Below are 288,358 nucleotides of genomic sequence, written 5' to 3'. Positions count from 1 at the left end.
CATAGCTCTAGTCACAACACAGGAAGAATCTGTGTTAGAATTCACCTCTGGTTCCTCTGACTCCATTGTCAAATGCACTTCAGGAAAAACTTGTCCACCTGCCAAGTCATTACCTAACAATAAAGAAATACCCTTCACAGGTAAGCTATGCTGTAATCCTACTTTAACAAATCCTGTAACTAACCCTGACTTTAAATTTACTTTATGTAAATGTACAGGCATAAAATCACTTCCAACACCTCTTATGTAATTTACCTCACCAGTATCACTCTCTTCATTAAACTTCAACACACTATCTAACATCAGTGACTGAGAAGCTCCAGTATCCCTAAGAATTTTTATTGGTACCAGAGTAGATCCTTCTTTCAAGGATACAAACCCTTCAGTTATAAAATGATCATATCCCTTTCTAACCTGGTCAGACTCTAACAAATTCTCATTTGTGTTTACCAAACCCTGTAACTTTACAGGTGCTTCAGTATGTTGCACACAAGCATCTGGAACTGCTTCCTTCTCTTTCTTTTTCAATTTGAAACAGTTAGCTATTACATGGCCAGGCTTCTTACAATAGTTACAAATAAGACCAAACTGTCTTTCCTTCACAGGTTTTCCTTCCTCCTTACCTTTCTCATTAACCTCTGATTTAATTTCTGATTTACCTTGAGTCTCCATATTATTTTTCCTCTTAAAAATTCTACCCTGAGGAAATTTATCCTTATGGATTAAAACATACTCATCAGCTAATCTAGCACAGTCCTGCAATTTATCAGTATCCCTCTCATTTAAGTAGGTCCTTACTTCAACAGGAATGCTTCTTTTAAATTCCTCCATTAAAATCAGCTCTTTCAATGTCTCATAGTCCCCATTTACATTTTTAGAAGAAACCCATCTCTCAAAACACATAGCTTTATCATAGGCAAATTCCACATAAGTCTTTTCCACAGACTTTTTCAAACTCCTGAATCTTTCCCTATACGCTTCTGGGACTAATTCATATGCTTTGAGAATATTCATTTTCACAATATCATAATCTAATGCTTGCGCAGCAGTTAAAGCTGTGTAAACTTGCTGTGCTTTGCCTTTAATCACACTCTGTAACAACACTGACCATTTATCTTTCGGCCAGTCTGACATACGAGCAATAGTTTCAAAATGTTGAAAATATCTTTCCACTTCTGTTTCACTAAATGGAGGGACCAATTTAATTTCTTGGCTAGCAACAAACAGTTTTTTAGAATCAGAAGACTGATTCCCAGACCTTAATTTCGCCATTGCATATTCAAAATCTCTCTGCTTCTGTTCAATTTCCAATTTACACCTCTCTAACATCATTTGTTCGATTTGCAACTGCATCTCCAGATTACTTATTGGAAACGATTCTAAAATCGATTCATTAAAATCACCCGAAGCCACAAAATGTGATGCGATTTTTCTCTGTATTACAGCTTTTGATGTCGTCGTCAAAATACCTTTAAGTTGCAACCTATTAGCAATCTCAGATACTTCAGTTTTTTTCGCCTTTGCTAACAAATCCGCGGCTGGCGAATCCAGAAACTCATCAATATTCATCGTTGCCGAATACCACTCACAAGCCAATCAAACAAAAGAATCGAGCAATCCCCGTTACCAAAACACCGACTCAAAATTCAAAAAGCATTTTAAACTCAAACGATCCAATTCCGGACGTAGCCCCCATAATTATGTTACGTATTCAGGCAACAATAAATATATATGAGTTAGGCAAGGGTTTTCATAACAGATAACACTTTTATTAAACACTGAAAACCAACCCCCCAAAAGTAAACAAACATCAGCTCAACAGGAATTCAGTTGCTGTGCGGCAGATTCACAGTTCTTAATAGCGTTGCAATTCAAACAGTTCTTAAAGCGGTATTGAAAAAAACAGTTCGTTAAAGCGGTATGCCGAAAGTTCAAAAGCTCACAGTCCTTTTAAAAGGAGAGACTTTTTAAAGCGATTTAAATTCTCTTCCACGTCGATGTCCTTCGATTCCCCGGCGTCGAACTTTCCCACGAAGAATTTTATAAAACGTAATGGTTTAATGGCACTAACCTCTTCTTCCACACTCTTCTCAATCTCCCGCTATCCCAGCAGAGATTAACATGAGAACAGTCAATGAAATCCTTCCGAATGAGGATTAAATAAGATCGAAGCCAATCCACCTCGAAAATCGATTCTCCTCGATCTTTATCTTCCAAGTTCTTATCTTCACTCTCCACCAGCAAAGAAACTGCTGGCAGTAACCTTTTAAACTTTAGGCATTATATAAAACTTCATTTTTCAACTAAACTGCGTCATCACATTAAATCACGCAGTAACATGAAGTCAGCTTGGCAAATCCCGCCACGAACTGCCCCACCTGATAGGGTGGGCCTTCCTTTTATACCCTGTAAAAAAAACCTGTCACATGACCTCCACTGGCAGGAAAATGACATCACTCCACCATCACAAGACCATTACCTTCAAGTCCAGTATAACTTCAACCCCAGTCACGTGACAAGGGTACCACTGTCACGTGTCACGGGTACGTAACAGCACCAGTGATCCAATACCAGTGGTGGAGCAGAGTTTCTAATTATTTATTAATATAATGTCATGAACATATTGAAAGTTGGCAAAACTGGAGGAAAAATGAATTCCAATGAAGAAATTCAGACTGTAAAATAGGATATTCATAGATTGAATGAGTGGGTGACAACACAGCACATGAAGTTTAACATGGAAAAATGTGAGGTGGGGCCCTTGAGTAAGAGGAATCAGACTGTAATGTCAATGGAGAGGAATTGTAAATGAGTGAATTGCAGAGGGATCAAGATGAACTTGTAAATAAATCACAAAAGATCCAGAGCATTAAGTAAATAGGAACAGGAGTGACACATTAGCCTTAATTGCAATGGATTTGGAGTTTAGAAATTGGGAAGTACTGTTACAGTTGTGCTTAGTGTTGGAGACCCACTTGGTACTGTGCACAGTTCTGGTCCCCTTGTTTAAGAACAATTGCACTGACACTACAGGCAGTCCAAAAGTGATCCATATGAGTAATTTCTGGGATGAGTGGGTTTTCCCACCACAAACTGTTGGGAAGTATTTAAAGAGAGATGGATAGCTATTTGAAAGATTGGGGAATTCAGGATTGTGTGGGACTGGGATAGAAGAGGAAATGGATAAATATTTGAAGGATTGGGGAATTCAGGATGGTGTGGGACTGGGACAGAAGAGGAGATGGATAAATATTTGAAAGATTGGGGAATTCAGGATTGTGTGGGACTGGGACAGAAGAGGAGATGGATAAATATTTGACAGATTGGGGAATTCGGGATTGTGTGGGACTGGGACAGAAGAGGAGATGGATAAATATTTGAAAGATTGGGGAATTCGGGATTGTGTGGGACTGGGACAGAAGAGGAGATGGATAAATATTTGAAAGATTGGGGAATTCGGGATTGTGTGGGACTGGGACAGAAGAGGAGATGGGGCCTGGGGCAGATCAACTCCAATTGTATTGAATGGTGGGGCAGGTTCAAGGAGCTGAATGGCCTAGTCCCCTCTTATTTTCTTGTGTTTATTAATTTATTGCAAAAGAACAATGGATTGTGGTCCTTAACACAAGAGATTCTGCAGATACTGGAAATCCATAGAAATGCACACAAAATGCTGGAGGAGCTCAGCAGGTCTGGCAGCATCTATGGAAAAGAATAAAGAGTTGATGTTTTGGCTAACCCTTCATCAGGACCAGAAAGAAAGGGGAAATTGCCAGAATAGGAAGGGGGTGAGGGAAAGGAGTACAGGTTAGACGATGATAGGTGAAGCCATGTGAGGGAGAAGGTAGATGATTGGGGGAGGGGTAAAGTGAGAAGCTGAAAGTTGATAGGTGGAAAAGGCATATGGCTGAAGAAGGAATCCAATCGGAGGGGAGAGTGATCCATGAGAGGAAGGGAAGGAGGAGAGGCACCAGAGGGAAGTGATAGGCAGTTAAAGAGCAGAGATGAGAGGTGAGCCCGAATGGCGGAGAATGGAAGAGGAGAAAATAAGGGGGGGGGGCGGAAGAGAAATTACCAGAAGCTAGAGAAATTGATGTTCATGTCATCAGGTTAGAGACAGTATGAACATCAGTTTCTCCAACTTCTGATCATGTACTCATCAAAATTTAGCCATCTCAACACCAGAAGGGGCACACAGTGCAGCAGGTAACAGGGAAATACTGACTGAGGAAGAGAGAGTGAGTCAGTGTATTCTTGTCCAGCGTAATAATTCAGAGGCTTGTTCACCCAGCACAGCCGGTAGAGTCAGTCAGTGCAGACCAGAAGTCAAGGTTGACAAGACTAGGCAGTGATTAGCACATCTCTTCCCTGCAGGAGATAAGGGGAACAAATTGGTTGTGGCAATAATTGGCAGCTCTCCTGCTCATTTTTCTGGTGTATTCTTGCATGTCCGCTTATTTAAATTTATTTGTAATTGCAGGTCTTTACAGCAAAGACACTGTCACATTTGCCGTGTCAATCACAACGGTGGTGCTGTTTGCAGTGGCTTTTATTTCATTTGTGATTCTTTGGTGGAAAATATTTTGGTACAAAGGTAAGTGTTATTATCTACACTTGTGTTTAACTTTCAGGCATTTTTCCAAGGAAATTGCAGTTAATTTTAAAAGAAAAATTACCGTCACCTCTCTGGGTCCTTAGACACGAGGATTGAAATTACCTTGTATTTTTCCAGTTGTGGAGTGGTGTTTCACAGTGACACCACTGCTGGAATGATTCCGGAGTCACCTCTGACCTGGCGTCAGAGATGGTACTTGAGGGTAAAATGTCTCAACTCAATTGTGTTACACACATTATGTTGTCAAAGGGGATGTGACTCATGATGTAGAGGTGAGTAGTGAGGGACCACTCCTCACTCCACACACGTGGCTCCTCCATGGAGGGAGTTAAGAGCTCAAAATTGATGATCTTACCTGGTCCCATCACCACCTCTTTGGTTAAGAAAGCAGAGCAGCATCTCCATTCCTTGAGGAGATTGTGGCTAACCCCCCACCCCCATCCCCCATGATAACCAGTTTTTACAGGACCCCAATCGAGAGTGTCCTGACCGGCTGCATCTCTGTCTGGGACGGGAATTGCGAGGTATCTGACCACAAACCCAACAAAGGATCACGTGTTGCTGAGAGGATCACTGGGGTCTCTCTCACCCAGTAGATATATTTATCAGGAGTGTTACATACATGGGGCACTTAGCATTGTCAGTGATCCCTCCCATCCGTCCAGTAATCTATTTGATCCCCTACCATCAGGCAGGAGGTACCGTAGCATTAAACTGTTAGGATGAGAAACTGTTTTTTTGCCGAGGTCATTAGATTATTGAACTTCCTGACACCACCCAGGGCTCATCATGTATGGAGCACCAGTAGTGTTATACTGTTTACTTTTCAGTTGTAACAGATATGCACCTTGTTATTTGTTAATTTATCTGTGGTGTATTGCCTTATGTGTTATCTTGATCTTAAAAGTTGATCTTGAACTTGAAAGTTGCTCATTAATCCTGATGAAGGGGAGGTGAGAGAGTGGTAAAGCCCCTCCCCATGACATGGATTTTAGCAAAGTGTTGTTAAAGCTGCTGATGGCGTACTCAAAAAATTAAATGTCCATGGGATCCAGGAAAAGATGGTGTTGGAATAAAAATTGGTTGAGAGGGAGGAAGCAAACGGTGAGGATCAATCGGAGTTTCAGTGTCTGGAGGGCCATGTGTGGTGAGTTAAGCAGGGCTCAGTAACAGGTCCCTTGTTGTTTAAGGTTCATGTCAATGATTTGAACTTGAATTGAGGAACACGATCAGGAAGTTTCCTGTTGATCACAATATCAGCAGTTTGGTTGACAGTGAAGAAGAAAGGTCTGGGTCACAGGAAGATATCACCGGTCTCCTTGGATACACAAAATAGGAAATGGAATTCAGTCTGGAAATGTTTACAGCAAAGCTTTTGGAGAGAGAAAACTAGCCAAAGGAACAAACAGTAATCAGAAGACTAAGGCATGGAGAGGAACTGACAACTCTCAATGTTCATGGGCACAGATCCCAGAAAGATGGGTTGCTAGGTTACCTGGTTTCTGTCAATTGCTGTAGCATAAGTGTGATAGACATGATGTGGATGTGGAGAGAAATGGTTTCAAGGGGAAGTAATCAGGAATGGACAGTTGAGTGAACTAGCATAGATGGGCTGAATGGCCTCCTTCCATGTGGTAAGGAAAGTGGGGTCTTGCCTTTTGTTTTGTGCACAGAGCTGGTGATGGGAGATGTGAAAGGGTGAGGAACAATACCTGAGGAGAGGGAACTATTAGCAGTGGCATTAACATTGGAACCAGGAGAGGAGGTTGGTGATGAACAGGATCTAACAGAAGGAGGGTTGAGCATGAAAAAGAAATGGATCAAATCCAGACTCAATGCAATTTCAACACTGGAGCATCGAGGGACATTTGGGAGGGTTGGTCCAGTGGACAAAGGGAAGTGGGTAAACTACAGGGGCAAATGCACAGTCTGAATCCCAGCCATTCATGGGTTCAGTGCACATTGTTAGAATATTTCAGCATGGTGAATTGTGGAAACAGTGGTGAATTAGGGGTTCTCTTTGCATTTCTGCATAGTCTTTGAATAAACAATTGGTGAAGGAGAGCAGGACCTGATGATGCTGAATAGGGTGCAGTCAGATCTGACGATGGGCGTTTAAAGCCATTTTTCACTGAGGACACACCCACACTTGCATCTCTCATTTGAGGGAGTGCAGATGGAGGCTCCACCACAGCAGACACTCAGATGAGGGATTAATGTAGGTTTTTGTAAATAAAATTAAGTGGGGCATTTTATGTTTAATGAAACCTGTAACACATTTTATTAAACTCCCAAACCAACACACAAAAATGCACTAAACTCTTTACATAATAATGTCATCATGTAAGACTAGCCTCTTAAAGTGAAAAGCCAACTCAATGTTGGTGGTTGTGTATTATGTACATTTCCCCTAATTATGTTACCCCACACAAGCCCCCCACCCCAGAATTCACTAAAACCTGTCTGGTGCACGGATGAGCCACCCGGCTTGAGTCCACTGTGCCATGGGTAGAGGAACAGCAGTTGCCTCTGGCTCACCCAGAGGTGTGTTGGCATGTTCGTGGTCATGTTGTGACACCAGGAGCATGGCAGCAGAATGCTCCAAATCTTGGGGGGTTGGTAAAGGTGATCTACAGAAATATGTTCAGGTTGATCCCTCATATCTATGATAAAAGCCTTTTCCCTCCATTCCAAAACGCAGAATGGGCCATCGTAAGGTGGACTAAGGGGATGTTGGTTTGCATCAGGGCGGACGAAAAGAAACAAGGTGGAATGTAGGGCAACAGGAACCCAAGAGTGATTTATTTTGTAGCCTGGGAAAAATACACACTCAGGACAACGAATACTTTTTCAGGTCTTTAATTCCTTTATCTGTTTTAGATGTTTTATTGCAAAGAGAGGGTATCAAGTTAAAAACAAATTGAATTTAAAAAAGAAGCACAGTTCCTGCTGTTAAAATCACAGCTTAACTTTGGTCCACACACTTGAGTGTCAACTAGTTACATATGCAGTATGAAAATAAGTTAAACAAAATATACAAAAGCAATACGGTAGTGGCAATTCTAAAAAAAAAACAATACAAGCAACATTGGAATCCCACCAACCCTGTACCTTGTACACAACATCAAAAATATCAATAAATACATCTCATTTTAACTAAGATGCACACTCACTTTGGGACACACGTGCTTAACTTCCAAACACATACAGGCTGGACCCTGAAACAAATTCTCCTCACTCACACTACTCATCCAAGAAGGAACTTAGCACAAGCATGCCATCCTGTGCCGATACCTTACTCACGAAGATCTGGGAAAAGCTGCTCCCAGCACCTGATGTTTGTCTTTGCAGAACATTGTAACGCTTCTTTCCATTCCACAATGTGCATAATGACATCACTGTTTTCTCTTAAAGGCACAGGCAGCTATTTTAATGTTACCAGGGTGAATACATAAGTGCACTTTAGCAATAAAAAATACTTAATAATCACCTGGTTCCTCCCTGCATACTGGTAAGCATCCTCAATTACTCGCTCAGTGCAAAGGTATTTTTAACCTCTTTAACTGCTTCTCTGAATGGAACTGAACCTCGACCGGCCAGTATCTGTGACACTGCTGCAGGACTTATGGAGGCCACATCTCGGACTGACCTTGGTTCGTGATGTGGGTTAGAGTGCTGTCCAGCATTTTGTCTTTTACTCCTGTGGGATACTACAACAGGAGGGCCACCAACATCTGACCCTGTATCATCAGTCACAGGCGCTACAGTCTCAGTTCCAGACATTCTTACAGTTCCAGAAGATATGCTGTCAAGGCCAGGGTCAAGATTCTGTACACCCTGTTCTGACACATCTTCTACCAATAATATGTCATTCTTCAATTCCTCAGAATCTGATTCATGTCCCAGGAGAGTGCTAGCCTGAATTACAGGAGTTTGTAGTCTCCTTGGAAGAGCTGGGGTGGGAAGTTTCTCACAGGGCCTGATGTCTACTTGTTCATCCTCTTGATAGGCCCTCCCTCCAAAGGTTCCACAGTGTATGTGTTGTCTAGTACCTACACCAGCCTGTAGACAGTTGATTTCCAAGCATCCTGGACCTTATTACGGCCTAATGGCCTGTTCCTGAGGTAAACCAGTGTATTTACGTCAATTTTGGGACAATGTATTTTATCCTCCTGTAAGACAATGCATTCTGCAGCCTTATGTACAGAGTATTCTTTTGCTCTGGCATGAGCATCACTCAGTTGTTTCTGGTGTGTGGCTAACCAGTCATATTTCCTGTCCACAAACTGTTCTCACCCCAGCAGAGCATCCACTGGCAAGTGGGGATCAACACGGAACAGTTGGTAATAAGGGGAATATCCGGTGGTGGCATGAGGTGTCACATTATACACATACACTAACTCAGGTAGATGCTCTGGCCACCTGCATTTCTTTTCTGGAGACAACGTACACAACAAATCACACATGCTCACACTGAGCATTGCCAATAGAATGATCGGGTGTAGTATGGCTTTTTGTTACCCCGTACAGTTTTCAGAGCTCAGCTATTACCTCAGTTTTGAAGTCACAGCCCTGGTCAGAATGCAGCCTTTCAGGAACACCATACTTCATAAACCATTCGCTCAAGGGCACCTTTGCTGTGGTATCCGCCTTTTGATCCTGAGCTGGGAATGCTTGGGTGAATTTTGTAAATTGTCCGTGACTACTAAGACATTTTCACGCCTGTCAGTTGCCGGCTCAAACACAATGAAATTTACAGCAACAACTTCCAATAGCCTAGAAGCAAGAAATTATTTAATGAAGGGGATGGATCTTACGGTGATGCATCTTAGTTAACACAGAATGCAGTTTTTGATCCACCTTGCCACATCCTCGTGCATGTCCACCCTAATACATCTGCTTCTCAACAAGTGTGGAGTAGGCTCTATGTCTTGATGGCCCATAGAGTCATGTACATACCCAAACACTTTACTCCTCAGGCTGGTAGGTAGCAGAAGCTGATAACACTCCCTATGCTTCTCATCCTCAAATACACGATATAGTAACTCCTTACACTCCCTGATCAATACACGGGATTGGGAACTCTCATCAGTACACGGGACTGGGAACGCATCATTTTTGGTCTTAAGATTCAGTCTCCAATAATCTACACAGTCTTATGCTGCCATCAGTCTCCACTATGAACGGGTGTGTGAAATCGGCAGAGCTGAGGATGGGTGAAATGGCTAGTTTTTCTTTGAGCAAGTCAAAGGCAGTTTGACATTCTTCTGTCCAAGACTGTTTTAACAGCTGGTTTGTTTTACTCGGACTCCCTGCATTAAAACACAAATTTATTACATCATGCAGTGGACTTGCAATGTTTGAAAATGCCTGAATGAGCTGTCCATTAGAACTGCAAATCTGATAAATGATCTTAAGTAAGACTGTAGATGGTACTGGCCACTGTTGAACAGCTGAGACCTTCTCGGGAACTGTGCCTATTCCCTTGGTTGATATCTGGTGTCCTAAGAACTTAATCTCTGACTGCAGAAAATAATATTTTTTCCAATTTCACCTTCAGACCAGTTACCTTGAGGTGCTGAAGCACAGTGTCAAGCCTCTCCAAGTGTCCCTGGAAAGTCTGTGAATGCAACAGAATATCATCCAGGTACACAAGCATAATTCGGAAGACTAAGTCATTCATGGTTGCCTGCATGAGTCTTTGAAAAGTTGTCAGCCCATTGCAAACTCCAAATGACATGTGAGGATATTCATATAGAGCAAACATGGTCGAGAAAGCAGTCTTATGCCAATCACGCTCCTCTACCACTACTTCGTATTAACCACTTGTGAGGTCTGTTGTTCAGAAAGATTGCACTCTCCACAGAGCATCAAGACTCTCATCAATAAGCAAGTGCAGAAACACATCCTTTTTGGTCTTGAGATTCAGTCTCCAATAATCTACACACGACCATCAGCCTTCTATACCAACACTACAGGTGAGGCATAGGCATTATTACTATCCTGAATCATACTCTTCTTCAATAACTTTGAGATGTGCTCTTTCACTTCACTGTACCGATTGGGCAGAACGTGACAGTGTGGCTGTAAAATGGGCTCATCATCAATTAACTGAATTTCATGCTTGACCTTGTCAGTGTACCCAAGGTCTTCATCTTCATCTGCAAAGATATCCAGGTACTTAGCCAGTAAAGCTCTTAGCTGAGCTTGTTGTTCTTCACTACCCCAATGTTGAGCTTGTTTAGAATTGACTTTAACTTGTGGTTACTACCGTCCTCCTTCACACCAACAGTCACTTGTTCAATGCCAGCTGAGATCCACTGAAATCTTACAGCACATTGCTGATCACTATCTACACACTCTAACTTTGACAGTATACCCAGTCGGGTCTTTGTGAGAGCCATACATCCTCTTGAGAGAGGTTTAAAACCTGGACTGGTACTGTATGACTATGAGAGTCAACGAGAATGGGAATAACTACTAGACAACCCGTAGAGGGGTGTGAAGTGGCTCAGGTAACACCTTATGGTCACAACCAATATCTCCAGTGGCCTTCCTAGCAACAATGGTAACTACAGATTCAGCAGGTATGTGCTCAGTATCTTTTGCCGATACTCGGACGACGGCTTTCTTTTCAGTAGTTCACATCTGCACTTTCTGGAAATCATCTCTCCAGTCAGAATCCAACTTTCCTTCTAGAGTTGCATCAAATCCAGCATAGAGAAGTTGTCTATATTGGCTTATAATATTTATGCCTACAATGCATGGGACAGGTTGTTAACAGGATCCCTGACGAATAGATAACCACAATTGGGCATCTTCATGCCCATCGCTTGAACCTCCAGCTCTAGATGCCCAAGGTAAGGAATATCAAGACTGTCAGTGGCTGTTAACCTAAGCCAGCCGGCAGTGGACAACATTTCCTCATCCTCTCCATTCAAGTGTTCTTGAAGGAACTGCTCAGTCACGGTGCTCACTTGACTACCTGTGTCCAACAGACAACGGACAGTGACACCTGATATCTTAAGCTCAACGACAGTGCATGGTCCTATGGAACATTGCAGCAACTGGTCACAGGATGGCTGTACATTATCTACGAGGTTGCTCCGAATTGCCGACTCACAACAACCCAAGTTCTGGAAGATAAGGGCTCTACGTACCTTGCACTTCGCTCCCATGGGCAATTCTTGACCACATACCCCCGCCCCCGACACTTGAAACATATTGGTTGCCCATCCTCTGTGAATCTAGGCTGCAACTTGGGTTTACTGCGAATAGCATATGCAACACTTCTCTGTACAGTAAGATCTTTCACTGCTTGAGTCAACTCACTAGTGGCTTTGCCCTGCTCTGTGACTACTTTAAGGACATCGTCTAGAGTGACAGACTTGGATTCCTGAGCTTTCGGAGGTGAGCACTGTGCCTGGCTACTGACACACTTTGACTTTACAGTCTTTGCATTTCCTGATGACTCTTAAAAACCACAGGTGAGCCTCCTCTCACACTTCAAACTTCGAGGACCCAGGGTTATTCCACACAAATCAGTGGAGCTCCCTTCCAGGGGAAGGATCCCTGATCCCGTCTATAAGTTGATCTCTGAGCACCACCCTTTCATTGGCCAGAGCATCAGGGGAACAGTTCAGTTGAAAGTTGAGCTTGGGCTAGGGTATGTGAAAACTCTCTATGTGTCTTCACCCTCACACTGTTTGTGACTATAGAAGCTATGCAACAGCTGGGGTGCACTATGCTTGTCTCTGAAAGCTTCCCTGAGATAGGTCAACAAGTCATCAGCCTTGTCTTCCTCAGCATCACTGTGTATGCGTGTTTTTTCTAGCATTGCACCCCTGAGCAGTGACATAACAAAATCATACTGATCCTGCTCAGTCTAATTTCCAGCATGAAGTACACGATCGATTTCTTCAATAAAGTCATCAACAGACCTCCCATCTTTCTCAGCATCCCTGTAAATGGAGCAATGTGTCTTTCCCTTGGAATGTATACATAGGACCTTTTGCTTAATTTATCAACAGTTGCCATGGCTTCCTCGTGCCAACCAGGTATCTCTCTAATTTGTTCATTGAAATCAGGTTCAGTTTGCTCATCCTCTGAATGTAACATTGTGAAAACTCAAGTCATTAAAAAGTCTCTGTGACAAGCCTGGAAAAGGGGTTGCTGACATCTCCTGCAGAAAACACGATGACTTCATGGCCGCAGTTGCTCTGGATCACCGTCACAGTTCTACATCCTGGCTTCAGTCCCTGATGTCCCAACCCGGCATCAAGACTCTACCATGGTCTCCACGCGACACTGTCTCACGGGAACGACTGTCCTGTCCTTCACCACTACCCTATTATGTATTGTGTATTGTACTGCATACAAAGATCAACACCCTCTAAACTGCCTTGGAATTACCCCACTGCTGCTACCAAATTTTGTAGCCTGGGAAGAATACACACTCAGAACAACAAATACTTTTTCAAGTGTTTAATTCCTTTATCTGTTTGAGATATTTTAATGCAGAAAGCAACTATCAAAAGCTTAACTTTGGTCCACACACTTGTTTATCAACTAGTTATATATGCAGTATGAAAATAAATAAAACAAAATATATAAAACCAATATGGTAGTGGCAATTCTAAAAAGATACAAACAGTATTAGAATCCCACCAACCCTGTACCTTGTACACAACATCAAGACTATGAATAAATCTATCTCACCTTAACTAAGAGGTATATTCACTTTGGCACACAAGTACTTAACTTCCAAACATATATATGCTAGACCAGCCTTTCTCAAACTTTTATCTCTAGAGGAACCCTTGAATTAATTTTCAGCTCTCAGTGATCTCCTGATAAAAATTATTATATCTACAGCTCACAATATGTTAGTGTGATCAGTAAGTTATAGATATAATAGTCCAAAAGTAATTGTCAATGCTCTTTTGAGTAGAGAATGAATTTTTAGCCAACCTTTCTTGGAAAAAAAACAAGCAATTAATCTCTTTCTTTCCCTTTCATAAATTTTAAAAATTCATAAGACAAACATAACAAATTTCTGTTAAATAACTGACCTAATTTAGTAAACTGACTTAAGGCTCAGTAAATTTAATTGAAATAAAGTTTGTGAATTGATTTTAATTAATGCTATTTACAACATGAAAATTTATTGAATACATTTCTATTAAAGTTACTAAAAACTGTAAGCCAATGCAATATGAATGAAAATATAGCCTAAGACACAATTTTATACAAGACTTTGAAAAAACATTTTCTTACTAAGTGACATGATCAGGCTCAAATATAGGCCTAGCATGTGAAACCTGTGCTTGTTTTTTTGCTGCACAAATGCTCAATTCTGCGTCAAACCTGAGATAAGCACACACAGATTTCATTTCAACTGAAATGAAACGATCTCTATTCTTGCTCATGTTGCTTGTTAAACAAGAAAAAGCTTGCTCACACATGTCAAAGGTTGAAAACTGCAGCAAAATGTTCTTTGCTTTCCTATGAATGGCAGGATACTCTTCTTTCACAGAAATCCGGAACTTGTCCAGGGGCAGGTCAGTAAATCCCATCTTGAGTGCCCGATCAGACGGCATCTCACAAAGTTCCTCCTCTTCTCTCAAAGTCAAGTTCTCAGGCTGAGCAGGAGATTCAGAGAAATGATCCCACACCCGGTCATACACTTGTGTTGAAAGAGGAAAATTACTGTTCGATTTTGTTCTGCAGTTATTCCAGGGGATTTTCAATACAACTGGAGACTTTCTGATCCTTAGAACCATAGAACCATAGAGCATTACAGCACAGAAACAGACCTTTTGGCCCTTCTTGGCTGTGCCGAACCATTTTCTGCCTAGTCCCACTGACTTGCATCCAAGCCATATCCCTCCAAACCCCTCTCATCCATATACCTGTCCAAGTTTTTCTTAAATGTCAAAAGTGAGCTCGCATTCACCACTTCATCTAGCAGCTCATTCCACACTCCCACCACTCTCTGCGTGAAGAAGCCCCCCCCCAATGTTCCCTTTAATCTTTTCCCCCTTCACCCTTAACCCATGTCCTCTGTTTTTTTTCTCCCCTAGCCTCAGTGGAAAAAGCCTGCTTGCATTCACTCTATCTATACCCATCATAATTTTATAAACCTCTATCAAATCACCCCTCATTCTCCTACACTCCAGGGAATAAAGTCCTAACCTATTCAACCTTTCTCTGTAACTCAGTTTCTCAAGTCCTAGTAACATCCTTGTAAACCTTCTCTGCACTCTTTTGACATTAATATCCTTCCTGTAATTAGGTGACCAAAGCTGCACACAATACTCCAAATTCAGTCTCACCAATGTCTTATGCAACCACACCATTACATGCCAACTCTTATACTCAATACTTTGATTTATAAAGGCCAATGTACCAAAAGCTCTCTTTACAACCCTATCCACTTGTGATGCCACTTTTAGGGAATTATGTACCTGTACTCCCAGATCCCTCTGTTCTACTGCACTCCTCAATGTCCTACCATTTGCCTTGTATGTTCTACCTTGGTTTGACCTTCCGAAGTGCATATACCTCACACTTGTCCGCATTAAACTCCATCTGCCATTTTTTAGCCCATTTCTCCAACTGGTCCAAATCCTTCTGCAAGCTTTGAAAACCTTCCTCACTGTCCACTACACCTCCAATCTTTGTATCATCAACAAATTTGCTGATCCAATTTGTCACATTATCATCCAGATCATTGATATAGATGACAAATAACAATGGACCTAACACTGATCCCTATGGCACACCACTAGTCACAGGCCTCCACTCAGAGTAGCAATCCTCCACTACCACTCTCTGGCTTCTTCCATTGAGCCAATGTCTAATCCAATTTACTACCTCTCCATGTATACTGAGCGACTGAATCTTCCTAACTAACCTCCCATGCGGGACCTTGTCAAAGGCCTTACTATAGTCCATGTAGACAACATCCACTGCCTTCCCTTCATTCACTTTCCTGGTAACTTCCTCAAAAACTCTAATAGATTGGTTAAACATGACCTACCATGCACAAAGCCATGCTGACTTTTTCTAATAAGTCCCTGTCCATCCAAATACTTGTAGATCCTACCTCTTAGTATTCCTTCCAATAATTTACCTACTACCGATGTCAAACTTACCGGCCTATAATTTCCCGGCTTACATTTTGAGACTTTTTTAAACAATGGAACTACATGAGCTATCCTCCAATCCTCTGGCACCTGACTCGCGGATATTGACATTTTAAATATTTCTGCCAGGGCCCCTGCAATTTCAACACTAGTCTCCTTCAAGGTCCAAGGGAATACCCTGTCAGGTCCTGCGGATTTATCTACTCTGATTTACTTCATGACAGCAAGCACCTCCTCCTCTTTAATCTGTATAAGTTCCATGATCTCCCTACTTGTTTGCCTTGTTTCCATAGACTCCATTCCAGTTTCCTTAGTAAATACAGATGAAAAAACCCATTTAATATCTCTCCCATTTCTTTTGGCTCCATACATAGCTGACCACTCTGATCTTCAAGAGGACCAATTTTATCCCTTACTATCCTTTTGCTCTCAACATACCTGTAGAAGCTGTTAGGATTATCCTTCGCCCTTACTGCCAAAGCAACCTCATGTCTTCTTTTAGGTTTCCTGATTTCTTTCTTAATTATTTTCTTACTCTTTTTATACTCCTCAAGCATCTTATTTCCTCCTGGTTGCCTATACATGTTAAACATCTCTCTCTTCTTATCAGAGTTCTAATATCCCTCGAGAACCAAGGTTCCTTATTCTTATTCATTTTGCCTTTAACCCTGCCAGGAACATACAAACTCTGCACTCTCAAAATGTCTCCTTTGAAGGCCTCCCACTTACCAATCACATCCTTGCCAGAGAACAACCTGTCCCAATCTACGTTTTTTAGATCCTTTCTCATTTCTTCAAATTTGGCCTTTTTCCAGTTTAGTACTTCAACCCAAGAACCAGATCTATTTTTATCCATGATCAAGTTGAAGCTAATGATGTTATGATCAGTAGAACCGAAGTGTTCCCCTACACACACTTCCGTCACCTGCCCTAACTCATTTCCTAATAGGAGATCTAATATTGCATCCTCCCTAGTTGGTACATCTATATATTGATTTAGAAAACTTTCCTGAACACATTTCACAAACTCTAACCCATCTAGACCTTTAACAGTATGGGTTACTTACTCACTCTCAAGCCCAAGCAGCTTTGGAAACATTTCAAGATTTCCTTTTGCAACATGATTTTTCCAAAGATTCAGTTTCCTTTTAAATCCAAAATTGCTCTCAGTTCAAGTCAAAACATTTTCTCCAGCACCTTGCAGAGACTTGTTCAACTGGTTCATATGATGAAAAGTGTCTGCTAAGTAGGCTAGTTTCTGCAGACATTCTTCATCGTCAAAGCACTCAGCAAAACCTGGCTTACTACTTTCTTGCAAGTACTCCTGCAATTCACCTTCCAGCTCAGACATCCTGCTGAGAACTCTTTCTCTGCTCAGCCCCCAGATTTCTGTATGTAGAGATTGGTATGCTGCTTGTCCAGGTATTCACAGTTTTTTTAAACATTCTCAATTGAACTGGTCTTTGTTTAATAAAGGCAACCATTTTTGAAGCATCTTCCAGAACTTTTTCATTTCATATCCAAGAGTTTTTGACATCAGCACCTCTCTGTGAAGAAAGCAGTGTGTTGTGATACCATCAGGATTTTCTTTTTGACAAGAGAAATGAAACCTCTCATGGAGCCATCGAGGGGCACCATCAGTACAGATGCCAACACGGTTCCTCCAAGACAGGCCTTTTGTTTCCGGAAATGAAGACAAAACATTAAATATATCTTGGCCTTTGCTTGTTTCGGGCAGCTCTTTGCAACAGAAAAAGTTCTCTTGAATTTCACCATCATTTGCAAGTTTTACAAATGCTGCAACATGACATTTATTGATCAAATCTGTTGACTTATCAACTGGATAGAGAAGCTGTTGGTTTTCACTTTGTCACACAGAACCTCTTCAGCATCATGTGACTGGTTACCAACACATCGACTTATCGAACTGTTTGAGGGTGGCCGCCTTCTCGCCCGAACAAAATAATTGCTAGAGCCCATTCACGAGCTACTATTTATGGACAACTGTGCCTGTCACATGCACACAGAGGACATGCTACAGGCTGCAGTCACTCAGTTGAACAAGGCTGCAAGGGCTTTGGGGGTTAATGGTCAGTCTGAGGAAAACAATGATCCTCCATCAGACCCCCCTTGTGGGGTTTACAACCTATCTTGTATCATCATTAACAACCACCCGCTCACCACGTTTGAACAGTTCACCTACCTGAGCAGTGTCAGATCCAATGATGCTACGGTAGTAAGGGACGTTGACGATCAACTTGCCAGAGGTAGCAGTGCCTTCAGATACCTCCAGAAACATGTGGAAGAACACCAGCTGAGTCTGTCCACAAAAATCCAGGTGTACAGGGCTGCCGTCATCACAACACTGCTATACGGCTCCGAAGCCTGGTTCTTGTACCACAAGCAAATCCAGTTGCTCAAGTACGTCCATCAGTGCTGCCTCTGCTCCATCGTGGGGATCAGCTGACCGGATCGTGTCTCCAACAGTGAGGTCCTGGAGAAGCTCAATGAAGGAAGGCTGCAGTAAGTTGTTTGCCACAGATTGGGCTCAATGGAATAGGAAAACCTGGAACATCTGTCCATGTAAAACCCATTGATAAATAGCTTTCTTTGTAGAGACGGGCTTTTTTGTGTCCATTGTTGCACTACTGCAGTGAAATGACTCAAAAGATTGTAATTCAAAAATCAGCACACTGGAACATCAGACATGTCTGTAAACCACGGGGGTTAGTAAAATATAAAAACTGGCGAGCCCATTCAATGTTCTGAAAACAAACTTCATGCTCCTCTTCAACCTACTGACCTCCCCTCCGTGCAGTACAGCGCTCACCAACTAGCAGCCTACTGTCCTTCCCTCTGTGCAGTACAGTACTCATCAATTATCAGACAACCACCCTCTCCTCCGTGCAATACAGCACTCACCAATTATAAGCCTACTATCTTGTCCTCCATGCAATACAGTTCTCAACAACTGTTAATGGCCATATAAACACAGCCTGCTTTGCACTGCCATACTGGACTGAGAGACCTCTCAGTCTGCTAATGGGTCTGCTCGGTCACTGCCAACCACTGTGAGTGCTAGCATCACACGTTGCACGGAGTTCAAAAAAGAGAAAGGCTGGAATAGATGGCTTTGCTGCCAAGTTTGCAGATGATACAAAGATTGGTGGAGGGGCTGGTAGTGTTGAGGAAAAAGGGAGGCTGCAAAAGGACTTAAATAGATGAGGAGAATGGGCAAGAGCATGGCAAATGAAGTACGATGTTGGAAAATGCATGGCTATGCACTTTGGTAGTAGAAATAAATGTGCAGAATGTTTTCTAAACACGAAGAAAATCCAAAAATCTGAGATGCAAAGGCACTTGGGAATCGTTGTGCAGATCACCCTAAAGTTTATCTTGCAGGTTGGGTCAGCAGTGAAGAAGTCAAATGCAATGTTAACATTCATTTCAGGAGGACTAGAATATAAGAGTAGCGATGTGATGCTGAGGCTTTATAAGGCACTGGCGAGGCCTCACCTTGAGTATTGTGAACAGTTTTGGGCTCCTCATCTAAGAAAAGATGTGTTGGCATTTGAGAGGGTTCAGAGGAGGTTCACAAGGATGATACTGGGAATGAAAGGGTTATCATATGAGGAACGTTTGATGGCTCTGGGCCTGTACTCACTGGAATTTAGAAGGATTTCAAATTTTGAAAAGCCTAGACAGAGTAGATGTGGAAAGGATGTTTCCCATGGTGGGGAAGTCTTGAAGAAGTGGGCACAACCCCAGGAAAGAGGGGCATCCATTTGTAACAGAGATACAGAGAAATTTATTTGGTCAGAAGATGGTAAGTTTGTGGAATTTGTTAACACAGGCAGCTGTGGAGACCAGGTCATTGGTTGTATTAGAGGCAGAAATTGATAGGTTGTTGATTGGCCACAGCATTAAAGGTTACGAGGAGAAGGTCAGGGATTGGGACTGAGGAGGAGTAAACAAGGGTTAGCCATAATCGAACAACAGAGCAGACATGATGGGACTAATTCTGTTCCTAAGTCTTATAGTCTTGTAGCCTTCTGAACAATAATTACTGAACCCATCAGTCTAAATGAATTTTAAAATCTGGGTGAAGTAAAAGTGTCCCTTGGATCTTATGGTGGACAATTCCTCAGACATGTATCACTGGTTACCGATGGACTTCCTGGACAACCACTATCCTTATCCATGTAAAATATCACAGCATTTGAACAGTTTAGTTTGCAATTACATCAAGTTCATTGTTTTCTTGGACCACTGTTTGAAACCTCGGGCATCTGTGTGTGACGATGGTTCAGTCCTCAACAGAACAGGCTTCACAGTGGAACTTCTGTGTTGTAGCTGGGGCTGGGTATTGTCACCACAGGCAGGACCACATCAACTGAAACCTTCACGGTCTCTAGAATAATACAAAGCTGATTTGCAGTGGATTGTTACCTCATCCGCTGGATATGTACACAGGGAGACTGCAGTGTATCTGACAATTCTGCATGTGCAGTCACTTGGTAAGGGATTACAGAAGTTATCAAATATGTGTTTGTGTTTATTTGTTGTTTCCTGGATTCTCTGCTTGCTGACTGTGTGAGAGAGATCCCTGGTATTCTGATTTCTGCTCTTTTTCTGAACTAGTTGGGTTTCCCTGTGTTTAAGAAGCCTGACTGACTCAGGGTTCATCTTCATTACCAAGAACACATTGTAAATTGATGCTTATGTGTAATAATTTGTATAGATCTGTTACTATGGCTTTCAAACTGATTAATTTTCATTTATCCAAAGATGGTGATAAATTGAGAAGATGGATATCTGTCTATAATGCTGGTTTTCTCATTGTCATCATCATTGTTACAATTTCCTGGATGGTGTTTAAAGGTATGTGCTGAAATATTATTCTGTATTTTCATGTAAATGATGAACTCTGTTCTCTGGAGTTTGGAATGAAGAGAGTATCTCAGTCAGGATGTTGTGAACTGCTTTACCAGGACCACCAACACCTGAAGTCCTCAATCCCACAGCTGAAGTCCTTTCCCACAGGGGGATCTGCTGGAGGTTTAGACTATAATGGCATTTCACTGATGCTCATGGAAATGAAGGCAAAATGTTGACTTGAGCAGTCTGTTACAGTACCTCAATGGGACAAGCCAGAGTGTGGGGATAATTTGCAGGAAATTACATGACCCATGTTGGGAGAATGTGACTAATGGTGTCCTGCAAGGATTTGTGTTTGGATTACAACTTGTCTCAGATTGACGGAGGGGTGACGGGTTGCATGACCACATTTCCCAACGAAGCAAGGAGAAGTGGGAGCAGCTTTGTGGTCAACAGGGATTAATAGATGGGAATGAGCAAAACCAGGGATAAATGCCACTCTGCAGCCAGACAAATTCATGTGGGCATCAGGATTCTGACAAGTCCTTAATAGGTCTTGGAGACAGACAGGAATTTTGTGTCCCAAATCACAGGAAGGAGAAATTGGTCTTTGAGGATTCTGGTGTACATTTGCTGAGCAGAATTTGCAGAAACTAGGGCTGTGCTGAATGGATCTGAGACAGTTAAAGGGTGAAGTAGTTAAATTTTACAAGAAGTCAAATTTTACCAGAAAATGAGCTTTGACCAGCATCAGAATCCAGACATCAAAAGCTTGGAGAGGAAGGGACATCAATCTGGTTCATTTCTCGAGGATAAAAGGCAGCAGCAGGTCAGTTTAGTGACCAACCACCAATCAGTGTTTGGGATTGATTGGTAAGAGCAAGTTAAAGGAAGTCAAGGACAAGCACAGTAGCCATCGTCTCAGTGGACATAGTCAGAATGCTGATCTTGGAGGCTTCCACAAAGGAGGCTTCACTTAGAGAAAGCAAAGGAACGAAAAGCTTAAGTTTTTTTTTCCCTTCTCTTCTTCATATATGCCCAATTAGAATGGTAGAGTTGCCAGGCAGGATACTGAAATGCTCCCCTTGCGTGACATGGGAAGGCAGGGAGTCCTCCAGTGTCTCTGACAACCACAACTGTGGGAAGTGCATTCAGCTGCTACTTCTAACAAACAGCATTAAGGAATTGGAGCTGGAACTGGATGAATTGCAGATTATTCATGAGGCAGAGGGGTGATAGGACATATCAAGTGGTAGTCACACCCAAGGTGCAGAACACAGTAAACTCCATGATCGTCAGGAAGGGGAAAGAGGTTAAGGAACCAGTGCAGAGTACCCCAGTGGCCATCCCCTTCAAGAATCGCTTTGGTGAGACCAATACAGAAAGGAAGATTTATCCCTGAACTGGAGAGAGAAGGTTTGTTAATGCTTCATGGTGGGATTTAAACTGGAGTTGCAGTGCAATGGGAACCAGAGTGCCAGAACAGTCAGTGGAGAGGTTGTGGAGGCAGATGTTGGTAAGACCACAGATGAAGATAAAAAGATTGCGCAAGGTATGACTTGTGTCCTGAGTTACATATATTTCAATGCAAGAAGTATTGTAGGAAAGGCAGTAACAGTGATGACTGGTAGTGTTCCACAGGGGTCTGTGTTGGGACCGATCCTTTTTATGTTATATGTCAATAACTTGGATGATGGAAAACATTTGTAGACGATATGATGATAGATGGATTTCCATCTACTTTTGATGAAGTAGAGAGGCTACAGAAGGACTTAGTGAGATTAAGAGAATGGGAAAGAAATGACAGATGGAATACAGTGTCGGGAACTGTATCGTCATGCTCTTTGCTGGAAGAAGGGAAAGGGTTGACTATTTTCTAAATGGAGAGAAAATACAAAACAATGAGGTGCAATGGGGCTTGAGAGTCCTTGTGCAGGATTCCCTAAAGGTTAATTTGCAGGTTGAGTCTGTGGTGAGGAAGGCACGTGCAATGTTAGCATTTATTTCTAGGGGACTAGAATAGAAAAACAAGGATGTTATGTTGAAACTTTATGAAATACTGGTGAGTATTGTGAGCAAGTTTGGGCCCGTTATCTTAGAAAGGATGCGTTGAAACTGGAGAAGGTTCAAAGTAGATTGAGAAAAATATTTCCAGGATTGAATGACTTGTCATATGAAGAACATTTGCTGGCTCTGGGCCTTCATTCACTAGAATTAAGAAGGATGAGGGGTGACCTCATTGAAACCTATTGAATGGTGAAAGGCGTTGATGTAGTGGATATGGAGAGGATCTTTCCTATGGTGGGAGAGTTGAAGTGCAAAGGACACAGTGTCAGAATAGAGGGGCGTCCTTTTAGAATGGAGATGAGGAGGAATTTCTTCAGACAGACAGTAGAGAATCTGTGGAATTCTTTGCCACATGCAGCTGTGGAGTCCAAGTCTTTGTGTATGGTGTAATTAAGGAAGAGGTTGATAGATTCTTGATTGGTCAGGGCATGAAGGGATACAGGGAGAAGGCAGAGATTGGGGCTGAGGGGAAAATTGGATCAGCCATGATGAAATGGCAGAGCAGACTCAATGGGCCATATGCCTAATTCTACTCCTATATCTTATGGTCTTTTGGTCTTAATAAAATGTCACGGGGAGACAGAGAATCCTACTGTTCTTGAGGGCATCTGGGACTAAGAAACTTGGGGCAGGAAATTTAATTGCACAACACTAGTTTGTTCCAGTGTTTTACAACTAGGAATCCCTTTTTCCTGGGGTGTAAAAGGAATAACACACACAGTACAAATGTAACTGGGCACTGTGGTCACCCTCATGCCCCATTATTTCCAAGTCATGAGACACATGATGTCATTCCCTGTGCAACACTCCCCTCTAGTGAAACTGCCAGGTAACTGCACTATGTGATTTTGGCCTCCCCTGTACTATTGGTTTTACTATGGCAGCTCTGAACTTGGACACCTGCAGCTATTAATTACTCACCTTCATCTCTCAGGGCTCCCAAACACCCTGACAACAACCATTTGTTGTGGTTGTGGTACATATTGGTACCAACAACATAGGTAGGAAAAGGGAAGAGGTCCTGAAAACAGTTGACAGGGACGGAGCAAGGAAATTGAGAAGCAGGACCTCAAAGATAGTAATCTCAGGATTATTGCCTGAGTCACATGACAGTGAGTAGAGGAATAGAATGAGGTGGAGGATAAATGCGTGGCAGAGGGATTGGAGCATGGGGCACGGTTACAGATGTCTGGATCATTGGGACCTCTTTTGGGGCAGGTGTGACCTGTACAAAAAGGACGGGTTGCACGTGAGTCTGAGTGGGACCAATATCCTGGCGGGGAGGTTTGATACAGCTATTGGGGAGAGTTTAAACTAGAATTGCTGGGGGGTGGGAACAGAACTGAAGAGAAGGAGGAAGAGGCGGTTTACTCGCAAATAGAGATAGCTTGTAGACAGTGTGAGAGGCAGGATAGGCAGGTGATAGAGAAGGGACGTGCTCAGACCCATGTTTCAAGATGTGTCTACTTTAATGCAAGGAGTATTATGAACAAAGAGGATGAGCATAGAACGTGCATCAATGTTGGAGCTATGATGTTGTGGTCATTACAGAGAGTTGGAAGGTGCAGGGGCAGGAATGGTTACTTCAAGTGCCTGGCTATAGATGTTTCAGAAAAGACAGAGAGGGAGGCAAAAGAGGTGGGGGCAAGGCACTGGAGATCAGAGGTAGTGTTGTGACTGCAGAACAGGAAGAAGTCATGAAGGGATTGTCAATGGAGTCCCCATAGGTGGAAGTTAGGACAGGAAGGGGTCAATAACTCTTCTGTGTGTTTTTTATGGACCACCCAATAATAACGGGGACATCCAGGAACAGATAGGGAGACAGATTCTGGAAAGGTGTAATAATAACAGGGTTGTCATGGTGGGAGATTTTAATTTCCAAAATGTTGATTGGCATCTCCGTAGAGCAAGGGGTTTAGATAGTGTGGAGTTTGTTATGTGTTCAGGAAGGTTTCTTGACACAATACATAGATAAGCCTACAAGAGGAGAGACTGTACTTGATTTGGTATTGGAAAATTAACCTGGTCAGGTGTCAGATCTCTCAGTGGGAGAGCATTTTGGAGATAATGATCACAGGTCTATCTCCTTTACCATAGCATTGGAGAGGGATAGGAACACATAAGTTAGGGAAGCGTTTAATTGGTGTAAGAGGAAATATGAGGCTATCAGGCAGGAACTTGAAAGCATAAATTGGGAACAGATGTTCTCAGGGGAATGTACGGCAGAAATGTGGCAAATGTTCAGGGGATGTTTGTGTGGAGTTCGGCATAGGTACACTCCAATGAGACATGGAAAGGATAGTAGGGTACAGGAACCATGGTAAATCTAGTCAAGAAGAAAAGAAAGGCTTACAAAAGTTCAAAAAACTAGGTAATGATAGAGATCTAAAAGATTATAAGGCTAGCAGGAAGGAGCTTAAGAATGAAATTAGGAGAGCCAGAAGGGACCATGAGAAGGCCTTGGCAGGCAGAATTAAGGAAAACCTCAAGTCATTCTACAAGTATGTGAAGAGCAAAAGGGTAAGATGTGAGAGAATAGGATCAATCAAGTGTGACAGTTGAGAAGAGTGTATGGAAACAGAGGAGATAGCAGAGGTACTTAATGAATACTTTGCTTCAGTATTCACTACAGGAAAGGATCTTGTCGATTGTAGGGATGATTTACAGCAGACTGAGAAGCTTGAGTATGTAGCTATTAAGAAAGAGGATGTGCTGGACATTTTGCAAAGCATCAAGTTGGATAAGTCACCGGGACCAGACAAGATGTACCCCAGGCTGCTGTGGGAGGCGAGGGAGGAGATTGCTGAGCCTCTGACAATGATCTTTGCATCATCAATGGGGACAGGAGATGTCTCGGAGGATTGGAGGGTTGCAGATGTTGTTCCCTTATTCAAAAAAGTGAATAGAGATAGCCCAGGAAATTATAGATCAGTGAGTCTTACTTCAGTGGTTGGTAAGTTGTTGGAACCGATCCTGAGAGGCAGGATTTATGAACATTTGGAGAGGCATAATATGATTAGGAATTATCAGCATGGCTTTGTCAAAGGCAGGTCAGATCTTACGAGCCGGATTGAATGCTTTGAGGATGTGACTAAACACATTGATGAAGGTAGAGCCGTAGATGTAGTGTATATGGATTTCAGCAAGGCATTTGATAAAGTACCTCATGCAAGGCATATTGAGAAAGTAAGGAGGCATTGGATCCAAAGGGACATTGCTTTGTGGATCCAGAAATAGCTTGCCCACAGAAGGCAAAAAGTGGTTGTACATGGGTCATATTCTGCATGGAGGTTGGTGACCAGTGATGTGTCTCAGGGATATTAGGTTTCAATCCCAATTGGTGGAACCCATTCCCTTCATGATTTTTATAAATGACCTGGATGAAGAAGTGGAGGGATGGGTTAGTAAGGTTGCTGATGACACAAAGGTTGGGGATGTTGTGGATAGTGTGGAGGGCTGTCAGAGGTTACAATGGGACATTGATAGGATGCAAAACTGAACTGAGAAGTTGCAGATGCAGTTCAGCCCAGAAAAGTGTGAGGTGGTTCATTTTGTTAGGTCAGATATGATGGCAGAATATAGCATTAATGGTAAGACTCTTGACAGTGTGGAGGATCAGAGGGATCTTGAGGTCTGAGTCCATACGACACTCAAAGCTGCAACGCAGGTTGACTCTGTGGTTAAGAAGGCGTATGGTGTATTGGCCTTCATCAATCTTGGGACTGAGTTTAGGAGACGAGAGGTAATGTTGCAGCTATATAGGAACTTGATCAAACCCCACTTGGGGTACTGTGCTCAGTCCTGTTCACCTCACTGCAGGAAGGATGTGAAAGCCATAAGAAGGCTGCAGAGGATGTTGCCTGGATTGGGGAGCATGTCTTATGAGAATAGATTGAGTGAACTCGGCCTTTTCTGCTTGGAGCAACAGATGAGAGGTGATCTGATAGAGGTGTATAAGATGATGAGGGGCATTGATTGTGTGGATAGTCAGAGGCTTTTCCCCAGGGCTAAAATGGCTAGCACGAGAGGGCACAGTTTTAAGGTGTTTGGAAGTAGGTACAGTGGAGATGTCGGGTAAGTTTTTTACGCAGAGAGTGATGAGTGCGTGGAATATGCTCCGGCGACAGTGGTGGAGACGGATATGATAGGGTCTTTCAAGAGACACCTGGGTAGGTACATGGCACTTAAAAAAAGAGAGGGCTATGGGTAACCCTGGGTAATTTCTATAGTAAGGACTTGTTTGGCACAGCTTTGTGGGCTGAAGGGCCTGTATTGTGCTGTAGGTTTTCTATGTTTCCATTTATTTTGCTGGGCTGATTTTCTTTACCCCTCCCTCCATTCCTTCCCGTGACTCTGCTGATTCTCTCTGTTTTAGCTTTGCCATTTGAGTGAGTGTGGTGTAGATTTCCCAGATCTGTATCTGGATCCTGGGTGTTCTGGTCTCAATCCCCATCCCCACAAAGCCTCCGTAACACTGGCCGTGTGGAGCTGGGTCATTTGTCAGCCATGAACAGTTCGAGGGACTAAATCACCTGCTCCTGGAATTAAAAACTGAATCTGCTGGGAATCCTCAGCAAGTAGCAGGTGAAGCACGGACAAGAAATAGGTTGCAGGGAAATAGGGGGGTGGTTGGGAATGGGGTTGATGAGATTTGCTCTGAGAACTGACAAAGTGTCAGTGACATCCCTCTGTATCATGAGGAAATATGAAACTCATCAGCTTGTCAGTTTCTGTCACACTGCTTTTTGTTCAGCCTTGCTCAGTATAAACCACGTTCCACATCCCCTCCCACACTGACTGCATGAGATCATTGGCAGAGATCTGCTCTTGAACAGAGTGTGATGAAAGGTGTGTGAAATTGGAGAAGGTCACTGCTGTCCCTCTTCACAGGAAATTAGCTGAGTTTTTCAGTTCATGTGGGCATCAGCCTTCTGTTCAAGAGGCAGCATTCTCTCCTCTTATGACCTCAATTTGGTTACAGATACAGTTATTCAACTGTTTTTAATTGCAGGCCTCAGACCAGAGGATGTAGGAGTTGCCATTACATCGATGGTGGGACTGATGTTTTCTACAGTATATGCTATTATATTCATGTGCTGGTCAAGGAAAGGATCTCCAGGTACCTGTTATTGTCTAATTTGTATTTCAGCAGAAATACCAAGTGGATGATGTTAACAAAATGAACTCCTCCCACACACACCCACTCCCATTCCAGGGAATATAATCCTGACCCATTCAATCTTTTCATATAACCCAGGTCTTCCAGACCCAACAACATCCTTATAAATTTCCTCTGCGCTCTTTCAACCTTGCTTACATCTTTCCTGTAGATAGGTGACCAAAACTGCACCTAATACTCCAAATTAGGCCTCGCTAATGTCTTATACAACTTCAACATAGCACCCCATCTCCGGTACTCAGCACTCTGATTTGTGAAGGCCAAAGTGCCAAAAGCTGACTTTATGACCCTATCTACCTGTGACTCCACTTTCAATGAATTATGGACCTGTATTCCCAGATCCCTTTGTTCTCACACACTCCTCAGTGCCCGACCATTCACTGTGTAAGACCTACCCTGGATGGTTTAACTGAAGTGCAATACCTCACACTTGTCTGCATCAAATTCCATCTGCCATTCTTCAGCCCATCTTACCCCTTCCTCATGCCACCCTACCAGGGATAGGGTCCCTCTTGTCCTCACCTACTACCTGCCTCCATGACCAGCACATAATTCTTTGGAACTTCTGCCACCTCCAATGGGATCCCACCACCAAGTACATGTTTCCCTTCCCCCTGCTCATTTTCTGCTTTTCATAGGGATCGGTCCCTATGCACTCCCTTGTCCATTGATCCCTCCCCACTGATCTCCCTCTTGGCGCTTATCCTTACAAGTGGAACAAGTGCTTCACCTGCCCCTACCCCTCCTCCCTGACTACTATTCAGGGCCCCAAAGAGTCTTTCCAGGTGAGTCGACACTTCACCCGTGAGTCTGTTGGGGTCATATACTGTATCCGGTGCTCTCAGTGTGGCCTCCTTTATATCGGTGAGACATGACGTGGATTGGGAGCCCGTTTCACTGAGCATCTACGCTCCATCTGCCAGAAGAAGCGGGATCTCCCAGTGGCCACCCATTTAATTCCACTTCCCATTCCCATTCTGATATGTCAATCCATGGCCTCTTCCAGTCGCCCTGAGGCCACACAAGGTTGGAAGAACAACACCTTAAATTCCGTCTGGATAGCCTCCAACCTGATGTCATGAACATCGATTTCTCAAACTTACAGTAATGTCCTCCACTCTCCTTCACCATTCCCCATCCCCCTTTCCCTCTCTCACCTTATCTCCCTGCCTGCCCATTGCCTCCCACCGGTGCTCCTCTCCCCTTTTCTTTCTTCCCGGGCTTTCTGTTCTCTCCTATCGGACTCCCCCTTCTCCAGCCCTGTATCTCTTTCACCAATCAACTTCCCAGCTCTCTATGTCATCTCTCCCCCTCCCGGTTTCACCTATCACCTTGTGTTTCTATCTCCCTCCCCCACACCTTTTAAATCTACTCCTCAGCTTTTTTTCTCCAGCCCTGCTGAAGGGTCTCGGCATGAAACACCGACTGTACTTTTTCCCATCGATGCTGCCTGGCTGCTGAGTTCCTCCAGCATTTTGTGTGTTGCTTGGACTTCCAGCATCTGCAGCTTCTCTCTTGTTTGCACCAGCAATGAATCTCCTTTTTTGTGTAACCAGGCCTCAATATCTCTGGAAAACCAAGGTTCCCTACACCTGTTAACTTTACCTTTTAATTCTGACAGTCTTATAGACGGTTAGCACTTTCAAAGTTTCATTTTTGAAGGTCTCCCACTTACCAAGTATGCTTTTGCCAGAAAACAGCCTGTCCAGTCCATACTTGCCAGATCCTTTCTGATACCATCAAAATCGGACTTTCTCCAATTTAGAATCACAACTCGTGGATCAGTCCCATCTTTTTGCAAATTTGCTTTGAATCTAATGGCATTGTGATCACTCGATGCGAAGTGTTCACCGACACAAACTCCTGTCACCTGTCCTGTCTCATTCCCTAACAACAGAATAAGTATCACACATATGCTTGTTTGCACTTTTACGTACTGACTAAGGAAACTTTCCTGAAGACAGATGACAAACTCTATCCCATCTAGTCCTTTTATACTATGGGATTCTCTGTCAATATGTGCAAAGTTAAAATCACCTTCTTTGCAAAAGTCAATGATCTCTCTGGAAATTTGTTCCTCTAAACAAAGTTCCAGAATTTGCATATGGTAACATTACTAGACCCCCATTTCCTCATCCCCTGAGTCCGTACAGCATTCAGTGGTTAGGTCCTTTTCAGCTCTTTCTGCTGATTACCTCTCTTCTCCAACTAGGTGTAGGGTCCACGTCAGGCTTTCGGTCAGCACGTACCTCCTGCCCTCAGGGTAGAAGGTGACTCCAATGGAGAATCAGGTCATGTGTCTGTCCTCTCACACCTTGTTATTGGCTCTGCTCCAAGCCAGCATCCATTTATTGCCCTCTTCCCATCAAGTGACAGTCAATAATTTATGTTCTCAATCAGCAATGAGCTTGAATCAATTCAGGTAGGCATCAACCCTAACATTCACAAACCTGCAATGTATATCCAATCAAAGAACATCTGACCTCCAGTCCAACAGATTACTTGAAGTATCATTGAGTCTTCTTTAAAGCATTGATCAAGTCCAGCATGTCAAGCTCACAAAATGGGGAATAGAGTGTCTTCACAAAATGGCAGCCTCCATCCCCAAGCATGTGGCAACAACAAAGTCAAATAGTCTGTCTGCCTCCACTGTCCTTGATTCATTTCAATTGACTGATTTGTAGATTGTCATTCTTTCTGACCAACAGTCTTGTCAAACCCCCAAATAATCAGAATCATCATGAAGTGACTTCAAAACAATCCTCTGATGCTTCTCAGGCAAAACCAACTGGGAACTGGGAAATCCTGGAGGAGACGTGACCCTGTATAAAACCTGGTTCCTCAACTCCAGGTTTGTCCCATTCCCTCATCAGTAGGAGTATGGTAGGGTGTTTCATCTTTTCAACTTGGGCCATATCCCCTTCTACAACAGATGACCAAATGGCACCTATACAAGGGTTGTCTCACTGGGCTACTGCCAATTCCACAGGATTCAAGACAGGCAACTGCTTTGTATCCAGAGCTGTCAAGTTGCAATAAACTTGTGGAATGGCACAACCCGAAGCTCCCAAATGATCCACAGCTCTATCCTGCCACAGCCTTGCTGCTGATTTCCCCGTGGTAGAAAGCTGGCACATTGCTTTAACACCAGAGGCAGGAACACTCTCCCACTCTCCGTCCATTTCCAGAACCTCATGTGACCATCAGGACATTGAATCCACATCAATGTTCTGATTCCCCAGCCGATATTTCAGGCTGAAATCATAAACAGACAATGCTGCTGACCAATGGTGACCTGTGGCACCCAACCTCACCAAGGTCAGGATTGTTGTCTGTCCTCACCTCCAACTTGGCACCATTTGGACAGTCACCTAACTTATCCACCACAGCCCAATTTATGCGTAGGGTAGTTTCATTCAGAGGGTGACAGACTCCAGCTGATGAAAACAACGGGTCTCAACCCTTTGCCCTGATCCTGATGTAGACCACCCCCTAAACCCTCGGGCTGGCATCGGTGTGCAGGACATACAAGGCCAACACAGGTGCTTTAGTCAGCAGCTCTTTCAGCAGCTGAAAGGCCTCTTCTCATTTTGCATCCCATCTTTCTCTGAGAGGCTCCAAAGGGCAAAGATAAACATTAACTTCTTCTCCTTTTGTTCTCCTCCCTTTATTCCCCAAGGGAGGGTAACCACACAGAAGCTGGTTCAAAGGGTGGCTTACTTTAGAGTAATCCTTCACGAATCTCTGGTAGAACCCACAGAATCCAAGGGATGAGCGTAGAGCTCTCACATTCTTGGGTCTTGGCCATATGGTCACCGCCTCAACCTTGGACAGGTACATAGATATTCCATCCTGAGAGACTATGTGCCTGACGTAATTGACTGACACATTGCAGAACTGGCATTTGTCCAGTGATGGTTTTAACCCTTTAGTTTCAGGCGGTCCAGCACCTTCATTATTCTCGTCTTGTGCTCTGCCAGTGTGGACTCGAACACTATGAGATCATTCCTGTACACCAGTACCTCAAGCAAGTTAATGTCTCAACAGTCTTCTCCATGGCATGTTGGAAAGTAGCTGTGCTCTTGATATGCCCTGGGGCATTCTCTCAAACTGAAAGAATCCAAGTGGACATCTGAATGTTGTCTTCTCCTGCTCAGCTTCACTAATGGGTATCTGATAATACCCACTCCTTAGGTCCAGCACACTGAACCATTTTGCTCCACTCAGGCAGGCCAGAGCATCCTCGATCCATGGAACAGTATATTGGTCAGGGACTGTATGTCAGTTCAGTGTCCAATAGTCAACACATTTGTACCTTGACACATGAGGACTCCTTGATAATTCCAGCTTCCTTCAGTTTCATCAGATGTTGAAATGTGCAGTTTTGGAGATCATATCTTCGAAAATCTGGGTGTGTCTCTTTCTCACGGCACCAACTCCTCATTTCCAAACTCCAGTAGAACTTCCCATCCTGGACCACTTTGAATCACGCCTTCCCGTCGGATCGAATCCTGTGGCTGCCTCTTCGATCCTCTCCTCCCTCCATTTCCCGCCAAAAGACTGAAGACAGTGTCCGTCACAAATGTCTCTCCACCCAGTTTTCTCCAGAACCTTCTCCCAATTTCACCATCCTGATTGTCTGACTGGTAGTACAATGTGAATTGCTGCACTTGATCAGAGGGATAATATGACTGAGCTTATTTACAGTGGGGTCTTGTCTCATTGGCTCAGTGTGTACACAGAGAGATTGCAGTCTCCCTGCCATTTCCATTGTCACGGCTTGAGGATAGTGAATATCCAGGTTTTACGATATGTTTCCAGCACTAACGACAAGGTCTTTAGTCTCTCCGGGGATCTCCACACACTGACAGGGGAGTGAACTCTCTGAACCTCCCTCACTGCATTGCTCTGACACCTGGTCCTTTTCCAACCTGGTGGGATTGTCTCATGTTTAGGACATTCATTATCACAGCCAACCTGACCAATCCCAGTCCATGTCTGTTATCTGGAACACTTGTCCACTGAAACATATGTAGAACTGTTTGTGTTGATCAGTTTTGAAACAGTTTGAAACAGTTCTAATGTTGTTGTTTATTTCTCCCTGTGGACTCTAGAAGACAAGCAGTGGTGGTGGCGCCTGAATATTTGTAACATTGTGGCTCTTGTCTTCATCCTCATTGCTCTGATTTGCAGCATTGTGTCTAAAGGTATGTGCACAAATATTCTTAAATTACATTAAAATGGTCGCTATGTTACTCAATGCAGGAATGGAATGAGTATCTCAGTCAGTACTTTGTGAACTGCTTTATATGGAACACGAGCACCTGCAGTCCTCAGTCCCACAGTCTACAGCTGGGGACTGGGAGACCTGCTGGAGGTTTGACCCAATATAGACATGGTAGGTTATACAGGGAGTGTCCGGACTTCCAGAAACTGCTTGATAAACTCCCAAAGGTGAACCTGATGGAACTGAAAGCATACTACTGATTAGACTGGAGAATTGATGCTGGCAAATCAATTGTGACTGCAACTTTTCAACAGGTGGCAAAGGCTATATGTATAAGAAGTGGGAAGAGATCTACAAGAGTAGATCCCAGTAGAGCAGGAAAAGTTTAAAAAGAAGACCGCCATATCCAGCGGGCAGTATTCGGAGTGGGCAGCAGAGTGAGAAGGTAGCAGAGTGATAGGGCTTTGGCTCAACGGGCTTAGGCAGTAATGAGGCAAGGTAAGTTTACCTGTGTTAATTGCGGAAAGGAAGTATGTATGTGAGGCCAGTTTTCTGTGCACAGTGTCTTATGTGGGAGGTCCTGGAGTCTACCAGCCTCCCAGATGGCCATATCTGCACCCGGTGTGTCGAGCTGCAGCTCCTAAGGGACCGAGTTAGGGAACTGGAGATGCAGTTTGATGACCTTTGCCTGGTCAGGGAGAGCGAGGAGGTGATAGAGAGGAGTTACAGGCAGGTGGTCACACCGGGACCACGGGACACAGACAAGTGGGTCACAGTCAGGAGGGGAAAGGGGAAGAGTCAGCTACTAGAGAGTACCCCTGTGGCTGTACCACTTGACAATAAATACTGCTATTTGAGTACTGTTGGGGGGGCACAGCCTATCTGTGGGACGCAACAGTGGCCGTGCCTCTGGGACAGAGTCTTGCCCTGTGGCTCAGAAGGGTAGGGAAAGGAAGAGGAAGGCAGCAGTGATAGGGGACTCTATAAAGGGGGGCGGGGGGTCAGACAGGCAATTCCGTGGACGCAGGAAAGAAACTCAGATGGTAGTTTGCCTCCCAGATGCCAGGGTTCGGGATGTTTCAGATCGTGTCAAAGATATTCTGCAGTAGGAAGCAGAACAGTCAGAGGTCATGATACATATTGGTACCAATGATATAGGTAGGAAAGGGAAGAGGTCCTGAAAAAAGCCTACAGGGAGTTAGGAAGGAAGTTGAGAAGCAGGACTGCAGAGGTAGTAATCTCATGATTACTACCTGTGCCACACGACAGTGAGTACAGGAATAGAATGAGGTGGAGGATAAATGCGTGGCTGAGGGATTGGAGCAGGGAGGCAGGGATTCAGATTTCTGGATCATTGGGACCTCTTTTGGGGCAGGTGTGACCTGTACAAAAAGGACTGGTTGCACTTGAATCTCAGGGGGACCAATATCCTGGCAGGGAGGTTTGCTGAGGCTAATGGGGTGAGTTTAAACTAGAATTGTTGTGGCCACCCAAGCTGAAGAGACTGGCTCACAAATAGAGAAAGCCAGGAGACAGGGTTTGAGGGAGGATAGGCAGGAGATAGAGAAGGGACACGCTCAAAACAATGCTCAGTCTATTTTAACGCTAGGAGTATTGTGAACAAAGCAGATGAGCTTAGGGTGTGGATCAGTACTTGGAGATATGATGTGGTGGCCATTACAGAGACTTGGATGGCTCAGGGACAGGAATGGTTACTTCAAGTGCTGGGTTTTAGATGTTTCAGAAAGGACAGGGAGGGAGGCAAAAGAGGTGGGGGTGTGGCACTGTTGATCAGAGATAGTGTCATGGCTGCAGAAAAGGTGGATGTCATGGAAGGATTGTCTACGGAGTCTCTGTGGGTGGAGGTTAGGAACAGGACGGGGTCAATAACTTTACTGGGTGTTTTTTATAGGCTGCCCAATAGTAACAGGGATACCGAGGAGCAGATAGGGAGACAGATTCTGGAAAGGAGTAATAATAACAGAGTTGTCATGGTGAGAGATTTTAATTTCCCAAATATTGATTGGCATCTCCCTAGTGCGAGGGGTTTAGATGGGATGGAGTTTGTTACATGTGTTCAGGAAGGTTTCTTGACACAACATGCAGATAAGCCTACAAGAGGAGAGACTGTACTTGATTTGATATTGGAAAATGAACCTGGTCAGGTGTCAGATCTCTCAGTGGGAGAGCATTTTGGAGATAGTGATCATAATTCTATCTCCTTTACAATAGCATTGGAGAGAGATGACCAACATTTAATTGAATAAGGGGAATTATGAAGCTATCAGGTAGGAAATTGGATGCTTAAATTGGGAACAGATGTTCTCAGGGAAAAATACAAAAGAACATTTGGCAAATGTTCAGGGGATATTTATGTGGAGTTCTGCATAGGTACATTCCAAAAAGACAGGGAAGTTATGGTCAGGTACAGGAACCATGGTGTACAAAGGCTGTAGTAAATCTAGTCAAGAAGAAAAGAAAAGGTTACAAAAGTTTCAGAGAGCTAGGTAATGTTAGAGATCTAGAAGATTATAAGGGTAACAGGAAGGAACTTAAAAAGGAAATTAGGAGAGCCAGAGGGGGCCATGAGACGGTCTTGGTGGACAGGATTATGGAAAACCCCAAGGCATTCTACAAATATGTGAAGAGCAAGAGGATAAGACCTATCAAGTGTGGCAGTGGGTAAGTGTGTATGGAACTGGAGGAAATAGCAGAGGTACTTAATGAATACTTTACTTCATTATTCAGTATGTAAAAGGATCTTGGTGATTGTATTGATGACTTGCAGCAGACTGAAAAGCTTGAGTGTGTAGATATTAAGAAAAAGGATGTGCTGGAGCTTTCAGAAAACATCAAGTTGATAAATCCCCAGGACCGGATGAGATGTATCCCAGGCTACTGTGTGAGGCAAGGGAGGAGATTGCTGAGCCTCTGGCAATGATCTTTGCATCATCAATGGGGACAGGAGAGGTTCCAGAGGATTGGAAGGTTGTGTATATTGTTCCCTTATTCAAGAAAGGGAACAGAGATAGCCCAGGAAATTATAGACCAGTGAGACTTACTTCAGTGGTTGGTAAGTTGATGGAGAATATCCTGAGAGGCAGGATTATGAACATTTGAACATTCCTAATATGATTAGGAATAATCAGCATGGCTTTGTCAAGGGCAGGTCGTGCCTTACGAGCCTGATTGAATTTTTTGAGGATGTGAATAAACGCATTGATGAAAGAACAGCAGTAGATGTAGTGTATATGGATTTCAGCAAGCCATTTGATAATGTATCCCATGCAAGGCTTATTGAGAAAGTAAGGAGGCATGAGATCCAAGGGGACATTAATTTGTGGATCCAAAATTGGCTTGCCCACAGAAGGCAAACAATGGTTGTAGATGGGTCATATTCTGCATGGAGGTCGGTGACCAGTGTTGTGCCTCAGGGATCTGTTCTGGGACCCTTTCACTTTGTGATTTTTATAAATGACCTGGATAAGGAAGTGGAGGTATGGGTTAGTAAGTTTGCTGATGACACAAAGGTTGGGGTGTTGTGGATAGTGTGGAGGACTGTCAGAGTTTACAGCGGGACATTGATAGAATGCAAACCTGGGCTGAGAAGTGGCAGATAGAGTTCAGCCCAGATAAGTGTGAAGTGGTTCATTTTGGTAGGTCAAGTATGATGGCAGAATATAGTATCAATGGTAAGACTCTTGGCAGTGTGGAGGATCTGAGGGTTCTTGGATTCAAAGCAGCTGTGCAGGTTGACTCTGTGGTTAAGAAGGCATACGGTGTATTGGCCTTCATCAACCGTGGAATTGAATTTAGGAGCCAAGAGGTAATGTTGCAGCTATATAGGACCCTGGTCAGACCCCACTTGGAGTACTGTGCTCAGTTCTGGTCGCCTCACTACAGGAAAGATGTGGAAATGATAGTAAGGGTGCAGAGGAGATTTACAAGGATGTTACCTGATTCGGCGAGCATGTCTTATGAGGATAGGTTGAGTGAACTCGGCCTTTTGGAGCGACAGAGGATGAGAGGTGACCTGATAGAGATGTATAAGATGATGAGAGGCATTGATCATGTGGAGAGTCAGAGGCTTTTTCCCAGGGCTGAAATGGTTGCCACAAGAGGACACAGGTTTAAGGTGCTGGGGAGTAGGTATAGAGGAGATGTCAGTGGTAAGTTTTTTTACTCAGAGAGTGGTGAGTGCATGGAACAGCAATGGTGGTGGAGGTGATAGGGTCTTTTAAGAGGCTTTTAGATAGGTACATGGAGCTTAGGAAAATAGAGGGCTATGGGTAAGCCTAGTAATTTCTGAGTTAGGGACATGTTTGGCACAACTTTGTGGGCCTAAGGGCCTGTATTGTGCTGTAGGTTTTCTATGTTTGTATGTTTCTAAGAATTCTAAATATAATATAAACAGAGAAGAAGTGATAGGATTACTGGAGTTTAAAAAATTATTATCAATAAAATGAGAGGCAATCCTGTTCAAACTGAGTCAAGCATTTTCTTCAGCAGCAGTGCTCGGGGAAATTCTGCACTGGGGATAACCAGACATGGTAGCAAAGGAAAGGGGACAGAAAATTGAACTTTGCAGCGTATAGCAAGGGTAGAAAAGGTGAACAAGCAGAGTGATGCTGTTTATCGGAAACAGTATGAAGGGAAGATGAAAAAATGATGTTAGTGTTGGTGATAAGTCCAATTCCTCCCTCCTCACCAGACCCTCCCCTCAACAGTAGTTGGGACTGGAGCAGGAAGGGACGTCTCCATCTCCTGCAGTGGTGGATATCAGAAGAAGTCTGGGACCAGTTGGTGCTTTCTCTGCTTCTGCCCATTGATCAGTGTAGGGCGGTGTGAAGGATTGGGGGGGGGGGGGAGAGATCTGATGGCATGGGGAGTGTTTCCATACAATGTCACATTGTGCCAGGTTGCAAGTAGCCAAACTAAGTTAATAAGAACCTAAATTATATGGTAATTGGCTCTGCAATAAATAACATGGTTTTATTGATGATAAATTGAGAGCCTGAAGTGTATTTTCACATTACAAGTGTTAATTCCAGACCAAACTTGAATCACAGAAGGATGCTTGACGAATAGGAGAATATCTGCAGATGCTGGTCATCCAAATCAACACACACAAAATGCTGGAGGAGCTCAGTAGGTCAAGCAGCATCAGGAAAAGAGTAAATAGTCGACATTTCAAGCCCAGACCCTTTATCAGGTCTCATCGACTGTTTACTCTTTACCATAGATGCAACCTTGCCAGGAAGCTTGAAAGCTGGGACTGGGCTTAAATGCCATCACCTCCTACAAAGCAAAACCAGGCAACATCAATGACCACAAGGTTGTTGATGAGCTCAATGTTGTCAAGGTTTACTTTGAGTGACAGGACATATAGGCAACTTCATGAGCTCCCACAGCCTCTGACGACCCTGTGATTTTAGTCTCTGTGGCCAATGTAAGAGCACCTTTAGGAAGGTGAACCCACGGAAAACATCTGGCCCAGACTGTGTACCTGTTTGAGTGCAGAAGACCTGTTCTGATGAACAGGCAGGAGTGTTTACTGACATTTTTAACCTCTCGCTTTGGCCGTCAGAGATACTGCTTCAATCAGGCTTAATTCACACAGGTGCCCAACAAGATCATGGTGATCTGCCTCAATGACTATAGTCCAATAGCACTTATATTGACAGTGATGAACTGCTGTGAGAGATTGGTTATGAAGGATATCAATTCCTGCCTGAGAAGTGACCTGGAATCACTTCAATTTGCTGACAGTTACAACAGGTCAACAGCAGTTTCCATTTCATTGGCTCTCCACTCAGCCCTGGAACATCTGGACAATGAAGATGCAAACATCTGGATGCTCTTCATTGACTACAACTCAGCATTCAATACAATTATCCTCTTGAAGATAATCACTAAGCTCTAAGACGTAGGTCTCAATACTTCTTGTACTGCATCCTTGATTTCCTCTATTGCTGATCCCAGTCAGTACAGATTTGGAACAACATCTCCTCCACAATCTCCATCAGCACAGGTGCCCCACAAGGCCGCGTACTCAGTCCATTGCTCTACTTGCTTTACAGTTATGACTGAGGCTAAGCACAGTTCCAATGCCAGTTTTACTTTTGTTAGATAGATAGATAGATAGATAGATAGATAGATAGATAGATACTTTATTCATCCCCATGGGGAAATTCAACTTTTTTTCCAATGTCCCATACACTTGTTGTAGCAAAACTAATTACATACAATACTTAACTCAGTAAAAAATATGATATGCATCTAAATCACTATCTCAAAAAGCATTAATAATAGCTTTTAAAAAGTTCTTAAGTCCTGGCAGTAGAATTGTAAAGCCTAATGGCATTGGGGAGTATTGACCTCTTCATCCTGTCTGAGGAGCATTGCATCGATAGTAACCTGTCGCTGAAACCTTTTGTCATTTGATGACCTTTTGTCATTTTTGTCATTTTGATTTTGTCATTGACCAAATCAAAGGTGATAATGAATCAGCATATAGGAGAGTAGGAGGGAGATTGAAAAACAATGTTGAATGGTGCCACAACAACAACCTCTCACTCAGCGTCTGCAAACCAAAAAAGCTGATTATTGACTACAGGAGGAAGAATCCAGAGGTCCATGAGCCAGTCCTCCTTAATGGATTGCAGGTGGAGAGGGTGAATAACTTTAAATTCATTGGATTTATCATATCAATGTATCTGTCCTAGAATCAGCATTTAAGTGCCATTACAAAGAAGTCATGACAGCATCTTCATTTTCACAAAAGTTTGCGCAGATTCAGCATGTCATCTAAAACTTTGACAAACTTCTGTAGATGCACATTGGAGAGTATCCTGACTGGCTGCATCATGTCCTGGTATGGAAACACTCATGCCCACAAATGGAAAAGTCTGTAAAAAGCCATGAACTCAGCCCAGTCCATCACAGGCAAATCCCTCCCCACCACTGAGCACATCTAGGAGCACTACCACAAGAAAACAGCGTCCATCACCAAGAACTGCCAACATCTCGCTGCTGCCATTGTGTAGGATGTACAGGAGACCCAAGCCCCACACCACCAGCTTCAGGAACAGTTATTACTCTTCAACCATCAGGCTCCTGAACCAGCATAGATAACTTCACTCACCTCAGATCTGAAATGATTCCACAAACTATGGACTTAATTTCAAGAACTGTGCAAATCATTTTCATTTTAGTTGCACATTTTGTCTTCTTTTGAATTGTCTGTTTGTCTGTCTTTGTTTGTGTGTAGTTACTCTTTGATTCTACTGTATTTCCCTGTTATGCTGTGAATGCCTGCAAGAATGTGAATCTTAAGTTGGTAAATAATGACATAATCACACTTTGAAAATAAATTTACTTTGAACTATGATTAACTTGTTAACAAGTGCCATTGGATATACGACAGTGTTAAATGAAATTTGAAACTGGGAGGGGTGTGGAGAAGCAGTGCAAATTTATTCAGTGTGTTCTCTGTACATTTCAGATCAAAGCTGCAAGATCAATGTTCCAATCTGGATCATACTGACTCTATCAGCAGTCACTGTTGTGTTAATGCTATCCAGATCATTTCCAGTTTGCAGTAAGTATCACAATTAAAGCATTTTCTAAAGAACTTAATCAATGTGAAAACTTACCCCTGATCTCACCATCACTTCAGCTTCTAAAGGGAGCAGTTGTGAGGAAATTTCCAGCATGTTATCAACTCTGTCCCTAGTGGCTGATGTCATTCAGGAACAGCTCTCGCCCAGATTTTTCTGGATTCTGTTGGAAGTTCTGCACAGAGATGCTGGAATCTCATAGCCAGAAGCAGAGCCAGGTTTATTATCACCAGCAAGTGTCAGGAAATTTGTTAACTTGGCAGCCGCAGATCACTGCAACACATAATAAAGAAGAAAAAAATAATAAATAAATAAACAAATTAGAGAGAGCATGTGTGTGTGTGTGTGTGTGTGTGTGTGTGTGTGTGTATGTACAGAGAGAGAGAGTAGATTAAAAATCATGCAAAAAAACCAGAAATAATGTATATTTAAAAAGTGAAGTAGTGTTTATGGGTTCAATGTCCATATAACTGTTTAGCCATATAACAATTACAACACGGAAACAGGCCATCTCGGCCCTTCTAGTCTGTGCTGAAATCTTACTCTCACCTAGTCCCACCGACCTGCACTCAGCCCATAACCCTCCATTCCTTTCCTGTCCATATACCTATCCAATTTTACTTTAAATGACAATATCAAACCTCCTCTACCACTTCTACTGGAAGCTCATTCCACACAGCTACCACTCTCTGAGTAAAGAAATTCCCCCTCGTGTTACCCCTAAACTTTTGCCTCATAACTCTCAACTCATGTCCTCTTGTTTGAATCTTCCCCACTCTCAATGGAAAAAAGCCTATCCACGTCAACTCTATCTATCCCCCTCATAATTTTAAGTACCTCTATCAAGTCCCCCCTTCAACCTTCTATGCTCCAAAGAATAAAGACCTAACTTGTTTAACCTTTCTCTGCAACTTGGGTGCTGAAACCCAGGTAACAGTCTAGTAAATCTTCTCTGTACTCTCTCTATTTTGTTGACATCTTTCCTATAATTCTATGACCAGAACTATGCACAATACTCCAAATTTGGCCTCACCAATGCCTTGTACAATTTTAACATTACATCCCAACTCCTATACTCAGTGCTCTGATTTATAAAGGCCAACAGACCAAAAGCTTACTTCACCACCCTTTCCACATGAGATTTCACCTTCAGGAAACTATGCCCCATTATGCATAGATCACTCTGTTCTACTGCATTCTTCAATGCCCTACCATTTAGCATGTATGTCCTATTTTCATTATTCCTACAAAATGTTGCACCTCACACTTATCAGCATTAAACTCCATCTGCCATCTTACAGCCCATTCTTCTAACTGGCCTAAATCTCGCTGCAAGCTTTGAAAACCTACTTCATTATCCACAATATCACATATCTTAGTATCATCTGCATACTTACTAATCCAATTTACCACCCCATCATCCAGATCATTAATGTATATGGCAAACAATATTTGACCCAGTACAGATCTCTGAGGCACACCACTAGTCACCGGTCTCCAACCTGACAACCAGTTATCCACCACTACTCTCTGGCATCTCCCATCCAGCCACTGTTGAATCCATTTTACTACTTGAATATTAATACCTAAAGATTGAACCTTCCTAACTAACCTTCTGTGCGGAACCTTGTGAAAGGCCTTACTTGAAGTCCATATAGACAACATCCACTGCTTTACCATCATCAACTTTCCTAGTAACCTCTTCAAAAAATTCAATAAGATATGTCAAACATGACCTTCCAGGCACAAATCCATGTTGACTGTTCCTAATCAGACACTGTCTATCCAGATAATTATATATACCATCTCTAAGAATACTTTCCATTAATTTACCCACCATTGATGTCAAACTTAAAGGCCTATAATTGCTAGGTTTACTCTTAGAACCCTTTTTAAACAATGGAACCACATGAGCAATACACCAATCCCCCAGCAGTATCCCCATTTCTAATGACATTTGAAATATTTCTGTCAGAGCCCCTGCTATTTCTACACTATTTTCCCTCAAGGTCCTAGGGAATATCTTGTCAGGATCTGGAGATTTATCCACTTTTATATTCCTTAAAAGTGCTAGTACTTTCTCCTCTTTAATCATCATAGTTTCCATAACTTCCCTACTTGTTACCCTTATCTTACACAATTCAATATCCTTCTCCTTAGTGAATATTGAAGAAAATAAATTGTTCAAAATCTCCCCCATCTCTTTTGGCTCCACACTTAACTGTCCACTCTGATTCTCTGAGGGAACAATTTTATCCCTCACTATCCTTTTGCTATTAATGTAACTGCAGAAATCCTTTGGATTTATTTTCACCTTACTTGCCAAAGCAACCTCGTATCTTCTTTTAGCTTTTCTAATTTCTTTCTTAAGATTAGTTTTACATTCTTTATATTCCTCGAGCACCTCATTTACTCCATGCTGCCTATATTTATTGTAGATATCTCTCTTTCCCCAGACCAAGTTTCCAATATCCCTTGAAAACCATGGCTCTCTCAAACTTTTAACCTTTCCTTTCAACCTAACAGGAACATAAAGATTCTGTACCCTCAAAATTTCACCTCTAAATGACCTCCATTTCTCTATTACATCCTTCCCATAAAACAAATTGTCCCAATCCACTCTTTCTAAATCTTTTTGCATCTCCTCAAAGTTAGCCTTTCTCCAATCAAAAATCTCAATCCTGGGTCCAGTCCTATCCTTCTCTATAATTATATTGAAAGTAATGGCTTTGTGATCACTGGACCTGAAGTGTTTCCCAACACATACCTCTGTCACCTGACCTATCTCATTCCCTAACAGGAGATCCAACACTGCCCCTTCTCTAGTTGGTACCTGTATGTGTCGCTGCAAAAAACTATCCTGCACACATTTTACAAACTCCAAACCATCCAGCCCTTTTACAGTATGGGCTTTCCAGTCTATGTGTGAAAAATTAAAATCTCTCACAATCACCACCCTGTGCTTACTACAAATATCTGCTATCTCCTTAAAAATTTGCTCTTCCAATTTTCGCTCCCCATTAGGTGGTCTATAATACACCACTATAAGTGTTACTACACCTTTCCCATTCCTCAATTCCACCCAAATAGCCTCCCTAGATGAGCCCTTTAATCTATCCTGTCAGAGCACCGCTGTAATATTTTCTCTGAGAAGCAATGCAACACCTCCCCCTCTTGTCCCTCTGATACTATCACACCTGAAGCAACGAAATCCAGGAATATTTAGTTGCCAATCACACCCCTCCTGCAACCATATTTCACTAATAGCTACAATATCTTATTTCCAGGTATCAATCCATGCTCTAAGCTCATCCACCTTTCTTACAATGCTCTCATGGTGAAAACAACTTTACTATCTTCTTTTTCTTCCTTCTCCCATACATCTGTTCCTACACTCTGGTTCCCCTCCCCCCTCATATCTAGTTTAAATCCACTGGAGCCTCTCTAGCAAACCTACCTGCAACAATATTTGTCCTCCTCCAGTTCATATGTAAACCGTCCCGCTGGAACAGTTCCCACCTTCCCTGGAAAAATGCCCAATTATCTATAAATCTGAAGCCCTCCCTCCTGCACTATGTCTTCAGCCACGTGTTGATCTGCACTATCTTACTATTTCTAAACCCACCTGCACGTGGCATTGGTAGCAATCCTGAGATTGCTATCCTGGAGGTCCTGTCCTTTAACTTGGCACCTAGCTCCCTAAACTCACATTTCAGGACCTCCTCACTCTTCCTACCCACGTCATTGGGCCCTACATGGACCACGACATCTGGCTGCTCACCCTCCCTCTTGAGAATACTGAGAACTCAATCTGAGATATCGTGGACCCTGGTACCAGGGAGGCAACAGACCATCCGGGATTCTCGATCTCTTCCACAGAACCACCTATCTGCCCCCCTAACTATCGAATACCCTATCACTACTGCTCTCCTCTTTTCCCTTCTGAGCTGAGGGTCAATTCTCGGTGCCAGAGACACAACCACTTCAACTTGTCCCTAGTAGGTCGTGTCCACCAACAGTATCCAAAATGGTATACTTACTATTGATGGGAACAGACACAGGGGTGCTCTGTTCATTCTGTCTAATCCCCTTCCCTCTCCTGACAGTCACACAGCTACCTGTCTCCTGACTCTTAGGGGTGACTATCTCCTTGTAACTACTGTTTATTTCTGCCTCTGCCTCCCAAATGATCCGAAGTTCATCCAGCTCCAGTTCCAGTTCCCTAACACGGTTTGTCAGGAGCTGCAGCTGGAGGGCCCTTTTGCAGGTGTAGTCATCAGGGACAATTGTGCTCACCCTGACTTCCCACATACTGCAAACGGAGCACTCAACTGCCCTAACTGCTGCCTCCATTACCTACTCCTAATCTAATTAGATTAACTAAAGGATCTTACCCCACCTTACCTCACTTGGAGTGAAGCTCTTCCTCAGCCTCTGCTCGCTTTTAAAATTCTCTCGCTGATCTCAGAGGCCGACTTTCACACGCTTGTGCAGTCGTGCCCTGTTCAACCTCGCCTCTGCCTGTTCTCGCCGAAGCCTGTTGAGCCAAAGCTGTCCCACTCTGCCTCAGTCCACTCCAACGATGGCCTGTATGATGATGGCTGCTGTTTATTTTGGTCTTTTTCTTAAACCTTTGGTGTGCTACGTCCCGCACCTGCGCAGTCCAGCCGCTTTACCCTGATCATTTTTTTAAAATGGCTTCCCTCCGAGATACCTTTACTTCTTCCCTGTCCGCCTCTTGCTTCAATTTAAAAGACCGTTGAAAAATTCCTCTCCTTTTTAAACCTTTGGTGCGCTATGTCACGTGCCTGCGCAGTCTAGCCTCTTTTCCCTGATCAGTTAAAAAAAAACGGCTTCTCTAAAAGATGCCTTTACTTCTTCCCTCTCCGCCTCTTGCTTCGATTTCATTTAGGAACGAGATGGCAGAGGGGAAGAAGCTGTTTCTGAATCACTGAGTGCGTGCCTTCAGACTTCTGTAACAGTGATGGTAACACTGATCGTGTCAGTGAGGAAAGGGTGATGGACGTCCTTAATAATGGACGCTGCCTTTCTGAGACAGTGCTCCTTGAAAATGTCCTGGGAATATTGTAGGCTAGTACCCAAGATGGAGCCAACTAAACTTACAACCCTCTGCAGCTTCTTTCAGTCCTCTGCAGTAGACCACCCCCCCACCATACCTGACAGTGTTGCAGCCTGTCAGAATGCTCTCCACTGTACATCAGAAGAGGTCTTTGAGTGCATTTGTTGGCATACCAATACTCTTTAGACTCCTATTGAAGTATAGTCACCTTCTTGCCTTCTTTATAGCTGCATCAATATGCTGGGACCAGAGACCAGGTTAGGTCCTCAGAGATCTTGACAACCAGGACCTTGAAGCTGCTCACTCTCTCCACTTCTGATCCCTCTATGAGGATTGGTATGTGTTCCTTCATCTTACCCTTCCTAAAGTCCACAAGTAGCTCTTTCATCTTACTGACATTGAGTGCCAGGTTGTTGCTGTGGCACCACTCCACTAGTTGGCATATCTCACTCCTGTACACTCTTTCATCTCCATCTGAGATTCTACCAACAATGGTTGTATCATAAGCAAATTTACAGATGGTATTTGAGGTATGCCTAACCACACCATCATGGATATAGAGAAAGTAGAGCAGTTGTGCTAAGCACACACCCCTGAGGTGCACCATTGTTGATCATCAGCGAGGAGGAGATATTATCACCAATCCGCACAGATTGTGGTCTTCCAGTTAGGAGATCAAGGTTTCAATTGCAGAGGCCCAGGTTCTGCAACTTCTCAATCAGGATTGTAGGAATGATGGTATTAAATGCTGAGCTATAGTCAATGAACAGCATCCTTACATAGGTGTTTGTATTGTCCAGGTAGTCTAAGGCAGTGTGAAGAGCCATTGCCATTGATCTATTGTGGCGAAAGGCAAATTGCAATGTGTCCAGGTCCTTTCTGAGGCAAGAGTTCACTCTAGTCATGTACAATCTCTGAGAGCATTTCATCATTGTCGATGTGAGTGCTACCAGGTGACAATCATTAAGGCAGCTCACATTATTCTTCTTAGGCACTGGTATAATTTCCTTTTTGAAGCAAGTGGGAACTTTTGTCCATCGCAGTGAGAGGTTAAAAAGTAGGTAGCTGATGGGATTTCGGTCTCCTGCTTGAGTGTAGAAGTCTGGAACTTTTGGGTTGAGTTCAGGTGATTTCCTTCTGTGCCTGCTGGGAAATTATTGCGGAGAATTCTAAGTCATTGGAGTTGTGTATAATTGAAAATGTGGAAATCTGATTGTGGATTTGTCAGTAAGGCCCTGAGACAGGGAAACTCTCTCTCCCTAAGCTGAGGAGATAGCTAAGAAGATTGATGAAGGCAATGTGAAAGATGTTCCCTGTGTGGACTTTAGTAAGTCACTTGACATGGACCCACATGAGAGTCTGATCCAGAAGGCAAGCACACATGGGATCCAAGGTGACCGAAGGCAGAGGTAGTGTTGGGAAAATGTTTTCTCTGATCCGAAGTCTTCACCTACTTGCGTACAGTAGTGATTGCTTCTTAGGACTTCTGCACTTTATGATATATATTAATGACTTAGTTCTGAGTGTGGGAGGCATTGGTGGTGGTGTGGATGGTGAGGAAAGCTCTCCAAGTCTGCAGTAGGATATGGATCAGATGGAAAGTTGGGTACAGCATTAGCAAATGGAACTTAATCCTAACAAATAGAAGGTCAAGCTTATTTTATGAGTTGAAACAGGGCTTGGACATCTGCAGTACATATTAGAAATGTTGAACAGAGTGACTGAGGATTCCAATTTGAAATAATGGAGAAACACAGCAGTTCAGGCAACAACTATAGAACTGAATAAATAGTTGACATTTCAGACCTAGACTCTTCATCAGGACTGGAAAGGAAGGGGGAGGAAGTCAGAATAAGGTGTTGGAGGAGAGGAAGGAGTACAAGCTGCAGTGTGATATGTGAAGCCAGGTGGGTGTGGAGTGGGATGAAGTAAGAAGCTGGGAGTTAATAGGTGGAAAAGGCAAAGGGCTGGAGAAGAAATCTGACAGGAAAGGAGAGTGGACCGTGGGAGAAAGGGAAGGAGGAGAGGCACCGGGGAAGGTGATAGGCAGATGTGAAAAGAAGAGGTAAGAGCATCAGAGTGAGGAATAGTAGAAGAGGGAAGGGGGAGAAGTAAAATTACCGGAAGTTGTAGAAATTAATATTCATGCCTTCAGGTTGGAAGGTACTCGGACAGAATATGAGGTGATGCTTCTTCAGCCTGAGAGTGGCCTCATCTTGCAGTAGAGGAGGCCATGGGCCAACATGTTAGAAAATGGATTGAAATTTAAATGGTTGGCCACAGGGAAATCCTGCTTTTTTGCAGATGGAGGAAAGGTACTCAGCAAAGTGGTCCCTCAATCTATATTGCGTCTTGGCAATGTAGGGGAGGCTGCATTAGGAGCACAAGTTACAGTAGACAAGCCCAATAGATTTGCAGGGCAACTGTTGCCTCACCTGGCAACACTTTAGTGCCTTGGGTGGAGGTGAGGGAGGAGGTGAATGGGCAGGTGTAGTATCATTTCTGCTTGCAGGAATGTGCCAGGAAGGAGACTGGTGGGGAGGGATGAATGGACAAGAGAGTCACAGAGGAAGTGAGCCCTTTGGAATGTGGAGAGTGGGGGTGGGGGTGGAGGTTAAGATATTGGTTGATGGTAGGATCCCACTGAAGTTGATGGAAGTTCATATGGTTCCATATATTATCAGGGAATGTATACAGTATACAACCTGAAATACTTGTCTTCACGGACATCCAAAAAAAAAAACAAAATCCTGAAAAAATGAACAACAGAAAAATGATAAAACCCCAAAACCCCCTGTCCCCTCCCCCATTTAAGCAGCATCAATGCATCAACCGCCCCCTCTCCTCCACCCATTTCAGCAAGAAGTGTCAGCACTCTCCACCTACCAAGCAACAGCAAAGCACCCAGAGAGACCATAATCTGCAGTCAACAGAATCTGTTGTTTACCCAACTGTTCAAGATGTCCCTTCCCCTCTCCCCAGCCCCAGCCCCCTGCCCCCAACCCCACACCCACACCCCAAATCCCCTCCCACACCCCAACCCCCCTCCCCTTTCTCTCTCCCCCCACCCCGAAAGGGGAGATGAACAGTCGCTGTTCCAATGTTACAAGTTGCCATGATGCTGCTCATTCCGAGATTCTCGAGCTCAAGAATCGAGTTGCAGAGAATGATGTGCTGAATGCAATGGATCATGTGTGGTAATTGAGGACAAGGAGAAATATTTCCCTGTTAGGGCATCGGGATGATGGGGTGAAAGTGGATGTTCAGGAAATTGAGGTGATGTGGGTGAAGGCAGCATCAATTGTGCCCTGTCCCTTGAAGAAGTCAGACATCTCTGATGTCCTAGAAAGGAAAGCCTCGTCCTGGAGACAAAGGAACTGAGAAAAGGGAATGGCAGTTTTACAGGAGATGGGGTGGGATGAGCTGTAGTCAATATAGCTGTGGGAGTCGGTAGGTTTATAAAGAACATCAGGAAACAGATTATCCTGGAGATGGAGATAGAGAAAAGTGTCAGAAATGGACCAAGTGAATTTAAGGACAGGGTGGAAATTGGGACCAACTTCATATTTCTCTTCAAGAGGGAACATTGGGTAATAGTGTGGAGAAGACTGTACATGGCATGCTTGTGTTCATAATTTGGGCCATAGAATATGAAAAGGGTGGATGAATTCATGGGTAAGGAGCTGGAGCAGGGAGTAGAGGTTCAAGTTCTTGGGTCATTGGGATCTCTTCGGGGTATGGAAGAAACCTGTAGAAGAGGGACAGTTTACTAGAGGGACAGTTTGAACCAGAGAGAGGCCAATACCCTTACAAAAAAGTTTAGGAGTGGGATGGGATGCTGAGCAGGAGCAAGCTATGGGGATAAAGCAATAGATTGCAAGAGCAAGTTTAGTAATCAGGATAGCCAGGGTATCAGAACAAAGGAAGGAAAATAATACTCAGTCAAACTACATTTAATTCAAAGCATGACGAATAACAGGTAAAGTATGTGAACTCAGCGAGTAGATTGGCTCTGTGGACTGGGATGTTACAGCCATAACAGAAACATGTCTGAGGGAAGGGCAGGACTGGCAGCTCAATGCACCAAAATACAGATGCCACAGCCATGAGACAGGTACAGTTAAATGAGGAGGGGATGTTGCCTTTTGATAAGGGAGGGCATAAAATCAGTGATTAGAGATGGCATCCTTGGAGGATCGTCCAGTGAGGCCGTATGGGTAGAACTTGGGGAAAAGGGTGGATTGTCATTTTAATGGGGTTGGATTAGGGACCCTTTGATATTCAGTGAAGACTCAAGGAGTAGGTGTGTAGAGAGATTTCATACAGTTGTATGAATGACAGGGTTGTATTGGTAAGAGATCTTAATTTTCACATCTTTGACGGTGTCATCAAGAGCATTAAGAATATGAATACGGTGGAATTTGTGAAATATGTCCAGGAAAGGAGATGGTTTTTAACTTCAAAAGAACTCGCACCTCTCACTCACTCCTTTACATCAACAGCACAGCAGTGGAAACTGCAAACACTTTCAAACTCCTGGGAGTGCACATCACACACAACCTCTCCTGGTCCCAGAACACATCCTACACAGTCAAGAAAGCTCCACCAACATCTCACCTCTCCAAGGAGGCAGAAGTGAGCTGGACTTTTCACATCCATACTCATGTCATTCCACAGATGCACAGTAGAGGCACAGTAGAGAGGCAAACAGGAACGCTCTACGATCAGTACTTAAAACTGCCCAGTGCATCAGTGGCACCAGACTACCTGCTTTCACGGACATAAATGTAAGATGTCGGCAAAGTGCCAGTAACATTATGAAGGATCCCACACACCCTGCTCATGAACTGTTTGTCCTACTCCCATCAGGGAGGAGGCTATTTAGCCTAGTGTCCCTTTATGGACTCACAATCGATCTATGCATACAAGCTGTCTTATGTATTTATATTTATGCAGTTATCTTTATTATTAATAATGCGTTCATATTTTGTACTTTTTTATGCTGCATTGGAACAAGAGTAACAATTATTTTGTTCTCCTTACACCTGTGTACAGGAATTAACATTAAACAATCTTGACAATTCAAAAAGTTTGCTGAGTATAGGGTCCTAGAAAGGAGCGTGCAATACTGGACCTCCTCTTGGGGAATGAGGCAGGGAAAGTATCAGAAGTGGCAGTCAGGGAGCACTTTGGCTCTGGTGACCATAGTACTTTTAGTTTTAAGGCAGTAATGGAGAAGTATAGCATAGGTCCACAGGCTAGGATCCAAAACTGGAGTGGGGCTAATTTTGAGGGAATGAGGCAGGATCTAACAGGGGTTGATCGAAGAGGTTGTTTGAAGGGAAATAACAAGTGGCATGTGGGGATATTTTAAGAGTGTGATATTAAGAGTCTAGGAGCAGCACGTTCCTGTTAGGGTGAAGTGTGACCCTGGTAAATTTAAGGAACTCCAATATCATGTTTGCTCAAGAGATAATGTATAAAACTGAAGATGTTCTGGAGAAGACTCTAATTGCCAAGGAAGAGGCATTTAGAGCCTTGCTGTGCATTAATGGAGGTAAATCCCTAGGATCTCCCTGAGTATATCCTCAGACTTTATGGGAGGTGAGAGAAGAAATTTTGGAGGCCCTTACAGAGATGTTAGCTTGATTATGAACCACCAGTGAAATTCCAAAAGGACTGGGAGTTGGCTAATACAATTCTGTTGTTTAAGAAGAGTAACCAGGAGAAGCTGCGGAATTACAGGCTGACATCAATGGTGGAGAGGATTCTGAGGGACAGGATCTCCCAGGATTTGGACAGTAAGACCATAAAATATATAGGAGCAGAAGTATGTCATTTAGCCTATCAAGTCTGCTCTGCCATTCAATCATGGGCTGATCCAGTTCTTCCATCATCCCCACTCCCATGCCTTCTACCCATACCCTTTAATGCCCTGGCTAATTAAGAACCTATCTATATCTGTCTTAAATACACCCAATGACATGGCCTCCCCAGCCTCTCGTGGCAACAAATTCCACAGATTTACCACCACATTCTTACTAAAGTAATTTCTCTGCATCTCTGTTCTAAATGAACATCCTTCAATCCTGAAGTCTTGCCATCTTGTCCAAGACTCCCCTACCATGGAAAGTAATTTGGGTGGATAGAGTCCAATTGGGCAATTAAATGGTCTACATGGCTTTGTGTTTTGGGAAGTCATATTGGACAAATTTTTTAGTATTCCTTGAAGAAGAAACTGAAAGTGTAGATGAGAGTACAACAATGGATACTGTCTGCTTTGACCTTTTCAAAGCCTCCAAAGTTCCACATCAAAGAGACATCTGAAAGCTTAGGTCCCATGGAATACAAAGAGAGCTATTTGGGTGAATTCAAAATTAGTTCAGAGGCAGGAATCAGAGGGCATTAAGAAGTAGTTTTTTCAGATGGAGACCAGGGATTAGTGGTGTACTCTATGGTTCAGTGTTGTGACCCTTTTTATTTGTTATTTATAGAATGATTTGCATGTGAATACACAAGGCTGGTAAGCAAATATGCAGATGACACAAATTGAGGAGATGTTGATGATAGTGAAGAAGGTTATCATCAATTACACAGTGACCCTGATCATTTATGCAAGAGGGCCAAGAAGTGGCAGATAGATCTCAATACAGATAATTACAAGGTATTGGATGCATTTTGGAAAGTCAAAACAGTGTAGTATTGGTACTCTGAATGGTCGTGCACCAGGGAGTGTAGTAGAACAGAGAGACCTCGGAATACAAGTACATCGTTCATTGAAAGTGGTGTCACAGGTAGACAGGGTGGTGAAAAGGGCATTTAGCATGCTGACCATCTTCAGTCAGGACATTGAGTAGAGGAGTTGGGACATTATGCTGCAGTTGTATAAGTTCTTGGTAAGGCCACACTTTGAGTACTGTGTACAGTTTTGTTCAGCCTGTTATAGGAAAGATGTAATTAAACTAAAACCAGTGCAGAAAATATTTACGAGGATATTGCCAAGACTAGAGTTATAGGGAGAGGTTGGCCAGGCTAAGTCTTTATGGATTGGAACATGGGGGAATGAGGCCTTGTAGAAATGTTTAAAATAATGAGAAACATAGATAAGGTGGATGGAATCAGCCTTCCCCAGGGAGGGGAGCACAAAACTAGGGGGCAGAGATTTCGGGTGAGAGGGGAAAGATTTAACAGGGATCTGAGAGATACATTTTCACACAGAGGTTGGTGAGTAGATGGAATGAACTGCCAGAGGAAGTGGTTGTGGGAAGTACAATCTTTCCATGTGGGAAATACTTGGATCAGTACATTTGGGGACAGTGCTTGGAGGGATATGGGACAAATACAGTAAATTGTTACGAGCTGGGAGAACAATGTGGTCAGCATGGACTGGTTGGGCTGAAGGGCCTGTACCCGTGCTGTATTCTCTATGATTCTACATTGCAACTTTACAAACACTGGATAGGCCACACTGGGAGTACTGTGTGTAGTTCTGGTCACAACACTACAGGAAGGATGTGGTTGTACTGGAGAGAGTGCAGAGGAGATTCGCCAGGATGTTGCTGGATTGGAGGAGTTTGGTTCTGGGGAGAGATTACATCAGCTGGGCTTGGTTTCCCTGGAGTGAAGGCAGCTGAGGAGTGACCTTTATAAGTATACAAGGTTGTGAAAGGCACAGATGGGGTAGAGAGTGAAAATCATTTCCCGTGGTATGGCAGGGGTATCAATAACTACTTTTGGGTTTAAGCTGAGAGGAAAGAGTTTTGAAAGAGATGTGTGGGATTATTTTTTCAAACAGAGAATGATTGACATCTGGAACACACTGACAGAGGAGGACATGTAAAGTTTAATATTACAAGAAGGATTTAGAAAGGCACTTAAGTAGACATGGTTTAGAAGGGTATGGGCCTCATGTGGACAAATGGGATTGGTGTCGATGGAGAAAATGCACAGCATGATGAGATGGGCCAAAGGGCCTGTTTCTGTGCTGTACAAATCTGTGACTCAGCTGTGAATAAATGGTCGGTTAAAATAGCAACAAATAATCTTCAACAATGTATATCATTCACGTAGAATTTATAAGGGATTATTTCATTCATTACAGACAGAAACGAAGGAACTAATGAGAACAGCCATACTGAAGTAAAACAGGTATTTTGTTCATATAAATTCCTGCAGTTTTCTTGTGTTTAAATAGTTTGTAACTTCACTGTTATTTCTCCCTCTCTCAATTCACACATGTATAAACTCATTGGAATCTTCCTGCTGTATTTATAACACCATTCTCTCTCATTTATTGACACATGGGTTAGTGGGAATCATGACCTCTGTTACTGTCGATAATACCTGGTTAAATTTAATTTAATTTACAGTATCCCTTATTGTTTCATTATATTCTTCTTTGGACACTATTATGGATATTTACCATTTCTCCCAGTCTGTGTCTGGTTCTGCAGAAAGTGGTTGTCTCTCTCTGACCCCTTTGTAACATCAGTTATGTCCAATTAGTCACCTCTGCCTCTCCCTCATCCCACTCCACACCCCCCCACTCTGCCCGTCACTCTGTACCATCTTTATCTCAGTGAACAAAGTGAAGATTTGCCATCATGTATAACAAACACGTTCTGTCCATTTTAGGATCATGGAGAAATGCAGGAATTACAAACTCTCAGCCCAGGTCATGAAGCTGAACCTGAAAATCATCCAGTCAGTTAGAAGGGACACGGCAGCCTTCAGTTCCAGAGGTGACTGTGAGGGCAGGTTCTGTGTCCCTGCTGTAGACTGGAGCCTGGAAAATCCTTCCCTCCAACAGTGGGGAACATGGTGCTCTGCAGCTGTAACTTGTCTCACCCTGAGTGAGAACAACACTGCACTCATTTCAGCTCTCAGCTTCCGGTGAGAAATTCAATCCTTGATCATCTGGCAAAATTCTCATTGGCACCGGAATCATTTTAAGGAACCATGAAAGAGGAGCCCAGAGGGGCTCGGCCCACAAGACCTTATGGGTTTGTCTCTGATTTAGATCTCTGGAAGGTGCAATAACTACATAATATGTGCTTCAGAAGACAGTCCTGACTGCAATCTGGGACATCAAATGCAGGCTCCCACACACAGCTGAACTGCTTTGCCTGATGAAGACAACCACAATCAGGTTTATTGTCACTGTGTTATGAGATGAAATTTGTTGTTTTGGGACAAGATCACTGCCTCTCAGATTCCTCGCCTCGGGATCATTCATTGCTGATCTCTACCACATCTCACACTTTACTCCTTGCTGCTGCCTGGCTGGAGCCCTGGAGGGTCACCAAGGCCCCCTTGTACAACAAGCACCTCTTGTGGTTAATGTTCCCCACCAGAATGACAAGGTCTCTCTGAGTCCCTCTCCTTTCCCATCATTTCCAATCTGTTTGTGAAGCAGCAGCACTTCCTATTGCTTGTATTTGTTTGTGCCATCGAGGCTGACTTCCCCTGTCGTAGCAGAGAGGTGAAGTGCTGGCAGCTGAGAGAGATCAAACTGAACATCCCGATGTCACCATTTTCACTCTCGGCCATGGCATTGCTCTTCCATCACGTCGGTGTTACAGGAGTTACCCTTTGTACCCTCGCAGGAGTCAGTTGGAACTGGAGTTCCTCTGTTCACCTGTTTACTGGAATCTGTGCAATTAAATCACCCGGCTACAGTTTCAGGACAATAATCCCCATTCATACACGGATCGTTAACCCTGAGTATAATAATGAGGCCGACATCATCCAACTCGGAGTGACACCACAGTGATGAGCATTTTCATCATCAATCTACAAACATCCAACTATCACTCCTGGGCCATCCTGAGAAGGGTCACAGAGTCACACAGTACAGAAACAGGCCTTTCAGCCCACCAAGTCCATGCTGACCTTGTTGCCCATCTACACTGATCCCATTTGCAATCATTGTGGGTCTACATCAAATTTGTCATTTTCCTGTCCAGATTGTCTGCTGTCAGTCAAACTGAGGACAGTGTGTAGACTCCACCCCACCTTTGTGTTGTTGTATCAGACTAAACCAGTGAATCCAAGCCCAGAAATCCTTTCCATTTTGTACAAGTATTAAAACTGCTCTGGCTGTTACACTGATGCTGTCATCAGAAATCCCATAAAGATTGTGATTTTCCCCAGTACTAATACCAGGTACAGCATTTCCTCACAAAATCCCTCCCATTTCTGTACAGTGAGCAGTGAAACTGCAATAAAACTCTATGAGTTTGAATTTTTGTATTGGAGGGTGATTTGGGGATATTTTAATCCTATGTTGTATGTACATGTGTACATTTGCATTTTAGACATGTTACCTGATACCTCTTTATGATCATTGCTGATTAAATAAAACACTTCTGTTTCACTGTTGGTGATAATTCTCTAATAGGATCAGTCTAACTATGGGATAATTTACAATGTCCAATTAACCTCCCACCTTTGGACTGTGGGAGGACAGTGGAGCATCCGAGGAAACCCACACAGTCACAGGGAGTGTGTACGAACTCCTTACAGACAGTGGTGGGAATTGTACCTAGTCACCGGTACTGTAAAACATTGTGCTAACCTCTACACCACCACGCCACCCCTTACACCTCAGTAACCTCCTGACAGAGGCTGCTTTGGCTTCATCAGCTCCAGACCACATCACAGACTTGCTCCAAAGTCAGTCCAAAGAGCTGAATTTGAGACGGGAGATGAGAGTGACGGCTCTTGTCATCAAAGCAACATTTCACTGAGTGGAATTGAAGAGCCTTACAAAAGGTAAGTCAGAGGGATATAACTACAGAAAATGCTGGAAACACTCAGCAGTTCAGGCAGCATCTGTGGAAAGAGAAACAGAATTAATGTTTCAGGTTGAGGACCTCAGAACTGGGAAAGATTGACAACAGCTTGGTTTTAAATTACAAGGAGGATGGAGGGGTCGGTAGAACAAAGGGTCAGAGTTCTCATGGGGTACGTTGTAGATGAGGTCACTGGGTCTGTAATGAATGAAGTTATTAGGGAGGTGGAACATGAACAAAGGAACATAAAACTCTACAGTGAGGGAGAGGAGCACACACAAAGGGATGTAAAAGTTGTGAAAGGCAGAGCTGTAGGAAATGCCCAGCAGGCCTGTTAATGGAGAGAGAAAAACTGAGTCAATGTTACAAATGGATGAGCTGCAGCAGAACTGACGGTTCAGAGAGAATTAGAGACAACAGGCTGTCTGATGTTGAATATCGAGTCTGGGAGGCTGCTGTGCGGTCAGGAGGAAGATTTGCATTTACAGTTGGGACAAAGTGAATTGAACCCACTGACTGGAACCACACTTTACACAAAGGAAGGTGGGTGTGGTTGTTGGAGTTTAATCATCCTAGTCCCAGGATGTTGCAACGGAAGTCCCTCAGGGCAGTGTTCTACACCCGGTCATCTTTAGCTGCTCTGTCAATGACCTTCACACTGTCATAAGGTCAGTTCTGTCGGGCAATGAGACATTTGTGCCCACGCATACAGAAACTTGGACCATGCAGAGACCAGGGGTGATAATTAGCAAGTGCTGTTGGAGGGAGCCATGAGGAATCAATTGGTGGAATGTCTGTTTGTCAGGAAACCAATGTGATGAGAAAATAATAGTCCTTAGTAAAGTGAAATGTAATCTCCAGAACACTGACCCATGCGCTGGGTCACAATGTGGGATATTTACCGTGAATGTCAGGTGCTGAAACAGCCGAGGATGAAGTGACTCTGTGACACTTGCTGTGAAGCCTCATGAGAATGGAGTGTGAGAGTGTAGCCTCTGGCGATGTGTTGAACCATTGAAGGGTTAACAAGCTGATCCAGGGCAAGAGGGAGAAGGCCGGTTGGGAGAATTCACTACTAGTGGCAGTTTGATGGAGCATTTGTGATGGGAGGTAATCTCAGTGATGTAAAACCACTCTGATGGTGAGATAATGTGCCCCTCAGTGAGAGTGATCCCCCACTGGGGTTGTGTTTTGTGTCCCAGGGATCAGGGAATGGGTGTAATCCTGGTTCCAGACCACTTGCTTTACAGAGCTGATCTGTTGGTGAGTGAGAGACTGAGGCAGCTCGAATGATCGGGGCAGAGTTATGTTTCAGGTCAAAGACTCTACATCTGCTGAGTATTTACACCATTTCTGTTTTACATTTGCACTGTCTGTGACTTTAATTCTAACACAAGAGATTCTGCAGATGCTGGAATGCAGAGCAACACATACAAAATGTCAGAGGAACTCAACAGATCAGGCAGCATCTATGCAAATGAATGAACCACCTTGAAGAAGGATCTTGTCTTGAAACGTGCTTTGCCGAGGGATTTAAGATTGAAGGAAATAAAACTGTTTAAAGGCACTGACCTTTCCTTGGCGAAACTCTGCATCCAACTCTCTGCTCTTTTGACAAAGCAGGAGTTATCGTGGACACAAGTTACTAATTCCTCGTACAAAGATGTCAAATCTGTTTCACAATCAACATTAACTTTCATCGATCCTCCAGCTTCCCGAACTTCAATAAATCTTCACCCTTGGACTGGACTTTAATAGGCAGTATTGTAGCAAAACTTTGGGCAATAACTTTTGAGACTTAAGGCAGAAAGTAAAACTCCACTTTAAAACAAAACTGTGTCATAACATTGAATACGCAGCAAAATGGACTCACTGGCAAATTCAACCACGAACTGCCCTGTGTCACAGGGAGGGTTTCTCCTTTTATACCTTGTTGGAAAAAACTATCACATGATCTCTCACAGGCGGGAAAATTATGTCACTCCACCATCACAAGACCATTACATCATGCCTAGCAGAGCCTCAATTACATCATGGTCATGTGACAGGCGCAAGATACCCACGGGTATGTAACACCTCCCTCCAAAAAAAAATTTGGTCTGTCATGAACAAAATTTTAACAATTATTATTCACAAGAGAAGAAATACAAATATATAAAATTTACAACATACTCAGTATATATATTATTATAATACAGCATCCTACTATACAGTAGGAGTGATACAAATGTTACAATATCACTCCATAAAAAAGAAAATTACATTATACATTCAACATCGAGATAGACAATCAGCAATCACATTATCTTTGCCTTTAATATGAGTTATCAAAATATTGTACTCCTGTAACATTAAACCTTTTGTTACTAAATTGGAGTTTAACGTATTTCCTTAACTATTTTCTTTAACCAAGCCTGGACTTACAACAGAACTAAGGTAAGTCACAGTGGCATTTCCAAATTCACTTTCAGCTAAGTTAATAGTTAAGTTAGCTTTTGAAAGCCTTTCAAATAATTTCTCCACTGCAGTAATGTGTGCTTCCCAAGTATCATTTCCTGTCACTAAATCGTCAATATAAGCGTCTGTATCTTTCAATCCCTGAATCACAAAGTTAATCATCCACTGGTAAGTACCTGGGGTATTCTTCATCCCAAATAGAAGAACATTATATTCATATAACCCAGATGGAGTTACAAATGCAGAAATCACTCTACCTCTATCCGTTAATGGAACACACCAATACCCTTTCAATAAATCAATCTTTGTAAGGAATTTTGCTTTTCTGACTTTATCTACACAATCATCTACTCTAGGAATTGGATATGCATCTGTTTTTGTCACAGCATTCACCCTTCTGTAGTCCGTACAAAACCTAATACTACCGTCTGACTTGGGCAACATAACACAAGGTGAACTCCAATTTGAGTTAGAAGGTTGAATAATATTATTCTCTAACATATATTTAATTCCTTTCTGAGCAAGTTCACATTTTTCCATGTTCATCCTATATGGATATTGCTTTATTGCTTTGGCATCTCCAACATCTACATCATGTGAAGTTACAGGTTCTTCTAGGAATGTCTGGAAATAAATCTTTATATTTAAAAATTAATTGCTTCATATGCTGCTTCTGCTCTGGCTGTAAATGTGCTAATTTTTCATCAATATTTTCCGGAATGGTTGAGTTTGGTAATCTGACAGAAACAATGTTGGATTTAGAATGAGTTTCAGATGAATCATCTATTATGTTCCTAGTGAGATCAGACTCATTATTATTGACCACAACAGTCACAGTAGCAGACTGTTCCTCATAATATGGTTTTATCATATTTATATGGCAACGTTGAGTTGGCTTTCTACAATCTGGAGTTTTTATCATGTAATCCACCTCATTAATTTTAGACACAATTTCATAAGGACAATGAAATTTAGCTTGCAAAGGATTCGTTTGCACTGGGAAAAGAACCAGCACTTTATCTCCAGGCTTAAATGCCCTCATCCTAGCTTCTTTATCGTTCAAGGTTTTCCTTTTCTCCTGAGCCAACTTTAAATTGTCCCTGGCTAAGCTACAAGCTTTATGTAATCTGTCCTTAAATTTTAAAACATAGTCCAACAAATTTGTGTGTACCTCTTTATTAATCAATTGTTCTTTTAATAAAGTCAAACGTCCTCTAACTCTATGCCCAAATACAAGTTCAAATGGACTGAAAACTAATGATTCCTGTACCGACTCCCTTACTGCAAATAGAAGTAAGTGTATACCCTCATCCCTATCATTTTCATTTTCCACACAATACGTCCTATTCATAGTCTTGAGAGTAGAAAGAAACCTCTACAAGGCACCTTGAGGTTCTGGATGGTATGCAGACAAAGTGATTTGCTTAGCTCCCAATTTATAAACTATCTGTTGAAACAATCCAGACATAAAATTACTGCCTTGATCAGATTGTATTTCCTTAGACAACCCAAAATAAGTAAAGAATTTTGTAAGATCCTTTGTTACAGTTATTTGTTATATTCCTAAGTGGTACTCCCTCTGGAAACCTAGACACAGTGCACATGATAGTCAGCAAGTACTGATAAACAGTTTTTATTTTTGGTAATGGACCAACACAATCTATAATAATTTTAGAAAACAGTTCACCGAATGCTGGAATAGGTTGCAGTGGGGCCATTGGAGTAACTTGATTAGGTTAACCCACAGTTTGACAAGTATGATGCATTCTGCAAAGTCGCCACTTCTTTTCTCAAACCAGGCCAGTAAAAATGTTTTAAAATTTTGTCCATAGTTTTCCTTACCTCTTGCTGTCCACCTATGGGCACACTATGAGCTAAAGTTAAAATCTCATTTCAATAAACTTTAGGAACAACTACCTTGTGAACAATATTCCATTCATCACTTGCAGGAATTGTCGGCAGTCTCCACTTCCTCATCAATACTCCTTTCTCGAAATAATATCCTACTGGCACCTTATCAATTTCACTTTCTGGAAGTGCTTGTTCTTTTAATTTGATAATCTCAGTGTCGCTACTCTGCTATGCTATCATCTCCTTCCAAGACAGAGACAAATCTTCATGGTCAGACTTACTACAAGAATCTTGTTCAAACAATGAAGGTAAGAAAGTTTCTGACAAATCCTTAAAACTGGAATCCTGAGTTGAACAGTCAGGGGTAACAACCTCATTCTGCACATCAAGCTTTTTAGCCATAGCTCGAGTTACAACACAGGAGGAATCTGTGTTAGAATCCATCTGTGGTTCCTCTGACTTTATTGTCAAATGCTTCTCAGGAAAAACTTGTCCACCTGCCAAAACATTTCCTAACAATAAGAAATATCCTTCACAGGTAAGCTAGGTTGTAGTCCCACTTTAACAAGTCCTGTAACTAACCCTGACTTTAAACTTACTTTATGCAGATGTACAGGCATAAGGACACTCCCAACACCACGTATATAATTTACCTTACCAGTGTCAGACTAACCATTAAACTTTAACTCACTGTCTAACATCAGTGATTGAGAAGCTCCAGTATCCCTAAGGATTTTTATTGGCACTAGAGTAGATCCTTCCTTCAAGGATACAAATCCTTCAGTTATAAAGTGATCATATCACTTCTTAACTTGGTCAGACTCAAACAAAACTTCATTTGTCTTTATCAAACCCTGTGAATTTACAGGTGTTTCAATATGTTGCACACAAGCATCTGGGACTGCTTCCTTCTCCTTCCTTTTCAATCGGAAAAAGTTAGCTATTACATAACCAGATTTCTTACAATAATTAGAAATGGGACCTAACTGTCTTTCCTTCACAGGTTTTCCTTCCTCCTTACCTTTCTCACTAACTTCTGATTTAATTTCTGATTTACCTTGAGTCTCTGTGTTATTTTTCCTTTTAAAAGTTCTGCCCTGAGGAAATTTATTCTTATGGATTAAAGCATACTCATCAGCTAATTTAGCAGAATCCTGCAATGTAGCAGTATCCCTCTCATTGAAGTATGTCCTTCCTTCAACAGGGATGCTCCTTTTAAATTCTTCCATTAAAATCAGCTCTTTCAATGTATTATAGTCCCCATTTACATTTTTAGAGGAAACCCATCTCTCAAAACACACAGCTTTATCGTAGGCAAATTCCACATAAGTTTTCTCCACAGATTTCTTCAAATTTCTGAATCTCTATATACCTCTGGGACTAACTCATACACCTTTAATATGTGCAGTTTCACAATATCATAATCAAGTGCTTGCTCAGCAGTTAAAGCTGTATAAAGCATTGTGCTTTGCCCTTAATTACATTCTGTAACAACACCGACCATTTGCCTTTCGGCCACTCTGAAATCAGAGCAATAGTTTCAAAATGTTGAAAATATTTCTCTACTTCTGTTTCACTAAATGGAGGGATCAATTTAATTTCCTGACTAACAACAAACGTTTTTCTAGAACCAGGAGACTGATTCTCAGACTTTAATTCCGCCATCGCAAATTCAAATTCCCTCTTTTTATTTTCAGCTTCTAACCTACAACGCTCCAAGTCTGCTTTACTTTATTCTAACTTCATTTGTTCGATTTGTAGCTGCATCTCTAGAGTACTTATTGGAAACATATCTAAAATCGACTCATCAAAATCACCTGAATCTACATAGTGTGATATGATTTTTCTCTGAATTACTGGCTTCATTGTAGTTCTCGAAATAACTTTAAGTTCCAACCTATTAGCAATTTCAGTTACATCACTCTTTTTCATCTTTGCTAATAACTTTGCGTCTGGCGCTTCCAGGAAGTTGTCAATATTCATTGTTGCTGAATACCACTCACAAGCCAATCAAACAAAAGAATCGGGTATTCCCCTTTTCCAAAACACTGATCAAAAATCAAATGAGCATTTAAACTCAAAAATTGTTCATGCCACTAGCCCCCAATTGTTACGATCCAGCAACAATGAATATATAGTTGAGACAGGTTTTTATAACAAATAAAACATTTATTAAACACTGTTAAAAGAAACCCAAAAGTAAACAAACGAATAACTCAACCGGAAGTCAGCTGCGATATGGAAGCTCGAACAGTTCTTAAAGCAAGAAATGTGAACTCAGTTCTATAAAGTGGTATTGCAATAAAAAGTCCAGAATGATTTACAGTCAGTTAGGAGAGACTTTCCTTGGAGTAATTAAATCCTCTTTCATGACGTTACTGCTGATCCCAGCCAAAGTATGCTTTACCGAGGGATTTACGATTGAAGGAAATAAAACCGGTTAAAGGCACTGACCTTTCCTTGGCGAAACTCTGCATCCAACTCTCTGCTCTTTTGACAAAGCAGGAGTTATCGTGGATACGAGTTACTAATTCCTCATACGAAGATTAAATAAAGGTCGAATCTGTTTCACTGTCGACATTAAATTTCCTCGATCCTCCAGCTTCCTGAACTTCTATAAATCTTCCCTCTCTGACTGGACTTTAACTGGCAGTATTGTAGTAAAATTGCCATCAATAACCTTTGAGACTTAAGGCAGAAAGTAAAACTCCACTTTAAAACAAAACTGCGTCATACCATCGAATACGCAGCAAATCGGAGTCACTGGCGAATTCAACCACGAACTGCCATACGTCAGAGGGAGGGGTTCTCCTTTTATACCCTGTTGAAAAAACTATCACATGACCTCTCACTGGTGGGAAAATTACATCACTCCACCATCACAAGACTAATGCCCATCATGCCCAGCAGAGCCTCAATTACATCATGGTCATCTGACAGGCACAAGATACACACGGGTATGTAACAACACCAATATCAGCCCACTATCCCCACTCTCCTCCAAAAATATTCCCCTTTGACTACCAACTCCCTGCGCAATTATAATCATGAACCACTTCTACGTTCTTATTCTTTCCCACTTTCTCCTTAATGTGCCTGCCAGATTAGTTATATTCTCAGACTTAAGGAACATAAGTACAGTACAGCATTCCTATCCTATGATGGCACAGGAGCTTCCTCTTTCAGCTAACACAGAATCTAGGGCCAAAGCACAGTTTTGGTATCTACTATTTCAGTGGTTATTTTTTTTTTAATCTGCAATTCTGTACCCTCCAGAGTGAAGGCAGTGTCAATAGCTAACTTTGAGGGCTGAATCCATCCACGTCAATTCTTGAGCTGCTCTACCTGCCCCATCCAGAACCTTTCTGTATCTGTAATCATGCTCTTTGTTCATGGATGGGCAAGGGGGTATGAGTAATGAAAGTGACGTACCACCGGTACTACAAATCTGGGGTAACAACATCTGGTCCCGTTAAGAGGTAAGCAGGGGTAGGCTCGATCCCCATAACCAGTATGTGCCATTAAATAATCGCTGGACCTTTCAGAAGTTATCCCACCATAAATCAGTCTTTTCCCTGCAGCTACTTCTTCCCATTAACTGACCTGTCTTGTTTTCCCGGCACCAGCACACTTTAGCTCTGAGTAGCCACATGCAATCCAGGCACATTATGATTTGTTAAGTTATAGTTTAGCATATACCATCCCTTAAAGAACATTGACCCAATTGTCATCCATGTAGTTTATTCTTTGTTCTTCTGTTGATTATCTATTCCCTCCTGTATCCATTTCTCACCTTTGTCTGGCCAGTACTAGCTTTGAACACTGCTAGTTATTTTATTGAAGCATTCTCACTCCTTGCATTGAAGGGATTAGGCCAAAAGGGTACATCACATGCTCCATGCATAGGAATCCCCATACACGCCCAACAACTAACTACATTAGTCCATATACTATATTCATAAGCTAAGTCCAAGTAAGTATTATAGGCTTCCCTCAGCATAATAAACCCCAATAGTCCAGTCCACACAGCAAGTAATTCTTCATAATTAAGTTTTCAGTCTCTTCTTCTTCACTTGCACTTGGTTCTTCGTATCCAATCAAGCTTCCCTTGGACTTTCACAGCAGTCCTTGTCACCAGAATCACCTTGGGGATAGGGCCCTATCCACCTCTGAGAAATAGAGTCTTTCTTAAGCACCTTGACATAGATAGAGTCTCCAGGTTAACAGGATAAGTGTTTTCCTCCCCCAGCTGACGTAAGGCAGCATCTACCTGTCCTTGGTTTGCTTTTATTGCTTTGCTTTGGACTTTAACAGTTTCTCTGGTTTTCTCATCAGTCCAGATCAGGGACATCTGTGCACTAGTCAAAGGAGGTCAAGACCCTGCTGGCGGCCTTCTGATTAACACCTCGAAGGGAGTCAATTTAGTTGTCCTGCTCACCTGATTTCTGAGAGTGTATAATGGCATGGCATGTCTCTGGCCATTTCAATCCAGTTTCCTGACATACCTTATCCAATGTATCTTTTAATACTCCATTCATTCTTTCTACTAGTCCTGAGGACTGGGGCTAATACAGAAGGTGATATTCCCAAGTAAATCCTAATGCCTGACCCAAATCCTTAATTAATTTACTTGTAGAATGTGTCCCCCTATTACTGTTTAATTTGTATAGAACCGCAAATCTGGGAATAATTCACTTTATTAATGTCTTAACCAGAGTTCGAGTATAATTGTTTTTCTGGTGGGAAATGCCTCCACCCATTTGGAGAACATGTCCACCATTACTAATAGATACTTAGAACCCCCACTGGCAGGCATGTGCACAAAGTGCATCTGTAAATTGGCAAATGGTGCCTTCACAGGTTGCAAATGATCAAATTTAGCAGGTGGCTCACCCCTACTATTTCTCTGGCAAATCTCACAGCTTTGCACAACCTGTCTCGCAATTACTGTTCTTCTGAGTGCAATGATTGTTGTTGTATTTGATGTATAATACCCGCCTTACCTACAGGTCTTTACCCACGTACTGGTCGAATAAAGGCATGTAGGAGATTCCTGGGACATGCAGGCAATTATCCGAATGTTTCCAAACCCTCACAGGAGTCCCTAAAAACGTTGCTTTTCCTTCCATACTCCTTTCTCCTTTTCTGGGGTCCCATCTTGGACAAAAATTAAATCTTGCAGGTTTGGAGTGGGGGCTAATATCATAAGGGGGACACTGAAGGTGGTCCCAAATGCAAGACACAGACACTGAAGTACTAGGAACTGGACTGGACTAGAGTTGGGACAGGACAGGACACAGACTTGGGCTAGGACTGTGGCTAGGAAAGTGGGACCAGGACAAGGAACTTGGAACTTGGAGCCTGGGCTTGGACTCCGAGCCAGAGACTGGGCAAGGACCCAGAACCTGGGTCTTGACTCAGGTTTGGACTCCAGAACTAGGCAAAGACATGATGTGGCCTTGGGAGACAGGAATCTCGGAGCCTTGGACGAGGACTGGATGCTTGGAGCCTTGGTCTAGAGCATAGGTACACGGAGCCTTGGACTTGAGAGACAGGAACATGGAACACAGAGCCGGGTCCAATCCTTGGGAACAGAACGTAGGGCTGGGACTCAAACACAGAATGTTAAACACGATGAGATGGTTCCCAACACAAGATAGTGGCAAACGGCCAGACCTACCTAGCAAAGGCATGGACACAAAGAGACAGTTCCAAACAATGAAAGACGGTTCCTTATCTAGACACAGCAAGGCTCCGGTCTTGCTCCAGTGGTAGAACTTGATGGCGAGAATAGGTGAGGATGCAGGCGAGGCTTCAGGCAAAAGGTAGCAGGTGAGGCTTCAGCCAAGAGCTACAGAAGGAAAGGGAAGGGAAGGGAACAGTGCAGCCTCAGGGTAACAGCAAAGGCAGCCTGGCTTACCCAACAGAGACAAGTACAGGAAGGGACAGATCCAACCACAGGGTAACAGCAACAAGGTAACTTACCCCACAGAAGTGAGGACGGTATACTGACAAGACAAACCAGCACCAACACTCAAACCTAAGGCCACTTATATTCCCAGCCCCAAGACGAGCATCAAGTGCCTAGGATTAAGCCCAACTGAAACAAGGGACAGCCGGAAGACCCGGAGTCTGAAGTCCACGGACCGGACCGTGAACCGGAATACAGACTTCACAGACTGGACCATGACAGTTACAGGGGTACATTATACCTGCGTACAGACTAACTTAGCTTTTCCTGCACGAGCGGCTTTTCTAGCAGCTATGTCCACAGCAGCATTTCCTTTAGCTATGGGGTCTGAGGCATTAGTGTCAGCTTTGCACTTAATGACAGCAATTTGTTTGGGCAGCTGCACTGCTTGTTGCAGATTTTGAATGGGATATGCACGCTGAATGGATTTAGCCTCGGACGTAATGAACCCCCGAGGTTCCCAAAGTGACCCAAAATCACGTACCACCCTGAGGGCATACCTAGAGCCTGTGTATCCTTCGGCTAAAATGCAAGCTCGTGTTAGAGCAAAAAGCTCTGCTGCCTGTGCAGATTTCCCTTAGGGAAGGGTTCGTACCTGTAAAGTATCAAAGGGAGTCACTATCACATAGCCTGCCAGTATGGTGTGGTTGATAGACTTGCAAGAGGAACCATCTGTAAAGAGAGTTATATCTGGGTTATGTTATGTGCTGGAGCTTTTGAAAAGCAGTAAGTTAGATAAGTCACTGGGACCAGACAAGGTATACCCCAGGCTACTGTGGGAAGTAAGGGAAGAGATTGCTGAGCCTTTGCTGATGGTCTTTGCATCATCAATAGGGAAAGGAGAAGTACTGCAAGATTGAAGGGTTGCAAACATTGTTCCCTTGTTCAAGAAAGGGAGCAGAGATAATCCAGGAAATTATAGACCAGTGAGTCTTAATTCAGCGGTGGGTAAGTTGATGGAGAAGGTCCTGACAGGTAGGTTTTATGAGCATTTGGAGAGACATAATCTGATTAGGGGTAGTCAGCATGGCTTTGTCAAGAGCAGGTCATGCCTTACGAACCTGATTGAATTCCTTGAGGATGTTACAAAGCACATTGACAAAGGTAGAGCCATGGATGTAGTGTAAATGGATTTCAGTAAGGCATTTGAGAAGGTTCCCTATGCAAGGCACATAGGATCCAAGAAGACCTTGCTTTGTGGATCCAGAATTGGCTTGCCCACAGAAGGCAAAAGGTGGTTGTAGATGGTGACCAGCACTGTTCCACAGGGATCTGTTCTGGGAATTCTCTTCTTTGTGATTTTTATAAATGGCCTGGCTGAAGAAGTAAATGGGTGGCATAGTAAGTTTGCTGATGCCACCAAGGTTAGGGGTGTTGTGGATAGTCTGAAGAGCTGTCAGATGTTACAGTGGGACATCGATAGGATGTAGAACTGGGCTGAGGAGTGACAGGTGGACTTCAACCCAGATAAGTGTGGTGGATCATTTTGGGAGGTCAAATTTCAAGACAAAATATAGTATTAATGGTAAGACTCTTGGCAGTGTGGAGGATCTGAGAGATCTTGGGGTCCATGTTGATAGGACACACAAAGCTGCTGCGCAAGTTAACAGTGTTTTTAAGAAGGCATATGGTGTGTTGGCCTTCATCAACCGTGGGATTGAGTTCAAGAGCCGTGAGGTTATATAAGATCTTGGTTAGACCCCACTTGGAGTACTGTGTTCATTTCTAGTCACCTCACTACAGGAAGGATGTGGACACTATAGAGAGGGTGCTGAGGAGATTTACAAGGCTGTTGCCTAGATTGGAGATTGTGCCTTATGGGAATAGGTTGAGTGTACTTGGCCTTTTCGCCTTGGAGTAACAGAGAATGAGAGGTGACCTGATAGAGGTGTACGAGATGTTGAGGAGCATTGATCATGTGGATAGGCTGAAACTTTTTCTCAAGGCTGAAATGGCTAACACGAGGGGTCATAGATTTAAGGTGTTTGGAAGTAGGTACAAGGGGGATGTCAGGAGTAAGTTTTTCACACAAGGAGTGGTGGGTGCATGGAATGCACTGTCAGCAATGGTGGCAGAAGTGAGTATAATAGGGTCTTTTAAGAAACTCTTAGATAGGAGCTTAGAAAAAAAACAGAGGGCTATGCGGTAGGGAAATCCTATGCAGTTTTGAGAGTAGGTTCATGGTCAACACCACATTGTGGCAGAAGGGCCTGTTAATGGGCTGTTGATTTCTATGTTCTATGTTTCCATGTTGTCAAGGGGTATAGTGGATAGGTCAGGGCATGGAGATGTAATTGTCTCTACTACTTCACACAGTGATGGGGTTTTGAAGACTCTGTCATTGGGACCAGGGTAACCAGACTGAGTGCAGGTGCTCTTTTAACAGTTAAATTCAACTTGCTAAGAAATATGACCTCGTATCCTGTGAGTGGGCAGTAGTGAAATGTTACGTAGCAGCTGGGTTGAGCAACATTATGGCATGAAATGTCAGTACAATACAGGCATGGTATAGTATTATTAACGGTATAGCCTTCTCGATCATTACTGCTGTTGCCGCCACCGCCCTTAAACATCCTAGCATTCTTCTAACCACTAGAGGCAGTAGTGTGGAATAATATGCCATTGGTCTTCATAAGCCACCATGTTCTTGGGTTAGTTTTGCACTTGTGAAACCCTGCTTTTCATTCACATACAGTTGGAAAGGCTTGTTGTAATCGGGCAATCCCAAGGCAGGAGCCTGTATTGGGGCACCTTTTAGTGTCTTGTAAGCCTGCTCCATATCCTCAATCCATTATATTGTATCAGGTGTATCCTGGGTTACTGTGACTCGTGAGGCAGCATTCATAGATGTGGTATTAAGGTTCCCAATCCTGGCAGTAATTTGTCATTGCTAGGAAAGGTATCATCTGTTTCTTGGTAACAGGTTTGGGAGCCTGCACAATGGCAGGTATGTGCTCTGGCCCCAATTGGCTGGTTCCTTTATGCAGTACATACCCCAGATATATTACTGTAGGCTGGCAGAGTTGTAATTTTGATCAGGAGGCTCTATATCTTCTGGGAGTAACAATGGCACAGAGACCTTCACATTCAGTCAGTGTCTGTGGGGCCAACAATAAATCGCCTTTAGGCAGTAGTAAATTTGCCAGACCATCCCAGACAGCGGCTGCATAGACAGCCAGACTTTCTGTAGAGTCTTGCAGTAATCTTGTCCATGTATATTGCTGTCCATTATATGTAAACGCGAGTAGTTACTGACTGTTCTCATGCAGTGGTATAGAGTAAACGACAGAACACAGATCAATCGCTGTATACCAATAGCAATCCGAAGGGATGGAGTCCAGTATCACATTTATGCCCTGAACCACCGGTGAAATGGGCAGCACTATCTGATCTACAGCTCGCAAATCCTGAACAAACCAACACTCCTCCGGTCTCCCTGGCTTGGGGGTGGGTAATATCAGTGTATTGCAAAGGCTGTGAGTTAGCCACAGAGCCCCTTGTTGCAGTAGCACCTCCATGATGGGTTTCATACCATTGATGGCCTCTGGAGATAGGCGACTTTGTCTGACGGAGGACCATCGGGCATTTTGTTTAAGAGTCACCTGATGGAGAGCTACGAATTTCACTAATCCTAAGTGATTCTTATGCTGTGCCCACAATTCAGGATCCACCCGACGAATGTTTTATGGATTACTCAATGGAGGTTCAGGAGCAGGGGCTCTATCTATGACGTTCATAGTCGGCACTACCATTACCCCATATAAATCAGCCCTCTTTGGTTAGGTGGCGTTCTGTATTCCAACACTGGTCTCACCATAGTTCCCAAATGTTTATGCATAGAAGGGGATTTCACTGCTATTGAGAAATGGGCAGTGCATGTGTGCCCCCGAGGAAGAAGTTCATCCTGTTTTCTTTTGAGCTGAACCTCAGCTGCTATTCCCTCAGCGCCAAAAATTACCCTACCCAATAAGAATATTAACCCCCTCTTGCCTTCATGTTGATTTGCTTGGTTTCTATGATCATCATTGGTATCTGGATCCCAGAAAACCACAGTACAATGTAATGCAGTTACCAGCTTACAGTTTCCAATTGAACCATCCAGAAATTCCCCTGCTTTGTTGTCAAATTCAAATTGCTTCCATAGTCAATTGTCCCAGGGAATTTCCTCAATATGGCAGCTATAGAGCACAGCTAGGTCCTCTATTTGTTCAGTTTTTTGTAGCACTGTAGTGTGGAGCTCAGGCAGTCTGCTTTTGGGGATTTCAGGATACAATCCTTCAGAGAAACAATGAGTAATGGCTTTTAATTTACAGAGTGCTTGTTGTCCAAGCAATTTAACAGGTGAGCTCTCAGCTATAACAAATGTTTCCTCATTCACATAGTTCCCTATCTTTATTTCAACCAGCTCAGCCAGGGGCTCTATTAAAGGAATTCCGGCTACTCCTATGGTCTTAATACTTTTACTGCATTTCGGTAATGCCAAAGAAGGGTGTATGGATGATACTATAGAGCCCGAATCGATCAGGACTTGTATTCTATTATCTGTCTGTATGTCTAACATGGGATCCTCTAGGCGGTTCCTCAAAAGACTGATAATTGCTGCCTGTATCGCCCACCCTCCGTGCCCACCATTGTTGGTTAAAGGGGTTACCATTAAAGGGTTCACACATGGTAAAGGAGGCTTCTCCTAATTCCCCTCTCTTGTCTTTATAAGGGTCTCTTACCTTTTTACTCCATCTGGTTCAGCACTCCTTAGCCCAATGTACCTTTCTTCCCACACCACCTGCATACATCCTGACTCTTATGCCTGTGTTTCAGCTCTTCTCTCAAATCATCCTTTTTGTTGCACACACTCTCCTTTTTCTCCCTAGTTCTTAAATTGCTCATTCCTATCCATATTAATGAGGAATATTATGACATCCTCCAAATTTTTGTTTTGCCATTCCAGATTGGCCAATTTAAAAGAATATGCTACCTCTGGTTGGAGACAATTTATAAATGATTGCACTGCCAGTGAGTTATTTACTGTCTGGGGTATCCCCATGCTAGATTCCCATATATATCTTTAAATAGGGCAATAAAATCAACCCCATTCTTTCACTGACATCTTTATTTCTCCAAAGACACTGTGTTTCCTGGCTGCTGCAAGAATGGCATCTTTTGCTCTGTTCAGCCAATCATTCATTCCCCTCCTTCTCCAGTGGAGGGGCCCAGTCCCCTTGTGGTCCTTGGGGCACATTGGAAGATCCCATTCTAACTCCTGGCCCAGAAATTCCGTAGGCTACTTTAAGCAATGCCTGGACGTCTCTAGGTAATGGATTAAAAAATTGGCATGTTATGCCCATTACGGAGACTTGAAAGACTCAGGGGCAGGAATGGCTGCTAAATGTACCAGGCTGTAGATGTTTCAAAAAGGACAGGGAGGAAGGTAAAAAAGGTAGAGGAGTGGCACTGCTAATCAAGAATAGTATCACAGCTGTAGAAAATGAGCACTTCAAGGAGGGATTGTCTACTGAGTCATTGTGGGTGTAAGTCAGAAACAGGAAGTGGGTAATAACTCTACTGGATGTTTTTTTATAGACCTTCCAATAGTAACAGAGACATCAAGGAGCAGATAGGGAGGCAGATTCTGGAACAGTGCAATAATAATAGGGTTGTTGTAGGTTGGTGATTTTAACTTTCCTAATATTGACTGGCATCTCCTTAGAGCAAGGAGTTTAGATGGGGTGGAATATGTTAAGTGTGTTTAGGAATGTTTACTGACGCAATATGTAAAAAGGCCAACCAGAGGAGAAGCTTTATTTGATCTGGTATTGGGAAATAAATCTGGTCAGGTGTCAGATCTCTTGGTGAAAGAGCACAACTCTGCATTGTTCCGTACCCCGTAACTGGGTTTACAGACCAGCAGAAATAGAAGAATCCGTTGGAGTCTGGTGGTACGAAAACTAAACGTGTTTATTAGTAAACTGCACAATACAGTATCAAAAATGCAAATATACATATAAAACAGGTTAGCAGTAATAAACCTAAAAGTGTAGGAACAATAATAAGCAATAATAAACAAGCTCTATCGATGTCTAGGGGTAAATGAATTGTCATAGCAAAGTATAAAGTTCAGTTCAGTTCATGCGTGCTGAGGTGGTTATGATTGTTGTGTTGTAATCGTTGGAGAGAGAGAGAGAGAGAGAGAGAGAGAGAGAGAGAGAGAGAGAGAGAGAGCAAGCGAGATGTAACAGCTGCAGCAGGCAAACCTTCTGTTGCTTTCTTACTCCATTGTACCGTTGTGGTCATTCAGTTATGACCACTCTGTTCTTCAGCTAGACCATTCTTCTGTGGTGGACTCGTCACTCTGGCATGAGTGGACACACACACAAGTCCCCACCGGCCCTGCCGTCACACTGAGAGCTTTATTGACCGATCTCCTGATTCGGTCTTTGAAGCCCCCACCTTCCTGTGGGTTCACAACACTCAGTCAGTGCCCACTGGTGTGTCTGAGTGGTGTCTCCCCAGTCCTGTCTTTTAACCTTACTAATGGGGTCACAGCTATCCATCAACTCTGAATGACAGTGTCCATCAAATCAGGCCACTCCTGCTGTCTCCTGAGGAATGTTAATGAGCAAAGTAAAGTCCTTGTAGTGAAAGGGAAATAATCCAGGAAGAGTCAAAATAAAATAAATCAACAGTCTCTCTCTCCCTCTTATCTGTAGCAGATGTTCCTGCCTCTGTGCTTCATCTCTGTCTCTCATTAGCAGCATAGCAACAGCAATAGTTCATAGTTCTCGAGGGGGGGAATGGTTAACTCTGCACCCCATTTTCCATCAGGTCTGTTCATCACTCATAACACCCCAATCCTTCCGGGAATTTTCACCAGGGTGAAAATTAACAATAAAGCACATTACAGAATTACAGAGTTTAACAAAATACAGAAGTGGTCTTAACTACAAGAATAATACAGATACACTTTCAAATTAACATCTGGATAAACAATCAGCAATTACATTGTCACTCGCCTTTACATGTTGTATTTTAATATTGAATTCCTGTAACAACAGACTCCAACTTAATAACCGCTTATTTTTATTCTTCATGTTAGCCAAAAATAAAAATGGGTTGTGTTCTTAGCTTAGATGTATATTACAAAGTGTGAACCAATACATGTGCGATTATAATGTAGTACATTACAGCAGTTTGTGCAAATACTAATCTATATTTTACTTTTAAACTTAACATTCAGTCAATCTTCCATGGTGTTTTTATCTTTCACATGCTTTGTCTAAAAAAAAATCAAATTCCCGCAAAACCAGATCCTATTATTCAAAGTGGCATTTGGCCAACCTTTGCCTCTTTTCCACTTAACTCTCACGTGGTTAGCTTGCTCACCAGTGTGGAATAGGCCTTCACAGACTCCTTTCACATGTTCTACCTCATCACTAATGTTTTCCAAACTAAGCCCATTTGCTGAATTTCCAAATTAATTTTAAGCAGGTCATTAATTTTATCTTCAGGGTCTTTAGTTCTGTTAGTTTCCAGTTTACCATCAGCAGGTAATCCCTCTAGGTCAAAACAACACTTCAAGTTCTGTCTCTCCAAATCACATACTTGAACAACATCACCAAGTTGTTTATCCTTAAATTTCAAAACAAACTGTAATTGATTCACAGGCGCCTTGTTAACAAGCCATTGTTCAGTTAACTGTCCTTTCCCTTTTATTAACAGTTCTGAAACCAAACCCGACTTTAAATTTTCTTTATTCAAAAGTTTAGTAACACCTTTTCCCTCAATATCTTCAATAACCTCCATCTCACCAGCTTTCATCTCATCACTAACTTTTAACACAAGTGACTGAGAATCCTCACATTCCCTGGCACCTCCACTGGTGCCAAGGTTAACCCTTTCTTCACTGAACCCAGTCCATCTGACCCAAAAAGACTGCATTCCTTTTTAACTAAATCAGATACCTCAGTCTTTTTCTGAGTTTTAACACAAGGCTCAGTACCCTGTGACTCCACATCCTTCACATCCTGAACACAAGCAAACAGGACATCTACCTCTTCTAGGCTTTCAATACCAGTCCCCTTTTTAAATTCCAAGTTCCCCTGATCCTCCCAGTTACTCTCTAGGCAACTCCCCTCCAGAGTAAACTCAACCTTGTGGGTTAAAACAACCTCGTCTGCTAACCCAGCAGACTCCCTCAAAGTAGCGGCATCCTTTTCATCTAGGACTGCCCTTATATCATCGGGAACACACATAACCTCCTCAACTGAAAACAGCTCTGTCATACCAGACTGATCATCCGTGTCCAACCCTGAACCTTCTAACTGCCCCATCTGTTTTTCATCTTGGCTCTGTACCTCCCTAACCTCCTTCGTCTCTCCTAAGTGTCCACCTAGGGGTATCTTATGATCAAGGTTCAAGGTTTTGTTCCTTGACAACACTAAATCTGATTTGTCTTCCTTACTTTCCTTAGCCCCACTATTCTCCGCTTTACCAACCTCTAACCTCTCCTGGTACAGGGCTGGTAAAAACATCTCTGCTAAATCAGCACTGGACTCATTTAAATGGGTTCCTGTCTTTGCCACCTTTCTAGACATGCTGCGAGTTATTGTGCATGTGGGATAAATCTTGGAATCTATGGGCGGGTCCTCAGCACTTACAGGCTTACTTGTCAGCTCCACTGCTGAATACACGTCACCACCGGCCAGATCGTTACCAAGTAGGACGTCCACACCGTCCATCGCTAGTTTTGACCACACCCCTGTTTCGACTGGTCCAGATACCAGGTCACATTTCAAAAATATTCTGTGCAAAGGTACGGCCTCAGTTCCTTTTCCAAAACCTCTTAACACAACCTCCCCTGTCTAGCACCTTCCTTAGAATCAATGACTGACCAGCCCCAGTATCTCTCCAGATCCGCACTGGAACTGGGGTTTCTCCTTCCTTCACAGACACCGTCTCTTCCGAGATAAACTTCTCACACCCCTCTTGGGCTCTACCTAACTTCGCCTTCCTCATCGATCTGTTGACCAGCTCAATGCAACCAGTTGGGATTGCTGTTTTCCCTTTTCCTGTCTCCTTCTTCAGAGCAAAGCACTTAGATGCTATGTGGCCCGCTTTCCCACAATTATAACATGTAAAGTTGGGAACTTTCCTGCCAGCCTGCTTTTCCTCCTCCCTGCCTTTTCCACTAGTTCCCGGCTTATTCTCTCACTTCGCCTGTGAGCTCGCTCTACTGTCCCTAATACCTCTCTGGTAACTCTTATTTGGGGGAAACTTTATCTTATGGGTTAAGGCGTATTCATCTGCTAGCTTGGCAGATTCTGATATAGACTTATTTTTCTTCTCGTTCAGGTATGTCCAGATACCATCCAAAACACAACCTTTAAATTCTTCGATCAGAATCAACTCTCTTAGGCAATAGAAATCCTCCTCCACCCCTTCTGCAGTGCACCAGCTATTCACATACTGTCATTTCTCCCTCTCGAAATATCACTGTTTTTCTGCCTCCTCCCACTCCAGCTTCCTTACTCGAAGCTTATGCTCCTGCTTCTTCTCCTCCTCAGCCAACCTTATTTTTTCTGTCTGTAACTGAACCTTACCCTCAGCTGGTTTCCTCTCAGGGAACAGGTCCAATACATCCCCCGGGAAAAAACCCTCGGATACATAATGGACAGCTATTGCTCTCTGTATATCCAACTTTCTCATCAACAGTTTCACTGCCGAGAGATTCAATCGTTTTGCAACACTCACCAGTTCCGCCTTCCAGGCAAACTCTAATGCCCCTGAAGTCGGGTCTTTCAGAAAATTGTCAATCTCCATCTCTGCTGGTTTCTCGTCTGGCTATCCACACAACCAGATCAAATAAGGAACTTCTATCCCGATTCACCGGCCCCCCAAATTTGTAATCAAATCCCGGACGAGCCCCCAATTTGTAAGTACCCCATAACTGGGTTTACAGACCAGCAGAGAGAACAATCCGTTGGAGTCTGGTGGTATGGAAACTAAAGGTGTTTATTAATAAACTACACAATACAGTATCAAAAATGCAAATATACATATAAAACAAGTTAGCAGTAATAAACCTAAAAGTGTAGGAATAATAATAAGCAATAATAAACAAGCTCTATCCATGTCTAGGGGTAAATGAATTGTCATAGTAAAGTATAAAGTTCAGTTCAGTTCATGCTTGCTGAGGTGGTTATGATTGTTGTGTTGTAATCGTTGGAGAGAGAGAGAGAGAGAGAGAGCTAGCAAGATGTAACAGCTGCAGCAGGCAAACCTTCTGTTGCTTTCTTACTCCATTGTACCGTTGTGGCCATTCAGTTATGACCCCTCTGTTCTTCAGCTAGACCATTCTTCTGTGGTGGACTCGTCACTCTGGCATGAGTGGACACATGCACAAGTCCCCACCGGCCCTGCTGTCACAATGAGGGCTTTATTGACCGATCTCCTGATTCGGTCCTCGAAACCCCACCTTCCTGTGGGTTCACAGCACTCAGTCAGTGTCCACTGGTGTGTCTGAGTGGTGTCTTCCCAGTCCTGTCTTTTATCCCTACTAATGGGGTCTCAGCTATCCATCAACTCTGAATGACTGTGTCCATCAAATCAGGCCACTCCTGCTGTCTCCTGAGGAATGTTAATGAGCAAAGTAAAGTCCTTGTAGTGAAAGGGAAATAATCCAGGAAGAGTCAAAATACAATAAATCAACAGTCTCTCTCTCCCTCTTATCTGTAGCAGCTGTTCCTGCCTCTGTGCTTCATCTCTCTCTCTCATTAGCAGCATAGCAACAGCAATAGTTCATAGTTCTTGGGGGGGGGGGAGGAATAGTTAACTCTGCATCCCATTTTCCATCAGGTCTGTTCATCACTCATAACAGTATCATTTACCATAGCACCGGAGACGGATAGAAAAAAAAATGGAAAAAAATTAATAGGATTGGGGCAAATATGATGCTATTAGGCAGGAACTTGGAAACATAAATTGGGAGCAGATGTTCTAAGGAAATACATGGCAGAAATGTGGTAAGTGTTCCAGGGAACATTTGCATGGTGTTCTGCATAGGTGTGTTCCACTGAGATAGGGAAAGTTTGGTAGGGTGAAGGAACCATGATGTACAAAGAATTTAGAAAATCTAGTCAAGAAGCAAAGAAACACTTATGAAAGGACCAAGAAACTAGGTACTGTTAGAGATCTAGAAAATTACAAGGGTTCCAGCAAAGAGCTCAAGAATAGCATTAGGAGAACTAAAAGGGGCCATAAGAAGGCCTTGCCAAGCAGGATTAAGGCAAATCCTGCTTGTAGAATCCAAGGCATTCTACAAGTACGTGAGGAAAATGATTATTAGCCGTGTGAGAATAGGACCAATCAGGAGTGAGAGTGGAAATATGTGTATGGAACCGGAGGAGGTAGCGGAGGTACTTAATGAATACTTTGCTTCAGTATTCACCAGTGAAAAGGACATTGGCAATTGTGGGGATGACTTAAAGTGGATTGAAATGCTTGAGTGTATAAACACTAAGAAAGAAGATATGCTGGAGTTTTTGAAAGGTATTGCTAGATAAGTCACCAGGAAAGGATGAGATATACCCAGGCTACTGTGGGGAGTGAGGGAGGAGATTGCTGAGCCACTGGTGATGATCTTTGCATCATCAATAGGGATGGGAAAAGTACCAGAGGATTGGAATGTTGCAGTTGTTGTTCCCTTGTTCAAGAAAGGGAGTAGGGTTAACCCAGGAAATTATAGACCAGTAAGTCTTACTTCAGTGGTGGGCAAGTTGTTGGAGAAGATCCTGACAGGTAGGTTGTATAAGCATTTGGACAGTTGTAATCTGCTTAGGGATAGACAGCATGGCTTTGTCAAGAGCAGGTCCTGCCTTTTAAATCTGATTGAATTCTTTAAGGATTTAACAAAACCTATTGATGAAGGTAGAGCAGTGGATATAGTGTATATGGATTTCAGTAAGGCTTTTGATAAGGTTCCCCATGCAAGCCTTATTCAGAAAGTACTGAGGTATGGGATCCAAGGAGACCTTGCATTGGGGATCCAGAATTGGCTTGATCACAGAAGGCAAAGGATGGTTGTGCATGGTTCATATTCTGCATGGAGGACAGTGACCAATTGTGTTCCACAGAGGTCTGTTCTGGGACCCCTCCTCTTTGTGAATGTTATAAATGACCTGGATGAGAAAGTAGAAGGGTGTGTTAGTAAGTCTGCTGATGACACAAAAGTTGGCAATGTTGTGGATAGCCTGGAGGATTGTCAGAGTTTACAGCAGGACGTTGATAGGATGCAGAACTGGGCTGAGAAGTGGCAGATTGAGTTCAACCCAGATAAGTGTGAAGTGGTTCATTTTGGTAGGTCAAATTTGAAGACAGAATATAATATTAATGGTAAGACTCTTGGCAGTGTGCAGGACCAGCAAGATCTTGCGCCCATACCATAGGACACTCAAAGCTGCTGTGCAGGTTGACAGTGTTGTTAAGAAGGCATATGGGATTGAGTTCAAGAGCCATGAAGTAATGTTACAGCTATCTAAGATCTCAGCCAGATCCCACTTTGAGTGCTGCTCTCAGTTCTGGTCCCCACATTACAGGAAGGATGTAGATACTATAGAAAGAGCACAGTGGAGATTTATCAGGACATTGCCTAGATTGGGGAGCATTCCTTATGAGAATAGGTTGAGTGAACTTGGCCTTTTCTCCTTTGGAGTGACAGAGGATGAAAGGTGACCTGATCGAGGTGTATAAAATGATGAGAGACATTACTTGTGTGGACAAACAGAGGCTCTTTCCCAGGGCTGAAATGACGAACATGAGGGGCACAGTTTTAAGGTACTTGGAAGTAGGTACAAGGGCAATGTCAGAGGTAATTGTTTTCATATACAGAGTGATGGGTGCCTGAAATACTCTGCCAATAAAGGTGGTAGAGGCGGATTCAATGCAGTCTTTTAAGAGGCTTTTAGAAAGGTACATGGCCCTTTGCAAAATAGAGGGCTATGCGGTAAGGAAATTCTATGCAATTTCTAGAGAAGGTTACATGGTCGGAACAACATTGTGGGCTGATGGGCCTGTAATGTGCTATAGATTTCTATGTTTCTATGCTTAAATCTAGTCCAACCATTTATGAAAGGCTGCTGGTTTGCATAGTGGACTGGGAGCTTCGCTAATCAAGTTGCGTACCTCAGCTGGGGTCCAGAGTTTCATTACCGGGACCTTCCCTACCATTATGAGAGGAGCCTGGAGCAAAGAGACTGAGCTATTCACTGGCTTCTCCTCGGCTTAGCCCCCTCATGCCCCACATGTTTGTGATCTTGTCACTGGTCCGTCTCTTGACCCGGTCTGTGAATCTGGTTCTACACTGTCAGTGCTTGGGTCTTGCTGTTCTGAACCCCGCTCCCCCACTGGAACCGCCAGTTCCCTTGGCTTTGTTTTTGTTGCCATTGTTGTTGCTGCTGCTGTGAAAACGATGCCGGGACACCCCAACAGCCATTTCAATTGTTTCCATATCATCCGGACGTTCCAGTTAAGGAGGAGGGCATGCTATTCAAGGATATATTTGGGTGCCTGAAGCTGAAAGAAGCCGAGTGTCCTGATGGGGGCACCTCGGCCTTTTGCGTCAATTGTTCTTCCTATTCTTTAGGTTTAACCTTTAGAAACTGGCGTTGTTTTGCCACCTCTTCTCATTTGTTAAAACTCCACATCATGTACTCTAAATCCCAAGTAGGATCTCCGTAAACCAGATTTTGTTTCAATTTGCCAATAGTGAATCATTTTTAGATCAAAGGATCCACCATAAAGCCAATCCCAACAACTGCTCCCATAAAGATCACGAGAACAATTTACAAAGTACCTGCTATCTCCCGTTTCCAGCCGAACCTTGACCACCGGGGACATTGGGGTTCCCTAAGTGCCGTTTCGTCTTTCTATCTTTTTCAGGGTTTTCTTGTTCATGGCTGTTCTGAGGGGATCAGTAGGGAGAGTCCTGGCGTGCGGTGTTGATCCAGAATTGCCTTTCCCATTTCCTCTCTGGGAATCTGTTACCCATTTTACCTGCTCGTTAATTGTTCTCTGCAAAGATCGTAAACACTTAAGATATACAAAAACGTACACTGAAAGAAACATTCAAATTATACTGTATATAATGTCCATATCCTTTTCCATTGACTAATGAGGCAGGTTCTAATTTTGAGGTCTTAATTGGCTTAGCTTTAATCCCTCTTTTAATCAGAGCTTCCAAGCCCCTTCTTCCAACCCCCGTCTTCTGAGTCCAAACTCAGGGGTGGTATCCGGCCTTTATGGGGCAACTCCTTTCCATACCCTAGTCTTGACTTTTATCTTTCAAGCACGTCTCACGGGTGGGTACCAGGGTCCGCTCTTGACAATAAGCAAATTTCTCTTTTGGATTCGTTGGGATCCCATACCATATTTTGTGAAATCATGGGGAGCAGTTCATCACAACGTTTCCGCCAACGCAGGGTTATACCGCAAATCTAATCAAATTGTCAGCCGGTCTCCAGAAAACTGTTATTTACACAAAATTTCCACCTACACAATTGGTTCCTCATTGCTCAGAGTACCAAACAAGCTGTTAATCACAGACCATCAGCACCTATACTATCGGTTCCTCTTTGACAACATGATCTATTGTTAGTACAAAGTTGGACCCATTCTGTTTCTTATCTTGCTGTTCCCAAGATTCTGTTAAACCTCAAATTTAATTCTCCACCCCCCCCCCCCCCCGCAGGATCCAAGTTCACATCTCCTTGAATGTGGCTACATAAATCGATAAGGTGGTTAAAAAGAATTAAAAAGGATAAACTTAGATTGTTTTCTCTCTGAAGCGGCGGAGTCTGAGGGGAACTCAAATAGAGGTTTAGAAGATTATGAAAGGCATAAGAATCAGAATCAGAATCAGACTTTAATCGCCAAGTACCTATGCACATACAAGGAATTTACTTCTGGCAGATGTTGTCTCTCTGCTCATAACAATAATAATGATAAATATAAATGAAAATATAGATTATACATACAGGTAGTGCAATCCAAGTAATAGTTAGCCGACAGTTAACCAGCAGTTAACTGTTCAGCAAAGTGACCGCAGTAGGGAAAAAACTTCTCCAGTGCCTATTAGTCTTAGTCTGAAGGGATCTGAAGCACCTACCAGACGGAAGCAGATCAAACAGTCCGTGCGCAGGATGGGAGGAGTCCTTTATGATGTTCCCCGCCCTCTTCTTCAACCTGGAAGAGTACAGGTCCACAATAGAGGGCAGGGAGACTCAAATGATGCGCTCGGCAGTCCTCACTGTGCGCTGTAGATTGGTTCTATCCTGCTTGGTGGCGGTTCCAAACCACACAATGATGGAGGTGCACAGGACAGACTCAATGACTGTAGTGTAGAACTTCAGCAGCAATTCCTGAGGCAGACCGTATTTCCTCAAGAGCCGCAGGAAATACATCCGCTGCTGGGCCTTCTTCAGGATGGAGCTGATGTTCTGCTCCCACTTCAGATCCTGAGAGATGGTGGTTCCCAGGAACCTGAAGTTCTCCACGGTGGACACAGGGCTGCTGAGGACTGTGAGGGGAGACATAGCGGGGGTATGTCTCCTGAAATCCACTATCATCTCTTTTGTCTTGAGCGTGTTCAGCTCCAGATTGTTCCGACTGCACCAGAGCGCCAGTTGGTCCACCTGCTGTTGATATGCAGACTCATCACTATTCTGGATGAGTCCGATGACGGTAGTGTCATCTGCAAACTTCAAAAGCTTCACATAGGGGTTGGAGGAGGTGCAGTCATTGGTGTAGAGGGAGAACAGCAGTGGAGAGAGGACACACCCCTGGGGGGCGCCGGTGTTGGTGATTCGAATATCCGAGGTGACCTGTCCCATCCTTACCTGCTGACTTCTGTTGGTCAGGAAGCTGTAAATCCAATCGCAGAGGTCAGGTGGCACAGTAAGGTGAGACAATTTGGAACAGAGGGTATGAGGGACGATGGTGTTAAATGCCGAACTGAAATCCACAAACAGCATCTGAGCATAGGTCCCAGGATGATCCAGATGTTGCAGGATATAGTGCAGTCCCAGGTTGACTGCATCATCTACTGACCTATTTGCCCGGTAGGCAAACTGCAGGGGATCCAGCAGGCTGCTGGTGAGGGTCTTCAGGTGGTTCAACACCAAGCGTTCAAAGGATTTCATGACTACAGATGTCAGTGCGACAGGTCTGTAGCCATTCAGTCCTGTGATGGTGGGTTTCTTGGGGACCGGGATGATGGTAGAGCGCTTGAAGCAAGTCGGAACCTCACTCAGCTCCGGAGATCTGTTAAAGAGCTGAGTGAAGATGGGAGCCAGCTGATCAGCACAGGCTCGTAGACAGGAGGGAGAGACCCCATCTGGGCCTGGAGATTTTCGGGTCTTAAGTCCCTGGAACAGTCGACATACTTCTCCTTCGCTGATTCTAAGCTGTGATCCAGGGGGGCTGGGCAGAGATGATGGGGAGGTGATTGCAGTGATTGGGGGATGAGTGCCAGTGAGTGATGGTCGAGGGAAGGCAGGAAGAGAGACCGAAGAGGGGGGAGGGACAGGTGTAAGATGGACCCTCTCAAATCTACAGTAAAAGGTATTAAGGTCGTCAGCCAAAGCTTTGTTAACCTCAGCGGGGGGGGGGGGGGGGGCAGGGCGTCTCCTGTAGCCAGTGACCTCCTGCAGGCCTCTCCACACTGACAATGAGTCATTAGCTGAGAAATTATTCCTCAACTTTTTGGAGTAGAACCGCTTGGCCACTCTGATTTCTCTGGTCAGTGCATTTCTGGCCAGCCTGTACAGGGCCCTAGTCCCACTCCTGTGGGCGTCCTCCTTAGCTTGGCGGAGATGTCTGAGTTTGGGGGTAAACCATGGCTTATTATTGGCGAAGGTCCGGAATGTTTTTGTGGGTACACATGCATCCTCACAAAAACTGATGTAGGATATCACAGTATCTGTCAGTTCATGTATATTGGTGGCTGCAGCTTCAAAGACACCCCAGTCAGTGGTGTCAAAACAGTCCTGAAGTTGCTGTTTCGCCTCACTGGTCCATTTCTTCACTGTCCTCACCACAGGCTTAGCAGATTTAAGTCTCTGCCTATAGGTTGGGATGAGGTAGATCAGACAGTGGTCAGAGAGTCCTAAGGCTGCACGGGGAATAGAACGGTAAGCATTATTTAGGATAGTATAACAGTGGTCCAGAGTGTTACTGTCCCTGGTGGGGCAGTTAACATGTTGTCTGTATTTCGGGAGTTCGTAATTCAGTTTAGCTCTGTTGAAATCTCCTAGGATGATCAACAGCGAATCTGTGTGTTCCCGTTCTAAACGCATATTATGATCAGCCAGCCGCCGAACGGCCTCACTCACGTTGGCCTGAGGTGGAACATAAACACCGACAAGGATAAATGAGGAAAACTCTCGCGGAGAATAGAAAGGCTTACAGTTCAGAACGAGAAACTCCAGGTTCGGGTCGCAGTGTCTGTGAAGAACCTTAACGTCAGTGCACCAGCCTTCATGGATGTAAAAGCAGATTCCACCACCCCTTGATTTCCCCGATAACTCCGTGACGGGGTCCGCTCGCAGCAGCTGGAAGCCGAGGACGTGCAGACCTCCGTCCGGAACGGAATCACCGAGCCACGTTTCAGTGAAACTAAGAGCCGCAGAATTCGCAAAGTCTCTGCTGGTTCTGGTCAGAAGAAGCAGCTCGTCCATCTTATTAGGAAGAGAGCGAACGTTGGCGGGGTGTATCGCTGGGAGCGCGGAGCGGAATCCCCGCAGTCTCAGTTTAACAAGCACACCGGATCTCTTCCTTCGTTTACGACTCTTCCATAATCCATACAGAACCGCTGCTCCGCCGACCAAGATCTCAGAAAAACTATTCGGGTCAGAGTGGAAAGTTGGAAGGTAGTTGTTAATGATCTGCCTGGTGTTCAGGAGCTCATCCCTGCTGAATATGACTGGATTCGCTTGAGCAAAAACAATAAAAAGACACAAAAACACACAAAAAGCCAGAGAGCTCGGCACCGAGGCCGCCATCTGCGGCGCCATTTGCTAAGTAGAGGAGACAGAGATTATCTGTTTTGTTTTTCATTTACGGGATGTGGGCGCCGCCAGCTAAGCCAACATTTATTGCCCTTGAGAAGGTGGTGATGAGCTGCCTTCTTGAGCCGCTGCAGTCCCTGAGGTGTAGGTACACCCACAGCGCTGTTAGGGAGAGAATTCCATGATTTTGACCCAGCGATATTGAAGGAACAGCAATATGTTTCCAAGTCAGGATGTTGAATACCTTGGGGGGTGGGGGAATTTCCAAGTGGTGGTGTTCCCAGGTATCTGCTGCTCTCGTCCTTCTAAATGGTAGTTAGTGGTCATGGGTCTGGAAGGTGCTGCTTTAGGAACTTTGGTGTGTTATGGCAGTGCATCGTGTAGATAGTGCACACTGCTGCCACTGTTCCTCGATGGTGAAGGGATTGAATGGTTGTGAAAGGGGTAGCAATCAAGTGGACTGCCGTGTATTGGATGGTGTCAAGCTGCTTCAGTGTTGATAGAGCTTTACTCATCCAGGCGAGTGGCGAGTATTCCGTTGTCTGAATCTTGTAGATGTGGACAGGCTTTGGGGAGTCAGGAGGTGACCACAAGATTCCTAGCCTTTGACCTGTTCTGATAGTCACGGCATTTACATGGCTAGACCAGTTCAGTTTCGCAGGGCAGAAATGTCTAATATCGAAGTGCATGCATTGAAGATGAGAGGGGATACGTTCAAATAGGGTTTGAGAGGTAGGTTTTAACTCAGAGGGTGGTGGATGCCTGGAATGCCTACCTGGTATGGGGGTCGAGGCAAAATCATTGGCGGCTTTAATGAGCCGTTTAGATAGATGGATGTAAGGAAGATGGAGGGATGTTGGCATTGTGTAGGTAGGAGGGATTAGTGTTTGGATGTTCATCATTTGCTTTTTAGCTGGTTTGGCACAGCATAGCCTGTTCCTGTGCTGTACTCATCTCTGTTCTAAAAAAGGTTGGGAATCCCCGATCTAATGAGATAAATAAACCGTCAACGTTGCTAGCTAAGGTTCTGATGAACGGTCTCGGCACTCCATGTGAGATGCTGTCTGGCCTATTGAGTTCCTGCAGCGTTTTATGTGTTTATCTGGATTTCCAACATCTGCAGAATCTCTTGGACAGATGAAGGAAAATGTTAAGCGATTTTAAAGTCGGTCTCTCTCTCTGCCTCTATCTCAAAGGTTCCATTCGGCGTTGAGTTAAAAGTTTCTCTTGTGGGGACCAATAAAAGCACCATTTTACAAATATGAACAATAATCCCTGAAAATATTAACATCATCTTCACGGGGCTGGACTGAGCTCACCTTGAACAGAAATCTGCATACCTGCAGTATTACGAACTCTGAATGTTCACAATACACTTGAATGTGGAAAGAGCAGTCCTCTCGGCGGTCTCGCAATTGGCGCTTCTCTCGTTCCATTTGTCTGGTGGGACACAAGAAAATAACAAGTCTAACATATCGAACTTTCGCTCCAGCCCGTGTCAGTGTATCAGCGAGGGGTTTAGCCATCTCCCTGAAATGGAATGGACACTGGCGTTTTCGAATCATTCCGGTCCACCCGCCTGCTGCTCCGGTTTATCCCTGTTTACTGACACTCGGATGAAAATGTCGGCGGTTACTGGATGTGCAGTCTGCAATTCTACAACTTACCATGGGTTGTTTTTAAATGTGCTTTATAAATAAAATTGACTTGACTTTGAATTTTAAATTTAGTCGTTGAAAGCCAAATTTTTTTTAAAAAGGAAAGCATTGCTTAGTTTCATTTTCCTGTCGACAAGAATGTAAAGGTCAGGTTTCTATCTAGAATTTTTATCTCTAGGTCGATATTTCATTGTTCATATATAACGAGCCACAAGCGAATGCCAGTTATATATTTTTTTACTGAGTTAAGTATTGTATGTTATTAGTTTTGCTACAACAAGTGTATGGGACATTGGAAAAAAGTTGAATTTCCCCATGGGGATGAATAAAGTATCTATCTATCTATCTATCTATCTATCTATCTATCTATCTATCTATCTATCTATCTATCTATCTATCTATCTAGAGCCGGAGGAGCGTTGAGGGTCAAGCCGCTGGGAAATTCGCACCTCTTCCTTTTCCTCAGACAGAGACGTGAGATATTTGCGAGACCCACCTGTGAGGGAGAGGCAAGTCATCATCACCTTGTCGTGGAAAGGTTTGTGAGCTCCTGATATCCCGAGAGCGATGCCGTCTGGAGTCTAGCTCTGGTATGGTCACCATAGCGACAATGTCAAGGGGGAGGTTCCACACAAAGAACGATCCAACCAAGACTGCAACGGTGGAGCTGCCGGAAGATGATGACACACCACAACGACAGTGAAAGCGGTGGAAGGCCGCAGCAGTGAAGGGTCCCAGTCACTGAATCCTGACCCTGATTTGTCAAGGACCGTATAATAGTTACCTGTGGATCGGCCTCCCCACTTTAAACAATGTTACGCACAGGCGTTCTGTTAATTGGGAATTAACCCTAACATCCTGGAGACAACCTCTTAGAAGAACATCATGTTCAATGTTCAAAGTAAATGAATTATCGAACTACGTACATATCTCACCATAAATAACCCTGAGATGCATTTTATTGCGGGCACTGACAGTGAATAGAGCAAAACAATAGAATCGATGAAAAATCGCGCACGGCAAAGACTGACAAACAAGCAGTGTGCAAAAGACAACTAATTGTGCAAATACAAAAATTTTAAAAAGCAATAAATATTGAGATCATGAGTTGAAGAGCCCTTACAAGTAACTCCATAGGTTTGGGGATCAGTGTTGGGGTGAGTGAAGTTACCCCCACTATTCCAGAGCCTGATGGTTGAGGGGTAATAACTGTTCGTCTTCCTGGTGGTGTGGAACTTGAAGCTCCTGTACCTCTCTCCTAATAACAGCAGCAGGAAGAGCTCTTGGCCTTGTTGATGGAATCTGCTTTCCTGCGACAGGCGGAGTTGCGAAGCTCCGTAAATTTTACTCTTAGGAAAAGCAAGAGTTTTTTTTTAGTTTCAACAAACCTGAGCACGTCTGTCCCACACTGACACCGTCAGCTGTTCTCTCGGCACCTATTCAGTGAATGACGGGAACAAGGGACACTGCAGAGTCTCAGCCTTTTCCAACGATGCCGGATCATAGTAGACGGGGCCAAGGGTAAACACAAGAGATTGTGCAGATGCTGGAAATCCAGAGTAACACAGACAAAATGCCGGAGGGACTGTTCAGGCCAGGCAGCATCTATGGAGGAATAAAGAGTCGACGTTTCGGGCAGACCCTTTATCTTGGTGGCTCTGGGGCTGTACTCACGGCTCCGGGCCTGCACTCACTGGAGTTTAGAAGAATGAGTGGAGAACTAATTGAAATCGAAGGAATATTGAAAAGCATAGATATTGTTGATGTGGAGAGAAAGTTTCCAATAGTGGGGGGTCTAGGACCAGAGAGCACAGCCTCAGAATACAAGGACATCCTTTTAAAACAGAGGTGAGGAAGAATTTCTTTAGCTGTGGATCTGCGAAGTTGACCCACCGCGGGCCTTCACTCGGGGACCATAGTATCAGCCATCCTAAGGCATCCCTAATCCCGGCTGGCAATATCCGCTCCGAGACCTGGAAGCTCAGCTACTCGCGGCAAATAGTCATTTCCACGATTCCACCGTTCGCTGATTGAGGAACGTGAACATCCCCCGCTGCCATTTTTGGTTCCGACACTCTCCACAGGTTCAACCAATAACCATCAAAGGGTTAATGTTGGGTCGTTGAGGCCGGAACCCCACCCACTCCTGGGACCCGAGACTGAATGAGTATCACTGCGGAGTTGTGAAACTCACTGACAGTGGCCGAACATTCGCCCCGTGAACTCAACGTCCCTCAACAGTTTAACACAACCCGCAGCACCATGCGGTTTACAGAGGCTCCTGGAGTGTGCGGTCTCGCTATTTTCGCTTACCTGTCCGCTGTTACCGGTGAGTCTCCAAGGTTGACTATCGCAATTCTGCCTTATAGCGTTTATTTGGGACGTAGGCATGTCAGAGGAATTATCTGGGTCAGTTCACGCCATTCATCGAATCTGATCTGTAACTCCCACGTCTTCTGTTTGGAAATCAGGTTTGTGTCGATAATGGCAGGAGTACGGAGAAAGAGTGATTGGTGATCCCGACCAGAAAGCTTTTCTAAATAGGTTCCATGGGCCGATCGGCCTCCTGCGCTGTCTGATTCGAATCAGAATCGCTGTCGGCTGAATCAGAACTGTCCGGGTAATCCCGGGGCAGGAATGCAGCCGGTTCTCCCCGGGATGGACCCGCACCTGTTCCACAACCTTCCGACCCCGGCGCTGTCCACCAGTCAGTGTTTAACGGTGACGGGAAGGTACAGAATTATCGCGCCGGTTGGCCCTTCCCCGGGGATCGGTGGATTGTGACAGTGGATGTCCCTGACTGGGTCTGTGGTTGGGGGACGATTCACTCAGTGGCCCGCAGAACGGTAATATCTCCCATTAAACACAGCGGGCCCAACAACATTACAGCGCGGTGCTGAATGTGTGAAACACGGATTGAGTTTATTTCAATTAGTTACACTATGTAGCCCAAACAATACTGTACTTGTGTTTATTGTTTATAAGTGTCGCCACTTTATATTATAACAATTCCCATTTCCACCTTCAGCCGCTCTAACACTGAGGGTGCATCAGGACAGAGTGAATGGAACCGCCGGCCAGTCCGTGCTCCTGCCCGTCTCTTACACAGTCCCGGACCCACACGGGTATCTGCGGATCACATGGACCAGCGGCGGGAACGCTAGTGTATGTGTGGAATATACCTGCTTCTCGGGGCAAGAATGTCACCTCAATGACGGTAGAGCGCTCATCACTGTCTCCGAACCGTATAAACACCGGGCGCTGCTTTTCCCGGAGAACGCTTCACTGTTACTGAGAGACCTGCAGATCAACGACAGTGGGATTTATGAATTATCCATCAGCGACTCTACGGGGACGGAGAAGGGAAGCTTGGTGTTAACAGTTCCATCTGATGGAACAACTTCCCAGGGTAAGATCGTTCGTTATGTGCCGTGCTGTATGACGTGGGCGATCACGGTCTCTACATGACCATGATTGTTCATGGCAAAATTTTCAACAGAAGGGGTTTGCCATTGCCATCTTCTGGGCAGTGCCTTTACAAGAGGGTGACCCCAGCCGTTATCAGTACTCTTCAGAGATTGTCTGCCTGGCGTCAGTGGTCGCATAACCAGGGCTTGTGATATGCACCTTCTGCTCGTACGACCACCCACCACCTGCTCCCGTGGCTCCACATGTCCCTGATCCGGGGTGAAGCAGGTGCTACACTTTGCCCAAGGGTGACCTGCAGGCCAGCGGGGGTAAGGAGCACCTTACACCTCCTCTGGTAGAGACGTATCTCCACCCGGCCACCCTCAGGTTTTTAAAACTCAGGGTAAGATTGAGTTTTAAAAACAAAATTTTGGAAACGCTTGGCAGGTTAGGCAGCATCAGTGGAAAGAGAAACAGACGACGTTTCTGGTCAAAGACCCTTCACCAGAAGTCAATATATAACAATCACAGCACGGAAACAGGCCATCTCGGCCCTCCTAGTCCGTGCAGAACTCTTAATCTCACCTAGTCCCACCTACCCGCACTCAGCCCATAACCCTCCACTCCTTTCCTGTCCATATGCCTATCCAATTTTACCTTAAATGACACAACTGAGCTGGCCTCTACTACTTCTACAGGAAGCTCATTCCACACACCTAGCACTCTCTGAGTAAAGAAATACCTCCTCGTGTTTCCCTTAAACTTTTGCCCCCTAACTCTCAAATCATGTCCTCTCGTTTGAATCTCCCCTACTCTCAATGGAAACAGCCTATTCACGTCAACTCTATCTATCCCTCTCAAAATTTTAAATACCTCGATCAAATCCCCCCTCAACCTTCTACGCTCCAATGAATAGAGACCTAACTTGTTCAACCTTTCTCTGTAACTTAAGTGCTGAAACCCAGGTAACATCCTAGTAAATCGTCTCTGCACTCTCTCTAATTTATTGATATCTTTCCTATAATTTGGTGACCAGCACTGTACACAACATTCCAAATTTGGCCTTACCAATGCCTTGTACAATTTTAACACTACATCCCAACTTCTGTACTCAATGCTCTGATTTATAAAGGCCAGCGTTCCAAAAGCCTTCTTCACCACAATATCTACATGAGACTCCACCTTCAGGGAACTATGCACTGTTATTCCTAGATCTCTCTGTTCCACTGCATTCCTCAGTGCCCTACCATTTACCCTGTATGTTCTATTTGGATTATTCCTGCCAAAATGTAGAACCTCACACTTCTCAGCATTAAACTCCATCTGCCTAAGTTCAGCCCATTCTTCTAACCGGCATAAATCTCCCTGCAAGCTTTGAAAACCCACCTCATTATCCACAACACCTCCTACCTTAGTATCATCGGCATACTTACTAATCCAATTTACCACCCTATCATCCAGATCATTTATGTATATTACAAACAACATTGGGCCCAAAACAGATTCCTGAGGCACCCCGCTAGTCACCGGCCTCCATCCCGATAAACAATTATCCACCACTACTCTCTGGCATCTCCCATCTAGCCACTGTTGAATCCATTTTATTACTCCAGCATTAATACCTAACGACTGAACCTTCTTAACTAACCTTCCATATGGAACTTTGTCAAAGGCCTTGCTGAAGTCCATATAGACTACATCCACTGCCTTACCCTCGTCAACATTCCTCGTAACTTCTTCAAAAAATTCAATAAGGTTTGTCAAACATGACCTTCCACGCACAAATCCATGCTGGCTACTCCTAATCAGATCCTGTCTATCCAGATAATTATAAATACTATCTCTAAGAATACTTTCCATTAATTTACCCACCACTGATGTCAAGCCGCAGAGGAGGCGAGGGTGGGTTGGATGGGACAAAGGCCGTTCTAGAGTTCCAATAGTCCGCTCTCTGAGAAAGAAATGGACACGGAGGCACTGGCAGCAGATGAGGAGTTCAGCGGCTTATTGGGCTGGAATTATTAAATTAAAATGATGCAAAAGTAGGTGAGGAGAGTGGGGTCAGTAGTAGAGGGCCGATCGCTCGGGAAAGGAGTGGGAAAGATCAGTATCGAATCTAAACTATAGATGGTGAGAATGCGGCGGAGGGAGGGAGTTTGGGGGGAGTTGGGACTTGTCGGTGTGGAAAGTGAAGAGGCAAAGGAAACCCAGGAGCGGCTTTGTTGAGGTTTACAGTCGTTCGCTTTAGAAAGGAGGGGACACGTTGTCTGTGTCAGCACCGAATGTTACAGACGATAAAGTGGAATTGTGGACCACGACAGCGCTGAGACAGGTTGTTGTAGAAAGAGGTCAGGGGTCTGCATGTCTGAGCGGAGTTCGCATGGATCTCAGCATGGGACAGGAATACTGCGAGGAGAAAGTTCAAAGTAAATTTATTATCAAAGGACGTGTATGTTACCAGATACTACCCCGAGATTCGCTTCCTTACAGATATCAGAACAAAGAAATACAATAGAATCAATGATAAACTGCACATAAAGACTGTCAAACAACCACTTGCAAAAGAAGGAAATAACAAAATTATATAAACATATAAATAAATACATAATAAACAAACAAAAATACCAAGACCAAGTTGCAGAGTTCTTGAAAATGAGTCCATAGGTCGCTGAGAAGTCGGAACACACCCGTGATCCAGGGTGGTTCTGAAATGTAAAGGGCGGATATTCAGTTGGAATTCACGTGGGATCAGTTGGAGCTCAACGCATTTGCAAAGAGTAGAAGCGTTACTGGGTGAAGGCACATGGTTTTGGTCAAAGACAAGAAGGGAAAGACCAATCACTGGGGGTGGACACAGTAAAACCCATCGGAGAGTGAAGGGGAACGTCTTCAAGTCCACATTGCTGGAAGAAAAGCGACAGTGAATTTAAAATAAACTGCTTATACTGGAAGAGAAAATTCTGGAAACTCTCTAAATGTCAGGCAGCATACCCGGAAAGAGGAGCAGTGTTGATATTCAGGTTGAAGACTCTAGCAAATCTGAGAGAGACAATACTTTGGTATGAAGTTATAAACACAAGAAATTCTACAGAAGCTGGAAATTCAAAGCAACACGCAGCAGATGCTGGAGGGACTCAGCAAGTCCGGCAGCATTTATGGAAAGGTTAAAAAAAACAGTCGACGTTTGTCCACAGACCGTTCTTCAGTAATCTTTATCCCTCTCCATAGATGCTGCCCAACCTGTTGAATTCCTTTGTTTGTGTTACTTCGATATCAAGTTGTAGAGAGAATGGAGGGGGGAAATAAACAGGACAGAACCGAATTTCTCGGACAGAGTGAGGCTAGGCTTGCGGTGGGGATAACTACTGGAAGCCTTCCGTTAGTCGAGTCACGTACACACAGAAAATCTGTAACAAACACTTTTGAGATGTGGGAAGTTGGAGATTGAGAGCAGAAATAAAGAAAAAATGTGTAAAGTGGTGTAGGATATGTCCAGTAACCCAGGCTGTGCTGAATAAGAGAGAAGATCTGAACGAATAATGAAAGCGAATTACTTCCTACCGTGCTGCCCGGTTCTGGGCGAGTTTTATTCGCTTGCTGAGAACATTTGCACGCAGAATGCATGGGCAGGAATTTGCTGTAGCGGAAACTCATACTGGGATTACGCAGGCCCGTCCCAGCCCGCCCACTCTAATACTTTCATCATTCTATTTTCCAATCAATAATATTAGGTTAAGCTTTGTAAAATATGGCTGAAATATTTTATGAGCTGCATTGCTTCCTGTAAGAAGCGAACGAGATGGTAAACGATCACGGCGAATATTTTACCCAATAGTGACTCTTCGCAAAACTAGGACTCCCCGGCCGTTCCACCTGGTCAATATCCTGGTTGGAATGCGATAGAATCACAGCTTGATTATATACAAGCAACCATTGAGCAACCTCTACAGTGAGACTCGTTTATTGTTGAATCTCGTGACCTTGTTCTTTCTTCAGGGTTCTGTAAATGCTGAGTGTATATTAAACCACACTGGAAGTGATTCCTGAATCTGTTTGTACCGGATCTACTTCTAGTGAATCCCAGAATGTGACAATGTGCTATGAGTTTTAATTCCCGATTGTTCGACTGATACACACCCCACATTGTACCCGGGGATTATGGACACTCCCGCCGCCGGAGACGATATGAACACGTTTCACTCTCCCAGCTTCCTGCTCTGCGGAGGATACAAACATATTCCGCATTACTGGTGTCTTTAATTCCTGGCACCATTCCAGTAAATCCCTGGCACCGTTCCAGTAAATCCCTCACCATCCCGTCCAAAGCCAGGAGATCCATCCTAGAGTGAGATGTCCAAAACCGGATACAAAAATCCAGTTGGACCCAACAAGTGCTGATAAAGATTCAACACCGATTTTTTATTATTATGCTTCAGATTCCATTTGTAAACCTTAAGTTTGTGTCTGTCATTGTATGAGCATTTTACCGAATTTGAGTGTTGTCGATATCTTGCTAGTGAACAGCAGAAGGTAAATGGAGACCGTGTATTCATATTGCATTTTCTTTATAAGCGTTCTTCCCTGTTCAAAGCCCCATCTATTGCTGTGTTTTCTTTATGTTGTGTAGAAAACAGCCCGATTACCATAACTGTACAAGGAATGCATGAGTTCCAAGGTGATTTCACGCTTCATAAAATCAGTGGCAGTGTAATGATTAAATGACTGGGCGAACAGTCAAAGTTTTGGGCCAGCTATCCAGACATGAGTTTAAATTCAGCATTGAAACTGGAACTTTAAACTCAGACATCTGCAATTAATTCTAGTAATGGAAATTATTAAAAGACTGGATTGTCATAGAAGGAAACTCTGCTGCTTTTCAGGCAACTAATCCCACTTTTCTCACTCAGTGGGACGTTGGTGTAACTTTGCTTCACCGGTGCAGTTTATTCTTAGTTGTCACCTCGGTTCAGGGTGGAACAGACATTAAATGGCCACGTTTCCATTGACAGTCACTTCCAATGAATAAATAAATGTGTTTTTCCTTGAGCTCCATTGGGTGATTGTAATGTTAAACTGAGTAGAGCAAATAACAGATTAACGTGAGCATTTCTCTCTATATTTCTACCAATACCAAATGGGCATAAATAATGAATTGGAAACTTTATTCATTCATGCAAGAGGGAAAGGATGTTGAAACTAAATGCAGAAACTGTGTTGCTGAAGCTAAAGCTTATCGTTACAAAAAAAAATTCAAGTTCAACTTCAGGTTTATTTTCATTCAACCATACACATGTATACAGTGAAATGAAACATCATTCCTCTGGGACCAAGGTGGAATATGCAGTACATAAAGTCACACACAACACGTTCAGATATGATTTATAAATTATAAATTGAAAGGCTAATGCCAATGAAATATGAATTTCATGTATTCACTGAAGGGCTGGGATCTGAGACACTATGGCAAGAAAATGAGGATGAAAAATCCAGCCAGGGTCAAATTGCAGAGAAAAATCAATGGGTCGAATGGCCTAATTCTGCTCTTAGATCCTATCATGTTCAGGCCAGCATTTATTGCTTACCTTAATGGTTCCTTTGAAAAAGGTGATGACTGCAGTCCTTGTTGTGAAGGTGTCTCACAGTGCTACTGGGAAGGGAGCTGCAGGAGTTGGACTCATTGAAAACCAAGAGTAAGAGGGTTGGGGTAGATGTGTGAGTGAGTTAAGGTGGAGCATCAGTCGAAATATTGAATGGACGTGTTTGTTCAAGGCATCATGAAACTGCTGCTGTTATGGTTGCTTCTTCTCTTGTGCACAGCTACAGACAGGACTCCAGTGATAAAGGTGATGAAGAATGAAGTCATTATTCCACCTGTTGTGTTCGCTACTATTGTCATCATCTTATGCCTTGCTGTAAAAATGCGAAGAGGTAAGCACCATGTAGTCTCAGGTAACCCGAAACGTGATGTGTCTGCCTTTGGATTGACTTTCATGAATATAATTAATCCTGGGTATTAATCTTAATATGTTTGCATCACTAAAGTTAGTAAGAGTTATTACTTCTTTGAAAATATTATTTAAACTTTCTTGATGACTTGCATTTTTTATAATAATGGTCATGTTTAATCCACAATTTCCATTTTTTTGTCACCCAATGTCATTCACCCTGAAGCTGGGCGTCACTGTAAAAGTACAGAGTGAGAACATTGTTTGGGTGTGTGCTCCAGCACAGGGATTGGAGAGATGAGAGGTCCACTATCCTCTTCCAAATAAATTATGACTAGTCTATATCTGAACTTCGTTGAAATGCCTTTATTGTTGGTGATATTTCAATTGACCTCCAAATATATGTAGCACTTGTGGGTAGAGTTCAGTATTTCCCTCTGAAACATGTGAGGGTGTGTTTTCTTGCTTCATCTTAAAATACTCAAGTGGCATTGGGCAACATTCTCATCTTACTCACCCCACACCTGCCACTCACCCACAATACAATGCTCTGAAGAAATAGAAACAGCCATCTCAATTAACTACTGCAGTATTTAACAGACAGGCAGACAGAGAGACAGGCAGGCAGACAGACATACTTTATTGATCCCGAGGGAAATTGGGTTTTGTTACAGCCACACCAAGAATAGTGAAGAAATATAGCAATATAAAACCATAAATTATTAACCACATGTAAATTGAAACACCTTGGAAGGTGGAATATGAAATCAAAATACAGAGTTAATGGCAGGATTCTCAGCAATGTGGTGTGACAGAAGGATCTTGGGGTGCACGTCTATTGATCCCTCAAAGTTGCTGAGCACGTTGACATGTTTGTTAAGAAGGCATTTTATGTGTAGCCTTCATAAATCAGGGAATTGAGTTTAAGAGTGAGGTAATGTTGAAGCTCTATTAAAACCTTAGTTAGACTACACTTGGAGTATTGTGGTCAGTTCTGGTCAGCTCATTACAGGAAGTATATGAAGCTTTAGAGAAGGAGACTTACCAGAATGCTGTCTGGATTAGAATGCATATCTTATGTGGATAGATGGAATGAGTTAGAATTGTCTCTCTGGAGTGAAGGAGGATGATCAGTGACTTGATAGAGATGCATAAGATGGAAAGAGACATAGATCAAGTGGACAGCCAGAGACGTTTGCCCAGGACAGAAATAGTTCAGAGTAATAGTCTCAGGATTACTGCCTGAGCCACGCGCTAATGAAGGTAAGAATAGCAGAATTAAGCAGATGAATGTGTGGCTAAGTAACTGGTTCAGGGGTCAGGGCTTCAAATTCTTGGATCATTGGGATCTATTTTGGGGGAGGTATGACTTATACAAAAATGATGGGTTACACCTGATCTCAAAGGGTACTAATTTCCTGGCAGGATTGTTTAATATATCTGTTAGGGAGGGTTTAAACTAAGTTGGCAGGGGGCATGTGAATAGACAGGATAATTTGCTGTGCAGTAGAAATATAGCAAAATTGGTAACAGGTACTAATCTAAATGTACTGTACTTAAATTCTTAGAGTAGGTTAAAGTATCGGCAGAATATTGTGGATCTAAGAGTCTGTACTGTGTTATACAGCACTATGTACAACATCTTTCTCCAACCTTTGTTAATTCCTTCCTTTTGTTCATTTTCATTTTACTGCAATTTTGGTTTCTACATCTCTGAACTTCTGGTTTTATAACTTAAACAGCTCACATCATTCCAAGTATTTTATCCAAATAAAGGGGTCAGACCTGTAATGTCAACCGTCTATTTCCTGCCACAGCTGCTCTTCAGCCTTCTATGTTCCCTCCAGTATCTTTTTTGCTGCTCCAGATTCCAGCAGCTGCAGTCTTCCTTGGTCTCTATCTCTTAGCCTGTGTTACGAGGAATTAGCCCTTAGTTATAATGATCAGAGAGGCACAGATAGAATCTGTAATTACCCACAAGTGCCTTTATTGTCTCAATGGAAAAACACATGAATTACACAACCAAATTCCTGTGTGCACACCTACCAAGTTTTCCTGACCGTCCATGAACGGACAAAAAATGGAAAATGTAATACCTGTAAAAGGAGTCTACACTGACCATGTGTTCCCCGTTGTCCTGCTCTGATCCCCATGTGTCTGTGAGGTACTCCACATCTGTGATGATGAGTCTCTGGAGAGAGTTATCACTGCTAGTGCACTCAAAGCATCTGCTTTTATATTTAATGGCTCTTTGTTATAAACCAGTTGCCAAACCGGTAGCCAGCTTGAATCACTTAGGGCAGACACAGACCACACCATTCACAAACATACATTCACAAACTTATATCGAAGAGCACCTCAAAAATAACTTCTTATTTGGAAATTATCTCCAGTCTGGCAATTTACCTGGAGCATCATTGTATCTACTTTAAAACACTGGAGGATGCAGTACAACTTTACTAAATGGCATCCTCCATTCCTTCAAGCACATGGTAAGAAAAAAAAGTCAGTTTATGTACTTCCAATGTCCTTGCTTCATTCAAATTCACTGATTTGTAAACTGGAAATTAGGGGTTCCCAACCATTTTTGTACTGTGGACCAATAGCATTAAGCAAGGAGTCCGTGGACACCAGGTTGGGAACCCCTATGGTAGCTCCTTCTGGCCAAAATCTCCCTCCTCTTGACCCAAAGATATTTATGTTAGGATTATTATCCTCCTCTCATTCTGTTGACTACTCATAGGACTGCCATGAACCCCCAGTAGGTGTGCTACTCTCACATTATACAACAACAAAGATAACATTTACTGTCTGATTTCATACACTCTGTATACTGACAATAGTTTTTTCTGATTTACAAAGCTACCATCCCCTGTCTTTAGCATAATTTCAGCCTTCCACTTTCTAAGGTGATATACGTTAAACAATATGATTATCAGGGACCTGAAATTAATACTACAGCAGCATGCGATTCTATCCTTGCCATTTGGACATTTGATCCCCTTCCAAAATTTATACCAAGAATCGGAGTCATGCAATATTTCATTTGCTCTATCAGTGTGTCTTAATAACTTCTGTATGTTTAATCCATTGATGGATTATCTCCTTTGCCTCTTCCACAACCCGTGTCTGGTCTGCAGTTAAGTGAAGGATCGGTAGCAACTTGGGAACAGCATAATCCAACAAATATTCATCTGTATTAGTTCTTTGGATTGTGATGAGCTCCTTCATTACCACGTTTACTACAGTCTGATGCAAAGTTTGTCCTCCAATAGTCAAATCTGAAGTCACCCTCTCAATTCCAACATTACGACTTTCCAAAGGACATGATTTCCATCCCTCAGTATAACTTGTGACTGCTGTTGCTATATAACATGTCTACCCCACTAATCCATATGATAAAGAGTCATTATTTACAGGCAGATTACACAATGAACTATTCTCATAAGTACTCAAAACTACAATTCAGAATTTCTGTTTTGTCATTCCTATGGGCAAGCCCAGTGCTCTCCCCTTTGATGGCATCTTGATAAATGTCATCATATACTCATCTTCACTACTGTGCAGGTGAGAAGGGCTCTGGGGAAACTCAGACACAGCAAAGCATTGGAACTGTATGGTGTCAACCCCAAGGTATGGAAGGAGTGTGCTGAGCAGTTGTATGGAATTCTCCAGTGCATTTTCAATTGAGTGTCAGCCTGGAAAGAGTCCCAAGTACATGGAAAACATCATGTGTGGTCCCAGTACCTGAGGAGCACCAACTGAAAGTCTTGAATGACTATCATCCAGTGGCTCAGACCTCACACATCATGAATACCCTAGAGAGGCTGATCCTGGCTCATCTGCGACCCCCTAGTCTGATCAATCCTCGATCCCCTGTAGTTTGCTTACCAGGAGCACTTTGAAGTCGACAATGGTGACATCTACTTGCTGAACAGAGCTTACTCCCATTTGAATAAGCGGGGCAACACTGTGAGCATCACATTTTTTTGATTTCATGTGCCTTCAGTACCATACAGCTCTCATTGCTAGAAGAAAAGCTCTGTTCAATGCAGGTAGGCACTTCCATTGCATCCCGGAAAATAGACGACCTGACTGACAGACCACAGTTTGTGCAGCTTCAGAGCTGTGTGCCAACACTAGGGCCCCACAGGGGACTGTATTGGCTCTGTTCCTGTTTACACTGTGTACCTTGGACTTTAGATACAACACTGAGTCATGCCATCTGCAGAAATTCTGTGATGACTCAGCAATAGTTGGCTGTATAAAGGGAGGACAGGAGGATGGAGGAGGACTTTGTCAAATGGTAAAGGCTGAATCACCTTCAGCACAACATCAGTAAAACAAAGGAGATGGCAATGAGGCCCAATCCAGTATCAGAGTTGGGGTGGGGGGGCGGGGGTTGCTCTCTGTACTGGAGGCTATCCACTTCTCATCCATGGAGCCCGATCCATCCATGGAACACAGCCATTATAAACCAACACTGTCAAAGTCAGCTCACGGGACACTGAAGTGTGTGCAGCAGTAAATCTCCAATGTTCCCAATTTCCTTTTATTTAGCATCAATCAGAAATATGTGAATGTTGTGACAAAGTTGCTCATTATGGCAGGAAGATTTGCAATGTTTTCTTTATTCCACTTAGCCTATAAAGGACCTCTGCAACAAAAGGAAGAGGGATCTAACTTGCAGAATAATCAGGTAAGAACAATTTATCCTTGCCTTTACCTTCTTGGATCATTTTAAATTGATGTGCTTTCTACCCAAGCTCTGCCCCATGGTATTAAAATCCTACTTAGTGCGGCAGTTAACTTCACTGATAGGATCTCAGTCCTGGTGCTGGTATAAGTTCAATTTTCCCAGTAGTACAACGCCTTCTTGACACGGAACCAGCACCAGTATTTGCCAAGGCCAAACCATTTCTTCTGCAACCATTCCTTCAAATGTGGGTTTTCTTCCTGAATCAGTTTGTCTTAAGTTGTATGTGGCTTGTTACAGGTCCCCATGATGTAAAACTTAATAAGTTAGCTCAAAGCTCTTGATACTCCTATTTCAAGATGTCTTCTCTGATGCTGATATAATGCTAAATTTTTCACAACACAACATTTTTCCCTTGCCATTTCCAACCCGGGCTAGAGACTGGTGATAAAGGAAGTTCACGTTTCACCAGCTATGTAGATGATCCTGATCCTGACTGCAAAGACTTAGCCATAGAAAATGATTCACTGTATGAGTACGTTAGGTGGATACATCCCATTGTTACTCTGATTCACTGTGTGAGTACGTTAGGTGGATACATTCCATTGTTACTCTGATTCACTGTGTGAGTACGTTAGAGTGGATACTTTCCATTGTTACTCTGATTCACTGTGTGAGTATGTTAGAGTGGATACTTTCCATTGTTACTCTGGTTCACTGTGTGACTATGTTAGAGTGGATTCATTCTATTGTTAATATGATTCACTGTGTGAGTACATTAGAGTAGATTCATTCCATTGTTACTCTGATTCACTGTGTGAGTACATTAGAGTAGATACATTCCATTGTTACTCTGATTCACTGTGTGACTACGTTAGAGTGGATACATTCTATTGTTAATATGATTCACTGTGTGAGTACATTAGAGTAGATTCATTCCATTCCCAGTTGGAAGATGAATGTTGCTGTTGTGCTTTTGCTCCAATGAATCACTGAATTAAACAATTCATGTTTTCACACTATGGGTGACTGCAAATAAACTATTCCATTCTTAATCAAAATGTGTTCCGTTATCTTGGACAGTTGCTAACAGAATGTAAATTTGAACCCTGAATAGAGCCACAACTACTGTAAATGCATCATTGCCTTTCACCATCATTCAGTCTGATTCGAGTGTGTCTTGTCACTTCTTACCTAACTGATGTAGCTACATTTGATTCACACTGTGAATCATATTGATGTTTGGTCCTAAGTCCTGTATCTGGGCCATACCCCTGTTATCGATGTACTTATCCAGACAAGCCTCAAAAGTGCAGGATGCTTTCAGCATGATGTGTGCAGGTTGAGTCAAGGCGGCTTGGCCTGGGCACAAGAGTGGGCAATGAGGCAATATTTGGTCAGTGCTCGAGCGGACTTGGAGGTGACCAGCTGTAGCAGAACCAAGGCATGGCAAGTGAAGGCAAACAACATCGAGGCAGAGCCGAGGCCTGGGAATAATTGAAGCACTGGACCAAACTGGTGAGGTAAGAATCAGGCTGAACAAGGTGACAGGATGCAGGCTGAGAGTATATAAAAGCAGCTTGTCCTGGGTCCTAGAGCAAGGAAAAGCTCGAGGTTTGAACAACTTAAGTGCTGGACCAGATCGAAAAGGTCAGGTTTTTTGGGTGCCACGGGGTTAATCATCTCTGTGCTGAACTAAGATTGCAGTGATAACTGACTTTGTGGCTTTGGACTCAGTTTTGTGAACTTAAGCTGTTTGTTTCCTGTTGTTGTTTGTGCAATTTGCTTTTTTTCCACTCATTGGGCGTTTGATGTCTTTTTTCAATGGGTTATTTTGGGTTTCGTTGTTTCGTGGACGTCTGTAAGGAGATGACTCTCAGTGTTGATTACAGTATACACACTTTGATAATAAATTTATCTACTCTGACTTTGAACTTTTCTGATCTGTTGCAATTGAACTTGCATCCACTGGCAGCTTGTTTCACACTCTGAGTGAAGAACTTGACCTTTCTCTTTCATCACATTTCATAGTTTCCTTAAACTGTAAAGCATTTGAGTGGAGCTGGGTCCAAATTTAACAGGTCAGCAGCCTTTCTGCTCGGAGGGAATGGCAGGTGGCCATCATGTCATCAGCCAGGAGGGTTTGAAGTTTATGGTGGTTACTGCCTAGGTACCTTTGACTGTTGAATAGTTTGCATCATCCACAAGAAGTTTGGAGAAGCAATCGTCATGCTCAAGGCTTTAGGTGATTTACAACTGGATCTTTGTCTTCCTGACAAACAGACCACAATCAGTTTGGGCAGGCAGCAACACCCTCACCACCATATTCTCAACACTGGTGCCAACAAGGTTGTGTCCTCAGCCCCCTACTCCACTCCCAATAGATTCATGACTATGTGGCCACGTTCTGCCATAACTCCATCTACAATTTTGAAGATAATGCCACCATAAGTTTCAATAGGTACATTTAATGTCAGAGAAACGTAAACAATATACATCCTGAAATTCTTTTTCTTCACAAACATCCATGAAAACAGAAGAGTGACCCAAAGAATGAATGGCAGTTAAATGTTAGAACCTCAAATTTCCCCCCAACTCCCTCCTTCCACACATAAGTAGCAGCAAAGCAACCAGGAATCCTCCCCCACCAGGAAAAAAGCATCGACACCCCCCCCCCACTAAGCACTCAAGTGTACAGCAAAACATCAATAAATACTCATTCACCTGGTATTCAACATACCACAGGCTCTCTCTCTCTCCCTAAAAAGGGAAAAAGAGGTGTCCCCGTTTTACAGCGAGATGGGAGAGATAACAATACAACTCACTGATTTATGGCGTTAAAAGTCTGTTACGTCACTTCTTCTGAGCTCTGTTCCTAAATAACTTGGGTCCCGGGGCACACAGCCAGCAGCCAGCTTACTGCTTTCGATCTTCCTTGTAATCCCGCATCAGGCTGCAGCACCAGCTTTGAATCAGCCTGTCATCAGAGCCATGAAAATCCAGCACCCTGACGGTGCACAAGTATCCCTGGCTGGGTCCGTGGGGTACCAAAATTGGCCAGTCATGAGGCCCTGAGATCAGGTCCCATTTTCATTAAAGAACCAAAGTCAGAGTGTAACTTCAGGTCAGAGTCTTCAAAAGAACCTTGTAAGGGGAAAAAAAAGAGATATCAAAGATAGTAATAAAGGTGTTTCTGAAGATGCAAGCAAAGGAGTTGCTGCTAGGCACCATCATCCTCCTAAACTCCACTCACAATAATGGGCCGTATCTCAAGTTATGATGAGTCAGAGTACAGGAAGGAGATAGTGAGTTTAGTAACATGGTGTCATGACAAAAATCTTTTCCTCAATGTCAGCAAAACTAAAGAGTTGATCATTGACTTCAGAAAGGTGGGTGGGGGATACATATGCTCCTGTCAACATCAACGGCTAGAGAGGGTTGAGACCTTCAAGTTTCTGGGTGTGAAAATCCTAATAGTCTGTCCTGCTCGAATCATGCAGATGCCTTGGCCAAGGAAGTTCACCTGTGTCTCGACTTCTTCAGGAGGATGACGAAATTTTGCATGTCCCTGTTGAACCATACCAATTTTTATTGATGCACTGTAGAAAGTATCTATACTGATATAGATCACAATATCACAATGCAAGGGAGGAGGGCTGGCCCCTGCACATGTAGCACGCAGCCCACTGGTGTGTGGACACACCCAGGTGCTCATGAATCAGATGCCCAACTGTGGGTAAATAGACCCACTGCCTTGTTAGCAGCCTTGGGAGAGATGAAGGCTAATGGAGTGAACCCAGACAATAAATCCAAAGTGGAGCCCCTAAGGCGACTTGACATCATTGAACATCCTTCCAGCAGCTCCTGCAGCCAATCTGGTGCCAAACATATCGTTTCATAAGCTTTCCTTTGGAGCACACTGGTGAGGCCAAGAGGGGGATCTTGATGACTGGGCATCTCAGGATCTCCATACCTTCCTTCCAGGCTTGAGATGATGATGATGATCTCCACTCATTGTCCTTTGAGACAGACGGAGCCAAGGTGTTGTTCTGAGGGTGGGCTCTTCGTGGAATGAGTGGAGACCATGACCGACATGTCAGAACTGAAAGGAAATCAGAGTTAAAATGTTGGGCCATCGGGAAGCTCCACATTTGGCAAATGGAGGTGTTTGACAAAGCACTTCCCCAATTTATGAAGGGTCTCATCAATATAGAAGCAGCCACACCAGGAGCACTGGATACAATAGTCGAGCTCAGCAGATTTACAATTAAAGTGTTGCCTCACCTGGAAGGACTTTTTGGAGCACTGAATGGAGGTGAAGGAGGAGGTGAATGAGCAGATGTAACACTTTGGCCATTTCTGGGGATAAGTGCTGGGAGGGATGAATGAACAAGGGAATCATGGACGGAGAAATCCCTGTGTGAAGCTGGAAGTGTTGAGGGTGGGGTGGGGGTGAAATAAAGATGTGTTTAGTGGTGGGATTCCTTTGGAGATGGTGGAAGTTGTGGAGTGTGATGTGCTGGATGCAGAAGCTCATGCAGTGATAGGTAAGGACAAGAGAAACTATCACCGTTATGGCGGCAGGAAGATGGGGTTAGTGTGGATGTTTGGGAATTGGAAGAGATGCCGGTGAGGCCAGTATTAATGGTAGAGGAAGGAAAATCTCATTCTTTAAAGAAGGACAACATCTCTGATGTCCTGCAAAGGAAAAACTCATCCTGGGAACAGATGCATTGAAAATGAAGGAACTGAAAAAAGGGAATAGTATTTTTATAGCAGAGAGAGTGGTAAAAGTTATAGTCAAGATAGCTGTGAGAACCGGTAGATTTATGAAAGATGTCAGTCAACATCTTGTCTCCTGAGATGGAATCAGAGAGATTCAGAAAGGGGAGGGAGGTGTCATCAATTGACCAAGTGAATTTAAGGCAGGGTGGCAGTTGGAAGCAAAATTGATGAAATTGATGAGCTCAGCATGGGTGCATGAAGCAGCAGTAATGCAGTTGTCAATGCAGCAGAGGACAAACTGGGGAGTGTTACTGAGGAAGGCTTAGAACATGGACTGTTCCATGTAATATAGAAAGTATCCTATCTTCATGCTCTATGGATTAGTATTGCAAATGCTCTGCTTGTGATCACGGGAAACAACCAAGAGTTGCGGGCACATCACGGAAACCATTCTCCCCCTCCACCCACTTAACCCCTCCATAATCTCTGTCTACACATGAATAGTCAACATAATTGAAGATGATACCAACCCTGGACATTCTCTCTTCTCCCCTCTCTCATTGGGCAAAGATGCAAAAGCCTGAAGGGTCAAGGACATCTTCTACCCCTTTGTTATAAGACCATTGAATGGCTCCCTTGTATGATAAGATGGACTTTTGACTTCACAATCTACCTTGTTGTGATCTTTCACTAAGCTGCTTACCTGTATTGCACTTTCTTTGGTTATTCTGTATTCTGTTATTGTTTTACCTTGTACCACTTCAATACATTGTGTGATGAATTGACCTGTATGAACAGTATGCAAGATGAGCTTCTCACTGCACCTTGCTACCTATGACTATAGTAAACCAATTCCTATTCCTATTTCTTACACAAACATAAACAAGTCTGGTTGTTTCTTTACCATCACCATGAAAGGTTTTATTCTAAAACGGACATTGGCAATAAGAGATCCGTGTTCTCAGGGCTGAGATGACAGATGAGACTGGGTAGTAGTTGTTACCTGTGTAATTCACTTGCCGTGAGTGTGCTACAAGCTATGGTGATCTGTGTGATCACAGAGATGTTACAGGTGAAAGTGTGCCTGTCCAGAAGATACAACCAGGTCAGAAGCAAATCCAGTTTCACAAGAAACACAAATGTTACAAAGTGTGCATAGTTTAAATGAAAATATTGTTGTCTTTGGAGGTGTAAATTTAAGGTGAGTATTCTTACACATGGTACAAATATATTTGGGATCTATCATGACTGTTTTGACCAACTGTCTCAAAGTTACTCTTTGAAGAATGGAAAATGTATGTCATGTTGTGACAAGCTGTGGGTTTGCTAATGGAAAATAGTTAATGCAAAAATAGGTGCAATCTCATTAAGTATTTGTAGTTGTTACAGTGAAATAAACTCACATGATGGTATTGGGTTCACGGTTCACAAAGCCCTACCTCAAAAGGAGATTTCAAGCCCTCACTATTGGGAGGTTTACACTATATCAAACTACTCTTCAAAGACCGGCTTACTTTCCTGTCTAGTCTCTGTGGCAAAGTCTAACTTCCAACACCTACAGTTTGAATGGTGTGTTCCCCTTCCTAACCAACGAGGAAATGCTTCCAGCTAATGAAATAGTTTAAACATTACTTTAATTTAATTATACAACTTAAACAAATAGTTCTTCACACACAGTTAAAACTCACAGATGATTTATGATTTATAAACTATTTCTGAATTACGAATGATTTATAAACTACAAGTACAATTATTATGAACTAAAATAATATACCAACAAGTTGCAGATGAACAAGTTGTCTGTCACAGAAACCAAAGGTTGAGGAATGAATTCTAGTTTTCCTTTCTGTCATTCTCCTTGGCATTCCTAACACTTCCCAAAGTTTTCGACCATTTATTCTGTTCTGTTATTAGCTGGCATTATTTGCATGTGGTGTTTTACAGATACCTTTGATGGGACAAAGTAATTCACACAGATGGTCTAAAAGCTTCTGGAGACAGAGGTACCAGACACATAAAATTAATGCTGTGAGGGCTGACTCTCTGAGTATACAAATATTCCAACTATTGATCATCTATACCTGTAGTCATTTTTTATGTGCTAAGTACAACATCAGTTTAGTCTGCAAACTTCCTTGAACTAAGTAACTTAGCCAGTGTTGATGCAGGCCAATTAACATAACCTCATTGTTTTGTACTTGGCTGCTGCAGATGAGAATGTCTCGTGGTTACTTCACCTTGCAAACCACATCTCTTGAGCAGCCAGACCACTGCTGTGTGTCAGCTGTCCATGTTTTACAGACAGCGCTGTTTGTTTGCAAAGTTGTCCTTTTAACTTTCTACCTGTATGCAGGAAGGAAAAGGACAGCTGAGTGATCCAATTTCTTTGAAGATGGCATCATGCAGTATCTCAAGTGCTTGATTATAATCTGTCACTGGTGATAGATAAATTGTGGTCAAGATTATGGAGGAGAACTCTGTAGGTACATAGAACAGATGGCACTTGACCATTAGGTGTTCAAGTTCAGGGGAACATGAGTTCAACAAAGCCACCACATTGCAGCATCAATGTCTTCCTGTTTGATTGTTGTATCTGGCATACTGGGAGAAAGCCAAGTTTCACTCAGACACAGAAAATAACATTCCCTCATCTCCCTCCAACACAGCAATCTTGCTGTCAGGTTCTCAATTTTGTTTTCCAGTAACTGCACATTTGCTAACCAGATGTTCGGTAGAGGGGACCTCATTCCTGTTTTTCAGCTTTTCATTGAGTCCCCTCCTCAACACTCTAGTGCTTGCTTTCTGCTGTGTTGATGAACCTTATTCTGCTTAAAGGTGCCCTATCTCCCTGGTCTGCGAGACCTTCAGACGTTCATTAAATCTGTAGATCATTAAGCTGATTTATACATACATTGCTTAGAAGGAAGTTACGTGCTGCAGACTGCAGTTCTGTTATAAAGCAATCAATCCATGTTGTTCCAGCATTTTCCATCACATCCCTCTCTCTGTCTGTCACTCTCTTCCCATCTCCTACCCCCTTGCTCTTTCTGCCCTCCTCTTTCTCATTTCTTTCTCACCCATAATCTCCATATGCTGTTCCCTCTATCCAACTTTCTCACTCTCTGTTCTGCTATTCCTCTCTGTGCACCTCTCTCTCTCTCACACACACACATACACACAACCTACCTATCTGCTTCCCTTCTATCGCTCTCTGTCTCCCACCACCTCCCTCCCCACATTCCCCTCTCCCTGCCATCCCCTGGAGCAGCTCAATCTCTGAGTACTGGAGCTGATGTAACTGCAATCTTTAAGAACATCGGGAGGAACAGTGGGAGCAGGAGTAGGCCACTCGGTCTCACAAGTCTACCCCTCCATTCAATAGGATCAGCCCCAGGCCTCAGCTCCTCATCTGTGTCGATTAACCAGATCTCAATTCCCTGATCTTACAAACTACATGAGTGGGAACATTTCTGCATCTCCCATCACACCATCTCAGGATTTTATACGATTCAACAAGTTCACCCCAGAGATTCCAGAGTTAGGAGTTTTTAACAATTGGGGGTTCCAGAGCATGCGTGTTTTCTATATGGCTGTATTCTTTATCACCGCCATCTTTGATAATCCCGTATTGGTATGTGACCTGCGCATGTATAAAGTATATTGGAATAAAATTATAGTATGGCAGTTAAACGGATTAATGTAATAAGGTGGAATGTACGTGGTTGGAATCATCCTATTAAATGAAAAAAGACTTAAAATTATTAATCGATTCCAACCTGATATAATTTTTGCGCAGGAGACGCATATTACGGTGGGAGATCAGAATAGATTTTTTCGCTCATGGAATGGAATACAACTCCATGCTACTTCTCAGAGCAAAACTAAGGGTGTGTCTATCTTTATTAAATCTAATATATTTACTCAAGAGGATATTGAATCAGATTCTAATGGTAGATGTTTAATTGTTAAAGGAGAGATTTGTAATAGAAAGGTTGTTTTGGTTAATTTGTATGGTCTTAATTTAGATGACCCTTCCTTTTTTAAAAAAAATATTTGCTTTACTGCCAGATTTAAATGAGTATATGTTGATAATGGCTGGAGATTTTAACTGTTGTTTAAATCCTATGATTGACAAGAGCTCAACTAATCAGCGACTTCCAAATTATTCTGCATTAGTTATTACTCCTTTTTGACTGATTTTGGGTTGGTTGAATTATGGAGGCATTTACACCCTGATAACAGAGAATATCCTTTTTTTCCACGTTTATACAAAATATTCAAGGATTGATATTATTGTAATTGATCCCCATCTTTTGCTTAATGTTAAAAACTGTAAACATGATGCTATTGCTATATCTGATCATGCGCCTTTGAGTTTGTCCTTTGAATTTGATGATGTTATTTTTGGCCGTCCACCATGGCGCATGTCTCAGACTTTATCGCAAAACTCTGACTTTATCAGTTTTATCGAAAGCCAGATAAAAGATTTTTTTCTTTTTAATGATATAGGAGGTATGTCTAAATTAATTATATGGGATATATCTCCCTTTCTCCCTTTCTCTTCACCGTCTACACCTCGGACTTCAACTACTGCACAGAGTCTTGCCATCTTCAGAAGTTTTCTGATGACTTTGAAATAGTTGGATGCATCAGCAAGGGAGATGAGGCTGAGTACAGGGCTACGGTGGGAAACTTTGTCACATGGTGCGAGCAAAATCATCTGCAGCTTAATGTGAAAAAGACTAAGGAGTTGGTGGTGGACCTGAGGAGGGCTAAGGCACAGGTGACCCCTGTTTCCATCCAAGGGGTCAGTGTGGACATGGTGGAGGATTATAAATACCTGGGGATATGAATTGACAATAAACTGGACTGGTCAAAGAACACTGAGGCTGTCTACAAGAAGGGTCAGAGCCATCTCTATTTCCTGAGGAGACTGAGGTCCTTTAACATCTGCCGGATGATGCTGAGAATGTTCTATGAGTCTGTGGTGGCCAGTGCTATCATGTTTGCTGTTGTGTGCTGGGGCAGCAGGCTGAGGCTAGCAGAGACCAACAGAATCAACAAACTCATTCGTAAGGTCAGTGATGTGGTTGGGGTGGAACTGGACTCTCTGACGGTGGTGTCTGAAAAGAGGATGCTGTCCAAGTTGCATGCCATCTTGGACAATGACTCCAATCCACTCAATAATGTACTGGAATGAGTCTCTATTGGAAGAATTTATAGTTTATTATTACAATGGGATAAGCGTCCTTTACTTAAGATTAAACAGGATTGGGAAAAGGAACTCAATCAGACTTTTATATGGGAGGATTGGACACGGATTCTGAATTTGGTTAACTCTTCTTCAATCTGTGCTAGTCATTCACTGATTCAATTTAAAATTGTACATCGTTACCATTTGACAAAGGAGAGACTTTCTAACATATTTCCCAATGTTGACAAGTATTGTGATAGATGTAAAACTGAGATAGCTACACTGACACATATGTTCTGGTCATGTTCTATATTAAAACAGTTTTGGAAGTCAGTCTTTTCAACAATTTCTAAAGCACTCAGAATCAATTTACAACCTAATAAATTGACTGTGCTTTTTGGACTAATTCCTCTAAATATCCATGGTATCTCTGTGACTGACCAACATGTTATTGCGTTTGTTACATTGATAGCTAGGAGGGCCATCTTGTTGAAATGGAAGGATATATCAGCTCCTACTTTGTCACAATGGTTCCCTCAAGTGATGCTGTGTCTTAGCTCAGTGGAAATTAGAAGTTGAACCTTTGAACATTCATTTGATTTTGAGAAGACATGGGGCTCATTTGCTCGTTATTATCATTTCAGTTAATTGATAGATTTCATCCACAATCTAAATGTAATTTTTTTTGATATATCTTTTTCTCTTGTTGGCGGTTTGATGTTTATTTTTAGAAGCTTTTTGTATGATGCATGGCTCCAGGGTTGTACCTCCAATGGGTTTCTTTTTTTCCCCTCACTTTTCTTGCTTAGTAGGGTTTTTATTATTCACAAAAATTTTCAATATTAAGATAATTTTTTCTGTTTTCAGGTATTGTAAGTGTTGTTACTTTGATGTACTTGTACTATTTTTGAATAATAATAATAATAATAATAATAATAATAATAATAATAATAATAATAAAGATTTGAAAAGAAAGAAGGATCAGTTTAGTTGGGAGTTTAATTACTTCAGCACAACATCATGAGATGAAGGGCCTGTTCCTGTGCTACACTGTTCTGTGAAGTCCTTTGAACTGTCTACAATGGCAGCTTATCCTTGCTTAAATAGAGGAACCAAGACCTCTTGGTACAACATCAACAGTATCCTAAATCATTGTAATAGAGCTTCCCTATTTCTAAACTTCCATCCTCCTACAATACATTTCATCTGCCTTTTCATCCTTTTGCTGCAACTTGCAGGCTATCTTTTTATGATCTGATCACAACATCACCAGGATCCCGTTGTACTTCACTCAACCACAATCTTTCTCTATTTAGATAATAGTCTTGTCTTTAGATTCCTCATATCGCAGTGCAGGACCTCACATCTGCCAAGTCCTCACCAAAGACAGACTGTGGATCACACATTTCTGGTGGTGGTTACCCCACAGAGGAGACACACAGAGACCAGGTCTCTGTCAGACAGACAGCAGCACAGGCTGTTAGTTCAGGAGGTGTCTGGGGCTGTTTTGAGAATACATGATCGTTTGAGGTGAATAAATATTTTATTTCCAATTTTGCTGATGATGCCAAATTAGATATGATTGCCTAACCAGTCTAACCAATCTTTATTGTTAGAGCAAACTGACAAGTTTGGGCCATCCTGGTGAATTTTCATTGATCTCCCACTATGACAAATAAATCTATTCTTAGTTAAACTGACCAGAACTGTACACAATAGTCCATCTGTCACCTTACAAAGGCTTTTATTGCAGCAGGATTTCCATAATTCAGTAATTAAGTTCTCTCTTAATAAGACTACATACCATTTGCCTTCCTAATATTATACAGCACTAGTCTGTTAAATCTGACTGACTTGTGTATAAGAAACTTTGGTCCCTTTGAACATCATCACTGTTTCATCATTAAAAACCTTTGCTTTTCTGTATCGTGCACTAAAGTGGTTGACAACATTTTTGATCATTAAATTCCATCCGTCACTCACTCACTCAGCTTTTCTGCATCCATTTGATCCTTCTGTACATCCTCCTCTTGACTGGACCTGCACTGTCCAGAGTTTAGAGAAGGTCTCAGTGAAGCTCAAAAAATTATTTCAGGGCTCGACATCCCAGATGCCAATAAAAATATTGCCCTCTGCCTGAAGAGAACAGTATTCAGCTTTCCTGGGCATCATTACTTTGCAGGACCTCGCGGGAGAACAATATCTCCTTCATTCACAAGAAGGTTTGGTAGAGGATTGAGGCGATTGCTGAAATTATATCATAAGTCAGAGATGTGGGAAAAAATTTGGTCTGTGCAAATTTCACCGAAACACTGAGCAGTAATGTCATCTTATTGTTTTATAATTATTAGAACAAAGATATTATCATTTCAGAGTGAAGTAACCTGCTGCAAGTTGGATTTTGTTATTGTGAGATTTGAAAATAACTTCAGGAGACTGTGTGATTCTAAAAATAAGCAGAACCTGATCTTTCCTTGTAGAACAGAGGGTTTATTGAATGAAACTTCACCCTTTCATGAATATGTCTCCCATTTGATAACAGGAACCGCAGGTTGGAGATGGTGTGCTCTACACCGAAGTCAGTTGGACACAACAGACCAATGCAAAAAGGAAAATGCATACATCCAAAGATACAGTTGTGTATGCTTCTGTGCAAGAAGTAAGTGTTCAGTTGTCACCTTAAACCCACCCTAAATATCAGTGGAAAAGACTTACTGCAAAATGTTCAGGTGCATATTAAAAGCTATATTTGTCTGTGTAGTCATCCTGGTACTCTGAAGCCCAGGAGACTCCACAGTTATTCATTTATTTGTTCTCTAAGGAAATATATCTTAACCATAATATACTTGCTCTGATATTATTAAGCAGTTCTGATTGGGGAAGTAAGTACTCAAGTAAGGAAATGCTTACACCCCCCCCCCCCCATTCAGTTTCTTCCCCTCCACAATCAGATTTCTGAGTGAACAATGGACCCATGAACTACCCCAGTGGATTTGGTCTCTTTTTGCACAAATTGGGTATAGGTTGCACTATTGCAAGGTCCTGCTGTCACTTGCTGACACACTGGAGCAGGAGAGGTGTAAAAAGAGTTTAGCTGGCCGAGAAGCAAACAAGGCAGTCATTTTCACCAAGGAGAGCACCATGCCAGTCATATCAAAGAGGCTTAAATCCAATCTGTTGCAAACTGCCAAATCATGGGAGATGAGGGTCACTGTGGGGAGGAAGCTGCATTTCATGGAGGTAGTGCAAACCACACTTTGACCATACATTGCACTGTGGTCCACTGAAGTAAATCATCCTGGTGAAGCTCACAGTACCGTGGGAGGAAGGATGCAAGGAGGCTCATTGGAGAAAGGCCCTGAAATACCAGTCCTTTGTTCAGGAGCACAAGGAAAAAGGATGGCAGGTGTGGCTATTCCCTGTGGAGATTGGCTGTAGAGGGTTCCTGGCAAAGTCGGCATGAAGGTTGCTATCTACGTAAGCCTTGATGAAAAGAGCGAGAAACAAGCAGTTCACCAGATGGGGGAGGAAGAAGAAAGAGCCTCTTGCTGGATTAGTATGGGTGTCAAAGGTGACAGGGAGAAGGCAGGAGAGTGGGGTTGAGAGTGATGATAAATTAGCTGTGATAGAGTGGCAGAGCAGGCTCAATGGGCTGAGTGGCTCAATTCTGCCTTATGGTCATATGGTCTTATGGTATAGGAACTTTGTGGAAAATTGTAAATATTCCCAAAAGAAACATTTTTTAAAATTCAGTAGGGTGCCTTCATCGAAAATCATATGTTAAAACATGAATTGTGTTGTTCCATAGGGAACCTCAATCATTTAGTGGAACTGCAGACATTTTCCTGTGCTCTAATCCCAGAATGATATTAGCATTTAAACGCATGCTCCCTTTCACTGCCCTGCTGTAGGTACATACATTACAGCTGAGAGGGAGGAGAGAGGTCCCAGATTTACACAGGTGATGGCTGCAGAACTTCCTGTCCACTGGGGCATGGAAGAAATGGCATGTAGGAGGAGTAGAGGTTTAGAAGACCAGCCAGGCACTGAAGGTGGCTGATATGAATCCCCATATCATGGATAACTCACCTGCAGTCCTAACAAAGAGTCTTAACCTGAAACCTCAACTGTTTATTCCCTTCCATGGATGCTGCCTAAGGTGCAGAGTTCTTCCAGAACCTTTTGTGAGTTGCTCAAGATTTCCAGCATTTGCAGAATCTCTTGTCATTATGGATAACTTGCCCAACTGTTGACTTTCTAAACTCTTACCATACACTTCAATTCCAAAGCAATAAATAATGAATATTTTGCCTTTTAGCTATTTCTCTTTGGGTTAAAAAAACAGGGAGGAAAAGTGGCAAAGCTACTAGTTCAGTAGTGGGTTCTCATGAGTACAGTACCATTCTCCAGTGGAGACCATCATGAGACTGATGGGATAGGGGCCCCAAATTCAAACACAAACATACTGTGAACAACAGTTCCCATGGAGATGTTGTATTGTACATTATTAAGCACTTGGCAAGGGTCAATAAAAAAAAGTAGGTTTAAGGAGATCGGTCATTGTGTGAGTGGACTAATGTTAGAGTGGGGAGTTTTGGCTTTGGCTCATAGATGCTTCAGTAAGGAGAGGCAAGGACTGTATGATTTTTTTTTCCATTTAATTCTTCTTTCTTCCTTATTGCACAGTTACAGCAGCGGGGATGCCAGGCAGGAAAATGGAATTCTCCTCGTGCAGGATGTGGGAAGGCAGGGAGACATCCAGTGTCCCTGATGACTACACCTGTAGAAGTGCATCCAGCTGTAGCTTCTTTCTGACCACGTTAAGGAATTGAAGCTGGAGCTGGATGAACTCTGGATCATTCAACAGGTTCAGGCCAACATAATCATGGATTGGTTGGTCCCTAAAAGCACTCCAAGAGTGGGGACTGACATGCCTGTCTGTATCCAGCACAAGCCCCTGTCAGCCTATCCCCTCCTGTGCCAACTGCTGGTGTGGAGCTGTCTGGTGTTCCAGCTCAATCTGCTGACTGTCTTGGGGTCTTCAGTGAGAAGAAGTCCCCCTCCATGCTGATACACCGGCCATACAACTAATATTGACTTATTACCCAGTACTAGTCCTCCCCAGGGCCGGCTATTTTCCCTTCAAGGAGGCATTGGCCTTAGGAAGTATACATCTGTCAATCTTCCTTAGAAGGTTGGCGTCATTCAATGTTTGTAGTGAGATGCTGAAGATGTTCTATAGGTCAGTTGTTGAGAGCGCCCTCTTCTTTGTGGTGGCGTGTTGGGGAGGAAGTATTAAGAAGAGGGACGCCTCACGTCTTAATAAGCTGGTAAGGAAGGCGGGCTCTGTCGTGGGCAAAGTACTGGAGAGTTTAACATCGGTAGCTGAGCGAAGGGCGCTGAGTAGGCTACGGTCAATTATGGAAAACCCTGAACATCCTCTACATAGCACCATCCAGAGACAGAGAAGCAGTTTCAGCGACAGGTTACTGTCGATGCAATGCTCCTCAGACAGGATGAAGAGGTCAATACTCCCCAATGCCATTAGGCTTTACAATTCAACTGCCAGGACTTAAGAACTTTTTTTAAAGCTATTATTAATGCTTTTTGAGTTAGTGATTTAGATGCATATCATATTATTACTGAGTTAAGTATTGTATGTAATGAGTTTTTGCTACAACAAGTGTATGGGACATTGGAAAAAAATGTTGAATTTCCCCATGGGGATGAATAAAGTATCTATCTATCTATCTATCTATCTATCTATCTATCTATCTATCTATCTATCTATCTCATCAGCAGAGGCACATTTCTTTCTTGTGACGAAAGATGGCAATCTCTGTCCCTGCATTGACTATCAGCCCCTTAACAACATCCACGTACTCATCACTCCATGTAAGAAACTTACCCCTGACATCTCTTCTGTACCTTCTTCCAAGCATCTTAAAACTGTGCCGTCTTGTGGAAGCCATTTCAGCCCTGGGAAAAAGCCTCTGACTATCAACACAATCAATGCCTCTCATCATCTTATACACCTCTATCAGGTCACCTCTCATCCTCCGTCACTCCAATGAGAAAAGGCCAAGCTCACTCAACCTATTCTCATAAGGCATGCTCCCCAACCCAGGAAACATCCGTGTATATCTCCTCTGAACCCTTTCTATAGTTTACACATCCATCCTGTAGTGCGGTGACCAGAACTGAGCACAGTACTCCAAGTGTTGTCTGACCAGGGTCCTATATAGCTGTAATGTTACTTCTCTCTTCTTGAACTCAATCCCACTGTTGATGAAGGCCAATACACCATATGCCTTCTTAACCACACAGTCAACCTGCACAGTAGCTTTGAGTGTCTTATGGACTCGGACCCCACTATCCCTCTGATCCTCCACACTAACAAGTCTTACCATTAATACTATATTCTGCCATCATATTTGACCTACCAAAATGAACCATCTCCCACTTAACTATAATGAACTCCATCTCCCATTTCTCAGCCCTGTTTTACATCCTATCGATGTCCCACTGTAACATCTGACAGCCTTCCACACTGTCCACAACACCCCCAACCTTTGTGCCATCATCAAATTTACTAACCCATCCCTCCACTTCCTCATCCAGGTCATTTAAGAAAATCACAAATAGAAGGGATCCCAGAACAGATCCCTGAGGAATATCACTGGTCATTAACCTCTATGCAGAATATGACACATCTACAACCACTCTTTGCCTTCAGTGTGCAAGCCAATTCTGGATCCACAAAGCAATGTCTCCTTGGATCCCATGCCTCCCTACTTTCTCAATAAGCCTTGCATGGGGAACCTTATCAAATGCCTTGCTGAAATCCATATACACTACATCTACTGGAAAGACATCACTGAGCGATGGAGGGAACACTTCTGTAACCTTCTAAACCAACAAGGTGCGGCTGACCACAATGCATGTGAAAGGCTCACAACTAGACCGGTACGAGAAGAACTGTGTGGACTCATCACTATGACAGAACTTAATAAGGCTTTAAAAGATACCAGAAGTGGTAAAGCACCCGGGCAAGATGGCATTCCATCCAATGTACAAAAGCAAGGTCGTCCTGCTCTGAACTGTTGAACTTATATAATACTTGTTGGCAGAATCAATGTCTTCCTCAGGACTTCAAAAATGCGCTGATAGTCATCATCTACAAGAAGAAAGGCGACCGTAGTGTTTGTGGAAACCACCGAGGAATTTCCCATCTGTCCACAGCTGGCAAGATTATGGTGAAGATACTGCTCAACCAGCTCAAGATCATCTCAGAAGATGTGCTCCCTGAAAGCTAGTGTGGCTTTAAGGCTGGAAGAGCAACCACTGACATGATTTTTACTTTGAGGCAACTCCAGGAGAAGGCGGTAGAACAGCAGCAACCGTTGTACATTGTCTTTGTTGTTATCTCACAAGCATTTGATACAGTGGACAGAGAAACACTCTGGGAAGTGCTCAAAACCTATGGCTGTCCATGTAGGCTGGTTATGATGATCAAGTTGTTTCATGAGAACGTGTCTGGCAAAGTATCTATTGGAGGAGTTGTCAGCGAAGCCTTCACTGTCAACTACAGGGTAAAACAGGGATGTGTTTTTGCTCCAACTTTATTCACACTATATTTTGCTGCAGTTTTGGAAATAATGGACCATGATTTGGACAAAGGTGTGTACATCTGCACTTGCTCAAATGGAAAATTTTTCAATCTGTCAAGACTCAAAGCCTCAACCAAATCAAGAGAGATATGTGTCAGAAAACTTCTGCATGCAGACGCCTCAGCACTGGTTGCTACTGATGTTGATGTGATTCAGGAAATTGTAGACCACTTCTCGTTTGCTGCCACTCTTTTTGGCGTACGTGTCAACGTCTCCAAAACCAAACTTCTGTACCAGCCTCCTCCTCTGGGTAGTCCCAGTGAGACCCAACCACCAGTCATATTGGTCAATGGGGTAGTGCTGAAATGTTCTGACTCTCTCACATACTTAGGAAGCGTTGTGGCAAACACCAACTCATCAGATCTGGAAGCTGAGAGGAGAATTCAATCAGCTAAAAAAGTCTTTGGTGCTTTGCGGAAGCGACTTTGTTCTCGCCAGGACATTAAAATGGCAACCAAGGTCAAAGTGTATAACACAGCCGCTTTACCATCTCTGCTTTATTCAACTGAAATGATGACATTGTATCGGGAACACATCAAGAAATTGACCAAGACACAAATCAAGCATTTACGCCAAATATTACACATCAAGTGGCAAGAGAGGGTACCAGATGTGGAGGTGCAAAAAAAGATGCTGGGACAGTCAGCGTAGAATCGCTCATCACAGCTTCTCAGCAGCATTGGGCTAGTCATGTCACAAGAATGAGTGATGATTGTTTATGCAAAGCTGTTTTTTATGGTGAGCTACATGAAGGAAAGAGGAAGCATGGTGGTCAGAAGCTGTGCTACAAAGATGTGCTCAAGTGCCATATGAGGAACACTGACATGAATGTCAATACCTGGGAGAAAGATGCTTTGGACAGAAGAAGTTGGCACTGCATTGACAAGAAGTCAATCCCAGCTATTGAGGAAAAAAGGCTGAAGAAATATGTAGCAGGTCATGAACACAGACATTTGGTGCTAGACCAGACAAATTGTAAATGCAACCGATGTGGGAGACAGTGCCAATCCAATGCTGGGCTTGTGGCCCATAAACGTGCCTGCAGAGACTAAACTCTCAGCACAGTCAACATTGAAATTGATGGACAGCTGAAGAAGACTGCTCTACCTTCATCAATGTGTTTAGTCACATCCTCAAAAAATTCAATCAGGCTCGTAAAGCACCACCTGGCCTTGACAAAGCCATGCTGACTATTCCTAATCATATTATACCTCTCCAAATGTTCATAAATCCTGCCTCTCAGGATCTTCTCCATCAACTTATCAACCACACAAGTAACACTCACTGGTCTATAATTTCCTGGGCTATCTTCACTCCCTTTTTTGAATAAGGGAACAACATCTGCAACCCTCCAATCCTCCGAGACATCTCCTGTCCCATTGATGATGCAAAGATCATTGCCAGAGGCTCTGCAATCTCCTCTCTCACTTCCCATGGTAGCCTGGGGTATATCTCGTCCGGTCCCGCTGACTTAACCAACTTGATGCTTTCCAAAAGGTCCAGCACATCCCCTTTCTTAATGTGTATATCCTCAAACTTTTCAATCCTCTGTAAGTCATCCCTACAATCACCAAGGTCTCTTTCCGCAGTAAATACTGAAGTAATATAGTCATTATGTACCTCCACTATCTCCTCCGGTTCCATACACACATTTCCACTGTTGAATTTGATTGGCCCTATTCTCTCATGTTTAATCCTCTTGCTCTTCACATACTTGTAGAATGCCTTGGGTTTTCCTTAATCTTGCTCACCAAGACCTTCTCATGGCCCCTTCTGGCTCTCCTAATTTCATTCTTAAACTCCTAACTGCTAGCCTTATAATCTTCTAGATCTCTATCATTACCTAGTTTTTTGAACCTTTAGTAAGCTTTTCTTTTTTTCTTGACTAGATTTTTGTCCTTTGTACACCACGGTTTCTGTACCCTATCATCCTTTCCCTGTCTTATTGGAATGTCCCTGTGCAGAACACCACATAAATATTCCCTGAACATTTGCCACATTTCTGCCGTACATTTCCCTGAAAACATCTGCTCCTAATTTATGCATTCAAGTTCCTGCCTCATAGCCTCCTATCTCCCCTTACTCCAATTAAATGTTTTCCTAACTTGTCTGTTCCTATCCCTCTCCAATGCTATGGTAAAGGAGATTGAATTATATTCACAACCTCCCAAATACTCTCCTGCTGAGAGACCTGACACCTGATCAGGTTCATTTCCCAATACCAGATCAGGTACAGCCTCTCCTCTTGTAGGCTTATCTACATATTGTGTCAGAGAACCTTCCTGAACACACCTAACAAACTTCACCCCATCTAAATCCTTACACTAGGGAGATGCCAATCAATATTGGGAAAATTAAAATCTCCCACCACGAAAACCTTATTATTACTGCACTGTTCCAGAATCTGTCTCCCTATCTGCTCCTCTATGTCCCTGTTACTATTGGCTGTTCTATTAAAAATACCCAGTAGAGTTATTGATCCCTTCCTGTTCCTAACTTCCACCTACAGAGAGTCAGTAGACAATTCCTCCATGACTTCCTCCTTTTCTGCAGCTGTGACACTATCTCTGATCAGCAGTGCCATGCCCCCACCTGTTTTGCCTCCCTCCCTGTCCTTTCTGAAACATCTAAATCTGGGCACACGAAGTAGCCGTTCCTGTCCTGAGCCATCCAAGTCTCTGGAATGGCCACAATATCATAGCTCCAAGTACTGATCCATGTTCTGAGCTCATGCGCTTTGTTCATGATGCTTCTTGCATGAAAATAGGCACATCTCAAACCGTCAGTCTGAGCGCATCCCTTCTCTATCACCTGCCTATCCTCCCTCTCACACTGTCTACAAGCTTTCTCTATTTGTCAGCCAACTGCCTCTTTCTCTGTTTCTTCAGTCCAGTTCCCATCCCCAGCAATTCTAGTTTAAACTTTCCCCAGTAGCCTTATCAAACCTCCCTGCCAGGATATTGGTCCCCCTCAGATTCAAGTGCAACCTGTCCTTTTTGTACAGGTCACACCTGCCGCGAAAGAGGTCAAAATGATTCAGAAATCTGAATCCCTGCCCCATGCTCCAATCCCTCAGCCACATATTTATCCTCCACCTCACTCTTATTCCTATACTCACTGTCACATGGCATAGACAGTAATTAGATTACTACTAAAACAGATTACTACCTTTGAGGTTCTGCTTCTCAGCTTCCTTCCTAACTCCCTGTAGTCTGTTTTCAGGACCTCCTCCCTTTTCCTACCTATGTCATTGGTCCCAATATGTACCACGACATCTGACTGTTCACCATCCCACTTCAGGATATCATGGACACGATCAGAAACATCCTGCATCCTGGCACCTGGAAGGCAAACTACCATCGGTGTTTCCTTCCTGCATCCACAGAATTGCCTGTCTGACCCCCTAACTGCAGAGTCCCTTATCACTGGAGCCATCCTCCTCCTTTCCCTACCCTTCTGAGCCACAGGGCAAGACTCTGTGCCAGAGGTGTGGCCATTGTTGCTTCCCCCAGGTGGGTCGCCCCCACAACAGTACTCAAACAGGAGTACCTATTGTTAAGGGGGACAGCCCCAGGGGTACTCTCTAGTATCTGCTTCTTGCCCTTTCCTCTCCTGACTGTTACCCACTTATCTGTCTCCCGAGGCCCCGGTGTGACGACTTGCCTATAGTTCCTCTCTGTCACCTCCTCAGTTTCCCTGACCAGACGAATGTCATCAAGCTGCATCTCCAGTTCCCAAACCCAGTCACTGAGGAGCTGCAGCTTGATGCATCTGGCGCAGATGTGGCCGTCCAGGAAGCTGGGAGTCTGCTGCACATCCCACATCCGACACCCAGTACAGAACATCGGCCTCACAGACATACTTCCTATTCTTCACAAGTAACTTAGCTCGCATCGACCCGTTATCACTGAAGCCCATTGAGCCAAAGCCCCCCTACTCTGACTCCCTCTACCCTAACACCTGCTCTATTAAACGGTCTTCTTTTTAAATCCTTCCCGCCAGTCCAGTTTGCTGATGTCCACACGCTTGCGCAGTCGTGCCTCGATCAAAATTACACGTTGAATCAGTTTCCTTTTGTGTATTTGGACAACATTCTTATCCATTCCTGATCTTGCCAGAAACACGTCCAGTATGTCCAGAGGTGTCTCAGATGGCTCCTGAGAACAACCTTTATGTCAAACCTGAGAAGTTGTAGAAAGTTGTATAATCAGCCATCTCTATCATGGACACTACACCTCCCCAGCATCAAGGACTCCTTCAAAATGTGATGTCTTAAAAAGGCATCATTCAGGACCCCCATCATGCAGGAAATGCCCTCATTTTATTGCTACATCAAGGAGAAGGTATAGATGATGGAATACACACTCTCGCTGTTTCAGGAACAGCTTCTTCGCTTCCAGCATCACACTTCTGAATGGATAATGGCACATGTACTCTACCTCACTATTTTTGGCTCTCTTTTTTGCATTATTTACTTAATTTAAAAAAATATTTATTTATTAATTGTATTTTATAGGTTATTTACTATTATGTATTGCAATGCACTTATGCCATAAAGTAACCAATTTCATGACATAGTATGCCAGTGATATTAAACCTGTCTGTCTCTCTCCCTTGTTAGTGAGAGAGAGCCTGTGGCATGTCACACTGTTGGGTAAACAATAGTTTTTGTTGACTGCGGGTCATGTTCTCTCTTTGGGTGCTTTGCTGTTGCTAGGTGGGTGGTGGGCACTGATGCATTTTGCCAAAACAGGTGGGGGAGGGGAGGTTGATGCTTTGCTGCTGTTTGTGTGGGGGAGGGAGGAGAGGGGCCTTGGGGTTCCAATGATTTTCTGTTGTTCATTCTTCCGGGGTTCTTCTGTTTTTCATAAATGTCTGTGAAGACAAGTATTTCCAGTTGTATACTGTGTACATTATCTGATAATAAATGGAACCAATTGAACCATTTGATATTAAACCTGATTCTGATTCTAATTAGTCAAAGATCAAATCTATGAAGTAAAATTAGTAAGATGTGAATCAGCTGGGTTTGAATGGGCTGTGCAACCTGCTGATTTTCCCTCAGGATAACTTCTTATTTTTGTGTCATTTCTAATGTAAGTCCAGAAATGGACACCCCACCATGCTGTACATAATTGGGCTTCATCATCTGCGGCTTTGTAGCTGTCTCCATCTTCTTCAACCTCCTGCTACTTCCTTTGCAACTATGTCCTCGGGTTAGCGCTTTACTCTTCTAATGGTTGGACATATTGATGGAGCTGCTAAAAGTCACAAACCACAATGGCAACAGTCTTGAAGAAAATTCACGTCATAGTCAAGAGGTGAAAATGGGCTCTCTTCACATTTGGTGGGTGAGATCTTCTGTGATGAAAGGCGCGATAATAGCCACAAATGCATTTTTCTCCGATTTAACACTTCAGTTGCACAGTACTGAAAACAATGACAATAGACAATAGACAGTAGGTGCAGAAGTAGGCCATTCGGCCCTTCTAGCCAGCACCACCGTTCACTGTGATCATGGCTGATCAAACACAATCAGTACCTCGTTCCTGCCTTCTCCCCACATCCCTTGACCCCACTATCTATAAGAGTCCTATCAAACTCTCTCTTGAATGCATCCAGAGACTTGGCCTCCACTGCCTTCTGGGGCAGAGCATTCCACATATCCACCACTCTCTGGGTGAAAAACTTTTTCCACATCACTGTTCTAAATGGCCTACCTCTTATTCTTAAACTGTGGCCTCTAGTTCTGGACTCACCCATCAGCAGGAACATGCTTCCTGCCTCCAGCATGTCCAATCCCTTAATAATCTTATATGTTTCAATCAGATCCCCTCTCATCCTTCTAAATTCCAGTGTATACAAGCCCAGTCGCTCCAATCTTTCAACATATGACAGTACCGCCATTCTGGGAATTAACCTTGTGAACCTACTCTGCACTCCCTCAATAGCAAGAAAGGCCTTCCTCAAATTTGGAGACCAAAACTGCACACAATACTCCAGGTGGGGTCTCACCAGGGCCCCGTACAGCTGCAGAAGGACCTCTTTACTCCTATACTCAATTCCTCTTGTTATAAAGGCCAGCATGCCATTAGCTTTCTTCACTGCCTGCTGTACTTGCATGCTTGCTTTCATTGACTGATGTACAAGAACACCTAGATGCCATAATATGCCTGAATGTTTGCATATCAGTTTTAAATATGAATCTTTTAAATTTCATTTTTGGGTCTGGTTATTGATGGCAAGGCTGGTATTTCCTGCTCATCCCTAATTTCCTATGTGAAGGTGGGGGTGAGCTGCCTTCTTGAACCACTATGGTCTTTCTGATGAAGGAGATCCCCAGTGCTGCTGGGGAGGGAGATCCTAGATTTAGTCCCATCAACACTGATTATGGGGATGATACTGGAGATTCTTCTTCTCAGAATCAGTTTAATTGTCACCACTGTCTGTTACTAGATCTGGAATGACAGAAAACCATTGAGCAGATAGATTATGAAAATTATTAAGTCGGATCATTAAATATTGTTTCAGTCCAGCAGGCCCATTGCTCTCTATTGCTGTTGATTCTCCATCTCTGGGTGTGACAAATGTTACTCTTGACAGACCCTCTGAACTCCTTATTGAACCAGCATTGATCCCTGGCTTGGCAGCAATGGTAAGGGTATACCGGGTCATTAGGTTACACGTCGTGGTGTGTACACCAGCTGCTGAGGGTCAAGGCCCCTCATGTACAATGACACTCATCATGTCTGTAGAGAGGCTGGGATATTCCACCCATAGGATCTCAGTCACGGTCACTTCTACCAATGAGGTGGAGGACAGATGCACATGCTGCAGGTAATTTGGAGAGGACAAGGTCAAGGAGATTTATCTCTTGGATTGGTTTGGATGCTGTGCCGACCACAGACCCAGTCTTCCAGCTCTGTTCTTCAGGACTCAAACAGCCGGGTCAGTGCTGGGCTGCTAATCTGGTCAGTGATGGACATTGAAATCACCTAACAAGTATAGGGCCTATGCCCTTGCTAAATTGAGTGTCGTTTCCAGTGTTGTTCACTGAAGTATCAGCTGAGGAAGGATGGTGGGTGTTAATCAGGAGGAGATATCCTGCTGCCTAACCTGCTGATTCCCTCTGGAGGTTTATGTTCTGCAGGAGTTTTCTTTGTCCATTTCCATCCTGAAGTATTGAAAACACCTGGGGTCTAAATTTGACTTTGAGGACTCCAAATGCTACTCTCCCTTGCCTGTACTGCCGTCTTCTGGCAGGTTACTACATATGCACCTACTCTGTGAGGTATGGTTCAGTCAGACTGCTACTTGACTAGTCAATGTGACTGCTCTTCCAATACAAATACCAATCCCTAGATGTTAGTGAGGAGCACTTTACAAGGTTGATTGGATTGACAGCGACTTTACCACTTCTGAAATAAGTACCTATGTCAATATTGAGTTTGCAAAGCCATCAATGCCCTGCTCTATAACCTTCTTCAGCCATGGATTTTCCACTTCTGGTCGCCTAAGGAAACCACTCTTTCAATTCATTCACCATCTGTAGTCGTGACTTGTGCTGGCTAAGGTTGAAATTCCAGTACTTCTTCAAAACTTGTCAACTTCTTCCTCCATTAAGAAACATTATGAAGCCATATTTAAGTAACTTTTCAGTGACCAGACCTCATATCTCCTTATTTTACAAAGAGCTAAATTTTGTTTAATTATCTTCCTGTGAAATACTTTGTCATATTCTCTTTGTTAGAGGTTCTATGTAATTACAGAACATTGAAAAGAGTTTGATTTGTAACCACAGTTTTGTTCCATTTGTACTCAGAATTCATCAACGGACTGCCCTGCTGTGTTGTATACGGAGGGAAAGTCATCGGGCATTGCAAGATCTGCGAGACATAAGATACAGATTCCTCAAAGAAGTACAGAATATGCTGAGATCCAAAAAATTTAGAAATGATCATGAAATATTGATTACCAGATATATTTTGGACCATCTTCTGATAAAGAAGTGTTTAGTTGCTATTCTTAGTCAAGCAAATTAATAGATTAGTAATAGTCTAGTTTAGATGATAAAACATAGGAGCAGAGTTAGGCCATTTGGCCGCTGAGTATTCTGCATTATTTCATCATGGCTGATCCATTTCTCTCTCAGTCCCATTCTCCTGCCTTCTCCCCATAATCTTTCATGCCGTGACTCATTAAGAACCTATCAACGTCTGCTTTAAATACACCCAATTACCTGGCCTCCACGGTTGCCTGTGGCAACAAACTCCACCGATTCACCACTCTCTGACTATAGGAATTCCTACTCACCTCTGTTCTAATTGGATTACCTCTCCTCCTGGACTTCCCCCATAGGAAAGATCTTCTCCACATTCACTCTGTCAAAGGCATTCAACATTTACAGTATCATAAGTGGAATAATTTCTATTTATGTTTTAATAACTGCTTGTATGAATGTTACAGAAAAGCAAGGGTTAAGATGAGGTGCTGACAGAACAGTGTGCAGACATAGGTTTATTTTTAAATGATATGCAGAGGCTTCATTGTCTTATTTATCCAGCTCTTTCAAACATCTTGGTTGTAGTTCATAGACTCATTGGGTATTAATTTCAGACCCACTTACTTCTTCAGTATTTCTTTACTCACACTTATCCCCCCCCCCCCCCCCCCCGTGGATCCTGTCTTTTCTGTTTCTGGGACTTTTTTCTGCAAATTATTCTATATTCACTTGCCCTGTTGCACCTGTGAACGCACTTGCCTGTAATGTATTGTGTGAGTATTCGTAGGTCAGAGTGCGTATGATGTCAGAATGTAGGTAAGAAAAATGGAAGTCTGTTGAATAAACGTGATTGTTCGATCTACAGCGGTGTCCGAGTCATGGTGTCAGAAGTGGGATGCCTAATGCAAAACACTTTTCAGTATTAGACACAAATCAAGGTTTCTGGCAGATCAAGCTGGATGAGGAAAGTTACAAATTATGCACTTTCAACACGCCCATAGGGAGATATAATTTCCTGTGTCTACCCTTTGGGATTTCTTCTGCATCAGAGGTATTCCAGAGGTCCGTGGCACAAATGATTGAAGGCCTGAACGGGGTGGTCAACATCATTGATGATTTGCCGATATGGGGTGACACAATTGAGGAACGTGATCAGAGACTGAGGAAGCTCCTGAAGAGAGCATGTGAATACAACCTAAAACTGAACAAAAGTGAATGACAGATCAGGCTACAGAGGTACACTCTCACAGTCACCTATAGGCCAGGAAAAGAACTGTACATCGCTTTGAGCCGTGCTTACCTCAAAGAGCAAAAGGAAGAGTTGCTAGGAAGAGAGCTGGAGATCAGCTGGGTTACACCTCAGCTACCCATCTCTGAAGAGAAGTTGAACATGCTCAGGAAAGTGACTGCAGATGATCCTGATATGCAAATGCTAAGAGACATTGCAATGAATGGATGGTCAACAGAAAAAAAAGATGTTCCAAAAGAAACACAGAAATACTGGACATTTAAAGAGCAAATCAGCTATGCATCAGGGCTAATGTTCAAAATGGCAAAACTCATCGTACCAAACCAAATGAGACAGGAAATGCTCAACAGAATTCATGAGTCACACCTGGGGATAGTGAAATGTAAAGAAAGAGCAAGGGACATTCTCTATTGGCCAGGCATGTCAACTCAGATAGAGGACATTGTGTCTCAGTGTGCTGTCTGTAATGGAAACTAAAACCGCAATCCGAGAGAGCCTCTGCTTCCCTACCCACTACCAGGAAGACCATGGGAGAAGATTGGCACAGATCTCTTTCACGACAATGATGCAGTATTTCTGCTTTGTGTGGACTACTATTCAAATTATCCGGAGATCACCAAATTAAGTGACACATCCAGTCAAGGTGTCATTACCACAATGAAGTTGACATTCGCAAGACATCGTATTGCAGATATTGTCATTATGACAATGGCCCACAATATGCCAGTGGTGAGTTCAGGGGGTTCTCAGAAAACTGGGAATTTCAACATGTTACTTCCAGTCCTGGGCACGCTCAGTCTAATGGACAAGCAGAGAACTGTACAAACTATCAAGAACATGCTCAAGAAGGCTCAAAGTAGCAACGGTGACCCTTACATTGCTCTGCTTGAATACCGCAACACACCGATTGAGGGTGTGGGGTTCTCTCCTGCACAGCTGTTGATGGGACATCGTCTGAAGTCCAAACTGCCAACATCCACAACTCCACTGACTCCTGAAGGTAATGCTCAAGTACATGACAAGCAAATAAAGCAAAAGAGCTACTATGACAGACATACAAGACAGTTACCAGATCTGCATATAGGTGAAAATGTCAGAATACAGAGAGGAGACACTTGGCAACCAGCTGTGGTTGTGAACAGACATCAGCAACCAAGATCCTTCATAGCTCACACGCCGGATGGAATAGTCTACAGGAGGAACAGGAAGCATCTACTGAAGATAGGTGAGAGGGAGTTTCCACGTACAGACACACAGGACATTTCCACGGATACAGACATGGAAACAAATGACACCAAGAGTGATGCAGACCACAAAGACACAGAGGTCACTCGAGAGACTGACACTGATGAAGGACAAGCACAGTCACAGTTGTGTTACACACGGTCTGGGAGAGAAGTCAAACTTCCAGCTAGATACAGAGACTAGATCTACCTACAGTCTCGCACAGGTTGAGGCAAAGTCACACATGTTATAAGTTCCAAAGTGTGAAATAAAAGGTTTATTAGTTTATGTTAGTAAAAGAAAAAACACTGCTGTTAGTATTGTAAGATACAATGTAGAATACAGTATAAGAAGTTAAGATTTTTTTTAGTTTATGTCATGGCTGTTGCAATGTAAGAAAGACATACCTCGAGGCATTGTTTTTGTAATTCACAGTGTTGTAAAAAATATCTTAAGGGAATAAAAACATTTTTAGATTTGTTTTTACAAGACTGTTTAATGTCTTTTTCACAGTTAATGGATAAATATGATATCTCTAATACAAATTTTTTCAGGTATTTACAGGTTAGGAATTTTTTACGTGATTTTTTACTGAATTACCCCTTGGCCTGCTCTTTAAATTTGGCTTATGTTATTTTTCAGTTTAAACCCTTTCAAAAATGATTAATAGCTATAATTTATAAACAGTTAATGAATGCTCGCATGTCGCCTAATGATAGGGTTCAACGCACCTGGGAAGTAGAACTTCAACATTCACTTTCAGATAATCAATGGAGTAAAATTTATTATTTAGTCAATAATTCATCTATCTGTGCACGCCATATCTTAATTCAGTTTAAGATAGTACAGAGGGCCCATATGTCCAAAGATAAATTGGCGCATATTATTCCTAATATAAGCCCTATTTGTGACAGATGTAACACAGAAGTGGCTACTCTAACTCATATGTTTTGGTCATGTGTAAGTTTAAATAATCTTTGGAGGGATGTGTTTGGAATATTATTTAAAGTTATAGATATGGATGTTCAACCTAAACCACTTACAGCAATTTTTGGGATTATTCCAGAGGAAGCAAGCAAAGTGTCTGCTTCCGCCCAACATGTGATAGCTTTTTCAACTTTACTGACTAGGAGAGCTATTTTGCTACACTGGAAAGAATCTAACCCACCTACTGTTTTCTATTGGCTCTCCTCCATTATGTCATGTCTAAGCTTGGAGAAAATTAGAAGCTGGACATTTGATACATCCTTTAATTTTGAACAAGTCTGGCAACCCTTTATTCAATATTTTCACATGATATAATTTATTTTTATTTATTTATTTTTCTTTATTCTCTTTGGGGAAAATCCTTATCCATGAAGGTTCGGAGATGACTGGAAGGATGTGTTTTTTTCCCTCTTTTTTTCTAATTTTATCCTCAATTGGACTGCCCAATCTTTCATTTTTCTTTCTTTTTTTTCTTTCTCTTTTTTTGTTTCAGTTTAGTTAGTGGGTTTTTTTTTTCTTTATCAATAAAATTACCAGTCTTTTGTTTTATGATTGCTATGAGGAGTTGTAGGTTTTTTTGACCATTGTATATATAACAGCATAATATTTTACCTATTTGATTTTGACATTATATACTTTGTTTTTATTATTGCTGTTTATATGTCTTTTATATTATCTACTTGCTAAACTCCTCTTCTGATTTGTATATTCTTTATTTGAAAATCAATAAAAAGATTGAAAAATGAAAAATGAAATGAAAAAATACCTTGAGAAGGGGGATGTAATGTATTGTGTGAGTATTCATAGGTCAGAGTGCGTATGTGGTCAGGACATAGGTAAGAAAAATGGAAGTCTGTTGAATAAACCTGGTTGTTCAATCTACAGCAGTGTCTAAGTCACATCAATACTACATAGCCCTCTACTCTCTCCCCTCCAATCCCAACCTTATAATCAAACCTGCAGACAAAGGCGATGTTGTTGTAGTGTGGTGCACTGACCTCTACCTTGCTGAGGCCAGGCGGCCCCTCTCAGACACTTCTTCATGCCCACTCCTTGAGGAGGACCCTACACTGGACCATCAGACAACTGTACTGTCTCCAACACCATCACTGAACTCATCAACGCTGGAGAACTCCCATCCGCTACCTGCAAAATCATAATTCCCTTACCGAAGATCCACAAACTAGACTGTCCTGGTTGGCCTATTATCTCTGCCTACTCCTGTGTAGTGTCTTCAAATCTCAATTCCATTCTTACCCCTTGGTTCAGTCCTTTCCTACCTACATTCATGACATTTCTCATGCCCTCAATCTCCTCTGTCTGGCTCTGACCGCCTGATTTTCACCATGGATGTTCAGTCCCTATACACTTCTTTCTCCCAACAAGAAGGCCTCAAACTTCTCCACTTCTTTCTCAATAAAAGAACCAACTAGTCCTCCTCCATCTGGCAGAACTGGTCTTCACCCTCAACAATATTTCCTTTGTTTACTCTCACTTTTTCCAGACTTGCAGTGTAGCCTTGGGTACCCTCATGGGCACCAGCTATGCCTGCCTCTTCATTGCCTACTTAGAACAGTCTATGTTCCAAGCATTCCCTGATAGTGCTCCCCAAATCTTCCTCTGCTACGCTGACCACTGCATTGGTGCTGCTTCATGTATCCATGCTGAACTCATCAATTCCATCAGCTTTGCCTCTAAATTCCACCCAGTCTTTAAATTCACTCAGTCCATTTCTAATACCTCCCTCCCCATCTCGGGAGACAAATTGTCAACTGATATCTTTAATAAACCTACCGATTCCCACTGTTACCTTAACTATACCTCTCCCACCCTGTCTCCTGAGTGGGTGGGATGGTGAGAAAGAGCCTTGTCTTGCTGTTGTCTTTTTTTCTTCTGTTGTTGTTGCTGTTTGTGTTATTGTGTGTTGTGTTGTTGTGCTGAACATTGTAGATCTGCTACGTTTGCATTAGAATGTGCGGCAACACTTGCAGGCTGCCCCCAGCTCACCCTTGGGTGTGTTGGTTGTTATTACATGTTTACCTATATTGTTTGATGTTTACGTGATAAATAAAATGAATCTGAATCTAATGTCACTATTGCAAGAGATTGAAGTTAAGTCACAAGAGAGACTACTGACACTAGAAATGTAGTGTAATAGCTATACACTTCACAGCACCAGCGACCCAGGTTCAATTCCCACTGCTGAATGTAAGGACTCAGCACATTCTCTCTGTGACCATGCAGGTTTCCTCCACATGCTCTAGTTTCCTCTGACAGTCCAAAGATGTACTGGTTGTCAGGTTAATTGGTCTTTGTAAATTGTCTTGAGATTAGGCTGGGGTTAAACTGAGAGCCACAGGGCAGCACAGCTGGGCTAGAAAGGTCTGTTCCTTGCTGTATCCCAATAAATTTTAAAAATCTGTATCGACACACACAAAATGCAGGAGGAACTGAGCAGCCGGACAGTATCTACAGAGAGAAATGCACATTTGATGTTTTGGGCTAAGACCCTTCATCAGGATTGGAAAGGTAGGGATAGTAGCTAGGATGAAAACGGAGGGGGCTTGCAGGTGTTATGTGAATCAAAGTGAGAGGGGGCAGGCAGGAGTGAGGGACAATAAAAAGAGAGTAATGTGAGAAGCTAGGAGATGTCTACAACACAATGAATCTCAAAGTAGTATACGGGAACATAGAAAGACATTGATAAATTTACATTGAACCTTGAACTTAGATAGACAAAGGGCTGAAGTAGAAGGAATCTGATAGGACAGTAGACCACGGAGTAATGGGAAGTTGGAGGCAGGGAATCAAAGGGAGGAAGATGAAGTTGATAGACAGGTTGGGAGGGTGGGGAGAGGAAAGAGAGAGAGTAACGGGGCCGCTGTTAACCATGTTTCAGTTTCCTTCTCCTTCTTCCAAATGTTAACATTTTATCACCTTTGAGCTTATTTGCATCCAGTGCATCATCTTAAACAATCTTCTCCGTAAACTCGTGTCAGACCCATCTGATGTAATTGCTGCAGCAAAAGGCTAAAGTTATGTGCTGATGGCTTTGTTTCTGTTGTCTTCAGAAAACTGTTTTTCATTTCTTTGTTAGCCTGAAGTTTTGTGCTAACAGTTTTGAAACATTAACTCAATCCACCCCACCCCCACTGTGATTTGGAGTTATTTTCCTCACTTATTGCTGTCTCAGTTGTAACCCATGCATAATAGGCTCTGCTGTTGGTGTGTGGGGCTCTCTAGAATATATCCCCATAGGGTAATCGCTCCATTCCTTTTTCTGACACAATAGACAATCCCACCAAGACGTTCACCAGTTGTGCTACTCTCCCTGATTAGGAATGCTACTCCCCCATCACTTTTACCTCCTCACTGTCTCCTTTTAAACATCTAACTCTTGGAACATCCAGTAGCCCTTCCTGCCCTCGTGATATTCTCTGCCTTTTTGCCCTAGAGGAACACTTGAAATAATTTTCTGGTCTCAGAGAACTCCAGTATAAATATCATTATATCTACAGCTCATGGCACATTAGCATGAAGAGTAAATTGTAGATACTTATTGATTGATTGATTTATTAATATTTTATTTATCTTTTCTTCTGTATTGTGTATTACATTGAACCTGCTGCTGCGAGGTTAACAAATTTCACATCTCCTGCTGGTAATAATAAAACCGATTCTGATATAATAAACCAAAAATAATTATCAAGGCTCTTTTGGGCAGGGAATACAACTTTAGCTTACATTTCTTGAAATTAAAAAAGAAAAAGCTTGTTCACACATGAATGACTGGATGCTCTTCTTTCACAGAAATCCAAAACTTGTCCAGGAGCAGGTCAGTAAATCCCATCTTGACTGCATGATCAGACTGCATCTCACAAAGTTCCTCCTCTTCTCTCAAAGTCAAGTTTCAAGCTGAGCAGGAGATTCAGAGAAAGGGTCCCTCACCCAGTCATACACTTGTGTTGAAAGGGTGGAAAAATACTGGTCAATTTTGTTCTGCAGTTCTTCCAGATGATTTTCAATAAGACACTCTGATATTCTTCCTCACTCTCAAGCCCAAGCAGCATTGGAAAGATTTCCTTTTCAAACATGATTTTTCCAAAGATTAAATCCAAGAACCTTGTTACTTGAAGTCAGAATGTTTTCTCCAGAGCCTTGCAGAGACTTGGTGAATGAATTCATATGATGAAAAATGTTTGCTAAGTAGACTAGCTTCTGCAGCCTTTCTTCATCTTCAAAGCACTTAGCAAGATCTGGCTGAATATCTTTACAGCTTTCATTTTAATAAAGGGATTTATAGGAAGACATGAGGGGTAGGTTGGCTGTGACAGGTTGGGAAAGTATTTCAAATGAATGTCAATGTAGACAGAAAATGGTTCAAACTTAATGAAATAATACATGATTTGACACAAATATACCTGCTGTCAGGGCACAAAAACAACAGCAATTTTGGTTCAATTTTGAATTACAGGAGACATTAAAGATGAATCTGGAACAAAGGAAACTTAGTAAATCTGGTGATTGGGAACATTAGAATTTATGGAGTCATAGAGCACTAGAGCACTGAAACAGGCCCTTCAGCCCATCTTGTCTATAGTAAACTATTAATCTGCTGAGTCCATTGACCTGCACCAGACCTTAGCCCTCCATACCTCTCTCATTCACGTACCTATCCAAATGTCTCTTAGATGTTGAAAATGACCCTGCATCCACCACTGGAAGCTCATTCCACACTCTCTGATCATTCCATACATCAGCCTCTGAGTGAAGAAGTTTCCCAACATGATCCTTTTAGACATTTCACCTTTTACTCTTGATCCATGACCTCCAGTTGTTGTTTCACCCAACCTCAGTGGAATAAGCAGCTTGCATTCATCCTATCTATGAACATTCTTCATAATTTTGTATATCTTTATCAAATTTCCCCTCAATCTTCTATGTTCTAGGCAATAAGGTACTAACCTATTCAACCTTACCCTATAACTCAAGTCCTTAATACCCAGAAAAGTCCTTGTAAATCTCCTCAGCAGTCTTTCAATCTTCTTTGCATCTTTCCTGAAGGTAGGTGATGAAAATTGCACACAATACTCCTGATTAGGCCTCACCAATGTCTTATATGATTTCAACATAGCATCCCAACTCCTCTATTGATTTATGAAGGCCAATGTGCCAAAGTGCTTTACTCAAACGTAAAACCCTTTCTACCCATGATGACACTTCCAAGCAATTATGGATATGTAGACCGAGAAAACTCTGTTCTACCACAGTGCCCTACTACTCACCATGTAAGACCTACCCTGGTTGGTCCTGCAAAACTGTAACACATTGTACTTGTCAGCATTAAATTCCATTTGCCATTTTCCAGGTCCCACTGCAAACTTTGATAGTCTTCCTCACTGTCCACTACACCCCCAAACTTACTGTAAATCCTAAATTTGCTGATCCAGTTTGCCACATTATCATCCAGATCATTGACATAGATGACAAACACCATTGGTCAAAACACAGATCCCTGTGACATTCCCCTGTTCACAGGCTTCCAGTCAGAGAGGGAACCATCTACTACCACACTCTTGCTTCTCCCACAAAGCCATCTAATCTGATTTACTACCTCATCTTGAATGTCGAGCAACTAAAACTTCTTGACCAACCTCCCATGTGGCAGCTTGCCAAAGGCCTTGCTAACATCCATGAAAACAACACCCACTGTCTTGCTGTCATCAGCTTTCCTGGTAACTTACTCAACAACTCTATAGATTAGTTAGGCACAAATTATCACACACGAAGTCATGCTGACTGGACATAATCAATCCCTGTCTACCCAAATATATCTGGTCCCTTAGAATATCTTCCATTAACTTCCCCATTACTGATGTCAGGCTCACCAGTCTATAGTTTCCTGGCTTTTTCATAGAGCTTTTCTTAAACAACAGAACAAAGTTACCTATCACCCAATCCTCCAGCACCTAAGGATGTTTTAAATATCTCTGCTGAGGCCCTTGCAGTTTCTGTACTCGCAGGGTCCGAGGGGACACATTATTAACCCTGGGAATTTATCCACCTTAGTTTGCCACAAGGCAGCAAGAACTTCCTCTTCTGCAATCTATGTAGGGTCCATTAACTCACTGCTGCATTGCCTCACATGTATAGACTCTGTGTCTCTGTGTCCATCTCCCAACACAGATGGAGAAAAATCCATTTAAGATCTCCCCCATCTCTTTTAGCTCCTCAGATAGATGACCACTCTGATGTCCCAAGGACCAACTTTGTGTCTTTCTATCCATTTTCTCTTAACATATCTGTAGAATCCCTTAGGATTCTCATTCATCATGTCTACAAGAGCAACCTCATATCTTCTTTTGGCCCTGCTGATTATCTTCTTCAGTGTTCTCTTGCATTTCCTATACTGTTCAAGTACCTCATCTGTTCCTGGTCCTATACCTGCTATGCACCTCCTCCTTTTTCTTAACTGGGGCTTCAATATCTCTTGATATTACTAAGGTTCTTAAAACTGTTATCCTTGCCTTTTATTATTATAGGAACATACAAAAATTGTACTCTCAAAATTTCACTTTTGAAGGCTTCCCTCTTACCAAGTACACCTTTGCCAGAAAGCAACCTGTCCCAATTCACATTGGCCAGATCCTTTCTAATACCATCAGATCTGGCCTTTCTCTAATTCAGAATCTCAAGCCAAGGACCAGAACTATTTTTTTCTATAGTTATCTTGAAACTAATGTCATTATGATCACTAGATGTAATGTATTCCCCACACAAACTTCTGCCAGCAGCCATGTCTCATTCCATAATAGTAGGTCTCGTACCACATTCTCTCTAGTTGGGACTTCTATGTATTCATTAAGGAAACTTCCCTAAACATATCTGATAAACTCTTTCACATATACTCCTTTTACAATATGGGAGTCCCAATTAAAATGTGGCAAATTAAAATCACCTACTCTTATAACCTTATGTTTCTTGTGTGATGCAGTCTTAAGTTTTATTCATTATGGCCTATGCCTTTAAGAACCATGCCTGTGAGACAGACAGAGAAACAGCGCAGAGAGAGAGGGGCTACATGATGGACAGCTGGTGTTCAGCTCAATGTTATTTAAATGAGCATTATTCTTATTTCAAAGGACACTGACGCATGAAGGCTGGTAGTGGAAATTGCCACTGAACATTTAAGTACCCACAAAGGGTGGGGCTGAGGATCGATTAAGAGGAATTAACCTGTGACTATTAGTGCATGTAAAGTGTGACCCTGTGGAATCTACCGGTGTGCCTAACCCTTGCCTGGGTTGGTAGATTATCACTTGAAGATGGAGCTCTTATGTCGGTCACGTTTGGCTGACTTGGAAGATATCCAGGAGGATCGACGACACCTGTTTATTCAGATTACAAGTATCTCTCTTTCACTTCAATCCCATGCATCTGAACTGAACTTTTCTTACATACCATCGTAAGACTGTAACTCTTGCCGCCTGAGCTTGAATAAGTTTGGGAACTTTAGTTACACCTACATATGCATAACATCATTAACTCTTGATTTACCTGATTTAAGTTACTGAATTACGTAGTTACTAATAAAATAGTGTTTTGTTAACAGCAAAACTAGACTTCAGGTGTGTTCTATTGCTGCGGATACTTTTACAGGGTTGCGTGTATGTAACATAAATTGGGGGCTTACCGGGATATGATCATGGTTTGGTGCCATTTTAAAATTGTTGGGCGCTAAATTTATTGATTGATTAATGGTTGATCTGACCATTATCTGACGGGGGAAAATAAATTTTCATTTTCCAGAGAGGGAAATCAGCAGCAATGGAGTTTGGTAGGTTTCTGGCAGAACCAACTCCAGAAGCATTGGATGATGCTGAGGATTATGCTGAGGGAGATTGCTCAAAAATTAAAGATTAAGGTGAACAATAAAATGAGTAAGGCTCAGATGCAGATGTTAATATCACAGCACTCTATAAACAAGAGGAAATTTAATGAGGATGTGTTGGAAATATTTGCTGAAAGTAAGCCTACTGAGGCTGACCTTCAGCTTCAGGTAGAAAAATTCAGGATGGAGGCTGATGATAGGCAAAGACAACATGAGTTGCAACTAAAACAGCTCGAGGCTAGAAAGGAAGAAAAACAGAGAGAATTCGAGAGGGGGAGATGGCAGCAAAGAGGTCATATGACAGACCTTGGTGTCAGGACTTTGTGATATGGTGCAACTCAAACTACCTGCATCTCAATATCACCAAGACCAAGGAAATGGTGGTGGACTTTAGGAGATCTAGGCCTCATATGGAGCCAGTGATCATTAATGGAGAATGTGTGGAGCAGGTTAAGACCTACAAGTATCTGGGAGTACAGTTAGACGAGAAGCTAGACTGGACTGCCAACACAGATGCCTTGTGCAGGAAGGAGAAAACTCTGAACATCCTCTACATAGCATCATCCAGAGACAGAGAAGCAGTTTCAGCGACAGGTTACTATCGATGCAATGCTCCTCAGACAGGATGAAGAGGTCAATACTCCCCAATGCCATTAGGCTTTACAATTCAACCGCCAGGACTTAAGAACTTTTTAAAAGCTATTATTAATGCTTTTTGAGATAGTGATTTAGATTCATATCATATTTTTTTTACTGAGTTAAGTATTGTATGTTATTAGTTTTGCTACAACAAGTGTATGGGACATTGGAAAAAAAGTTGAATTTCCCCATGGGGATGAATAAATTATCTATCTACCTATTTATCTATCTATCTATCTAGGTTTAGTGTTAGTCGAGAAATTAAGTTGGTGCCTCCATTTGATGAGCAGAAGTTGATAAGTACTTTCTGAATTTTGAAAAAGTGGCCCAGAATCGGCAGTGGACAAGGGACCAGCAGGCTGTTTTGTGATAAAGTGTAATTAAAAGCAAGGCTCAGCAAACGTATTCTGCTCTAACTTGAAGAGTTTATAACACAGTGAAAGATGCTGTGCTTAAGGTTTACGAGTTGGTTCTGGAGGCATACAGTCAAAAGTTCAGAGATCTGAGGAAATCTGGGAACTAAACATATGTGGAGTTTGCCTATGAGAAACTTGTGTACTTCAATCGTTGGTGTACCTTGAAAGAGGCGAATGAGAATATTAACAACTTGAGAGAGTTGATTTTGATTGAAGAATTTAAGAACTGCATCTTTGTTGACATAAGGATGTACCTAAATGAAAAAGAGGCTGCGACCCTGACAGAGTCTGCTAAGTTAGCAGACGAGTGTGCCTTAACCCATAAGGTTAAGTTTTTCCTGAATAGGGGCTACCAAAAGAGTAGTAAGTATAACCCACAGTCAAAACCAGAAAGTAAACTGGGGACTAGTGACAAAAGTAAGGATGAAGGGAAACAGTCGAAAGGAAAATTTTCGGGTAGTACTTGTCACTTTTGTAAGAAGCTCGGTTATGTGGTGTCTAATTGATTTGCTCTGAAGAAGGGGAAGGAAAAAGAAAAGGAGGCAACCCCAAATGCCTGTGTTCAGATGTTTGAGACACTGCTAAGGAAGTGAGGGGATCTGACCGAGCTCAGGAGGGATTCGACCGGTTTGTCTCAGATGGGTTGATGTCCATAAAGGAGGGATCAAACTCGGTCCCAGTGAAGATCTGGTGAGATACTGGAGCATTTCAGTCACTGATATTGGACAGTGTTTTGAAATTTGGTGTTGAGACAAAAACTGATGAAGGAAATATTGTTAAAGTTATTGGAAAGGGGACAGTGTCCGTGCATTTGCATAAGGTGATTTTGAATTGTGGATTGTTATCAGGACCTGTCAAGATAATGGTACAATCTGAATTACTGATGAAAAATGTTGATGTGCTATTGGGCAATGAACTTGCAGGTGGTGATGTTTATCCAGCAGTACAGCTAACAAGCAAGCCTGATGCTGATGATTCACCCATGGATACTGATATTTACCCCAGCATGCACAGTAGCCCACAGCATGATGGAAAGGTCTGCTGTAGTTCTGGATGGGGGATTTTGATGCCCATGATAGCTAAAATAGGGGTTCAGATCATGATGATTTTTCAGAGACTTTTCTAATGACCGTATTACAATAGGATTTGAGTAGCAAGACTGATGAGAAAGTTTTATCTTTGTCCAGGAAAGAATTTATCGCAGAACAAAACCGAGATCCTGAGATTGTGGCTTTAAAAGAAACAGCTCTCTCCAAGGAGGAGGTTCAGTTGGAGTCAGTGGGATATTATCTTAAAGACAGTGTGTTAATGAGGAAGTGGAGACCACCTACTGTACCTGTAAGTGAGGATTATGCCATTGTGCATCAAGTTGTGGTCCCGAAAGTTTACAAGGCTGTAATTCTAAACATAGCTCTTAATACGCCTTTAGGTGGACATTATGGAGTGAATAAGAGAGTGAACCGGATTACGAAAAAATTCTACTGGCCTAATGTAAGGAGAGATATTGTGACTTTTTGCTGAGCCTGTCACACTTGCCAAGTTGTGGGGAAACCTAATCAGGCCAACCCCGTAGCCTCACTTCAGCTGATACCTGCTTTCGGTGAACCTTTTTCCAGAATCATAGTTGATTGTGTTAGCCCATTGCAAAAGACTGCAGCTAGCCATCAGCATTTGTTAACCATTATGTGTGCTGCATCTAGTTTCCCCGAAGTGATTCCTCTCAGAAATATTAAGGCCAAAACTGTAGTGAAGGCTCTCATTAAGTTTTTACTATGGTTGGTCTGCCCAAGGAAATTCAATCTGACCAAGGCAGTAACTTTACCTCAGGGGTATTCCAAAAGATAGTTTTTGCACTGGGAGCTAAACAAATTGCATCATCTGCATATTGCCCAGAATTCCAAGGAGCATTAGAAAGATTTCATTCTACCCTTAAGACTATGATTAGGAAATATTGCATTGAGAATGGAAAATACTGGGATGAGGGTGTGTATTTGTTTTTGTTTGCTGTAAGAGATTCGATCCAGGAACCCTTGGGGTTTAGCCCGTTTGAATTTATATTTGGTCACAGAGTGAGAGGCCCTTTGACCCTGCTCAAGGAACAGTGGTCTGATGGGGTGGTACAAGTTAGTTTATTGTGTTATGTTTTGGAATTCAAAGATTGACTTCATAAGGTTTGTGACCTTGCAAAGCAGAATTTGCAGAATTGTCAGAAGAGGATGAAGCTCTGGTATGATTGACAAGTGCAGGAACAGAGTTATCATGTAGGAGATAAAGTTCTGGTCCTCTTTGCAGTTTTGACAAACCCCCTCCAAGTGAAATTTAGTGGACCATACCAGATAATTTAAAAAATTGACTTGCTGAATTATGTTACTGGAACACCTGATTGTAGGAAGGCCACTCAAGTGGTTCATGTCAATATGTTAAAGCCTTATAATTGTCAGAGATGGCACCCGTGGGTATTGTTACAAAAAAAATGGGGCTGTGGAGGCTGGGAGCGTGGTACCAGATAATTTTAATTAGCCGAATATGGTTCTGACCGGGCTGATGAATTCTGTTGTTTTGGGAAACATTAACGATAAAGTAAAACATTTGGAGCCTGAGTTGCAACAACAATTACAGGGACTAATGTTTAAGTATGAGAATTTGTTCCCCGATGTACCTAAACAATGTACAGCTGCCGTGCATGACGTAATTGTAGGTCAATTGCAGTTAAGCAGCACCCTTACAGAATGAATTTAGAAAAGAGAAAATTGGTTGAACAAGAAATTGAATAAATGCTGAAAAGTGGTATCATTAGGCCATTTACATCTGATTGGACTTCGCCCTGCGTTATCGTGCCAAAGCACAATGGCAGCGTGAGATTCTGTACTGATTACAGAAAAGTAAATGCAGTGACAAAGGCAGATGCTCACCCTATCCCTAGGGTGGATGACTGTATTGATAAGATTGGGAAGGCTAAATTCCTTACAAAGATTGACCTGTTGAAAGAATACTGGTGTGTACCCTTAACAGAGAGGGCCAGAGAAATTGCTGCATCTATAACACCCTCTGGATTGTATGAGTATAATATTTTACTCATTGGAATGAGAAACATTCCAGGGACATTCCAAAGGATGATTAATTCTGTGATTTGAGGATTAAAAAATACAGAGGCTTACACTGATGATTTGGTTGTATGGAGTGACACATGGGAAGAACATATCTCGGCAGCAGAGAAGCTGTTTGAAAGGCTTTCCAAGGCCGACCTTACTGTTAACCTCATTAAAAGTGAATTTGGCCGTGCCACTGTTACTTATCTTGGCTACATAGTAAGCCAAGGACAATTGGCTCCTGGTCAAGCTAAGGTTCAGGCCATCGCTGGGGTTCCTGTTCCGATGGGCAGGAAAGCTCTGAGAAGATTTTTGGGAATGGTTTCATACTAGCATAAGTTTTGTAAAAACTTTGCGGATATTGCTCTTCCCCTGATGAATCTACCAAAAAAAAGGTGGAAGGTTTGTTTGGAATGAGTCCTGTCAAGCGGCAGTTGAACAACTGAAAACTATTCTATGTTGTCAACCTGTGTTCAAAGCACCTGATTTTACAAAGCCGTATTCTATAGCTGTAGATTCCAGTGACAAAGCTGTCGGAGCAGTATTGTTGCAAAAGTGTGGCAATGATATTGAACATTCTGTCGCTTACTTATCTAAGAAATTTAAAGAGCATCAGAAGAATTATTCCACTGTTGAAAAGGAGTTATTATCACTCATTTTGGCCTTACAACATTTTGATATCTACATTTGTCTTGTGCAGAAACCACTTGTGATTTACACTGAACATAATCCATTAGTGTTTCTGAATAAGATGAAGGATAAGAATAGAAGGTTATTGAACTGGAGTCTGATCTTGCAGGAATATAACATGGAAATAAAACATGTGAAAGGTATTGACAACATTATGGCAGATTGTCGACCAGGTGTTAAGTTAAAATCTGTGTACGCTTCTGTAATGTGTTAGCTGGAAATTGCATATGTATTGCTTTATGCATTGTAATCTGTAGATGAAAAAAATTTGCTTGGTTATCAAAACTTTTCCCAAAAGGAGGGAGGTGTGATGGAATCTTAAGTTTTATTCATTGTGGACTGTGCCTTTAAGAACAATGTCTGTAAGATAGAGAGAGAAACAGCGCAGGCAGTTTGTTACGTGGGGGGGGGGTGGAGAGAGAGAGAGAGAGAGAGAGAGAGAGAGAGAGAGGGAGAGAGGAGGTACTACATGATGGACAGCTGGTGTTCAGCTCAATGATATTTAAATGAGCATTACTGTTTGTTTCACAGGACACAGACACACGAGGGTGGTGGAAATTGCCACTGAACTTTTAAGTATCCACAAAGGGTGGGGCTGAGGATTGATTAAGAGGAATTGATCCGTGACAATTAGTGCATGTAAAGGGTGACCCTGTGGAATCTACCAGTGTGTCTAACCCTTGCCTGGGTTGGTAGATTATCACTCTTAGGTTGGTCACATTTGGCTGACCTGGAAGATATCCAGGAGAATCGACAACACCTGTGTATTCAGATTACAAGTATCTCTCTTTCACTTCAATCCTATGCACCTGAACTGAACTTTTCTTACATACCATCGTAAGACTGGGACTCTAGCCACCTGAGCTTGAATAAGTTTGGGAACTTTATTTACACCTACATATGCATAATACCATTAACTCTTGATTTACCTGGTTTAAGTTACTATATTACGTAGTTAATAATAAAACAGTGTTTTGTTAACAGCAAAACCAGACTCCAGGTGGGTTCTATTGCTGCTGATATTTTTACAGGGTTGTGTGTAAGTGACACTTCCAAAAGTCTTCGAATTCTCTACAAGTTTGCTCCTGTAAATCCTGCGAACTGCTGGGTGCTGTATAATATAATCCCATTATCATGGTCATACATTTTTTTCCCCTCAGTTCTACCTGCAGAGCCTCACTGGATGAGCTCTCCTTTCTATCCTGACCAAGCACTGTTGAACCATTTTTCCTCATGAGTAAAGCCACCCCTCCCACTTTAATCCCTCCGGCTCTATCACAGCTAAAAGAATGGAACCCCAGAACTTTGAGCTTGACCCTTCTGCAAACAAGTCTCTCTAAAGGTTACAATGGCATAATTCCACGTGCTGATCCATGCCCTAAGCTCATCTGCCTTTCTTACAATACTCCTGGCAATGAAATATATGCAACTCAGAACATTAATCACTCCACGGTCAACCTTTTGATTCCTGTAGGCTTTACAACATCCTTCTCTACAACCACTCCATGATCTGTTCTGGCGCTGTGGTTCCTATCGCTTTGCAGCTCTAGTTTAACTCCTCCTGTGTAGCACAATCAAACCTTCCTTCTATGGTATTAATCTCACTCCAGTTCAGGTGCAAACTGTTCCTCTTGTACATGTCCAACCTTCCCCAGAAGAGAGCCCAATTTTCCAAAAGGGTCAACTCCTTAAAGGATCAGCAAAAAATTGAAAAAGAGAAAATAAAGTGCGTGTATTATCAGCTTGAGGCAAAACAGACTGATTCAATATGTGAAAAGGAAAAGAGTCAAAGGCAAAAATATATCCCCCACACACACGCACAGACAATTCACTCAAATGGCCACTTTATTAAGTACAGCAGCGGAACACGATGGGGTATTCTGCTGCTGTTACCATCCACTTCAAGTTACGACGTGTTCTGCATTCAGAGATGCTCTTCTGCACGGTACTGCTGTAATGTGTGGCTACTTGAGTTACTGTCACCTTCCTGTCAACTTGAACCAGTCTGGACATTCTCCTTTGACCTCTCTCATTAACAAGGCATTTCACCCAGAACCTGGCTGGCTGGTGGCGCAATGACACTGGGTCGAAGGTTCCTGAGATCAAATCCAAGTCGGGCCATCCCTTGAGCACACTTTCCACCCGTGATGGGTTGAGCATCGAGTTAGCCACTTGGCCTCATAAAAAAAACAAGGGTCGAGTCAGGAACATTCATAGCGTGACCCGGTTAATCCGAAATGAGATCAATCCTGACACCACGTGCCAGACAAGAATGGCTGATTGTCTGGTGCGACACGTTAATAAAACAACCCAGAAGATTTGCTCACTGGATGTTTTATTTTTCTTCGCACCATTCTCAGTAAACTCTAGAAACTCTGTGAATGAAAATTCCAGGAGATCAGCAGTTTCTGAGATAATCAAACCAACCCATCTGGCACCAACGATCAATCCATGATGGAAGTCACTTTGATCATATTTTCTTCCCCTTTCTGATGTTTGAACTGAACTTATTGACCATGTCTGTTATGAATTGAGTTGCTGCCACAAGATTGGCTGAATATATACTCACATTAACGATCAGGTGTACAGGTGTATCTAAAGTTGTGGCCACTGAGTGTATTATGAGGAAGCAGAAAAGGCACATGGATTCAAACAAAGGCTTTATGTCCATCAACATGAAAGAGAAAAGTCCCGGAAACAGCGAACTGTGGATCATCTGATGGAGTAATAGGGATCAATACTGAAGATGTTAATGAGAGTAAAACTTGTCAAAACCCATTGGATATATGAACTACAATCAAAGGTTTGAAAGTGCTGGATAACTGAGATAGTGGATCCTCTGGGCATCATCTTAAAAAAATGTTCTAATGTGTCTTCTGTAGATGGATGCAGGTAAATGTGGCCCATTTCAAAAAGGAACAAGATAGAAAATATGGAAGTTCTAAACCTGTTAACCTGAAATCAGTATTTGGGAAAAATCCTGGAATATTATACAATATTAGATTGCTTAAAAATGATTAGAATTGACATGGGATTCCTGAAAGGGAAATCATGCTGTGGTGTAAAAAGTCCCACAATAGGTGAGTGAACAAGATTGCCCCACTTGGAATTGTGGGGTGGTGAAGGTTCAGAGATGAATGTTGTTACTTTTGTTTCTCAAACAGCTCTCAGTCCAATAAAAATGAACAAACTATTCAATAGAAGAATGGAAATTTTCCTCACTCAGAGAACTGTAAACATTTGGAATTCTCTGTCCTGGTAATTTATTGCATTAGAAATTATGAATACTGAAACACAAGATGTTTTATGGAAAGGTGGAATCTTGAACTCAATCTACCTTGCTGTGACCTTCCACCTAATTAACTGCATTGCACTTCCTCTGTAACACTTTATTCTGACACTGTTATTGTAACACCTCAGTGCACAGTGTAATGAATTGATCTGTATGAACAGTACACGCAACAAGTTCTTCACTTTATTTGTGACAAAAATAAACTAATTTACCAGTTTCATGTGAGGGTGATCAGAACATCAGCTATGATCTTGTGGACTGAAACGACAGATTCCAATGGCATAAACTACCCTTATTCTTCAATACATTGTTCAGTTCCATAATCAGACTGAGTCTACTTTCCTTTCATTTTCACAGGTAGCTGAACCACTCCCTGGTTCAATATTCAATGTTTACGGTTGGAAGCTGTTGTTGATTTTACTCTCCACACATCACCGAGTCTCAGTGCTCAGAGTCCAAAGTCCAGGAATCTGAGACGCTGGAAACTTCCCTGAATTGTCTGGAAACTTCGGCTCCCGCTCGGAGCTCGGATATGTTGTTGTTTGCACTTCTCTTCACGCTGGGAGTGTTTCTCACAAAAGGTAAGAAGATATCTTACACAGACACTCAGTCAAGAAACAGGAATGGTTTACACAGACACGCAGATGGGACATCCCCACTCCGGCACTCAATACCATAGCCCCGCCCAGGGACAAAATGGCACTCGCCCGTCATCTCCTCAATGGACTATCCAGGTAGCCTCCTCCTGTACTGTCATGTGGAGGCTAGACACAGATCAGAGGTACAGCACCTCTTATTATTAGAACATTAGAAAGTTTTTGACAAGAACAGGTCATTCGACCCACTTACCAAATTCCTATTCACATGGTGTGTTGAACTAACTATTGAGTTTGGATTTGAAAGTCACAAAGTCACTATTATCAACTACACAACTATATAGTTTGTTCAATGTGTCTGCAACTTGCTGTATAAAGAAATGCTTCCTGATATTAGTCTGAAATCTCCCTTTAATCGGTCTCCACCTAGCACTCGTTGATGGATTAATTTTAAAGTGGCAGCTGGCATCCACCTTACTTACACCCTTAATGATCTTGAACACTTCGATCACGTCTCCTCTGATTCTACATCATCTTAGGCTAAAAAGATTTAGTTCCTTCAATTTTTCTTCATAGCTCATACCCTGCAGACTTGGAACAAATCTTGTTGCTGATCTCTAAACTCTCTCCTGTGCCTTCACATCCCTCACAGTATATGGAGACCAAAATTGTTCTCCATACTCAAGGTGTGGCCTCATAAGCACATTATACAGCTAAAGGAGAATGTCTCTAGACTTGGACTCCACTGAGCGCAATATATAGGCCAACGTTCTATAAGTCTTCCTAATCACTTCTGTGCATTGTCTAGATGTGGATAGTGATGAGTCTACCAGGATGTCCAAATCCTCTCATACAGTGCACTTTTTAACTCAAGAAAAAAACATTGTATGTTTATATCTATCATTTCCGCTCCTTATATGTAATATTTTACATTTATTTACACTAATTTTCATCTGCTGTTTATCTGCCCACATCTGGATTTTGTTTAGATCCAACTATATTGATTCTGCTGCCTGAATGTTATCATGTGGTTATGTTCTGAATGCTGTTGTGTCTTCGCAGTCTCCAGCCTAATGACATGAATACTGATTTTTCTAGCCACCACCCCACTGCCCCTCTACCTCACCCACCTGCCTCCAGCCCTATCACACTATCTCATTTGCCTTCCCGCCCTCTCCATCTGTCTATCACCCACAGATTCCTCCCTCTGGTTTCCCTCCTCACCGCCTTCCATTGATTCTGTCCTGTCCAATCAGATTATTCATCCTTTTGTCAATTCCACGTATCACCTCCCTGCTTCTTACACCATTCTCACTTTTCATCCTCCTTCACCTGCTGATCACTCCTCCCATAGCTGGATCCACCTCTCACCTACCAGAGTTTGCGCCACCCCTCCTGCCCCACATTTTATAGCTGCTCTCTCCCCACTTTCTTTCTGCTCTTAATGAAGGGTCTCAACCTGAAATGTCAACTGACTGTTTCCCTCCAGAGATGTTGCCCAACTCCAGGTTATGGGTACATCACATCAAACCATGGGGATTTATCAACTTCAATGTTCTTCAAGAGACCCAGTACCACTTTTTACTTTATCTGAAAATGCCCTGGTGTATTAGCCCACTCCACACTGATCTTGCTGTCCTCCTCATCCTTCTCCTTGGTACATCCTCCATCCTTTTCCTTACGGCAATATTTTGCTGGTAGCTCACCAGATATTACTTTATTTGAATTACCATTGTTGGTATCTGCCACCAATGAACTCTCTTTAAGAAACATGCTTTCGAACTGTCTGAAAAAAACTAGCAATATGACGATCTCCTGAAGGATTGTTAGTTGCTTAAGTCCATCCCCACTACTGGGGTGTTGCTCACCAACGTCCTCTGTCTTGGGCCAGGCTTTCAAGTAGTCCCCAGGTGTAGCCTTCATATGACTTCATGGCAAAGATTTTTTCTCTCCCAGGGATGAGGTCTTTGGAGCTTTTGTTACAGTTTCTGTAGCTCTGGGTGTTTTATGCAATGAGGGAGCTGCTGGCCCCATGCCAAGTCCCTCCTTTCCCTGCATGAGCTTGGGTCCATCCATGGCAGTTTCCTGAAGGATTCAGCTCAGGTTGATTGATTGGTTGATTTATCTATTGATCAATTCATCAATTGATTGTTTGATTGAATTTGCACCACTTGTCTTCTTTTGCACGTGGGTTGATTGTCAGTGTTGGTTTGTGTGTAGGTTTTCATTGATTCTGTTGTATTTATTTGTTCTACTGTGATTGCCTGCAAGAAAATGAATCTTGGGGCACAAATTAGTTTCTGGGCTTTGTCTTTTTAATATAATTTTCATGTTTGTTTTTGTAAAAACTATGCTTATGTTCAATGTATTTTCTCCTTGTGAGTGCTGCTTATATTATGTACCAGTGGTGCTGTTGCAAGTAAGTATTTCATTGTAGCCGTGCACAGAGATACATGCACGGTTGACGATCGAATGGGTGGGAGCGCAGAGTGTGGGTGAAGGTAGGAAACAGCAAATGGCAGAAAGCATTGATAAGGACATGAGAAAACTAGAGCTGTTAAGGACAGAAAATAAAAGTAATAGGAACGGTAGCTGGCCATTCAGCACTTTTAACAGTGTCACTCTGTTTGAGATTCTTTCACAAGAGGAAATATCTGAACATTTTCCTTGAGATGCCCAATTGTTCTACCTCAAAGGAATATATATACATATATATATATATTCTGTCCACTACCGGTAGGAATTCTGGGTGGCCAGCCATTTTAATTCCACTCCCCATTCCCATTCTGACATGTCAGTCCGAGGCCTCCTGTACTGCCACGATGAGGTCACTCTCAGATTGGAGGAGCAATATACCTTAAATTCCATCTTGAGGCATAAATACTGATTTCCCTAACTTCTGTTAATTTTTTCCTCCTTCCACCTACTTTCTCTTTCCATGCAACATTCTGGCCCCTTCTCTTTTCTTCACTTACACCCTCCCTCTGGCACCCCTTCCCCTTCACTTTCTCCCCCAGTCCACTCTCCTTTCCTATCAGATTCCTTTGTCTTCAGACACTTACCATTTCAAGATTCAAGATTCAAGATTCAAGATTCAAAAACTATATTGTCATTCTAACCATACATCAGTTCTGCAGGGTAGAATGAGACAGCGTTTCCCAGGGGCAAGTGCAATCATAACATAACAAACGTGACAATAACTAGTAAACACAACAATAAATTGTAAAACACAATGGCCACATGTTGGTTAAAATCAATTTATAAGTGTCCAGTGCAAGTTAAAAGTGTCCAAAGCAGAGTCAGGTAGAGCGGCTATTTAGCAGTCTGACTGCCTGTGGGAGGAAGCTGTTTAGTAGCCTTGTGGTTTTTATTTTGATGCTCCTGTAAAGTTTGCCTGATGGCAGAAGAACAAACAGTTCACAGAGAGGGTGTGAGGGGTCTTTAATAATGTACCGTGTCTTCTGGAGGCAACAACTCTGAAAGAGGTCTTGGACAGATGGTAGGGAGACCCCAATAACCTTCTCTGCTCCCCTAACCACCCTCTGCAAGGCTTTTTTGTTGGCAGCACTGCAGCTGGATTACCAGAATATGATGCAAAAGGTCAGCACACTCTCAACCACGCCTCTGTAGAATGTAGTTAAGATGTTAGTGGGGAGTGATGCTTGTTAAAGTTTCCTCAGAAAGTGCAATCTCTGCTGGGCCCGTTTCACAATCCTGGTGGTGTTCCTGGACCAGGTGAGATTGTCCGAGATCTGCACCCCAAGGAACTTGATGATTTCCACTCTCTCCACTGTGGAGCCACTGATGCTGAGGGGTGTGTGCTCAGGCTGAGATCGTCTGAAATCGATGATCGTCTCCTTGGTTTTAGTGACATTAAGCATCAAGTTGTTGTCACTGCACCAGCTCTCTAGGTGTTTGACCTCCTCCCTGTACATTGTTTCATCATTTTTGCTGATGAGCCCCACCATCAGCAAATTTAATGATCTGGTTCTCCTTGAATCTGGCTGCACAGTCATGTGTTAGCAGTGTAAACAGCAATGGGCTGAGCACACAGCCTTGTGGGGATCCAGTGCTCAGTGTGATGGAGTCAGAGATGTTCCTGCCAACACGGACTGACTGTTGTGTCTCTGTCAAGAAATCCAGAATCCAGCGACACATGGCAGTGTTAAGGCCAAGCAGCGACAGTTTCTCCACTAGTCTCTGCGGGATGATGGTATTGAATGCTGAACTGAAATCAATGTACAGGATTCTGGTATAAGTGTCTTTATTGTCCAAGTGAGAGAACTGTGTGCAGTGTGGTGGATATTGCGTCCTCCATAGAGTGATCTGGATGATAAGCAAACTGTAGAGGATCCAGCGATGAGGGGAGGCTGTCTGTGATATGTGGCTTAACAAGCCGTTCAAAACATTTCATCACTCTGGGGGTCAGGGCGATGGGATGATAATCATTCAAACAGGCTACAATGGATTTCTTTGCTACGGGGAAGATTGTAGATGTTGTGAAGCATTTCCACATATCACCTCCCAGCTGCTCACTTCATCCCGCCTTTTCCACCCACCTAACTTCCCCTCACCTGCCTTTGCATGTTACCTGTCAGCTTGTACACTTCCCTTCCCCCACCTTCTTCTTCTGGCTTCTTCCTCCTTCCTTTTCATTCCCGATGAGAGTTCTCAGCCCAAAATGTGGACTCTTCATTCCTCTCCAGAGATGCTGCCAGAACTGTTGAACTCCTCTAACACTTTATGTGTATTGGTCAGGATTTCCAGCGTCTGCAGAAACTCATGTGTTTAGAATATGGATGCAATATACAGTATTTTGACATTGGTGATAGGATAAGCATCTCCTATCAGGAATTATCCTAGTGAATTCCTTTTGGAATACCTGCTATTCTGAAAATAGAGGCACAGCACATTGGAAGGTGTTACTACAGTGAAGTTGGGTCTTTCGATATAGAATGGGCAAATCAAATTAGTGATAATAATGCGGATCAATTCTATCAAAGACCATATACCTTGGGGCGGGATGATAGAACAGTGGTTAGCACAATGCTTTACTGTACAGGTGACCCAGATTCAATTCCTGCCACTGCCTGTAAGGAGTTTGTACGTTCTACCCGTGACTATGTGGGATTCCTCTGGGTCCTTTGGTTTAGTCCCACAGTCCACAGAGCTGTTGGTTGGTAGGTTAATTAGTCATTGTAAGTTGAACCATGAATAGACCAGTATTAAATCAGGGGATTGCTGGGTGGCATGTTTCGAAGGGCCAATTCCACACTGTATTTCAATAAATAAGTAAATAAAACCTTCAGGTATTGGTAACATGTATTAATTATATAGAAGCCTGGATCATCTTTTTTGTTCAGAATGTTTGAAGTTTAAGCTTTATTGGCCAAACACAGGCAAAGAGTATTAGCTTTAGATTGGCAACGTCTGGAGATGGGCCAATATGGAGGATGAATGTAATGTAGTCAAGATTGTTTATGTACTTAAAGCATTTCTGTCAGTCTTCACAGAGATGACGAGAAGCTAAGGGAGTGAATAATTGAACAGAATTTGTATTAATAAATAAAAACAGACTGGAAATGTAGAAATAGCAGTTGCAATTAAGAACTGGTACTGGCAAAACTAATGAGATTGAAAAGTGATAAATCCCAAGATCCCTCGATGACCTAACTTCAATAGTTTGAAAAAGGTAATTATGAAAATGATGGATTGTGTTTCTGGTTTTCCAGACTTCCATGAATTCTGCATGGCTCCTGCAGTTTGGAGGGTGGCAAATGTGAACACACTAAGAAAGAAGAGTAACAGAAAGCAGGAAATGATAGAGGTGTTGACAACAATAGAAGGAAAATGTTGAAATTTGTGACAAAGGATATGAACCATTTGGAAAAGAATTAAAAGAGAGAATGTTGGTAACATATGAGACCAGGTAGGATAATGTGATAATTCAAAGCTTATTATGTCTCTTTTTCTGCGTTAGGTGTCACTAATCACAGGGATAAGGCATATCATGACCACCCAATCAGGCGATTCCAATGGAGAGAGAAAAACAGAGCTAAATCATAGACGGATGACTGGTAGAAATGGCCAGTTCTGATACAGCCAGAAACTAGTCACCAGAATATGGGGAATTCAATATTGAGTCCGGAAGGTTGCACTGTGTAACACTGTGCACTGTTTGTAACAGAGCAGGAGGCTGTAGAAATTGAGGTCAAAATGGATAGCAGACAACTGCAGAAAACATAAAGTTGTGATTGTAGGGGATTTTAATTTTCCAAGTATTGATTGGGACTCCCATACTGTTAAAGGTCTAGATGGGTTAGAGTTTGTGAAATGTGTTCAGGATAGTTACCTAGATCAATATATAGAGGTACCGACTAGAGAGGATGCAATATTAGATCTCCTATTAGGAAATGAGTTCGGACAGGTGACAGAAGTGTGTGTAGGGGAACATTTTGGTTCCAGTGATCATAACACCATTAGTTTCAACTTGATCATGGATAAAGATAGATCTGGTCCACGGGTTGAGGTTCTAAACTGGAAAAAGACCAAATTTGAGAAAATGAGGAAGGATCTAAAAAGCATGGATTGGGACATGTTGTTCCCTGGAAAGGATGTTGTTGGTAAGTGGGAGGCCTTCAAAGGAGAAATTTTGAGAGTGCAGAGTTTATATGTTCCTGTCAGGATTAAAGGCGAAGTGAAGAGGAATAAGGAACCTTGGTTCTCGAGGGACTTTGAAACTCTAATAAAGAAGAAGAGAGAGATGTATGACTTGTATAGGAAACAGAGAGCAAATAAAGTACTTGAGGAGTATAAAAAGTGCAAAAATACTTAAGAAAGAAATCAGGAAGGCTAAAAGATTTGGCAGTCAAGGTGAAGGATAATTCAAAGAGCTTTTACAAGTGTATTAAGAGCAAAAGGATAGTAAGGGATAAAGTTGGTTCTCTTGAGGAACAGAGTGGCTGGCTATGTATAAAACCAAAAGAAATGGGGGAGATCTCCCATTTTCTTGTTAATCATCCACTTGAAAGGTTGGACAGAGCCATTTGCCTTGGACTTCATGCTGAAATCTCTGGAGTGGGACTCGAGCACTATGACCAAGAGGTGAGTGTGTTGTCTACTTAGCCACAGGTTATCGGATCCCCATCTCTGGTATAAAACTGGTGCCTGTGAGGGGTTGCAGATTGTCAGTGAGTGAACACCAACCCTGTCACCCAGGAATCCAATAAAGGTTTAAGCTCCCTCTTCTGCATAACACATCAACTGGGAAGGAGGCCATTCAGTCCATCAGGTTCATGATAAAGCAATTCCATCACTTCCATTCCCTGATACATTTTCCCTGTAACTTGTATCCTATTACATGCTCCATCAACCCCCATTTGAATCTGTTGCTCTAGGGTCTATTTACGGAGCCAATTATCTATAATATGGGAGGAAATCAAAACACCCAGGGAAGCCTACACTATTACAGAAAGAATGTGCAAACTCCACACAGACAGCATCAATGATCCATATCAAATGAGGTACAGCACTAACTGTTGCCCCACTGTCTTCATTATCCTTTGTTTAAACTCATGGATCATTGGGTGATTCATGGGTCTTTATCAGATTAATTAGGTGATATTTCAGAGTCATAGAGTACTACAGCACAGAAACAGGTCATTCAACCCATCAAGTCTGTGCTGTACTGTTATTCTGCCTAGTTGTATTGACTCTTACCTGAACCATAGCCTTTCATGCCTTGTTTCATTCCACGTACTTACCCAAACTGCTAGTAAATGTTGCAATCGACCCCACATCTGCAACTTCCACTGTCAGCTCATTCACTCACACTACCCTCTGAGTAAAGAAGTTCCCCTTAAATACTTCACCTTTTATCCTTAACATGTGACTCCTATAAGACAATACGATCATAAGACATAGGAGCAGAATTAGGCCATTCAGCCCATCAATTCTCATCTGCCATTCATCATGGCTGATTCGAGATCCCACTCATGCCTGCGGTGTGGAAAAGCTTGGTAGATAAGATGTTGAAGCTGGAAGGTGTCTTTTCCACTGACGAGTCTGATGTGGGTTGCTCCAAGAGCACTTGTTCCACTCTCTGGATGACCAAGGGTACCCCATTCAGAGAAAGGTCACGGCGACTGGCCCCTGCAGAGGTGGAAGACATTCAGCAGTATTTGTGTGATTTGAAGGAAGCGGGGATCATTAATGAGTCCCTAATCCCCCATGCATCTCTGATAGTAGTGCCCCATACGAAGAATGGGAAGGTACGGATGTGTGTGGACAATAGGACTCTGAGCAGGCGCATCATTCCTGACCAGTATACAGTCTCAATGATCAAAGATGCTCTGGCCTGTCTGAGTGTTGTGGAGTGGTTCAGTACACTGGATTTGAGGAGGGAATATTACCAGATCCCCATGAGTGAGGCTGACAAAGAAAAGATGGTATTTATATGTCCCCTGGGATTATTCTAGTTTGAACAGATGCCCAGGACTTATCGGGAGCCCCTGCCACATTTCAGCGGGTCACGGAGAAAATGGTGGGGGTACAAATTTGTTTGAAGTGTTGGTGTATCTGGATGACTTATAGTGTTTGGATCCACCTTGGAGGAAGATGAAGTAAGGCTACTGAAGGTGCTCAGCTGCCTGGGAGCTAAAGAGTTAAAACTTTCCCTAGACATGTGCCGGTTTTTCAAAATGTCTGTTAGCTATGTTAGGCACATTATCTCGCGGAATGGAGTAGCTACAGACCCGGCTAATATCGAGGCACTGACCACTTGGCGAAGACCCCAGACTGTGAGCGCTCTGCGCTTGTTCCTCGGGTTCTGTGGTTACTATCGGAGAGACGTGAAGGGCTCTGCAGAAGAGAGTCACCCATTGAATCAGCTTCTGGGCAGTTACCCTCCCTTGGGGAGGAGGTAAAAGGACAGGAGGGTGGAGAGTAGCTTAGTCCATCGGAGCCCTTGGGACTGAGGTGGGAATGTAAAATGTGAAGAGGCCTTTCAGTTGCTGAAGGAGATGCTAACCCAGGCGCTGGTGCGGGCTTTTGCGGACCCACGATTGCTGTTTGTACTGCACACGGATGCCAGCCGAGAGGGCTTGGTGGGCGTTCTGTATCAGGATCAGGGCACTGGGTTAAGAACCATTACGTTTGTCAAGCTGGAGTTTGTCGTTCTCTGAGAGAAAAACTAACCCACGCACAAGTTGGAATTTCTGGTGTTGAAATGAGCGATGGTGGATAAGCTGAGTGACTACCTCAATTGGGCCATGTTTGGGGTGAGGACGGACAACAACCCCTTAAGTTGCATCCTGACCTCAGTGAAACTGGATGCCACAGGCTATCGGTGGCTGTCAGTGTTGTCAGCCTATGATTTCAGCCTGAAGTACAGGCTGAAAGACCGGAACGTTGATGCTGATGCTTTGTCAGGGACGAGGAGTGGGAGAACATTCCTGCCCCTGGGTGAAGGTCATCTGTCAGTTTGCCATCGCCGTGAAGGCAGAGGGAAATGAGCGGGCAGAATCAAGCGGTGGATCAGTTGGGAGCTTCTGATGACGCCATCCCCCAAGTTTACTGTAACCTGACTGCTCTGAAGACAAATCAGCTGCTGGAATTGAGCTCTGGGGAAATGGCAGCTGCTTAGCGAAATGATCTGGGCATTGGTACCTTTTAGGCAGTGGTTGAAAAGGGAGACACGGCTCAGGAGAAGAAGACAAAACATACGTCGATGCCTCCATTACTGCAAGAATGGCCTGTGTTGAAGTTGAAGTACCACATTTCATACCGGGTCAGGTCGCGTCACACCCAGACTGACCCAGGCATTGCCAGCAGGTTCTGCCTGAGAAGTATTGGACGAATGCTTTGAAGTCACCATGATGATTCTGGAAATTTGAGGGTGGAAAAGACCTATGGATTGCTCAGAGACCCATATTACTGGCCCCGGATGAAATTGAAAGTCGAAGGATTCTGCAAGTCATGCACTCGATGCTTTTGGTGGAAGACACTGCCTACACGGACAGCTCCCTTGTCCCACTTGCAGAGTGTAGGGCCCCTGGACCTGGTGTGTATAGATTTCCTGGCAACACAGCAAATGTCTTAGTCATGATGGACCACACCAGATATGCTCAGGCTTTTCCTACCAAGGACCAAAGGGTGACTATGGTGGCAAAAGTGTTATGAAAGAAGTATTTCATTTATTATGGCCTTCCCAGATGGATACATAGTGATCAGCGATGGGATTTTGAGAGCAGACTTATCCATTATTTACTGGGCATGCTTGGAGTCAAGGACAACGCCCTACCACCCACAGGGCGATCCCCAGCCTGAGAAGTTTAATCGGACCTTGCTAGACATGCTCGAGACCCTGGAGATCAGCAAGAAGAGCAGGTGGAGTCAACATACTGGGCGTCTGATTCACAGTTACAACTGTACTCGAAATGTAGCTACTGGGTACTCACCATATTATCTGATGTTGAGCACAAGGCGAGGTTGCCCATTTGACCTTTGATTTGGGACTGACGATGGTGACTTACCACCGAAGGTTTATCTGAAGTATGTGTCTGATATGAGAAGGGAGCTGAAAAGGGCTTATGAATTAGCTGGGGTCACGGCTGCCAAGCAGAATCACAGAAATAAGAGGAAGCATGATCAAAGGGTGAGGTTCTCCCAACTCCTGCTGGGAGACCGAGTCCTCATAAGGAATTTAGGGGTACTTGGAATGCACAAGCTGGCTGAACGCTGGGCGGCTACGCCCAGTGCGGTGGAGAGTCAGATGCCAATCCTACCCGTTTTCCCGGGTGAAACCAGAGGAGGGGAATGGGCCTGTCGATATTCTCCATCAGAACCACCTGTTGCCCCTGGGTCACGAGGTGCAGGTAGACCCAGAGCCCGACTTGGAACCTACACCGAGTAAGAGGCCTCCGTGGAAATGCAGGCCGACTGCAGGGCCCATAGCAGGCGGCGTTAGGCCGGCTCCCACCCCTGAGAGGGATACTGATTCAGAGGATGAGGACTTGGATGTGGGGTATACGCTGCCTTTCGCTAACTCCCCATTGATGAGGAAGGGACTCCCGGCCCTTCTCCCACTGAGTCAGGTGAAGTGCGGTGGTGGGGGGGGAAGGCTATCTTTGGAAAGCCTGGGTTGCAGCTGGACTTTGCAGGGGAGGAAGTGGGACTTGGCCACGGGACCGAGGACTCCAAGTTGCAGGTGGGTAGGATTGATAGGTTGGGGGAGGTCTCACCAGGTAGACTGGAAGTATCACCAGTAGTATCTGAACCTGAAGAGTAAGATGAGGGGGAACGAAGGTCTCAGAGAATTAGGAGACCACTGGATATACTGTCCTGTGTAGCGCCGGGGGAACAGAGCGTGACCCCTACCGTTTTGGTGAGCTACCAGGGCTGGACTTTAGGCAGGGCTAGGCTGGGCTGCAGCCAAGGGGCCAGAGCTGCAGAGGGGCCTAAAATAATCAAAATATATAAATAAATATGTATGAATTTTATTTTTCACAAATATCTTTATTCTGGTCGCTGTGTTGCGAGCGTGTTGTCAAAGCCAGAAGGCCTAGGCTATGTAGCAAGCCCTGGGAAGGAGTCATTTGATTTGTTTAAGAGTATGTCTGTCAAATTTGGTTATAGTTAATTAGTTTAAACTTTTGTCAGTGGGAGGGTTACAAGGTCATGCTGAGGATCCTTACACCACTGATCCTGCTTGCTGGGGAAAGGAAACGTTAGACGATTCAGTCCGAGCATACTGAGCTAAGAAAGGGCCACCATCCTGCCAGAAATAAGGATGTAGGTATCAAAGCTTTGGAACAATTATACAAACAGCAGAGATGTTTTTTCACCAAATTTCACTTCAAACAGAAGCTCATAAATGGTGAGCACACCGTATCCCCGTTACATATGCTTTCAGACAATGCGTTTTCACAGTTGTGCAACATAACTATTTCTACCAACTTCTCCTTAAGTGCATCCAAAGTTCACAGTTATGCATGTTTGTGCAGTGGAGTCTGCGAGGCTGTCAGGGCGAGACGCACCACTTTCCCGTCAAAACAAGCCACGCACACGCCTCACAGTCTCAGTCCCGCCAGTCTTCCAGTGGTAGTGGCAGCCTGTGGATGTGCGATCCTGCGCTCTTAACCTTTTGTTGTTATTACCTACGGTGAACTGATTTTGTGCTTGAAATATTTAACCATGCCTCCTAAGCATCCTATATCAAGTCCTGGGCCATCAGCCAGGCAGCAGAGAACCACTTTAACACTTGAAAAAAAGTTGGAAATTATAAACAGGGCAGAGTCAGGTGTAGGTAACACAGCTCTGGGATGCTACTTCAGCCTTGGTGAGTCCACGATCAGGAACATAAAGAAAAATGCTGAAAAAATAAAAAGTGCAGTGCTTGATTCATATCAAGTGTCTTCAAATATTGTTACCAAACTGCGTCACCCAATTATGACAAAAATGGAGAAAATATTGAGTTTGTACATTGAGCATGAAGCAAAGGGAAAAAAAAACACTCAGTAGCGATCATCTTTGTGTGAAAGCTTTGGAAATTTATGGTCGCCTTTGTTCAGAGGCTAGTGAGGAAGTGTCAAATGATATTATTAGCTTTAATTCAAGTAGAGGATGGTTTTCTATGTTTGTTAATCGTCAGAGGCTTCATAACTTAGCTGTGTGTCATGAGCAAGCTAGTGCTGACCACGAAACGACTGGACGCTACCCTGTGCAGTTGTGGGCTATGATAGCTGAGTTAGTCATCACACCAAAGTAGGTGTTTAATGCAGATGAGACCGGGCTTATGTTAGCCAATAAGAGGGGTGTTGTTCTTTCTTGTGGGTCTGAAAGAGAGATTTTCATGGTCTTTCGTCGGCAAGAGGTGAAGAGAGAAGACACGTGTGGAGGGAGCTGGAAGACCACCGGACGGAGTGCAATGCAAGCAAGGGGCCGAAGGTCAGCGACACTTGGAGATCGATGGTTGAAGAATGGCCGTATCAGTGAGCTCCAATGTGTACTTTGACGTTTTCCTCAAAATGGACTTTTGTTTAATTCTCTTTACTTAACCCTACATTCAGATTATGATTTGAAAAGTTCAATCATTTAATTGCATATGGTGTACAGTCTGATATTTTGCAATGCGGATTTGTAACTGGGCAACACATCACACAGCATCCACACAAACGCGATTTCTCAGCTTGTCGAAGCCAGAGGCTGCCTTCCTCTAGATGAACACATACTGGCCGAGCCTGAGGGTTGCATACATAAGTAACTTGGATAGGTTAGTAAGTTTGCAGACTTTTTTTCTTGTCATTATTCCCTAAATTATGCAGTATAACAACTATTTTACATAACATTTACATTGTATTAGGTATTATAAGTAATCTAGAGATGATTTAAAGTATACGGGAGGATGTGTGTGGGTTATCGTGAATCAGGATCGAAAAAAATTGGAAGTTCTCTTACTACTCAGACTCCTCAATACCCAGAGCCTTGACTGACACCTTGCTGCCCTATTGTCTTCTTTATTATTTATTGTAATGCATGCACTGTTTTGTGCACTTTATGCAGTCCTGGGTAGGTCTGTAGTCTAGTGTAGTTTTTTTTCTTTTTTTTCTGTGTTGTTTTTCATGTAGTTCAGTCTAGTTTTTGTACCGTCATGTAACACCATGGTCCTGAAAAACGTTGTCTCATTTTTACTATGTACTGTACCAGTAGTTATGGTCAAAATGACAATAAAAAGTGACTTGACTTGACTTAAGTAAGTGGGAGCAGGTACATCCGGTATTGTTTAGTGTCAGTTAGTCAAACGTTTATCTTAGTTTATATTATATATTTTTCCTTTCTATGCATATAAAACACTTAGGAATGTATGTTTCACTGCTGGGAACATGCTGGTTGATGTGGAGGATCAAGCACTCAAAACCCCAAAACCCAATAATTAAACCCTTGCGTTGCTTAGTAATAATTGTAGCTTTCATTGGGGCAGGGCCTTTCTCAAGTTATCCTTTAAAATTGTTCCATTGGTTGACCCACGTCGCCTAACACTTTTACAATGACCGATGGCATTTCACCTCTTTCCGATCGCTTTATTATTTCCACTTTATTTTCAATCGTGATCACGATTATTTTCGTGAATAGAAACACTGCAGATTCAGAGCTCCGGTGCCGGGTCCTAATGTCCACAGCAGGGAGACAGGTTAAATAAGGTCTGGGGTTCTGCTGGGTTCTAAGGTTCACTGCATTGAGACGGGTAGAGTAAGGGACTTGAGCATCTGCGTTTTTTGGTATCCGCAAGGGGTCCCGGAACCAATCCCCCGCAGATAAGGAGGGCCAACTGTATTAGATGAAGGTTTTTTACTCCAAGAGTGGTTGGTGCATAGAAAGTACTGCCTGAGTCAGTGGTGGAAACAGAAACACTAGTGAAGTTTAAAAGACTACTGGACAGGTATACAGAGGAATTTGCAGGAATGTGCAGGAATATGGAGGTGGGCTGTGTTATATGGGATGCAGGGTATAAGGGTCAGCACAACATTGCGGACTGAAGGGCCTATACTGTGCTGTACTATTCTATGTTTTCTTTGGAATAGAAGATTCTGAGGGGAGACCTATCAGAAGTTTATAAAATTAAGAGGCACAGAGTTAGAAAGGACAGCTGGTAACTTTTGATCAGGTTTGAAATGTCTGTGATCACAAGCATTTGAGATGAGAGGAGAGTGTTGGTGTGTGGAGTTCTCTGTCAGGATGTAGTAAAGGCTGGGTTCTCTTGCAGAACTAGATGGAGTCAGTTACATTTTGGCTTTGCTCCGTACATTTTTCAATTTTTTTACGACCCTTCACTATCTATATCAAAGTGTTTATTACACTTTTATATTCTTGAACTTTGATTTTTTAATCGCTGGAAATGGATACCAGAGGGAAAAGTGCATTAGCTGAAAGTAAGGTAGTTAGTAATGGAAATGGAAGGAAAGAAGGTGATTCTAAACAGCCTGAACAGTCTCAACTCACTTTGGAGGCTATATTGAAGTTCCTGGATGATAAATTCAATAAAAGATTTTCTACTTTGGAAGTATTGTTAAAGGAGATCAAAGGTAGACTGGGAGCACTTAAGCGGAAGAATGAAAAACAACAGTGGCAAATCTCTGAAATCAAGGAAGCTGGTAGACAGAGATATCATAGACTGGACTTGTTGAAAAAGAAATTAATTTCGACCGCTCAAACTCTGGAGCAGTATAAGTCAAGATTATTGATTTGGAAAGTCATTGTCGTAGACAGAACTTGCGAATAGTAGGATTCCATGAAGACGTTGAGAATGGTGACCTTACTAAATTCTTCTCTCAATTTTTAATGGATGTGTTTGGCTCTAAAGTTTTTTCTACTCCCCCTATACTTGACCGTGTCCATTGGGCTTTAAGAGCAAAATCTCTCAAAGAGTTGAAGTCTCGTCCTGTTATACTCTGATTCCACTATGTGCACAGCAAGGAGCATTTAATTTGAATTGCTTATCAGAAAGAGGTCATCGAACACGGAGACCTTAAGTTTCATCTGGTGGAAGACTACTGTCCCGAGGTGATGTGAGAAAGATCGCTTTTTAAACCGGTGATATCAGAGTTATATCAAAGTGGGTTCCAACCAGCTCTGCTGCTTTCACCTTGCCTAAGGGTTGTTTTGCCTGATAAATCACGTAAATGGTTTAAATCCGTGGACGAAGCTCATCAATTCCTTCAGGATGAATGCTCAATCTCAGCAGTCTAATGGGTTTGCTGTTTCATCATGTCTGTACTCATTTGGTTTATAAATTAATAACCAGTTCATAGATCTGGACTTTTAAAGTTTAAAGAATTTTGCCCTTGGTTTGATAATACTTGTACTTTGTTTTGGAATATGGATGTTTATCATGCTTTTATGTTAAAGTTCCTTTTTTTCCTGTTATTATTTTACTTTATTATTTTCAATTGTTCATTTTTTTAAATATTTAAGAATCTGATTTGGTGATTGATTGTTTTTTTTCCTGAAATATTAATAAGATTGTATTCTGTTTCACTTTTCAAGATGTCTCATTTCAAAATGTTTTGCAAATGACTTTTTTTTTCAATATTTGTTTGGTCTTTTTATGGCATTCTTTTCTCAATGTTTTGTCTATGGGTGGTATTTTGTATTTTTTTCAATTTTGGAGACTTGCCTTTAAGAGAAATGCGGGTAGAGAAATATCTCGATGGCTTTCTGGCTGTCTATTGGCCAGTTTGGGGCTTTTGTGGATGGGGTGGTGGGAGTATTTTAAGTTTAGTTTTTTTTAATCTGGGCTGATCTGAAACTACAAATATGTCTGAATTGGCGTAATTTCCGGTTCCCCTTTAAACCTTTTTTCCCTCTTCCTGATTTATGAGTTTCCTATATAGTAAGGTTAACCCTTTACATACCATATGGCTTACTCGAGTAAAATGGATAGTATTATTAACTTTGTTTCATGGAATAAACAAGCTTTGAATCATCCGATTAAATGGAAGAAGATTTTTAAAGGTTTTCATATATTGAATGCTCAGATTATCTTTGCCCAGGAAACTCATGTGAGGGAGGAGGATAATCAGCGTTTTTTTAGGTTATGGAAGGGTTAAAAATTTTACTCCAATTCACAGGCTAATGTGAAAGGAGTATCTATTTTTATAGACTCCTCGATTTCATTTGTTAACTATGCAATTATCTCAGACTCAAATGGTAGATTTCTGTTACTTACTGTTTTACTTTCTAACCAAAAAGTTGCTGTGGTTAATATCTATGCATCAAATACTGACTATCCTGAATTCTTCAACCATTTATTTGCACCTCTTCCTAATTTAAATTAATATACATTGATAATGGGCAGAATTTTAACTGTTGCCTGAATCCTACGATGGACAGGTCTGTGTGCAATCAGATACTTCCAAACAAATCCGCTATTTTTATTAACTCCATTTTAGTTGACTCCGGAAATTTAGAAATATGGAGGTTCTTAAATCATTCCGATAAAGAGTTCTCATTCTTTTCTCATGTATATCACAATTACTCTAGAATTGATTACTTTTTTATCGACTCTTGACTAGTTTTGTCTGTTACTGCCTGAGAGTATGATGCAATCGCTGTCTCTGATCATGCACCCTTGAAACGTTCAATCAAATTAACTGATGTAACTTTTAGCGTTAGACAATGGCACTTCAATTCTACTCTGTTTCAGGACTTAAACTTTGTGAACTTTATTAAAGAACAGATTGCCTTTTTCTTTTCAACTAACTTTACAGAAGAAATTTCCAGTGGGATATTATGGGTTACTTTTAAGGTTTGTAATATAATTTGCCTAGATCACATTTTTTTCAGATATTTACAGATTAGAAACTTTTTGAATGTTATTTTACCAACTTTTCTGATACAACAGCAAACTGAAATTACAGAAAAAAATTAGGTTTCAACCCCTATCTGAAGTGTTTAGTAGCAATTATTTATGATTTAATTATGAAAATAAGTCTAGGTACATCTGTTAAAATTAAGAATGAATGGGAAAGAGAACTTCAGGTATCTTTACATATAGACAAAAGGGAGAAAATTCTCCAACTAGTTAACACTTCTTCAATGTGTGCTAGACATGCTTTGATACAACTTAATGTGTTTCATAGAGCCCATATGTCTAAGGATAAGTTAGATAGATAGATAGATAGATACTTTATTCATCCCCATGGGGAAATTCAACTTTTTCCAATGTCCCATACACTTGTTGTAGCAAAACTAATTACATACAATACTTAACTCAGTAAAAAAAATATGATATGCATCTAAATCACTATCTCAAAAAGCATTAATAATAGCTTTTAAAAAGTTCTTAAGTCCTGGCGGTAGAAAGTTAGCTAGTTTTTATTGCCATATAAATCCTATCTGTGACAGTATAATTCTGAGGTAGCTTCCTTGATACATATGTTCTGGTATTGCCCTCTTTTGGAAAGATATTGGAAAGACATTTTTGATATTGAATTGTGTAAAGTAAGGGAAACAAGTAGGGAAGTTATGGAAACTATGACAATTAAAGAGGAGGAAGTACTGGCACTTTTAAGGAATATAAAAAAGGGTCAGATTAGGAACAGTCAACCAATGAAACATGTCAGCCGAGTCTTTGTTTTGTTTTGTTTTTTTTCTTTGTTTTTTTCTTTAGTGTAGTGGGATTTTTTTTCTTTGTATAAAATTCTTTGAATCTTTTTCATGTTCAGTTATTAAGAGATTGGGAGACTTAAATTACATATGTTATTCAGAGACTGTGTCTGTATACGTTAACCGTTATTAATGTAATCCCAATCTCTTTATATCATTACCATTGTTATGTATATCAATTTGAAACTTAATAAAAAAGATTGAGAAAGAAAGGATGGTAGTAAAGATGGGTAATGTTGAGGCATTTTAGAGATTTTTTATGGCATATGAATATGTAGAGAGTGGAAAGATATGGATCATATAGTGGTAGAAAGGATAAGTGTAATTGGACATCACACACTTAAGGGCCTGTTCGATTGGTGTACTGTTCCAGAATCTAGGTTCTATGTCTAGATGTCAACAACAGTGCCTGTATTTATTGGGAAGCTGTGGGACCAAAATCAGTAGCTGATGACTGTTTTATAAATGATCATGTTTGAAGGGATGTGGGATGTGTATCTTGTACCAAAATTAAGAGTGTAGACACTTCCAGTCACCTACAAGAGCAATGTGGGAAATATCTCCAGCTAAAGCAGCTTGAACTCTGGGTCTCAGAGGTGGAGCATAGCTATAACTGCTAGTACAGCAGTAGTATCTTTGTCAGGCCTGCATGGACAGGCACCTCCCAACCTCCACCCAGTAAACAGAAGTCACCTTACACTCATTTTCAACTCATCACCTGCAGCCTATTTAAACCCAGCCGCCATCCACAATCCTTGTGCACTCATACAAATTGCCTGGCTTCAACCAGTTGCTCCTTGCCTTCAGTTGGCATGTTGTGTTGATTATTAGTTTTCTCTTCTCCTGTGGCCATTCTTGTCTTGATAATTTTCTGTTTAGTATTAAGGTGGTTGTTCCCTATTAAATGCTCTGTGTTTGGTCAAGTCTCCTCGACAGTTCCTGACAGGATGAGTAAACCGGTAATTGACTCAGAAGAGTTTGCTTGCCTGAAGGAAGTCATCTGTCGACATGAGCACACGATTCAGATTCTGCAGGAAACCATTGACTGTCTGCTCATCACTGTCAACAAACTTTCCGCCTTGATACAGCAACTCACCAGTCTGCTTGCTCTCTCAGAGCCCCAGATTCTGGTGTCCGAATGCTTCGACTGATCCTTAAACTGATGCTACAATTTCCTGTCCCAGAACATCTTACATTTTGAGTTGCATTTATCTCTGTATGTTATAGACTGGGCCAGGATTCATCATTTCGCTCTTGACTGGGTGAGCTCTGACCTGGCCCTCTGCTAAATGGGACAATAAAACTCCTATTTGCAATATGATGATTTTACTGCTGAGATGTGTCAGGTTTTCAACCATCTGGGAAGTGGAGTGGTGGAGGGGCAGCAAATCAGATACTTTCCCTGGGTCAAGTCTCATGCTCAATGCTGGATTATACAGTGGAATTCAGGATCCTCACGCAGGACGGCAGCTGGAACGAGGAAGTGCTGCTTCCTTGGAGTGTTGGAACAAGGACCTGTCAACCCAGGAGGTGCCTATCAATCTTAAAAGCCTCATCACTCTGGCCCTGCTAATTGATAAATGATCCTGCATGTCATAAGCCAGAACCCCAGTTCCGTTCAGACAGACAGACAGACATACTTTATTGATCCCAAGGGAAATTGGGTTTCGTTACAGTCACACCAACCAAGGACAGTGTAGAAATATAGCAATATATAACCATAAATAATTAAATAATAATAAGTAAATTACGCCAAGTCCAGGACCAGCCTATCGGCTCAGGGTGTCTGACACTCCGAGGGAGGAGTTGTAAAGTTTGATGGCCACAGGCAGGAATGACTTCCTATAATGCTCAGTGATGCATCTTGGTGGAATGAGTCTCTGGCTGAATGTACTCCTGTGCCTAACCAGTACATTATGGAGTGGATGGGAGACATTGTCCAAGATGGTATGCAACTTGGACAGCATAATCTTTTCAGACACGACCGTCAGAGAGTCCAGTTCCATCCCCACAACATCACTGGCCTTACGAATGAGTTTGTTGATTCTGTTGGTGTCTGCTACCCTCAGCCTGCTGCCCCAGCACACAACAGCAAACATGATAGCACTGGCCAGCACAGCCTTGTAGAACATCCTCAACATCGTCCGGCAGATGTTAATGGACATCAGTCTCCTCAGGAAGTAGAGACAGCTCTGACCCTTCTTGTAGACAGCCTCAGTGTTCTTTGACCAGTCCAGTTTATTGTCAATTTGTATCCCCAGGTATTTGTAATTCTCCACCATGTCCACACTGACACCTTGGATGGAAACAGGGGTCACCGGGGCCTTAGCCCTCCTCAGGTCCACCGCCAGCTCCTTAGTCTCTTTCACATTAAGCTGCAGATGATTCTGCTCACACCATGTGACAAAGTTTCCCACCATAGCCCTGTACTAAGCCTCATCTCCCTTGCTGATGCATCCAACTATGGCAGAGTCATCAGAAAACTTCTGAAGATGGCAAGACTCTGTGCAGTAGTTGAAGTTCGAGGTGTAGATGGTGAAGAGAAAGGGAGACAGGACAGTCCCCTGTGGAGCCCCAGTGCTGCTGACCGCTCTGTCTGACACACAGTGTTGCAAGCGCACATACTGTGGTCTGCCAGTCAGGTAATCAATAATCCATGACACCAGGGAAGCATCCACCTGCATCACTGTCAGCTTCTCACCCAGCGGAGCAGGGCGGATGGTGTTGAACGCACTGGAGAAGTCAAAAAACATGACCCTCACAGTGCTTGCCGTCTTGTCCAGGTGGGCGTAGACACAGTTCAGCAGGTAGACGATGACATTCTCAACTCCTAGTTGGTGCTGATAGACGAACTGGAGGGGGTCTAAGTATGGCCTAACTATAGGCAGGAGCTGCTCTAGAACAAGTCTCTCCAGGGTCTTCATGATGTGGGAGGTCAATGCCACTGGTCTGTAGTCATTGGAGCCTCTGGGGCACGGTGTCTTCGGTACAGGAACGAGGCAGGACGTCTTCCACAGCACAGGAACCCTCTGGAGACTCAGGCACAGGTTGAAGACATGGTGAAGTACTCCACATAGCTGGGGGGCACAGGCTTTGAGCACCCTGGGGCTGACACCATCTGGGTCTGCAGTCTTGCTTGGGTGGAGACATTTCAGCTGTCTTTTCACCTGTTCACTGTGAAGCCCACTGTGGTGGTTTCAGGTGGGGGACGGGTGTAGTCATGAGAGCAGGGTGGGGGGCTGTGAGGAGGGGTAGAAGGGGAGAGTGGAGTATGGTTTGGTTGGGGGATGACAACAGATGAATCATGTGGGGGATGGGCAGGGGTTACAGTGTCAAATCTGTTGAAGAACAGGTTAAGTTTGTTGGCCCTGTCCACAATGCCTTCAGCTCCTCTGTTGCTAGTTTGCCAGAACCCAGTGATGGTCCTCATGCCACTTCAGACCTCTCTCATGTTGTTCTGCTGGAGTTTCCACTCAAGCTTCCTCCTATACCTGTCTTTAGCCTCCCTGATCTTGGCTTTCAGGTCCCTCTGTATTGTCCTCAGCTCCTTCCTATTTCCATCTCTAAATGCCCTCTTTTTAGCATTCAAGATGCCCTTAATGTCCTTTGTTACCCATGGCTTGTTATTTGAATAACAACGGACAGTTCTTGCCGGAACATTGCAGTCCATACAGAAGTTGATGTAACTAGTGATGCACTCTGTGAGTCAATCAATGTCCTCTCCATGAGGCTCACAGAGGGCCTGCCAGTCTGTCGCCTCAAAACAACCCTGGAGTGCCTCATAAGCCTTCCCCGACAATTCCTCACTGTCCTCGAGGTTGCAGGTTCACAGAACCATTTCACACTGTAGCACAGTGATGATCAGTTAAGCACAGAGAGAATCTGTGTTTCTGACAAATACCTTTATTGGCTCATTTTACAAGCACATGAATTTATACAACTGAATACCTGTGTGAGCATCTACTCTGTTTCCCTGACCCTCCCTGAACAATCAAAGAAGAGAAAAAGTATGAAACTATGCTGGCCTTCCTCGTGCTCCTGTTCTAATCTCCACATGTTTGTGGGATACTGCAAAACTGTGATGGTTGGTCTCTGGAGAGTTGTTGCTGCATTGCAGTCAGAAGTCCTAACCTGACCCACCTATTGGCTCTGGTCCAGGGCTACAACCAGCATTGTTCTGGGGCCTTTGCCCTCAGCCTCATGCCTTTTGTTCTTTTCAACTCTGAGTCAAACCAGTGAAACCAGGTGACCCAGATACCAGGCCTCCAACTGCTCCTTCTGCAAGCCAGTCAGTTTATTTAAAAAATAGCTACTTGTCTGAGAATGGTCTCAGGATTAGCAGGTCATTAGCAGAAAGCTCCTTGTGTCCACATTCTATTGCACTGATTAAATTCACAAAATGGGGACTGCAAAGACAGTCTCACAAAATGACCACCTCCATTCCTGTCCATCGAGTGTCACCCTTTCTGGCCAACATCTCCCTCCTCTTGATCCAGATATATTTACCTTAGGATCATTATCCTCTTCTCCTTCTGTTCACTGCCCATAGAACTGCCATGGAACCCCAGTAGGTGTGCAATATTTACATTATAAAAGTAATGCTGATATTTACTTACTGAATTCACTTACTTTATGCTAACAATGGTCTCTGCTCTTTTATGAAACCATCATTCCCTAACCTTTTACATTATTTCAGCCTTCCATTTTCTAAGTTGATCTACATTAATGAATACAAAATGAGTATTACAGCAGCATGTGATACTATTCTCACCCATAGAAGTATTTGAACATTTGATCCCTAATTCCAAAACTTACTCCAATATCTGGGTCACTCAGTATTTCATTTGCCTTACCAGCATGTGTTTTAATTACTGTATATTAGTGTGCTTAGTCCAGTGATGGATTATCTCCCTTGCTTCCTCCACAACATGTGTCCTGTCTCCAGTCAAGTGAGGAGCTGGTGGCAACTCAGTAACAATACAGTCTGACAAATACTGATCCATGTCAGTGTGTTGCATCTTCATATTCTCCTCCATTATTGTGTCTCCTGCTCATGTAGGCAAAGTTGGTTCTCAAATGGCCAGTACAAAATTCATGTTCCAATATTGACATTGTGACTTCCCAAATGGTATTTTTTCCATCCCTTGGTATAGTTTGTGACTGCTGTTGCCATATAATATCTATCTCACTAATGCATATTGTAGGAAGGACTGATTATTCATAGGCAAAATAGATAACGAACCACTTTTATAGGTAGTGAAACCACAATTTGTAAGTTTCTGCTTTGTCATTTCTTCCAGGCAAGCCCAGTGATCTGTCTTTGTTGACAACCTCATAAATCTATCCTTTCCCAATACCATTCATACTGCGACAATATTATGTGTTGGTGGTTTACTTAAGGATATCCAAGTATTTTTATGAATCTTGTCCAGTTATGAACCCCTTTCAAAGAGTAGCTTAATTTATTTCAATATTGGGGAATGTGGAGCACCACATAGCTTATAAAATAGCTTAATTTATTTCAATGCTTTTACCATCATCACAGAAGCCCAGTACTCTATTGGTTATTGTAAAGCTGCTGATGTGGCTCAATGGCACTCTTCCTTTCACCCATTCTGTTATGTGCTTGACTGATACCCTATTTGATACTTGATGTGTTACGTACCCGTGACACGTGACAGTGGTACCCTTGTCACGTGACTGGGGTTGAAGCTATACTGGACTTGAGGTAATGGTCTTGTGATGGTGGAGTGACATCATTTTCCCGCCAGTAGAGGTCATGTGACAGGTTTTTTTTACAGGTTATAAAAGGAAGACCCACCCTGTGGGGTGGGGCAGTTCGTGGCTGGGTTTGCCAAGTTGACTTCATGTCACTGCGTGATTTAATGTTATGACACAGTTTAGTTGAAAAATGAAGTTTTATATAATGCCTAAAGTTTAAAAGGTCATTGCCAGCAGTTTCTTACCATACTGCTAGTGGAGAGTGAATATCGGAGTTCGGAAGTTAAAGATCGAGGAGAATCGATTTTCAACGGTGGATGGGTTTCGACCTTATTTGATCCTCATTCGGAAGGATTCCATTGACTATTCTTGCTGTTAATCCCTGGGTTTGACCAGAAAAGATTTGAGAATAGTGTGGAAGGAAGGTCAGTGCCTTTAAGCTGTTATATTTCATAAAATTCTTCGTGGGAAAGTTCGACGCCGGGGATCGAAGGACAACAACGTGGAAGAGAATTTAAATCGCCTTAAAAAGTCTCTCCTTTTAAATGGACTGTGAGCTTTTGAACTTTCGGCATACCACTTTAAAGATCTGTTTTTTTTTTCAATACCGCTTTAAGAACTGTTTGAACTGCAACGCTATTAAGAACTGTGAATCTGCTGCACAGCAGCTGTTTTCTGGTTACGCTAGTGTTTGTTTACTTTTGGGGGGGTTTGTTTTCAGTGTTTAATAAACGTGTTATTTGTTATAATAACCCTTGCCTAACTTATATATATTTATTTTTGCCTGAATACGTAACAGATGTGCATCAAATTGTAGTACATTAGTGCTAATCATGCCGAGTAACCAACTTGCACATTCAGCACAAATCTCAGTCTTGTGTATTTGCCTAAAAGTAAAGTCTAGGCAGTCAGTAATCAGGTTGGTTGTATCTTGAAGAGATTCATAAATGTAACTACATCCATTGTTACCTGGGATGCATCTTGACCAAATCTGATTAGTTCATATCTGGTCTTATAATTTTCTCCAGTAATATCCCACATCTTCAGCTAAAGGGACCATATCTGAGTTTCTGATTCTGGGATACCTTGGGTATTGACTGTTGCTACCCCTGATGCATAACCTGCTCACAATCCTCTTTTCCTTGAATTTATGACTTGTTTAAACTCGCTTATAATGATGGAAGCAACCTTCCAGAAAGTCATGGTGTGGCTACCCTGACTGATATACCTCTTGTGTAGATCACTGCACTAATCAAAATTCACATGAGTGTGATCCCACAGAACTGTAATCTTATGGTGGCCATCGTTACCTGAAGGCTGCTCAATAATTGGTTCTAAAGACTGACTTATGGTTATTCCCACAGGGATACTGGATAGGAACTGTACCTTTGTACCTTCTGGAATAACTAACCTTTGTCCTTAGTCCAAAAATTATTTTCAATCACCAAGTGTTCTCCAAGCAATGGCATCACCGTTAACATATTTGTCAATTGTAATGGCCCTGGAGCAAGACTGACCATGACCCCAGTCATGGTTAATTCCATTGCAACAAAATACATTACTCTCTGCATGTTGAATTAAACCTGTAACACACAAGGGTAATTTCTGCTCTTATTTCCAGATTAAATCTTAAATTATTTTCAGTCCATATTTTTGGTTTGCTTTCATAGGCCATCTAATCTATGCTCCCAATTGTCTTAGGACTCAAGGCTTCCATTTTTCTTCACCTAATTTCATTACAGCCAGGACAGACAAGCACTGGCTCTTTGTCATCACTCTTTGTCCTGGACTTAATTCCATGAAACAGAATTTTGAGTCAAAGTAGGCTTTACTCTGTAGCAGCTTATTTCTATTTGATGTAACTGGCTTATTTTAGTGTCTCTACCAACTGTTGTGCACACTTTTCTGACACAATCCCATTGATTTCACTTTCTGCCAAATCTAATCCTACCAACTCATCCATTCCTCTTGTGTCCCTTCCGGTCATGACTGTGGCTTATCGAGTATAGGAAAGCTCTGCTTGATCCTTAAAACTGCTGTGGCATCTTGCATTATCTGTGCTGTAAAATGTGTCCCTTGATCAGATTGTATACTCTGGGGTAATCCCCAATGAGTGAACACTCTTTCCAATAAGATTTTTGCAGTAGCCTTTGCTGTGTTGGGCTCAGCTGAGGAAGATCCCATCCACTTGGTAAAGGTATCTATTATGAGCAGAATATAGTTGTACCCTTCTGGGGTGGGTGGTCGGTCAGAGAACAACATAATCCAACAGCAAATGAGACCATGCCCCTTCCACTGGTCTGGTGCATCAGAGGGCTCCTTTCTTTACATTTCTGTCAGGATTGTGTTGTGCACAGATCAAGCAATTCTTGACATATTGCTCCACGTTGTCCTTTATCTTTGGCCATCAGCATACCCCCTGTATCTTTTCCAGGGTACTTTCAGCCCCTCAGTGTCCCCATAGATCATGGTAGCAGTGGATCATCTAGTTTCTTCCTCTCTCCAGAACCACCAACTTTTCTTCATGTAGGACTATTCCATCTTTTACTCCCTTGTACTCCTTATATAGTTTTGTTCTTGCCTCTTATATTAATTTTAAATTTCTTTATCTTCCTTCTGATCCTTGGTTAAATCTATAACCTTAACCTGTTTTTCCTTCTGCTTTCTGATCTTCTCAACCTTTGGCTTCCATTCCCGCCCAATTAAAGCTCAGCTTTCCTGTTCCTCTTGGATAATTTAGAGTGTGTTTTCACCTTTGCTCCATATTCTTTTCCTTTTGCCTGTTCATATATATTCCACAATAAATCAGTAGATGAGAGGGGCTTCCTGTCAGCTGAATAAAATCCTCTGGCTTCCCACACAAGCAAATGTTCTGCAAGGCTATTAAAAACATAACATTCCATCAGAGTGTGTTACTGACCTGGGTGAAAAGCATTCTGTGTGGCTTACCACATCTGCTACAGCTGCCTATTTTACTGCCTGTGCATTCATTTCAGATTTATCCTCTATGTATATGGCACACCCAGTTCTCCTCTCTCCATCCTGTACTGATGAGGAGCCATCTACAAAAATTTTAAAGTAGGGATTTTCTTTTCTCTTTATGTCTTTATTCTCAGCCATTACTTTATCTGATCTGTTTCCACCCTCTGCTTTTTGTTTTGATACTGTTACAAACCCCGTAACTGGGTTACTTACCAGCAAAGATAGAGGCGTCCGTTGGAGTCTGGTGATACTATTTTTAACAGTATTTATTAGCAAAAATACACAAAAATAATATCAATGCAAATATACAGATAATATACGTCGTCAATACTAAACCTAAAAGTGCGGGTATAATAATAATCAATAAGAAATAAGCTCTATCGTTGTCTAGGGGATAATGAATTGTCCGATGGAAATATAAAGTTTGTTTCAGTTCACACAGGCTGCCATCGTTTGTTGTTCATTGTGTTGCAATTGTTGGAGAGAGAGAGAGATAGAAGAATGGGAACAGTTACCGCTAAGTGTTTTGCCAACCTTCCTTTATGATTTCGATCCGTCGGTGTCTCGTTGTTGTGGCCGTTCAAGTATGACCTTTCCTTTAGCTAAACCGTTCTTCCATGATGAGCCCGCCACCCAGGCAAGGGAGGACACACACGAGCTCTCACCGGCTTCGCTATAAAACGCTGTCATGGGATTTCTAGCATTTCTCCTGGTGTGTCTAAGGGGTGTTCTCCAGACCCCTCTTTTATCCTCACTCACGGGGTCTCAGATGTCAATCAGGTTGGGATGATGCAATCCCTCAACCAGACCACTCTGGTTGTCCCCTGAGGGGTTTCAATGAATAGTACAGTACTCAATACACAATTCCTTCTCCAAGAGACAATAGCAGTAATCAGTGGTTCCGTTCCGCTTTTGTTAGGAGACATTCCAAACCTTGTGTATTCTGCGGTGTCTATAACAACTGCCTTTGCTGTTATCCTGTGTCTCTCCAGTTACTGACATGCTGTGTATCTCTCTCATTTCCTGGGTCTCATACCCGAAATGCTAGCGATCTTGCAATTCTCAAAATGGAGGGGGCAACTTTGCACCCTTCAGCCACTCAGAGTTGCTCCACATTCGTAATAATACAAGTGGACCCTTGGGATCATTTGTTATTGTAACTTGACACTCATGTTCACTTCCTTGATGCATCAGGTTGTTGGCTAACATTGAGGTGTTGTTACTCGCTTTACACTAATATTTCTCTCTTGCAACAGCAAAGTCCATCCAGAAATTCTGTTTTGGTTTACCAAACCATATTGAATCCTTCTGTCAAGCAGTAATTATGTAGAGGTGTGTTCTGACAGTATTGTAAATGGATTAAGTCACACAATGTAGGCAAAATGCTGTACCACCCAGAAAATAGTTAAAAAGTGTTTTTCATATACAGCATACCCCTGTTCTACTGGTGAGAGCATGCATGATTCATACGCTACTGGTCTTAACTTCCCATGCGTCTCTGATAGTAGCACTGCCAAGAGGAGGGTATCAGCTGTGGCCACCTCCAGTCTGAATGGCTTATTCGGATTTGGGTTTTTTAGAGCAGGTGCAGTGGCAAGTGCTTGCTTCAGGGCTGTAATGACCTGTGTGTGCTCTGATTTCATCCCCACAAGGCATTCTGTTTCAGTTCCTCCTTTAAAGGTGTTTCCCTGGTGGAAAATCGATCAATGTGATACCTATTGTATCCTACCAGCCCCAGAAAGGACCTCAGCCCTTTCAGGTCTTGTAGAATAGGCAGTTTCTTAACCACTTCTTTGCTTATCAACTTCTCTTTTTCTACATGTCAAGATCATTCCCAAATAACAAACTTCTCAGCTGTGCTTTTTTTAAGGTTTATCTTTGGTCCCAGTGCATGTAATAATTGCAGTAGTTTTGTCAATAGACAATAATGTTTCTGCTTGATTTCAGTCTGCAGAAGTGTATCAACTATGTATTGCACCAAGCGCTCATGTTTTGAGAACCATTTTAACCGTTCTCCTTGGAGCTGGTGAAATATAGATAGGGATTTATGGAACCTCTGTGTTAGGGCAGTCTACATTTATTGCTGTCCATGAAAGGGAAGTGCAAACTTGTATCGACTCTGTCTTTCTAGTGGGATAGACCAAAATCCATTACTTATGTCAAATCTGTGAATCGTTGTGCTCTTTCGTTCAGTTTAACCACTATTTTCAGATTATATTTGAGGTTGCTAATGGAGTTACTTTATTCAGTTCTCAATAGTCTATCGTCAATCTTAAGTTACCATCTGGTTCCATCTTCGTCATATGACAGGTAGGTAGTTGATCTTTTACAGAATCAAAATCAAGTTTAATATCACTGACATTTGTTGTTTTTGCAGCAGCAGCACAATGCTGTAAATTATAAAAGCACAACTATGAATTACTGTAAATATATACGTTTATTAAACAGCCTATTTATTTATTTTCTTTATTGAGATACAGCACAATGTCGGCCTTTCTAGCCCTTTGAGCCCCATCACCAGCAACCCCCAGTTTAACCCAAGCCCAACCACAGGACAACTTACAATCACCAATTAACCAACTGTAACCCTCAGGTTCAGCCAGCATGAGCTTGTCTGCGTGAAGATAGCCTTTGGCCCAGTCAAAATGAGAAATCTTGTTTATGTGGATGCTGCCTGATGTGTTGTCCAGTGTTACGTATTCAGGCAACAATAAATATATATGAGTTAGGCAAGGGTTTTTATAACAAATAACACGTTTATTAAACACTGAAAACAAACCCCCCAAAAGTAAACAAACTCAAACGTAACCGGAAAACAGCTGCTGTGCGGCAACTTCACAGTTCTTAAAGCAATGCAGCTCTAACAGTTCTTAAAGCAGTATTGAAAAAAAACAGTTCTTTAAAGCGGTATTGCCGAAAGTTCAAAATACTCAGTCCATTTAAAAGGAGAGACTTTTTTAAGGCGATTCAAATTCTCTTCCACGTCGATGTCCTTCGATCCCCGGCGTCGAACTTTTCCCATGAATACTTTTATGAAATGTAACAGTTTAAAGGCACTGACCTTTCCTTCCACACTATTCTCAAATCCTTTCTGGTCATCCCAGGGATTAACAGCAAGAATAGTCAACGGAATCCTTCCAAATGAGGATCAAATAAGGTCGAAACCAATCCACCGTCGAAAATCGATTCTCCTCGATCTTTATCTTCCAAATTCTTATCTTCACTCTCCACCAGCAAAGAAACTGCTGGCAATGACTTTTTAAACTTTAGGCATTAGATAAAACTTCATTTTTCAACTAAACTGTGTCATAACATTAAATCACGCAGTGACATGAAGTCAACGGCAAATCCAGCCTCGAACTGCCCCTCCCCACAGGGTGGGTCTTCCTTTTATAACCTGTAAAAAAAACCTGTCACATGACCTCTACTGGCGGGAAAATGACGTCACTCCACCATCACAAGACCATTACCTCAAGTCCAGTATAGCTTCAACCCCAGTCACGTGACAAGGGTACCACTGTCACGTTTCACGGGTACGTAACACCAGTTATAAATCCATATGGTAAAATAACAGACAGTACAACATATGTGATTAAATATTTGAGCTTTAGAATACTTAATGTGACTATAGGACTAGTAAAAAAGAATAAGAAGTAAAAGGGTCCATATTAATGAAACAGTCTAATGCACATGTTGGAGTTCAGAGTTCCATCCATTTGCTCCCTGTCAACCTCCTCCAAGTGCCACTGACCCTTAGACCCTCGCTCTACGTACACTCCGTCCGGCGGTTTACCAACTCTCTTTATTTGCATTTCAATCCTCTCTCACCAACAAAAAGTCCATGCATCCCTTTTCTCAGACAAAGACAAAACAACAAGCTTCTCGTCGGATGGTGCACAAACCAAACCCCCGTTATCTCTAGTCATAATCCAAACACTGCTGCTACAGAGAAACCATTACATCAGCAGTGAAACCTCACAGAGCATTACACTGCCAACTCGTACATTTCTGGACTGTGGTAGGAAATCAGACCACCTGGAAGAATTCCACGCTGTTACAGGGAGAATGTGCGAAGTCTCTGACAGACAGCAGCCAGATTTGAAACTGGGTTGCTGGTACTGTAAAGATTGTGCGAACTACAGTACCACCATGCCAACTCTACATCAGTTAGGCAAAAAAATGAGCGAGGTCGTGTTCATGGGTTCAATATCCTTTCATAAATCTGTTAGCAGAGGGGAAGAAGCTGTTCCTGAATTGTTGAGTGTGTGCCTTCCGGCTCCTGTACCCCCTCCCTAATGGTAGCATTAACAACAGGGCATGTCCTGGGTAACGGGGGTCCTTAATGTCTGAGTTGAGCAGACGGCTAAGCACCATAGTCAATAAACATTACCCTGACATAAGTATTACTATTGTCTAGGTGAACATGGTACAGATCAAGTCGCCCCACACAGCTTGGTCCTGAAACTGCAGTAAAATGTCCAATAACATCTGTTCATGTAATATTACTCCTGTGCTGTAGTTGTCTCACTTTCACCTGCTCTACAGTTTACATGGTTATATTTTCCTTTTTTTCTAACCAGCTGAAAGGGAAGAAGTGGTTGGTGTCCTTGGTTCATCAGTTTTACTGGATCCTGAAATCACCGTTGATTCCAGCAAGAATGAAATCCTTTGGACTTTCAAAGCCAGCAACAAAAGCCATGATGTTATTTTGGATCACATCCCAGGTGTCGCCACATTGGAACAAAGTGAACAGTTCAAGGGCCGTTTACAATTCAACGCTTTGAGTGGTGCACTGACGATAAGCAGATTAAATGCCAGTGACCAAGGAGATTACACCTTCACTGTTGGTGGGAAAGAGTTGAAAATAATGGAGTTGCTTGCCATTGGTAAGAAGTTTCAGATATTTGTGATGTAGTGTGTGATTTATTAATGGCAGAATCTGTCATAGAAACTATGATCTGTGATTTTTATTTCTATCAAAGTCTAAGCAGGATAACCTCTGCTGTGATTCATCAACTGAGTCATTGGAGAGACATTGAAGCTAGTGATATAAAAACAGCAGAATTTCTGCAGAGAATCTGATTCTCCTCTCTTCACTCATGGTCTTACATTTTTTAAACTCATCATCATCACCATCATCAGGTGCCAAGCCCAGACTGAGCTTTGCCTGCCATGGCCCACACACTCCTGTTTCGTGTCAAGTGGATCAATTCATTGGTATTCATTTCCAGTTCTCTGGCTGCTGTCTCCATCATCATTTGTCGTTGCCGTCCTCATACTTTCTTCCCTTCTATCTTACCCATAATTACCATGCATTCTAACACCTCTTTCCTAAACATATGTCCAATGAAAATACATTGCCTTTTCATGATCTCATACATTATTTCTCATTTTGTGCTTGCTGTGTTCATGACATCCTCATTAGATATTCGTTTCATCCATGATATTCTTTGCATCCTCCTCAAAAACCACATCTCTGCTGCTTCAATTCATTTCCTCATGTTATTAGATATCGTCCAACATTCTGAGCCATATAACTGGATAAATGTAACATTTCTGTACTCTGAGGTGGTTTTTAAACACAAATAAAGTCATAAATGAATAACCACAATTTCAATTGCTATAATTACCTACCAACCTCTAACAATTTGAATATTTGTAGAATTCGTAGAATTACAAATTTATAATAGTAGTATATCTCAGCTCGTAGAATCCTTTTGAATATTTAAACTTTGGAGTCTGGGCTGAAAGCTTCTGAGCACAAATTCCAAACACCCAAAATACATCTTGTTTGCTAAAGTGCAGAAGGAAGGCTCTCTGAATACAGAACTAACCAGAATATTAACTGACAAAACAGACCTGTCCTGAACTATGCATCGTGACAGGGATACACTTTAACATTGTGATAATGCAGACAATGGCCACTTAGCAACTTCCCTGATCACACTCTGAGGATTTAAACAACTACCAATTAACATGAACATTCAATCGCAGCAAGAGGCAGAGAGGGAAGAGGTAAAAGAAGCTTGAAGAGAAGCTTTTTTTTAACTGATCGCAGTAAAGAGGCTAGACTGCGCAGGTACATGACGTAGCGTGCCAAAGGTTTAAAAAGAAAGACCACCATATATAACCATATAACCATATAACAATCACAGCACAGAAACAGGCCATTCTGGCCCTCCTAGTCCGTGCCAAACTCTTAATCTCACCTAGTCCCACCTACCTGCACTCAGCCCATAACCCTCCACTCCTTTCCTGTCCATATACCTATCCAATTTTACCTAAATGACACAACTGAACTGGCCTCTACTACTTCTACAGGAAGCTCATTCCACACAGCTATCACTCTCTGAGTAAAGAAATACCTCCTCGTGTTTCCCTTAAACTTTTGCCCCCTAACTCTCAAATCATGTCCTCTCATTTGAATCTCCCCTACTCTCAATGGAAACAGCCTATTCACGTCAACTCTATCTATCCCTCTCAAAATTTTAAAAACATTGATCAAATCCCCCCTCAACCTTCTACGCTCCAATGAATAGAGACCTAACTTGTTCAACCTTTCTCTGTAACTTAAATGCTGAAACCCAGGTAACATCCTAGTAAATCGTCTCTGCACTCGCTCTAATTTATTGATATCTTTCCTATAATTCGGTGACCAGAACTGTACACAATATTCCAAATTTGGCCTTACCAATGCCTTGTACAATTTTAACATTACATCCCAACTTCTGTACTCAATGCTCGGATTTATAAAGGCCAGCATTCCAAAAGCCTTCTTCACCACCCTATCTACATGAGACTCCACCTTCAGGAAACTATGCACTGTTATTCCTAGATCTCTCTGTTCCACTGCATTCCTCAATGCCCTACCATTTACCCTGTATGTTCTATTTGGATTATTCCTGCCAAAATGTAGAACCTCACACTTCTCAGCATTAAACTCCATCTGCCAACGTTCAGCCCATTCTTCTAACCGGCATAAATCTCCCTGCAAGCTTTGAAAACCCACCTCATTATCCACAACACCTCCTACCTTAGTATCATCGACATACTTACTAATCCAATTTACCACCCCATCATCCAGATCATTTATGTACATTACAAACAACATTGGGCCCAAAACAGATCCCTGAGGCACCCCGCTAGTCACCAGCCTCCATCCCGATAAACAATTATCCACCACTACTCTCTGGCATCTCCCATCTAGCCACTGTTGAATCCATTTTATTACTCCAGCATTAATACCTAACAACTGAACCTTCTTAACTAACCTTCCATATGGAACTTTGTCAAAGGCCTTGCTGAAGTCCATATAGACTACATCCACTGCCTTACCCTCGTCAACATTCCTCGTAACTTCTTCAAAAAATTCAATAAGGTTTGTCAAACATGACCTTCCACGCACAAATCCATGCTGGCTACTCCTAATCAGATCCTGTCTATCCAGATAATTATAAATACTATCTCTAAGAATACTTTCCATTAATTTACCCACCACTGATGTCAAACTGACAGGTCTATAATTGCCAGGCTTACTTCTAGAACCCTTTTTAAACAATGGAACCACATGAGCAATACGCCAATCCTCCGGCACAATCCCCGTTTCTAATGACATCTGAAAGATCTCCGTCAGAGCTCCTGCTATCTCTACACAAACTTCCCTCAAGGTCCTGTCAGGACCTGGCGATTTATCCACTTTTAAATTTCTTAAAAGTGCCAGTACTTCCACCTCTTTAATTGTCATAGGTTCCATAACTTCCTTACTTGTTTCTCACACCTTACCCAATTCAATATCCTTCTCCTTATTGAATACCGAAGAGAAGAAATCGTTCAAAATCTCTCCTATCTCCCTCGGCTCCACACATAGCTGACCACCCTGATTCTCTAAGGGACCAACTTTAAACTAGTAAGATGGGGGTCTGGAAATCAATTTGAGGAAACTATGGGAGAGGAAACTATACAGCAGCCATTGTCGGAGTGGACTGAGGCAGAGTGGGTTGGCTTTGGCTCAATCAGACAGAGGCGAGGTTTGAACGGGGCACAACTGCGCAAGCGCATGAAAGTCGGCCCGTGAGGCAGCGGGAGAACTTAAATAGCGAGCAGAGGCTGAGTACGAACTTCACTCCAGGTGAGGTAAGGCCGGGTAAGCTCCTTTAATTAATCTAATTAGATTAGGATTAGGCAATGGAGACAGCACTTAGGGCAGTTGAGTGCTCCGTTTGCAGTATGTGGGAAGTCAGGGTGAGCACAGCTGTCCCAGATGACTACACCTGCAAAAGGTGCATCCAGCTGCAGCTCCTGACAAACCGTGTTAGGGAACTGGAGCTGGAGCTGGATGAACTTCGGATCATTCGGGAGGCAGAGGCAGAAATAGACAGGAATTTCAGGGAGATAGTCACCCCTAGGAGTCAGGAGACAGGTAGTTGGGTGACTATCAGGAGAGGGAAGGGGAAGAATAGACAGGAAGAGCAGAGCACCCCTGTAGCCATTCCCATCAACAATAAGTATACCGTTTTAGATGCTGTTGGTGGGGACGACCTACCAGGGACAAGTTGCAGTGGTTGCATCTCTGGCACCGAGACTGGACCCTCAGCTCCGAAGGGAAGGAGGGAAAAGAGGAGAGCAGTAGTGATAGGGGATTCCATAGTTAGGGGGACAGATAGGAGGTTCTGTGGAAGAGATCAAGAATCCTGGATGGTCTGTTGCCTCGCTGGTGCCAGGGTCCATAATATCTCAGATCGAGTTCTCAGTATCCTCAAGAGGGAGGGTGTGCAGCTGGATGTCGTGGTCCACATAGGGTCCAATGATGTGGGTAGGAAGAGTGAGGAGGTCCTGAATGGTGAGTTTAGGGAGCTAGGTGCAAAGTTAAAGGATAGGACCTCCAGCATAGCAAACCCAGGATTGCTACCGGTGCCACATGCAGGTAAGTTTAGAAATAGTAAGATAGTGCAGATCAACAGGTGGCTGAAGACATGGTGCAGGAGGGAGGGCTTCAGATTTATAGATGATTGAGCAGTTTTCCAGGGAAGGTGGGACCCGTTCCGGCGAGATGGTTTACATCGGAACTGGAGGGGGACAAATATTCTTGCAGGCAGATTTGCTAGAGAGGTTCCAGTGGATTTAAATGAGAAATGAGAGGTGGGGAACCAGAATGTAAGAAGAGAGGTATGGGAGAAGAAAGAAAAAGAAGACAGTAAAGTTATTTGTAGTGTTAGAGATTAACAGAGAGGAAGAGGTGGAAAATTTCTTAAATGCATTTATTTTAATGCTAGGAGCATTGTAAGAAAGGGGGATGAGCTAAGAGCATGGACTGATACCTGGAAATATGATGTTATAGCTATTAGTGAAACATGGTTGCAGGAGGGTTATGATTGGCAACTAAATATTCCTGAATTTCATTGCTTCAGGTGTGATAGAATTGGAGGGACAAGAGGGGGAGGTGTTGCATTGCTTGTCAGAGAATATATTACAGTGGTGCTCTGGCAGGATAGATTAGCGGGCTCATCTAGGGAGACTATTTGGGTGGAATTGAGGAATGGAAAAACAATACATAGAGGTACCAACTAGAGAAGGGGCAGTGTTGGATCTTCTATTAAGGAATGAAATAGGTCAGGTGATGGAGGTATGTGTTGGGGAGCACTTCGGGTCCAGTAATCACAATGCTATTAGATTCAATATAATTATAAAGAAGGATAGGACTGGACCCAGGGTTGAGATTTTTGATTGGAGAAAGGCTAACTTTGAGGAGATGTGAAAGGATTTAGAAGGAGTGGATTTGGACAATTTGTTTTATGGGAAGGATGTAATAAAGAAATGGAGGTCATTTAAAGGTGAAATTTTGAGGGTACAGAATCTTTATGTTCCTGTTAGGTTGAAAGGAAAGGTTAAAAGTTTGAGAGAGCCATGGTTTTCAAGGGATATTGGAAACTTGGTTCAGAAAAACAGAGAGATCTATAATAAATATAGGCAGCATGGAGCAAATGAGGTGCTCGAGGAATATAAAGAATGTAAGAAGAATCTTAAGAAAGAAATTAGAAAAACTAAAAGAAGATATGAGGTTGCTTTGGCAAGTAAGGTGAAAATAAATCCAAAGGGTTTCTACAGTTATATTAATAGCAAAAGGATAGTGAGGGATAAAATTGGTCCCTTAGAGAATCAGAGTGGACAACTATGTGTGGAGCCGAAAGAGATGTGGGAGATTTTGAACAATTTCTTCAGTATTCACTAAGGAGAAGGATTTTGAATTGCGTAAGGTAAGGGAAACAAGTAGGGAAGTTATGGAAACTATGACAATTAAAGAAGAGGAAGTACTGGCACCTTGAAGGAATATAAAAGTGGATAAATCTCCAGATCCTGACAGGATATTCCCTGGGACCTTGAAGGAGGTTAATGTCAAAATAGCAGGGGCTCTGACAGAAATATTTCAAATGTCATTAGAAACGGGGATGGTGCCGGAAGATTGGCGTATTGCTCATGTGGTTCCATTGTTTAAAAAGGGTTCTAAGAGTAAACGTAGCAATTATAGTCCTGTTAGTTTGATGTCAGTGGTGGGTAAATTAATGGAAAGTATTCTTAGAGATGGTATATATAAGTATCTGGATTAGGAACAGTCAACACGGATTTGTGTGCGGAAGGTCAAGTTTGACAAATCTGAGTGAATTTTTTGAAGAGGTTAAGAGGAAAGTTGACGAGGGTAAAGCAGTGGATGTTGTCTATATGGATTTCAGTAAGGCCTTTGACAAGGTTCAGCATGGAAGGTTAGTTAGGAAGGTTCAATCATTAGATATTAATATTGAAGTAGTAAAATGGATTCAACAGTGGCTGGATGGGAGATGCCAGAGAGTAATGGTGGATAACTGTTTGTCAGGTTGGAGGCCGTTGAGTAATGGTGTGCCTTAGGGATCTGTATTGGGCCCAATGTTGTTTGTGATATACATTAATGATCTGGATGATGGGGTGGTAAATTGGATTAGTAAGTATACGGATGATACTAAGATAGGTGGTGTTGTGGATAATGAAGTAGGTTTTCAAAGTTTGCAGAGAGATTTAGGCTAGTTAGAAGAGTGGGCTGAATGATGGCAGATGGAGATTAATGCAGATAAGTATGAGGTTCTACATCTGGTAGGAATAATCCAAATAGGACATACATGGTAAATGGTAGGGCCTTGAAGAATGCAGTAGAACAGAGTGATCTAGGAATAATGGTGCATAATTCCCTGAAGGTGGAATCTCATGTGGATACGGTGGTGAAGAAAACTTTTGGTTATGCTGGCCTTTATAAATCAGAGCATTGATTATAGGAGTTGTGATGTAATGTTAAAATTGTATAAGGCATTGGTAAGGCCGAATTTGGAGTATTGTGTACAGTCCTGGTCACCAAATTATAGGAAAGATGTCAACAAAATAGAGAGTGTACAGAGAAGATTTACTAGAATGTTACCTGAGTTTCAGCACCTAAGTTACAGGGAAAGGTTGAACAAGTTAGGTCTTTATTCTTTGGAGTGTAGAAGGTTGAGGGGGGACTTGATAGAGGTATTTAAAATTATGAGGGGGATAGTTAGAGTTGACGTGGATAGACTTTTTCCATTGAGAGTAGGGGAGATTCAAACAAGAGGACAAGAGTTGAGAGTTTGGGGGCAAAAGTTTAGGGGTAACATGAGGGGGAATTTCTTTTCTTAGAGAGTGGTAGCTGTGTGGAACGAGCTTCCAGTGAAGTGGTAGAAGCAGGCTCGGTATTGTCATTTAAAGTAAAATTGGATAGGTATATGAACAGGAAAGGAATGGAGGGTTTTGGGCTGAGTGTGGGTCAGTGGGACTAGGTGAGTAAGCATTCAGCACGGACTAGAAGGACCGAGATGGCGTGTTTCCATGCTGTAATTGTTATATGTTATATGTATTTTCTTCCCCTGGGGGAGAATCCGAATGTCCCAAAAGCTCCAAAACCTGGGCCTCTGAACCTCCCTCTGCAACTGGATTCTTGACTTTCTCACTGGGAGACCAGTCATCGTGGATCAGAAGTAACATCTCCACCTTACTGACAATCAACACCGGCACCCTTCGAGGATTGCGTGCTTAGCCCACTGCTCTACTCTCTCGACACCCACCATTGTGTGGCTAGGCACATCTCAAGCTCCATCTGTAAATTTTCAGGTGACACAATTAGTGTTGGCAAAATTTCAGATGTTGATTAGGAGGTGTGAAAGAGTGATCAGCTGGTTGAGTGGTGTGATGACAACAACCTTACACTCAACATAAGACAGACCAAGGAATTGATTGTGGACATAAGAAAGGCAAAATGGAGGGAACACTCCCCAGCCCACCTCAATGGATCAGCAATGGAAAGGGTGAGCAGTTTCAAGTTCCTGGGTGTCAATACCACTGCAGATCTGTCCTGGGCCAAACATATTGATGCAATTACAAAGAGGGCACAACATCGGCTATGTTTCATTACAAGTTTGCAGAGACATTGGAAAAGGCCATAAGATATAGAAGCAGAATTAGGCTAATCGGTCCATCGAGCCTGCTCTGCCATTCTATCATGGCTAACCATTTTTTTCTCCTCCTCAACGCCATTTCCCAGCCTTTTCCCTGTAACATTTGATCCATGTCCAATCAAGAGCCTATGAATCTCTGTCTTAAATACACCCAATGACCTGGCCTCCACAGCTGCATGTGGCAACAAATTCCATAAATTCACCATCCTCTGGCTAAAAAAATGTCTCTGCATCTCTGTTTTGAATGGATGCCCTTCTAACCTGAGGCTGTCCCCGCTTGTCCTAGTTTCTTCCACCATGGGAAACATTATTTCCACATCTACGCTGTCTAGGCCTTTCAACATTTGAAAGGTTTCAATGAGATTCCCTCCCCGCCATCCTTCTAAATTCCAACGAGTACAGACCCAGTGCCATCAAACTTACCTCGTATGATAACACTTTCATTCATGGAATCATCCTTGTGAACCTCCTCTGGGCCCTCTCCAATGACAGCACATCCTTTCTAAGATGAGGGGCACAATTACAAAGATGGCACAACAGCACAAAACTGTTCACAATAGTCAAGGTGAAGCCTCACCAGTGTCTTATAAAGCCTCAGCATCACATCCCTGCTCTTGTATCCTAGACCTCTTGAAATGAATGCCAACACGGCATTTGCCTTCCTCACCACTGACTCAACCTGCAAGTTAACCTTTGCATCTTAGATTTCTGGATTTTCTCCCAGTATAGAAAATAGTCCGCACATTTATTATTACTACCAAAGTGTATGACTATGCATTTTCCAATGTTATATTTCTTTTGCCACTTTCTTGCCCTTTCTCCTAATCTGTCTAAGTCCTTCTGCATCCTACCTGTTTCCTAAACACTACCTACCCCTCCACCAATCTTTCTATCATCTGTAAACTTGGCAACGAAACCATCTATTCCATCATCTAAATCATTGACATACAGCATAAAAAGAAGTGGTCAGGTTTGATGACAGCACAACTGCTGTAGGCTGAGTCAAATGTGGTGATAAATCAGCCTCTATGTCCTCAGGGGTTGGCAAAGATTCAGCATGACATCTAAAACTCTGACAAACCACTATAGGTGTGTGGTGGATTGATTGTGTTTTTGTGGATTCATTGATTAGTTGTGTCACAGCCTGGTATGGAACACCAATGCCTTTGAATGGAAAATTCTCCAAAAAGTATCAGATATGGTTCAGTCCCCCATCACAGGTAAAGCCCTCCCAACCACTGAGCACATCTACACAGAGTGCAGTTACAGGAAAGCAGCGTTCATCATCAGGGACTCCCACCACCCAGGTTGTGCCCTCTTCTCACTGCTGACATCAGGAAGAAATACAAGAGCCTCAGGACTCACACCACCAGGTTCAGGAATAATTATTACCCCTCCACCATCATCAGGCTCTTGAACCAAAGAGGATGACTTCACTCAACTTCACATGCCACATCATTGTAGTGTTCTCACAACCAATGGACTTGCTTTCAAAGACTGTTCATCTCATGTTCTTGATATTATTGCTTATTTATTACTTTTCTTTGTATTGTCACAGTTTGTTGTCTTTTGCACATTGGATGGGGATGGTCATTGATTGATTTGTTTGTGTTTCTTGTAGTTACTCTGAATGCCTGCAAAAAATAAAACTTATTGTTGTACGTGGTTCCGTATCTGTACTTTGATAATAAACTTACTTTGTATTTTGAACTTCAAAGAATTGTCTGAAGTGGACTAAGAAGGTAAAACTGAAATTGGGACTGTGGGGAGGGCACTCCCTATCGATATCTGGGAAGAACCTGGTCAACAAGTGTGAGGTTCTCTCAGGCTGCTGTACTTGGTGCAAGTGTTGCCCATGCCCCGCTCCTCCAGCTTGAGAATCACCCGAGCTGTTTTCAGGTTCATCTGGGGGTGAGACTCAGATCAGAGTGCACAAATCCCTGTATAACGGGAGCAAAAATGTAACCAATGTCACCCTCACCCTGATGACCAATTTCATGAGTGGCTGCATCAAGCTGTGTGGAACCTAAATACATGGGCACCAGGTACCACCACGTGCTGAGGTTCTGCCTGTCCCCCGTATTGTCAAGGTGTTGAAATTGAGGGATGTTCCTGAAAAGAGGATGAATGAACCCCAGAGAAATCTGAAGTTGAGGCAATTCAACTTTCTGAGAGATGGAGAATAGAGAAATCTGAAGCCAGTGAATTGCCAGTTTTGGAGCCAGTGTAGATCAGAAACACTGGGGTCTGGCTTGAACAGGTATAGTGTGAGAGTGTCGGATCAGCCAAAGTTGATGAGGGGTTTGAGGTGGGAGGCTGGGCCAGAAAGAATTTCCACAACATTATTGTCCGAAAGACAAGTTCCTGTAACCCCAGTAAAGAGTGGCTCAATATCTATTCAGTAGTATGTTCTCATTTGCTGTAGTTTCACAAAGTTCTCTTTTTAAGTGTTTCACAGCCACCACATTTTAAATGAGTATAATTATTTTTATTAACAGATAAAGTTAAAGAAGAGGTTGGTCTCCTTGGCTCATCATTTTTACTGGATCCTGAACTCAAAGTTGATCCCAGCAAGAGTGAAATAGTTTGGACCTTCATCAACAGGATCATTTTGCGTCATGTCCCAGGTCACAGCTTAGTGGAATCGAGTGACCAGTTCAAGTTTCGTCTGCAGTTTAATACTTCTAATGGTGCTCTGTCTGTGAGTGGAGCAGAACATGGTGACCAAGGAGATTACACCTTCATTGTGGATGGACAAGAGCTGAGAATAATACAACTACACCTTGTTGGTAGGTAGTTTTATGTTTCATAGAACATAGAACAGTACAACATAGTTCAGGCCATTTGGGCCACAATGTTATGCTGACATTTTAACCTATTCCAAGATAAATCTAACCCTTCCTTCCCATGTAGACTTCCAATTTTCTTTGATCCGTGTGTTTATACAGGATGTGATTGGGTACAGAATTCACCACAGTTTTTGTGGTTGTATTTTCCAGTTGAGCCTAAGTTGGGTGACTCACCTGATCGAATAAACACTGAGGTAGCAGATATTGAATGCAGCCGTCATTCAACCCCCATCTCTGTGATGTACCTGTCATCCCAAGGAGGAGCCCGTTTGGGATTTGATCCAACACTCATTGCTGCACTGGTGGGATGAGAGAAGAAGAACTGTTTGTCAAACCTGAGGCTTGGGTTTTCTGTTGGAGAGAACAGAAGGAAATGGTTGTGAAGTGAAAGTGTGGATGGATGGAAAAGGTGGAGAAATGGAAAAAGTAGCAAGAGAAGGGATGGGAGGGGAGGGAGGTACAAAATACATTAGATTAGTGTGGGAAATGGGGAAAGGGGCATGACATGACAAGGGAAAAAATTTCAATAACAATGATAATAATCAGACGAAGAAATTTATTTATCAGGCTCTTTTCACACAACTGATGTAGTTCAAAGTGCTTTGCAATGGGATAAAAGTACAAATATGTAAAATAAACAAAAAATAAACATGCAAATAAAAGACAAAATGACATTTGTTGAGAGCAAGGTTAAATAAATAGATTTTAAGCTTCAACTGAGTCTGAATCCCTTATAGTTTCAGGTATTAAGTTCACAGTTGAGGAGCGCAGTTCAAAAAAGCTGACCGGCCCATTTTCTTCTGAGGGAGATTTTTTTTAATTAAAGAGACCTGAGAGCCTGAGCAGGATTACGAAAGGAAAGTGATTCTGTGATGTACTCTGGTCACAAACCATTAAGAGTTTTAAAAACAGGGAAGACAAAATTAATATTAATTTTAAAAGATACAGAGAGCTCCTGGAGCTGCCAAATTCCACCCCACCAAATTTTTATTGGCGTGATTATGTGGGATAAAGCCATTCTCTGCACTGTGAAATCAGCAATATATTGTAATAAACTCAGTTTGGTAATTCCACTACTAGCACATTGACTCAGGCCTAGGCGGCCAGCGTCAGGCACGTTGACGGACTCTCCACTCCTCCCTCTCCCTCATCAGTGTGTTCAGTTCATGGTCTTGGGTGTGTGCCCAGGGTTTATCCTCCCATGCTTTGGCTCCCATGTGATGACTAGGCTGGCAGGAAGCTTAGGGTGGCGTAGACAGTGCCCCACTAGATGCAGTCTTCTCGCCTCGATTTTAGTGGTGAGCATCGGTAGATTGTCATAGAGCTCAACGTTCGTCATGTTCTGTTGCCAACTCACGTCAAGAGCCATCCAGTGCATTTATGTATAGCAACCATCTAGTGACTTTCGCATGGTCTTGTTGAGTGTCCACGTCTCGCATCCATACGTGAGAATGGACTCTATGACTGCTATGAAGATCCTCTTTTTAAGCCCTCTGGTCAGGTTCAACTTCCAGATTTCCTTCATGTCATTCATAGCCCTCCACGCCAGTGACTTCCGTATCTTTATGTCCTTCTCTAAACTCATAATTCTTGACCTGAGTTACGTGCAGTCTAAGACTTTCTTAATGGTATCATTCTTTACGGTCTTGAGAGTACTTTTATTGCAGTTGAATGCCATGCACTCTGTCATTGTAGTGTTTAGGTGAAGTCCAACTTCATTGCACTCAATTTCCAGTTATGTCCCTAGCTGCTGTGCTTCCTCCATCTTGTCAGAGAGCAGGATTATGTCATCTGCAAAATCGAGATCCATGAGTGTAACAGGTCTGACCCTTTTGGTTTGTCATGGTTTTATGGTAAAATCAAGCTTGTCATGATCTTTGGTAGCTTGACATAGAGTGTAAAGAAGAATGGTTATAAAGATGTAGGGTGCCAGAGTGTCTCCTTGTAGCACACCAGCTAGGAGTTTGAGTAATTCCAGGTACTGAGATAAGGAGTAGAATTTTGGGAAACTGACCAGGGAGAAAGATGGAGGATATAAAAAGAATTAAGATTGGTGTCTCTGTTTATGTTTTTGAAATCCATACAATGCTCACAATGATCACATTTATCTTCTTGCTTAAACCCTGCTTCTGACATAAACATTCAGCCCCTGGAGAAGGTGAGCAATGAGAAATATTTCGAGCCTGGCTGACAAAAAGGCAACAAACCTGAGGATGTTCTCTAAAATAACAAGACCAGAATCTTATTTAAAAGACTGAGATGTCAGGGTATAAATGTTCCCTTTGCAGATGGGTCACTGGTGGGTTAAAATGCACTAATGGAGTGTGAGGGAGGGGGTAATTCCACAGCCTATTAAATGTACACCTTCCCCTTCCTCCTGAGGTGCCGAGTCTGATGGTTTCCATGGCAGTGCCCGTTTCATTGATTTCAATGTCTGTTCCTCATGACAAAAGTCAGGAAAGCATTTCCATGTGTGAGGCTGCTCAGTCCCACTGGGAAAACAGCAAGAGTTCTTGGAGCTGGTGGTAATTCTGGGATGAAAGGTGGTGATGAATCAACATATAGGAGGGAGACTGAATATCTGTCTGAGTGGTGCCACAGCAATAACCTCTTCCTCAATGTCAGCAAGACCAAGGACCTGATTACTGACTTCAGGAGGAAACCAGAGGTCCATCAGCCATTCCCATCAGGGGATCAGAGTCGGAGAGGGTTGGCAACTTTAAATTCCTTGGTGTCTCATTACAGAGGACATGTGCTGGGCGCAGCAGTGAAGAACAAAATGAAGAAGGCGCAGTAGTGTCTCTACTTCCTTCAAAATTTGCAGAGATTCGGTGTGACACCTGAAAACCTGACAGACTTCTGTAGATGTGTGGTGGAGAGTATATTGACTGGCTGCATCATTGGAACCACCAATGCCCTTCAACAGAAAATCCTACAAGGAGTAGTGGATACGGCCCAGTCCATCATGGGTAAAGCCCTCCCCACCATTGAGCACATCTACATGGAGAGTTGCTGCAGGAAAGCAGCCTCCATCATCAGGGACCCCCACCACCCAGGTTACGCTCTCTTCTCATTGCTGCTATCAGGATGAAGGTATGGGAGCCTTAGGACGCACACCACTGTATTCAGAAGCAGGTTTTACCCCTCAACCATCAGACACTTGAATCAAAGCAGTGTGAGTGGGAAGATGAATGATTGGGAAACTTTTAAAATCCAACAAAAGACAACTAAAAAGCTATATGAAGGGAAAAGATAAAATATGAGGGCAGACTAGGTAATAATATAAAGCAGGATACCAAAAGCTTTTCCAATTATATATCCAGAACAAGGGAGGTGAGAAGTGATATTGATCCACTGAAAAGTGATGTCAGTGAGGTAGTAATGGGAGACAAAGAAATGGCAGATGAAGTTAATCGGTACTTTGTATCTGTCTTCACTGTGGAAGACTCTAGCAGTGTGCCAGAGGTCCGTGAGTGTCACTGCTATTACAAAGGAAAAAGTGTGCGGCAAGTGAAAGGTCTTAAGGTGGATAAGTCACCTGGGCCAGATGGACTACATCCCAGAGTCCTGAGAGAGGTTGTTGCAGAGTTAATGGATACATTGGTCATGATCTTTCAGGAATCACATGATTCTGGCATAGTTTCAGAGGACCGGAAATTTGCAAATGTCACTCCACTCTCTAAGAGAATAAAATATAGGAGGAGAAGTAGGCCATTTGGCCCCTCGAGTCTGCTCTGCCATTCAATCATGTGCTGATACAATTCATCCAGTCATCCTCACTCCCCTGTCTTCACCCCATACCCTTCGATGCCCTGACTAATAAAGAAACTATCTATCTCTGTCTTAAATACACCCAGTGACTTGGCCTCTGCAGTCACTCGTGGCACAAAAGTCCACTGATTTACCACTCTCTGACTAAAGTAATTTCTCTGCATCTCTGTTCCAAATGGACTTCCTTCAAACCTGAAGTCCTGCCATTTGTCCTAGACTCCCCTACCATGGGAAATATCTTTGCCATATCTAACCTATTCAGGTCTTTTGACATTCGGAATGTTTCTATGAGATCTCAAATCATTCTCCTGAACTCCAGGGAATACAGCTCAAGAGCTGCCAGACGTTTCTCATACCGTAACACTTTCATTCCTGGAATCATTCTTGTGAATCTTCTCTGAAACCTCTCCAATGTCAGTATATTATTTCTAAAATAAGGTGCCCAAAACTGCGCACAGTACTCCCAAGTGTCATCTCATGAGTGCCTTATAGACCCTCAACATCACATCCCTGCTCTTATATTCTATACCTCCAGAAATCAATGCCAACACTCGTTTTCTTTACCACCAACTAAACCTCGAGGTTAACCTTTAGGGTATCCTGCACAACAACTCCCAAGTCCCTTTGCCCATCTCTGCATTTTGAATTCTCTCCCCATCTAAATAATAGTCTGCCCATTTATTTCTTTCACCAAAGTGCATGATCATACACTTTCCAACATTGTATATCATTTGCCACTTCTTTGCCCATTCCCCTAAAATATCTAAGTTTCTCTGCAGGCTCTCTGTTTCCTCAACTCTAACTGCTCCTCCACCTAGTTTTGTATCATCAGCAAATTTAGCCACAAATCCATTATCCCATTGTTCAAATCATTGACATACATCATAAAAAGCAGCGGTCCCAACACAGACCACTGTGGAACTCCACTGGTAACCAGCAGCCACTCAGAATAGGATCCCTTTATTCTCACACTCTGTTTTCTGCCAATCAGCCAATGCTCCACCCATGCTAATAACTTCCCTGCAATTCCATGGGATATTATCTTGCTAAGCAGCCTCATGTGTGGCACCTTGTCAAAGACTTTCTGGTAATCCAAGTACACCATATCCACTTCATCCACTTTGTCTACTCTGCTCGTAATTTCCTCAAAAATTTGCAGTAGTTTTCTCAGGCAGGATTTTCCTTTCAGGAAACCATGCTGGCTTTTGCCTATCTTGTCATGTGCCTCCAGACTCTGTAATCTCATCCTTAACAATTGATTCCAACAACTTCCCAACCACTGATGTCAGACTAACAGGTCTATAGTTTCCATTCTGCTGCCTGCCACCCTTCTTAAATAGCGGATTAACATTTACAATTTTCTAGTCATCCAGTACAATGCCAGAATCTATCGATTCCATCAGGTGAAGGAGTTCTATCCACCCTCAGACCATTAAGCTTCCTGAGCAACTTTCCATTTGTAATTTTCACTACACATACTTCACTTCCTTGACACTCTTGAATGTCCTGTATACTGCAGATGTCTTCCACTGTGAAGACCGATGCATAATACGCATTCATTTCCTCTGCCATCTCAGCATCTCTCATTACAATACCTCCAGCATCATATTCTATTGGTCCTATATCTCCCCTCGACTCCCCTGTTATGGGAACTGTTATGGGAAACAGAGAAATGGCAGAAGAATTTAATAAGTACTTTAGATCTGTCTTCACTAGGGAAGACACAAGCAATCTCCCAGATGTATGGATGGCCCAAGGACATAGGGTAACAGAGGAATTGAAACAGATTGACATTAGGAAGGAAACAGTGATGAGTAGACTGATGGGACTGAAGGCTGACAAATCCCCAGGTCCAGATGGTTTGCATCCTAGGGTACTAAAGGAGGTGGTCCCGGAAATTGCGGATGCATTGGTGATAATTTTCCAATGTTCCTTAGATTCAGGATCAGTTCCTGAGGATTGGAGAATGGCTAATGTTATCCCACTTTTTAAGAAAGGAGGGAGGGAGAAAACAGAGAACTATTGTCCTGTCAGCCTAACATCAGTAGTTGGGAAGATGCTAGAGTCCATTATTAAAGATGAAATAGTGGCATATCTAGATAGCAGTGATAGGATTGGGCCGAGCCAGCATGGATTTACCAAGGGCAAATCATGCTTGACTAATCTATTTGAGCTTTTTGAGGATGTAACCAGGAAGTTAGACAAGGGAGATCCAGTGGATGTAGTGTACCTCGATTTTCAGAAGGCATTTGCTAAGGTCCCACATAAGAGATTGGTGGGTAAAATCAGAGCTCATGGCATTGGGGGGAAGATATTGACATGGATAGAAAACTAGTTGGCAGATAGAAAACAAAGGGTAACGGTGAATGGGTGTTTCTCGGACTGGCAGGTGGTGACTAGTGGGGTGCCACAGGGCTCGGTATTGGGACCACAGCTGTTTATGATTTAGATGAAGGCATTGAGAATAAGATCAGCAAGTTTTCTGATGATACCAAACTGGGTGGCAGTGTGACATGTGATGAGGATGTTAGGAGAATTCAGGGTGACTTGGATAGGCTGAGTGAGTGGGCAGATACTTGGCAGATGACGTTTAATGTGAATAAGTGTGAGGTTATCCACTTTGGGAGTAAGAACAGGAAGGCAGATTATTATCTGAACAGTGTAGAGTTAGGTAAGGGAGAAATACAAAGAGATCTAGGAGTCCTTGTTCATCAGTCACTGAAGGTGAATGAGCAAGTGCAGCAGGCAGTGAAGAAGGCTAATGGAATGTTGACCTTTATTACAAAGGGAATTGAGTACAAGAGCAAGGAAATCCTTTTGCATTTGTGCAGGGCCCTGGTGAGACCATACCTGGAGTATTGTGTACAGTTTTGGTCTCCAGGGTTAAGGAAGGACACCCTGGCTATAGAGGAAGTGCAGCATAGATCCACGAGGTTAATTCCTGGGATGTCCGGACTGTCTTACGCAGAGAGGTTAGAGAGACTGGGCTTGTACACGCTGGAATTAAGGAGATTGAGAGGGGATCTGATTGCAACTTATAAGATTATTAAGGGATTGGACAAGATAGAGGCAGGAAATATGTTCCAGATGCTGGGAGAGTCCAGTACCAGAGGGCATGGTTTGAGAATAAGGGGTAGGTCATTTAGGACAGAGTTAAGGAAAAACTTCTTCTCCCAGAGAGTTGTGGGGGTCTGGAATGCACTGCCTCGGAAGGCAGTGGAGGCCAATTCTCTGGATGCTTTCAAGTAGGAGCTAGAAAGGTATCTTATGAATAGGGGAATCAAGGGATACGGGGACAAGGCAGGAACTGGGTATTGATAGTAGATGATCAGCCATGATCTCAGAATGGCGGTGCAGGCTCGAAGGGCCGAATGGTCTACTTCTGCACCTATTGTCTATTGTCCATTTACCCTTCTATATACTTAAAAAAGCTTTTAGTATCTTTTCTGATATTAGTCACCATCTTCCTTTCATAATTCATCTTTTCCTTCATAATGACCTTCTTAGTTTCCTTCTGCAAGTTTTTAAGAGCTTCCCAATCCTCTATCTTCCCACTAGCTTTGGCTTCCTTGTATGCCCTCTCTTTTGCTTTTACTTTGGCTCTGACTTCACTTGTCAGCTACAGTAGTGTGGTAAAATAAGTCAAACTCAGCATGGTTTCTGTGAAGAGAAATCTTCCCTGACAATTTTGTTAGAGTTCTTCGAGGAATTAAAAAGCAATGTGGACAAAGGAGAGGCATTGGGGATGTCATTTGCTTGGATTTTCAGAAGGCATTTGTTAAGTAACCACAAATGAGGCTGTTTGACACAATAAAATCCCATGGTGTTACAGGAAAGATTCAGCAATGGATAGCAGAATGGATGGCAGGCAGGAGGCAGCGAGTGGGGAAAAAGTGGCCTTTTCTTGTTGGCTGCCGGAGATGAGTGGTGTTCTTGTGGGGGGGGGGAGTCGCTTCTGGGACTGCTACTTTCCACATTGATTGTCAGTAATTTAGATAATGGAATTGATGACTTTGTGACAAAGTTTGCAGATGATATGAAGATAGTTGGAGGGGTTGGTAGTGCTGAAGAAGCAATGTGATTGCAGCAGGAATTTGACAAATTGGAAGAATGGGCAAAAAAGAGCCAGATGGAATACAGTGTTGGGAAATGTATGATAATGCTTTTTGGTAAAAGGAACAATAGTGCGGACTATTATCTGAACGGGGAAAAGGTTCAAACATCACTTCCTGAGCCATTAATTCATCTGTACCATCATCCTATTCCTGCTCTGACTGGCACGTCTATGAACTTGCAAATGAACGTCTAAAACAGAGATGAAACAGTTTTGAGTTTTTGCTTCCACAGCTCTGAAGAAGATAGTTTGGAATCTGAATATTTTTGAGGCAGAGGTAGATAGATCCTGGATAAGCAGAGAGGTGAACTGTTATCGTGGGAGATGGGGATATCTACCATCAGGTTAGCTGTGACCTTGTGCAGTGACAGAGCAGTGGCAGTGTTGCGGGGTTAAATGGCTTTTATTTCCATTGTTGTGTATATATTTTTTGTGTAGAACTGACTGTGCTTTTGTTCCTTTGTACATATCTGGTGCAATGTCACACGGTAAGATTGCATTCTACTTCAAGATAGGAGTATCATGGTTTGATATTCTCTCCTTTAGATGAGCTGTCAGAAGCTTCCATATTTACCAACATCGAATCACTGGGTGTCACGGTCGAGCTCACCTGTGAAGTCTTTGGAGATTCGAATGTGTATCAGTGGCAAAAGAATGGAGGGGAAATCTCCCAGCATCACCAACTAACAGATGAAAACAGAACACTTGTTATCCCAAGTGCTTCATCTGAAGACTGTGGAGTGTACACCTGCATCACAACCAATCCTGTCAGCTCCATCCAGACAAACTACACCTTAATGTTGCGAGGTGAGCTTCATTTATGAATGACATTTTGCAGTTAACATTTAGCCCATATTGGTGGGCTATTGAATGCAGCCGATGCAAATCAGTGCTGCAGCAGAGAGAGGCAAAAGCTAAATTAATTGGTTCACAGAATCCCAGAATAGTTATCACAGAGAAGAAAGCCATTCAGCCCTTTAAGAATGGATTGGTTCTACCACTGAGCAAACAACTGAATCCTATTGTTCTGTCCTCTCCCCACAGCTCTGTAAATGCTTTCTTTCAGATAATTATCCAGCACTCATATGAAATTATAGTTGAATATCCCTTCTGTATTCCTGATGATGAATTCTAGACCCTGTCCACTACTGTGCATAAAAAGAACCTCCAAAGTATTTTTTTTTCTTCTCTCAATCCCCTTCATTCCTACTCACAACTGGCTTTAGAAAGTTTGACTATGATTCTCTTCCACTTCATGCCTCTATTCATGAAGGCAAATATCCTAACTTTGTTAAACTATTTTCTTAACCCTTTCTACAAATGTCTTGTTGGTGTAACCCTTTTAGAATTGGCTCCTTGAGTTTGTATGCTGTTCTCATTCTTCCTACTCTTGGGATGGATCAATCAGCAGATAATGCACTTCACCGATCAATGAGAACAAACTGCCCACATGTGTATTTGTGTAGCAGCCCCTGACATCAGGTGGAAAGTAGCACCAGAGTGTGTGGTGACACTTGCAGGCTGCCCTGCCCTCAGCACATCCTCAGCTTGTGTTGGTTGTTAATGCAAACAATACATTTCATTGTATGTTGTGATGTACATCTGATAAATAAATGAATCTGAATAATCCATTCTTGACGGGTATAACAATGCATTGTGATTAATGATTCTCAGAGTAGAGTCAGTTGGTGTCGGCCTGGGTCACAGATCGGTGAGATTAGACCGGGGTTGGAACATTCCCTTCTTGGCAGGAAATTATGGAATGTTATGATGGTTGCATCATTCGTCATCCACTGTTCGTTAATGATTTGAATTTAATTTTAATTTCAGGGCTTTCCCTCAAGGACATTATAATGATTGCCACAATGACTGCAGGACAATTGATTTCTGCATTATCTCTTCATTCAGCCATGTTGCCGGACCAGTGGAGGTGGGAAACCCTCGGAGGTATCTGTCATTGATTAATTTGCTCTTGCATGAACTTTCAGACACCACCCAGTAAACTTGAATGAACTTTACCAAAAACAAGGGAAAATGTGGAAAATCATTTACACCACTGACCGCTTCCCCCACCTCCCCCCTATCACTGTGACCTGTAGGATGAAATTGCCCATTTTGTCCCATATAGGGCAGAGCTGTGAAGGGAGTTCTACTCCCCATCTAGTCTCAGGGGGTTGAGCAGTTGTCTCTCAGACCTGCTGGTGAGCGTACAGTACATGTGGCTCTTTCTTTCAGACTTGGTGGCAATTTCTCTTGGGTGATTGCAAAATTTTAGTTTGAAAGGACCTCTCTTTCCAATGCAGTTTTCCACAAGGGACACCTCTGTCTCCCAGAACAAAAGAAGATGCAACACCTGCTTTGTTACCTCTTCCCTTTCCCCATTCCTGGCACACATATAACCCCTCCAGGTAAAGCAGTGAGTGACTTGTACTTCCAATTCTGTGTCCTCACAGCAGTTTCCTGCACATTGGAGAAACCATTACAGGTTGTGTGACCACTTTGCAGAACACCGAGGGTAACAGTGAGCTTCCAGTTGCCGATCACTTTAGTTTTCTCTCTGATTTCCCATCTTTAACCTCTTCCCCAGTTCCAGCAAAGCCCATTGAGGAGCAGCATCCCTTATTCCACATTGAGTCCCAGGAGCTGCAATAATGAATTCATCAATTTCAGATAACCAGCCATTCCAGTTTATGTTAGAACTGACCACTTCTGATACAAGATCAGAGTGTGTGACCAAAACTCTGTTTTCCACTCTCCACAGATGCCAAAATGGAAGTCTAGAACTCTTCTATATTCCCAGTAGTGTATCATACTTCGTAGTTTTTCTTTCTCTCTTTAATTTCACTCTTCTCTGTGGCTAGAAACATCAAATCTCTGCGCAAATGCTGCTTGTACTGCAGTGTACCTCCACCATTGTTTATGATACACTCAGTGACCACTTTATCAGCTCCCTCCTGTACCTAATAAAGTGGCCACTGAGTGTGTGTTCATGGTCTTCTGCTGCTGTAGCCCATCCACTTCAAGGTTCGATATGTTGTCTGTCAAAGATGTTCTGCTGCACACCACTGTTGTAACACGTGGTTATTTGAATTACTGTCACTTTCCTGTCAGCTTGATACAGTCTGGCCATTCTCTGACAAAACATTTTCAACCACAGAACTGTCACTCACTGGATGTTTTATTTTGCTTTTTGGACCATTCTCTGTGAACTCTAGAGACTGTTGTGCACGACAATCTCTGTAGATCAGCAGTTTCTGAGATCCTCAAACCACCACATCTGGCACCAACAATCATTCCAGAGCCAAAGTCACTTAGATCACATTTCTTACTCATTCTAGTGGTCTGAACAACAATTGAACCTCATGACAATATTTGAATGTTATTATGCATTGAGTTGCTGCCGGATGATTGGCTGATTAGATATTCACATTAACGAGCAGGTGTACAGGTGTACCTAATAAAGTGGCCACTGAGTGTATTTCAGATTCTCAACACGTGGGGTTTTCCAGTCACTATATTGTTTTGGACACATTGTGTTCAGCTCCAGTCACCAGGCAACCGGATGGATTTGAATGACCAGACAGTGATGTTGCCATGGCTGAGGGGCAGGATTTTGCTTTTATTTAAATGCAGAGAGGTGACGATGGGAGATTTCAAAGCAGGAGGATCAATATCTGAGGAGAAGGAACCATTAACAATGTCAGTTAACATTTGCCCTGGAAGAGAAGTTGGCAGTGAAGAGGATCAATTGAACAAGAAGGGGCAGGATTAGAACGGGGATGGTACATCAGAGTTCAAAGTACATTTATTATCAAAGTATGTGTACGATATACAACATTGAGATCTGTCTCCTTACAGGCAGCCACAAAACAAAGACACACAATAGAACCCATGAAAAAGAAGACTGTCAAACACCCGATGTGTAGAAAAAAATACAAACAATAAAATTAAACAGATAACATTCAGAACTGAAGTTGATGAAAGTGAGTCCACAGACACGAAGCCTGACACAGACACACGGTGGCTTTGTAGAGAAACTGAAATTAGAACTGAGATGGGATAGAATCCAGTGAGAGAGAGATGCAATTTCAACACCAGGGCAACAGGAACATTTGGGAACATTGATCCAGGGGGCAAAGGGATAGGAGGGAACCACAGAGATAGGTGGACAGTCTCAGTCACACCCATCGATGGGCATCGAACATGTTGTTGGAAGCAAAATTGCAGAGACAAGAGCAAATCAGGGATCATTCTTGTACTTCAGGTTAATTTTTGAACAAATAATTCAATGATGGGGAGGAAGACCGATGATGCTGAATCAGGTGCAGCTGGATCTGATGGTTTAGAACAGTTCTCGCCAAGGACATTTACTGTTATGTATTTTACATTTGGGGAGATGAGATGGAGGGTTTGCCATTGGTAACAACTGGGGTGAGAGAATAATGGTTAAAGTGGGGTCAACGGTGGGATTGTGATTGCTCCCTGGGGAGCTAGCATTGATTGATTTCCAGAATGGCTTCCATTGTCATAATCAGTCTGCATAGATTGTTAACGGCTTTCATATTCTTTTTTTATTTCTCCACAGGTCATCTGGGATACAGATTTTATTTTCTAAGCCTGTGGACCTGTAATACTTTGTCACTTACCTCCATGTACATTGTTTTAATGTATTGGTTTGTGGTTGAAGGTATGTGACCAGTATTCTTATGATTCACAATCGTTTCATTCAAAATTGTTTCATGTAGATTCCTTGTACTCAAATGTTAAGGAGAATAAAGTAATAATTATTCTGGAATGATGCAGCTCAATAGTAATATTTTAACAATGTTACGTACCCCGTAACTGGGTGTCTTACCAGCAAAGATAGAAGAATCTGTTGGAGTCTGGTGGGACTATTTTCAAACAGTGTTTATTAGTAAAATATACAAATCAATATCAACAATGCAAATATATAGATAATACATGTTAGCAATACTAAACCTAAAAGTGTGGGTATAATAATAATCAATAATAAACAATCTCCATCGATGTCTAGGGGATAATGAATTGCCATATGTGAATATAAAGTTCAGTTCAGTTCATACGTGCTGAGGTAGGTGTTGGTTCTTGTGTTTTAATCGTTGGAGAGAGAGAGAGAGAGAGCGAACAGTGACAGCTACAGTCAGTCAAACCTTTCTTTACGTTCATGATCCGTCAATGTGTTGTTGTGGCCATTCACGTATGACCCCTCTATCCTTCAGCTAGACCATTCTTCTGTGGTGGACTCGTCACCCAGGCAAGGGTGGACACACACACAAGCCCCCACCAGCCCTGCTATAACACTGTGAGTTAAACTGACCATTCCTTTGTTCGGTCTTCGATGCCCCACACCTTCACGTGGGTTCCAACACTCAAGCAGTGCTCACTAGTGTGTCTCCTGCTGTGTCTGAGGGGTATCTCCCCAGACCTCACTTTTATCCCCACTCATGGGGTCTCAGGTGTCAATCAGTTTCGAATGGTTTAGCCCATCAAACCAGCCCACTCCAGCTGTCCATTGAGGAATTATAATGAACAGAATGGTACCAAGTAAACAGCCCTCTCTGGAGCCATAAGTCTTTCAGGAGTCATAATATGGTAGGTCAACAAGTCTCTCTCCCCTCGCTTATCAGTAGCAAATGTTCTAGTCCCAGTATGTTTTCCCTTTGTCTCTCTTTCTCTCTCATGAGCAACGTGGTAACAGTAACAGTTTGTGATTCTCCCGGGGGGGGGGGGGGAACATGGGCAACTCTGCACCCTTCTGCCCATCAGAGCTGTTCATCCTTCGTAACAACAACAACAATAATAATAATAATAATAATAATATTCACTTCAGAACCCATGGTACTGAGGTGGAAACAGATCAACCCTAATCCTGAGGGGCTGCTGATGTGCCGGATTTGATTGAGGTTTAATTGTGTTCATACAATGATATCACAGTGTCAGCACACAGAGACCAGTAGTTTATTGTCTCTGGGTTAGTTTCCTGGAGTCTCTACCCAGTTCCCATCATGAGAGATTCCAGTGGGATGCTCAATATCAGCCTCTCAGGACAAGCTGAGGGGAGTAACTACAGGACCCACATTCCCCAAACCAGTGCGAGGGAAGTGTTGCATTTTCAGAAGTCTGGTCTTGGCCATTTAAACAAGTGATGGGGACTTCAGGCGGTGTTACTGAGGCTACATTTACTCACTGAGAGGAGACCATGGCAGGTAGTCAGGATCATCTCCAAGTTCCAGTCTAATGACACTGCAGTTTCCCGACAGGAGGATGTTGCACAGGAAATGACATCACCAGTGTTCCGGATGTGGAAACCCCATTAGGGTGTGAGGATGACCACTGTACACAGCAGACTATTGAATTTCTGTGGAGGGCATTTCCACTCTGGAAAAAGTAAATCCCAACTGTAAAACACTGAATCAAAACGGTGCTTTGTAAGGGAATTTCTGTGGTAACGTTTCTCAGTCCCAATGTGTGGAAATAGCTTCCATCTACCATTAATATCTTGAAAACTCCAATTACACCTGAGTAAACTGCAGGGAATGCAGTCCTGGTCTGTGTAATCTCTGATAATTTAACACTCCAGTACACCTCTGCCTTTGGATGAGACGTGAAACCAAGGAACCATTTATGTTACCTGGAAGAAGGTAATGGATCACCTGGTGCTATTTCCTAAAGAGCAACAAAGATCTCAACAGTATTCAAGAAAATAATTCTCCCAACCAACATCACTAAAGCAGATTTAGCTTTATTGTCAGAGGCAGAGGTGGCAATGAATGACAAATAGTGTACTGCAGTGACTGGTGCCCGGCCCCCTGTTGTTTGTCATTTACATCAACAATTTGGACAAAAATGTAGGTGACATGATCAGTATATCCGTGGACAACAGCAAAATTGATGTGATAGTGGACAGTAATGAAAGTTGTCTAAGTATAGAACAAGACCAAGATCATTTGTGTCAGTGGGCATAGGAATGGAGATGGTAATTAACTTAGGACAAGTACATAGTTCCCTGGAAGTGGTGACACAGACAGACAAGATTGTAAAGACGCTGAATGGTGTGCTTGCCTTCATCGCTAGGACATTGAGTACAAGGTCGGGACGTTGCGATACAACTGTACAATCTTTAGTCAGGTCACACCTGGAGTGTTCTGTTCCAATCTTATAGACACACTTTAGAAACCGAATCAGGTTTATTAGCAGTGGTATGTATCATGAAATTTGTTAACTTAGCAGTGGCAATTCAATGCAATACATAATATCAAAGAAAATAATAATAATAATAATAATAATAATAATAATAATAATAATAATAATAATAATAATTAATAATAATAATAATTTACAGTATATTTACATTGAATAGATTAGTATTCATGTAAAATAATAATATTATATATTTAAAAAGTGAGGTAGAGTTCAAGGGCTTACTGTCCATTTAGGAATCAGATGGCAGAGGGGAAGAAGCTGTTCCTGAATCACTGAGCGTGTGACTTCAGGCTTCTGTACATCCTATCTGATGGTAACAGTGAGAAAAGGGCATGGCCTGGGTGCTTGGGGTCCTTAACAATGGATGCTGTCTTTCTGAGCCACTGCTCCTTGAAGATTTCCTGGGTACTTTGTAGGCTGGTACCCAGGATGGAGCCGACTAAACTTACAACCCTCTGCAGCTTCTTTTGGTTCTGTGCAGTAGCAGCACCTCACCCACCCCATTAACAGACAGTGATTCAGCCTGTCAGAATGTGATTAGACTAGAAAGAGTGCAGGAAAGATTCACCAAGACGGTGGGCAGAGTTAAAGTAGATTTTCACAGTGGCTCCCATTCACAGAATTTGTCTGAATTGTTCAATCTATGTACATCAGTGAATAGATATGCAGAGTCAAAGCAGCTGTCAGAAACACTCCTGTTTCCTTCCTCTGTTCACCATCTGATATTCCAACACAAACATTCTGGAGTGATGGAGCTGGTGACAGTGACTGACACGTCTGAGTGTTCAATGAATGCCATGTACAACTTTTTCTTCTTTGATGGACTGTTGACCACATCATGAAATGAGTAAATTAGGTTGCAATCACATTGAATGCAGCCAGTGAGGAATTTCCACCAGTGAAGAACTGGCATCGGTCCTACAAAGGACCAGGTGTTGTATCTCACCGTGGCCGATGTGAGACGAACCCTGTGCAGAGTCAACCCACGGAAGGCTGCTGGACCAGACAACATTCCTGGTAGAGTGCTCAGAGGATGTGCAGACCAGCTAGCAGATGTTCTCACTGACATCTTCAAGTTTGAACATCAAGTTTGCCGATGACACGACCGTGGTGGGTCTCATCAGCAAGAATGACAAGTCAGCTTACAGAGAGGAGCTGCAACGGCTAACGGACTGGTGCAGAGCCAACGACCTGTCTCTGAATGTGAACAAAACAAAAGAGATGGTTGTTGACTTCAGGAGGGCATGGAGCTACCACTCCCTGCTGAACATTGATGGCTCCTCAGTAAAGATCGTTAAGAGCAAAAAATTTCTTGGTGTTCACCTGGAGGAGAATCTCACCTGGTCCCTCAACACCAGCTCCACAGCAAAGAAAGCCCAACAGCGTCTCTATTTTCTGTGAAGGCTGAGGAAAGTCCATCTCCCATCCCCCATCCTCATCACATTCTACAGGGGTTGTATTGAGAGCATCCTGAGCAGCTGCATCTCTGCCTGGTTTGGAAATTGCACCATCTCCAATCGCAAGTCCCTACAGCGGATAGTGAGGTCAGCTGAGAAGACCATCGGGGTCTCTCTTCCTGGCATCATGGACATTTACACTACACATTGCATCCGCAAAGAAAACAGTATTATGAAAGACCCCATGCACCCCTCGAACAATCTCTTCTCCTTCCTGCTGTCTGGGAAAAGGCACCGAAGCACTCGGGCTCTCATGACCAGACTATGTAACAGTTTCTTCCCCCAAGCTATCAGACTCCTCAATACCCAAAGCCTGGACTGACACCTTACTGCCCTATTGTCCTGTTTATTATGTAATACCTGCACTGTTTTGTGCATTTTATGCACTCCTAGATAGGTCTGTATTCTCGTGTAGTTGCTATGTGTTTTTTCCCTTTCTGTGTTGTTTTTTACGTAGTTCAGTCTAGTTTTTGCATTGTGTCATGTAACATCATGGTCCTGAAAAACATTGTCTCATTTTTACTATGTACTGTACCAGCAGTTATGTTCAAAATGACAATAAAAGTGACTTGACTTGACTTGAGCAGCAGATGCTACAGAAACTGGTCAGGATTGCAATGAAAATTGCAGCAATTTTCTGTGAAGCTTATGGGTTTCTCCATAATCAACTATTGTGGATGTTTGGAGAAAGAAACTACGGTCCTTATTGAAATTCTTAAGGTCTGGTCAATGTCCATTTAGGAATTAGATGGCAGAGGGAAAGAAGCTGTTCCTGAATCACTGAGTGTGTGCCTTCAGGCTTCTGTACCTCCTACCTGATGGTAACAGTGAGAAAAGGGCTTGGCCTGGGTGCTGGGGGTCCTTAATAATGGATGCTGCCTTTCTGAGACACCGCTCCTTAAAGATGTCTTGGGTACTTTGTACCCAGGATGGAGATGACTAAACTTACAACCCTCTGCAGCTTCTGTGCAGTAGCCCCCACCCCCACACCAGACAGTGGTGCAGCCTGTCAGAATGTGATTAGACTAGAAAGAGTGCAGAAAAGATTCACCAAGATGGTGGGCAGAGTTAAAGTAGATTTTCACTGTGGCTCCCATTCACAGAATTTGTCTGAATTGTTCAGTCTATGTACATCAGTGAATAGATATCCGAGTCAAAGCAGCTGTCAGAAACACTCCTGTTTCCTTCCTCTGTTCACCATCTGACATTCCAACACAAACATCTGGAGTGATGGAGCTGGTGACAGTGACTGACATGTCTGAGTGTTCGATGAATGCCATGTACAGCTTTCTCTTCTCTGATGGACTGTTGACCACATCATGAAATGAGGGAAATTAGGTTGCAATCACACTGAATGCAGCCAGTGAGGAATTTCCACCAGTGAAAAATTGGCATCGAGCTCCAGTTATGAACAGCAGATGCTACGGAAACTGGTCAGAACTGGAATGGAAATTTCAGCAACTTTCTGTGAAATTTATCGGTTTCTCCATAATCAGCTGTTGTTGATGTTGGGAGAAAGAAACTATTGACCTTAATGAACTCCTTAAGGTCTGGCCATTGGAACCAGAAGGAGCAGCCAGTGCAGAAATTGGCAGCAGGTGACATGTAAAGACTGGGCTGGAGACCCACGTGGAAAATAGAGTGGGCACCATGAATTATTCATTCTTGCCTGGCACTGCAGTTCAGTGTCTTGTTAATCTACTACAGGGTCTGCTGGTGCAGGTCTGGGTCACAGGTTAACACACTGGGTGGGAATTGGCATCTTCCCTTCACTGGAACATTAGTGTGAGGGTTTGGTTGTCGCAACCACTGGAAGTTTTCATTGACCTTTCTCTGGAGCTTTGTTACATGTTTGCTTATTTGATTTATTTTTAATTGCAGGCCTTTCACCGTTGGACTTTGTAGTGATTGGTGTGTTGATCGTAGGATTGCAGCTTTCTTCATTTTATATCAATGTACTTCGGTATGTCACCGAGATCTGGGAATTACTGGAAGGTATCTTTCATTATTTAATACACACTTAGATATAAATTTACAAGCAAGTGAACTGTGATATATTTTCAGAAAGAAAAACATAGCAAACTAAACCTCGCCTGAATTATTTTTCCAGTCCTCCATGTTGGGGGGAATTTGTCCTGTTCATTCCAGATATGAGCTGATGTTTTGCAGTGACAGATAATGCCTGGATATATTTGGGAATTGTCTCTGAACTGACTCCAGAGGGGTTTTTAATGGAAGAGACCCTGAGCAGAGCAGAGCTGAATTTCAATGTAACACAAAATCAGTTTGGAGCTGAGGACTGAGTGGAAAGGTTACCCCATGATCCTGATTGTAACAAGATTGGTAATGAGTAGGACTTGTCTCACTTGTGTCTCACTTGGATACTTACAACAACATGTTCATTCAACAGCAGCTTTCAGCTCTGTGGCTTTTACCACCAAGTTCCTTTCCAGCTTATAAAACAAAATTCAATATATTGTTATTCTTTTCTCTTTTCCTCAATCAGGAACTTCCTGGCCAAGTCCACTTCACAAATAAACTTTCAACACAGATTATAGTTCAAGAATAGTTGCAAAAACTCCAGCTCCTGGCATTAATATAATGAAAAGTACTGTGAAGCTTCAGAGGCAAATTGCAAATTAGTATGTCAGCAAGTCACAGGGAACAATAATAATGCAGGTGACCATGGACTGAACATAGAGTTCGGTTTGAAAGGAGGAGCACAAGTGCAGAGCTTCAGACAGGGAAATTCAGAGTTTGGTCTTTGTGCTAAATCAAAGCACACACACCAGTCGTGGAGTGATGAAGATCAGGAGTTCACAGAAGGAGAGAGTTTGAGAAGTGCAGAAATTTCAAATGTATCTGGACTAAACTGTTGTAGAACTGGGTCAGAGAATGTGAGGAATAAAGATTTAGCAGGTTCTGAGAGCACAGATGAGATTTTAATCATTAGGCATAATAACAGGACACCTAAAACAAACATCCTGAATCAGTAAACAACAACATAGCTTTGTGAGAGGGATATCATGTTTGATCTATTTATTGGTCTCTTTTTACAGTGATAATGTGCTGTGGGTAAAGGTGGATCTGCTGTGTTTAGATTTCCAGTGATATGGTGTCATATCAAAGGTTATTGTGGAGAATGTAAAACAGGAAGAAGACAGTCGGCGTAAATGGATCTTTTCTGGTTGTCAGGATGTAAAAGTGGATGCTGCTGTGTTTGGTTTTGGGAACAGATTTTCATAATTTTCTGTAATGTTCTTCCTGTGGGAGATGAAGCTACCAATGATATGGTGACTAAATTTGACACCAGCATAAGGAGGAAAATAAATTGTTATGAAGACAATTGGAGGGTCCAAAGTGATGAGAATGGGCAAATCATCTGACAAATGGAGTGTGAGGTGGCAGAATGTGGAATTGTTCATTTTGTCAGGGAAAATGAAGGAGTGTATTATTGAAATGGGGAGGGGCTGCAGATGCAGAGGGAGCTGTGTTCACTGGGTATCTTTAGCAACTGGGACAATTTCAGTTTCAGCACATAATTAGAGAAGGTAATAGAATGTCACATGTATTGTCCAGCAAACTGACTATACAAGAGTTAAAATTATCTTTAGTAAAATAGGACATGTTCAAGTCCAAGTTTATTGTCATCTGACTGTACATAATACAACCAAATGAAACAAATATTCCTCCAGACCACGGTGCACCCACAAAACACAGATCACTCACAGCACAGAAAACAAAATATTACCACAAATACATTAATAAAACATAATCCAGAGAACATGTAGTGTGCAGCACAGGTAAACAGTAAACAGCTTGCTGAGGGGGAGCAGTTTCAAGTTGCTGGGTGTCAACATCTCTGAGGATCTATCCTGGGCCCAACATCTTGATACAATTACAAAGAAGGCACGACAGCGGCTATATTTCCTGAGGGATTTGAGGACAGCTGGAATGTCATCGAAGACATTAACAACTTCCTACAGCTGCACTTTGAAGAGCTTTCTAACTGGATGCATCACCATCTGGTATGTAGGGTCACTATACAGGATCAGAATAAGCTGCAGAAAGTTGTAAACTCAGTTAGCTCCATCGCGGGCACCAGCCTTCCCAGCATCCAGGACATCTTTTAAAGAATGCCTTAAAAAGGCGGCATCGACCATTAAGTCCCCAAGCACCCAGGATATGCCCTCTTCTCATTGCAAAGATCAAGGAGGAGGTAGAAGATCTGAAGCCATTGACATGAAGTTCCAAACCAAACCTGAATCAACGATGGGATCCTCGACAGCTGTGGCAGGGTTTGAACGCTATCAGCCCTTAGAAAGTTAAATCAAGTGACATGGGAGACCGCAGAACTTCACTTCCAGATGAGCTCAATGTTTTCTCTGCTCACATTGACTATCAGAACATGAAGAAACCATCGCAAACTCCCACATCCCCCGATGATCTGATGATCTGAAGTGTGGGTTGTCTTCAGGAGGGTGAATCCCAGGAAAGCGTCTGGACCAGACTGGGTAACTGGCCACGTACTAAAATGCTGATCAACTGTCTGGTGTGTTCACTGAGATCTTTAACCTCTTGCTTCGGCAGAGTGTGGTACCACCTGCATCAAGCAGGCTTCATTCATATTGGTGTTCAGGATGAGCGTGGTGACCTGCTTCAGTGACTATCGCCCAGTTACACTGAGGTACATCGACAGTGATGACGTGTTTTGACAGGTTGGTGATGAAACATATCAGCTCCTGCCTGAGAGGCGACTTGGATCCTCTCCAATTTGCATCCGGAGCAACAGGTCTACAGCAGATGCCACCTCATTGGCTCCTCAGTTAATCCTGGAACATCTGGACAGCAAAGTCACAAACATCAGGATGTTAGTTATTAACTACAGCTCAGAATTCAATACCATCATCCCCTCAAATCTAATCAATAAGCTACAAGACCTTGGCCTCAATATCTCCCTGTGCAATTGGATCCTGAATTTCCTCACCAGTCAGTTTGGATTGGCAACAACATCTCCTCCACGATCTCCATCAGCACAGGTGTAGCACTTGGCTGTGAGCTTAGCTCCTTGCTCTACTTAATTTACATAGAACATAGAATAGTACAGCACATTACAGGCCCTTCGGCCCACAATGTTGTGCTGACCCTCAAACCCTGCCTCCCATATAACTCCCCCAACTTAAATTCCTCCATATATCTGTCTAGTAGTCTCTTAAACTTCACTAGTATATCTGCCTCCACCACTGACTCAGGCAGTGCATTCCATGCGCCAACCACTCTCTGAGTGAGAAACCTTCCTCTAATATCCCCCTTGAACTTTCCTCCCCTTACCCTAAAGCCATGTCCTCTTGTACTGAGCAGTGGTGCCCTGGGGAAGAGGTGCTGGCTCTCCACTCTGTCTATTCCTCTTAATATCTTGTATACCTCTATCATGTCTCCTCTTATCCTCCTTCTCTCCAAAGAGTAAAGCCCTAGCTCCCTTAATCTCTGATCATAATCCATATTCTCTAAACCAGGCAGCATACTGGTAAATCACCTCTGTACCCTTTCCAATGCTTCCACATCCTTCCTATACTGAGACAACCAGAAAACCAGAACTGGGCACAGTACTCCAAGTGTGGCCTAACTAGAGTTTTATAGAGCTGCATCATTACATCGCATTTCTTAAACTCAGTCCCTTGACTTATGAAAGCTAACACCCCATAAGCTTTCTTAACTACCCTATCTACCTGTGAGGCAGCTTTCAGGGATCTGTGGACATGTACCCCCAGATCCCTCTACTCCTCCACACTACCAAGTATCCTGCCATTTACTTTGTACTCTGCCTTGGAGTTTGTCCTTCCAAAGTGTACCACCTCACACTTCTCTGGGTTGAACTCCATCTTCCACTTCTCAGCCCACTTCTGCATCCTATCAATGTCTCTCTGCAATCTTCGACAATCCTCTACACTATCTACAACACAACCAACCTTTGTGTCGTCTGCAAACTTGCCAACCCACCCTTCTACCCCCACATCCAGGTCGTTAATAAAAATTGCAAAAAGTAGAGGTCCCAGAACAGATCCTTCTAGGACACCACTAGTCACAACCCTCCAATCTGAACGTATTCCCTCCACCATGACCCTCTGCCTTCTGCAGGCAATCCAATTCTGAATCCACCTGGCCAAACTTCCCTGGATCCCATGCCTTCTGACTTTCTGAATAAGCCTACTGTGTGGAACCTTGTCAAATGCCTTACTAAAATCCATGTAGATCACATCCACTGCACTACCCTCATCTATATGCCTGGTCACCTCCTCAAAGAACTCTATCAGGCTTGTTAGGCACGATCTGCCCTTCACAAAGCCATGCTGACTGTCCCTGATTGGACCATGATTATCTAAATGCCCATAGATCCTATCTCTAAGAATCTTTTCCAACAGCTTTCCCACCACAGACGTAAGGCTCACTGGTCTATAATTACCTGGACTGCCCCTACTACCTTTTTTGAACAAGGGGGCAACATTTGCCTCCCTCCAATCCTCCAGTATAATTCCCGTGGACAACGAGGACATAAAGATCCTAGCCAGAGGTTCAGCAATCTCTTCCCTTGCCTCGTGGAGCAGCCTGGGGAATATTCCGTCAGACCCCAGGGACTTATCCATCCTAATGTATTTTAACAACTCTAACACCTCCTCTCCCTTAATATCAACATGATCCAGAATATCAACCTCACTCATATTGTCCTCACCGTCATCAAGTTCCCTCTCATTGGTGAATACCAAAGAGAAGTATTCATTGAGGACGTCACTCACTTCCACAGCCTTCAGGCACACCTTCTCACTTTTATTTCTAATCGGTCATACCTTCACTCCTGTCATCCTTTTGTTCTTCACATAATTGAAGAATGCCTTAGGGTTTTCCTTTACCCTACTCGCCAAGGCCTTCTCATGCCCTCTTCTTGCTCTTCTCAGCCCCTTCTTAAGCTCCTTTCTTGCTACCCTTTATTCCTCAATAGACCCATCTGATCCTTGCTTCCTAAACCTCATGTATGCTGCCTTCTTCCACCTGACTAGATTTTCCACTTCACTTGTCACCCATGGTTCCTTCACCCTACCATTCTTTATCTTGCTCACTGGGACAAATTTATCCCTAACATCCAGCAAAATATCCCTAAACATCGACCACATGTCCATAGTACATTTCCCTGCAAAAACATCATCCCAATTCACACCCGCAAGTTCTAGCCTTATAGCCTCATAATTTGCCCTTCCCCAATTAAAAATTGTCCTGTCCTCTCTGATTCTATCCTTTTCCATGATAATGCTAAATGTCAGGGAGCGGTGATCACTGTCCCCCAGATGCTCACCCACTGACAGATCTGTGACCTGACCCAGTTTGTTACCTAATACTAGATCTAGTATGGCATTCCCCCTAGTCAGCCTGTCAACATACTGTGACAGGAATCCGTCCTGGACACACTTAACAAACTCTGCCCCATCTAAATCCTTGGAACTAATCAAGTGCCAATCAATATTAGGGAAGTTAAAGTCACCCATGATAACAACCCTGTTATCTTTCCAAAATCTGCCTCCCAATCTGCTCCTCGGTATCTCTGCTGCTACCAGGGGGCCTATAGAATACCCCCAGTACAGTAACTGCTCCCTTCCTGTTCCTGACTTCCACCAATACTGACTCAAAAGAGGATCCTGTTACATTATCCACCCTTTCTGCAGCTGTAATAGTATCCCTGACCAGTAATGCCATCCCTCCTCCCCTTTCTCCCCCCTCTCTATCCCTTTTAAAGCACTGAAATCCAGGAATATTGAGAATTCATTCCTGCCCTGGTGCCAGCCAAGTCTCCGAAATGGCCACTACATCATAATTCCATGTATGTATCCAAGCTCTCAGTTCATCACCTTTGTTCCTGTTGCTTCTTGCATTGAAGTACACACTCTTTAGCCCTTCTACCTTACTACCTTTATACCCTTTATTCTACTGCTCTTTCCTCAAAGCCTCTCTATATGTTAGATCTGGCTTTACTCCATGCACTTCTTTCACTGCTCTATCGCTCCGGGTCCCATCCCCCTTGCAAATTAGTTTAAACCCTCCCGAACAATGCTAGCAAACCTACCAGCAAGGATATTGCTCCCCCTCGAGTTCAGGTGCAAACCATCCAATCTGTACACATCCCACCTTCCCCAGAAGAGATCCCAATGGTCCAAAAATGTAAAACCCTGCCCCCTGCACCAACTCCTCAGCCACACATTCAACTGCCATCTCCTCCAATTCTTACCATCACTATCACATAGTACTGGCAGCAATCCTGAGAACACCATCCTTGAGGTCTTTACACTTATGACTGTGTGAATGAGCACAGTTCTAATGCCACATTCAGGTTTGCTGACAACACCACTGTCACAGGTCAAATCAAAGTGTTGATGAATCAGCATACAGGAGGGAGATTGAAAATCTGGCTGAGTGGTGTCATAACAACCTCTCACTCAATGTCAAAAAGACCAAGGAATTGATTACAGACTTCAGGAGAAGCAAACCAGAGGTCCGTGAGCCAGTCATCATCAGAGGATTAGAGGCGGAGAGGTCAGCAGTTTTAATTTCTTGGGTGCTACTATTTCAGAACATTTGTCCTGGGTCGAACATGAGAATGCAATTCTGAAGAAAGCATGACAGTGCCTGTACCATTTCCTTAGCAGTTTGCAGAGATTCAGCATGACATCTAAAATGTTAATAAACTTCTATTTCTTTATCAATCTTTTTTATTGATTTTTGAGTAAATAAACATAACAATGATAATGTACAAAGAGATCGGGATTAGATTAATAATGGTTAACGTATACAGAAACAGACTCTGAGTAATGTGTAATTTGAGGCTCCCAATCTCTTAGTAACTAAACATGAAAAAGATTCAAAAAAGAAAATTTTTAAAAGAAAAAAAAAGAAATCCCCTAAACTATAAAAAAAAATAAGCTGGGCTGCCATGTTTCATTGGCTAAAATCATTATTTGTCATTAACTCTGCTCCTCTATACATGAACAAAAAGTTATTGAGAAGTATTTGGAAAAGGTCAGCTTACATCGTATGAAAATGTTGTCTAAATGGCCTCCAAGTTTCTTCAAATGTAACTGAAGGGTCGATAGTGCCACTCCTAATTTTTTCCATGTTTAAAGATGTTATAGTTTGGGAAAACAATTGAAATGTAGTAGGGGGATTAGAATCTTTCCACTAATATAAAATGGATCTTCTGGCTATTAATGTAACAAGTGCAATCAAACGGCAAGCTGAAGGGGTAATTGACTAGAGTCCATCACTGGTAATCCCAAAATTACAGTAATAGGATGAGGTTGTAAATCAATATGCAAAACTGCTGAAATAATATCAAAAATATCTTTCCAAATTTTTTTCAAAAGAGGACAAGACCAGAACATATGTGTCAATGAAGCTACCTCAGACTTACATCTGTCACAGACAGGATTTATATGGCAATAAAAATGACCTAACTTGTCCTTGGACATATGGGCCCTATGAGCCACCTTAAATTGTGTCAAAACATGTCTAGCCCACATTGAAGTAGTGTTAAATAGTTGGAGAATATTCTCCCATTTCTCTATAGGTAAAAGTACCTAAAGTTCTCTTTCCCATTCATTCTTAATTTTATCAGATGTACCTGGATGTATTTTTGTAATTGCTATTAAGCTTTTCTGATAGGGGTTTAAACCTAAAATTTTTCTGTAATTTCAGTTTGCTGTGATATTGGAAAAGTAGGTAAATAACATTCAAAAAGTTTATAATCTGTAAATATCTGGAAAAAAGTTATCTAGGCAAATTATATTTATTAGACAACTGTTCAAAAGCCATTAGACAGTTATCCATGAATAAGTCACAAAAGCATATTATTCCCTTTGTTTTCCATAAAAGAAAAGCTTGATCAATTCTGAATGGTTTTTTAAAAAATTAAATATAATAGGACTTGATTGGATAAATGTATTCAATCCAAAAAATTTATGAAATTGAAACCATATTCATATTGTTTGTTTAGTTATTGGATTAGTCATTTGTTTATTCAGTTTAGTAAGTGCAAAGGGAAGCAAGACCCCTAAGATAGAAGCCAATGAGAACCCCTGTACAGACTCGCGCTCGAGGTTCATCCACCGTGGACATTGAATTTCATCCAGAGCTTGTGTCCGGAACGTCAAATATCGAATATTAATTGCCCAATAGTAGAATCTTAAGTTCGGCATTGCCAAACCGACATCCATTTTTGATTTCTGTAAATATTTCTTACTTACCTGGGATTTTTATTCTGTCATATATATGAAAAAATATAGAATCAATAATATCAAAAAGGGATTTAGAAATGAAAATTAGTACTGCCTGAAATAGATACAGAAATTTAGGTAAAATAATCATCTTAATAGTATTAATTCTACCAATCAATGATAAGGACAATAGGGACCATTTAGTAAGCAGTTGTTTAACATAACATAACTTTAAATAGATCCTTATACTTCTTAGTAATTTTAATGCCCAAATAAGTAATCAGTAACCAGTCTGAATGGTAATTGTCTATAGATTGGAACTTCCATTTTTAATGGGAAAAGCTCATTCTTATTAAGATTCAATTTATAACCAGAAGAACTACTAAACTGAGCAACTAGAGATATTATTGCAGGCATGGATTTCTCTGGGTTAGAGATATATATTAACCAGTCATCTGCTTATAGTGATACCTTATGCATCCCACTCCCACAAATATTGCCAAATATATTGGGTGAATCATGAAGAGCGAATGCTAAGGGCTCCAAGGCAATATCAAATAGTAAGGGACTTAAAGGACAACCCTGTCTAGTCCATCAAAAAAGCCTGAAAAAGGGGGATCTTTGATTATTGGTAAGAACAGATGCCAAAGGTGTATCATATATCAATTTAATCCAAGATATAAATTTTGGGCTACATTTCAATTTCTCAAGTGTGTTAAATAAATATTCCCATTTAACTCTATCAAACGCCTTCTTGGCATCAAGCAAAATAACCCATTCTAGAGTTTTAGATGAAGAAGTCTATACAATATTCATTAACCTCCTAACATTGAAATATGAATAATGATCTTTAATAAATCCTGTCTGGTTGTCAGAGACAATTTATGGCAATACATTTTCCAATCTAATTGCCAATATTTTGGAAAAGATTTTGGAGTACGTATTCAACAAGGATATAGGTCTATATGTGACACATTCAGTGGGGTCTTTATCTTTTTTAGGAATTAAAGAAATTGATACTTCATAAAAGGATTGTGGTAATTTACCTACAAATAAGGCATCCTTTAAGATTCTACATAACCAAGGAGAAAGTAGATTTGAAAAAGATTTAAAGCATTTTGCTGTATACCCATCCAAACCAGGTGCTTTACCAGAATTCATCAAAGAAAATGCTTTCTTTATTTCTTCTTCCGTGATGGGTGCACCTAATGCTAACCATTCATTAGGTGGTAATTTTGGATTATTCAATTTCTTTAAAAATTCTTGCATTATGGTAGAATTATCAGGAAATTCAGATTGGTATAAAGAGGTATAGTATTCTTGAAAAGATTTATTAATTTCATCATGGTCAACCACCAAAATACCATACCGTTTACGAACTTTAATAATCTGACATTTAGCAGAAGCAATTTTCAATTGGTTGGCCAATAATCTACCCAATTTATCACCATGAATATAAAATGACTCTTAGTTTTAAGTAATTGATTTTCAATTGGGGTTGTCAATAACAAACTGTGTTGCGTCTGAAGTTCAACTCTCTTTTTATAAAGCTCCAGATTAGGAGCAGTGGAATATTTTTTTATCAATTTCTTTAATCTCAGCAACCCATATGCGTATTTCATTATTATTTTGTTTTTTTCAATCCAGCAAAAAATGACATAATTTGGCCATGGATGTATACCTTAAAAGTATCCCATAATATCTCACTGGAAATTTCTTCCCTAAAGTTAGTTGAAATGAAAAAGGCAATCTGTTCTTTAATAAAGTTAACAAAGTTTAAGTCCTGACATAGAATAGAACTGAACCACTATTGTTTAGTGCTAAAAGTTACATCAGTTAATTTGATTGATAGTTTCAAGAGCGCATGATTGGAAACAACGATTACATCGTACTCACAGGCAGTAGCAAACGGAACTAATCGAGAGTCGATAAAAAACGTAATCAATTCTAGAGTAAGTGTGATATACATGAGAAAAAAAATGAGAACTCTTTATCATTAGATGTAAAAACCTACAAATTTCTAAAAATTCCAGAGTCAACTAAAAAGCAATTAATATGAATAGCGGATTTGTTTGGAGGTACCTGATTGGACACAGACCTGTCCATCAAGGGATTCAGGCAACAGTTAAAATTTCTCCCCATTATCAACAAATATTCATTTAAATTAGGAAGAGATGCAAATAGATGTTTAAAGAATTCAGGTTAGTTGACATTTGGTGCTTAGATATTAACCATAACAATTTTTTGTTTATAAAGTAAACAAGTAATTAATAGAAATCTACCATTTGGGTCTGAGATTGTTTCATATTGAACAAATGAAATCGAGGAGACCATTAAAATAGATACACACCTACCTTAGCCTGTGAATTAGAGTGGAATTGTTGTTCTTTTGAAAACCTAAAAAAATGCTGATTATCCTCCTTCCTCACATGAGTTTCCAGGGCAAAGATAATCTGAGCATTCAATATATGAAAAACTTTAAAAATCTTCTTCCGTTCAATTCAATGGTTCGTATTCCATGAGACAAAGTTAGTAATATTACCCATTTTATTTGAATAAACCATATGGTATGTAAAGGGTTAACCTTCCTGCATAGGAAACTGATGATTCAGGAAGAGGTTTAAAGTGGAACCAGAAGTTACAACAATTCAGACATATTTATAGTTTCAGTTGGCCCAGATGAAAAAAAGTAAACTAAGGATAACTCCACCCCAACCCACAAAAGCGCAAAAACTGTCCAATTGACAGCCAGAAAGCTAACTAGAAACTCCCTAACCCTGACTCTCTTGAAGGCAAATCTCCAAAATTGAAAAAAATGCAAAATACCACCCATCGTCGAAACATTGAAAGAGGAATGCCATATTTGCAAAACATCTTGAAAAGTGAAACAGAATACAATCTTATTAATATTTCAGGAAAAAAACCCAACACCAGATCAGATCCTTGATTATTTTCAAAAATGAACAATTGAAAATAACAAAATAAGTTAATAAAGAAAAAAAAACTTTAACCAAGAAACATGACACACATCTATACTCCAAAACAAACTATGAGTATTATCAAACCAAGGGCGAAAAACTTCTAACTTTAACAATCCAAATCTATACACTGGTTATTAATTTATAAACTAAATGAATACAGACATGAAGAAAATTGAGAGAAATGTGAAATTCCACCCATAGTCAAAACATTGAGAAGGGAATACTATAAACAACACCAAACAATTGTTTAAAAAAAACAACTATTTGCAAAACACTTTGAAAGGCAAGCTCTTGAAAGATGAAACAGAATACAATCTTATTAATATTTCAGGGCAAAAAACACAGTGAATCACCAAATCAAATTTTTAATTATTTTCAAAAATGAACCGTTGAAAATAATAAAGTAACAAAAGGAAAAAAAGGAACTTAAACATAGAAGCTTAAACATTAGAAACTTCTAATTCTAACTTCTACACTTCTATTGACATGTAGTGGAGAGTATATTGATTGACTGTATCATAGCCTGGTATGGAAATACTAATGATTTTGAATGGAAAACCAGGGATTCATCCCAGTACATCCCAGGAAAGCCCGCTGAACCATTGAGCACATCTACATGAAACATTGTCATAGGAAAGCAGCACCCATCATCAGGGATTCCCACAGCCAGCTCATGCTCTCTTCTCACTGTGGCCATCAGGTAGAAGGTACAAAAGCCGTAGGACTCACACCACCAAGTTCAAGAAAAGTTAGTACCCTTCAACCATCAGGCTCTTAAACATAAGAGGATAACTACACTCAACTTCACTTGTCCCATCCTTGAAATGTTCCCATAACCAATGATCTCACTTTCAAGGACTCTGTCTCATTATCTCATGTACTTGTTATTTATTTCCATTTGCGCAGTTGTTGTCTTCTGCACTCTGGTTGATCTTTCATTGATCCTGTTATAGTTACTATTCTAGAGAATTACAAGGCAGCACACAAGCAAGTGAATCTCAGGGTAGTATATGGTGATATTTAAGTACTTTGATAATAAAATTGACTTTGAACTTTGAACAATTGACACTCTGTCAAGACCCTCAGGATTTTCACGTAGAACAGTACAGCACAGGAACCGGCCCTGAGGCAGAGTGTCTGTGCTGAACATGATACCAAATCAAACTCATCCCTTCTGCCTGAACACGATCCATATCCCTCCATCCCCTGCAGATTCTTCTGTCTGAACACGATCCATATCCCTCCATCCCCTGCAGATTCTTCTGCCTGAACACAATCCATATCCCTCCATCCCCTGCAGATTCTTCTGCCTTTCTGAATGCCTTTTAAATGCCTCTCCCACACTTGGCAGTCCATAAAACAATTTGCCCTGCACATTTCCTTTGAACTTTTACCCATTGACCTTCAAGTTACAGCCTCTAATATTCTACATTTCCACCCTGGGTAAAAGACTGACTGTCTACCCTATCTACTCCTCTCATAATTTTATAAACTTCTGTCAGGTATCCCCCTCTCACTCAGCCACTGACACTCCAGATTAAAAAAAATCTGAGTTTGTCCAACCTCTCTTTGTAGCTCATACCCTCTAATCCAGGCAGCATCTTGGTAAAGCTTTTCTGCACCCTCTCCAAAGCCTCCACATCCTTCCTACAAATGGGCAAACAAAACCGCACACAATATCTGTACAATGTCTGCAACTCTTTCAATATTCTTCTTTGTCATCAGAGAAGTTACCACCTAAAATCACCACCTAACAGTTACCACCTAACAGGAACAGAAAACAAGTTGCTGGAGGAACTCCAGCATCAAGCTGACACCTGATGCAGTTTGTTTTATTTTTACACAAGCATTCACGGTTTGGTTCATATTGTTGAAAAACATCAAGGTGATGACCTGGGGGATAACTTTGGATTCTAGTTCATCTTCAATCAGTTCAGTGGGCAAGAGCTGAATCTTTTTGTGATTAGTTAAACCAGTTTATCAGACAGGGTGTTCAGACCTGTTAATCTTGAGTGAAAGTGATGGAAGTTGTGCCAATGGGCAGAGTCTCAGGTGAATGAGTTATAGTTATAATGGGGAAAAGGGATTTGGTGATATGAACAGGGTTTGATTCAACACCTCAGCAACTCCTGCAATGTGGACAATAAGTTTGGGAATTTGAAAGAGCATTTGTGAGGAAATTGAGAGAAGTTCTTTTTCAGTAATGTGGGGTCTGAAGAGGGTGGGAATTTAGGTGGTGGGTGCAAAATAAGAAATCAGCTCTCCCCCCGCCCTTTCTTGAGAGCAAATGGAAATGAACAAAAACCACTACAAGAGAGGTGTCCTTGGATCGTGTGCACTGCTCACCACTGGATGTCCTGGACAACCTCTCCCCTTATCTGTATTAAATATCCCAGCATTTGGACAGTTCAGCCTGTACCCTTGAGCTGTTTAGTTTCAATGTTGGAATAAGCCACTGCCTGATGCTGTGAGCAGCTGTTCCAGTCCTCGGCATCAGAACAGGATTCACAGTCAAACAGTGGAACCTCAGTGTTACAGCTGGGGTTGGTTTTTGTTAACACTGGCAACTTGATGTCAGTCTCAGCCCTTGAGATCATGAGGGAATACAGCAGAGAATATCGACAGTGGGCTGTTGCCTTATCTGCTGGACATGTCCAGAGGGAAGCTGCAGTCTATCTGTTTCCACATGCACAGTCACTGGCTGAGGGTTTATCTAAGTTATCAAATGTAAAACAAATCCTGGTAGCAGCCACAAACTGTGTTTTGTGTCTCTCTGAGCTCCCCATTTGCTGCAGTGGTGAGTGAACTCCTGAACCTCCTTCAATCCAAAGCTCTGACATCTGATCCATTTCAGAGTTGTTTGGGTTGCTTGATGTTTAGGACATGCAATATTATCACCAATCGAAACAACCCTGAGTCAAGCTCTGTTACCGGGACATTTGTATGCATGTGTTAAATCATTTATATTGTTTGGTTATCAAATGTTTTAAATTTCTTTTTATTTTTGAAAAGGTTCTCAGATGATCAGAATTTGGAGGAAGTTGAAAACCGTCTGTGATACTGTCCTCATCAATTGTTTCATCATTGCCTGGATCGTCAGTGCTACGATTTTTGGTATGTGGTCAAATAAACTTGTATGAAATTGATGAACTCAGTTCTCTGCAGGGTGGTTGAAATGCATTGAGTATCTCAGTCAGTACATTGTAAGATGCTTTATCAGGAGCACCAGCATCTGCAGTCCTCAGCCCCACAACTGGGTGGCAATGAACGTTTTACATGTGGTAAATAACCACATGCACGTCAATGTTCCCTCCAAAGAACAGCATTCTCTCCTCAAATCTACCCCAACCACATCATTGATATCAGCCAAGACTCCCTCTTGCAAAAGCAATTGGAAAAATTAGTTGATGAAGTGTGGAATGGAGCCAGTAAGCAATTGCACCCACCCACCCCTGCAAGGGTTAACAACTGAGCCCAGTTATCAGTGGTAGATGAATAAGAAATTGATGATTTGAGATTGAACTTGGGTGATTCAGAGAGTTTCCAGTGAAATTTTGGGACAGCTTAATAACCTATTGTTGTGGATGTCAGGAGAGTCAAACCATGGACCATGTGGGATGGCTGGCTGCAGTGTCGTGCACTCCTCAAGGTGTGGCCATTGGAACACCAGAAGATGCAGCCAATGCAGAATATTGACAGCAAGTGACCAGGATAGATTAGACTGCAGGGAATAATTCTGGTCTGGAATAACAGGTCAGCGTGTTGTTATCCCATATCGGAGGCCATGCAGAGTCGGTTGGTTCAGTCATTTAGACAAAGTTAGCAAGTCTGGGCAGAGGCTGGAACATCTCCTGCCATGTGGAGATAAGTGAAATAGTTTGGTTATTTGTAACAACAGGCAACTGTTATGGTCATTTACCTGATGAATTGTTACAGATTTACAAATTTGAATTTGTTTTTAATTGCAGGACTTTCCACCGCAGGAATTGTCAGTATCGTCTTATCAATCATACTGCCAATTGTGTTCATTTTAATTCTGGTGTGTCGGGACATAAAAATGGATTTGGAAAAAGGTATCTGTCACTGCATTTTCACATTTGTGTATCAACTTGTGTCACATCTCCAAGTAATTTTAGACTCATTTTAATAAAAAGATAGAAACAAAAAAAAACCCTGAATAATCCTCACCCCTACAAACACCTCTGAATTCCTGTGACCTGTGGGATGAAATTGTCTGACATTTTCCCAGTTATGAAATTCTGATTTACAGTGTCACCACACTGGAATGATTCTGGAGTCACCTCTGATCTGACTCCAGAGGGTCTTTAGAAAAAGTAGTCTGGAGAGGAACGTGTCTCAGCTCACTGGTGTTTGATCATGGTGTTGTCAAATTTCAGCATCATATCAGGTTGCTGTAAGGGATCCCAATGATGGTAAGATCAGTGATTGAGTGTTTCTCATCCTTGATACGGTTGGGTGTGGGAAGGCCTCTTCTTCAGGCTTTTAATAATCTTGTTTAGATATTTGATTAAGTATTCTTGTTTCAGACTGATACAGCTAAAATGCACAACTACTTCCAAGGTCAGTACAGTCCACAAAGATGTCTTAATGCATTTAAACTAGCTATTGCTGCTTAAAACTGACTGAAACAACTCTGATTGTGGATGGAAACGCCCACGGAGGAAGCGTGGCTATAGATCAGGGTTACAAAGTGTGTTTAAGGAGACGGGGTTTTAAACTCCCTATACCGACTATCTTGCTGGCAAATGTGCAGTCTCTGGTGAATAAAATAGATGATTTCAGAGCCAGGGTGCTGAATCAGAGGGACATTAGGACTCTATGTGTCCTTTGTTTCACAGGATCCTGGTTAACCACTTCTGTACCGGGTGCAGCAACTCAGATTAACGAGTTTACTATACACCGCCAGGATAGATCTATAGAGTCTCTCAAAAGCAGAGGTGGAGGAGTATGCCTCATGATCAACTCTTCTTGGTGCACAAATATATCAGTGCTGTCCCAATTCTGCTCATCGGACCTGGAATATCTAGCAGTTAAGTGTGGTCCTTCTTACGTACCATGGGAGTTCTCCGGGGTCATTTTGGTAGCAGTATACATTCCACTTCAGGCCAATATCAATCATGCTTTTGATGCTCTGAGCAATGGGATCAACATGCACAAAACAGCGTATCCTAATGCCTTCACCATTGTTTTGGGAGATTGTAACCAGTCCGGTCTGAAAAAAATCACAAAGCAATTACATCAACAGATCACTTGCAATACCAGAGGAAACAACACACTACACCACCATCAAGGATGCCTACCATGCTATTCCATGTCCCCACTTCAGGAAGTCTGATCACCTGGCTGTACTTCTATTCCCTGAGAATAGGCAGAGACTAAAGACTGCAGCACCAGTAGTGAGGACCAAGAAGGTTTGGACAAGGGAAGCACAGGAGTGCCTACGGGACTTCTTTGAATTAGTGGTCTGGACTGTATTCAGGGATTCATCTTCAAATCTGGATGAGTATGCTGCAGTTGTTACCAACATCATTAAGAACTGTGGATGAGTGTATGCCTACGAAGAATTATTGCACATTCTGAAACCAAAAGCCGTGGATGAACCAGGAGGTACGTTGTCTGCTGAAGGCTAGATTTGTGGCATTCAAGACTGGCGATCCAGACCTGTACCAGAAAGCCAGGTATGATTTGCGGAGGGCTATTTCAAGAGTGAAGGGACAATTTCAAATAAAGTTGGAGGCGACATCGGACACATAACAATTCTGACAGGGTTTGCAAGACATTACTTCCTAAACAGCAAAACCCAATAGCATGAATGGCAGCGATGTTTCATTACCAGATGAACTCAACGCCTTCAATGCACACTTTGAGAAGGAGAGCACAACTACAGCTGTGAAGATCCCTGCTGCACCTGATGTCCCTGTGATCTCCGTCTCAGAGGCCAATGTTAGGCTATCTTTAAATAGGGTGAACCCTCACGAGGCGGAAGGTCCCAATGGAACACCTGGAAAGGCTCTGAAAACCTGTGCCAACCAACTGGTGGGTGTATTGAAGGACATTTTTAACCTCTTACTGCTATGGGTGGAAGTTCCCACTTGCTTCAAAAAGGCAACAATTATACCAGTGCCTAAGAAGAATGATATGAGCTGTCTTAACGACTATCGCCCGGTAGCACTCACATCAACAGTGATGAAATGCTTTGAGAGGTTGGTCATGACTGGACTGAACTCCTGCCTCAGCAAGGACCTGGACCTGTTGCAATTTACCTATCACCACAATAGGTCAACAACAGATGCAATCTCAATGGCTCTCCACACAGCTTTAGACCACCTAGACAACACAAGCACCTGTGTCAGGATGCTATTCATCGACTATAGCTCAGAATTTAATACCATCATTCCCACAATCCTGATTGAGAAGTTGCAATACCTGGGCTTCTGTACCTCCATCTGCAATTGGATCCTTGACTTCTGAACCGGAAGACCACAATCTGTGCGGATTGGTGAGAACACCTCCTTCTCGCTGACGATCAACACTGGCTCACCTCAGTGGTGTGTGCTTAGCCCACTGCTCTACTCTCTATACCCATGACTGTTTGGCTGAGCATAACTCAAATACCATCTATAAAATTGCTAATGATAGAACCATTGTTGGTAGAATCTCAGGTAGTGACGAGAGGGCATACAGGAGTGAGATATGCCAACGAGAGGAGTGGTGCCACAGCAACAGCCTGGCACTCAATGTCAGTAAGACGAAAGAGCTGATTGTGGACTTCCGGAAGGGTAAGACAAGGGAACACATAACAATCCTCATAGAAGGATCAGAAGTGGAGACAGTGAGCAGTTTCAAGTTCCTGGGTGTCAAGATCTCTGAGTATCTAACCTGGTGTCAACATATCTATTCAGTTATAAAAATAGCAAGACAACAGCTATGCTTTATTAGGAGTTTGAAAAGACTTGGCATGTCAACAAATACACACAAAAACTTCTATAGATGCAATGTGGTGAGCATTCTGACAGGCTGTGTCACTCTCTGGTATGGAGAGACTACTGCACAGAACCAAAAGAAGCTGCAGAGGGTTGTAAATTTAGTCAGCTCCATCTTGGGTACTAGCCTACAAAGTACCCAGGACATTTGCAGGGTGTGGTGTCTCAGAAAGGCAGCATCCTTTATTATGGACCCCCCTAGCACTCAGGCCATGTACTTTTCTCACTGTTACCATCAGGTAGGAGGTACAAAAGCCTGAAGGCACACACTCAGCGATTCAGGAACAGATTCTTCCCCTCTACCATCCAATTCCTAAATGGACATTGAACCCTTGGACACTACCTGACTTTTTTTTAATGTAACCGGGTAACTGTTGAATCTCATTCAGTATTGTTAAAAGTGTACTTAGGCATTCATCCGGGTAATGCTAGAATAGCAGTCTGTGCCTTTTAGTGGAGATGGTGACATCATTACGCACATGTGGGATAGTAGGGAGACCATTTTGTTTTCTGCTGCAGAAGTGGTTGGGACATAGGAATCGAGTTCCCTCAGAGGCACTGGGTTTGGGGAGGAAAGATTTTCACAAGTAAAAAACTTGACGCTGGATAGCCTGGCTTGCAAAGCTCCTCACCAGCCAAAATTGCCACTACTGTATTAGTACTGTATTAGTTTGATATGGGTTTTTTTGTATTTTTATACTGCATACGCAATTGGTCGATACACAAGTGTGTGCATCGAAGGTTAAACGTAGATTGTAATGGCAGGACCTGATTGTAAAGTCGTTCGTTTTGTTTTGAGAACCTCTTCTGTATAAAGTATACTGAATACGATTTATTTATTTTTTTCTTCTATTAAACTGCTGCTGCTAAGTTAACAAATTTAACGTCACAAGAGTCCCAACACTGATACCAACATCACACCATGAGTCACCAGCTTCCATTATGGAAAACAATTTTCAACCACTGTCCTCTGCTTTCCACCTCGGAATAAATTTTTAATCTCCCTGGAAGCCCCTGGATTCATGTCAGGATCATGTTAAAATAGATAACGTTCATTGTCCTATCTACCCTTTTGGTTATCTCTTCAAAAAAAAACTCTGAACGATTCATTAACCATGACTTCCTGTACATAAAGCTATGATGTCTCCTCCTAATCAGATTTTGTCTAATGAAATCCTGGTAGATCCTATTGCTCAGAATTCCCTCCAGTAACTTCCCCACCACTGATGTCAGGCTGACCAGGCTGTAGTTCCTGGGCTTGTCCTTGCTGCCCCTCTTAAACAACAGACCAACACCCAGCATCACCATGGGAACAACAGAGGTTCCAGTGGGAGGGTCACCATCCCCCTGTCAGGGTAAACGGACGGGGAATATCTGTGTCTTTACCAGCATCACCCACATTCTCAGAACCAGTGTGGAGGAAGTGTTGCACGTTGAGAGATCTCCACTTTTGGATGAGACATTAAGCCAGAATCCCATCTGCCTTCTTCAGGAAGGTGGAAATGATCCTTCAGTGTTATTTCCAAATGAGCAAAGGATTTCTCCCCAGTTTCGGAAAAATAATTCTGTCATCCAACATCATAAAGTCAGCTTGTCTAGTCTCTTTTACGTGACTGTTTGTTCAGCCTTACTCAGTACAAACTGAGTCTCATTCCCTCCAACAGTGACTGCACTTAAAGTACTTCACTGTCTGGACCAGAGACTGGTAAAAGATGCTGTGAGATTACAGGTTCTGTTTCTCACGTGGAGAAGTTCACTCTGCCCCCGCTCACAGGAGTTGGCTGAATTTTTCAGTTCCTGTGTGACGTCATTGAAACGATATGAAGAATGTAAAGAGCTGTCAGACACACTCCTGTTCCTGGCACGATGCAACATCAGACCCTGAAATCTGAAATAAAGTCGCTGGTGACAATAAGTCTGATGTGCAGGTGTCGGTCAGCTGTCTGGGCATCAACCTGTCCTTCACAAGGAGACTTTCTCTCCTCGAATGTGCCCCTGACCAGATTGTGGATATCAGCCTGAGCTCCTCTGGCTAAATGAGTGGGAGAACTTTTGTGACAAAATGTGGAATCGAGTCAGAGGTTGAGAGTTTAGGTGACTTTCCGGTGAAATTGTGGGGTTACTCCATAACCAATTGTTGTGGAAGTTGGGAAATCAAACCCTAGATCATGTGGGTCAGTGTAGTGCACTCCCAGAGGAGTGTCCATTGCAACACCAGAAGGAGCAGCTGGTGCAGAATATTGGCAGGAGGTGACCTGGAAAGATTGGACTGGAGACCTCTGAGGACAACTGATCAGGGTCGTGAATTGTCTGTTCCAGGTTTCCCACCGTACAGGACATGTAGTCGATCAGATTGGGCAGAGGTTGGCACATGCCTGTGGAAAGTGAATGAAAGTGGAAGAGTTTGGTTGTTTGCAACATTGTGCAGCTGATGGTCATTTTTCTGGTGAATTTTTACATGTTTTCTTATTTGAATTTATTTTCATTTGCAGGACTTCCCATCAAAGACACTTTAATTGATGCCTTGCAGCTCATTGGCCTGACGATGCCATTGGTGAATGTTATGCTTCTGTTTTACGTGATCTATAAGAAGAATTTTTATATAAGTATGTGACTTTGTGTAATTTACTTTACTGTATAAACTCCAGTCATCTCTCCAAGTAATTTGTGACTATTATTAACAAAGACAGTACCCACAGAACCCACCCACCCCAACACACTGTGACCTGTGGGATGAAACTGCATAATTTTTCACCCCGTTGTGAAGTGCTGCTTCACAGTGATACCATCTCTTACCTGACTCCAGAGGGATCTTTAGAAGAAGTTGGGTTGAGAGGAAGCTATCACAGCTGTCTGGTGTTTGACACGTGGTATTGTTCAACTTCAAAATGAAATCAGCTGAGAAATGAGGGAAAGAATTCCCTTTATCCCAGTGATGGTGAGGTGTTTGCATGATAGGTATCCCTCTGATCCTCGATAGAATTCAGTGTTGGGCGGCCTCTCACCGATCTTTCCTGGATATTTACAATAGTTTTGTTTTCAACAGCACCTTCCAGATAGTCAGCACAAGGGAACACATTCCCCCTCTTCCTCTCCAAGTTGTAAACTATCCAGAGTTCAAAATATTGACATTCCTTCCTCATGGCCGAATTCAAGCAAAGCCTGGCTAAGTTCAGTTTGAGATCTACTTCACCGTACGGACTAAAGTTGTCCAAGAATAGAATCAATGTTTGTGCAGTAAATGTCCCCAGCTGTTTCACAGGCAAATGACCAAATGAAGTCTGTCACCAAGCCAAGTAAAGCAAGATGAGGGCAGATGACCCCAGGCTCGGTCAGACAGTGGGGTGTCAGAGAAAAGCTTGAATGATTAAGGAAAGGTTGTGAGCTTTAGTGGGGTGAAATCAGAGGTAAAGAAAGCACAAAGATCAAGCTTGCTGAGAAGGAGGGGATTAGAACAGAAATATAAAGGTTTATAGACTGCAGAGAGGAAGGGGGGAAGCGAGTTGGAAATTCAAAGTGGTTTCTGAAAGTATTGATGAGCATTGAGCTGTAATATGAGTGAGAACCAGTGTCGGGCAACAAATCTGAGAAAATGACAATCACCAGGGAAGAAATACTGAGTCAGTTGTTGGAGCTGACATCTGACAAGTTGGATATTCAGACAGACTTCATCCTGGGGTCTGAAAGAGGCAGCTAATGACATACTTCATGCAGCAAATTAAATGTTCTCCCTATTCTGAAAAATTTCTGTTAAATTGGACAACAGCAAACGTGATTGCTTTATACAAAGGTAGCAAGAAACAGCAGGAGAGTATGGGTGAGGGTGATGTGTGGGAGCATCTGTGGATGTCAGACTTGGCAAGGAGATGGGGTAGAATATAGAGACAGATGAATCTGGAGACAGATACGATTTTCAGTACTGGAGTGATGTGTAACATTTCGAAGGGTTGATCCTGTGGGCAGATTGAAGGAGCAGAGACAGATGTATGATTTTGGTCACAACCATAATGGCATACTGATAGGTTGCTGCAGAAGTTAAAGGATGGAACTAAGGCATTATTTTTACATTAAGGATAATCTTTCTATGGGCAATTTGGTCAAGATTGGAACCTGGGGTGAAGTTCAGTAGGAAACAGCCAAATCTATTGACTGTTGGTTCAGCCGATTTTTCAGGCAGGACTAGATCTTTCAAACTGAGTGAATGGATCTAGAAGATGTGTCAATGGGGAATGATGGGTGAGAGAGATTTGAGGAGTGTGGGAATATGGGTAGAGAGCAAAACAAGAGGTAAACTCAGCACCACTTTCTCAAGAGCAACTGAACATGAACAGTAAATACTGGACCCACCAGCAACACCTGAATGAATCACAATTAGGTTTGTTATCAGTGACATATCGAGTGAAATTTGTCGATTTGGGCTACAGGACATGACATAAAAATTGTTCTGAGTTACAAAAATAAATAAACAGAGGAAAATGAATTAAAGGAGACACTGGATGAAGGAAAGGAATCCCAAGGATTTAAATTACCAATTAACAGTCAATCTCCCCGGCATCTTCTGCCCACGCCTACATAAAATGTTCCAGCATGTGGACTGTTCAGCCTGCACCCTCGTGGAGTTCAGTTTTCAATTTGAACCAGAACACTGTCCAATGCCATTGAACAGCTGGAAACAGTGATGTTGTGATTCTCTGCATCAGAACAGGCTGTACTGTCAGACCTGGAACTCAGTCACTGGCAAAATGTTTAATTACAGTCCTCCAGGTCACTGGGATAATTCAGCAGAACTGATTTACAGTGGCCTGATATCCCATCCACTGGATGTACACATGGACAAACTACAGAATACATTTCCACGTGTGATGCCTGTGGGTCAGTAAGTTATCAAACGCAGTGTTTCCAGAAAGATCCAGAAGATGCTTTTGGTCCCTCCCTGGTCTCTCCACTTGTTGCCAGTGTGTGAGAGCTCCCTGAACCTGCTTCAGTCCAATGCTTGAATGTCTGGTCCAGTTCTGAGCTGGTTGATTGCCTCATGTTAGGACACTGAATATCACAATGAATCTGACCAAGCCCGGGTTCATCTCTGTTCACTGCAGCACTTCATTGATGCAAGTTTTGAATAAGATGTGTAGATTGTAACTACCATCAGGGAGGAGGCACAGGAGCCTGAAGACACACATTCAGTTATTTAGGAACAGCTTCTTCCCCTCTGTCATCAGATTTCTGAAAACTCCATGAACCCATAAAGACGACTTCACTGTTTTTGCTCTCTTTTTCACAACAATATATCTTATGTAATTTATAGTATATTATTTATTGCACTGTACTGTTGCAACAAAATAACAAATTTCAGTGATAATAAACCTGAGTCTGAATTTTGATTATGAGAATTTCAAATAGTTTTAATTTTTTTTAGGATTGGTGGTATTCCAAACTAGTATCTTTAACCTGGTATTATTACTTGGCATTTTTGTCAGCAATTCAATTCCAGGTAAGTGCTCAAAGATTTTTCTGTATTTACATGAAATGATGTACTTGGTACTAAGCAGAGGGATAGAATGAAGTGACTTTTTCAGAACATTGTGAGCTACTTCATCTGGACCACAAACACATATAGTCCTTGGCCCCACAGCTGAGGACTGGGAAACCCGCTGGAGGTTTAAACTACCTGAATGTCCACTTTAGTTTAAATCTCCATTCAGAACAACTGGCCACACAAAATGTCAGACAATTAGAGATAAATTATGCAAAGTCAGATTGGTTTCTGAACATAATCTCAGGGCATGTACTTTAGGCAACTTGTTTTCTGTAATTACCTTTGTCAGAACTAGCCACTTCTGCCAGTCATCCATCTGACATTCCCTCATGTTTTTTCTCTCTCTATCAGGTATGCCCCACAGCCCTGTTATTTGTGATGTGTGACACTGACAAAGAAATTTTATTTTCCTTCTAATTGCAACAGTGTCAGCGTATCAGAGATATTCCCTTTGATCCACCCATCCCTGCCCCATCATCTCTGTTATAGTCATAGAGCACAGAAACAGGCTCTTTGGCCCAGCTACTTCATGCTGAGCAATTTAAGCAACCTACTTCATTCGAGCTGCACTGGGTCCATAGACCTCAGTACCCTTACCGTCCATGTACCTCTCCAAACTTCTTTTAAAGGCCAAAATCACGTTTGCATGCATCACTTGTGCTGGCAGCTCATTCCACAATTTTGCGACCCTTTGAGTGAAGAAGTTTCCCCTTGTGTTCCCCTTACTTCTTTCACCATTAACCCATGACCTCTAGTTGAAATTCCATTCAACATCAGTGAAGAAAACCTGAAATTACCTGAAATAAACCCCTCATAACTCTGTACACGTATATCAAATCTCCTCTCAGTCTTCCAGGCTCAGTCTTCCAGTCCAAGGAATAAAGTCCAAACCTTTTCAATCTTTCCATATAACTTAGGTACTCCAGACACAGCAAAGTTCTTAAAAAAAAATTCTGTACTCTCTCAACCTTATTTACAACTTTCCTGTAGGTAGGAGTCTAAAACTGCACACAGTACTCCAAATTATACCTCCCCAGTGTCTTGTACAACTTTAACGTAACATCCCATCTCCTGCATTCAATACTCTGATTTATAAAGGCCAATGTGCCAAAAGCTTTCTTGATGACTCCATCAGTCTGTGATACCACTTTCAATGAATTATGGGCTTGTATTCCTGGATCTCTTTCTTCTACCAAACTCCTCAGTGTCCGACTATTCACTCTGTTGATCTTACCAAAGTGCAATACCTCACACTTGTCTGCATTAAATTCCATCTGCCATTTTTCAGCCCATTTTTCCAGCTGGTCCCGATCCCGCTGCAAGCCATGATGGTCTTCCTCGCTGTTCACTCCACCCCCAATATTGCTGTCATCCACAAAGTTGCTGATCCAGTTAACCACATTATCATCCAAATAGTTGATACAGGTGATAAACAATAGACCCAACACCAGTCCCTCGGCACTCCACTGGTCACAGGCTTCCAGTCAGACATGCAACGATCTACTACCTGTAGTCTGTATAGAGTCCATGATGTTGATGCCATTTTGCCTTGCTTCTATAGCCTCTGTGTCTGTCTGCTGAGTAAATACAGATGTAAAATATGCTTTTAAGATCTCCTCTATCATTTTTGGCTCCACGCCTGTATTATCATTCTGATCTTCTAGAGGACCAATTTTGTCATTTGAAATCCTTTTGCTCTTAACCTATCGGTAAAGTCCCCCAGGATTCTCCTTCACCTTGCCTTAAAGCAACCTCAACATTCTTTTAGGCTTCCTGATTAAACCTGTACCTCTTTCTTTTTCTTAAACAAGGTCTCAATATCTCTTGAAGACGTACACAATGCTGGAAGAACTCAGCAGGCCAGGCAGCATCTGTGAGAAAAGAGGCTTGTATTCTGTACTCTTTTAGAAGAATACTCTGTATTCTTGTACTCTTTTCTCATGGATGCTGCCTGGCCTGCTGAGTTCTTCCAGCGTTGCGTACGTATTCTTTGATCCACAGCATCTGCAGTTGTATTTTTGTGTTTTAATATCTCTTGAAGGTTCCCCACACCTGTTATCTTTATCTTTTATCTAGACAGGCATATAAAAGCTTTGTATTTTCAAAATTTCATTTTTGAAGGACTCCCAATTAACAAGTACACATTTGCCAGAAAACATCCTGTCCTAATTCATACTCACTAGATCTTCTCATATACCATCAAATTTGGCCTTTCTCCAATTTAGAATCTTAACCTGCTGACCAGACCTACTCGAATGATCCAGAGTTCATCCAGTTCCAGCTCTAAATCCTTAACACAGTGTATGAGAAGCTGTAGCTGGAAGCATTTCTCACAGGTGTAGTTGTCAGGGAGACTAGAGGTCTCCCTGACTTCCCACATCCCACAAGAGGAGCATTCCACTATCCTGCCTGGCATCTCTACTGTTCCTAACTGAGCAAACATACAGAAGGAAAAACAATAAAATGTGGGGTGGAAAGGAAAATTCTACCTACAGATTATTATTTTGCATTCTTTGACTGAAGCCTTGAAGAACTAAAGCCTCAAAATCTCCACTCTAGCTCGGACCACTCCAATGATGGCCGCTCCACTAGCCACTGCCTTGCTCTAATTTGTTCATGCCAATCAATCCCGAATTCTGGTTGTCCAAAGCACCAAACTGCCAATGAGACACTGCATTTTCTGTACAATGGGCAAACGGGAGTGAATTATGTCTTCTCAGGCTTCCAGTCCAACAGCCAGGCCGCTCCCTCAAACTTTTCGGCATTGCATCAAATGGGGGAGTGAAACTGGGGCTAGGGCGGTATGGTGGGGGGGGAGAATGCCGGCGGTGTCATCTGCTCCTGCCTCCCGCCGCTCTGTGCTTTTGGGACAGACGCGACCATGCGTCGGTATCCCGCAGCCTGGGCACTCCTCCTGCTCCTCATCACTCATTCAGGGACTCGCAACTCGGAGGCCGAGACAGGCATGTTGGCAGTCACCTTCTTTGTTAGAGATGAGCCCAGCCTACCAGAGGGCGGAACTGAGTTGAAGTCCCAGGATAGAAGTATTGTTCACTATAACACCACATTACCGAGTGCTCAGTTTCACTTGACTAGCTTAGACTCATTCCGTTTACCTATGGATAAGCTATTAGCAGGAAATGTGTTCGCATGGGTAAAGTACCTGGTGAATGGGGTGATGGATTTAACCAAGAACTCGCTTTCCCCAAACAAAATCGGAGCGCTCTATCTGTACTCAGAGAAACCAGTTGTCTTCGAGGAGGTAAATACTTTGACCTGCTTCGTCAGCGACTTTTTCCCACCGACCATTTTACAGAAGAACAAGAAGCCTGCCAATGGTGAAGTTAACTCCTCACACCTCTCATATGGCAAAGATAGGCGATTTCAAGTGCTCCACTACACATACATCCAGTCAGCAGATGGTGACGTGTACCCTTGTAGAGCTCTCCGCAACATCAGCAAAGAGGAAAAAGTAATTTACTGGGAACCAGAAGAGCAAAGTAGTGCTGAAGAACTGGATACAGGCCAGCTTGCTGTTTTTATCTGTGGGCTGATTATAGGAATATTTGGCACAACAGTTGGACTCTACTTTTTTTTGTTGCTACTGTCTGTTGGGGCTCTTTGACAATCTGGATCAATACCCCTTCTCCATGAAAAAAATGACCTCTGCAATATTTCCCGATGGTCTGTACCTTGCTCTGTCGCAGTTTTGAGCACTCAGATTTGTAAGGCGTCATTCTCTTCCATCTTAGAGCATTGATTTCAAATTCCGCTATCTAATTTTGATACTCTTTATTCCACCTCTCAGTCGCCCATTTTAATGCACCGTCTGCTAAAAGCAACAGCAACCTCCTTCAGATAGATAAGATCACGGGTAGGTCGGGTCACAAAACGAGTGGCACATTCACCTTCATAAATCAAAGTACTGAATACAGGAGCTGGGTGAAGTTGCACAAGACATTGGTGAGGCCTAATTTGGAGTATTGTGTTCAGTTCTGATCACCTACCTACAGGAAAGATATCAATAAAACGGACAGAATACAAGGAAAATTTGCAAGGACATTGCTGGAATTTGCAGGCCTGAATTAGAAGGAAAGGTTGAAGAGGTTAAGACCATGTTCCCTGGAGCATGGGAGACCAAAGGAGTTTTGATAAAAGGGTACAAAGTTATGAGGGGTATATATAAGGTAAATGCAAACAGGTCTTTTCCACTGAGAACTAAAGGTTATGGCTTAAGGGTGGAAATCAAATGTTTAAGGTGACGTTCTTCACACAGCAGATGTTGAGAATGTGGATGGAACAAGGTAACAAGGAAAATGGTGGATGATGATTTGGTTTCAACATTCAGAGAAATTTGGATAAATATGGGAGGGAGATGCATGGAGGGCTATGGACCAGGTGTGGTTTAATGGGACGAGGCAAAATAGTAGATCATCATAGACTAAATGGGCAAAGGAGCCTTTTCTGTGCTGCAGTGGTCTGACACAGTCTCTCCTATAGGGCGCTGCTCATTGTTCTGGTGTATTGTTGCATGTTTGCTGATTTGAATGTATTTGTAATTGCAGGTTTTTACAGCGAGGACACTGTCACATTTGCTGCGTCAATCACAACGGTGGTGTTGCTTCTAGTGGCTTTTACTTCATTTGTGATTCTTTGGTGGAAAATGCTTCGGTATGGAAGTAAGTGTTATTGTCTATATTTGTGTTTAAACTTCAGGCATCTCTCCAAGGAAATTGCAGTTCATTTTAAAAGAAAAATCACTCCCACCACTCTGGGTCCCTGAGACATGAGGGATGAAATTACCCTGTATTTTTGCCCAGTTGTGGAGTGGTGTTTCACAGTGACACCACTGCTGGAACGATTCCAGAGTCACCTCTGACCTGGCGTCAGAGATGGTACTTGAGGGTAAAAATGTCTCAACTCAATTGTGTTACACACATTATGTTGTCAAAGGGGATGTGACTCGTGATGTAGAGGTGAGGAGTGAGGGACCACTCCTCACTGCACACACGTGGCTCCTTCATGGAGAGAGTTAAGAGCATCAAGTTTCTGAAAATGCACAAAATTGATTATCTTACCTGATCAGTCATCACCACCTCTTTGGTTAAGAAAGCAGAGCAGCATCTCCATTCCTTGAGATTGTGGCTAACGCCCACCCTCATCCCCCTTGATAACCAGTTTTCACAGGACCCCAATCGAGAGTGTCCTGACCGGCTGCATCTCTGTCTGGTATGGGAATTGCAAGGCATCTGACCACAAACCCAACAAAGGATCACAAGTGTTGCTGAGAGGATCACTGGGGTCTCTCTCTCACCCAGTAGATATATTTATCAGGAGTGTTACATACACGGGGCACTTAGCATTGTCCGTGATCCCTCCCATCCATCCAGTAATCTATTTGATCCCCTACCATCAGGATGGAAATATCATAGGATTAGGACAAGAACTGTTAGGATGAGAAACAGTTTCTTCCCTCTAGGCTGTAAAACTATTGAACTTCGTGTCACCACCCAGGTCTCATCGTATATAGAGCACCAGTAGTGTTATACTGTTTACTTTTCAGTTGTATTATATATGCACCTTGTTATTGGTTAATTTATTTGTGGTGATATTACTTTGTGTTATCCACGTGAGTTATATGTACTGTGTTGTGAACATTAATCCAGAGGAAAGTGGTCTCATTTGATGGTATACATGTATACGGTTGAATGACAATAACTTGAAAGTTGCTCATTAATCCTGATGAAGGGGAGGTGAGAGAGTGGTAAAGCCCCTCCTCATGACATGGATTTTAGCAAAGTTTTGTTAAAGTTCCTCATGGCGTACTCAAGGAACTAAATGTTCACGGGATCCAGGAAAAGATGGTGTTGGAATAAAAATTGGTTCAGAGGGAGGAAGCAAACAGTGAGGATCAATGGGAGTTTCAGTGTCTGGAGGGCCATGTGTGGTGAGTTAAGCAGGGCTCAGTAACAGGTCCCTTGTTGTTTAAGGTTCATGTCAATGATTTGAACTTGAATTGAGGAACACGATCAGGAAGTTTCCTGTTGATCACAATATCAGCAGTTTGGTTGACAGTGAAGAAGAAAGGTCTGGGTCACAGGAAGATATCACTGATCTCCTTGGATACACAAAAGAGGCAAATGGAATTCAGTCTGGAAATGTTTACAGCAGTGTCTATGGTTCTGAATTATGCACATTTCTGCTAATCACGTTACCCTACACAGGCCCCTCTGGAATTAACTAAAACCAGCATTGTGAGCCTGTCTGAAGCTCGGATCAGCAGCCCGGCTCGGGTCCTGTGCTCGTCCAGAGGTGATGGCAGGGGCATGGCAGTGGAATACTCCAAATCTCGGTGGGCTGGTTTAAGGCGATCTTCTGAGATATGTTCAGGTTTATCCCTCTTATCTATGATAAAAGTCTGTTCCTTCTATTCCAAAATACAGAATGGGCCATCGTAAGGGGGCCTAAGGGGATGTTGGTTTGCATCATAGCAGACAGAAACAAACGAGGTGGAATGTAGGTCAACAGGAACCCAAGAGTGATTTATTTTGTAGCCTGGGAAAAATACACAGTCAGGACAACAAATACATTTTTGAGTTTTTAATTTGTTTATCTGTTTCAGATATTTTAATGCAGAAAGAGGGTATCAAAATAAAAACAGCAAAAATGAATTTAAAGAAATGCACAGATTCTGCTATCACAATTTCAGCTTAACTTCGGTCCACACACTCATGTGTCAACGAGTTATGTATGCAGTATGAAAATAAATTAAACAAAATATACAAATCCAATATGAAAGTGGCAATTCTAAAAAAAATACAAACAACATTAGCATCCCACCAATGCTCTACCTTTTAGACAACATCAAATATATCAATAAATACATCTCATCATAATGAAGATGTACACTCACTTTGGCATACACGTGCTTAACTTCCAAACGCGTACAGGCTAGACCCTGAAACGAATTCTCCTCGCTCACACTACTAAGCCGATAAGGAACTTCACACAACCACGCCATCCTATGTCGATACCTTACCAGCGAAAATCCGGGAAAAGCAGCTCCCAGCACTCGATGTTTGTCTTTGCAGAATATTGTACCTCCTTTTTCTACTCCACATCTGTATAATGATGTCACTGTTTTCTCTTAAAGACACAGGCAGCTACTTTAGTGTTACCAGGGTGAATGCTCAAGTGCACTTTTAACAATAAAAAATAATTTTCGGCAGTCACCTGGTTACATTATCCCCTGTACAGGTAAGCATGTTCAATTACTCGCTCACAGCAAAGATATTTTTTACCACTTTAAATTCTTCTCTGAATGGAACTGACACCACTGCAGGACTTATGGAGGCCATATCTTGGACTGACTTTGCTTCGTGACGTGGGTTAGAGTGCTGTCCAGCATTTAGTCTTTTACTCCTGTGGGGTACTACAACAGGAGGACCACCAACATCTGACCCTGTATCATCAGTCACAGGCGCTACAGTCTCAGTTCCAGATATTTTCACGGTTCCAGAAGATATGCTGTCAAGGCTGGAGTCAAGATTCTGTACACCCTGTTCTGACACATCTTCTGCCAATATCACATCATTCTCTAAATCCTCAGAATCTGCTTCATGTCCCAGGGACATGAGTTTATAGTCTCCTTTGAGGAGCTGGGGTGGGAAGGGTCTCTCAGGACCTGATGTCTACACTGTTCACCCTCCTGATCAGCCCTCCCTCCAAAGCTTCCACAGTGTATGTGTTGTCTAGTACCTACACCAGCCTGCAGACAGTTGATTTCCAAGAATCCTGGACCTTATTCCGACCTAATGGCCTGTTTCTGAGGTAAACAATTGCACTTACGTCAATCTTGGGACAATGGATTTTATCCTTCAGTAAGGCAATATGTTCTGCAGCCTTCTGTTCAGAGTATTCCTTCACTCTGGCATGAGCATCACTCAGTTGTTTCTGGTGTGTGGCTAACCAGTCATATTTCCTGTCCACAGACTGTTCTCACCCCAGCAGGGCATCCACTGGCAAGTGGTGATCAACACCGAACAGTCATTAATAAGGGGAATATCCGGTGGTGGAGTGAGGTGTCACATTATACTCATACACTAACTCAGGTAGATGCTCTGGCCATCCGTGTTTCTTTTCTGGAGACAACGTACACAACAAATCACACATCGTCCTGTTGAAACGCTCACACTGAGTGTTGCCAGTAGGACGATGGGGTGTAGTACGGCTTTTCTTTACCCCGTACAGTTTGCAGAGCTCAGCTATGACCTCACTTTCAAAGTCACGGCCCTGGTCAGAATGCAACCTCTCAGGAACACCGTACTTCATAAACCATTCGCTCAAGAGCACCTTTGCTGTGGTATCCGCCTTTTGATCCTGAGTTGGGAATGCTTGGGTGTAGTTTGTAAAAATGTCTGTGACTACTTAGACATTCTCGAGCCCATCAGCTGCCGGCTCAAGCACAGTGAAATCTACAGCAACAACTTTGAGCGGCTGAGAAGCAAGGAATGATTTCATGGGGGGATGGATTTTAAGGTGAGGTATTTTAGTCAGCACACAAAGAGGACAGTTTTTAATCCACCATCATCATCATCATGCAAGCCCACCCAAAAACATCTGCTTCTCAACAAGTGTGGAGTAGGCTCTATGTCTTGATGCCCCATAGAGTCATGTACATACCCAAACACTTTACTCCTCAAGCTGGTAGGTAGCAGAAGCTGATAACACTCCCCATGCTTCTCATCCTCAAATACGCGATACAGTAACTCCTTACGCTCCCTGATCAATACGTGGGAGCGGGAACTCTCATCAATACACGGGAGTGGGAACGCATCATTTTCGGTCTTAACATTCAGTATCCGATAATCTACACAGTCTTATGCTGCCATCAGTCTCCACTATGAAAGGGTGTGTGAAATCGGCAGAGCTGAGGATGGGAGAAATGGCTAGTTTCTCTTTGAGCAAGTCAAAGGCAGTTTGACATTCTTCTGTCCAAGACTGTTTTAACAGCTGGTTTGTTTTACTCGGACTCCCTGCATTAAAACAGAAATTCACCACATCATGCAGCGGACCTGCAATCTGTGAGAATCCCTGAATGAGCCGTCGTTAAGAACTGCAAATGTTGACAAGTGATCTTAAGTCATTGCTGAACAGCTGAAACTTTCTTGGGATCTGTGTCTATCCCCTTGGTTGATATCTGGTGTCCTAAGATCTTAACCTCTCACTGCAGAAAATGACTTTTTTCCAATTTCACCTTCAGACCAGTTTCCTTGAGGCACTGAAGTGCAGTGTCGAGCCTCTCCAAGTGTCCCTGGAAAATCTGTGAATGCATCAGAATATCATCCAGGTACACAAGCATAATTTGGAAGACTAAGTCATTCATGGTTGCCTGCACGAGCTCATTGTAGACTGTGACGGTTTGGCTGTGAAACAGGCTCGTCATCAATTAACTGAATTTCATGCTTGACCTTGTCAGTGTACCCATGGTTTTCATCTTCATCTGCAAACATATCCAGGTACTTAGCCAGTAACAAGCTATGCTTGTTGTTCTTCACTACCCCAATGTTGAGCTTGTCTAGAATTGACTTTAACTTGTGGTTACTACCGTCCTCCTTTACATCAACAGTCACTTGTTCAATGCCAGCTGAGATCCACTGAAATCTTACAGCACATTGCTGATCACTATCTACACACTCTAACTTTGACAGTATACCCAGCCGGGTCTTTGTGGCAGCCATACATCCTCTTGAGAGAGGTTTAAAACCTGTACTGGTACTGTACGACTACGAGAGTCAATGGACATGGGAATAACTACAAGACCACCCAGCAATGGGGGTTTAAGTGGATCAAGTAACAACTTATGGTCACAACCAACGTCTCCAGTAGTCTTCCTAGCCACAATGGTAACTACAGATTCAGCAGGTATGTGCTCAGTATCTTTTCCGGATACTCGGACGACGGCTTTCTTTTCAGTAGTTCACATCTGCACTTCTTGGAAATCATCTCTCCAGCCAGAATCCAACTTCCCTTCTAGAGTCGTGCCAAATCCTGTATAGACAAGTTGTCTACATTGGCTTATAATGTTCATGCCTACAATGCATGGGATGGGTTGTTGAATGCTAACAGGATCCCTGAATTCTAGAAAGCCACAATTGGGTATTTTCATGCCCATCGCTTGAACCTCCATCTCTAGATGCCCAAGGTAAGGAATATCAAGACTGTCAGTGGCTGTTAACCTAAGCCAGCCGGCAGTGGACAACATTTCCTCATCCTCTCCATTCAAGTGTTCTCGAAAGAACTGCTCAGTCACGGTGCTCACTTGACTACCTGTGTCCAACAGACAACGGACAGCGACACCTGATATCTTAAGCTCAACGACAGTACATGGTCCTATTGCAAATTGCAGCAACTGGTCACAGGATGGCTGTACATTATCTGTGAAGTTGCCCCGAATTGCCCAACTCACAACAACCTGAGGGCTGGAAGATGCCGGCTCTACATTCCTTGCACTTCGCTTCTGTGGGAATTTCTTGACCACATCCTCCTCCCCCGCCCCCCCCATCATCTGATACTTGAAACATACTGGCTGCCCATCCTCTGTGAATCTAGGCTGCAACTTGGGTCTACTGCTAATTGCATATGCAACACCTCTCTGTACAGTAAGATCTTTCACTGCTTGAGTCAACTCACTAGTGGCTTTGCCCTGCTCTGTGACTACTATAAGGACATCGTCTAGAGTGACAGACTTGGATTCCTGAGCTTTCAGAGGTGAGCACTGTGCCTGGCTACTGACACACTTTGACTTTACAGTCTTTGCATTTCCTGAGGACTCTTAAAAATCACAGATGAGCCTCCTCTCGCACTCCTAACTTCGAGGACCCAGGGTTATTCCGCACAGATCAGTGGAGCTCCCTTCCAGGGGAAGGATCTCTGATCTCGTCTATAAATTGATCTCCGAGCACCACCCTTTCACTGGCCGGAGCATCAGGGGAACAGTTCAGTTGAAAGTTAAGAGCTGGGGCTAGGGCATGTGAAAACTCTCTATGTCTTCACCCTCACACTGTTTGTGACTATAGAAGCTATGCAACAGCTGAGGTGCACTATGCTTGTCTCTGAAAGCCTCCCTGAGACAGGTGAACAAGTCATCAGCCTGGTCATCACTGCACATCAGTGCTTCTTCTAGAGCTGCACCCCTGAGCAGTGACATAACAAAATCATACTGATCGTGGTCAGTCTAATTTCCAGCATGAAGTACATGATCGATTTCTTCAATAAAGTCATCAACAGACCTCCCATCTTTCTCAGCATCCCCCGTAAATGGAGCAATGTATCTCTCCCTTGGAATGTATACATAGGACCTTTTGCTTAATTTATCAACAGTTGCCATGGCTTTCTTATGCCGACCACACAACTCTCTAATTTTTCATTGAAATCAGGTTCAGTTTGCTCATCCTCTGAATGGTAACATTATGAAAACCTGAGACCTTAAAATATCTCAAGAACAAGCCTGGAAAGGGGGTTGCTGACATCTCCTACAGAAAACACGATGACTTCACGGCCGCAGTTGCTCTGGATCACCGTCACAGTTCTACATCCTGGCTTCAGTCCCTGATGTCCCAAACCGGCATCAAGACTCTACCACGGTCTCCACATGACACCGTTTCATGGGAATGACTGTCCTGTCCTTCACCACTACCCTGTTATGTATTGTATATTGTACTGCATACAAACATCAAAAACCCTCTAAACTGGCTTGGAATTACCCCACTGGAGCTAACAAATTTTGTAGCCTGAGAAGAATACACACTCAGAACAATAAATACTTTTTCAAGTCTTTAATTCCTTTATGTGTTTGAGATATTTTAATGCAGAAAGCAACTATCAAAAGCTTAACTTTGGTCCACACACTAGTTACATATGCATTATGAAGATAAATAAAACAAAATATACAATACCAATACAGTAGTGGCAATTCTAAAAAAGCCTATACAAACAACATTAGAATCCCAGCAACCTGTACCTTGTACACAACATCAAAAATATGAATAAATACATCTCATCTTAACTCAGATCTGTATTCACTTTGACACACAAGTGCTTAACCTCCAAACACATACAGGCTAGACGAGCCTTTCTCAAACTTTTTGCTCTAGGGGAACCCTTGAATTAATTTTCAGGTCTCAGTGATCTCCTGATAAAAATTATTATATCTCCAGCTCACGGTACATTAGCATCATCAGTAAGTTGTAGATATATTAATCCAAAATTAATTGTCAATGTTGTTTTGAGTAGAGAATGAATTTTCAGACAACCTGTCTTGAAAAAAACAGGCTGTTAAGCTTAGCTAATCATTTATGAAATTAATCTCTTTCCTTCCCTTTCATATGTTTTAAAAATTCATAAGGTAAACATAACAAATTTCTGTTAAATAACTGACAAATTAGTAAACTGACTTAAGTCTTGGTAAATTGAATTGAAATAAAGGTTTTAAATTGATTTTAATTAATACTATTTGCAACATGAAAATTTATTGACTACATTGAAAAACAAAGTTACTAATAACTGTAAACCAATGCAATATGAATAAAAATATAGCATAAGACAAAATTTTGTACAAGACTTTGAAAAAACATTCTCTTACTAAGTGACATGATCAAGCACAAATGTAGGCCTAGCATGTGAAACCTGTGCTGTTTTTTGCTGCCCAAGTACTCAATTCTGGGTCAAACTTGAGATAAACACACACAGATTTCACCTTCAATTGAAATGAAATAATCTCTTTTCTTGTATGTTTTGATTTTAAAACAAGAGTAAGCTTACTGACATATGTTAGAAGTTAAAAACTTCAGCAAAATGTTCATTGCTTTCCTATGAATGGCAGGATACTCTTCTTTCACAGAAATCCAGAACTTGTCCAGGGGCAGGTCAGTAAATCCCAACTTGAGTGCACAATCAGACTGCATCTCACGAAGTTCCTCCTCTTCTCTCAAAGTCAAGTTCTCAGGTTGAGGAGAAGATTCAGAGAAAGGGTCCCTCACCCAGTCATACACTTGTGTTGAAAGGGAGGAAAAATACTGTTCAATTTTGTTCTGCAGTTACTCCAGGGGGTTTTCAATAAGCCTCGAGACCTTCTGATCCTTGCTCACTCTCAAGCCCAAGCAGCATTGGAAACATTTCAAGATTTCCGTTTGCAACATGATTTTTCCAAACATTCAGTTCCTTTTAAATCCAAGAATTTTGTCACTTAAAGTCAAAACATTTTCTCCAGCACCTTGCAGAGACTTGTTCAGCTGGTTCATATGATGAAAAGTGTCTGCTAAGTAGGCTAGTTTCTGCAGACATTCCTCATCGTCAATGCACTCAGCAAAACCCAGCCTACTATTTTCTTGCAAGTGCTCCTGCAATTTCAGTTCAGACATCCTTTTGAGAACTCTTCCTCTGCTCAGCCCCCAGATTTCTGTATGTGGAGGAGATCGGTTGTGCTCCTTGTCCAGGTTTTCACACTTTTTTAAACATTCTCAAGTAACTGGGCCTTTGTTTATTAAAGTTAAACATTTTTGAAGCATCATCCAGAACTTTTTCATTTCATCTCCAAGAGTTTTTGACATTAGCAACTCTCTGTGAAGAAAGCAGTGTGTTGGGACAACATCAGGATTTTCTTTTTTACAAGAGAAATGAAACCTCTCATGGAGCTATCGAGGGGCACCATCAGTACAGATGCCAACACGATTCCTTCAAGACAGACCTTTAGTTTCCAGATATGAAGATAAAACATTAAATATAACTTGGCCTTTAATTGTTCCGGTCAGCTCTTTGCAACAGAAAAAGTTTTCTTGAATCTCATCATCATTTGCAAATTTTTACAAGTGCCACAACATGACATTTATTGGTCAAATCTGTTGACTCATCACCCTGGATAGAGAAGCTGTTTATTTTTCACTTTGTCACACAAAACCTCTTCAGCATCATGTGGCATGTCATCAATATGTCGCCTTATTGTACTGTTTGACGGTGGCCGCCTTCTTGCCTGAACAAAATTCATGCAAGAGCCCATTCTTGGGTTACTATTTATGGACAACTGTGCTCGTCTCACGCACACAGAGGACATGCTACAGGCTGCAGTCACTCAGTTCACCAAGGTTGCGAGGGCTTTGGGGTTAACGGTCAGTCTGAAGAAAACAATGATCCTCCATCAGAAGCCCCTGGTGGGGTTTACAACCCATCTCGGATCATCATTGACGACCACCCTCTCACCATGTTCACCTACCTGAGCAGTGTCAGATCCAGTGACCCAACGGTAGTAAGGGACGTTGACGATCGACTTGCCAGAGGTAGCAGTGCCTTCAGTTGCCTCCAGAAACGTGTGGAAGAACACCAGCTGAGTCTGTCCACAAAAATCCAGGTGTACAGAGCTGCCATCATCACAACACTGCTATACGGCTCCGAAGCCTGGGTCTTGTACCGCAAGCAAATCCAGTTGCTCAAGTACTTCCATCAGTGCTGCCTCTGCTCCATCGTGGGTATCAGCTGACCGGATCGTGTCTCCAACAATGAGGTCCCGGAGAAGCTCAACGTCCAAGCATTGAAGCCACTTTGCTGCTCAGGCAGCTCTGCTGGCCAGGACACGTCTCACATGGACAACTCCAGGTTACCGAAAGCTGTACTCTACAGAGAACTCTCTCAGGGAAAGAGAGATCACCGTGTCCTGCACAAGAGGCACAAAGACCAACTTAAGCAGCAGCTCTCTCAGACAGATATCGAGGTGAATGAGTGGCAGCCGCTGGCTTGTGACAGAGACCGCTGGAGAACACTGATCCACGGTGTAGACAGGAATTTTCAGGAATCCAGAAGAGCGACTGCTGAAGAGAAGAGGAGATGCAGGAAGGACGCAGTAAGTTGTTTGTCACAGACTGGGCTCAATGGAATAGGACAACTTGGATCACCAGTCCATGTAAAACCCATTGATAAATAGCTTTCAATGTAGAGATGGACTTGCCAATGATACAAAGATTAGCAGAGGGGCTGGTAGTGTTGAGGGAAAAGGAAGGCTGTAGAAAGACTTAGACAGATAAGGAGAATGGGCAAGAGAGTGTTAAATGAAATACAATGTTGGAAAATGCATTGTCAGGCACTTTGGTGGTAGAAATAAATGTTCAGACTATTTTCTAAACAGGACAAAAATCCAAAAATCTGAGATGCAAAGGCACTTGGGAATCCTTGCACATAACACCCTAAAGTTTATCTTGCAGGTTGTGTCAGTGGTGAGGAAGACAAATGCAATGTTAACATTCATTTCAGGAGGTCTAGAATACAAGAGCAGGGATGTGATGCTGAGGCTTTATAAGGCACTGGTGAGGCCTCACCTTGAGTATTGTGAACAGTTTTGGGCTCCTCCTCTAAGAAAAGGTGTGCTGGCATTTGAGAGGGTTCAGAGGAGGGTCACAAGGAGGATTCCGGGAATGAAAGGGTTATCATATGAGGAACGTTTAATGGCTCTAAGCCTGTACTCGCTAGAATTTAGAAAGATTTCAGATTTTGAAAGGCCTAGACAGATTCAATGTGGAAAGGATGTTTCCCATGTTGCGGAAGTCTAGAACAAGAGGGCACAACCCTAGAATAGAGGAGCGTCCATTTCAAACAGTGATGCTGAGAAATTTCTTTGACCAAATGGTGTTGAAGTTGGGGAATTTTTTAACACAGGCAGCTGTGAAGGCCAGGGCATTGGTTGTATTTGAGGCAGAGATTGATAGGTTATTGATCGGCCATGCTATTGAAGGTTATGGGGAGAAAGCCAGGGAGTTTGGGACTGAGGAGGTGTGAAAAAGTATTAGCCATGATTGAATGGCAGAGCAGAGTCGATGGGCCAGATATTCTAATTCTTCTCCTATGTCTTATAGTCTTGTAGCCTTCTAAACAATAATTACTGAAGCCATCAGTCTGAATGAATTAAAAAATCTGGGTGATGGAAAAGTGTCCATTGGATGTTACGGTTGACAATTCCTCAGACATGTATCACTGGTTACCGATGGACTTCCTGGACAACCACTATCCTTATTCATGTTAAATGTCCCAGCATTTGGACAGTTTAGTCTGCACTCACATTGAGTTCAGTTTTTTCTTGGACCAGAACACTGTTTGAAGCCTTGAGCATCTGGGTGTGGTGATGGTTCAGTCCTCAACAACAGAACAGGCTTCACAGTGGAACTTCAGTGCTGTAGCTGGGGCTGGGTATTGTCACCACAGGCAGGACCACATCAACTGAAACCTTCACCATCTCTAGAATAATACAAAGCTGATTTGTAGTGGATTGTTACCTCATCTGCTGGATATGTACACAGGGAGACTGTAGTGTATCTGCCAATTCTGCATTTGCAGACACTCGATAAGGGATTACAGAAGTTAACAAATATGTGTTTGTTTGTGTTTATCTGTTGTTTCCTGGATTCTCTGCTTGCTGCCAGTGTGAGAGAGATCCCTGGACTTTCTCTTCAGTCCGGTGTTCTGATTTCTGCTCCATTTCTGAACTGGTTGGGCTTCCCTTTGTTTAAGAAGCCTGACTGACTCAGGGTCCATCTTCATTACCAAGAACACATTGTAAATTGATGCTTATGTGAAATACTTTGTGTAGATCTGCTACTATGGCTTTCAAACTGATTAGTTTTCATTTATCCAAAGGCTTTTATAGATTGAGAAGATGGATTTCTGTCTATAATGTTGGTTTTCTCCTTGTCATCGTCATCGCAACAATTTCCTGGATGGCGTTTAAAGGTATGTGCTGAAATATTATTCTGTATTTTCATGTAAATGATGAACTCTGTTCTCTGGAGTTTGGTTGGAATGAAGTGAGTTTCTCAGTCAGGATGTTGTGAACTGCTTTACCAGGACCACCAGCACCTGAAGCCCTCAGTCCCACAGCTAAAGTCCTTTCCCACAGGGGGATCTGCTGGAGGTTTAGACTTTAATGGCATTTCACTGATGCTCATGGAACTGAAGGCAAAATGTTGACCTGAGCAGACAGTTGCCTCAATGGGACAAGGCAGAGTGTGGGGATAATTTGCAGGAGATTACGTGGCTCATGTTGGGAGAATGTGACTAATGGTGTCCTGCAAGGATCTGTGTTTGGATTACAACTTGTCTCAGATTGACGGACGGGTGACAGAATGCTTGACCACATTTCCCGATGAAGCAGGAAGTGGTAGCAGCTTTGTGGTCAACGGGGATTAATAGATGGGAATGAGCAACACCAGGGATAAATGCCACTCCACAGCCAGACAAATACATGTGGGTATCAGGATTCTGACAAGTCCTTAATAGGTCTTGGAGACAGACAGGAATTTTGTGTCCCAAATCACAGGAGGGAGTAATTGGTCTTTAAGGATTCTGGTGTAAGTTTACTGAGCAGAATTTGCAGAAACTAGGGCTGTGCTGAATGGATCTGAGACAGTTAAAGGGTGAAGTAGTTAAATTTTACAAGAAAAAGAGCTTGACTGGCATCAGAATCCAGACGTCAGAAGTTTGGAGAGGAGGGGACATCAATCTGGTTCATTTCTTAAGGATAAAAGACAGCAGCAGGTGATGGTTTAGTGACCAGTCACCAATCGGTGTTTGGGATTGATTAGTAAAAGCAAGTTAAAGGAAGGCAGGGACAAGCACAGTGTCCATCGTCTCAGTGGACGTCGTCAGAGTGGTGATCTTGAGACTTTAGCTCTTCGAGGCTTTAGCTCTTCAAAGAGAGGCTTCACTCAGAGAAAGTAATGAAATGACAAACTTAAGTTTTTTTTTTCTCCCTTCTCTTCTTTATATATTCCTAGTTAGAACCGAAGAGATGCCAGGCAGGATAGTGAAATGTTCCTCTTGTGTCATGTGGGAAGGCAGGGAGACCTCCAGTGTCCCTGACGATTACAAATGGGAAAAGTGCATTCAGCTGCAGCTTTTAACAAATGGCATTAATGAATTGGAGCTGGAACTGGATGAATTCCAGATCATTCATGAGGCTAAGGGGGTGATAGATAGGGCATATCGAGAGGTAGTTACACACAAGGTGCAGGGCACAGGAAACTGGCTGACAGTCAGGAAGGAGAAAGGGGTTAAGGAACCAGTGTAGAGTACCCCTGTGGCAATCCCCTTCAAGAACAGATATATCAATTTGGTGAGACCAATACAGATGGGACGGTTTGTCCCTGAACTGGAGAGGGAAGGTTTGTTAATGCTTCATGGTGGGATTTAAACTGGAGTTGCAGGGAGATGGGAACCAGAGTGCCAGAACAGTCAGTGGAGAGGTTGTGGAGGCAGATGTTGGTAAGACCACAGATGAAGATCAAAAGATTGTGCATGGTGCGACTAGTGTCCTGAGTTACATATGTTTCAATGAAAGAAGTATTGAAGGAAAGGAACATATAATGGTGACCAGTGTGGTGTTCTATAGGGATCTATGTTGAGACCGATTCCTTTTATGTTATATGTCAATAATTTGGATGATGGAATTGATGGCTTTGTTGCAAAGTTTGCAGATGATATGAAGACAGATGGATTGGCAGGTCGTTTTGAGAAAGTAGAGAGGATACAGAAGGACTTAGACAGATTAGGAGAATGGGCAAAGAAATAACAGATGCAATACAGTGTCAGGAACTGTATTGTCATGCTCTTTGCTGGAAGAAGTGAAAGGGTTGACTATTTTCTAACTGGAGAGAAAATACAAAACAATGAGGTGCAATGGGGCTTGAGAGTCCTAGTGCAGGATTCCCTAAAGGTTAATTTGCAGGTTGAGTCTGTGATGAGGAAGGCAAATGCAATGTTAGCATCCATTTCAGGAGGACAAGAATAGAAAAACAAGGATGTAAAGTTGAAACATTATGAAGCACTGGTGAGTATTGTGAACAGGTTTGGCCCGTTATCTTAGACAGGATGTGCTGAAGCTGGAGAGGATTCAAAGCAGATTCACGGAAATGGTTCCAGGATTGAATAGCTTGTCATATGAAGAAAGTTTGATGGCTCCGGGCCTGTCTTCACTGGAATTCAAAAAATGAGCGGTGACCTCATTGAAACCTTTTGAATGGTGAAAGGCATTGATGTAGTGGATATGGAGAGGATGTTTCCTATGGTGGGAGAGTTGAAGACCAGAGGACACACCTTCAGAATTAAGGGAGGTCCTTTTAGAATGGAGATGAGAAGGAATTTCTTCAGACAGAGGTGAATCTATGGAATTCTTTGTCACATGCAGCTGTGGAGGCCAAGTCTTTGTGTACGGCATATTTAAGGAAGAGGTTGATAGATTCTTGATTGGTCAGGGCATGAAGGGATATGGGGAGAAGGCAGAGATTGGGGCTGAGAGGAAATTTGGATCAGCCATGATGAAATGGCAGAGCGGACTTGATGGGCCAGATGCCTAATTCTGCTCCTCTATCTTATGATCTTATGGTCTGAATAAAAGGTCACAGGGAGATAGAGAGCCCTGCTCCTGCTTGAGGGCATCTAGGACTGGGAAACTTGGGGCAGGAAATTTAATTGCAGAACTTTGGTTTGTTCCAGTGTTTTCCAACTGGGAATCCCTTTTCCTGGGGTGAGAAAGGAGTAACACACACTGTAACTGGGCACTGTGGGTGCCAGGCACCCTCATGCCCCATCATTTCCATGTCAGGGACACGTGATGTCATTCCCTGTGCAACACTGCTCTCTAGAGGAATGGCAGGTTAACTGCACCATGTGTTTTTGGCCACCCCTGTAACTATTGGATTCACTTCGGCAGCTCTGAACTGGGACACCAGCAGCTATTAATTACTGACCTTCATTCCTCAGGGCTCCTGAACACCCTGACAACAACCATTTGTTGTGGTCGTGGTACATATTGGTACCAATGACATAGGTAGGAAAAGGGAGGAGATCCTGAAATCTGACTACAGGGAGTTAGGAAGGAAGTTGAGAAGCAGGACCTCAAAGGTAGTATCCTTGGGATTACTGCACATGCCACGTGACGGTGAATATAGGAATAGAATGAGGTGGAGGATAAATACGTGACTGAGGGATTGGAACAAGAGGCAGGGGTTTAGATGTTTGGATCATTGAGAACTCTTTTGGGGCAGGTGTAATCTGTACAAAAAGGACGGGTTGCACTTGAGTCCAAGAGGGACCAATACCCTGGTGGGAAGGTTTGCTAAGGCTATTGGGGAGAGTTTAAACTAGAATTGCTGGAGGGTGGGAACTGAACTGAAGAGATGGAGGAAGCCGCGGTTCTCTCACAAAAAGAGAAAGCGTGTAGACAGTGTGAGAGGGAGGATAGGCAGGTGATAGAGAAGGGACGTGCTCAGACCAATGAATTGATATGTATCTACTTCAATGCAAGGAGTCTTATGAACAAAGAGAATGAGCTTAGAGCGTACATCAGTACTTGTAGTTATGATGTTGTGGCCATTACAGAGACTTGGATGGTGCAGGGGTAGGAATGGTTATTTGGAGTGCCAGGCAATAGATGTTTCGGAAAAGACAGGGAAGGTTGCAAAGGAGGTGGGGGGGGTGGCACTTCTGCTCAGAGATAGTGTCACAGCTGCAGAAAATGAGGAAGTCATGGAGGGATTGTCTACACAGCCTCTGTGGGTGGAAGTTAGGAACAGGAAGGGGTCAATAACTCTACTGGATGTTTTTTTATAGACCACCCAATAGTAACAGGGACATTGTGGAGCAGATAGGGAGACAGATTCTGGAAAGGAGTAATAATCACAGGGTTGTCATGCTGGGAGATTTTAATTTTCCAAATGTTGATTGGCTTCTCCCTAGAGCAAGGGATTTAGATGGGGTGGAGTTTGTTAGGTGCATTCAGGAATGTTTCTTGACACAATATGTAGCTAAGCCTAGAGGAGGAGAGGCTGTACTTGATCCGGTATTGTGAAGTCAACCTGGTCAGGTGTCAGGTCTCTCAGAGTGAGAGCACTTTGGAGATAGTGATCACAATTCTATCTCCTTTACCCAGCATTGGAGAGGGATAGGAACAGACAAGTTAGGAAAGCATTTAATTGGAGTAAGGGGAAATAGGAGGCTATCAGGCAGGAACTTGGAAGCATAAATTGGGAACAGATGTTCTCAGGGAAATGTACGGCAGACATGTGGCAAATGTTCGGGGGATGTTCGTGTGGGGTTCTGCATAGGTATGTTCCAATGAGACAGGGAATTGATGGTAGGGTACAGGAACCATGATGTACAAAGGCTGTTGTAAATCAAGTTGAGAAGAAAAGCTTACGAAAGGTGCAAGAAACTAGGTAATGATAGACATCTTGAAGATTATAAGGCTAGCAGGAAGGAGCCTAAGAATGAAATTAAAAGAGACAGAAGGGGCCATGAGAAGGCCCTGGCAGACAGGATTCAGGAGAACCCCAGGGCATTCTACAAGTATGTGAAGAGCAAGAGGATAAGACGTGCGAGAATAGGATCAATCAAGTGTGACATTGGAAAAGTGTATATGAAACCAGAGGAGATAGCAGAGGTACTTAGTGAATACTTTGCTTCAGTATTCACTGCAGAAATAGAACTTGGCAATTGTAGGGATGACTTACAGCAGACTGAAAAGCTTGAGCATATAGTTATTAAGAAAGAGAATATGCTGGAGCTTTTAGAAAACATCAAGTTGGATAAATCACTGTGACACAGGATACTTGTGGGAGGTGAGGGGAGAGACTGCTGAGCCTTTGGCAATGATCTTTGCATTTTCAATAGGGATGGGAGACATCATTATGCCAAAAGATTTGGCAAAATTATCAGAATGCAATTATCAGCCTATATATTAAAAAATTAATGAAGATATAACAAGATGGATCCTAATTCCTTTTCTTAGTCTCAGTTCAAGGATTAAATCTATTAAAATGATCAGTTCAAGGATTGAATCTATTAAACTGGTCAGACTACTATATCTCTTTCAGACCCAACCATTAGAGATTAACCAAAATCAATGTAATGAATGGAACAAAATGCTATCAAGATATATATGGCAAAGTAAAAGGCCTAGAATTTGTTTCAAAACTTTGCAATTAGCCAAGGAAAGGGGGGATAGGGCCTACCTTCTCTTAGAGATTATTATTTTGCAGCACAGTTGAGAGCTGTGATATGCTGGTGTAACCCATCATACGATGCTCAATGGAAAAACATTGAGGAAAGGATACTTTCCATCCCTATTCAGGCAATTTTGGCTGATAACAACCTTCAAAGTTACATAAATACTATTGAAATGGACTCTTAAAATACGGAAAACTATTATAAAAGAATATATGCTAGAGAGAGACATTGCAATTCTTAAATGGTGTGCATATGACTCAGATTTTACACCGAATAAACTAGATGCTAGATTTAAGGACTGGACAGCTAAAGGAATAACAGCCATTTGCAATATAGTGAAAGAAGGAACACTGTTCAGTTTTGAAATGCTTAAAGAGAAACACTTGTTAGAAAAACAAGATTTTTATCGGTATTTACAGATGCGACAGTATGTTAATAGGATGGTTAAAAATGTAACCAAGGCAAATACATGTCTGATAGAGTTATTTGGAAAAGCATATAATTCAGACAACGGTAGTAGAATCATTTCAAGCATGTACAAGGGCTTGTCAAATCTTAAAACACATTTGACTTCATATATTAAAACAAAATGGGAGAAGGAAGAAAGGATAATAATATCTGAGGAAGAATGGACAGTAATATGGAGGTATCAATGGAAGTGTACCAGTTCACAGAAATGGAGGGAGTTCGGGTGGAAAAACAGGGTAAGATATTTTATTACATCCTCTCAGAAATCCCATTATGATAGTAACATCCCTGTTTGCTGGAGAAGTTGTGGAAATCAAAATGCAAACCATTATCATATTTTTGGGACTGCCCCATTATCAAAGACTATTGGAGTGGGATGCATAATGCCCTACAAGACATCTTTAAATGTGAAATACCCTTGGAGAGTAAGACCATATATTTTTGGTATATACCTCAAGAATGGTTGAAAAGAGATAAATATTTAAAGAATATACTGCTGGTGACTGGTAAAAACGCTCTTACCAGGAAATGGCTATCACAGTAGAGCCCAACTTTAAATGTATGAATGGAAATTACAATGGACATTTTCAAAATGGAGAAGATAAAAGCATCTGTTAATCATAAGTTGGAACAATTTGATTCATACTGGAAAAATGGTTTAACTACATAACACCTCAAAGGCCTGATTATATTCTCACAAGTCAATGAATCTGTTGTAAAAAAAATAGATCACTCCCTACTTGTACAGAGTTTTCTTATTTTGATTGTTCCTTCTCTCCTCTCCTTTCTATGACCTCAGATAAATATTATGTGGAGATTTGTGACAAATATGATTATATGTTATATTTGTACAGTATCTGAAATACATCTCATGGAAATTTTTGTTTGATGATAAACTTCAATAAAAAATAAATTACAAAAAAAAATCAATAGGGATGGGAAGAGGCTCCGGAGGTTTGAAGGGTTGCAGATGCTGTTCCCTTATTCAAGAAAGGGAGTAAAGATAGCCCAGGAAATTCTAGAGAGGTGAATCTTACTTCAGTGGTTGGAAAGCTGATGGAAAAGATACTGAGAGGCAGGATTTATGAACATTTGGAGAACCATAATATGATTAGGAATAGTCCACATGCCTTTGTCAAGGGCAGGTCGTGCCTTATGAGCCTGATTGAATTTTTTGAGGATGTGACTGAATACATTGATGAGGGGAGAGCTGTAGATGCAGTGTATATGGATCTCAGCAAGGCATTTGATAAGGTACCCCATGCAAGGCTTATTTAAAAAGTAAAGAGCTATGAGATGCAATGGGACATTGCTTACTGGACCAGAATTGCCTTGCCCACAGAAGACAAAGAGTGATTGATTATAGATGGGTCATATTTAGCATGGAGTTCGGTGACCAGTGGTGTGCCTCAGGGATCTGTTCTGGGACCCCTTCTCTTTGTGATTTTTATAAATGACTTGGATGAGGAAGTGGAGGGATGGGTTAGTAAATTTGCTGATGACACAAAGGTTGAGGATGTTGTGGATAATGTGGAAGGCTGTCAGAGATTACAGTGGGACATCTATAAGATGCAAAACTGGGCTGAGAAGTAGCAGATGGAGTTCATCCCAGATAAGTGTGAGGTGGTTCATTTTGGTAGGTCAAATATGATGGCAGAATATAGTATTAATGGTAAGACAGTGTGGAGGATCAGAGGGAATTTGGGGTCTGAGTCCATAGGACATTCAAAGCTGCTACACAGGTTGACTCTGTGGTTAAGAGAGGGTAGGCAGTGTATTGGCCTTCATCAATCTTTGGATTGAGTTTAGGAGCTGAGAGGCAATGTTGCAGCTATATAGGACCCTGGTCAGTTGCCACTTGGAGTACTGTGCTCAGTTCTGGTTGCCTCCCTGCAGGAAGGATCTAGAAACCATAGAAAGAGTGCAGAGGAGATTTACAAGGATGTTGCCTAGACAAGGGAGCATGCCTTATGAGAATAGGTTGAGTGAATTTGGCCTTTTCTCCTTGGAGCGATGGAGGATAAGAGGTGATCTGATAGAGCTGTATAAGTGTTGAAAGGCATTGATTATATGCATAGTCAGAGGCTTTTTCCCCAGGGCTGAAATATCTAGCATGAGAGGGCACAGTTTTAAGGTGCCTGGAAATAGGTACAGTGGCGATATCAGGGGTATGTTTTTTACTCAGAGTGTGATGAGTGCATGGAACGGGCTGCTGGTGACAGTGGTAGAGGCAGATATGATAGGGTCTTTGAAGAGACTCCTGGATAGGTACATGGAGCTTAGAAAAATAGTGGGCTATGGGTAACCCTAGGTAATTTCTATAGCAAGGCCTTGTTTGGCACAGCTTTGTGGACCAAAGGGCCTGTATTCTTCTGTAGGTTTTCTGTGTTTCCATTTACTCTGCCGGTGCTGATTTTCTTTCCCCCTCCCTCCATTCCTTCCCGTGACTCTGCTGATTCTCTGTTTTAGTTTTGCCATTTGAGTGAGCGTGGTGTAGATTTCACAGATCTGTATCTGGATCCCGGGGGTTCTGGTCTCAATCCCCGTCCTCACAAAGCCTCTGTAACTCTGGCCATGTGGAGCTGGGTCATTTGTCAGCCATGAACAGTTCAAGGGACTAAATCACCTGCTCCTGGAATTAAAAACTGAATCTGCTGGGAATCCTCAGCAAGTAGCAGGTGAAGCACGGACAAGAAATAGGTTGCAGGGAAATAGGGGGGTGGTTGGGAATGGGGTTGATGAGATTTGCTCTGAGAACTGACAAAGTGTCAGTGACGTCCCTCTGTATCATGAGGAAATATGAAACCAGCATCACTCATCAGCTTGTCGGTTTCTGTCACACTGCTTTTTGTTCAGCCTTGCTCAGTATAAACCACGTTCCACATTCCCTCCCACACTGACTGCACAAGATCATTGGCAGAGATCTGCTCTTGAACAGAGTGTGATGAAAGGTGTGTGAAATTGGAGAAGGTCACTGCTGTCCCTCGTCACAGGAAATTAGCTGAGTTTTTCAGTTCATGTGGGCATCAGCCTTCTGTTCAAAAGGCAACATTCTCTCCTCTTATCACCTTGATTTGGTTACAGATACAGTTATTCAACTGTTTTTAATTGCAGGCCTCAGTCCAGAGGATGTAGGAGTTGCCATTACATCGATGGTGGGACTGGTGTTTTCTACAGCATATGTTATTATATTCACATCCTGGTCAAGGAAAGGATCTCCAGGTACCTGTTATTGTCTAATTTGCATTTCAGCAGAAATACCAGGTGACTCATGTTGACAAAATGAATTCCTCCCACACCCCCACCCCCATCCCCACAGAGTCTCTGGATTCCTGTGGTACCCAGAATGCAATTGTCTTACATGATTGACAGGTTGAGATATGAAGTGGTGACACAGAATGTCTGGAGTTGTTCTGGAGTCAACTCTGACCTGACTGCAGAGGGGGTTTTGGGAGAAGTGACCCTGAGGAGGGAGCATCATAGAAAAATACAACACAGAAACAGGCCTGTTGGCCCATCTAGACTATGCCAAACCATTTAAACTCCCATTGACCTGTACCAGGACTATAGCCCTCCGTACCCCTACCGTACATGTACCAATCCAAACTTCTCTTCAACGTTGAAATCGAGCTTGCAAGCTCCACTTGTGCTGACAGCTTCTTCCACGCTCTCACGACTTTTATGTTCCCCTTAAACTTTTCACCTTTCACCCTTTACCTGTAACTCCACTTTCAATGAATTATGGACCTGTATTCCCAGATCCCTTTGTTCTACCACACTCCTCAGAGCCTGACCGTTCACTGTGTAAGACCTACCCTGGATGGTCCAACTGAAGTTCAATACCTCACACTTGTCTGCAACAAATTCCATCTGCCATTTTTCAGCCCATCTTACCCCTTCCTCATGCCACCCTACTAGGGATAGGGTCCGTCTTGTCCTCACCTATCACCCCGCCAGACTCCACATCCAGCACATAATTCTCTGGAACTTCTATCATCTCCAACAGGATCCCACCACCAAGTACATCTTTCCCTCCCTCCCCCTGCCCATTTTATGCTTTCCACAGGGATCGGTCCCTATGCAACTCCCTTGTCCATTCATCCCTCCCCACTGATCTCCCTCTTGGCACTTATCCTTGCAAGTGGAACAAGTGCTTCACCTGCCCCTACCCCTCCTCCCTCACTACTATTCAGGGCCCCAAACAGTCTCTCCAGGTGAGGCGACGCTTCACCTGTGAGTCTGTTGGGGTCATATGCTGTGTCCGGTGCTCCCGATGTGGTCTCCTTTATATCGGTGAGACCTGACGTAGATTGGGAGCCCATTTCACCGAGCATCTACGCTCCATCTGCCAGAAGAAGCGGGATCTCCCAGTGGCCACCCATTTAATTCCACTTCCCATTCCCATTCTGATATGTCAATCCATGGCTTCCTCTAGCCGTGCTGAGGCCACACTCAGGTTGGAGGAACAACACCTTATATTCCGTCTGATAGCCTCCAACCTGATGTCATGAACATCGATTTCTCTAACTTACGGTAATGTCCTCTACTCTCCTTCACCATTCCCCATCCCCTTTTCCCTCTCTCACCTCATCTCCTTGCCTGCCCATTGCCTCCCACCGGTGCTCCTCTCCCCTTTTCTTTCTTCCCTGGCCTTCTGTTCTCTCCTATCAGACTCCCACTTCTCCAGCCCTGTATCTCTTTCACCAATCAACTCCCCAGCTCTCTACATCATCTCTCCCCCTCCTGTTTACACCTATCACATTGTGTTTCTGTCTCCCCTCCCCCACACCTTTTAACTCTACTCCTCATCTTTTTTTCTCCAGTCCTGCCAAAGGGTCTCAGCATGAAACGTCGACTGTAGTTTTTCCATAGGTGCTGCCTGGCCTGCTGAGTTCCTCCAGCATTTTGTGTGTTGCTCGGACTTCCAGCATCTGCAGCTTCTTTCTTGTTTGCACCAGCAATTAACCTCCATTTTTTTTGTAACCAGGCCTCAATATCTCTAAAAAACCAAGGATCTCTACACCTGTTAATTTTACCTTTTATTCTGACAGTCACATACAAGGTTAGCACTTTCAGAATTTCATTTTTGATGGCCTCCCACTTACCAAGTATGCTTTTGCCAGAAAACAGCCTGTCCAGTCCATACCTGCCAGATCCTTTCTGATACCTTCAAAGTTGGCCTTTCTCTGATTTAGAATCACAATCTGCGGATCAGTCCCTACTTTTTGCATATTTGCTTTGAACCTTATGGCATTCTGATCACTGGATGCAAAGTGTTCACCTACACAAACTTCTGTCACCTGTCCTGTCTCAATCCCTAAGATCAGATTAAATATTGCACATTCCCTTGTTGGGACTTCTACGTACTGACTGAAGAAACTTTCCTGAACACATATAACAAACTCTATCCCATCTAGTCATTTTACACTATGGGAGTCTGTGTCAATATGTGGAAGTTAAAATCATCTTCTTTGCAAAAGTCAACAATCTCTCTGCAACTTTGTTCCTCTAGACAAAGTTTCAGAGTTTGCATACGGTAACGTTTACCACACCCTCATTTCCTCATCCTCTGAGTCCGTACAACATTCAGTGGTTAGGTCCTTTTCAGCTCTTTCCGCTGATTGCCTCTCTGCTCTTCTCCTACTAGGTGTAGGGTCCGTGTCAGGCTCTCGGTCAACATGTACCTCCTGCCCTGGAGGTAAAATCTGATTCCAATGGAGAATTTTGACAGGGCCATTCCCGGCTTCTGCCTTCACCTGGAAAACTGGCACATTTGGCATCTGGCTGTCCACTATGTAAGGTGTAGACACCCAGTTATCAGCCAACTTCTGCTTCCTCCAAATAGATCAAATGCAGGACTTACAGTACTCTTCAACCTTTGGCTTCATTCGGGACCAATAGATCCAACCTCGGACTAATCTGTAGTTCTTGTAGTGAAAAAATCCTACTTATAACGATGATTAGTGAGGCACAGAGTGATCTGTATTTACTGACAAGTACCCGTGTTGTTTAAACTAACAAGTACATGAATTCATACACTAAGTTCCTTGTGTGCACCCCCGCTAGGTATCCCTGGCTCTCCTGAACACTCAAAGAATAGCAAAGGTATTACCCGGGCAAAGGAGTTTACACTGGCCAGGCGTTCCTCGTTGTCCCGATTCACTCACCCAGTGTTTCACATAGGATTGCTCACGCTTGTATCTGCGATGGTTATTCTTCAAAGTTACATTACCAGCACACACGAAGCATCCAATTTTATATCCATTCCTTATCAATTCAAATATCGCATTCCAGTGTCATTAGACACAGGACATGTGTCTGTCCTCTAACACCTTGTTATTGGCTCTGCTCCAAGCCAGCATCCATTTATTTCCCTCTTCCTATCAAGTGACGGTCAATAATTTATAGCTTTTTGTTCTCAATCAGCAACAAGCTCAAATCCCTTCAGGCAGGCATCAACCCTAACATTCACAAACCTGCATGTTATACCCAATCAAAGAACATCTCACAAATAACTTCTTATTGGAAATGATCTCCAGTCCAGCAGATTATCTGAAGTATCATTGTGTCTTCTTTAAAGCATTGATCAAGCCCAGCATGTCAAGCTCACAACATGGAGAATAGAGTGTCTTCCCAAAATGGCAGCCTCCATCCCCAAGCATGTGACAGGAACAAAGACAAATAGTCTGTCTGCTTCCACTGTCCTTGATTCATTTGAATTAACTGATTTGTAGATTGTCATTCTTTCTGACCAACAGTCTTGGAAAACCCAAATAACCAGAATCATCATGAAGTGACTTCAACACAATCCTCTGATGCTTCTCAGGCAAAAGCAACTGGGAATGCTGAGTCCTGTCTGGAGACGTGACCCTGTATAAAACCTGGTTCCTCAACTCCAGTTTGTCCCATTCCCTCATCAGTAGGGGTAGGGTAGGGTGTTTCATCTTCTCAACTCAGGCCATATCCCCTTCTACAACAGATGACCAAATGGCACCTATACAAGGGTTGTCTCACTGGGCTACTGCCAATTCCACAGGACTCAAGACAGGCAACTGCTTTGTAACCAGAGCTGTCAAGTTGTAATAAGCTCGTGGAATGGCACAACCCGAAGCTCCCAAATGATCCACAGCTCTATCCTGCCACAGCCTTGCTGCTGATTTCTCCGTGGCAGAGACCTGGCTCATTGCTTTAACACCAGAGGCAGGAGCACTTTCCCACTCTCCGTCCATTTCCAGAACCTCATGTGACCATCAGGACAATGAATCCACATCAATGTTCTGACTCCCCAGCCGATATTTCAGGCTGAAATCATAAACAGACAATGCTGCTGACCAACGGTGACCTGTGGCACTCAACCTCACCAAGGTCAGGATTGTTGTCTGTCCTCACCTCCAACTTGGCACCGTATCGAGAGTCACCTAACTTATCCACCACAGCCCAATTTGTGTGTAGGGTTGTTTCCTTCAAAGGGTGACAGACTCCAGCTGATGAAAACAATGGGTCTCAACCCTTTGCCCTCGTCCTGACTTACAACACCCTCTAAACACTCAGGGCTGGCATCGGTGTGCAGGACATACGGCAATAGGGGGTTTGCAAAGTCAAATGCAGCTGCTTTATTCAGCAGCTCTTTCAGGCTCTTAACATTTTGCATCCCATCTTTCTGTCACTGGACAAGTGGCCTTGGCCATGTGGTCAGATGCATAGCTATTCCATCCTGAGATGGACAATGACAGTTTAGAAGAATGAGGGGAGAACCTCTTAGAAACATTTTGAATGTTGAAAGGCATGGACAGAGTGGATGTGGCAAAGTTGTTTCCCATGGTGGGGAAGTCTAGTACAAGGACATGACTAGAGGATTGCAGGGCGCCCATTCAGAACGGAGATGAAAAAGAATTTTTTTAGTCAGAGGGTGGTGAATCTGTGGAATTTGTTGCCACGGGCGGCAGTGGAGGCCGGGTCATTGGGTCTATTGAAGGCAGAGATTGATAGGTGTCTGAGTAGACAGAAATCAAAGGTTATGGTGAGAAGGCAGGGGAGTGGGATGAAAGGGGAGATTGGATCAGCTCATGATGAAGTGGCGGAGCAGATTTGATGGGCCAAATGGCTGACTTCTGCTCCTTTGTCTTATGGTCTTATGGTCTTCTGGAATATTGTCTTCTCCTGGTCAGCTTCACTAATGGGAATCTGATAATACCCACTCCTTAGGTCCAGCACACTGAATCACTTCGCTGCACTCAGGCAGGCCAGAGCATCCTCGATCCATGGGACAGTATATTGGTCAGGGACTGTACGTCACTTCAGTGTCCAAAACTCAACACATTTGTGCCTTGACACATGAGGACTCCTTGATAATTCCAGCTTTCTTCAGTTTCAGCAGATGCTGAAATGTGCACAGTGTTGGAGATCGTACCTTCCAAAATCTGGGTGCGTCCCTTACTCATGGCACCAACTTCTCATCACTGATCACCAGCAGAAGTTCCCACCCCGGACTCCTTTGGATCACGCTTTCCCATCAGATCAAACCCTACAGCTACCTCTTCCGATCCTCTGCTCTCTCCATCTTCCGCCAAAAGACCAAGAACGCCACCAGGGTCCATCACAAATGTCTCTTCACCCAGCTTTCTCCAGAACCTTCTCCCAATTCCACATCCTGATTGGCTGGCTGGTAGGACCATGTCAATTGCAGCACTGGATCACTGGGATAATACGACTGAGCTTATTTACAGTGGGGTCTTGTCTCATTTGCTCAGTGTGTACACAGAGAGACTGCAGTCTTCCTGCCATTTCTATCTTCTCAGCCTGAGGATAATGGATACCGAGGTTTTACAATATATTTCCAGAACTAACGACAAGGTCTTTAGTCTCTCCGGGGATCTCCACACACTGACAGTGGAGTGAACTCTCTGACCCTCCCTCACTGCATTGCTCTGACACCTGGTCCTTTTCCAACCTGGTGGGATTGTCTCATGTTTAGGACATTCATTATCACAGCCAACCTGACCAATCCCAGTCCATGTCTGTTATCTGGAACACTTGTCCACTGAAACATATGTAGAACTGTTTGTGTTGATCGGTTTTGAAACAGTTTGAAACAGTTCTAATATTGTTGTTCATTTCTCCCTGTGGACTCTAGGAGACAAGCAGTGGTGGTGGTGCCTGAATATTTGTAACATAGTGGCTCTTGTCTTCATCCTCATTGCCCTCATTTGCTGGATTGTGTCTAAAGGTATGAGCACAAATATTCTTAAATTACATTAAAATGGTCACTATGTTACTCAGTGCAGGATTGGAATGAGTATCTCAGTCAGTACATTGTGAACTGCTTTATATGGAACACCAGCACCTGCAGTCCTCAGCCCCACAGTCTACAGCTGGGGACTGGGAGACCTGCTGGAGGTTTGACCCAATATAGACACTGTAGGTTATACAGGGAGTGTCCGGACTTCCAGAAGCTGCTTGATAAACTCCCAAAGGTGAACCTGATGGAACTGAAAGCATACGACTGACCAGACTGGGGAATTGATGGTGGCAAATCTGTTGTGACTGCAACTTTTCATCAGACTGAGTCCAGTGATGGGATTTTAAACAGTCACAAACAAGTTTCCAATGATATTGTAACAGGGCAGCAATAAATCACAGAAAGTTGGTGCAAATGGGGAAGAATTATGTCAATGGACTTTAATGCAGGTGATTACAAAGTCTTTTATTTGGATTTAAAAAGGATTAGTTTCCATTCCCATTTAGAAAGAGATCAGTTTCTAAGTGGTGATCCATTAACCCTGTGTGGTCTGTGTTCATCAAACAATAATGTGTTAGGGACATGTACACAGTGTCAGCAATGCAGCCAGTGGAATGTGGGTCTTTAGACCCACAGTACCGGAGTACAGGGGAATAGGAGTTGTGCTACAGACATCAAAGCTCTGGTGAAACCACGTCTGCAGATCTGGGCCCCACGTCACAGGAAGGACGTATTGGTCTTTGAGGGAGGACAGTGGAAATTTGCTGGAATGTTAAATTACATGCAGAGATTACAGAAACCAGTGATGCACTGGACGGTCTGGATATGAAGTAGTTACAGTTTTCAGGATGGGAACAGTGACTGACAGGTTGATTAGAACCTGTTTCTGCTGGTCAAGGTGTTCAGGATTTGGACACTTCAGTACACCCAACCAGCCCAACAACAACCATTGACTCTGCTGGTGTTGTTTTGTTCCCCTTCACCCAGCTCCTTCAGTTGACTCTGCTGATCCCCATTTCAGTGAGGTGTGGATTTCCCAGAGCTTCATCTGGACCCAGGGATTCCAGTCCCAGTCCCCACCCCACAAATATCAGTCACTTTATCCATGTGAAGTTGTCTCACAGGTCACCCTTGGTCCTTTTGAACAGCTCAGGCTCTCAATCACCTGCTCCTGTTCCAGGTCTGTGATCATGTGCTGACCACGAGAGCCTTCTGAGTGTGTGTCACTGTCCAGCTATCACCAGTAAATGGAGAGTCAGTCTCACCAATCACCATCTCCGTGACTTGTAAACGGCCGTCACTGGGTTACAGCTCAATAATGACCAGACAGTAATGATATCAGGTATCAGGTGAAGACAGGGAGGCAGTTTATTGTCACTGGGTCAGTATCCTGGAGTCCATACCACTGTTACCATGAGAACAGCAGAGGTTCCCGAGGGAGACTCACCCTCACCATCTGAGGACAAGATGTGGATCTGGTCTGACAGATCGAGAGAATATGGCCGGTATAAGAGGGTGGAGACAGAAGGTGCAGATCAAACTCTGACAGGAGATGGGTGGATCCAGGTGAGGAGGGATAATGGTCAGATATAGGAGGGGAGAGTGGGGTTCACACCAGAACGGGAAGGTGATGGGTGGATCCAGGTGAGGAGGGATAATGGTCAGATATAGGAGGGGAGAGTGGGGTTCACACCAGAACGGGAAGGTGATGGGTGGATCCAGGTGAGGAGGGATAATGGTCAGATATAGGAGGGGAGAGTGGGGTTCACACCAGAACGGTAAGGTGACGGGTGGATCCAGGTGAGGAGGGATCATGGTCAGATATAGGAGGGGAGACTGGGGTTCACACCAGAACGGGAAGGTGACGGGTGGATCCAGGGGAGGAGGGATAATGGTCAGATATAGGAGGGGAGACTGGGGTTCACACCAGAACGGGAAGGTGACGGGTGGATCCAGGTGAGGAGGGATAATGGTCAGATATAGGAGGGGAGACTGGGGTTCACACCAGAACGGGAAGGTGACGGGTGGATCCAGGTGAGGAGGGATAATGGTCAGATATAGGAGGGGAGAGTGGGGTTCACACCAGAACGGGAAGTTGACGGGTAGAAATGACAAAGGGCTGATGGCGATTGAATCCGATCGGAGAGAAAAGTGGAAAATGGAACAAATGGAATGGGTGGAGGGCAGATGGAGAGGAATGGGAGAGAGGAAAACACTCAGGGTGGTGTGTGTGTGTGTGTGTGTGTGTGTGTGTGTGTGTGTGTGTGTGTGTGTGTGTGTGTGTGTGTGTGTGTGTGTGTGTGTGTGTGTGTGTGTGTGTGTGTGTGTGTGTGTGTGCGATGGACAGATGGAGGAGTGGGAGAGGGGAACCAGTCGGGGTGGTGTGTGTGTCTGTGTGATGGACAGATGGAGGAGTGGGAGAGGGAACCAGTCGGGGTGGTGTGTGTGTGTGTGATGGACAGATGGAGGAGTGGGAGAGGGGAACCAGTCGGGGTGGTGTGTGTGTGTGTGTGATGGACCGATGGAGGAGTGGGAGAGGGGAACCAGTCGGGGTGGTGTGTGTGTGTGTGATGGACAGATGGAGGAGTGGGAGAGGGGAACCAGTCGGGGTGGTGTGTGTGTGTGTGATGGACAGATGGAGGAGTGGGAGAGGGGAACCAGTCAGGGTGGTGTGTGTGTGTGATGACAGATGGAGGAGTGGGAGAGGGGAACCAGTCAGGGTGGTGTGTGTGTGTGATGACAGATGGAGGAGTGGGACAGGGGAACCAGTCGGGGTGGTGTGTGTGTGTGTGTGTGTGATGGACAGATGGAGGAGTGGGAGAGGGGAACCAGTCGGGGTGGTGTGTGTGTGTGATGGACAGATGGAGGAGTGGGAGAGGCGAACGAGTCGGGGTGGTGTGTGTGTGTGTGTGTGATGGACCGATGGAGGAGTGGGAGAGGGGAACCAGTCGGGGTGGTGTGTGTGTGTGATGGACAGATGGAGGAGTGGGAGAGGCGAACGAGTCGGGGTGGTGTGTGTGTGTGTGTGATGGACAGATGGAGGAGTGGGAGAGGGGAACCAGTCGGGGTGGTGTGTGTGTGTGATGGACAGATGGAGGAGTGGGAGAGGGGAACCAGTCGGGGTGGTGTGTGTGTGTGTGTGATGGACAGATGGAGGAGTGGGAGAGGGGAACCAGTCGGGGTGGTGTGTGTGTGTGTGTGTGTGTGTGTGTGTGTGTGTGTGTGTGATGGACAGATGGAGGAGTGGGAGAGGGGAACCAGTCGGGGTGGTGAGTGTGTGTGTGATGAACAGATGGAGGAGTGGGAGAGGGGAACCAGTCGGGGTGGTGTGTGTGTGTGTGTGATGGACCGATGGAGGAGTGGGAGAGGGGAACCAGTCGGGGTGGTGTGTGTGTGTGTGTGATGGACCGATGGAGGAGTGGGAGAGGGGAACCAGTCGGGGTGGTGTGTGTGTGTGTGTGTGATGGACCGATGGAGGAGTGGGAGAGGGGAACCAGTCGGGGTGGTGTGTGTGTGTGTGTGATGGACCGATGGAGGAGTGGGAGAGGGGAACCAGTCGGGGTGGTGTGTGTGTGTGTGTGTGTGATGGACAGATGGAGGAGTGGGAGAGGGGAACCTGTCGGGGTGTTTGTGTGTGTGTGTGTGATGGACAGATGGAGGAGTGGGAGAGGGGAACCAGTCGGGGTGGTGTGTGTGTCTGTGTGATGGACAGATGGAGGAGTGGGAGAGGGAACCAGTCGGGGTGGTGTGTGTGTGTGTGATGGACAGATGGAGGAGTGGGAGAGGGGAACCAGTCGGGGTGGTGTGTGTGTGTGTGTGTGTGTGTGTGTGTGATGGACAGATGGAGGAGTGGGAGAGGGGAACCAGTTGGGGTGGTGTGTGTGTGTGTGTGTGTGTGTGTGTGTGATGGACAGATGGAGGAGTGGGAGAGGGGAACCAGTCGGGGTGGTGTGTGTGTGTGTGATGGACAGATGGAGGAGTGGGAGAGGGGAACCAGTCGGGGTGGTGTGTGTGTGTGTGATGGACAGATGGAGGAGTGGGAGAGGGGAACCAGTCGGGGTGGTGTGTGTGTGTGTGTGTGTGTGTGTGTGATGGACAGATGGAGGAATGGGTGAGGGGAACCAGTCGGGGTGGTGTGTGTGTGTGTGTGTGTGTGTGTGTGTGTGATGGACAGATGGAGGAATGGGAGAGGGGAACCAGTCGGGGTGGTGTGTGTGTGTGTGTGATGGACAGATGGAGGAATGGGAGAGGGGAACCAGTCGGGGTGGTGTGTGTGTGTGTGTGTGATGGACAGATGGAGGAGTGGGAGAGAGGAACCAGTCGGGGTGGTGTGTGTATGATGACAGATGGAGGAGTGGGAGAGTGGAACCAGTCGGGGTGGTGTGTGTGTGTGATGGACAGATGGAGGAGTGGGAGAGGGGAACCAGTCGGGGTGTGTGTGTGTGTGTGTGATGGACAGATGGAGGAGTGGGAGAGGAGAACCAGTCGGGGTGGTGTGTGTGTGTGTGTGTGTGTGTGTGTGTGTGTGTGTGTGTGTGTGTGTGTGTGTGTGTGTGTGTGTGTGTGTGTGTGTGTGTGTGTGTGTGTGTGTGTGTGTGTGTGTGAGTGATGGACAGATGGAGGAGTGGGAGAGGGGAACCAGTCGGGGTGGGTGTGTGTGTGTGTGTGTGTGTGTGTGTGTGTGTGTGTGTGTGTGTGTGTGTGTGTGTGTGTGCGTGTGTGTGTGTGTGTGTGATGGACAGATGGAGGAGTGAGAGAGGGGAACCAGTCGGGGTGGTGTGTGTGTGTGTGTGTGTGTGTGTGATGGACAGATGGAGGAGTGGGAGAGTGGAACCAGTCAGGGTGGTGTGTGTGTGTGATGGACAGATGGAGGAGTGGGAGAGGGGAACCAGTTGGGGTGCAGTGTGTGTGTGTGTGATGGACAGATGGAGGAGTGGGAGAGGGGAACCAGTCGGGGTGGTGTGTGTGTGTGTGTGATGGACAGATGGAGGAGTGGGAGAGGGGAACCAGTCGGGGTGTGTGTGTGTGTGTGATGGACAGATGGAGGAGTGGGAGAGGAGAACCAGTCGGGGTGGTGTGTGTGTGTGTGTGTGTGTGTGTGTGTGTGTGTGTGTGTGTGTGTGTGTGTGTGTGTGTGTGTGTGTGTGTGTGTGTGTGTGTGTGTGTGTGTGTGCGATGGACAGATTGAGGAGTGGGAGAGGGGAACCAGTCGGGGTGGTGTGTGTGTGTGTGTGTGTGTGTGTGATGGACAGACGGAGGAGTGGGAGAGGGGAACCAGTCGGGGTGGTGTGTGTGTGTGTGTGATGACAGATGGAGGAGTGAGAGAGGGGAACCAGTCAGGGTGGTGTGTGTGGGTGTGATGGACAGATGGAGGAGTGGGAGAGGGGAACCAGTCGGGGTGGTGAGTGTGTGATGGACAGATGGAGAGGGTAGAGTAGGGGAAAGAGTTATCTGTGATGGAGAATGAGGAGAGAGGGAAGGACTATCAGTGTTGGAGGAGGAGAGAGAAGGTAGTGTTAGCATTTTCCTTTTGCAGTGTAATTAGTGCTGACTGTAGCTATTTTAGATGACATAACCTTGGATCTTGATGTATGGGGAAATTTACAGGTTTTACATGTTTACCTCTTTCGAGGAATTAGTTTAGTATTTGCATTTAATTAATTAAATACATTTAAATGAACAAGAGAAAATCTGCAGATGCTGGAAATCAAAGCAACACACACAAAATGCTGGAGGAACTCAGCAGGCCGGGCAGCATCTATGGAAAAGTGTACAGTCAACGTTTCTGTCCAAGACCCTTCAGCGGTCTTTTCGATTTGTTTGTCTGTCTGTGTTTGCGTGTAGTTATTCATTGTTTCTATTGTATTTCTTTGTACTACTGTGAATTCCTGCAAGAAAGTGAATCTTAAGTTAGTAAATGCTGACATATTCATATTTTGATAATAAATTAACTTGTTGCTTTGTCTCATAAATGCCATTGGACATATGACTGTGTTAAATGTACATTTAAACTGGGAGTGGGTGTTGAGAATCAGTGTGAATTTACACTTTTGTACATTTCAGATCAAAGCTGCAAGACCAACATTCCAATGTGGATCATATTGACTGTATCAGGGATCACATTTGTGATAGTATTATCCAGATTCTTTCCAGTTTGCAGTAAGTATCAAGATCAAAGCTTTTTCTAAAGAACTCAATCACTGTGAAAACTTTCCCCTGGTCTCTTAAGCTTTTTAGGGAGCAGTTGAGGGGAACTCTCCAGCACATTATCAAATCTGTCCTAGCTGGCTGCTGTCAGTCAGGAACAGTTCTGGCTCAGATTTTACTGGATTTTGTTGGAGGTTCTGCAAAGAGGTGCTGGGATCTCTGAGTAGGTGAACTGATGGGGTTTGGGACTCCTGCTGGATTGTGGAAGTCCAGAACTTTCGATTTGAGTTATGACCATATAACCATATAACAATTACAGCACAGAAACAGGCCATCTCGGCCCTTCTAGTCCATGCCAAATGCTTACTCTCACCTAATCCTACCTACCTGCACTCAGCCCATAACCCTCCATTCCTTTCCCGTCCATATACCTATCCAATTTTTTTTAAATGACAATATCAAGCCTGCCTCTACCACTTCTACTAGAAGCTCGTTCCACACAGCTACCACTCTCTGAGTAAAGAAGTTCCCCCTCGTTTTACCCCTAACCTTTTGCCCCCTAACTCTCAACTCATGTCCTCTTGTTTGAATTTCCCCTACTCTCAATGGAGAAAGCCTATCCACATCAACTCTATCTATCCCCCCCATAATTTTAAATACCTCTATCAAGTCCCCCCTCAACCTTCTACGCTCCAAAGAATAAAGACCTAACTTATTCAGCCTTTCTCTGTAACTTAGGTGCTGAAACCCAGGTAACATTCTAGTAAATCTCCTCTGTACTCTCTCTATTTTGTTAACATCTTTCCTATAATCTGTTGACCAGAACTGTACATAATACTCCAAGTTTGACCTCAACAATGCCTTGTACAATTTTAACATTACATCCCAACTGCTATACTCAATGCTCTGATTTAGAAAGGCCAGCATACCAAAAGCTTTCTTCACCACCCTATCCACATGAGTTCGGGTGATTTCCATCTGTGTCTGCATGGAAATTATTGGAGGGAATTCAAGTCATGGGAGTTGTGTATAATTGGACAGATCAGGATCTGATTATATCAGGAGCTGGCTGATGAACTAAATGAGTATTTTGCATCAGTCTTCACTGTGGAAGACACTAGCAGTATGCCTGATGTTGTAGTGTGTGAAGGAAGAGAAGTGGGTACAGTTACTATTACAAGAGAGAAGCTGCTCAAAAAGCTGAGAGACCTAAAGGTGCGTAAGTCACCCGGACCAGATGAATTGCACCCTAGGGTTCTGTAAGATATAGCATTAGAGATTGTGGTGGCATTAGAAATGATCTTTAAAAAATCATTGGACTCTGGCATGGTCCCAAAGGACTGGAAAATTACAAAAATCACTCCACTCTTTAACAAAGGAGGAAGGCAACAGAAAAGACATTATAGGCCAGTTAGCCTGACCTCAGTGGTTGGGAAGATGTTGGAGTCGATTGTTAACAATGAGGTGATGGAGTAGCATGGTTTCCTTCAGGGAAAATCCTGCCTGATGATCCTATTGGAATTCTTTAAGGAACTTACAAGTAGGATAGATGCTGTGGAACTTGTATATTTGGACTTTCAGAAGGCCTTTGACAATTTTCCACACATGAGGCTGGTTACCAGGTTAAGAGCCCATGGTATTACAGGAAAAATACTAACATGGTTAAAGCATTGACTGATTGGTAGGAGGCAGCGAGTGGGAAGAAAAAGATCCTTTTCTGGTTGGCTGCCAGTGACTAAGTGGTGTTCCGCAGGTGTCGGTGTTGGAACCACTTCTTTTTATGGTGTATATAAGTTATTTAGATGATGGAATGGATAGCTTTTAGATAGATGTAGAACTCCAGTTTCAACACCTGGGATGGTACATGATGTACTGGGAATCTGTGCGTTATGTACCCCAGTATCACTTCTTGAGTCAGTACGTGATGTACTGGAATCTGTGACTTTGTTTCTGTGAATGTCATGTGATGGCCTACCCCAACAGTGTAAAAGGAGCAGCACAGATTGCTCAGGAGAGTTGAGATGATTTCGATCATGGAAAGTCACCGGTGAGTGGGGTCGCTGGTTTAGCCCAAAGGGGTGAGTTGAGATCGATCCAGTATTGATAAATGACTCTCACGGTTGCTGCAGCTGGAGGCAGTTGCAGAGAAGAGGAGAGAGAAAAGGCCTGAAACAGAAGAAACCGAGTGACAAAGAGATCACTATTTGGACTCTCTCCAGTAAAGGGTGAGTTTGATTCCATTCGAATACGAAAGTGTGGTTGTCACATAGTTAATCCAGAGGAGTGGGTTCTCAGGTGAGGGAAAAACTTTCTGAATACCACGTCTGTGTTAACCCTTGTCTGGGTGAGGTAGTTCACTGAAGAAGGCACCCTGTGGCAAATCACTGTTGGAGCTATTTCATATGTTGTGGAACTGGATAATCCAAACGTGGACTTTTGGCACCCACTTTGGTAAACCCCTTCAAGGTCTCAGGTGTGTGGTGACCAGTCCTGGAAGAAGGACGTCTCCTGTCAGTTACGTGATGAAATTCTCACTTTTTGGGTACTGTGTGTCTGCTGAATCGCCTTCAGAAATGTATGGTGGCCGTTTCTGGCGTATCTCTGCGAGACTTGATTCTTCGCTGTATTTTTAATCTCCATCTTCAAAATAATCTCTTCACTACACTTCGAATCTAAAAGTATCTCCTATCAATTCACCCGTGAATCCCTGAAACTTTCTGAACTGACATTCTGAGACTGTGCTTCAGTAAGACTCTGTTAAGAATGTTTTCTAAGTTTAACCATTTGGGAGCTATAGACGCATAGAGCTGTTAACTTCGTTTTAAGTTAGTCGCTTTTTAAATTTTGTATGTTTCTGCTTGAGTGTTAATATATTCTGTTGTTTTCTGATAATATCCTGACTCCATTCCACATCTATTATTGCTGCTTCTACGTAACAGTTGCCAAGTTTGCAGATGTTATGAAGATTAGTGGAGAGGGAAGTAGTTTTGAAGAAATAGGTAGAATGCAGAAGGACTTAGACAGATTAGGAGAATGGGCAAGAAAGTGGCAAATGAAATATAATGTTGGAAAATGCATGCTCATGCACTTTGGTAGTAGAAATAAATGTGCAGACTATTTTCTAAATGGGGAGAAAATCCCAAAATCTGAGATGCAAAGGGACTTGGGAGTTTTTGTGCAGAACACCCTAAGGTTAACTTAGGGTCAGTTCGAGTCAGTGGTGGGGAAGGCAAATGCCATGTTAGCTTTCATTTCATGAAGTCTAGTATACAAGAGCAAGGACGTGATGCTGAGGATTTATAAGGCACTGCTGAGGCCTCACCTTGAGTATTGTGAACAGTTTTGGGCCCCTCATCTTAGGAAAGATGTGCTGGCATTGGACAGGGCCCAGAGGAGGTTCACAAGGATGATTCCAGGAATGAAGGATTATCACACAAGGAATGTTTGATGGCTCCAGGTCTGTACTCACTGGAATTCAGAAAGATGAGGGAGATCTCATTGAAACCTTTCAAATGTTGGAAAGCCTAGATGGAGTAGACGTGGAAAGGATGTTTCCCAAGGTGGGAGAGTCTAGGATAAGATGGCACAGCCTCAGGATAGAGGGATGCCCTTTCGAACTGAGATGTGGAGAAATGTCATTAGCCAAAGGGTGGTGAATGTGTGGAATTTGTTGCCACATGCAGCTATGGGGCCAGGTCGTTGGGTGTATTTAAGGCAGAGAATCATAAGTTCTTGATTGGACATGGAATCAAAGGTTATGGGGAGAAGTCCGGAAACGGGTTGAGGAGGAGAAAAAAGAGGATCAGCCGTGACTGAATGGCGGAGTAGACTCGATGGGCCAAATGGCCTAATTCTCCTCTGATGTTTTCTGGTCTTATGGACAGAGGTACAGATAAATGAGGAGGGGATGATGCCTTTTGATCAGGGAGGACATAGCATCAGTGATTAGAGAGGACATCCTTGGAGGTTCATTCTGTGAAGCCGCATGGATAGAACATCTTTCAAACTCCTGGGAATGCACATCACACACAACCTCTCATGGTCCCAGAACACATCCTACACGGGCAGGAGAGCTCACCAATGCCTCATTTTCCTGAGGAGTCTGAGAGAGCTGGACTTTGCACATCCATACTCACGTCATTCCACAGATGCACAGTAGGGGGCAGCCTAACAAGCTGCATCACTGCTTGGTACGGAAACTGCACTGCGGTGAACAGGAAGCTCCACAATGGAGAGTTAAAACTGACCAACCCATCACTGGACCCAGCCTACCTGCCATCAATGACATATTGTTTGTAGAGTACGGTGTGGGAAAAGGATCAGTAACATCATGAAGGATCACACACACCCTGCTCATGGACTGATTGTCCAACTCCCATCAGAGAGGAGGCTGCTTAGCATTCACAGCAAAACACACAAAATGCTAGAGGAACTCAGCAGGTCAGTAACAACTATGGAAGTGAATGTTTCGGGCTAAGGGACTTCTTCTGGGTTGAGAAGAAGAAGATGCTAGAATAACAAATTTGGGGGAGGAGGAGGGGACAGAGGCTAGCTCGAAGGTGATAATTGAAGCTGGGTCAGTGGGAATGATAAAGGGCTAGGAAGAAGGAACCTTATAGTAGAGGAAAGTGGACCATAGGAGAAAGGGAAGTTAGAGGGGACCCAGGGAGAAGTGATAGGCAGGTGAGAGGGTAAAAGGCCAGAGTGAAGAATGAAGGGCAGGGAAAAATTACCAGAAAAAGAAATTGATATTCATGCCATAAGGTTGGAGGCTACCCAGATATAAAATCGTCCCTCCCCACTCATCCCCTTCCCAGCACTTAACCCTGCAAGCAGCCTAAGAGCCACACCTGCCCATTCACCTCCTCCCCTCACCTCCATTTTTTCCAGTGAGGCAACAATTCACCTGCAAATCTGTTGAGGTTGTCTTTTGTGTCCTGTGCTCCCAATGAAGCCTCCTGTACATCAGTGAGACAGTTGTAAATTGGGGATCCCTTCGTTGAGCACCTCTGCTCCATTGACCTAAAGCGGAAATTCCCAGTGGCCAAACATTTTAATTTTCATTCCTATTTCCAATCCGACGTGTCAGTCCATGGCCTCCTCTTGTGCCAAGGTGAGGCCACCCTCAGGGTGGAGGAGCAACATGTTTTATACCATCAGGGGAGCCTCCAACCCGATGGCAGGAATATCAATTTCTCCTTTGGTAATTTTTTTCCCTCTCCATCCTCTTTCCCCCATTTCCCCTCCTCCTTCCCTTTCTCCTGTGGTCCATTTTCCTCTCCTATCAGATTACTTCTTCTCCAGCCCTTTACCTTTCCTGCCCACCTGGTTTCACCTGTCAACTTCCAGCTTGCCTCCTTCCCCTCCCCCCACCTTTTTATTCTGACATCTTCCCCCTTCTTTCTCAGGCCTGAAGGAGGCTCTAAGCCCCAAACATCGACTGTTTATTCATTTCCAAAGATGCTGCCTGACCGACTGAGTTCCTCCAGCATTCTGTGTGTGTTGTTTTGGACTTTCAGCATCTGCAGACTCTCTCGTGTTTACGTAGCATCCACACCAGGACCACCAGACTCAAAAACAGTTACTTTCCCCAAGCTGACCAACAGCTCCACCTGCTAACTCCACCACTACATGATTATTTCCCATCACTGACATTATGTACAACCCAGTGTCACTTTATGAACATGCAATCAATCTATGTATTTAATCTGCTTTGTGCATTTATGTCTATTTTGTGATTTTTATTATTAATAATGTGATCTTCATCTTCTGTATTTTTTGGTGCTGCATTGGATCCAGAGTAGCAATTATTTTGTCCTCCTTACACTTGTGAATACGAAATGACATTGAGCAATCTCTCATCTTTGAAAAGTTTCCTGAGTAGAGACACCTAGACAGAGGGTGTAGTACTAGACCTCCTCTTGGAAAATGAGGCAGGGAAAGTAACTGAGGTGGCAGTCAGGGGGCACTTTGGCTCTGGTGACCGAAGTTCTAGTAGTTTTAAGATGGTGATGGAAAAGCAAGCATAGGTCCCCAAGTTAGGGTCCAAAACACAGCTGGGCTAATTTTGTGGGAATTAGGCAGGATCAAACAGGGGATTAAATTGGATTATGAGCATTTTTATGTGGATAAATTCTCAGAGCTTGACTGAGTATATCATCAGACTGTATGGGAGGCTAGAGAAGAAATTGTGGAGGCCGTTGAAGAGATAGTTGCTTCATTTTTAACCACAGGTGAAATTGCCGAAGTTTGGAAAGTGGCTACTGTCATTCAGTTGTTTAAGAAGAGTAACAAGGAGAAGCCAGGGAATTACTTGAAGAAGCAACTAAAAATGTAGATGAGAGTCGGGCAGTAGATGTTGTCTACTTTGACCTTTGCAAAGTGTTCAAGGTGCCACATTGCAGTTTAGGTCCCATGGAATCCAGGGAGAGTGATTTGTGTGAATTCAAAATCGTCAAGTCACTTTTTATTGTCATTTTGACCATAACTGCTGGTACAGTACACAGTAAAAACGAGTTTTTCAGGACCATGGTGCTACATGAAACAGTACAAAAACCACACTGAACTACGTGAAAACAACACAGAAAAAAAAACCACACTAGACTGCAGACCTACCCAGGACTGCATAAAGTGCACAAAACAGTGCAGGCATTACAATAAATAATAAACAAGACAATAGGCACTGTAGAGGGCAGTAAGTTGGTGTCAGTCCAGGCTCTGGGTATTGAGGAGTCTGACAGCTTGGAGGAGGAAACTGTTACATAATTTGGTTGTGAGAGCCCGAATGCTTCAGTGCCTTTTCCCAGATATCAGGAGGGAGAAGAGTTTGTATGAGGGGTGCGTGGGGTCCTTCATAATACTGCTTGCTTTGTGGATGCAGTGTGTAGTGTAAATGTCCGTAATAGCAGGAAGAGAGACCCTGATGATCTTCTCAGCTGACCTCACTATCCGCTGCAGGGTCTTGCGATCCGAGATGGTGCAATTTCTGAACCAGGCAGTGATGCAGCTGTTCAGGATGCTCTCAATACAACCCCTGTAGAATGTGATGAGGATGGGGGGTGGGAGATGGACTTCCCTCAGCCTCCGCAGAAAGTAGCGATGCTACTGGACTTTCGTTGCTAAGGAGCAGGTGTTGAGGGAGGAATCAGAGGATGTTCAAACGTTGTTTCTGGGAATGGAGACCAGTGATTAGTGGTGTGCTCTATGGGTCAGTGTTGGGACCCTTGTTACTTGTTATTTATAGAATGATTTGGATGTGAATACACAAGGCTTGGTCAGCAAATATGCAGATGACACATAATGAGGAGATGTTGATGATCGTGAAGAAGGTTATTGTAGATTACACAGTGATCCTGATCATTGAGGGAAGACAGCCGAGCTGTAGCAAACAGATTTCAATACAGATAAGTATAAGGTTTTGGACGCATTTTGGAAAATCAAACCGGTTTGTGACTGGTACTCTGAATGGTCGGGCACCAGGGAGTGTAATGGAACAGAGAGACCTCGGAGTACAAGTACATCGTTCACTGAAAGTGGTGTCACAGGTAGACAGGGTGGTGAAAAGGGCATTTAGCATGCTGACCATCTTCAGTCAGGACATTGAGTAGAGGAGTTGGGACATTATGCTGCAGTTGTATAAGTCATTGGTAAGGCCACACTTGGAGTACTGTCTACAGTTTTGTTCAGCCTGTTATAGGAAAGATGTAATTAAACTAAAACAAGTACACAAAAGATTTATGAGGATATTGCCAAGACTAGAGTTATAGGGAGAGGTTGGCCAGGCTAAATCTTTATGGATTGGAACATGGGGGAATGAGGCCTTGTAGAAATGTTTAAAATAATGAGAAACACAGATAAGGTGGATGGAATCATCCTTTCCCAGGGAGGGGAGCCCAAAACTAGGGGGCAGAGATTTTGGGTGAGAAGGGAAAGATTTAACAGGGATCTGAGGAGCAACATTTTCACACAGAGGTTGGTGAGTAGATGGAATGAACTGCCAGAGGAAGTGGTTGAGGGAAGTACAATCTTTTCATGTGGGAAATACTTGGATCGGTACATTCAGGGACAGTGCTTGGAGGGATATGGGACAAATACAGTAAATTGTTACAAGCTGGGAGAACAATGTGGTCAGCATGGACTGGTTGGGCTGAAGGGCCTGTACCCGTGCTGTATTCTCTATGATTCTACATTGCAACTTTACAAAACACTGGATAGGCCACACTGGGAGTACTGTGTGTAGTTCTGGTCACAACATTACAGGAAGGATGTGGTTGCACTGGAGAGAGTGCAGAGGAGATTCACCAGGATGTTGCTGGATTGGAGGAGTTTGGTTCTGGGGAGAGATTGCATTGGCTGGGCTTGGTTTCCCTGGAGTGAAAGCAACTGAGGAGTGACCTTTATAAGTATACAAGGTTGTGAAAGGCATAGATGGGGTAGAGAGGGAAAATCATTTCCCATGGAATGGCAGGGGTATCAAAATCAACTTTTGGGTTTAAGTTGATAGGAAGGAGATTTGAAGGAGATATGTGGGATTAGTTTTTAAAACAGAGAGTGATTGACATCTGGAACACACTGACAGAGGAGGACATGTTATGTTTAATATTACAAGAAGGATTTAGAAAGGCATTTAAATAGACATGGTTTAGAAGGGTATGGACCTCGTGTGGACAAATGGGATTGGTGTCGATGGGCAAAATGCACAGCATGATGAGATGGGCCAAAGGGCCTGTTTCTGTGCTGTACAAATCTGTGACTCAGCTGTAAATAAATGGTCGGCTAAAATAGCAACAGATACAGTAATCTTCAATAATGTATGTAATTCATCTAGAATTTATAAGGGATTATTTCTTTCATTACAGGCAGAAACAAAGGAACTAATGAGAACAGCCGTGCTGAAATAGAACAGGTATTTTGTTCATATAAATTCCTGCAGTTTTCTTGTGTTTAAATAGTTTGTAAATTCACTGTTATTTCTCCCTCTCTCAATTCATACATGTATAAACTCACTGGAGTCTTCCTGCTGTATTTATAACGCCACTCTCTCATTTATTGACACATGAGTTAGTGGGAATCATGATCTCTGTTACTGTTGATAATATCTGGTTAAATTTAATTTAATGGACAGTATCCCTTAGTGTTTCATTACATTCTTGTTCGGACACTATTATGGATATTTACCATTTCTCCCAGTCTGTGTCTGGTTCTGCAGAAAGTGGTTGTCACTGTCTGACCCCTTTGTAACATTAGTTATGTCCAATTAGTCACCTCTGCCTCTCCCTCGTCCCACTCCCCTCCCCGTCCTGTCCCTTACCCCTCCCCCCACTCTGCCCGTCACTCTGTCCCATCTTTATCTCAGTGAACAAAGTGAAGAGTTGTCATCATGTATAACAAACATATTCTGTCCATTTTAGGATCATGGAGAAAAGCAGGAATTACAAACTCTCAGCCTAGGTCATGAAGCTGAACCTGAAAATCATCCAATCAGTTAGAAGGGACACGACAGCCTTCAGTTCCAGAGGTGACTGTGAGGGCAGGTTCTGTGTCCCTGCTGTAGACTGGAGCCTGGAAAATCCTTCCCTCCAACAGTGGGGAACATGGTGCTCTGCAGCTGTAACTTGTCTCACCCTGAGTGAGAACAACACTGCACTCATTTCAGCTCTCAGCTTCCGGTGAGAAATTCAATCCTTGATAATCTGGAAAAATTCTCATTGGCACTGGAATCGTGGAAGAGGAGCCCTTATGGGTTTGTCTCTGATATAGATCTCTGGAAGGTGCAATAACTACATAATATGTGCTTCAGAAGACAGTCCTGACTGCAATCTGGGACATCAAATGCAGGCTCCCACACACAGCTGAACTGCTTTGCCTGATGAAGACAACCACAATCAGGTTCATTGTCACTGTGTTATGAGATGAAATTTGTTGTTTTGTGACAAGATCACTGCCTCTCAGATTCCTCACCTCGGGATCATTCATTGCTGATCTCTACCACATCTCACACTTTACTCCTTGCTGCTGCCTGGCTGGAGCCCTGGAGGGTCACCAAGGCCCCTTGTACAACAAGCACCTCTTGTGGTTAATGTTCCCCACCAGAATGACAAGGTCTCTCTGAGTCCCTCTCCTTTCCCATCATTTCCAATCTGTTTGTGAAGCAGCAGCACTTCCTATTGCTTGTATTTGTTTGTGCCATCGAGGCTGACTTCCCCTGTCGTAGCAGAGAGGTGAAGTGCTGGCAGCTGAGAGAGATCAAACTGAACATCCCGATGTCACCATTTTCACTCTCGGCCATGGCATTGCTCTTCCATCACGTCGGTGTTACAGGAGTTACCCTTTGTACCCTCGCAGGAGTCAGTTGGAACTGGAGTTCCTCTGTTCACCTGTTTACTGGAATCTGTGCAATGAGATCACCCGGCTACAGTTTCAGGACAATAATCCCCATTCATACACGGATCGTTAACCCTGAGTATAATAATGAGGCCGGCATCATCCAACTCGGAGTGACACATCAGTGATGAGCATTTTCTTCATCAATCTACAAACATCCAACTATTACTCCTGGGCCATCCTGAGAAGGGTCACAGAGTCACACAGCACAGAAACAGGCTCTTCAGCCCTCCAAGTCCATGCCTACCCTGTTACCCATCTCCACTGATCCCATTTGCAATCATTGTGGGATCTACATCAAATTTGTCATTTCCCTGCCCAGATTGTCTGCTGTCAGTCAAACTGAGGACAGTGTGTAGACTCCACCCCACCTTTGTGTTGTTGTATCAGACTAAACCAGTGAATCCAAGCCCAGAAATCCTTTCCATTTTGTACAAGTATTAAAACTGCTCTGGCTGTTACACTAATACTGTCATCAGAAATCCCATAAAGATTGTGATTTTCCCCAGTACCAATACCAGGTACAGCATTTCCTCACAAAATCCCTCCCATTTCTGTACAGTGAGCAGAGAAACTGCAATAAAACTCCATGAGTTTGAATGTTGTATTGGAGGGTGATTTTGGGATATTTTAATCCTATTCTGTATGTACATGTGTACATTTGTATTTTAAACATGTTACCTGATGCCTCTTTATGATCATTGCTGATTAAATAAATCACTTCTGTTTTGCTGTTGGTGATAATTCTTTAAAGGGATCAGCCTAATTTTGGGATAATTTACAATGTCCGATTAGCCTCTGGACTGTGGGAGGACAGTGGAGCATCCGAGGAAACCCACACAGTCACAGGGAGTGTGTACGAACTCCTTACAGACAGTGGTGGGAATTGAACCCGGGTTGCTGGTACCATAAAGCGTTGTGCTGACCAATACTGTACCATGCTACAGAAAATGCTGGAAACACTCAGCAGTTCAGGCAGCATCTGTGGAAAGAGAAACAGAATGAATGTTTCAGGTTGAGAACGTTAGAACTGGGAAAGATTGAAAACAGCTTGTTTTTAAATTATAAGGAGGATGGGGGGTTCGGTAAAACAAAGGGTCAGAGTTCTCATGGGGTATGTTGTAGATGAGGTCACTGGGTCTGTAATGAATGAAGTTATTAGGGAGGTGGAACATGAACAAAGGAACATAAAACTCTACAGTGAGGGAGAGGAGCACACACGAAGGGATGTAAAAGTTGTGAAATGCAGAGCTGTAGGAAATGCCCAGCCAGCCTGTTAATGGAGAGAGAAAAACTGAGTCAATGTTACAAATGGATGAGCTGCAGCAGAACTGACGGTTCTGAGAGAATTAGAGACAACAGGCTGTCTGATGTTGAATATCGAGTCTGGGAGGCTGCAGTGTGGTCAGGAGGAGGATTTTCATTTACAGTTGAGACAAAGTGAATTGAACCCACTGACTGGAACCACACTTTACACAAAGGGAGGTGGGTATGGTTGTTGGAGTTTAATCATCCCAGTCCCTGGACATTGCCACAGGAGTCCCTCAGGGCAGTGTTCTACACCCGGCCATCTTTAGCTGCTCTGTCAATGACCTTCACACTGTCATGAGGTCAGTTCTGTCGGGCAATGAAGCAGTTTGTACCCACACATACAGAACCTTAGACTGTGCTGAGGCCAGGAATGGTAAGTAGCAAATGTTGTTGGAGGGAGCTGTGAGGGATCGATTGGTGGAGTGTCTGTTGGTCGGGAAACCAATGTGATGAGAAAATCAAACACGAGGAAATCTGCAGATGCTGGAAATTCAAGCAACACACACAAAACACTGGTGGAACGCAGCAGGCCAGGCAGCATCTATAAGGAGAAGCACTGTCGACGTTTCGGGCCGAGACCCTTCGTCAGGACTAACTGAAAGGAAAGATAGCAAGAGATTTGAAAGTAGGAGGGGGAGGGGAAGATGCGAATTTTGTGTGCGATGAGAAAGTAATAGTCCTCAGTAAAGTGAAACGTAATCTCCAGAACACTGACCCGTGCGCTGGGTCACAATGTGGGATATTTACCGTGAATGTCAGGTGCTGAAACAGCCGAGGGTGAAGTGACTCTGTGACACTTGCTGTGAAGCCTCATGAGAATGGAGTGTGAGAGTGTAGCCTCTGGCGATGTGTTGAACCATTGAAGGGTTAACAAGCTGATTAAGGGCAAATGGAAGAAGGCCGGTGGGAAGAATTCACTAGTAGTTGCAGTTTGATGGAGTATTTGTCTTGGGGGATAATCTCGGTGATGAAAAGCCACTCTGATGGTGAGATAATGTGTCCCTCAGTGAGAGTGAGCCCCCACTGGGATCGTGTTTGTGTCCCAGGGATCAGGGGACAGGTGTAATCCTGTTGGTGAGTGAGAGACTGGGGCAGTTCGAGCGATCGAGACAGAGTTATGTTTCAGGTCAAAGACTCTTCATCTGATTAGCAATTACACCATTTTTATTTTAGATTCCCACTGTCTGTGGTTTTATTTTAAAATGCAATAGATTCTGCAGATGTTGGAAATCGAGAACAACACATTCAAAATGTTAGAGGAATTCAGCAGGACAGGCAGCATCTGTGGAAATGAACAAACCATCCTGAGGAAGGGTCTTGGTCTGAAATGTGGATTGCTTATTAATTTCTATTGATACAGCCTGACTTGCTGAGTTCCTCCAGCAGGTTTTATTTCATTTATTTGTTTAGTTATTGAAATACGGAACAGACACTTCGGCAGGAGAAGGAGAAGATGGCGGCGTGATGCAGCGCGCGGCCTCTCTGGAGATGGATAACTGTTACTTGTTCAGTAGGGATCCGTGCACAATCCTGATTTGTTGGAGACAGACGTGAGAGCGTGGAGGAACATCTGGAGAAACTTCTGAAATGCCCGCTTCGCTGCCGCTGCTACTGTGCTGTCCGGAATCTCCGGAGGAGAAGACCTCCGAGACCTCGGCTTTGCTTGTTTCGGCGGCCGGGACGAGGTCGAAGGCGCTCAGCAGAGGATGGCGCTCGGGAGGCGGTACCGGAGGGGCTGGTCGGAGGCTCGAAGCTTTCAGACGGACTCAGAGTCTGCTATCGTCGGGTACTTCCAAGGGCATTAGTTGTCAGTGCCTGGAAGTTTATGGCAGAGAGAGTTTCTGCCTTTTGCTGCCTGATATCGGGACTATTGGAGTCGATCGGGACTTGAGACTTTTTTTAATAACCGTGCCCATGGTCTGCTCTTCATCAGATTATGGTATCGCTTTGCGCTGCTGCAACTATATGCTATAATTATGTGGTTTTGTCAGTGTGAGTCTTCTGTTTGTCTTTTTTTATTTTGTGATATCACTCTGGAGGAACATTGTATCATTTCTTAATGCATGCATGCATTTCTAAATGACAATAAACGAGGACTGAGTGTCCTCATAATCCGACCTAGAGACCAGCAACTCCCCAATTTAACCCCAGCCGAATCATAGGAGAGTGTAGAATGACTAATTAGCCTACCAACCGGTACGTCTTTGGACTGTGGGAGCATAGTGGATACTGGAGGAAGATACGGGAGGAAAGTAGCCAGTAAAGGAGTGGAGCTTTGTGGCTTTGACTCGGGGAGCGGCCTTGTCGAGGGAAGTGCCTTGTGAGGAAAGTGCGAGCCTTTGGCTTGAGAGCCTTCGGCGAGGAGGCTGAGGGAGAAGACTATGCCACAGTTGCAGAGGGTGAGAGGTGGTGAAGAGATGACAGGTAAACTGATTCAGTGTGTTGCTTGCCTGATGTGAGAGGTCAGGGTCACTGTTGGTGCCTCCGGCTGCTACAACTGTGATAAGTGTGTCCAGGTTCAGCTCCTGAAGGACCGTGTTGGGGCACTGGAGAGGCAACTGGATAACCTCAGGTTCATCCGGGAAAATGAGAGTTTTCTGGACAGGACCTACTGTGAGATTGTTACACTGAGGATACCGGAGGAGAGAATGGGGGCGACGATGAGGAAGGGAAGGATGCTTGAAGTACAGGAGACCCTGGGGGATGTGCCACTTGAAAACAGGTTCACCCTCTTGGAAGCTGTCGGGACAGAAGACACTGCCAGTTTTAGAAGCGGACAAGTCTTCAAGTCAAAAATTGGCACTGAAGCCAAGCCGAAGTGACAGACGACAGGCAGAGCCGTGGTAGTAGGGGACTCCATAGTGAGAGGTACAGAAAAGGGCTTCTGCGGCAATAGGCGGGATTTAAGGATGGTGTGTTGCCTCCCTGGTGCCAGGATCCAGGACGTCACAGACCAATTGCAGGGCATCCTCAAGGGGGAAGGGGAACAGCTGGAAGTGGTAGTGCATGTCGGCACAAATGACATTGGGAAGAAGAGGGAAGAAATTCTGCAGCGTGACTCCAGAGAACTCGGAAGAAGGCTGAAAAGCAGGACCTCCAGGGTGGTTATCTCCGGTTTGCTTCCAGTTCCTCGTGCTGGAGAGGGCAGGAACAGGGAGATATGGGATCTCAATGTGTGGCTCAAGAGCTGGTGTGGCAAGCAGGGTTTTAGATTCTTGGACCACTGGGATCTGTTTTGGGGTAAGGATGAATTGTACAAAAGGAACGGGTTGTACCTTAACAGGCAGGGGACCAGCATTCTGGCAGGCAGGTTTGCTACTGCTACACGGGTGTGTTTAAACTAATAAGTGGGGGAGGGGGGGGAGGAGACGAGCTGGAAATAGAGAATAAGAAAAGAGAATAAGGAAAGAGAGAATAAGAAAAGTTAAGTAAGACATCAGAATTGATGGGGCAGAAAGCTCAGGAAGGGATCAGAGAGTATGGCCAAGTGCAATAGGGATCGATGTGAGAAGCAAGAGGAGTAATGGATTAAAAGTATTATATATGAATGCATGAAGTATAAGAAATAAAGTGGATGAGCTTGTAGCTTAGTTGGAAGTTGGTAAGTATGATGTTCTAGGAATAACAGAGACATGGCTGCAAGAGGACCAGGGGTGGGAAATGATTATTCAAGGATATACATCCTATCGAAAGGACAGACAGGTGGGCAGAGGGGGTGGGGTGGCTGTGCTGGTGAGGAATGAAATTAAGTCCCTTGTGAGGAGTGACATAGAATCAGGAGATGTAGAGTCAGTATGGATAGAACTGAGAATTTGTAAGGACAAAAAGACCCTAATGGGAGTTATGTACAGGCCCCCAAATAGTAGACTGGATATAGGGTGCAAGTTGAATTGAGAGCTAAAATTAGCATGTCGCAAAGGTAATGCTACGGTTGTAATAGGGGATTTCAACATGCAGGTAGACTGGGAAAATCAGGTTGGTACTGGACCCCAAGAAAGGGAGTTTGTGGAGTGCCTCCAAGATGGATTCTTAGAACAGCTTGTACTGGAGCCGACCAGGGAGAAAGCAATTCCGGATCTAGTTTTATGTAATGAACCAGATTGGATAAGGGAACTCAAGGTAAGGGAGCCATTAGGAGGTAGTGACCATAATATGATAAGTTTTAATCTACAATTTGAGAGGGAGAAGGGAAAATCGGAAGTGTCAGTATTACAGTTGAACAAAGGGGACTATGGAGCAATGAGGAGGAGCTAACCAAAGTTGACTGGAAGGATACTGTCGCAGGGATGACAGTGGAACAACAATGGCAGGTATTCCTGGGAATAATTCAGAAGGTACAGGATCAGTTTATTCCAAAGAGGAAGAAAGATTCAAAGGGGAGTAGGGGGCGACCGTGGCTGACAAGGGAAGTCAAGGACAGTATAAAGATAAAAGAGAAGTATAACATAGCAAAGATGAGCAGGAAGCCAGAGGATTGGGAAACTTTTAAAGAGCAACAGAAGATAACTAAAAAGGCAATACAGGGAGAAAAGATGAGGTACGAAGATAAGCTAGTCAGGAATATAAAAGAGGATAGTAAAAGCTTCTTTAGGTATGTGAAGAGGAAAAAATTAGTTAAGACCAAAATTGGGACATTGAAGGCAGAAACAGGTGAATTTATTATAGGGAACAAGAAAATGGCAGACGAGTTGAACAGGTACTTTGGATCTGTCTTCACTAGGGAGGACACAGACAATCTCCCAGATGTAATAGTGGCCAGAGGACCTAGGGTAACGCAGGAACTAAAGGAAATTCACATTAGGCAGAAAATGGTGTTGGGTAGACTGATGGGACTGAAGGCCGATAAACCCCAGGGCCAGATGGTCTGCGTTCCACGGTACTTAAGGAGGTGGCTCTAGAAATCGTGGAAACAGTGGGAATCATTTTCCAATGGTCTATAGATTCCGGATCAGTTCCTGAGGATTGGAAGATAGCTAATGTTATCCCACTTTTTAAGAAAGGAGGGAGAGAGAAAACAGGGAATTATAGACCAGTTAGCCTGACATCAGTGGTGGGGAAGATGCTGGATTCAATTATAAAAGATGAAATAGCAGCACATCTGGATAGCAGTAACACGATCAGTCTGAGACAGCATGGATTTACGAAGGGGAAATCATGCTTGACTAATCTTCTGGAATTTTTTGAGGATGTAACCATGAAAATGGACAAGGGAGAGCCAGTGGATGTAGTGTACCTGGACTTTCAGAAAGCCTTTGATAAGGTCCCACATAGGAGATTAGTGGGCAAAATTAAAGCACATGGTATTGGGGGTAAGGTAGTCACATGGATAGAAAATTGGTTGGCAGACAGGAAACAAAGAGTAGGGATAAACAGGTCCTTTTCAGAATGGCAGGCAGTGACTAGTGGGGTACCACAAAGCTCGGTGCTGGGACCGCAGCTATTTACAATATACATTAATGATTTAGATGAAGGGATTAAAAGTAACATTAGCAAATTTGCAGATGACACAAAGCTGGGTAGTAGTGTGAAATATGAGGTGGATGTTAGGAGAATGCAGGGTGTCTTGGACAGGTTGAGTGAGTGGGCAGATGCAGTTTAATGTGGATAAATGTGAGGTTATTCACTTTGGTGGCAAGAACAGGAAGGCAGATTACTATCTGGTGTCAAGTTAGGAAAAGGGGAAGGACAACGAGATCTATGTGTCTTTGTTCATCAGTCACTGAAAGTAAGCATGCAGGTACAGCAGACAGTGAAGAAAGCTAATGGCATGTTGGCCTTCATAACAATGGGAGTTGAGTATAGGAGCAACAAGGTCCTTCTGCAGCTGTACAGGGTCCTGGAGAGACCACACCTGGAGTATCGTGTTCAGTTTTGGTCTCCAAATTAGAGGAAGGACATTCTTGCTATTGAGGGAGTGCAGCGTAGGTTCACGAGGTTAATTCCTGGGATGGTGACACTGTCATATGTTGGAAGATTAGAGCGACTGGACTTGTATACACTGGAATTTAGAAGGATGAGAGGGGATCTGATTGAAACTTATTAGATTATTAAAGGATTGGACACGCTAGAGGCAGGAAAACTGTTCCCGATGTTGGAGGAGTCCAGAAGCAGAGGCCACAGTTTAAGAATAAGGGGTAGGCCATTTAGAACAGAGTTGAAGTAAAAAATTTTCACCCAGAGAGTTGTGGATCTATGGAATGCTCTGCCTCAGAAGGCAGTGGAGGCCAATTCTCTGGATGCTTTCAAGAAAGAGTTAGATAGAGCTCTTAAAGATAGCGGAGTCAAGGGATCTGGGGAGAAGGCAGGAGCAGGGTACTGATTGTGGATGATCAGCCATGACCACATTGAATGGCGGTGCTGGCTCTAAAGGCAGAATGGCCTACTCCTGCACCTATTGTCTACTGTCTATTGTCTATTGTCTCTCGGAGGAAACGCACGTGGTCACAGGTGAATGTACAAACTCCTTACAGATAGCAGTGGGTGTGTGTTGCTGTGGCTTTATTTATTGATTTCCTCAAGCAAGACTTGTTCACTGCCTCTGATTGACAGTTTGAGGGTAAGAGGGTGAGGTGAGGAGAACTGAGGGTCAGTTCCATTGTGTCGGAAAAGGATAGGACACGGGTGTTCCAGAATTTACCAGGAGAGGGAGCCACAGGACAATATGGATATGTTAATCCTAAAGAGAAGACATGCAGGAATCTGGACTTTAATCCTTACCTTTCACACAGTGCTTGTCTTTGAATTATCCCTCTTCCCTACCCACACCTGGTTCCCTCTGCCCGTCAGTCTCCATCTCTTATCTGTCAGACCATGTCTCATCCCTCCCTCTCAACCCTCTGCACAATCTTCCCTCCACATTCTCTGTCCTGATGCAAGGTCATGGTTAGAAACCTCGACCATTCCTTTGTCTCCACAAAAGCTGCTTTCTCCGGCAATCTTTTTTTAATACTTGCCTCCGTCCACAATGTTTCAGAGGGACATTTGCTCATCTGATTCTCCAGAATCCAGATGATTTCAATTCAAAGTTCAGAGTAAATTTATTATCAAAGTATGTATATCTCACCATATACGACCCTGAGATTAATTTTTCTCAGCCATTATGAAATTGTCATTATCCTGTTTTGATCCATCCACATGCGTGTATCTGTCAGGAGTTTGTATGTTCTCCCTGTCACCACATGGGTTTCCTCCAGGTGCTCCAGTTTCCTCCCACAGTTCCAAGACATACCCATTGATCGGTTAACTGGTCATTGTAAATTGTCCCATATTGGGCCAGGGTTAAATCGAGGGATCGCTGGGTGGTGCGTAAGGGTCTATTCTGTGCTGTATCTCAGTGAATCAATAGCACGTAATGTTGAGGCATTGGTCAGATTGCACTTGGACTATTGTGAGCGGTTTTGGACCCTGATCTAAGAAAGGATGAGCTGGCACTGGAGAGGTTTCTGAGGAGGTTCATGAGAATGATCCCAGGAATGAAAGGGTTCATGGATGAAGAGTGTTTGATGGATGTGGGCCTATACTTGGTTTGGAAGAATAAAGGGTGTATCTCATTGAAACCTTTGAATATTGAAAGTCTGAAATAGAATGGATGCCGAGAGAATGTTTCCTATAGTGGTGAAGTCTAGGAATAGAGGGCACAGCCTCAGATACAAGGACACCACTTTAGAACAGAGATGAGAAGGAATTTCAGTGTTTCTCTACAGACTGAGTTATTTAATGATCCGTTGTCCTGTTTGATGTGAGGTTGAGGAGAGTGCTGAGGTCTGAAAGCAATTCAATACAATATCCATCATAGCATCATTTGGGGAATTATTGAGTGAGCAGAGGCCAGCATTCAATACCATTTCCCTAACCTTGTTTTGCATCTGCTGGGCACAGGGTCAGACCACCCCACCATTTGGTATTTAT

General features: G+C 43.0%; 2 protein-coding genes across 2 annotated transcripts; both read left to right on the top strand.

Moving 5' to 3' along the window:
- The first annotated feature begins 146,189 nt into the window (after window positions 1-146,189).
- Window positions 146,190-279,835, top strand: LOC140717274 (uncharacterized). Its single transcript, XM_073030703.1, has 18 exons — window positions 146,190-146,296; window positions 177,757-178,062; window positions 188,169-188,459; window positions 196,951-197,211; window positions 198,235-198,351; window positions 200,990-201,091; window positions 206,967-207,080; window positions 221,335-221,436; window positions 222,291-222,395; window positions 227,819-227,932; window positions 230,743-230,817; window positions 235,428-235,541; window positions 247,540-247,632; window positions 256,486-256,593; window positions 262,505-262,597; window positions 268,673-268,768; window positions 277,615-277,661; window positions 278,167-279,835. Exons 1-18 carry the CDS (start codon window positions 146,248-146,250, stop codon window positions 278,242-278,244), a joined length of 2,265 nt encoding a protein of 754 aa, XP_072886804.1. The 5' UTR covers window positions 146,190-146,247; the 3' UTR covers window positions 278,245-279,835.
- Window positions 233,744-234,487, top strand: LOC140738384 (H-2 class II histocompatibility antigen, A-U alpha chain-like). The gene has a single exon (XM_073065622.1). The coding sequence runs from the start codon at window positions 233,744-233,746 to the stop codon at window positions 234,485-234,487; it is 744 nt and encodes a 247-aa protein (XP_072921723.1).
- Window positions 279,836-288,358: the final 8,523 nt, after the last annotated feature.

Source organism: Hemitrygon akajei, chromosome 2 (genome assembly GCF_048418815.1).
Source record: "Hemitrygon akajei chromosome 2, sHemAka1.3, whole genome shotgun sequence".
NCBI classification, from domain to species: Eukaryota; Metazoa; Chordata; class Chondrichthyes; order Myliobatiformes; family Dasyatidae; genus Hemitrygon; species Hemitrygon akajei.
Note: the sequence above shows the minus strand (reverse complement) of the source record. Positions and strands in the feature narration are given on the sequence as shown.

Bases quoted from the DNA above. Each gene is read 5' to 3' on its own strand.
- LOC140738384 (XM_073065622.1), top strand. From the start codon at position 233,744: ATGCGTCGGTATCCCGCAGCCTGGGCACTCCTCCTGCTCCTCATCACT.
- LOC140717274 (XM_073030703.1), top strand. From the start codon at position 146,248: ATGTTGTTGTTTGCACTTCTCTTCACGCTGGGAGTGTTTCTCACAAAA. The intron at 178,063-188,168 runs GTAAGAAGTTTC...TTTTATTAACAG, and splicing joins AATGGAGTTGCTTGCCATTG to ATAAAGTTAAAGAAGAGGTT. The intron at 235,542-247,539 runs GTAAGTGTTATT...ATTTATCCAAAG, and splicing joins GAAAATGCTTCGGTATGGAA to GCTTTTATAGATTGAGAAGA.